Raw genomic sequence first — 286,809 nt, 5'->3', positions numbered from 1 at the left:
TCCAGGAACATGGCAATATCCTACGATGTTCTACCATCCATGCACTCTCTCTGCTGTCCTCTCTGTCTGCACACTTAACTCCTGTGACTCTCTTTGTGAGGAGCTCATCCTCTGGTCTGTTCACACTTCTTCTCTGCAGAATCTCAGTAGTGTCAGGTCAGGAAGCTATGGGCTGGATCATGACCAAGGTACTGGGGACTCTGTCCTTCTCATCCCATGGTATCCCATCCTCTCATGTCTTCCTTGCAGATCCTGGTGCTTTCCCACAAGATGCTGCTGGATATGGCCCCGTGGCAGGCCAAGAGCCTCTGTCTGCCAGACAGGAGACACCGTCACTGAGTCCAGCAAGCTCACGTGCATCATCACAAGCAGATGTTGGATGGAGGTCTGGGAAACACAGTGTGGACACGTGTGATTTAGGTCCTCCATTTCAGTGCCTAGACCTAGAATTCCTCTGCACGTTGGGGCTTGGAAAATGGCCACGTGCAGAGGGGCTGGCAGTTCAGGTCAGTGGTTATTCCTCAAATGTGAGACCTCTGGGTATCCAACTGTTATCGAGCGCCTTCTCTTCCCTTGCCTTCCCCCACGCTTCAGCAAGGACGCTGCACACTCGTTTCTCTCAGTGCAGTGGTGGAAAGAGAGAAGAAGGGGAGTAGCACAGGCTTGCCTCTCAATATGATTGGGACTTCCTGGACGGTCATTAGTGGAGGTGCTCAGGGTCCCTGGAAACTCCTCTGTGCTGTCATCTGACATGGCACACACTGACACAGGTCCCTCTGACGCTTGAGAGAACTCCCTGAAGGCAATTTTTACATTACGACTGGAGATGAGACATTCAGAGGGGGTGAGGCAGTGTGCCCCTGGTCCCACTGAGCATGAGTTGGGAGCCAGAGGTTGATAACTTTGACTGACTAAGGGAAACACCAGATATCTCTACTGTTGCCCTGGGCTGTTTGGGAGTCAGTGCGATTATCTGAAATAAACCCTCTTTAGTTGCATTTCTATCACAGTGACGTGACACTTCCAAGTTATACTGCATGACCATGTGAAGCCAAGGCTCGTGTGCAAAGGGACTACCCATGTCATAGCCACAGTCTAGAGCAGAGGGAAAGAAAGGCCTGCATGAGGCTTGCTTGCTTGTGCTCATCTAGAGCTCTCTGCTGTCATGCAGTCTGGGACAGAAGCCTAGGGATTGGCACTACCCAAAGTGTTGTACCTTCCATTGTCAGTTAAGGTAATCAAAGAGGTCCTCTACAGACATGCTCACAGGGGACTTCATCTAGAGGACTCCTCTGTGAAGACTCTCCCTCCAGGTCACCTCTCCTGCACTGCTTGAGAGTCTGATTAAAGACCATGAATTGCTCCAGTGGCCACCACAGCTCCCAACATTGAAAACTCTCAGACTCAGGACTAGAGGCTTCAGCTTCTCACTTTGCCTGGGCTCAAGGCTGACGCCTTGTAGTGTGTTCTCTCTGCCAGCTCAGTTTCTCCCCACATTATACCTGACACTGTTTTCACTCAGCCATCAGCTCATAACTACGATGTCTCTACTGTGTCCTCGAGTAATGCTTTCCAGACATAGAGGAAGATTTCTCAGCAGACTCTTTGCCTTCAGGTTAATCCTCTTATTTCCACTGCCCAGTCCTTTTACAGGTATGAAGCCCCTTCCTCCAAGAAAGGATAGCGACTGGTCAGCCTCTATGCCATTTCCTTCTGTTACCGTGTGCTTCTTTGAGTAGGTCCAATCCTGTGCTACAGACATTACCCTAATTTTCACAGGTGGTATGGCTCTAAGAGCCTATAATCTTGCAAGTATGTTATATTATTTACATATATACTCATTCACTTCCATATTCACTTTCTCCTTTATCCTCTCTGTCTGTCTGTCTGTCTGATACTTCTGCTTTCTGTCTTTGCATCTGTTTCTGCCTATCTCCTCTTCTCTCTCTCTCTCTCTCTCTCTCTCTCTCTCTCTCTCTCTCCCTCTCTCTCCCACCCTCCCTCCCCCTCTGTCTCTCTCTCATTGTTTGCGGGGGTGCAGCATGATATTTTCTGCGTAGCCTATAGAGATCAGAGAATACTCTATTATTGATGGAAATCTCAAACTTGGTGAAATACCAGGTATCAGATTCAATTGCCTATTTTTGGAAAAGATTTTGCAGGTGAAGAAGCTGAAGGATCTGAGGTAGTGCCAGTACATGCAGGAGTATTGGACTGGTCTGGGGAGTGGGAGCATCTGCCTTGGCACACACAAACAATTTGTTCTCTTTTGGATGCCAGTCAGGACAATCTTATCTCTCCTGCAGACTTGCCTTGATTGTTGACTTGGGGATCCTCAACCTCTCAGCTTAGTTCTCTAGCGTTAAGTCTCATGGAATCTTAGCATCCTAATTCATTCACCCCTGATATTTCTCCCTAGCTTTATTTTGCCAGAACTTTCTGTGGTTATGACAGTACATCTGTAACACTTTAGGATGGTCAAGCCCAAATCAGGGTACCCTTACATAAGATGCTCTTATTTACCTGTGAGCAGCCCAAGCCAGGAACCCTAATCTAGACTCAGTGCTGAGAGTGAACTTAAAGCTAAGACCATGACCTTCCCCAGTATGGTTTCTGAGCCTGAGATCTGCCGGCTCCACTGTGAAACCTTCTTGATTCATTCAGGGTTGGGACTTTTCTATTCTTTCATTGTCAGTGTAAAGAAATACATCTGTAGAAGGTGGAAGTCGAGAAAGTAAGGGGCAGGGGTTTCTTGCACGATCTTGACCCATGCTGGGTCTTCTCCCTTCCACCTCCACCTTCCACACAAAATATACCCCAACTCTCCAAAGGTCATGCCCATTCCGGTGTCCTTCACTCAGGAGATTGGAGCAAGTGTCCAAGGAGTGATGGTCAAGCTCTGATTTCTCTCAGAGAGTCTGAGCTAGACCACTGATGTGCTGGGAAACACTTCCCTACTCTATGGGACCTTCATCTGCTGTAATGTCCAACAACCTGTTCAAGGAGCAATGTACCTCTGCCATGATGAATACAAGGTAGACAGAGAGTCCAGAAAAGAAAATGAGTCTGCCGTCTACCACCTTAACACTGTGCAATTCTACCTTCTAGGGAGCAGGGACAAATCTGCACGGTCCTACCTCCCAGAAGATGAGGCGAGGCGTTGCGGTTAGCATGACTCGTGACATGAAGCACTCAGAGGTTCACCACGAATCTGAAAGTCAAGACACCGACCTCCATTAATATTGTCTTCCTTAGCCTTCCCTTAGAGACAAAACTGAAAGTCACCGTGGACCTTATCTTTAACATGCTGGTAAGACGATCACCTTAGATAGGCGAGCTTTTGATGCTAAGTCATGGGACTCCTAGCAGCTCTGAGAGGAGAGGGCACAAAGGGAGCTCAGTCCTGCAGCTGACACCACGCATGGCTGATGTCCTGGGGTTCTGTTCTCAGGGGGCAGCACGGGGAAACTTCTACATCATGTGAAAGGAAACTCTCCCAAGCAGCCTCAGGTCTGCACCTAGAGCAGAGGCTTTGATGGCACCACATCCTAAAGCTAGTGAGGTTGGAAACATGGCTGCGTATGACTAGTCCTACCACTCTTGCTGCAGCTGTTGTCAGGGACGTCCCCATACCTCTTCATCCAATGCCTCCTGGTCTGACTTAGATACTCTTGCTGGAATCACAACCCAATGCATCTAAATTGTCCATATATGGAAGGACAGGCTATTTGTTATGTTCTGGTAAATGTACTCATGTCTGTCCATCACTGAGATAAATGATACACTGTGACCTTGTGAGAAAGGGGACACCAGGCTGAGGCAGGTCTCTCCTGAGGTTGACTGCCCTGACCACACAGAAACCCATCAAAACTCACAGGAAAGGGCCACATTTGAAGCCCTGGTTGACAGGCCCCAGACTCTCCTTCCTCCTGGCTTTCTTTGTAAAACACTCTTCCCCTCAGACAGACCCATTTCAGTCATTCTCACAGACATCACCTTGGCACACAGTCTGGATAGCATCTCCCTTTGTGTGACATGGAGAGATGTTGGCCATGTCCTGTTTCCTAACAGTGATAGAGTAAGCGCGCTTTACTGCACATTTAACCTGTCTCAGCAGGCTTTTGTGTAACATGGGCAGTTGTTGGCCTTGTCCAGTGTCCTAACAGCTCTACAGTGAGCCCACTTCACCACACAGCCCGGCCTGTCACAGCAGGCTTTGCTCTGAGCCATGCAGGACTCTTCCTCCTTGTGTGAGCTCTCCCTATAAAGTAGACCTAGGGAATGTTATCTGAGGATGTCCCTCCACCTTGTAAGTCTTCCCAGCTCCCCCACCATGTCCTCAGCATTTAGAGGTGAGCAAAGGCATCAATTCCACCCATTGCACACAGCAGCTAACTCACACCCCATTCTTTCCTGACCTGGTCCAGATCTCCCCTCCAAACTACTCAGAGGATGGTATCCATCTCTCAATTGTCTGAGGTGCATTAGGAGGGAAAGCAGAGGTGAAAGATCCTTTCTTGAGCATCCTCAGTTTTAGCTATTCCGACACACAGAGGGAGACCATGACTGCAAGCTGGCCTTTGTGAACACCATATCATCTAGGGACATGAAGCTCTGACATTGGTACTTCTCTACAGTGGCAGTGGCCCGTGCTCTCATAACAGTGCTTTCTCTTTATAAATCTTAGAGGACAGAAGGTCCGTTCTCCCACAGATATGAGCTGGGTTTAGTACTACACATGCTGGAAGATGAGGATATTCAAATGGAGATGTAGCCTGTTCCTTCTGGCCCAACAGGGAGCCATAGATCACCTATTCTTTTCCCTGTCTGGAAATCTCAGGCTCTTCTGAGTTTAATATAAGGAGACACTGGACTATAGGCTAGGGTCTCTGATGCAAAAATGTGTCCATTTCATGCACATTTTGCCCACTTGCCAACCATGTTCTCTGGCTTTTCAAGAGGACATAGTGTACATTAAGCTTTGTCACTGTCTCTGGAGAACTCAATCTGGCACTTCCTGTGGAGGATGCCACCTGAAAAGCCATGTGATTTTATTATTTTCTTTTTTCTTTTGATTTTATTATTTTCAATGCATGAACTTACTGTTCTCTTTGGTATATATGAACATTCATGAATATCAACTTAGAACTCTATAGACAAGATGTATTTGAAAAATGTCAGTGCTGTTATCCTGACCTATGCCCTCAAGTCCCCACTCCACCTCCTGACAGGTTATCTCATCACCAAGATTTGCTGTCTTTCTAATATTTGCTCAGTTGCATCTGGCTCATGGTTCCTGGGGATGTCTCCTTCTGGTTTCTAGCAATGACCCTGCTGCTTCGAGCTGGCAGACTGTCTCATTTTTCTCAGGTGTTTGTTGACTGGTCCATCCATCTCCCTTCTCTTGTTTGATGTGCAGCTTCCATTGTAAAACACATTGCAAGAAAGAGTTGAAAAGACCACTTGTAAAATTTATTAATGGGCTGAATTCTCAGGAAACCCGTAGCCACGAGAAGGAGGTGCTTCAAGAGACACTAGTAAGCTGTGAAACCCTATCAAATTCCCAGTGATGTGTTCAAATGAGTGATGCTCGAGTGTGTTTAAATTTGGGAGAACTCATTTGGTACTGAGGAGCCTAGATAGTTCTTTTCAAAAGGCTAAGCTTGGGCCTACCGATGCAGAGTTTAGAGAATTCCACTTCAGCTTTCAGGCCTACCCAGGGATGAAAATAAATCTACTAATATCTTTAGGCACAAACATATAAGCCCAGGAGCCACCACTACAGGGCATGAATGGTCCTTTGCTGGTAGCTAACCTGTCATCCTTTAGGCTTGAGCTTCCCTTTTGTCATGTTTGCACTGCCTCTTGGCCTACACCATACTCTCTTCTTTGCCATCCCCAAGTCTGGGACATTACAAAGGCTGGATGATGTTGCAATGAGGGGTCTACTGGCTTACCCCCTAATTAGAAGCTGCTTGAGTTGTGGGGTTTTCCTGGGTTCAAGGTACCTGAGCAGAGTGGGGCAGCACAGGTACACACAGTCTGGAATCAGTGGTCACGCTTTAGCCATTCTCTGCTCTACTGTGGAAGACAGCACAGGAGAGGAACTTGACACTTAGCTGACTTGCTCCTCATTATACTCACAGCTTTTCAACGTAGACCTCACCTGCTCTGGTCAAAGTTGCAGTCCAGTGTGTTATGAGTTCCAATAACTCAATGGATACTGTTTTGTAGAACGTTCTGCACATCCATGTTGAGCCAGCCTTTCATATCACCATGTCTTGTGATCCCTTCAGAGTTCATCTCAACATTGATCATCGTGAATAGACCTTCTAACCAACACTGAGAATTCATTTGCCAGAAAATGGAACATCCTTGTGGAAATGACATCTCTGGACCCTCATAAGCCCATCCTGGTGGAGGGTAGAGCTCTGTCAGTCATGGGAGCAGTGCGTCTCTGCTGGTCAAGATGAGTGGATTCGTGGAAACTTTTATCAAAATGTGTTAATGATCTCAAGCATTTGACTGTTAAGTAAGTGTTCAGAATGGTGTGTGGACACCCCATTTGCACAAAGGAGGCAAGAAGTCTGCTGAAGTCTTGGGGGTTCTGGACCCGGCTTGTGTGTTTAGCAAGGCTCAGGTGTGGGAGGACACCTCTGGACAGGGGCATATCTGCAGTGTCCCACCATTTCCTCATGATGCTCCCATGAGACTGGGAAATGGAGAGGACACTGTCACACTAAAATGGAGTCTCTGGGGTATGAATGTAGGGCTGTGCACAGTGGAGTGGGTGCTCATCAGAAGTAACATTTGCACATTTTTTCCAGCTATGGAGGAAGAACCATTGGCCATCATCCTCACCCGTGGATGTGTCTATATGTCCGTCCCAGCCCTTGAGCTGTCAAGTCTCCAGGGGAAAACTTCGTAGGGGAAGCTGCAGGATCTACGTGTGGGTCTCTTTGCTTGCCTTCAGTACACGGATAACACAGGTGATGCTTCCTCTAACTGGGCATATGATCAATAAAGGTGTAGTTGTGTCTCTGTCCTCAGAGTTCTGCTGGGATCCTCACATTCTCTGTGCTCACCAACTCCATTCTTGAAGTCATGGTCTGACCACAAATTATTAGACTTTTGAGGTGTTTATGAGGACAACCCTGACTGGATGTTTCCTTTTTTAGCCACACTTAGGGAGGAAAACAAAGGCCTTGAGACGCCACGCTGTTCACCAGCTCTAGCAATGCAGGAGCAGAGCCTGCAACCAACATCAAAACTTTTGAGTCTGAGGACCCTGTCACCTTCCCCAGGACAACTACGATGCCACTGGACAGGCAAGTATGGCACAAGTTAACTCTTTCCAAAAAGAGCCTGACTGTCCTAGTGCAGAGAGCCCCCAAGTCCCCTCTCTCAGCCTCCTTCTGTTCTTGTATGTCTCCTTGGCTAGCACTTCAGTGAGCTTCTGATTCTGCTGACAGGAGAGCTCCACCGAAAAGCTCAGACTTCAGGTTAGAGGGACAAGTATAGCAAGGACGGTTTCTTATGCATTGGTAGGGGTGCTAGGAAGTCTGGGAGGTGCAGACTGGTGGGAAAAGAGCTGGAAACATATTCTGCAAGAAACCATTCTTCTCTCAACTTACACAAGATCCTTCATTTTTTTTCTCCATATTCAGCCTCTTGTCAAACATTTTGGCCTTGCTGATGTCCACCACTTAGCAGTAGATTGCAGCCAAGTAGCCTGGGCTCTATAAGGAGGGACCACATCCTTAGGAAGTACTTGGAAAGCATCCATGCACAGGAGGAAAGTTCAAATCCAAAGTCTCATCAGAGATTCCAGGATACAGAGAGCCTGACAGCCTCAGGTCAGAGGTTACCTTGAATCCTAGAAGAGGAAGAAGGCCCCACTCCACAGAAGAAGCTTGGTGATGATGCTGTTGCAACCAGGACTAGGAATGTGACACTTGTGTCTGTGGATACCGGGTTCAGGAGTCTTGTGCCCAGGTATCCACAGTCCTCAGGTACCTCATTTGGTGGAATTTTGCAAGTTCTGACATTGTCAGTGTTATGTGCTAGTCGTGTCCCACTTGACACATAAGCTAAGAAAGATAACCTCTGAGTGGATATAGGATAAGATTTAAACTTAGGACTACATGCAGCCAGAAAGATGAAATCTTTCAGCCAGGGGTTGAGACATGTCTACTGGCTGAGGAGCTCACTTCTCAACGGCTCTCCTGATAGCATACACTGGGAGAGTAGGGTGGGGAAGAAAAGAGGTATCCTGGGGTTTCCCCTGGCTCCTTTAGTTGTATTCCGGGCTTTCTGCAGCAGCACATGACATGCAAGTAATATGTTGCTAATACTTTACCCAGTCTTCCAGCTGGCAAACCCTTAAAGCAATCCTTTGGTGTGTGTGCACTGTTTTAATAATATATACAGCCCTGGCTTTATGTAACTCTATGCTTCCTCAAGATTCCTAGGTCCCATGAAGATTTTAGCTTGTTAAAACAGATGTCTGGAATGTGGGGCTTGTAAAATTGGCTGTTGCCTCAAAAGTGCAACCTGATGAGGGTTTGACATAGACGCCCCATCATGAGTTTCACTGTCCTCAGGAGGACACGTAACCATCAAACAAGGATGCTCCCCATTTTGCAGAAGAAGAGATAAAAAGACTTCTGAAGCTTCTGCAACTTTCAAAAAGTGATCCTGAAGCAAGGAGAAGGTGCTGACTTAGGATGAGACCTCGAGCTCATATGTTCAACACAAAAAATCCATCCATCCATCCATCCATCCATCCATCCATCCATCCATCCATCCATCCATCCACTCACCCTCTCTCAAACATTCCTCCCTTTCCTCAAAAAATGTGCCTAGAATGTCTCCAGGATCTCCTGCCCGTGAACCTGGTCTCTAAAGTCACTAATTTTGGGCTGCACTATGCGGAGCTCTTCTACACTTTGCTGCTCACAAGTCCTTTCTTTCCTCTGCCTGGGATCCCCGTCCTGCAGCTGTACATTGTTTCTCCTTATCAAATCCAACATCCAGATGATCCTGCTTGAGTGATCCATAGACTTCTTAAACCCCCTGGGCTCTGCTGCTCTCTAGAAACACCCTGGAGGAAATCCTAAGTGAGGCTTCACCTGTCACTGGGCACCTGGGAGGCTGGAAAAGCTGGCAGGCCTCAGCAAAGCAGCCCAGGCTTGTCCTGCAGATGACCCTCTCTAGACATGAGGAGCTTCCATGTGTCCAGCAAGGGCAGAATGGTAGGGCCTCCTTGTGTACACACAGAAAGATACCCAGGTCAAGGATTCCACTGTGCTTAGGGCGTGAGCACAAGAGTGGTGAGATTGGTCCCCGGGGATCCTTTTCACTTGGGTCCAGCTTGAGCCGCCATAGAAGACTTCATAGAGAAACTTCAGGAAGAAGGGCTGGGTTACAGAATGAAGATGAGGGGAGGAATCCTGCACTGAAATGCTGTCTCCCAGCACTGGGGAGATAGATCAGTGGGAGAAATGACATGGAGTAGCTTTATTTTTAGGATGAGGTAGGCACTTTGATCTCTATGTTTTAGGCTGGACACAGATACTCATATCAAAAGTTTTCAATGATTTGAGCTTGACAATGTATTTCAGGTTATAAGGGAAATGGAACAAACATTTTAATAAGTGAATAACACATTAAGGTGTGGAGGTCTCTAAGTGGCTTGATGGAGGTCACACAACAAATGAGGTCTCTGGGTCTCTTCATTCTGCAGCCTGCTGCCGCCTTTGATGACCTGAATCAATTATTCCTCCCACTGCATCTCCCCAATGCTTTTACATAGCTCACACTGCACGCTGTCTCTAGACAAATATCTATTATCATGATATCAATTGCATTTAGGAAAATTCTCATACTTGATCACAAAATTCAATCAATGTTTTAATTGGGCATGATACCTGGATGATATTCCTATGATATAACCCTGGGAACATTGCCATTTCAGAAAGCAGGTAACAGATGAGTAGATTCCCAGTGACAATCCTTCAAGGTTTACAGAGGCTGTCATTCTCTGGGTCCTTTTAGAACTTGGATTTCTAGCTGCATTTCAGTGCATGCTAAAGTCCTGCGCTAGTGACAAAATCTTAACGTGTCTCCCTGTGAAGGTCTGTCTGTCTCAAAACATCCCCCAGGTGTGAGGGCACTTCAATCTGGGGAGGATTCAAGGATCGAACCCCTTTGAGCTGCAAGCGGTACAAGCACCATTGAAAGACAAGCCTGCACTCTCTCCTCTGCCTCCTCTTGCCTCCTCTCAGTTTGCAGCCCAGGGTGTTGCCTAAATGCCAAGGGCATATGGCTCCTGAGTTTCCCGAAGGTCATATAAGGGACAGCCACTGCTGAACATGAAGGAGCTGTTCATGTTCAGGGAACAACAGAAGAAAATGAAAAACATGGAGACCCTTTTGCCCCATGACATGTCTTACAGGGGAACGTTGTTCTGAGCACAGAGGCCTGAGGAGCTGTGGATAGGATCAATGCTTCTTCCTTTATGGGGTATAGAGAAGTATATGACCAGGGTCCAAGTCTTTGTGAAGGGTCCTTCAGAAAAATCAGTTTATGTCAGCTCTTTCAATATTAAGTATGTCCCCATTGTTTTCTCAAATTCTCTTCTGGACAGATGATGTGTGTACAATTCTGGGCCAGGCAATAAAGCTTGAAACAGGACATCTGTGTCTGAGATGGGAGTCCAAGGCCAAGGAAAGCTTAAATGGCGTGGGTCAGAGGCAGGCGGGCCTCACCTCAGAAAAGGCAGAGAGCTGAACCTGAGCCAGGTGCTACAGTGAGACTCTTGTCTCCGGGAACGTGGTGTCTTCAGGATGTTCTGGCTCTGTCCTTGTGGCTTCTCTATGTGAGTCCAAACACTGGAGGGCACGGCCTCTGAAGGCTGGTGCACACAGCAGTCTGCATATGGTTTGCACCTTCTTAGGCCATATACGAAGGCCGGGTCAAGCACAGAAAATAAACACAAGCTTACCCTAGACATGGGTGTGACTTTTCTCGATGGAACTGCAGAGAGAAAAAGGTGTGAGAAGCCCCATTTCCATCCAAGAAGGCCTAGGGCACAGGAGAAATCCTAACCTTCCGCATAGCAGCAAAAGCAGGCCCAAAGGTGGCTTTGACTTCCACTCGGTCTCGTATCCAGGCAGGCAACTTGGCCAGGATGGAGGGCCGGGCATACCGGTGATCCAGGAGCACAATGCTGGCAAAGTCCTTCTGGTGCCTGATGGCCCTGCCTGGGTAGATGTGTAAGTCAGGACCCTTGAGCGCAACTCACCTACCAACACTGCATGTGCACTGGGGTCTCCTCCTTCCCTGAGCACTCAAATGGACAATAGTGTATGCAGTAAGAACCCTCCTGCCTCAAACCAGCTGCCCCCAGCAGCTGCCCCACACTTACCTATGGATTGGTTTATAGCCTTCATACACAGATTCTCTATCAATACCGTCCCTGGCGGGGGCTGACCATGTGTCCTAGGCTGAGAAGAAAACAGAAGAGGGAAGCTCAGAATCTTACCTTTGCTTGCAGTGTAGTGCAGGCTTTGGAGCAAACTCAGGTTTCACGAGTCTGAGTCAACAGCTTGTGGTATAGTTCACGCCACAGAGAAGATCAATGGGTTAGAGGTGTACTCCAAACCTCTAGGGAAGACAGCAGTCATTTGTGCAGTGGGAGGTCAGGCTGCAATGCCTTGTCATCCAGTCCCAGGGTGTGGGTGGCACTGCTTCCTCCCTTTCCCCCTCTCAAACACTTCAGGTACTCACAATGGTCTGATCCAAGTAGGCCATCTTCTCTTGTAGCTCTGGAGACTTAATGTTGGGGTACGGCATCCCCACCATCACCACACACCTGTATAGCATAAGTCATCAAGTCAGCATGTAGCTACCATGGACACTGCATCAACTGATAGGTGGAACGAGTTTTGTGTGATTTCATGGGCCTTTATGGTGTGTGCTGTACACATGCGTGTGGAGGCCAGAGGATGATAGATGTCAGGCACTGTTTTCTGACACTCTTCACACTATTCTCTAGGACATGGTTTTCCAGTAAATCTGAAGCTCACAGGATGCTAGGACTCATGGGCAGAACTACCCAGGGCCTGTCGCCTCTGACACACAGTGCTTACTGGTAAACACAGCCAGTGTGTGTGTGGAGATCTGTGTCCTCTTGCCTTCTGGGCATGCATCGTCACTCACTAAGCCATGTCCCACGCTCCTACCACTTGTACGGCCCTCTCGTCCCCATGGAGGTACCACTGGAAGGCTGTTTTAGCTCCCATCAAGCCAGGCAGGCCAGGACCAGGATCCGAAGCAAGCCATGGCTTCCTTCTTCTCTGGTCTAAACAGCCAGATGGACAGTGATTTCAAATAATCCACCCACAGCCTGCAGCCCCCAAGCAGGTCATGTGGGTACTGACCCCATGGCATGCCTTAGCAATTAGGGCCCAGTGCTCCCAGCCCCGGCAGACAAGGGGACACACCTACCGGCCCAGGTCGTCCGAGAAGTTGATCCCTTCACTCATCTTCCCTCCAACCACAGAGAGGAGAAGGGCCCCTGTCAGATGGCCTTCTGAGTGACTGCAGCTCTGTCAGGACAGAATCACAGCAGGGTTCCTGAGCCAAGCCTGGGAGCCACACAACTGTTCCCAGCTGCCAGGCACAGGTGGTCTCTGGACGCAGCCTCACTTCCGTCTCTCACCGCAATGCACGTGGAATACGCCGTCAGTACCTGCTCCACCTGGCTCGCTCTCTTGGGCTCTTGAAAGATCTGAGGGTAGAAGATGAGGCCTCCCAGCAAAAGGCTTCAAAAGACTGATTCTTGAGCCCAGTCTGGGTTTTGAAGCATGTGGATGGATCATGTAGTCAGGCTACAGCAAAGCCCTGTGGCCTGCGTGCCAGGCCTCGACTTGGTAGATGCCAAGTTAACAAGGTTGAGGGCCTCTCGGAAGAGCTACAAGTAGCAATGTCCTCGTAGACAGGCTAAGGGGCACTCACCTTTTTCCTGACAGACAAACGTGCCAGCAGGCCAGTCTTGTCCCAGTGAGCATGTACCTGGCGCAGGTACTCGTAGGAAGGAAGGAAGCACACCATCCCTCCAGGGACCACGTTGCACAAGTTACAGAGAATGCGGCCCGTCTCCTCCATCTGCAAAAAGCAGACAAAGAGCCGGCCTAGAGCGGGGCCCACAGCCCCAGCCACACAGGATGGAAACTGAGCAGCTCCCCTTTGGTATCATGCAATGTGTTCGCTACTTTTAAGAGAAGTCCTCAACTGGGGCTTGGGGTGACTTGGTGCATTTATGCAATATCCCATCACTGGTACCCCAGAGATGACAAACCAGACTCTTGGTAAATCTCCCTATGTCCCTGTTTCATGAAGAATACCAACCAGAACAAATCGGCACTGAGAGGCCACAGGAGTTGTGACCTAGAAATTCACCCTTCCCAGGATAGAGACAAGGAACAAGAACCCCAAACTGGCCAGCCTTCTCCTGCCCTGCATCCTCACGGGATGACAGGAGTTCTTTAGAAAGTATTAAGAAACGTATGGTGAGGAAGGCAGACCATCCATCTCCATGCCAACACTGGTAGTGCCCGATGCCTGGTCACAGGCCAGCAAGGACAGGGGGGAGGCTGGCACTAACCATCTGAGGCAGCTCTCTTCTCTGGTAGGTGAATTCCAGCTGTTGGTTAGAGGGCCCACTGCATATGATAAGGGGCAAGATGTTGTCTGGAGGGATCACGTGACCTGGTGATAACAAAGGAAGGCTGAAAACTAGTGTCTAGGTAGGGCAGTTTTTCAAATCATTTTTCCATCTAGGAGCTAAACTTTGAAATGCACTTAGCTCCTCTCTGCACTGACAGAGCAGTGTGAACAATGTGGTGAGCAGAGCGCAGAGCCTGAATCTGAGGAAGTGTGGTGGTAAGCAAGCCCACTAAGGTGCCAGCCAGTGGAGTCCTCTGCCTTTGCCCATTCTGCCCTCCACACAGTTGCTTACCACAGGAGAACTCAACCACTCTCGAAGCTTCTACCCCAGAACACGCCAGCAGCTGCTCCCGAAAGTCAGACACCTGCAGCAATGACATCAGGCCTTGTGACCTCAGAGCCTGGGGTTGTGTGCTCTTGCAGTGAATGCAAGAGAAGGCTGGGCTAGGAGGCAAGTCCAGACACAGGAAAGGAGGAGCAGCCAATGATCCAAGGCAAAAGAAAACAACTGCTATCCAGTGTCCCCAGAAAACTTAAGAGAGAGCAGCAAGGGAAGCACCAGGATATACATTCACATCAATAATAGGGACACATGTTCGAAAAACGAAACTAATCAAACATTGCAGTCAGGGAACACAGTAACAAAACGAACAGTTCTCAACACAGGAAAAAGAAACGGCCAATAAAGTGTGAAGAAATGCTCACCCTTACTCGCCACCAGAGAAATGGAAGTCAAAACTATGCTAAGATTCCTGCCTTATCCCAAAAGAATGACTGTCAAGGCTCGGGGACCTTCAGGAAGAGGGGAAGATGGATTATGAGAGCCACGGGTGGAAGGAAATGTCTCAGGTCACACCAAGGCAAGTGACTGTGACAGATGGGATCCCGAGCAAACGCAAGGCAGGCAGAACCCCAGCATGGAGGTAGGGTTGTGGGGACAAAATCCCAGCACTAACCGAGGAACTACTGGCCTGACAACTGCTGCAAGAGGGAAGGCCTGTTTTCTTTAATGATGTGAACCCCTAGTAGGTTGATGACACAGAGGCAGACAGAACACACTACCAAGACTGACTGGGCAACACAGCACGGCCTTGATGGGCAGCAGAGCTCATGGGGAGGCGAATATGTTCAAACACAGCAGATAAAATTCTCAAGCAACACAAATATTTTTTAAATGGCAAGAAAAGAGAACAAAGAAATCTGGCAAGGATGTGGACAACAGGCCTGCGACACGGCTGGTGGGAATGTAAGGTGGCCTAGCCACCGTGGGAGTCAGTGCACAGCTTCCTGCAAACAAAACACACTGAAAGTGGATCTTTCGTATGCACAGCTGAATAAACAATGAAATAAGAGGAGGAGGACATGCCGGGTCCTACAGTGTGGGGATTTCTACGATAGCTACAGGGAGAAAACAGGCAGAGTCTGGAGGAGTTCAGGCTGAAGATGACCAGCTGACTAAGAGACCAGGAGAGCAGAGCCTGGAGGGACAGCAAGAGAGGAGCAGGGGACGAGATGGTGCACTGTACAGGATTCAAGCTGGGAAAGGAAAAGGAAGCCTAGCTGCTGGAAGAAGGGTTTTAGGGGAGGTAGCAGGGTGGAATGCTGGGAGGAGCCACAGGTTCTAAAGGATCCTGGAAGAGCTGCTATCACTTTGATGGGTTAAAAGGCGCCTCACTTAACCATTTGTCCCAGGATTCTGAGACCTAACAGCAGCTCTACTACTCCAGAATATGGAGCCAAAGGACTCCAAAAACCCACAGAGGGATTCCACACCGTGCTCACTGCTGCACTAAACACCAAACAAGATACCCATCAACAGAGGCTTGGACACAGAAAATGTGGTCTACAAGACAGGTTTTGTTTTACTGGGCAGTGATGGCACATGCCTTTAATCCCAGCACTTGGGAGGCAGAGGCAGATGGGTTTCTTGAGTACAAGGCCAGCCTGGTCTACAGAGCAAGTTTCAGGACAGCCAGGGCTACACCGAGAAGCCTGTCTCGGGAGGCTGAGGCAGGGAGGCAACTCAGGAAGATCACATTACGTGAACTAACTAGCTGCAGCCCTAGATGCTTTACATGACCCCATCACACATAGATGATACAGTGTGGAAGTGCCATTGTCGGCGGGAACAGTGGGAGGGAAAGCAGGGAAATAGGAAGGAGAGTGAAATCCTAGGAGGATATCCTCAACGTATACACATATACAAAATCTTTAATAAAAACTTGAGGCCTGCACAGATGACCCCATGGTTAAGAACCTTCATTGCTTTGGCAGAGGACCTGGGTTTGGCTCCTAGCACCCATGTGCTGACTCAAGAGTCTGAAACACCAGGCAAGACAGCTCATTAAGACTACACAGTAAGAGCTGGACATGGTGGTGGACACCTTTATCTCAGCACTTGAGAGGCAGAGGCAGATGATTCTCCTGTGAGTTTGAGGGCAGCCTGATCAACACAGGGAATTCTAGGACAGCAAGGACAGACAGACAGACAGACAGACAGACAGACACACACACACACACACACACACACACACACACACACACACACACACACACATTACATAGTAGAGAGACTTCCATCTCAAAAACCAGCAAACAGAACAATAATGGCCACGCACAGTGTTAACACCAAATGAATACACACGAAGCCAAACCAAAAACTAAACCAGCTTCTACATGGGCTTAGAATGTGCCTTGACTGTAGAGTATGTGCCTGGCACGTACCTGGTTTTGAGGGCCATTAGCTGTAACACAGGGAACGCAACAGAAAAGTCCTTTTTTTTTTTTTCAGAGCTGAGGACCGACCCAGGGCCTTGTGCTTGCTAGGCAAGCGCTCTACCACTGAGCTAAATCCCCAACCCTAGCAAAGTCTTAAGAAAGTTCCAGCCTCCATTCTAGCAGGCAACCAAGGCTGGAATCCAACTGTAATAGTCCAACAGTCTACACTATAGAGGGCTCTCAGGGTGGAACAAGGAACAACCCTGGGTCACAGAACTGAGAAACTGGAGACAATGGGAAGAGTGTAGTACCCACTACACAAAGCAGGACTGGGGTGAGCGGCACCTCATGTCACATTTAAATGCAGCACCGAGGAGTATGCTAGAATAAACATTTGCTGACAAGAGTAAATAGTAACATCGTGTACAGAGAGAAACAGCAAACTATACCAATAATGTAGAAGTGTGGTTTAAATATCCACGGAAGTTACAGACACCAGCACGACCCTTTGGTTTCCCCAATTCTGTAGTTAAAGCTTGTCTTTGATGTCTATGAAATAAAACTAACTTTTCAAAACCATACAGGCAATGACTTTCCAGGAGATGCTGGCACAAGGAGGGACTGAGAGAACAGCAACTCCATGAGAGTCTGGACTACAGAAGGGCTTTTTCTCAGAGAGAGAAGCCAACTCCAGGGGCTGCAGACATACAAGAGACACAGGGCTGCCACCCCACCAGCCTAAAAGGCAAGGGCAGTGAAATGGTAGTGGTCCCTAGTAGGCGTTGCTAAGCCTGCATGTGCTGGCCCATTTGTGCTTAGGGGCCCAAGGACAGAGAGGAGAGGCTGATGTGTCCTTCCCGGGTACCTTACCGGCTGCATGGTGCCACCAGCAATGACCAGGGCTCGGCATTCCTTCACCACCTGGGCAAAGTGCACAGCTGGGTTCAAGAGTAAGAACTTAAGGCTGCTCTGACCAACACTGCCTGAAAGACAAACGGCAAAGGGACAGAGCTGACTACGCAGAGGAAACCCAGATGATCTATGGAGGGCAGTGAGCTCCTTTCTCCCTTTAAAAAGAAAGCATTTCTCCTGCCCTTGGTACCACAGACTCTGGGAACTCAGGGGCAAAGATAGTCTGGCCAGTGTCCCATAACCCTCGGACAACAGATAAGGTCCAGCCCCATCTAACCACAACCGCAAGTCTCTAGGTTCTGTAGGGACCTTGTCTGAGATAATTCAGCACCTCTGACACCCAGTCCCCAGGTCTACTGGTGGCTCCAGCCTAGGAGGCATGTGGTTCCTTCACACACAGAACCAGGCAGCGTGACAGAGTACTTCCAAGCTAGGCCCCTTGGTTACAAGCAGTGGATTACCTTGGCGGTTCACGATCACCCTGCCATCCTGGTTGGCTGTGGTGAGAGCTTCTAAAAAGGCCTCAATGTGCATCAGTGGGGAGGCAGGCCGCAGGGCTACAGCCTGGCCCTCCTCCAGGGAGTCTGCAGAAGAGGGCAGGATGGGAAAGAAGGCCTTCCTTATATGGAGTCCATGTCTCTCACAGGGCCTGTGTCTGGCTCTCATGGCTCACCATCCTAGCTCACCCTCAGGAGGCCCTGACTGCAGGCTCTTCAGGAACTGCTGGAAGCCACCCAGACCTCGGTTCTCCTCAGAGTCTGAGAGGGATGGAAGAACAACTCCAAAGCATTCTGTGAAGCCAAAGAGCTGTGTTGGGAACAAGAGGACAGACAAAAATGAGGAGGAACTCTGAGTAAGACTCCCCAACCAGCTGGCACCCATTTCCTCCCAGGCCAGGAGTCACCCCACCCTATGGACAGTGGAATCAGAAGCTAGAATCCTCAGGCAACAGAGTAAGCAGGCGGGGACACTCAGGCTCCTGGCCAAACAATGAGAAAGGTACCTTCCTGCTGAGCATGCTCTTCTCCAGGTACCGCTGAACCTGCAGAAGGAACATGGGCCATTGTGAGAAGGAAGCAAACTGTGGGCTAAACTCTAGAGACGGCCACTGAAGGGACAGGGCTCATTACCCCCTCAGAGGAACCCAAAGCCATGTAAAAAGGGAAAGGCAGTGGACCATGAGAGGCAGCCTGGTCCTTGGTTGAGCTAAAGGCTCTGAAGCCCCGGAGACCCTGAAGGGACAACAGGAGCTTTGCCTGCTCCCAGGAGCCAGACCCCTGCAATTAGCTGAAGCCCCCCATAGATATGTGGCCTCCACATGTAGCCCCAATGCCTCAGGCCAAGGAAAAGAGTTGTGCATGACCTGTGGTCACTTAGGCTCAAGACACAGATCTCTATGCTAATGAGGTACCTTTAGGCATAGAGGTAATAAGCTCCCTTCCCAGATATTCCTGGCCCCCGCAGAAGGTATTTACTCTCAGGGTGACCCTGAGAATTGGGGTATGGTTTTACACATCCACTTTCCACCATGGCATTAATGATTCAGACTGTCTGAAGGCCTTTACCTGTAGAGCTGCTAGCTAATCTCCTGTAGAAGGCCTCTCTGAGCTCCCAGACACAACCTCTATCAAGTTAAGGGCCTCCACCAAGCCTGCCGACCACGGCCAAGCTAAGGGCCTCCACCAAGCCTGCCAACTGTCAAGCTAAGGACTCTCCCTGTGGGCCCAGCCAGAGCTCTCCGCCATCCTGTTCTCTCCCTCTGCTTCTGGCTATATGCAGCCCATGGACCCCCACCTCCATTCTCAGCTCTTCCTCATCTCCTAGCAGGGCCTGGATGTCTAAGAGCCTGAGAACCGGAAGGCCCTGGCCTCATTGAAGACCAGCAGACTGGAACCAGCTCCAGCTGTCCTGTGCCTTAGACTGTGTTTTTCCACTCTGGAGTGGTCTCTTGGTGCTTCCCTACATCCCAGCACATGCCCAGAGCTACTTGGAAAAACTCAGTCAAACTCTCTGTGTTTGCCTCCCCAAGCAGCCATGCCCTGTGGCGGAGTGGATCCCGGACCCACAACCCCAAGCAATCTTACTGGTCTACTTTCTGAGTCGAGCAGTAGGCAGGTACTCACTACTCTAGTGGCCCTAAGAACGCAGGGTTCCACAGGAGACCTCACAAGCATAGCCTCACCATTGACGTTCCCACTCTCACCTTAAGGGAGTTCAAGACAAGATATGAAGGACAGGAAGGTTGGATCACAACCATCTGTAATTCCAGTTCAGCAGATCTCCCTTCTCATGACCTCCATGGGTACCAGGCATGCATACATGTGGTGCTCAGACATACATGCAGGGAAAACCCCCAAATACATTACAAAGAGCAAGGCACTAACTGCCAAGTGCCAGATGCAGATGGGGCCTTGAAGAAGAGGTGAGTTAAAATCAACGCCAAGGGTGGTGAAGACGGCTCATAAGCTCGCCACACAAGCAGACACCTGAGCTGGAATGCTCAGAGAACACACAAAAGCCAGAGTCAGTTAGCACTGAGTGTCTAACCACAATGCTCATACTGAGAAATGGGATGCAGAGAGGAGAAACAGCCCAGAAGCCTGTGAACCAGCGTGCCTGGCACAAACAGCGAAAACAACCAAGAGACCCTATCTCCAACAGGATAGAGAAAGCAGGGACTAACATGGGAAAACTGTCCTCTTGCCTGACATGCACCGTGGCGATTCAAAACACAAATGTGTGCTGGCATACACATTAAAAAGACAAATCTTGGGCTGTAGACATGGCTCCGAGGTTAAGAGGTCTGCTCTTCCAGAGGTCCTGAGTTCAAATCCCAGCAACCACATGGTGGCTCACAACCATCTATAATGAGATCTGGTGCCCTTTTCTGACCTGCAGGAATACATGCAGGCAGAAAGCTCTATGATGTATACATAATAAATAAATGTTTTTTTTAAAAAGACAAATCTTTAAAAAAAAACAAAGACAAACAAACAAACAAAAAACCTCAAAACCGTTCTAGGCCGGCCTGGTCTCTATAGTCTGAATTCCAGGATGGCCAGGGCTAGATAGTAATACCCTATCTTAAACATCAAAACACAAAATAGAAAACTAAAATGAAAACAGAAGTCTGGTCCTTTACTTCAGAGCAGAAAGGAGATGAGCCTGGCCCAGGGGAGGTGGGGATGCAGCCTCCCTGCATGCTCAGTAGGGAGAGGTTGGTACCTCTCCCCAGCTGACAGCGCATCATGAGGTCTGTGGGAAGTAGACAGATTGCAACCCAGGCTGGCATCGGGTGAAGTATGCCTTAGTCAGCCATTATAAAGGGAAAGGCAGAGGTGTGAGGCAAGCTGGAGAAAGAAGGCTGCCTCAAGGCTCACAGCTGTGGTAACCAAGAGCCATGGGGAATGTCAACTATTCAGAGCTGAACAAAAGAGGAGAAAGGTACCAAAGACGACCAACAGGATGACGATAGTGACAATGACCAGAATTAGTTTAAGGAACACTGATTTGAAAACTGGAAGGCAAGCATGGAGAGCAAGATCCAGGCTGGGTCTAGCTGGTGGGGTCCATCCAGCCACCCTTGGTTCACCCACACATAGCCTGGGCCAGTCGCCCTCCAGACCAGCTAATCTGAGCCTGTTTTCCTGTACTTTTGTTTTATGTTTCAGGGTTTCTCTGTGTGGCCCTGGCTGTAGACCAGGCTGACCTGAAACACAGAGATCCACCTGCCTCCAACTCCTGAGTGCTGGAATTAAGGCGGGCACCACCACAGCCCAGCAGTTTTCCTGTTCTTAAGTGGCCACAGTTTGTGCTGGCAGAGTGCACAGAAAAAAGAGACACTAGGTTGTGGTTTAGTGTCCTAGCCACTGAACTGTGGGAGCACCAGTTTTCAAAGGCTAACAGAAGCAAAGATCTGTGATTGCCATCCTGCCCAAGGATCCACTGGGAAGACTGCCTGGGCAGTCCTAGCCACACCCACCTGCTCCCCTCAGTATGTACACAGTGGACTGTAGTCATAGCCACGCCCACCTCCCCACCTCACTCAGTATGTACACAGTGGACTGTAGACCTAGCCAGGCCCACCTGCTCCCCTCACACAGTAAGTACACAATGGACTGTAGACCTAGCCACGCCCACCTTCCCACCTCACTCAGTATGGACACAGTGGACTGTAGACCTAGCCAGGCCCACCTGCTCCCCTCACACAGTAAGTACACAGTGGACTGTGGTCCTAGCCACACGCAACTGCTCCCCTCACACAGTAAGTACACAGTGGACTATAGTCCTAGCCATGCCCACCTTCCCACCTCATACAGTAAATACACAGGGGACTGTCATCCTAGCCACGCCCACCTGCTCATCATACTCAGTCACCCTGGAGAAAGTCTGGCAGAACAGAGGTGGGTAGGGATGGAGAGGCTGTGTTTACTCCAAGGGATGCCAAGACCAACCTCTCTTACCAACCCTAGGTCACATAACCCCAGAGTGGTGTACAGGCCCTGGCACAACCACTTGGCTGCTGCTGTCCTAATTTAGATCCGTTGATGTTTGCTTACTCAAGGACAACGATTTACATATTATTTCTTCTGTGTCTACTTGACTAGTTGACAGGGGCAGAACAAGACAGGCAAGTGAAGAAAAACTGACCTCCTCCCCTACCTCTCCTTTCAGAGCCTTAAGGAAACCCAAAGGTGCCTGAACCACAAGAGAGCTTTACCTTGAAGAGGTTGATGTTGTCCACCTGGCTCTGAAAGAGAAAGTCGTTGATGCTCTGCAGCTCAGACCCTGTGGGCAGACAAAAGATGCTCCTTTGTACCTTGGTGAGGCCTCAGCTCAGGCCTGGAATAAAGACCTGCGTGGCTCAGACCACCTCCCACCCTTGACAGACACCTCCTCACCTGTCTGAGGCAGGCTCTGTGTACTAGGGTTTTGCTTAACGTTACCTACGAGGGGAAATGACAATGGGTCACGGTGGCAGCTCTCTGCCCACTTCTGAGCTATAACTCCGTCCTAGCGTCATAGCTACAGGGAACATTCATTTTCAAGTGACATCCGTGTGGGGCATTTGTAGCAAACAACACACTAAAAACCAGGTGGGTACAGGAGCTGTGGGTCTGACTCACACACTTCAAATGGACCCCAAGGCCAGGCAAGAGACAGGAGCAGAGTAGTCTCCCACTGTCCCTGAGCAGGACGAGGGAGACACCAGGGTGTGCAGAAGACGTTGAGCTGTGGCACGGGCACAGAAGGAAGTGGAAAGTACTAACACGGGACGACATCTTGGTACAAAAGCCTCCACTGACTTTCTAGAAACATAGCTGTACAGAAGCCTTTCAAACCACTGACATACAGTGTAAGAGTCCCCGCCCAGAAGAGACAAAGAAACCTGCAGGTGAGAGTCAACAGCCTGCATCCAGTCTCCAGAGCGACAGGCAGACCCCACCTTCAGCCTTAGCTTTCCCTCTGTGAACGAAGTTTGAATCTCCTGGACTTCCCTTCTGCCAGTGTGTCATGGCCAGGACACCATGTGGCTGTAACTACACCATGAAACATCAGGTCTGTTTCACATGGCATGATGATCATAACCGTACCCTTGGGTTTCTTAAAGTGAAAAGGCTGAGGTCAAACATCTCAGCTAAGACAGACAGACACAAGGACACCATAAGGAATGACCAAGACAGCTCTTAAAGGCATAAAACACCCAAGAGTCCTCAGTGGCATTCAAGGACCAAGACCAACACAATTGGCAGATTAGGGGTGATGGCAGGAGGGGGAGGGGAAGAGGTGCACCTACCTCCCAAAACAGCCACAAACTTGTCCAGCAAGTACAGGATCTGCTTGATGTACATCAGGTTCTTGGCCTTTAAACGCTTCCTGAGGAAGGAGCATCATAGCAGGGTGTGGCATCCTCCAGGAACTCCCTGCACCAGATGCACCGGCCTTTCTCTCCGCCTAGGGCCCGACACACTGGGCTGCGGGGGACAAACCCTCCAGCAGATAAAGGCTGGCTAGGATCAGGGTTCTCAGCACGTGCTGCTCTCCCCCAGAAAGCCTAGGATGAGGAGGGCACACACCAGGACAGACCAATTCAACCCATTCCAAGACGCTGGCACTACAAGTCACCTCCACTAGTGCTCCAGGAGGCTAATGTGGAAGCCACTGGGGCTGAGCATGGGGGAGCTTTTGCCTTGGGAAGTCTCTTACCTGTATCTTTCCATGTACTGGAGCAACTGGGAATGGGCCTGGCAGAGCTAAGGAGAAAAAAGAACAGCACGAAGGAATTCCAGGATGTGGTTAAGAGAACCTTTGTAGCGATCTAGAAAATGCCAGCCCAGGACACATAGGAGCCATCAGGGTGATGGGCATCTGGGTAGCAACAGACAAAAGCAAACATGCACAGGTAGGCTGTGGGGCTGACAAGAGCTGAGAGAGTAAGGGAAGAGTCCAAAGTCAAAGGTCCTCAAGCTCAGATGAGAACAGAGCTGGAAGATGGCTTACAGTCCAGGACTGAGTTCAAGGTGGGTGACATCACATAGGTTTGTCAGAAGCCAGTGGTCACATCCTGGTTCACCTCAGTTTGTGCAGTTTGGGTATAAGACACACAGCTTTGCCCTCAGAGAATCCCCAAGTTCCCAAAATAAAGCAGGGAACCCCTACCTCAAGAGAAAAGCATGAGGCACACAGATCCCTTTCGCTGTTTGCCACATACCCTGGAAGGTAATCAGGAGCCTGCAGAGGCCCTGAGCAATGTGGTACCACAAGGATAAAAGGCACTGCTGTGGGCCTGCTGGCCTGGATGCCCCCATCCTTCCAACAGACAACTCGTGAGCAGCACTGGGTGGAGGAGCTGAGGACAAAGCAGCCGCCCTTTGCAAGCTGGCGTCCAAGAACCTCACTCTTACCGAGGAGCAGGAAAGGACAGGGTTTCAGTTCAGTTCACCCTTCCCAAGCCCCACATCCAGAACACCCCCTGATCCAGGCATTTAAAGGGATGACCAATGTCACTCTGCCCTAAAAAGGAGGGGCTGACCAACCTGGGAACCATTGACCTCTGTGCTGTGGATATTGGTGATGGTGTCGATCAGGTTGTGAGCCTCGTCAATAATGACCACCTGCCCTTGCAGCCTGATTCCCGCAGCCTGCCGGGTGGCTGCGTGCAGCAGCATTGGGTAGGGCAGCACCACCAGCTGTAGGGAAAGGTGATGGTTGGAGAGCGAAGCAACCTGTCTTCCCAGAGCAGAAGGCTTATCCTGCAGTAAACTACCCAGGCCACTGCACTGTTGAATTTCTTACTCAGACACTGCAGGAGGCATTCAAGCCCCAATGCCATAGATCAGGACTCTGCCTGTTCCAACAGCCCTCCTTTCAGGTTTCTGAGAGGTCAACTATGAGGAACTCAAATTGGAGCTGATCACTGGGAAAGGGGAGGGCTGGAGTCCCTGGAGGTGAGCTGCGTCCTTAGACTCCAAAGTTCTTCACCATACTGAGAATCAATCACCAAGCAGCAGAAAACAACCCTAGCCTCTGGCGCTCGGTCTGCTACCTCAGCCCTGTGACTCTGGCACACTCTCATGTAAATGACCCTTGGTTTTTTATCAGCTCACAGAATCTGAGAAACCATGTCAGTGAGGGGTCAGTATCAATTCAGATTTGTAGGTATAGACTGCCATGAAGATTTTTCCAACAAGCAAGTGAGGGAGAGCACTCAGTTGGTAAAGTGTTTTCCTTGAAATCAAGGGCAAAAATCTGGGACACAATCCCATGGGGGAAAGGCCAGGAGTGGTGGCACCACTGGAGATGGCAGCAGCAGGGATCCACAGACAGGCTCATTGTGTGCACGCACACACACAAAGATACGGACAACGTAAAAACCAGGTGCCAATGTGGGTACCGTCCTTTAGGACAGTGAGGGAAGAGAATATCTGTCTGGGCCCCAGTGCTCCCATGTACAAACAGAGCTATTTCAGTGGGCTGTTTATAAAGGGAAATGAGGTGAGAACAGCTTCCGCATGTCGAGAACACACCAATCTCAGGTCTTCTATATGGACAGCACCACCTCACTCGGACAGACATCTGGAGACAAGGCCGAGTCCCTCAGTCTGTCTGTGGGCACCCACATACAGCAGGGACATCCATGTGAGCACCGCCCTGAGCAGTAGGATTACCAGGACCTGCTCTCGGGAAATCCACTAAGTCTCCTGGATGACACAGAGCTCCCTAGGAGGGAGCAGGAGAGCACACAGTGACGCACAGTGACAGCAGTGCTGTCACAGAGAAGCAGACTTCCTCTCTGTACAAAGCTAAGGCGGTCTAACCATGACAGGACTGCCAGCAGCCGTCAGAGGGTACACCAGCAGCCCGCCTGAAAAAGCATTTGGTTATTTTCCAGTTCTGGGCTCAGCTCCTACCCAACACCCTTCAGTGTGGTTCTTTAGGATGAACAACCCTCTTCTCAGATTCCTACGTGCTGAACTCTCCATGATGCTAACTGGCCTCTCGCCCAGGCCATGTGGGATCCCTGGCCTCCTCAATCTCTATGCTCTGGAGAAGATGGCCTTGTGCCATAGCGGTGAGATGTGACGCACTTGTCATGCTAACCCAGGTAGGGACATCGTCCTCTACAGAAGAGAGATGAGGAAAGCCTTGTGTCAGCACACGGACTACTTCCCATTCCCCAGCTCGCTCACCTGGGCTGCAGGGATGGCAAAGCGGCTTCCATAATAGGGGCAGGCCTGGGCCTCCTTCCCGAGGGCCACGAGCTGCTCCATGTCCTTCACCTCCAGCAGAATCTCATCCCGGAGAAGCTCCATCTGCTCATGGTTGTAGAAGGGGCAGGAGGCCTGCATCTTCTGTCTCCTTCTCTTTGGCTTGTCTTCCCCAATTCTCATCTTCTCTGTGGTGGTGCAGATGGAGGGGAGCAAGGACAGGAAGGGGCTCAGCTACGTCTGGGGTCAGGAGTAGGAACGATGATACGGAACCACACACGTTCACGGGGTAGGAAATTCCTGCTTACTGTGGCCTCGTCGGGATACTATGGGAATTGTCCTCTATGCTCTCCAAAAAGAGATGGCACAAACGCGTCTATGCCACGTCCCTGATGCTGACCCAGGAAGCACCAACACCTGTGCCCAAGGAGGGGCCTGAGGCAGAAACCAGGGCCCGCTTAGCCATTCCTTCTGGTTAACACAGTCCTCACGCCATGGCCCTGTTGTAGACCCCACCACACTTCTGCCACTCACACGCTGTCCGGCACGTCTCACAACACAAGTCCTGTACTTACCGTGTTTGCGTCTTTGCATGTCCACACAGCGGTCATTCATGAGGTGCACAGAACCCAGGCTTTTCACATCTTCATTCACACAAAGGCTCTACAAGGCAGGAGAAGAGGGAAAGCAGTGGCTGTCGTTCACATTGGGAAACCTCTGTTACCAAGCTTACCCTCAGTCAACTCTAAAGATTGCCTCATCTTGACCCTTGCTTACAGAATGGACCATTAACACAGAATCGGACCACTAAACTGCTCTTCTGCCCTCCTGAAGTTTTTGTTTGTGCCTAAGCTACACCACACAAAGCTCTCCACCAACTCTAAGACTGAACCTGTTTTCTGCGTGCATGAGAACCCACTGTGTTCTGTATCAGTCGGGGGTGATTAGGTTTTATGTGTGTGGGCATTCTGTCTGCTTGTCTAACTGTGCACCATGTGCATGCCTGGGACGTGCACGGGGAGCCAGAAGGAAGCGTACGATGCCCCGGAGCTAGGGTGACAGACGGCTGCGAGCTGCCATGGAGATGCTAGACACTCAACCTGGGTCCCTGGGAAGAGCACAGCAGCAGTGTTCTTTGCCCCTGGGCCATGGCTCCAGCCCAAGCTCATACTGTTTGAAGGAAGCTTCCTCACAGTCCGCTTCTGTACCAGTATTTTAGGGTTTTGTTCCTTAGTTGGTTTTGGGGTCTTAGTGTGCATTGCGGTCGTTTGTTCTGAGAGAGTGTAGAGCAGTCGAGTCTCAAATTCAAAAACCTTCCTCTTCCACCGTATCCCATGTGCAGGGATGAAAGGTGTGCACCACCACACCAACCTACATGAAAGGGTCTCATGTGCTCACATTCTCTTTCTTCCCAACCAAAGGGTGAGTTTGCAGTGGGATTTTTGTTTTGTTTTGTTTTGTTTTTTAAGAAAACCTCTGCCCTTTATTGAAAAAAAAAATTACTGTCCTTTGTTGTGATCTCTGGGCCTAGATGAGAGAAATGGAAGCCACAGTAGTACTGCATTTCTCTCTCTCTCTCTCTCTCTCTCTCTCTCTCTCTCTCTCTCTCTCTCTGCCTGTCTGTCTCTCTGTCTCTCTCTGTTTGTCTTTGAGATTGAAACTGCATTTTTTTTCTCCTACCCTTTATTCCCTCCAAACGCTCCTTGCTATCTTTCCAATTCACAGCCTCTCTTTCATTGATATATGTATCCATTCGTGTTTATGTGCATCCATATTATCTTCCTAACTCTAGCCTGCTCATTGTATATAACGTTACTTGTAGTAGGTTAGCAGGACTGACCATCTGGTCTTGGATAGGCAATGGTGGACTGGTTCCTGGGGTAGAGGATTTCTCCCACTCAAGGCATTTCTGAGCTCAGCTGAACATCTTGGATACTGAACACTGACAGATGTCTTTAAAGATAAAGAACAGAAATGGCGCTGGCTGAAGGACAAAGGAAGGACTCACTGCCTAGTCTGTGTCTCCTGCACCTTATAAAGAATAATTGGCCAACCAAGAAGCGCTGCCCCCAGGCCCACCTTGCCCTCACCAACCTCTGTCTATGCCTAGGCCAAGAGAAAAGACACAGGAGGAGGCATCTGTCTGGACAAGAACACCTCCTTTTGCTTACCTGCCTAGACCCAAGGGAAACTAGCCGCGTCTCCTTGCCAAAAGGGCTCTTCTGCACCTCACGCACAAACTGGGCCAGCTGTGAGTGTGTCCGACTGCAGTAATAAATCTGACCAGAGGAAAGGAAAGGGATTCAAAGAGGGGAGTCTAATTGGCCGCATTGGCCTGAGATCCTGCAGGAGGAAGCAGGGCAGTCACAAATGCACACTCCTGAGATGACAAAGACTCTGCTCAGGTCAGGTTACACCTAACTGGGGCCCAGCAGTACCTAGGACCCAAGTCTCCCACAGTTTAAACTCAGACTCAAGTCCTAGGCTAGGAGACCTAGGAGACCCTGGGAAAGTGGGTTTCCCCACAGTGCTGATTCCTGATATGGCAACGACCTCACCTCTCTGGAGAGCATGGGAGGAAGGTTATTCTGTACCCAGGCCCTGGAAGGAGAGGTGGAGCCTGAGGTGCACAGTAAGACAGGAGAGCAGAGCACAAGGACATCCACACTGCACAGAAAAGATCCATCTCAGATAACTCAAGGACTTTGAACATGGAGAGGTGTCAAGGCACACACAGCTCACTGCACTCCATGTATGTGGAACACAAGCAAGAAGACAACACTCCATGAGAGTCCAAGAATAAGGACTCGACACATGCTTGCTCCTCCTTGCCCTCCCCACCTCCCCCTGGAGAGGGGAACCTGTGTGTCCTAGGCCCAGTGTGGCTGATCCTCCAAGGCCTCCCTTAGAGGCCATCAGAGACGCGGGCAGCTTACCTTGGTTATATGTTCTTCCTCCAAGTCATCCTCACCCTCATCCGCCCTAGGAGACACACCAAGATGGAGGTCAGTCTCCACACGGCACACTTGGGATAATTAAATACCTAAAAGTACTGAAATGTGCTCTGGGCTCTCACTGACAAGCAGGAGGGCAGGCCTGTCCTCAGAAGTCAACAGGGCTGAGGGGCAAGCTCTGAATACAACACAGACATGACCCAGGAAACTGCCAAGCCTGCTCCTCAGGAGCTCTCTAGCTGCCTTCACTGCTGCTCAACTCTGTGAAACCTAGAAAACACAGAGAAGGAAAAGACCTGGAGTTCTTTTCTCCTTAAAGACCTCTTTATGTATTTTGTCTACATGGGTACTTTGTCTGGACGTACATCTATCTTCTCACCAGAATAGGGCATCAGGCACTTCAGAGCTGCCATGTGGTTGCTGGGAATTGAACTCAGAACCTTTGGAAAAGTATTCAGCACTGCTAACCACTGAGCCATCTCCCCAGCCCTAGACTTGCAGTTATCTCTCTTTGTTTAATTTTTATTTTCTGTATGTGAGCACACTGTAGACTGAGTATTCTGTAGGTGTCTTCAGACACACCAGAAGGCTTCAGATTCCATTACAGATGGTTCACAGCCACAATGTGGTACTGGGATTTGAACTCAGGTCCTCTGGAAGAGCAGTCGGAGCTCTTACGACTGAGCCATCTCTCCAGCCCGACTTGCAGTTCGTAAAGCCACTTCACATACTCAAAGCCAAGATGTAATCTCTGACCCTACAGCCTCATACGCCATTCTGCTATAAAATGAGAGTCCTGCATGGTCGTGGAAGGGACTGCATGACAAAATTACAAGCCCTGGAACTGAGCCAGCATGGTATGAGGCTCCACAAGTGTTGACAGTGGTGAGGCATGAGGTTTGTTTGTATAATATATATATAACTTCATGCTCCTCCATTGGGAAATATTCTCCCAGCCAAGGTTTTGGTGGAAAAGGGGATATTCTCTCCGCTGAGGCTGATGACTCCATTATACTTAGAATCAGCAGTGGTCCAGAAGGTGAGGGAATGTCTAATGTCTCAGTAAAATGGTAAACACTGAAAGCTTTAAGGCTGTGGGGAAGAACTCTGAAAACATGAGTACAAAAATATGTAATTTTTCAACTATGCAAATTATGAGAATGGAAAATTAATTGCATAATGAGTTTCATGGACCTAAAGGAACAGAGGCAACTTTTCAGATGTTAAGGAAGCAATGAAGGAAGGATCTCAGAACAAGAACTACCCAGCCAGCTTACTGCCAGTGCTTACAAAGGCAGGCAATTCATTTGCCAAGTTTAAAAAATTGTACTTGCAGTCCTTCTCTAAGGATCCAAAGGGTAAGGTCATAAAAGGCTGATTCAAGAAATAATCAGAGGGGAACCTGGAGTGGATGAGTGATTTTATATGTAAATAAAAGACTGGGCTTTGGTCTGACAGAGCTGAGCTATCTGACTGAGCTATGTGGTGATCTTCAGAGAGCTGTCTCCAACAGAACATAAGGCTGCCAGTTTCTACCCCACAATTTGACTTGGGTTGTTCTTTCTGCCACTCTCGAACACCCCTTCCCCAGGACCGCCATCTAAGCCACTGCTGTCCCTTGGCAGGCTCTTTCTCTGTTACCTCTTGCCCCTATGTGGTCGGTCTCCTCCTTAGGCTATCCTGGAAGAGACACTGCTGCTCCTCATTAGTCCTCCTGGGATGTGGTCGGGAGAGCTGCTGATTTGTTAAGGTGACACCCAACTACTATGCCTCAGGCTACGTGTACAAGCCCAGTACCAGGCTGCTCTTACTTCTGCACTACCTCAGGGGCCTATCAGAGCCTGGTTAATAACGAAACTTCCAACACTCCATGACAGGCTTCAAAGTGGCAGTTGACGAGGCTAGGCCTAGATCTGTTTCCAAGAACTGGGCAAGTCCAAGCAAGCCAGTTACTGGAAAAATCCCAGGCCTTGGGCAGCCAATCAGAAACTGCCAACACCACCAGAAGCTGACCCACCACCTGCCAGAGCCAAGTAAGGGCAATGGGTCAGCAGCAGTTTTCAGGCTCCCCCAGCAGCAGTTTCCAGTCCTTCCCTCTACCCCCAATAGTGGTTCTAGGATGTCTCTAGACAAATGGCGGTGAGGGTTCACTTTGGCGGTCTCCATCTTGGTAATGGAAGATGCCAAAATGCTGGACTGCTGCTGAATAAAACACTCTGCTTTTATATACTATTTGAGTCCAGGATACCACTCTTCCGTGAATCACAGACCCTTACACTATATGGAGGATCCCTTCCCCTTCTCTGACATTGTCTGGAGAGTTCAAAAACTCCATGTGCAGAATGTCTTGTAACCTTGGTCAAGAGTACAGGTATGCCTTCCTTTTTACTGTTAACAGCCCACTCAGCAAGCACCTGAGATTGCTGAATTGCTTCCCCATGCTAATGAGGCATTCTGGTACCCTAAGCCTTCAGCCAATGATCTTTGCCCATCCTCCATGCTTCTACCACCTAACGCCCAACCCCCAAAGTATAGAAGGCTTGAATCACCCACAGGTAAAGTTGACCTGCGTCTCTCCAGCTCTCCCGAGGTGTCTTCTTCCCCCTATGTACTCAAGGGGTTTCCGACCCATCCTTACCTGGCATCTCTACTCCCACTGCCCTCGTGGGCCATTGCTCTTGGGGGGCCAATATTTGCTGAAGATCCCCGAGGCCAGGGAGAGATGCAAATACCCACAAACCTTAATGCTTGAAGGACATTCTAGTACTGGATATGGAACATAGCACTCTCAGGCTGAATTAATCCCTCCCCCAGCATCCTGCTGTACTTTGACATCCATCCAGTCTTTACTCAGCCCTCAGAGACCTGTACCTGCTCCAACCTTAGGTCTTCTGTCTCTTCCTCTCTTTGCTCTGATACTTGGGCCTTCCCTCAAGCACACACTCTCTCCACTTCCAGCCCAGTGAGTTTATGGGACCCTAATCACAGCCCTCATGCCTCAGCAGACCTCACCTCGGTGTGAGTTTACACACTACTACTATCCTACTCCATTTTCCTCTAAGCAAACACACTGGTTTCAAACTGGAACTGTACACTTATTTCCCGCCCCTCTCCCAGCCTAGAAATGTACGCTGGTCATAGACAGGGCTATACCCAGCTGACCTCAACTGGCTAAACAGGGTGCCCACAGATATATCCTGAACAGGACTCCAGCTGGGAAGAAGTCTATTCTCCTCCCCTAAAGGCCATGAAAGTCCTGTGTCTCACTCACCCTGACACTGACATCTATGGTCACTGTGCACATGAAACTCCAGATTGCAGCACCTGGGCCACCAGACATTCCCTACTAGAAGTAAAGTGGGAATGAGAAAAGAGTGCCTCAAGAGGAGCTGTGTGGTACAGCCATGAATAAGTCCCTCCTATTGGAGTGTCCTGGGTCATTCACAAGTGAAGCTCATAAAATAAGAGCTTTCTGCTCATCTGGACCAGAAACGCTAAACGATGTCAACTGTGAGTCTGGAACTCTCTGACGGTTATGCTTATGCTACTGGTGGAGAACTCAGAATCCAGAACCAGGTGGACTACATCCAGGCCCAGCTCTCCTCCATTCATGAGCCCACAGCAATGGCCAAGATATAGCACCTGACCGAGCCATGGCCTCCAGGATTCCACCACTGAACGACAGTGGGGAAAACTAACTCAAAACATACACAGGACTGTCACAGAGAAAAGGGTCAACCGTGGTTGTCACCAGCACTTATGACCGCTGAAATACAAGCCCAAGGTGAACAAACAAGCAGTCGGCTATCAGGCGGTCTCCTGGGTGCTGCGGCTGACGCTGCAGACTGACACCCGAGGTCTCACCTGCTGCCTCTTCTCTCCTCATCACTCTCATATTCTGCCAGAACCAGATGCTCCTCCCCACACTCCAGCTGCCCCAGCTGCTCTGGTGCTGTGTCTGCAGCAAGCATCTCCCTGCTGAGGCGCAGGAGAGTCTCGGTCTCCTCTTCCTCCTGTCTCTGGGTGGGAACAAAGACACAAAGAGAAGTCTCGCACTGGAGCTCCAGCTCACTCTGTGACAGACCTGGGCCCAGCACTGCTGCCACCAAAAACAGAGCACCACATTCTCCTCAGAGGATGAACCCCACTGCCTGACTCAGATCCTCCACCACTTGAAAGCCCCAACCACTGTTTGAGGAGATGGTGGCCAATGGGAGCAAGAGTGGGGTCTGCCAATCGGGTGTCTCACGTCGGGCCCAGGCAGTGTGCAGCTGCCCACACCCCACAGCCCTCCACGTGCTCACCGAGCGCTTGGCAGCAAACCTGCGTCTTCCATCCTGGCAGACCTCCTGCAGCCGCTCCTCTCGCTTCCTCCTCCTCAGCTGCTCCTCCTAGAGGACAGGGACAGCAGAAAGAGACTCCTGCAGAAGTGCCACCCCAGGCCTTTCTCAGTAACAAATCTACTGAGGGAGCCCCTCACAGGGTGCTACCACCTCCATTCTCTCTGCCAATCTGGCCCCACTGCTCAGGTCAGTGGGGCCACATCCTCTCTTCCTCCAAGGCATACAGTAACCGCCATTCTTCAACTCTGTCCTTTCCCGGGCGAGTGAAAAATGGAAAAGGCTTGCATCATAAGGAGACAGCAATGACCTCAAGGTCAGCCAAGGACTGAGAGGCAACACCAAACGAAAAAAAATCCTAAGTCTTGTAATAAATTGAAAATAATCATTGAAGCCTGTTTCCTGATCACTCCCCTTCTCAGTCCCTCGGATCTCACCCTCAGCCTCTCCACCAGGTCCCTTTCTTCTTTCTTCTGCACAAATTCAGTGACCCAGTCAGGATCTCCAGCAGGTCTCAGGGTGTCAGAGGGTTCTTGGCAGGATGAGGAAGACAGGACTGAGTTCCTCCCACTACTTGTGGGGCCAGATGCAGGAGCGAGGAGACCAGCCTCTGCTTGCAATTTCTTCTGTTCAAAGTCCCGGAGCCAGGAGAGGGCCCCACAAATCAGACTTAAGGACTTTCCCTGCAGGAGGAAAACGACCTCACACCAGGCCAGAAGCAAAGCTTCCCAGATGATGCCCCATGTAATAAGGCCATCAAAGAAACCCTGGTTCTGAACACGATGATGTTCCAAGACCGTCTAGAATGGAAACGAATCAGTGGTCACCAGAGACAGGGAAGGGAGGAGTAAGCTTGGTTCCGAGAAGGGGAATTAGCTGCTCTTAGGCTGCATAGCTCCATGTCCCAAAAGAATTTAAGTGTTTTTTTCAACTTACAAAAATATCTAAATAATGACGGGAAAAATACAGTAACCTAAAGCATGGAATCCAAAATTCTTGCCAAGGCCACATGTGACTCCAAGCTTTAGGGCAACGAAAACCCAAACACGCATAGTCAGTCACACGAGTTCCTACTGTGGGCGATGTCTACTGTCCAAAACACTCTTCCTGCTTGAGGTAACACTGTTCCATAGTACCGTTCACGCTGACAGGCAACCCTATCCTGTGCTCCTAACCCCAGTGTCTGACTGACCATGAGGCCCTTAGGTGCGTCCTCATTCTTACAAGGACTGGCAGCGTTATAAAAAAGGGTCATTCAGATGCAGTCATACAGAAAACAAAAGCACCATAAAGAAACGCAGGAAGATGGCATCTACCAGAACAGGAGTGGGCCGGACAGCCTACTCACATAGCCTTCAGGAAGAGCCAAAACTATGAAAATCTTGACTCCAGACCTGAACCTCCAGAACTGTTAGTGCTGGATTTCTGCTGTGGATACAATCTGCAGTTCTCTATACCATGAAGACCAGAAGATGGACTACAGAGGAAACTGTGGAGTCCCCCAGGCTGCTGCCCCTAGGATCCATCTGGGTTCATGTGACTCTTTAGAGCTAACCCTCTCTCTACTTAACCTTCTGAGTTTGTTGCATTTAGGGGTGGCTGAAAGTCTCCAGAGCAGGGTTCTGAACTCACCTGTCCTGGAAGGTACCCTAAGAAAAACAACTTCTCACCTGCAATCCTGGACGAGACAGTGGCTCATCTCAGGAGCTCTGGGACTCTGACCTTCCTCCCAAAGCTTATTCCCATATATGTAAAAGCAAATATTTTTGTATATATGCAAAAATGGGACAGTGCACTGCCTGGTTCTATGCCAACTTGACACAAGCTGAGTTATCACAGAGAAAGGAGTCTCCCTTGAGGAAATGCCTCCATGAGACCCAGCTGTAAGGCACTTTCTCAATTAGTGATCAAGGGGGGAGGACCCCTTGTGGGTGGTGCCATCCCTGGGCTGGTGGTCTTTGGTTCTATGAGCAAGCCAGGGGAAGCAAGCCATGGCCTCTGCATCAGCTCCTGCCTCCTGTCCTGTGTGAGTCCCAGCCCCGACGTCCTTGGGTGAGTTGACATAGTACTCACTGTGCACAGTACCTCCTTGGGTGTGTTGACATAGTACTCACTGTGCACAGTACCTCCTTGGGTGTGTTGACGTAGTACTCCCTGTACACAGTACCTCCTTGGGTGAGTTCACATAGTACTCACTATGCACAGTACCCCCGTGGGTGAGTTCACATAGTACTCACTGTGCATAGTAACTCCTTGGGTGAGTTCAGATAGTACTCACTGTACACAGTACGTCCTTGGGTGAGTTCACGTAGTACTCCCTGTACACAGTACCTCCTTGGGTGAGTTGACATAGTACTCACTGTGCACAGTACCTCCTTGGGTGAGTTGACATAGTACTCCCTGTACACAGTACCTCCTTGGGGAAGTTCTTACAGTACTCACTGTGCACAGTAATACACCAAAGTTGGAGAAAGAAGCTGGGAACCTGAACCCACAGCCCTGTTCAGTTCCAACAATCCACCTCAGATACATCCCTCACTCAGTCTGGGTGAGGAAGGAAGACAGCCTCGGGGTTGGCTCCCAACAGCACTCAAGAGCCTGGGTCCTACACTCTGAAACAGTGCTGAACCTGGGGAAAAGCCAAAGCTTTCTCGATGTTCCTCAACATCAAAGCAACAGTGAGCCACAGAAATCACAAAGTCATTGGTGGTGTGGGTTACATTGCAATTTTAAAGTCTCGGTGCTTTAGCCTGTTCTCACCATGGGGCTGCATTTAGTGGTTGAACAGAGGAAGAGACCACTATGCAGAAAGAGAACCTGATGACTACTGTTCCTAGCTTCCTCTTGAGGAAGGCAATGTCTACACAGGTGAACTGTCACGGTGAGAAAGGCCACCTTCAACTTGTCGCACATCCCTCATCCCTCACACTCACCGTGCCAGTTGGACTCTCAAATATCCCAATCTTGCCAGCCTCCAAAACCTTGTAGAGTTCTGCCATGAAGTCTTTCTGGATAGGATAGGGGGGGAAGGGAAACGGAAAATGGATGCCACCCATCTCCTGGCTTTCTTCAGCCATTGCCCTAGAGGGAGGTAGGGAAGGAGGGAAGGAGGGAGGGAAGGAGGAAGGGAGGGAAGCAGGGAGGGAGAGAGGGAGAGAAGGAGAGAGGGAGAGAGAAAGAGAGATATTACTTTTCTCATGAGCCATGAAGAGGATTGAATCTGCTGAGTCCAAAGCACTTTTCTCACTAGTCACACAATTTCCCTTTGGGTTGTACATTTTCTGGCAAGCAGTCACCATGCTCTGTCCATCGCACACAAGTGATTATAGCAGAACCACACAACCCATAAAGTGATGCTGGTCAGATACTGGTTTTGTAGGCTCCAGCCCAGAAAGACCTTAGGATGAACCTCCTGTTCTGCTACTGGATGCCCTTCCAATAATTCCTCCTCAAAAGCAGAGGCCTTCCTTGCCAAGGTCAGAGCCCTTTGGATCAAGCTGCCTTGGATGTGGGAGTCCTCCAGCAATCTTCCCGAAGGCCTCTGTAATGGGCATCGCCTGCCCAAGCTGCTTCACCTGATCCTACGATGAAGGCCTATAAACCTATGGGAAATGGCACAGAATGACCAACAAGACCTGTTCAGAAGGCACTGATTCACATCCATACCTCCTCCATCAGACAGCTCACATCTGCTTTTCTTCATCCTAACCTCTATTTCCACACTAGCACCGCCATCTACTGGTTATTCTTTCTGACCTTGGGACACAAGGGCTTTCAGGGGCTCAATGGTAGAAAGTTTACCAGGAATTTGGAGCCTCCTTGGGATATGATCCCTGGCACCCTAACGGCACTAAAAGACAGCTGCTTGGTTCCAGACAGCAGACTGTAAGAATGCTTTTCACAGCCACTAATCTCTGACTGGACTGGCTTCCCAATACTAAGGCTGTGCACAGCATTCCCCTTCCCCTGTCAGGACAAGGGCTCTCAGCTCCATGAGTGTTTCATTCCTGTTTCCTCTTCTGAAACTCTTTTCCTCTACCACCTCTTTGCCATCTGGAGGAAACTCTCGTCCACACCTCTTTTCCTGGGAAGTAACTGGACAGGCCCATCTGTTCTAAGTCCAAATAGTAATAACCCTAAGACCCACTTTATCCTTAATAAAATTACTGACCAAAACAAAACAACAAAAGGCCACACAACAAACTAAGAAAACGCAGTAATGAAAACAGCCATGCAATTGGAAAACCATTAAAACACAAAGAGAAGGTAAAGAAAAGTAACCAACAGGACGTGAAGAGATGGCTGAGTAGTTAAGGGAACGTGCTGCCCTTCCAGAGGACCCAGGTTCAATTCCTAGCACCCACTTCTCAGCTCACAACTGTCTCTAACTCCAGTTCTAAAGGATCCAGACATACAGGGAGGCAAAATACCCATACACATAAAATAGTAAAAATAAAAGTAATTTTTAAAAGGTAAGCACAGATTGTGAGCATCTAACGCGTGTTAAGCACTCTACAGAGCCCCCAGCACCACCCCTTAATTTCACTTAACCTATCACTGATATCAGGACTCGACATGCTTCTGGACGCTAAAGGTACAGAACTTAAAGGACTGCTGACTGGGGGCAATGCTCACTGCTGGAGCCCTTGCCCAGCAGCAGCATGGAGCTTAATCTACAATTGAAAGGGGCTGGGTGTTAAGGAGTACCATAGTTACTTAAAGAACAAAAAGCAAGCATTGGACCCACGCTCTAAGAGCAGGCTATGGTCGAACTCACCTGGGTACAACAGAGAAGTAGCAGGACTAAAAAGGAGAGGTCCTAGAGTTATGCACACTAAGGTGAAGAATGTCACTGTCTGGGAAAACCAGGGACCCGGGCTGAGAGCAGAAGGGGAAACATGAGCACTGCAAGCTAGCCTGGATTTCAGGACAGGTTCCTGAATACAGGAACCATGCATTTATTATTTACTCCTACTTTTATGACACTTCCACCGCAAATGTGGAAGACTTCCACACATCTGATCGAACTTTCTGAACCTTAAAAAAAATGCGGGGGCAGGGGGCAGTGCAAAGGAGGAAGTAACAGTATGGGCTCTGTGAGAAACTGCCAAATTGGATCTCAAGTTAATCATAGTCAACCTGTAGGTCTTCACCTGACGTCCACTATACACAATAATGCCAGAAATCGCTTAATACAGCCTCCTTAAATTTTAGAACTCAACCTGCTACCACCACTGGGCTGCCCCTGACACGGGTTCTCTGCCATGCCGCCTCCGCCCCCAGGTACGACCTTAGGGCGCTCTCCGTTCACGCCGCTCCCCGGCAGCCTCTTTTTGCACCTCCGCTCAAGTCTGCCCTTCTCACCTCTCTGTCTTCGGTGTCAGCGCTTCACTCAGGCAGGGCCGAATTCGCTCTCATCCTCAGGGCGGACTCCCTGAGGCCCGCAAGTAAGCCCGGTAGCCGCCATAAAATTTGAAGCTTCACAGAAGGAGCATGCGCAAACAGAAAAGCCCGCCACTTGGCCACGCCCCCGTCACTGCGCCTGCGCACTCCAGCTCATCCGGGGCTTTGAGGTTCAAGTTGTTTTGGTTATGGCTCTGTGCTTGAACCTTGATCTAACTCTTCGTATTAGGATTTTACTATTACCATTTATCGGGGTTTTGTTTTCACAGAGATATCGAGCTTTTTAAAAAAACTTTTATTTACTTAATGTATGAGTGCTCTGCTACATATACATCTGCCTGCCCAAAGAGGGCATCAGATCTCCCTAAAGATGGTTGTGAGCCACAATGTGGTTGCTGGGAATTGAACTCAAGACTTCTGGAAGAGCAGCCAGTGCTCTTAAATCCTCTCACCAGCTCCCAAGTTATCGTTTTCTAAATAAACGTTTCTCAAAGAATGTTAAAAGTAAAAAAGAAAAAACTATTAAATATCAAATGTACACAAACCCTTAAGAGCTAAGAGGGTTGATATTCTTCATGCATATATTTGTTTCCTCCTTGCTGTAGATATTGGATCTGGTTCACAATAACGACAAAGATGTAGGTATTACACAGAGTCCTTTAGAAACTTCTCCTGCTGTGTAATGCAGAATAAAATATTTAACACACTCTGGGGAACAGGCAGTCCATTGAGACTTGGTTTTCTGTCACAGGTTACAAAAGCACGCACAGCACAGGAGGCAGAGCAATTAGTCATTATAAACGTCCCTGTTTACTGCACTAGGAACATTGGACATGACCTATTTTCAGAGGCTGTGCCTGAAAATTCTAACCACACCTTCAAGGTTGGTGCCCTTCGCCCGCTTTTGCCAAGAGGTGTAAGAATGATTAATTCTCTGTCCTTTAGTGTCCATTTCCTAGGGAGACGGGCAGTTGCAGGCTTTAGTCCTCAGTGGGATCTGAAAGCCACTGATTACCCTGATGGTTCTGTTGTCATCTCTCGGGATTCATGAAAGTCTCAGAACAGCCTGCAGTAGAAGAGAGGACAGGGTATGTGCAGGCTCCCACCCCCTTCACCCCAGGTCCTGGCTCTGTGGACTTGGTTACTGTTTCCCTTAAGTTTGATTGTATCAAGTTCCAACCCCAGAATATCCAGGATTCTTTGTTCTTTCTTCCCACAACAGAGTTTCTCTGTGTAAGCTTAGCAGTCCTGGAACTCCCTCAGTAGACCAGGCTGGACTCAACCTCAATGAGATCCTCCTACCTCTGCTTCCCAAGTGCTGGGATTAAAGGTGTGCACCGCCTGGTGAAAGTCCAGGATTTTAAGCAGTCCCAAGCCTCTTAGGTCCTCTTTTAAAAAGCATTGTCTTGTCCCAGCAGATATTCTAAAAATGAACCATCCTCTCCCTGGTGGTTAGTGGGTAGGTTAAGTGCTTTCCATGAGGCAGCCATGTGTTTATTCCAGTCAGGTAGGACTCCTCTTCCTGTTTTCTCACTCTTGCCACCTCTCTGGACTTTCATACTATCAAGAACACAACCCAGTTGGTTGAGGTGCTGATAACCCATGAAAACCTGGCAGCTTGGAACAGCAATGGGCTTGCCCAGTTTGGATTAGCAGGTCCCCCCCCCCCCCAGTGCTACAGCATGGCTGGAAGTCATCTGGAGGGCCCTGCTCTTCTCTGTGGTCTGCTGTAAGATAACCAAAGGGAAGAACTACTGATGACTTGATCGGCTAAGCAAGTGCTCTTTCCTGCTGGGGCTGAGGGCCCCATGGAACAGAGTAGTGGGCAGCCAAGATGTTCTCAGGATTCAGTTCTCTTGCCTGGCCTGGGCCTCAGCGGGAAAACACCCCTTTCAGGTGGCAGGTGCAGAAGTGTAGGGAAGAAGCCAGAGAGGCTGTAAGAGTGGTGGGTAACGGCTTATGCACTCTGAAGGCCTGAGCACCTTACATCCCTGGATCCTGTGTCCCACAAGTATGTGATAACAGCTGACATGAAAGAACGATGGTTTGCTACGTCAGACCCTTTCAAATACCTCTAGCATTTCAGAGAACAGGGGAGGGCTGGAGAGGAACCCAGTGGAACCAACCTCACAAGAATGGGACAGTCTAGTGACACTTGTACCTCTTCCTTTTGACTATCAGGGTGTCGAGCTCATGTACCTGCAGGGACTGGATCTTCCCCTTGGGATCTCATACCAGGAGGAAGACTGAGGCTCCCATGGTGGGCAGAGGGGAGCCTCTCTCCATACAGCTCTGACGTGTCATGATGGGCAGGACCACATTCTGACCTCTCACTGTTCACTTAAACCTGAACCTCATCTTAGGACTCCCAACGACGGACTTAGCAACCGTGGAGGGCCTAACTCAGTCTCCCTGTTCTCTTCCTAGTGGAGTCACATTGGGTACATCTCCCTTTTCTACTGTTCATTAGGGTTTGATTAACTGACCTGTTTCAGGGCTGAGCCCAGCCTGTTAACAACTCTGGTAACAAGCTGTGTCTCCCCCAGGCTGGAAGGCAAGGTCCTGCACTGACCTTACATTGTCCCCTGCCTCACAACAGAATTTGGGCAGAGTCTCCATCTACTTGATCTTCTCTATGACTTCATTCCTGGCCCAGGCGCGTGAACCCTGGCCTTGCGGCTAATGCAGGACACCAGCCATCCTCTGTGAAGTCCAGTCGCACCTTCCAGGTGAGACAGGAAATGTGATGACTCTGCCGCAGCTCAGGGCCCACACTGAGTCCATGGGGCAGGTAGCACGCATGGACCCTGGGTAGACAGAGGCTTAGTGGAGCCCTCATGGAACAGTACAAGGGCCTGCCTGCCCAGGCGCCCCACACCCACCGGCTGCTCCAGCTGCTCTCTCTTGCTGATGGACAGAGGGGCATTGACCAACTTCTCCTCCTCCGTGCCCAGCATGGTGTGCGTTTTCGTTACTGCACCAGCCAGAGAGTCCAGGAAAACATACTTCTTATACCTGTGGAGGGGGCTAGGGTCAGGAGGCTACCTCTGTCCCGGGGCCAGGGAGGCCCCTACCACCCCTCCTACTCATTGGGGAAGCACTTTGAGCATTGGAGATCCACTCTTAGGAACCCAATCAAGTCCTGAGAACTGTGCCAGGCTCAGGTCTCCAAAGCCACCCAAGCAAGGTCTCCCTCCCTCCCTCCCTCCCTCCCTCCTTCCCTCCTTCTCTCCCTCTCCCACTCCCTCCCTCCCTCGTTCCTTCCCTCCCTCCCTCCCTCCCTCTTCCTGCTAGCTATCTCCTGGCCATACAGGTTTTCTGTGGTGTTGAAGAGCAGCAGGGAACTGATGGAGCTAATGTTGCTGGGAAGACCCCCAAGTCCCTCCTCAGCCTCATCCTCAGGCTCCGACTTGGTGCTCACACACACGGGAAAGTATTTCAGCTTCTCCTGGGGCAGGATCAGAGTGGATGGAGGTTCAGCGCTATGCTTGACCCAGCATCATCCTAACCGTAATCCTTATGGAGACCGAAATCCGTGGTCAGCCTCCCCTCCCCACCTCCCAGCAGCCATGGCCTCCAGGTGAGTGACATGCAGGTGGCATTCAGACCTGCAGAGCCCGCTCATCCAGTGGGCGGTGCTTGCTCTGGATCCTGTACCGGGGTCTTCTCTGCAGACCAGGGTCCAGGGCTCCAGTAAAGACGGAGTTATACTCCTGCAGGTGCTCCGGGGCTGGGTACTTGGCACTGGAAAAGACCTGTGGGTACAGGGACAACTCTGGGGCCTGAAATATTCAAGGCAGCCTGGTGATCTTACAGACAGGCAGGAAAAGTGGGGTGGCCGTGGGCAGGGAGAAAGTGAGGTGTGGCTGAACAGTAGGGACATAGGAAGACCAGTGTGCCAGCCACAGGACACAGAAGCCATGGCCTACCTTGATGGCCTTCTTACTGCCCTTGATCTTCTCTATCTTAGCCTGGGCCAAGGAGACCCTCTCCCCAATGGCCTGCAGCTGGCGTCGGCTCAGCTCTACTCGCTGGGAGATCCTACAAAAGGGGAAATGTCGACATTGAGGACAGCTTCAGGTTCTGTGGCCTCTGTGCCCCTGTGCCAGTGGCACGCCTGAGCCTTGCCAAGTCGTGCCACAGGTGCTCAACACAGGATAACCTGCCTCTCGGCTACTCTTAGTGCTGCTCACCTGACTGCCGTCTGCCCACATTATTCAGCCTAAGGAAGTCAGTGACATGAGCTCTCGACAGACAGACAGACAGACAGACGGACAGCCAGCGTGACTCTAGCTTGGTGCCCACATATGTCATCTGAAAAAAACATGATTCCTGCATCCAGGGGTTTACAGCCTCAGGCAGGCAGACAGTTGTAGGAGCCACTGGCAGTTGGCGATGTTTGTATCTACACCCATCCCTGTTGGTCACATAGTGTTAACAGACTTCTGGTCTTTGCATAGAAGACAAGTGTGCAACAAGGTCAGGTAGCCAGGCAGACCTGTGACCTCGCCTATATTTAGTCCCAGACAGCTAAGGAATTGCCCTATGCATTGTGGATCGCTCACAGAATAAATATGAAGGCCTAATGCTGGCTCACAAGACTTACACAGCCCCACCACTAACCTGTCCCACGCTCTCCTAAGTGTGGGACGGCAGTAACAGTACCTGACATACCCTGATACCCCAAACCCAGTGTTGCCTCTGGGGTGAATGGAATGCCGTGTGACACTCACAGGACCAAAGCCTTCCCTTTGTTAAGGCCTTTCCTCACTGGAGCTTCCCTGACTGAAAGCCTGTCCAGGACACTTCCTAGGCCTGGCCTGCTTCTTTCCCACAACTCCTGGTGTATCTTGTGCACACTAAAGGCCAGGCCTTCCTTATTCCTGACCATGCTCTGGTCTTGCACACAACCTGGCACAGACACATCCCCAGGTGCTCACACTGTACCCATGTGGTTCCCACTTGACATGTATGAGCTTCACGGACACTTCCCCACACCTCTGCCCCACAGCAGGTTTTTATCGTTGAGATGCTGACTCTGACCATGTTTAATACAGTGTCAGACTCTCAGTGCTCTCTCATCTCCCCATCCGCTGGGTCTACAGAGTGAGTTCTGGGACAGGCTTTGGGTAGGAGGAGGCTGAAGCGGATTTGAGGGTTAAATGGAGTCTGGCTGAAGACAGTGATCACAAACACAGGCAATCCCATTTACCCCAGTCTGGATGCTCTTGGAAAACACAGGCTCCTGGAGAAAGAGGAGCAAGCCCCAGGAAGGAGTAAAGGCCCTGGCATAAACTCAGAAGATGGGAGACTTGAGACTACAAAAGGACTGTTAGTCAGCTTGAAGAGGACCTGGGTTCCATTCCCAGCCCCTTGTAGCGGCTTACAACCATCCTCAACTCCAGGTAAGAAGGGTTAAAGTTAATAATCTAACACGCTCTTCCGGTCTCCTCAGGTACCAGGGGTGCACACAGCCCAACACATTTAAAAAAAAAAAAACTTAAAAACAAACGGAGAGACCTTACTTGGAGTGGGAGGAAATGTAACACTTAACACTAGGTGTGGACAACCAGGCAGGAGACAAGGCTCACCTCAGGTCACCTATGCTCAAAGACAGGACCTGGGTACTAACACACCCGGCCTGGGAAGGATCTGAGACCAGCATCCATTGTATCTTTAAAGGGCACTCACTGAGGATACACTGTTGCCCAAGGCTGCTCTACACAAGTGCTGAGAGTCATCCTACATCCCCTCTGCTACAGCTTGGCTGCCTCCCTTCTGGGACCCATGGGAAAGGCCTGCAGTGCAGCCACCTGAAGTAGAATAAGGAAAAGGTCTCAGCTGGGCAGGGGTGCTGCACATCGTTAATCCCAGTGCTCGGGAGGGAGAGACAGGCAGACTTCTCTGAGTTCCAAGCCAGCTGGGTCTACAGAGTGAGTTCTGGGACAGCCAAGGACACAGAGAAACCCTGTCTTAAAAAACAAAAAAAAAAACAAAAAAAACCACAAGTTTACAGCACTGGCTGTTCTTCCAGAGGTCCTGAGCTCAATTCCCGGCACCCACATGTTGCTTACAACCATCTGTAACTAGTCCCAAGGAATCCGATGCTCTCTTCTGGTGTAAGCACACATTAATAAATGTAAAAACAAAATTGTTTTTAAATGTAGGGCCTCATTTAAGAGGTGGAACCTAGTAAGAGGAGGCTGAGCCATCAGAGGTCTGCCCTTTAAGGGAATAGGAGAATCCCCGCCTCTTCCTGCTTCTTGACTTGCTGGACCCCAAGACTTCAGGAACCTCCTACGCCTTGCCCTGCCAACAAGATGCACTGGGCAGTATGGCCGGTGACCAGACTGAAACCCTCCAATTCTGAGCCACAGAAACCTGTTCTCCTTAAGTTGATTGTCTTGGGTATTTGTCACAATGAGAGGAAACCGACAAACACAAATCCGACCCCATGTAAGAGTGTGAAGGCCCTGCTCAACCCCAGCTTCTCTGTGGTAGTCACACCTGACTCCTTCCAGGCCCTTCCCACCTTAGGCTCCCACTCACTCTTTCTTTGGGGACGTTATTCCTCCCACCCCATCTGTTTGCCTCTCAGGCTTTACCGTAGGACGTTACCTCTCACACATCCCTTCCTCCATCCCTCTACATTGAACAGGACTCCGGCTCTAAGTCTACAGAACCTAAGCCCCGACCCAGCGATGTGTATAGCAGTCAGGTGACAACCTCAGGGAATGAATCCTCTCTTTTACCTCGTGGGTCCCAAGGATGAAACCCTTATCGTCAGGCTTGGCAGGAAATGCCTTAACCCACTTAATCTTTGGCTTTCTTTTTCTGCCTAAGAAATGGGCAGATGGCCAGACATGATGACACCGCACCTCTAGTGCCACGGCGATCGGAAGCTTAAGGTCACTCTCCAATACACAGCAAGTTCAAGGTCTGACTGCGTCAGTGATACCCTATTTCTGCCCCCACCACCAAAGAGGAGGAATGATAACACTGGCTCCTCCCAGAACGTCTCAAGGGTTAAAATCATTAACACTAGAGACACCGCCGGACCCTGAAGGAAACAGACCGGATAAACAGTTCTCTGCACCCAAATCCCGTGGGAGGGAGAGCTAAACCTTCAGAGAGGCAGACAAGCCTGGGAAACCAGAAGAGACTGATCTCTGTACATACATCTCGGACGCCAGAGGAAAACACCAAAGACCATCTGGAACCCTGGTGCACTGAAGCTCCCGGAAGAGGCGGCACAGGTATTCCTGGTTGCTGCCGCCGCAGAGAGCCCGTGGGCAGCACCGCACGAGCGAACTTGAGCCTCGGGACCACAGGTAAGACCAACTTTTCTGCTGCAAGAAAGCTGCCTGGTGAACTCAAGACACAGGCCCACAGGAACAGCTGAAGACCTGTAGAGAGGAAAAACTACACGCCCGAAAGCAGAACACTCTGTTCCCATAACTGGCTGAAAGAAAACAGGAAAACAGGTCTACAGCACTCCTGACACACAGGCTTATAGGACAGTCTAGCCACTGTCAGAAATAGCAGAACAAAGTAACACTAGAGACAATCTGATGGCGAGAGGCAAGCGCAGGAACCCAAGCAACAGAAACCAAGACTACTTGGCATCATCGGAGCCCAATTCTCCCACCAAAACAAACATGGAATATCCAAACACACCAGAAAAGCAAGATCTAGTTTCAAAATCATATTTGATCATGATGCTGGAGGACTTCAAGAAAGACGTGAAGAACTCCCTTAGAGAACAAGTAGAAGCCTACAGAGAGGAATCGCAAAAATCCCTGAAAGAATTCCAGGAAAACACAATCAAACAGTTGAAGGAATTAAAAATGGAAATAGAAGCAATCAAGAAAGAACACATGGAAACAACCCTGGATATAGAAAACCAAAAGAAGAGACAAGGAGCTGTAGATACAAGCTTCACCAACAGAATACAAGAGATGGAAGAGAGAATATCAGGAGCAGAAGATTCCATAGAAATCATTGACTCAACTGTCAAAGATAATGTAAAGCAGAAAAAGCTACTGGTCCAAAACATACAGGAAATCCAGGACTCAATGAGAAGATCAAACCTAAGGATAATAGGTATAGAAGAGAGTGAAGACTCCCAGCTCAAAGGACCAGTAAATATCTTCAACAAAATCATAGAAGAAAACTTCCCTAATCTAAAAAAAGAGATACCCATAGGCATACAAGAAGCCTACAGAACTCCAAATAGATTGGACCAGAAAAGAAACACCTCCCGTCACATAATAGTCAAAACACCAAACGCACAAAATAAAGAAAGAATATTAAAAGCAGTAAGGGAAAAAGGTCAAGTAACATATAAAGGCAGACCTATCAGAATCACACCAGACTTCTCGCCAGAAACTATGAAGGCCAGAAGATCCTGGACTGATGTCATACAGACCCTAAGAGAACACAAATGCCAGCCCAGGTTACTGTATCCTGCAAAACTCTCAATTAACATAGATGGAGAAACCAAGATATTCCATGACAAAACCAAATTTACACAATATCTTTCTACAAATCCAGCACTACAAAGGATAATAAATGGTAAAGCCCAACATAAGGAGGCAAGCTATACCCTAGAAGAAGCAAGAAACTAATCGTCTTGGCAACAAAACAAAGAGAATGAAAGCACACAAACATAACCTCACATCCAAATATGAATATAATGGGAAGCAATAATCACTATTCCTTAATATCTCTCAACATCAATGGCCTCAACTCCCCAATAAAAAGACATAGATTAACAAACTGGATACGCAACGAGGACCCTGCATTCTGCTGCCTACAGGAAACACACCTCAGAGACAAAGACAGACATTACCTCAGAGTGAAAGGCTGGAAAACAATTCTCCAAGCAAATGGTCAGAAGAAGCAAGCTGGAGTAGCCATTCTAATATCAAATAAAATCAATTTTCAATTAAAAGTCATCAAAAAAGATAAGGAAGGACACTTCATATTCATCAAAGGAAAAATCCACCAAGATGAACTCTCAATCCTAAATATCTATGCCCCAAATACAAGGGCACCTACATACATAAAAGAAACCTTACTAAAGCTCAAAACACACATTGCACCTCACACAATAATAGTGGGAGATTTCAACACCCCACTCTCATCAATGGACAGATCATGGAAACAGAAATTGAACAGAGATGTAGACAGACTAAGAGAAGTCATGAGCCAAATGGACTTAACGGATATTTATAGAACATTCTATCCTAAAGCAAAAGGATATACCTTCTTCTCAGCTCCTCATGGTACTTTCTCCAAAATTGACCATATAATTGGTCAAAAAACGGGCCTCAACAGGTACAGAAAGATAGAAATAATCCCATGCGTGCTATCGGACCACCACGGCCTAAAACTGGTCTTCAATAACAATCAAGGAAGAATGCCCACATATACTTGGAAATTGAACAATGCTCTACTCAATGATAACCTGGTCAAGGAAGAAATAAAGAAAGAAATTAAAAACTTTTTAGAATTTAATGAAAATGAAGGTACAACATACCCAAACTTATGGGACACAATGAAAGCTGTGCTAAGAGGAAAACTCATAGCGCTGAGTGCCTGCAGAAAGAAACAGGAAAGAGCATATGTCAGCAGCTTGACAGCACACCTAAAAGCTCTAGAACAAAAAGAAGCACATACACCCAGGAGGAGTAGAAGGCAGGAAATAATCAAACTCAGAGCTGAAATCAACCAAGTAGAAACAAAAAGGACCATAGAAAGAATCAACAGAGCCAAAAGTTGGTTCTTTGAGAAAATCAACAAGATAGATAAACCCTTAGCCAGACTAACGAGAGGACACAGAGAGTGCGTCCAAATTAACAAAATCAGAAATGAAAAGGGAGACATAACAACAGATTCAGAGGAAATTCAAAAAATCATCAGATCTTACTATAAAAACCTATATTCAACAAAACTTGAAAATCTTCAGGAAATGGATAATTTCCTAGACAGATACCAGGTACCGAAGTTAAATCAGGAACAGATAAACCAGTTAAACAACCCCATAACTCCTAAGGAAATAGAAGCAGTCATTAAAGGTCTCCCAACCAAAAAGAGCCCAGGTCCAGACGGGTTTAGTGCAGAATTCTACCAAACCTTCATAGAAGACCTCATACCAATATTATCCAAACTATTCCACAAAATTGAAACAGATGGATCACTACCGAATACCTTCTACGATGCCACAATTACTCTTATACCTAAACCACACAAAGACACAACAAAGAAAGAGAACTTCAGACCAATTTCCCTTATGAATATCGATGCAAAAATACTCAACAAAATTCTGGCAAACCGAATCCAAAAGCACATCAAAACAATCATCCACCATGACCAAGTAGGCTTCATCCCAGGCATGCAGGGATGGTTTAATATACGGAAAACCATCAACGTGATCCATTATATAAACAAACTGAAAGAACAAAACCACATGATCATTTCATTAGACGCTGAGAAAGCATTTGACAAAATTCAACACCCCTTCATGATAAAAGTCCTGGAAAGAATAGGAATTCAAGGCCCATACCTGAACATAGTAAAAGCCATATACAGCAAACCAGTTGCTAACATTAAACTAAATGGAGAGAAACTCGAAGCAATCCCACTAAAATCAGGGACTAGACAAGGCTGCCCACTCTCTCCCTACTTATTCAATATAGTTCTTGAAGTTCTAGCCAGAGCAATCAGACAACAAAAGGAGGTCAAGGGGATACAGATCGGAAAAGAAGAAGTCAAAATATCACTGTTTGCAGATGATATGATAGTGTATTTAAGTGATCCCAAAAGTTCCACCAGAGAACTACTAAAGCTGATAAACAACTTCAGCAAAGTGGCTGGGTATAAAATTAACTCAAATAAATCAGTAGCCTTCCTCTACACAAAAGAGAAACAAGCCGAGAAAGAAATTAGGGAAACGACACCCTTCATAATAGACCCAAATAATATAAAGTACCTCGGTGTGACTTTAACCAAGCAAGTAAAAGATCTGTACAATAAGAACTACAAGACACTGAAGAAGGAAATTGAAGAAGACCTCAGAAGATGGAAAGATCTCCCATGCTCATGGATTGGCAGGATTAATATAGTAAAAATGGCCATTTTACCAAAAGCGATCTACAGATTCAATGCAATCCCCATCAAAATACCAATCCAATTCTTCAAAGAGTTAGACAGAACAATTTGCAAATTCATCTGGAATAACAAAAAACCCAGGATAGCTAAAGCTATCCTCAACAATAAAAGGACTTCAGGGGGAATCACTATCCCTGAACTCAAGCAGTATTACAGAGCAATAGTGATAAAAACTGCATGGTATTGGTACAGAGACAGACAGATAGACCAATGGAATAGAATTGAAGACCCAGAAATGAACCCACACACCTATGGTCACTTGATTTTTGACAAAGGAGCCAAAACCATCCAATGGAAGAAAGATAGCATTTTCAGCAAATGGTGCTGGTTCAACTGGAGGTCAACATGTAGAAGAATGCAGATTGATCCATGCTTATCACCCTGTACAAAGCTTAAGTCCAAGTGGATCAAGGACCTCCACATCAAACCAGATACACTCAAACTAATAGAAGAAAAACTAGGGAAGCATCTGGAACACATGGGCACTGGAAAAAATTTCCTAAACAAAACACCAATGGCTTACGCTCTAAGATCAAGAATCGACAAATGGGATCTCATAAAACTACAAAGCTTCTGTAAGGCAAAGGACACGGTGGTTAGGACAAAACGGCAACCAACAGATTGGGAAAAGATCTTTACCAATCCTACAACAGATAGAGGCCTTATATCCAAAATATACAAAGAACTCAAGAAGTTAGACCGCAGGGAGACAAATAACCCTATTAAAAAATGGGGTTCAGAGCTAAACAAAGAATTCACAGCTGAGGAATGCCGAATGGCTGAGAAACACCTAAAGAAATGTTCAACATCTTTAGTCATAAGGGAAATGCAAATCAAAACAACCCTGAGATTTCACCTCACACCAGTGAGAATGGCTAAGATCAAAAACTCAGGGGACAACAGATGCTGGCGAGGATGTGGAGAAAGAGGAACACTCCTCCATTGTTGGTGGGATTGCAAACTGGTACAACCATTCTGGAAATCAGTCTGGAGAATCCTCAGAAAATTGGACATTGAACTGCCTGAGGATCTAGCTATACCTCTCTTGGGCATATACCCAAAAGATGCCCCAACATATAAAAAAGACACGTGCTCCACTATGTTCATTGCAGCCTTATTTATAATAGCCAGAAGCTGGAAAGAACCCAGATGCCCTTCAACAGAGGAATGGATACAGAAAATGTGGTACATCTACACAATGGAATATTACTCAGCTATCAAAAACAACGACTTTATGAAATTCGTAGGCAAATGGTTGGAACTGGAAAACATCATCCTGAGTGAGCTAACCCAATCACAGAAAGACATACATGGTATGCACTCATTGATAAGTGGCTATTAGCCCAAATGCTTGAATTACCCTAGATGCCTAGAGCAAATGAAACTCAAGACGGATGATCAAAATGTGAATGCTTCACTCCTTCTTTAAAAGGGGAACAAGAATACCCTTGGCAGGGAAGAGAGAGGCAAAGATTAAAACAGAGACTGAAGGAACACCCATTCAGAGTCTGCCCCACATGTGGCCCATACATATATAGCCACCCAATTAGACAAGATGGATGAAGCAAAGAAGTGCAGACCGACAGGAGCCGGATGTAGATCGCTCCTAAGAGACACAGCCAGAATACAGCAAATACAGAGGCGAATGCCAGCAGCAAACCACTGAACTGAGAATAGGACCCCCGTTGAAGGAATCAGAGAAAGAACTGGAAGAGCTTGAAGGGGCTCGAGACTCCATATGTACAACAATGCCAAGCAACCAGAGCTTCCAGGGACTAAGCCACTACCTAAATTCTATACATGGACTGACCCTGGACTCTGACCTCATAGGTAGCAATGCATATCCTAGTAAGAGCACCAGTGGAAGGGGAAGCCCTGGGTCCTGCTAAGACTGAACCCCCAGTGAACTAGACTGGTGGGGGGAGGGCGGCAATGGGGGGAGGGTTGGGAGGGGAACACCCATAAGGAAGGGGAGGGGGGAGGGGGATGTTTGCCCGGATACCGGGAAAGGGAATAACACTTGAAATGTATATAAGAAATACTCAAGTTAATTTGAAAAAAAAATATATATATATAGAAAAAAAAGCATTAACACTGCTAGGTCAGTGGTGGGTAATGCTATATAAAGATGTTTGTAGAGGTAGGTTAACTACTCACTAAACTAGTTAAATTCACCTTGGCACATCGTCACGTTTTAACCTACAAAGGACCACAGGCACAAAGGTATATGATGCGTAACATCGCAATAGAGCAGACATCCTCCCCTCCCCTAAAGATGCAGTAGCTATGGCAACATTGCCACAATGCAGGGTATTAGTCCTGGGTTTGAGGAGATGCTGAAAAAATAACTCTGTTTGGCCAGTAGCATAGCACAGCACTTACAGTTACGCACCATGTACTAAGGCAATGGTAAAATGAGATTTGCTGGCTTGTCTTCACTGTGGTGTAACCGCTATGGTTCTCTTACAGCATATTGCCTCTGCTTACAGACGTCAGCTGCTACCTCGTCGTGCAGCAGCGGTTCCACGCCTTGAGAACGTCGGGAGACACTGCCGTGGAGGACTAGAGCATCTGCATCTGTGGAGCACACTGTCTCGGCCCACAGGGACAAAGCCATCTAGTGATCCACTCCTCAGCACACAGAAGGCACAGCGGCTCTTAGGCCTGTCCACCCAGCCAGCGATATGCTCTAGCTGAACAGCGACACTCTCGGATCTACAGCTAGACCTGAGCACAGGGCCTGTGCCCCCGGCCCTGAGTCAGTGAAGGACGAGATCTGGTGGTGGATCTTCCACCACAGGCCCAAGGGAATCCTAAAGGGCTACACTACAGTGAGGAGGTGGTGAGCTCTCAGGCACTTATAGCCCTGAGAACTGGTTGGGTCACTAAAGAGCTTGTTTGCAGAAGGTACACAGGGCTGCGGAGAATGGCCCTCAGAAAAGGGGTGCTCCTGCACTGGGTCCCACCTGCTGAAGATGTCTCCGGAGATGTTCTGTAAGTACTGCAGGGCGTCTGCCACTTGCTGGATTGCCTCCTCTCGACGCAGGTCTGGCTGGATGAGGGGCACCGCATAAACCTGGCCTGCCAAGGAGTGCTGGGTCTTCACCGCCGTCATGGTGCCTGCGGGAAGGAACCAAGACATCAAGAACACAGCCTCACATCCAACCCCTCCATCTACCAGCCACACACAAGGTGGCCGTGTCAACGCCTGGGATCCCGGGAGGCAGAAGCAAGGACTGTCCATTGTTTAAGGCCATCTTCTGATACAGACAGCTCAAGACCAGCCCGGGCTATGTGAGACACTGCCTACGTGGTAAATGGAGAGAACCCGCTCCCAAAATTGTCCTCTGACCTTCATATGTTTGACAACACATGTGGACCTGCACAACATACACATGTTGTACACACACACACACACACACACACACACACACACAAATTAAATAGTTTTATAGAAAGTCTCGATACTATTTTAGGCAAGACATATCCTAGAATGAACTCCAGCATAAGAAGTCAAAATTAACAGTGACGTTGTTTTATCATTCATCCACCACGTAGCTGTCTTTATTCAACTTAGTAAAATATGCTATCTCACCACTACTAACACTAATTAGTATTTGTAACTATTATTTTCACTAGCTAATAATTACATACCTTAGAGTAAGTCTGCCAGCCTGCCTCATCTCAACTAGGACCTTCCTTCTCTCAGTGTCAGTGAATTTAATCAGTGCCCCCAATTTTAATTTAGGAAGTTTGAGCAAACAACATTTTCAACTGTAAAATACTTACCTTTACTGAAGACTGGCTATGAATCAACGATCTAATTCACAAGTGTTACCTGTCAGTACGTTCTGTCATTTTCATACACAAAAATGCAAACCATTTTAAGAGCTCACTCTTTTTTTTTTTTGTCCTAATTGACAGACATCTTCTCTTGCTTGATACCCTGCCCTATGCTGACTCAGCGGGTCCTGATGTGATTGATGCCCTGTGCTGACTCAGCGGGTCCTGATGGGATGCCCTGTGCTGACTCAGCAGGTCCTGATGGGATGCCCTGTGCTGACTCAGCGGGTCCTGATGTGATTGATGCCCTGTGCTGACTCAGCGGGTCCTGATGGGATGCCCTGTGCTGACTCAGCGGGTCCTGATGAGATTGATGCCCTGTGCTGACTCAGCGGGTCCTGATGGGATTGATGCCCTGTGCTGACTCAGCAGGTCCTGATGGGATGCTCTGTGCTGACTCAGCGGGTCCTGATGCGATTGATGCCCTATGCTGACTCAGCGGGTCCTGATGGGATGCCCTGTGCTGACTCAGCGGGTCCTGATGTGATTGATGCCCTGTGCTGACTCAGCGGGTCCTGATGGGATTGATGCCCTGTGCTGACTCAGCGGGTCCTGATGGGATTGATGCCCTGTGCTGACTCAGCGGGTCCTGATGTGATTGATGCCCTGTGCTGACTCAGCGGGTCCTGATGAGAAGAGCCCCAGCTTCACTCAGCATCATTGCAACTGCTCATGTTCACATTTGTCCACGACGGGTGCAGAGTACCTGGAAGAGAATGGAGGACAAGAGACACGAAGAAGGACGCCAAGACAAGAGTCTGATCAAGGTGACAATTTTATTTTTTTCCCAAGGCTGAATTTATACCATAACATGACTAACAGAGGGAGTGGGGGAGTGCGAAACATTTATGCGGGCCAAGGACACAGTATTCGTGTGGTCAGGGAGTCGACTGATGTTGACAGGATGTCAGAAAGGTCACAGGTTTGTCATATCTATTAGTCAGCAGGACGTCTTTATCATATTATTTGTCTTGACCACCAGATTTGTATTAGTCTTCTGCAGCTGGCTGGGGATTTTCCATGAACCCAGTAATACTTAATGCTAACCATAATAATAACATCAACAATGGAGGGCTTCAAGGGCATCGCTCCCAACACACATTAAACTCTGGAACTAGGCATCGCTATTGCAAAGAGGTTGATGGCTCTCTTGAAGAACACTACAAGCATTAACCATCTCCACTGGGACAACCGTCACTTCTTCCAAAGTGAAGTTCAAGATAGGTCTGTTGACTACTGACATTCTTTCATGGGCTGGGGGTTTTCTGCCACTTCCTCTGCACCGTCAGCTTGCTATATACGATAATTCTGCCCTAATTGCACATTACCTAGTAGTCTCGGTGTCCACACTGGAAAAGTCAAGTCACACACACACCTGTCAAATATGTATGTATGTATGTATGTATGTATGTATGTATGTATGTATGTTGACAGAGATAGTGCTTGTTTTAGCATAAGTGACATGTTTCTAGTGATCGGCGCTTAACCAATATCACCAACACCCGCAAGTGCGTGTCTCCAGTGAAATCCGTAATCTCCAAAGTTCCTGGCAAAATCCACCCGCCACCCTGGAAGTCTTCCTCCCTCACTCTGCTCCTCAGAATCTTCAGGAAGCCTCGGGGCCTCTTCCTTGCAGCCGGAGCTGCGGGGTGTGGGAGGGGTGGCGGCCCGGATCCCTTCATGGCCTTCCTGGACCGTCCCCCCAGGCGCCCTCACTTGACTACAGTCGGTGGGCAGCAGGGTGGAGCGGTCCCGCGCTCGCAGCCCGCCCCTTGCCCGCCCCGCACGCGCACGTCCTCACGTGTACGTCCCCGCCCGCGGTGACCTGCATCCCCGGGTTCTAGCGTCTCCCAGATTTCAGCTTCCCTCTCTATCTGGGACGTCTCTCTGGGACGCTGGTGGGCGGGGCTCAGACCAGGAAGCTGCCCTATGCTCTGTGCCTGCCTTTCCTGTCTGTGAAGTTCTGGTCGCTTCTGTTCCCAGCTCCAAGAAGCCCTCGCCCTACATCTGACCTACTATAGAACATCAAGTGGAGCCCCACCACCACCACCAAACGCCCCCTCTGTTCCAGTCTTACACACTTAAATGGCTTAAGAAATCTTTTAGAAGATCCTGTGTTTACCTCTGAAGGTAAAGTCCCTTAGTTTCCAACTTTAAAAAATCAACGTAGAACCGGACAGATTCGGTATGATTTGACCTGGAATACTCAAGTTCTGCATAGAAACAGACTGTAGAATATTGCTTCCTGGGACTGGGAAAGCAGTGTGGTAAATGGACCGTGTGTATTGAGAGTGTTAGAGGCAGATGAGGCTCCCTTTCCCCCCATCCCTTATTCTAGCTTTCAGACAGCCCTTCTAACCCACAGCCAGACAAAGCCTTAGGGGCAAAGAAGCCACCAACAGCCCACAGCTGATGAGCTCTTCGTGAGGCAGCAGCAGCCACAAAAGAAATGCTGACAGAAATCCACCCCACCCCCAGCTGAAAAATAGCAGAGAAGCAGCAGCAGCAGCAGGCTTGCAAAGATTGCCATAGCAACCAGGAAAGGTTTCTTAAAGTTGTCTGTGCACAGGGCCTGGAGAGAGAGCTCAGAGGGAAGAGAGCGCTAAGTGCCCTTGCAGAGGACCCAAGTAAGGCTGCAGCACCCACTTTGATTTCCTCACAGGCACCTGTAACTCCAGCTTCAGCAGGATCCAGGGCTCCCTTCTGCCTTCTTTGGACACCCACACTTAATGCGCGCGCGCGCACGCGCGCGCGCGCGCACACACACACACACACACACACGCACACACGCACACACACACACATCCAGGACTCTACCCATTGCTAGGTTAAGCTGGGCCTCTGTCAGGTGTTGTGGCCGTCTGATGTTGAAGGCATTGTGCTGTGGGGAAGTTGTGAGCTATGTGCTTGCAGGGAGGGCACCCCCTTTGGAAGTTGGGGAGTCTTCTGGAAGACTCCTGAATGCTGCAGCAAGTGACATGCAGGGGCACTCCTCTGGTAACATCAGGGCCAGGTCTCATGATGCCTGCAGGTAGTGAGGTACTAGGGCAGAGGAGGGTGTCCCTTTCTTGTCCATACCACCGAGTGGGCAACAAGTGTCAGGGCCAGCCCTCTTACACTTGCTCTTACTGAGGGCAACACACCGTCCTTATGCTGGACTGAGATATAGGCAGTGGGGCTCCTGCTATTGCATGATGACTATGGCTAATGCCACGTGGTTATGTTAGGTAGTACCTGACATGGCCCGTGGGGAGTTTGCTGGAGAGCATGCAAATAATTTCTACTTTTAGCTAAAAATTCTGCAGACCTTGTCTCAAATTGGTTGTCCTTCTTTTGGAGTCACATGGCCCATTGTTGGTTCTAACGTTTTGTTGACTAGGATATCACACCTGTACTCACCAGATTTTCTGTATTGAGTGGCTTTTTTGTGTAAGTCACCTCTCACCTCCCTGAACACAGCTTAATGAAGTCTTGCATCTTCTTGTTGAGGACCTTAATAATTTCGGATTGGTCATATCACCCAGGGAAAACAAAACATGTACGGATTTTCTCAGCCCCACTGGATAAAACTGACCTTCTTCCTTCCTGTCCATGAGCTCTGGTTTACAATTATAATTGCTTGGTTGCTGTCTTCTTTTAAGTCAGACAGTGCAGCCCCGAAGTGTATCTCCACCCTATTCCAGACCCTCTTCTGACCTGACTGTGACCCCAACAGTGGCCAGAGTGAAGAGGCCCTGTACAATTTTGCTCAGCTCATTTTAGAACTGAAGGCAGCTACTGGGAAATGTTGCTTTTGTGAGATGTGGTCTTTCTTTTGAGTTTGGCACATCTGGTAATGATTACACAATGTCTACCTCCTTCGAGTAACAATGAAAGACTGGTGCCTGGCAGAGGCAAGAGAGTGTGAGTGTGCAGGAAGGCAAGAGACAGCACAGCCTCAAGCCTAAAGAGGGAGCTCAACTAAAGCCTGAGAGAGACTGGCAAGCAGAGAGAGGCTAGCATGTGATCTCTGGAGGAGAAAGTGCTAGTGAGTGTGCTCAACTTCAAGCTGCAAGCAAGGTAAGGAGAGGGAGGGAGGGGTGGGACAGAGACAGAGACAGAGACAGAGACAAAGCAAGCACATCCTCCAGCTGAGACTGCCTTTCAGTTTGTACCCAAAAACACTGCCTGTGTGTTCCTTAAGGGCCTTCCAGCTATCACTGCTTCTAGTTGAGCCCACCAATCCTGTGTGGAGGCTGGACCCCAGCAACAGACCACAGAATTGTTCTAAGTCTGGCTGATTGATTCAGTGGGTTCATGGGAGCTCCTTGCTGAAGGACACATGGCACAGGGGCGGCATGGGGTTCACCTTAGAAAATCTGCATTTCTGAAGCTACACCTGCCTTGCTTATCTGAAATTTCCTTCACATGTAATGATGCGTCAGTGTTCCTGATTTCTCATCCCCACTCACGTGTTTGCACTCATCCTGTCGGTTCCCTTCTGAGCCATAGTGAACAGGGCAACCATAAGCCTGGATGTCTGAGGATCCCTGCCTTACATTGATGGATCAGGCAGCAGTCCCCTTTTCCTTGTTCTGAGAAACTTTCATGCTGGCAGCTAGGGTGGCTGCCCCAGTCTCACTTCCCAACATAAGTGTGTGAGCACCAATGGTTCTCTCCGTCCTGCCCGTCATTTTCCGTGTTACCAGTCATGGTGGAGGGGGGACCTGTCACCTCAAACAACTTTAATTCCATTCCCGGGATGGTAAGGATACTGAACACTTGTTGAAGTGTCTACCTTTGTGGGTCTTCTTTTGAGGACCTTCTGTTTAGTTTTCTCCCCCATGCATGGATTACATGACATGGCTTTTTGTGTAACTTTATGTGGGGCAGTGGATCCTGCCACCAGACAAAAGACCCGGCAAAATGGAAGTAGGCTTTAAAGACCCCGGCAATTCTCATAATTGAGAACAGTAGGCATTAGTTCCAATTCAGGCCAAGGCCTACAGGTTTCAGAACAAGTAAACATGACATTCCAGTAGTTGGATGATGTACCTTAGGGACAACCTGAGGCCATCCCACATGCAAATGAAGCATCCTAACCTCTCTGATTGAGCCAACCAGAAGCAACTACCCCTGGATCCTAGACAACCCCATAATGTTCATAAGTTCCTTGTTTACAAGGAAGAAAGTGCAGAGTTATTTCACCAAGAATCATCCGAGAGCATCCGTCTTATTGAGCTGTAATACACTTGAGAATGGTTTTCCCTGAGGAAGCCTTCCTTGCTGGATCTTGGCCCCGCCCAGCAGTCTGGGTTTGAGGCTTCCCTGCAGCTGCTTGGCTTGACACTGAGGATGCCATTGGCTGTAATTGCACTCCACATCCTGCCACTCCCTTAGTGGCTCTGGCTCTGGTTCTTTGGATAAAGTATAGTGTATGAAATACTCACTGGGCAAGCAGGGATGAGTCAGTCTCCAAACTCCTGAGGCCATGTCTGCTTTGATTTACTTTTCTTTGTGGTGGAGTCCAAGTGTGCACACTTGAGTAGTTCTTAGGTGAATCTTAAGTGCCTCTCAGTGTGTGAACACTAGGGTAGAATTTTAGGGTGACATTGATGTCCTTTCTCAACCCTCTGCTGCTCTTCAACACCACAGAGGAAATGACTGACCAGGAAATAGCCAGCAAGAAGAGCTGAGGGACAGGCCTGGCTTAGATGACCCTAGAGTATTAACCTTGAGAAGAATACTGGTCTGACAGGTTATTTGACTTCTAAGAGCAGGAAATGTGATGTTAAAATATTTCCCTGAGAGAGTATTCAAATCAACAAAATCAGAACTGAAAAGGGAGACATAACAACAGAAACAGGAAATTCAAAAACTCATTAGATCCTACTACAAAAGCCTGTACTCAACAAGACTGGAAAATCTGGATGATGTGGACAGTTTTCTAGGCAGATACCAGGTACCAAAGTTAGATCAGGATTGGACAAACCATCTAAACAGTCCCACAACTCCTAAAGAAATAGAAGCACTCATTAGAGTCTCCCAACCAAAAAAGCCCAGGACTGGATGGGTTTAGTGCAGAATTATGTCAGACCTTCGTGGAAGACCTAATACCAGTACTCTCCAAACTGTTCCACAAAATAGAGACTGAAAGAACACTACCCAATTCCTTCTATGACGTCACAGTTCACCTATAGCTAAACCACACAGAGACCCAAAAACGAAAGAGAGCTTCAGACCAACTTCCCTTATGAATGTTGATGAAAAATTACTCAATGAAGTTCTTGTGACTCCAAGAACATATCAAAGCAATCATCCACCATGATCAAGTAGGCTTCATCCCAGGGATGCAGAGATTGTACAATACATGGAAATCTATAAACATAATCTACTATATGAACAAACTCACAGAAAAAACCCACGTGATTATCTCACTAGGTGCTGAGAAAGCATTTGACAAAATTCAACACCCCTTCATGTTAAAAGTCTTGAAAACACCAGGAATCCGAGGTCCCTACCTAAACATAGTAAAACAATATACAGCAAACCAGTTGCCAACATGGAACTAAATGGAGAGGTACTTGAAGCAATGACACTAAAGTCAGGGACTAGACAAGGCTCCCACTCTCTCCACACCTATTCAGTGTAGAACTTGAAGTGCTCGCCAGAGCAATCAGACAACATGGAGGTCAGAGGGATACAAATTGGAAAGGACGAAGTTAAAATATCACTATTTGCAGATGATATGATAATATACTTCAGTGACCCCAAAAATTCCAACGGAGAACTCCTAAACCTCATAAACAACTTCAGCAAAGTGGCTGGATATAAAGTTAACTCAAACAAATCAGTAGCCTTCCTCTACTCAAGGGATAAACAGGCTGAGAATGAAATTAGGGACATGACACACTTCACAATAGTCACAAATAATATAAAATGCCTCAGTGTGACTCTAACCAAGCAAGTGAAAGATCTGTATGACAAGTCTCTGAAGAAAGAAATCAAAGAACATCTCAGAAGATGGAAAGATCTCCCATGATCATGGATTGGCAGGATTAATAGAGGAAAAATAGCCATCTTGCCAAGAGCAATTTACAGATTCAATGCAATTCCCATCAAAATTCCAACTCAATTCTTGATAGAGTTAGAAAGATCCATTTGCAAATTCATTTGGAATAACAAAACCCCCCAAAATAGCAAAAGCTATCCTTTACAACAAAAGAACTTCTGGGGGAATCACCATCCCTGACCTCCAGCTCTATACAGAGCAATAGTGATAAAACTGTATGGTATTGGTACAGAGACAGGCAGGTAGATCAATGGAATAGAATTCAAGATCCAGAAATGAACCTACACACCTCTGGTCACTTGATCTTTGACAAAGGAGCTAATACCATCAAATGGAAAAAAGATAGAATTTTCAACAAATGGTGCTGGATCAACTGGAGGTCAGCATGTAGAGGAATGCAAATTGATCGATTCTTTTCAACCTGAACAAATCTCAAGTCCAAGTGGATCAAGAACCCCACATATAAAACAAAATACACTGAAAGTAATGGAAGAAAAAGTCAGGAAGAGCCTCGAAACATGGACACAGGGGACAATTTTCTGAACAGAAAATGAATGGCTTATGCTCTAAGATCAAGAATAGACAAATAGGACTTCATGAAATTGCAAAGCTCCTGAAAGGCAAAAGAAACAGTCATTAGGAAAAAACAGCAACCAACAGATTGAGAAAAGATCTTTACTAATCCTACATCTGATAGAGGGCTAATATCCAACATATACAAAGAACTCAAGAAGTTAGACACCAGAGAAACAAATAACACTATTAAAAATGGGGTAGAGATCTAAACAAAGAATTCTGAAAAATATTGAATGGCAGAGAAGCATATAAAGAAATGTTCAACATCCTTAGTTATCAGGGAAATGCAAATCAAAACAACCCTGACATTCTAATTCACACTATGGCTAAGATAAAAAACTGAGGTGACAACAGATGCTGGCCAGGATATAGAGAAAGAGGAACCCTCCTCCATTGTTGGTGGGATTGCAAGCTGACTCAACCACTCTGGAAATCAGTATGGAGGTTCCTCAGAAAATTGGACCTATTACAACCTGAGGACCCGACTATACCACTTTTGGGCATATACCCAAAAGATACTCCCACATATAACAAGGACACATGCTCCACTATGTTCATAGCACCCTTATTTATAATAGCCAGAAGCTGGAAAGAACCAAAATGCCCTTCAGCAGAGGAATGGATACAGAAAAGTTGGTACATCTACACAATGGAGTGCTACTCAGTTATCAAAACAATGACTTCATGAAATTCATAGGCAAGTGGATGGAAATAGAAAATACCATCCTGAGTGAGGTAACCGAAACACAGAGAAACACACATGATATGCACTCACTGATAAGTGGATATTAGCCACAAACCTCGGATTACCCAAGATACAATCCACAGACCACATGAAGCTCAAGAAGAATGATGACCAAAGTGCAGATGCTTCAGTCCTTAGAAGGGTGAACAAAAATATTCACAGGAGGAACTATGAAGACAAAGTTTGGAGCAGAGACTGAAGTAAAGGCCATCCCGAGACTGCCTCACCTGGGGATCCACCCATATACATAGTCACCAAACCCAGACACTGTTGCAGATGCCAAGAAGTGCATGCTGACAGGAGCCTGATATAGCTGCCTCCTGAGAGGCTCTGCCAGAGCTTGACAAATACAGAGGTGAGGATGATTGCAGCCAACCATTGAACTGAGAACAGGGTCCCCAATGGAAGAGTTAGGGAAGGATTGAAGGAGCTGAAGTGGTTTGCAACCCCATAAGGACAACAGTACCAACCAACCAGAGTTCCCAGGGACTAAACCACCATCCAAAGAGTATGGGGTTACCCATGGCCCCAGCTGTATATGTAGCAGAGGATAAACTTGTCGGGCATCAATGGTAGGAGAAGCCCTTAGTCCTGGGGAGGCTGGACTCCCAGTGTAGGGGTATGTCAGGCTGGGGAGGCAGGAAGGCATGGTGGGGCGGGGGAACACCCTCATAGATGCAGGAGGAAGGGGTGGGATAGGGGGTTTATGGATGGGAAACCGGGCAAGGGGATAACATTTGAAATGTAAATAAAAAATATCCAATAAAGAAGTATTTCTCTGGGGTTGGGGATTTGGCTCAGTGGTAGAGCGCTTGCCTAGGAAGCGCAAGGTCCTGGGTTCGGTCCCCAGCCCCGAAAAAAAAAAAAGAAAGAAAAAAAATAAAGAAGTATTTCTCTGATTCACTCTGGGGATAGCCAGAAGACTGGCCCTAGGGACCTGATGTTCTCTGGTCTCTATTCCAGCTCATAGGTAGGAGGAGAATAGATTCCTGTAAGCCCTGTCTGCAATGTGAACAAGGCCATGTGATGCTGGCAGCCAAGAGCAGAGCTTCATACTGCTTGTGACTTGCAAGAGAAGCAGCTGGACCTAAAGGTACCGATGGAGGGCTCAGGCAGGGCCTTCCATGGCTCTGCTTCTGTCAGAGCAAGGGAGCCCATCTATCCAGCTGCATGTGGCCTCCATGCTATCTGACACATGACTTCAGCATCTGCCATACACTTCTATTGGCTTCTCAGCCCTCTTTTACACTCCAACAATCCTGTACCTTCCAAAGAATCCCCGATGCCAGACATGTGCTGGTTTCTGTATTGGCAAGCCCTTGGTCCTGGCAAGGCGGGACCCCAGCCTAGGGGTATGTCATACTGGGGAAGCAGGAAGGTGTATGTGGGTGGGGGAACACCCTCAAAGACACAGGGGAAGGGGGTGGGATGGGGATTTATGGACAGGAACCTGGGTGATGGGATATAACTATCCTGTTTTTGTTCTATCCTAGAGCAAGATGTCAGGTACAGTGACTTCATAGGGTGATCATGAATTCCTGTGTCCCAGGTGGCATTGCTGACCTGAAGACTTCATACAGAGGCAGATGTGCTCTTCCGGATGGGGGAGCTGATACCTGGGCTACATTGAGTCATGAATCTCACCCTCACACAATCCCTCCCACTTTCCTTTTGCTTTCCTCCTAAAAGCAGAGGATGTAGTGATTTCAGTATCCACTGGAACCACTCACTACACCACCGTAGGGCCACTGCATTGCTCTGCTGCCCTGCACTGCTATTCTGTAAAGGGTGAGCTCACTTTGAGATTGCCAGAGAGCATGGCAATCACAGCACTAAGGGTCACAGATGCATGACATGGCTCTGTGAGCCTTGCACAGGTCATTTTCTTTAACGTCGCCTCCCAATGTCTAAAGTTGGAATCTCTGAATGATTCTCTGTAGGTTTAGTGTTGCTCAGGCATAGGCCTGTAAATAAAACATGGATGAAACCCATGTCAGGCACCTTGTCCCGGGACTCACTCCAGAGTGGTATCTGTACAGATTTGAGCTGTGGGATTCTGAATTGCATAGAGGTGAATCTTGGAAATATCAGGCTCAGAGCCTTGTTCTCAGTCAAACAAGTGTGAAAAGGGTCAATAACCACAAAGGACAGAACGGGAGTTTTAATGTCACCTGTGGGTCCACCTATTTCCTGCCCCTTGAAATCTTTCTTTAAAAAATCTTTCTTAGCCCATGTGTCAAGTGGGATAAGATCAGGACATGACACTCCCAATGTCAGGACTCTCTCATAGATGAGGTACCTGAGGAGGACTGTGGATACCTGGGCACAAGACTCCTAAACCTGGTATCACAGAAACACAAGTTTCACATTCCTAGTCCTGGTTGCAACAGCATCACCACCAAGGTTCTTCTGTGGAGTGGGGCCTTCTTCCTCTTCTAGGATTCAAGGTAACCTCTGACCTGAGGCTGTCAGGCTCTCTGTATCTTGCAATGTCTGATGAGACTTTGGTCCTTGAACTTTCCTCCTGTGCATGGATGCTTTCCATGTACTTCCTAAGGATTTGGTCCCTCCTTATAGAGCCCAAGCTATTGGCTGCAATCCAGTGCTAAGCTGGGGACATCAGCAAGGCCAAAATGTTTGTGACAAGAGGCTTAATATGGAGAACAAAATGAAGGAACTTGTGTAAGTTGAGAGAAGAATGGTTTCTTGCAGTAGATGTGGTCCCAGCTGTCTCCCACCAGTCTTTGTACCTCCCAGACATCCTAGCGCCCCACCAATGCATAAGAAACCCTCCTTACTATACTTGTCCCTCTAACCTGAAAGTCTGAGCTTTTCCATGGTGCTCTCCTCTCAGCAGAATCAGAAGCTCACTGAAGTGCTAGCCAAGGAGACATACTAGAACTGAAGGAGGCTGAGAGGGGAGACTTTTGAGCTTTCTGCACTAGGACAGTCAGGGTTTTTTGGAAAGAGTTAACTTGTGCCATTCTGCCTGTCCAGTGGCATCGTAGCTGTCCTGGGGAAGGTGACTGCCTGAACTGGTGAACAGCATGGCGTCTCCAGGCCTTTGTTCTCCTATGTACCATGTGGCAGTCCTAAACCCAGTTCACATCTGTGGGAGAGGCGGATCATCTGTCCCCTAAGATATAAAAGAACACAGCACTCTGCTATGAGATCACGGGCCACTGCTACTTGAGAGGAATCCCAACCTCATTGCTTCAAGTCCCTAGAGGATATGGTGTTCAAAAAGGGCATCTCGCAGTCATGGTCTCCGTCGTTGAGTCTGAACAGCTAAAACTCTCTGAGGATGCGCAAGAGAGGAACTTTCACCTCTGCTTTCCCTCCTAATGCCGTTCTTCCTCTGCACCTCAGACAATTGAGAGATGGATAACGTCCTCTGAGTAGTTTGGAGGGGAGATCTGGACCAGGTCAGGAAAGAATGAGGTGTGAGTTAGCTGCTGTGTGCAATGGGTGGAATTGATGCCTTTGCTCACCTCTAAATGCTGAGGACATGGTGGGGGAGCTGGGAAGACTTACAAGGTGGAGGGACATCCTCAGATAACATTCCCTAGGTCTACTTTATAGGGAGAGCTCACACAAGGAGGAAGAGGCCCGCATGGCTCAGAGCAAAGCCTGCTGTGACAGGCCAGGCTGTGTCGTGAAGTGGGCTCACTGTAGAGCTGTTAGGACACTGCCCATGTTACACAGGAGAAAAGCCTGCTGTGGCAGATGTAAATGTGCAGTAAAGCGTGCTTACTCTATCACTGTTAGGAAACAGGACATGGCCAACATCTCTCCATGTCACACAAAGGGAGATGATATCCAGACTGTGTGCCAAGGTGATGTCTGTGAGAATGACTGAAATGGGTCTGTCTGAGGGGAAGAGTGTTTTACAAAGAAAGCCAAGAGGAAGGAGAGTTCCTGGGTCTGGGGCCTGTCAACCAGGGCTTCAAATGTGGCCCTTTCCTCTGAGTTTTGATGGGTTTCTGTCAGGGCAGTCAACCTCAGGAGAGACCTGCCTCAGCCTGGTGTCCCCTTTCTCACAAGGTCACAGTGTATCATTTATCTCAGTGATGGACAGCATGAGTACATTTACCAGAACATAATAAATAGCCCGTCCTTCCATATATGGACAATTTAGATGCATTGGGTTGTGATTCCAGCAAGAGTATCTAAGTCAGACCAGGAGGCATTGGATGAAGAGGTATGGGGACATCCCTGACAACAGCTGCAGCAAGAGTGGTAGGACTAGTCATACACAGCCATGTTTCCAACCTCACTAGCTTTAGGATGTGGTGCCATCAAAGCCTCTGCTCTAGGTGCAGACCTGAGGCTGCTTGGGAGAGTTTCCTTTCACATGATGTAGAAGTTTCCCCGTGCTGCCCCCTGAGAACAGAACCCCAGGACATCAGCCATGCGTGGTGTCAGCTGCAGGACTGAGCTCCCCTTGTGCCCTCTCCTCTCAGAGCTGCTAGGAGTCCCATGACTTAGCATCAAAAGCTCGCCTATCTAAGGTGATCGTCTTACCAGCATGTTAAAGATAAGGTCCACGGTGACTTTCAGTTTTGTCTCTAAGGGGAGGCTAAGGAAGACAATATTAATGGAGGTCGGTGTCTTGACTTTCAGATTCGTGGTGAACCTCTGAGTGCTTCATGTCAGGAGTCATGCTAACTGCAACGCCTCGACTCATCTTCTGGGAGGTAGGACCGTGCAGATTTGTCCCTGCTCCCTAGAAGATAGAATTGCACAGTGTTAAGGTGGTAGACGGCAGACTCATTTTCTTTTCTGGACTCTCTGTCTACCTTGTATTCATCATGGCAGAGGTACATTGCTCCTTGAACAGGTTGTTGGACATACAGCAGATGAAGGTCCCATAGAGTAGGGAAGTGTTTCCCAGCACATCAGTGGTCTAGCTCATGGCCTGGGAACAACATCCCAAGGAAACGCAGTGACATCGGTCACAAGGCTACCCTCTGACACATAAGAGGAGACCCTCCTCCAGGCTCTTCAGATGTGGAAGACCGAGTGTCAGAAAGATGGTCAGAAAGTTCTTGTTTCTCAGTCACTGAAGCCTTCGAGGTTCACACACAAGGTTTGCAGCTTTCTTGGGCTCAGAGAGACAGATGTGCTGTGTGCCTGCCCCAACACTTCCCACAGGAAAGCAAGTCACACAGGCTGACTGAACTGCATGGTGGTGACCTTTCACTTTGTGTTCCCTCAACCTCTGTGTGTGGTCCTTCTGCAATGTAGACTCACCACACACTCACTGTAGACAGAAGCCTTTCATGTCCACAGCTTGAGCACTCCTGGGATTTGTCGTGGGTCAGATCCTGGAGTCCATTCATGCCCCCACAATTGAAGCCCATCTCCTATATCCCCAGAGCCTCCTGCTGTCAGCCATATACTATGTCCTACGTCTCCCAGGGGGTAATCACAGGACAATGGGAAGTTCACAGGCTGCTGGAGCTTCAGCATAGACCTGAGGGAGCCTGGTTAGTGTGAGAGGCCATCAAGGTGCTTCTTACGTATGCACGGGGGTGGGATGTTGGATGGGTGTCCCTTAGCCTGTCCTGTGGCCACACAGGAACTGCCCAAGGCAGCACAGGCATTGAATGGATTGCAGAGCAGAGCTGTGGTGGGATGCTTCCCATCTCTGCTCCTTACTTGCTCTTGAGCAGGCCTCTGTTGGGTTCACCTGTGATGACGAGAAGAAGGGAGAGTTGAGAAGGCCAGGGGTCAGTGTCCTGATGGAATCACTGTGAGGCATTGCTGCCTTGAGCCTGGTGGCCGTGAAAATCCTCTGCCAGCTAGTCTGCCCTGAGTAGGAGTAGGTCGGAAAGACCAGCAAGGAATGGTATGCCAAGGGTCTGCATGCCACTGTGGAGATTCTAGTGACACTGAAACCATCTCCACTGGATAGGGTACCCACGATACTCAGTAAGTGGGCATCCAGCTCAGTTTCCCCATGTAGGCATCCAAGCAACCATGTGAGGCTTCACAGGGCTCAGCACACTCTGCCTGTCCAGTGCAAATGTAGGGGGACACTCAGGTGGCCCCTTTGTGTTTGACCATGGTCACTCTGCCAGGCTCTAGGTCCCCAGGCAGAGTCTCTATCAGAATATATTCCCCATTGACAACAGCTGCACACGTCCCCTTTCACCTTGGCAGTACCCACAGCTCTTGCTGATTACTGCTAGTGTAGCTGCATCAGATTGCACCTAGGCATGGTCCAGCCGGATTTCCTCTTGAGGTGGTGAGCCCAGGATCAGGGTTTAATCCAGCTGGAGTAGAAATGCATCTGACCATCCCAGGAGACCCTAGAAATGTACACCTTTCTGATTTTTCCAACAAGAAGACACTAATAAAGACAGAGAACACACAACACAAAGCAGAGATTGCGCCTCCGATGCCTGCTAACCCTTCATTGGGTTTGGCCTCCTGCCTCTTTCAGGGGTGCCACTTTCTTGGAGAATCTTTGCTGGGTTCTTTTCTTCCAAGCCCTGGGCAAACAACTGAGTCTTGACAGGCACTCCCTGATGCTGTTCCTCAGTCTCTCAAAGCACCCCATCTGCTGAGGGGGAGATGATGTTTCAATGTCATAGTCTTGGTCAGGAAGCACAGGCAATTCATCCTCCAATAGGCTTCTGCAGATACATGGGTCACTCCCATGTCCAGAATGGAGGTAACAGCTAAAAGTGCTGCTCTTCTTGTTGGTACAATCTACAGAAATGGGAGGCATAGAGACACTTCTGGCCACCTTGTATCTTGACAGTGCCAAGGCAACAGGCCCATGCTCTCCTGAGGGCCAGATGTGGAGTGGGCAAAAGTTGGGCTCAATGCCCCTTCTTACTAGGGGAAGACCAGAGACAGAGGAATATGACTCGTGTGGGGATGGGGTAGGGCACAGGTCCAGGAGATTGGATGATGTGATTGATGAATACTCAACCCTCTTGTCTTCAAAATTAAATATGCCCCCATTGGTTCATCAAACTTTTGGTTTTTCAATGACTCCCTAATCTCACTGGCATTAAACCCCATGCTACAGAGTGTTGTGGTTTGCCTTGGAGTTCTCTCTGAATTTGTAAAATAAAGGCAAGAGCTTTGGGCAGAGGGAGGAGTCGGGAGCGAGAGGGGAGGAGTCAGGAGAGGGGAGGAGTCAGGAGAGGGGAGGAGTCAGGAAGGGTAGGAGTCAGGGGACGAGAAAGGAAAGAAGTGAGGAGAGAGTTGTCGTGGGAGAAGGAAAAGCTGGAGACCTGGCAAATAAAAGGTGCAAGGGATGAGGGATTTGGGAGCTAGGAATAGGACAGTGTAGGGTGGATCTGCCCAATCTAGACGCTAGATTGTTTTCATATTAATTGAGTTGCATTTTCTTTCTACTGGCCGATTCGGGTTGGAGAGGAAACTGCAACAAACTGCAACAAAATGGCGCCTAACGTATCCATTAGAACTCAACTAACCTGAGATAAAAGTTTACTTCCCTCTCACCCCCAGAATAGGGCTCTGATAGAGATCTAGGCAGGAGTACTGGTGGATTGGGAGATGACTGTGTCTGAGCGGTCTACGGAGAACTGCAGAGAGACTCCCTGCCCCAAACCCCAGACAGAGAGCTACAGCCGAGGGCATCATCTAGAATCAAGGAAAGGGATAGGAGAACCTAGAGCACAGTGAGGGAGTTTTCTGGCCAGAACATTGAACAGGATTCCTGAGATCACCACACGACCAAGCAAAGCCGGAGACAACCCAAAGAGGCCCCTCCCTGGGAACAAAGAATCGAGAGGACTGCACGTGTTCTGAGGCAGAGGGAGAAAAAGGTACAAAGGGCTTCGGATCAGGTACTACTTTGATGTAAGAGAGATATATAACCTTTTGATACTTAAAGATGAGAAACACAATGAATATCTTTTGGGCTGAAAGGAAAATTATACAGATTTAAGGTTTAAAAATATGAAGTTAAAAGAGTATGTTTCAACTCAGGACTAAACACTGTGAAAAGCAAGTCCAGACAGCCCCGCCCTGCCGCTAGAACTAACAGACCATAAAAGGAAAGGAATGCAGAACAGACCAGGAGTACCGGACCTGACTCACAGGCCACCTGGCAGGAAGAGATAAGCCCCCAGCCCCCGACATCCAGGACGCCCCAAACCTGCCAATGTGTGTAGCTATACCTTATTACCTCATCATGTGAAATAGCCAATCATATGTGAACATGTCTATGTGCCTCGTTTGAATCCACCAATCCCCGTAACTATGCATCTGCTTCTGTACGCCCGCTTCTGCTTCCCCAATCCCTATAAAAGCCCCATGCTGGAGCTGCTGGGTGCGCAAGTCCTCCGAAGAGACTGTGTGCCCGCAGGTACCTTTGTTTTCCAATAAACCCTCTTGCTGATTGCATCCGAGTGGACTCGGCTCGGTCATTGGGCGCTTGGGACTCCTCCTGAGGGAAAGGTCCTCTCCGGGGGTCTTTCATTATGGGGGCTCGCCCCGGGATTTGGAGACCCTCCGCCCAGAGATCACCGACCACCCACTGGGAGGTAAGCCGGCCGGCGTTTGTCTTGTCTGTTATGTCTTGTCCTGTGAACGATCGATCAATAGGCTCAGATCTGGGGACTATCTGGGCGGGCCAGAGAAGGAGCTGACGAGCTCGGACTTCTCCCCCGCAGCCCTGGAAGACGTTCCAAGGGTGGTTGGAGGAGAGGGAGATCCGGATCCGTGGCACCTCCGTCTGTTTTCGGAGGGATCCGTACCCTTGATGACTCCATCTGAATTTTATTGGAGTAGAGGATCCAAGACCCTCGCTGACTCCGTCTGAATTTTTGGTTTCAGTTTGCTACCGAAGCCGCGCGGCGCGTCTGCTTGTTACTTGTTTGACTGTTGGAATTGTTTGTCTTCTTTGTGACCTGACTGTGGTTTTCTGGACGTGTTGTGTCTGTTAGTGTCTTTTTGACTTTTGTTTCGTGTTTGAATTTGGACTGACGACTGTGTTTAAAATCTTGGACCGATGACTGTGTTTGAAATCATGAAACTGTTTGCTTTGTTCGTCGAAGAGTTTTTCTTGGTCCCCTTAACGCTTAGTGAGTAAGAAACTTAATTTTGTAGACCCCGCTCTAGTGGCGGTGTGTTGGTTGATAGCCAAAGTTAATTTTTAAAACATAGTGTTTTGGAGGTTGGGGATTTAGCTCAGTGGTAGAGCTCTTGCCTAGCAAGCGCAAGGCCCTGGGTTTGGTCCCCAGCTCTGAAAAAAAGGAAAGAAAAACAAAACAAAAACATAGTGTTTTATCTGTGCTTGTGCTCGCAGCCAGCTGTGATGAACTGGGAAAGATTTAAATTTTCCTTGGGAGTAAGGAATCTTAAAGGCAGAGTTTCAGCCGGTATGGCACTTAGTGTGTAGCTGCCTAAAAGATCAGAAATGCTGTCAACAGGCTATAAAAAAGGGACAGGCGGTGTTAGAAATGCTAAGGGAAGAACTATCTAAAAAGGCTGAGAGCGAGGTGGGAGAGGACTATAAGGAAAACAAGAAAGGAATTTCTGACATTTGCTCACCGAAGGAGAGCGCTCATTAAGAGAAGTTCTTTAAGGAAGCCTGCCTTATCTGCTGTCCTTATACCAAGGGAGGAGTCAGTCTCCAACATTAAATTACTTTTCTCGCTGATCATCATTAACATGGAGAGTGCCTTTGGTCCTATCCCCACAGCAGCCAGTTCCTGCCCCTATGGTTAAAATGCCCCAGGTTGGGGGACAAAAAGAGCCCCTAAAATAGTTTCAAAGTATCTACAACTGTGAAGAACTTTGTTTTGCCAGTCAGGATTAATGTTTTCTTTTCCATGGGCCTATAGCCCACTGAGACAGTTTGGTAAAGGGCTGTTACTAAAGTCCTGAAAGCCCCAGGTGAACTGGTTACAATTCTTTTGTCAGCTGCTTAGTATCTAGCACCCAGGTTCTAACCATCTCTCCATCCTTTTGTTATTAGTTGTTACTAGAAGCCTAGTGTCATTTGGAGGCTGGTTCTCTTGAGAGGCAAAGCCACCAAGCTGACACTGAAGGGAGGTAGGTACTCCTTAAGGGAAAATCTAAGCCCAGAGAGACAGCCAGTAACAGCTAGGCTGCCTCTCTGTTCGCCTTTCTGTTTCATAGACAAAGCTTGTGCTTATAAATATAAGTGGCCTTTTTGTCCAAAAAAACGCCTCCTGGTTTAGCTGTGTGACTAAATGCTATTTGTCCTCTTCAGTGGACCTCTCTCCTCTAGATTCCCTTCTTGTTTTCTCACCATCCCACGTGAGATGCTTGTTAGTAACTGTTACAGATCTTCTTTACCACTGAGGAAAGACAGAATCCTGCTAGAGGCCAGAAAGAATGTTCCAGACATGGATGGAAGGCTCCTGACTGTTGACTTCAATGTGCCTGAAGGTAGGGAGTGCTCCAGGTCTGCCCCCAGGCTCCAAGGGTGGGTCTCCTAGGGGCTGGAAAATGCCCCACCAATCTGGCTAAGATAAGGAAAGGGTATGAAGAGAAAGTTACAGAAATTTGAAGGGTTAAGCTAAGTTGCTGAGAGTTAGTATAAGTTACAGAGAAAGTAAGGTTAAAGAAAGAGAAAGAGAAAAGAAGGTAAAAAGAGCAGAAAGCTAGGGAAGAAAAGAGACAAAAAGAAGAGGAAGCTAGAGAGCTAAAGAGAGATAAAAGACAAGAGAGGAACATATACTGGCCACAGTAGTTAGGGAACCTAGGAAGACAGTACCTGGCAACAGAAGAGAATTCCTGGCTAAAGATCAGTGTGCCTAATGCAAAGAAAAAAAAAAGACACTGGGTCAGGGACTGCCCCAGAAAGAACAAGAGGGGACACTGGAGAGCCTCTCGGTCCTGGAGTGCTGGCTATGTGCAGAGATAGAGGGAAGCCTGCCCAGTTGTTTTATGGATACAGGGACCCAATGCTCTGTGCTCCTATGCTCCAGTGGGCCAAAGACCTTGGGTACAGGGGCCTACTGACAACAAACAATACTTATGGACTGCCCGAAGAACAGTGGACCTTGGCGTGGGCCGGGTAACCCATTAGTTCATAGTCATCCCTGACTGCCCCCATCCCTTGCTCATGAGAAAATTGCTCCCCAAAATGGCTTGCGTGGGCTGAAATGGTTGGGTGAGGCCATGTGTATGCATATCTACAGACTGTGTATGCGGAGCTTAAGACCTGTCTCAGTGCACCAGTACCTGATGCTGGGAGATGAATGGCTTAGCGCTGTTCTACTTGGAACATATCAGTCCTGCCAGCCGGGCACTAACAATTATCACCCAATCCAGGACTTAAACTGTGATAGACTGGCTGATGTTTGCCTTTGAATAGAGTGTCCCAAAAGATGGGACCACTGGTCAGCTGCCATGGACTAGATTCTCCACCTGTTGGGGGCAATCTGGTCACCTTGCTGCCCAATCCGACCTGGAGCCACCACAGCACGAGTGTCAAGCACTGGCAGAAGCCCATGGGTGGAGGAAAGACCTCTGCGACTGGCTGATTGACCCCTGCTGAAAGCCGAGGCTACCTTGTCCACAGATGGGAACAGTTCTCTTCATGAAGGTCAGAGATAAGTGGGTGCTGCCATGGTGGACAACACAATGTCATCTAGGATGGCTGAACCTCAACCCCCCAGTACATCAGTGCCGCAGATGCCTTTGCCATCTCTTGGATGCCCTGGTGAAGCCAACAACTGTGAGTACTATTCATTGCTCAGGATATCAGGAGGGAAGAGATTCAGTGGCATTGGGCAGTAACAAAGCAGATAAAGTGGCTCGGGAAATGGCTATGCAGGAGCCTATCCTGGTTGCAGGCCTGCAAGAGACAGCCACTGAGAACTAGGATCGGACTAAGGGATGGCCTCACTTAGAAAAGGCCCAAATTGCTTAAAAGATAAAGAACAATGGCACACTTGAGGGGAAAGCTATACTCCCCCAGAGAACAAAGAAAAGACTCACTTTGCCAAATACAGAAATGGACTCATTTAGGAGATAAAAAGTTTGTCCAAGTAGTTAAGTGTATGTAATAGACTTTAAGATTTTAGCCAGAGAGGCAGTAGAAAGTATAAGGTATGTCAATAAGTGAATGCTTAGCAAGCAAACAGGGCAAAGAGACCTAGAGAGTTTGGTGAAAAGTCCAAGTGAACTTCACTGAGATAAAACCAGAAAAATATAATCACAAGTATCTCCTAGTGCTTGTAGATACGTTTTCAGGAATAGATAGAAGCTTTCCTCACCAAACGAGAGACGGCCTCTGCAATCATCAAGAAGATACTGGAAGAAATCTTCCCCCAATTTGGAATGCCCAAGGTAATCTGGTCAGACAACAGCCCTACTTTCGTTGCCAAGGTAAGCCAGGGTGTGGCTAAGTATTTAGAGGTCGATTGGAAATTACATTGTATTTACAGACCTCAAAGTTCAGGACAGGTAGAGTAAATAAATAGAACTCTAAAAGAGACCCTGACCAAATTAACCATGGAGACTGGCGCAGACTGGGTGACACTCCTTCCTTCTTGCTCTCTTCAGAGCAAGAAATACCCCTTCCAGATTCAGCCTTACCCCCTTTGAGATCTTAAATGGGGCCTCAGCCCCCCTGACTGTATTAGATGATGTTACTGAACCAACATGTCATAGTGCCATAGTAATAATGATTTGTGTGCCAGGCTAAAAGACCTACAGGTGATACAGAAAGAAATCTGCTCAGAGCTGGCAGCAGCCTATGCCCTGGGGACCCCTGAGACATCTCACCAGTTCCAGGTCGGAGACTCGGCTACATACGATGGCACCGAACCCAGATACTCACTGGAAAGGACCGTACCTGGTTCTGCTGACCACCCTGACAGCCATCAACTCTCAACCCTCACCAGCCGTGTACTAGCTGTTGGGGCTGAGAGCTGGGACCTAGAGGGAAACTCAGATCTTCAAAAAGCTCCCTAGACTTAATTTCATGTTTGCCCCGGGTTTTATCAAGATAGGTGTGGGGATAGGCTTGATTTCTATTACAAATGATGTAACATTGCATATGTTAGTACTCCTAACACTTCTTGGGACTGTGCCTCAGGGATCACAATCTGTATAAGTTTAGAAGTTCTAAAAGCTAGTCATGACCTTGGTGTGTAGGTTTAGATAGTGTCCAGATTGGAATCCTGATGCTAAAGACTTAGTAAGACACAAAAAAAAAAGGAGTTGAGAATTACTTAGGGCTAAGGCTATCTAGGTGCTGCAAGGGCAGCACAAGGACATCTGCTGTTGCAATGCAAGGCTTATAGAGAATTCAGAACTGCCATTCAGGAGTAATTAAAGACTCCATGAATAAACTTAGAGAAAGGTTAGACAAAAGGCAGACAGAGAAGCGCATCAGGGATGGTTTGAGAGCTGGTTTAGTAGATCTCCTTGGATGACTACTCTGGTATTTTCCCTTATGGGATCCTTCTTAGTTTTGTTTCTGCTTCTGATTATAGGTCCATGTGTGTTAGAGAAACTAGTTAATAGGTTTGACTCCTACAAAAAGATAGAGACGCTCAACAAGGTTGGTTTGAGTCTTGGTTCACTCGGTCTCCCTGGATGACTACCCTACTCTCTGATATATGGCTGGGCCATTACTAATAATTTTCTTGATTTTAGTTTTTGGACCCTGCGTGACAAACAGGTTAATTGCTTTTGTTACAAATCGAGTGAGTGCTGTGCGGTTGATGGTTCTGACACAACAGTACCAGTCAGTTAGGACAACTGGTGAGACCAAATACGAGACTTGATATCAAAATTCTAAGATTAGAATTACTTAGTAGAAGAAGAGGGGAATGAAAGGAAAATTATACAGATTTAAGGTTTAAAAATATGAAGTTAAAAGAGTATGTTTCAACTCAGGACTAAACACTGTGAAAAGCAAGTCCAGACAGCCCCGCCCTGCCGCTAGAACTAACAGACCATAAAAGGAAAGGAATGCAGAACAGACCAGGAGTACCGGACCTGACTCACAGGCCACCTGGCAGGAAGAGATAAGCCCCCAGCCCCCGACATCCAGGACGCCCCAAACCTGCCAATGTGTGTAGCTATACCTTATTACCTCATCATGTGAAATAGCCAATCATATGTGAACATGTCTTTGTGCCTCGTTTGAATCCACCAATCCCCGTAACTATGCATCTGCTTCTGTACGCCCGCTTCTGCTTCCCCAATCCCTATAAAAGCCCCATGCTGGAGCTGCTGGGTGCACAAGTCCTCCAAAGAGACTGTGTGCCCGCAGGTACCTGTGATTTCCAATAAACCCTCTTGCTGATTGCATCCGAGTGGACTCGGCTCGGTCATTGGGCGCTTGGGACTCCTCCTGAGGGAAAGGTCCTCTCCGGGGGTCTTTCAGGGCCTTATGGAATGATATTTTGAATGGTCTGACGGTTGTGAATTTTGAGGAAATAGACACTTTATCATTTACCGGTATTGCAATATTCATTCTTCTGATTTACTATATCTTCTCAAAAGACAGGGCCCTAAATAGCAAATTTCTAGCCTTAGAAAAGAAATTACAATTAATGCTAGAACAGAAATTTCTGAAATTCATAGATGACTCTGAACAACGGAGAGATAAGCTTAAGTCTTGGCAACAGGAGCTAGAAGAGACACTAGAAAAAAGAATTCGACAACTCATAGATCAAATTGAACAGCAGGGAGATAGAGATAGAATCTAGAAGCAAAGTCTAGAGGATAACTTACTAAAACTAGCAAATCAAAATAAGGCAGAGGCTGCAATATCAGAATTACAACATAAAGAGAAACTAAGATTATGGAAGCAGGGCTTAGAGCAGAAGATCCAGGTAATTATGGAACAACATGAACAACAGAAAGAGAAAATTAAGTCTTGGCAATGTAGCCTAGAAGGAACACTAGAATTGAAGACACAGGAAATTATAGATCAGAATGAGAGACAGAAAGATGAAAATGAAGGTGGTAGACAGGAACTAGAAAGGATGTTAGAACAGAACATACAACAGCTCACAGCTCATACTGAACAGCAGAGAGAAAGTAATGAGGTTTGGAAGCAAGACTTGGAGAATAACTTTTTAAAATTAGTCAATCAAAAGATAATGGATAGCAGATTATTAGAAGTACAATATAAAGAAAAATTCAAAGTGTGGAAGCAAAGCCTTGAACAGAGAATTCAGGAACTCAAGGAACTGGGGGAAAGACAGAAGGAGAGATATGAAGCATGGGTACAGACTTTAAGAGAGGAATTTAAAATTACAACTAAAGAAAAAACTCAGGTAGAGACAGAAGATAAAATTAGGGAAAGCCAACCTAAGGTTATTAGGAAACAAACTTTAGTCTATCCAGTTAGTGTACAACAAAGGCCTCCAGACGATGATCATCCACAGGGTTATGAAGAATTTGAATGGCAACCCATGGATGTGTTAGAATTGAGGAAATTTAAGGAAAGCGTAACTAATTTTGGAATGCATTCACCATTTGTAAAACAAATCGTGATTTCTTGGGCTATTAAAAATAGAGTAATCCCCCAAGACTGGAAAGATATGGTAAGAGCAATTCTAGAGCCTGCTGAAAATTTACAATGGACTTCGTGGTGGAGAGAAGAAGTGAGGGAGATAGCACGACAAAATAGAGCTAGGGGCAGAGAGATTTCCACAGATCAACTGCTTGGTGAAGGCCGCTTTGCTGAAGTAGAGGGGCAGGCTGTATATGATGAAGAAACTATGGTATGGTGTCGATTGTCAGCCTTAAAGGCCTGGGACAAAGTCGCAGAATCAGGGAAAAGACTTGAAACATTCACTCAAGTCATACAAGGTCCTAAAGAAACCTTCCCTGACTTTTTACAAAGGCTTACCTCAGCTGTGGAAAGGAGTGTATCAGATTCAGCGGCAAGAAAGGCGATAATTGAGTCTTTAGCCTTTGAAAATGCAAATACCGAATGCAGGGAAGTAATCAGACCACTGAAGGTGAGGTCCTCACCAATAGATGAGTGGATTAGATATACAGCTGATGTTGGATCTTGTTCTCCTGATAAGAATGTGATAGGAGAAGCTGCCACTGGGCAGCTAGAGATGACCCAAAATTTCAAATGTTCACTGGGGGTTCAGTCTTAGCAGGACCCAGGGCTTCCCCTTCCACTGGTGCTCTTACTAGGATATTCATTGCTACCTATGAGGTCAGAGTCCAGGGTCAGTCCATGTATAGTCTTTAGGTAGTGGCTTAGTCCCTGGAAGCTCTGGTTGCTTGGCATTGTTGTACATATGGGGTCTCGAGCCCCTTCAAGCTCTTCCAGTTCTTTCTCTGATTCCTTCAACGGGGGTCCTATTCTCAGTTCAGTGGTTTGCTGCTGGCATTCGCCTCTGTATTTGCTGTATTCTGGCTGTGTCTCTTAGGAGCGATCTACATCCGGCTCCTGTCGGTCTGCACTTCTTTGCTTCATCCATCTTGTCTAATTGGGTGGCTATATATGTATGGGCCACATGTGGGGCAGACTCTGAATGGGTGTTCCTTCAGTCTCTGTTTTAATCTTTGCCTCTCTCTTCCCTGCCAAGGGTATTCTTGTTCCCCTTTTAAAGAAGGAGTGAAGCATTCACATTTTGATCATCCGTCTTGAGTTTCATTTGTTCTAGGCATCTAGGGTAATTCAAGCATTTGGGCTAATAGCCACTTATCAATGACTGCATACCATGTTTGTTTTTCTGTGATTGGGTTACCTCACTCAGGATGATATTTTCCAGTTCCAACCATTAGCCTACGAATTTCATAAAGTCGTTGTTTTTGATAGCTGAGTAATATTCCATTGTGTAGATGTACCACATTTTCTGTATCCATTCCTCTGTTGAAGGGCATCTGGGTTCTTTCCAGCTTCTGGCTATTATAAATAAGGCTGCGATGAACATAGTGGAGCACGTGTCTTTTTTATATGTTGGGGCATCTTTTGGGTATATGCCCAAGAGAGGTATAGCTGGATCCTCAGGCAGTTCAATGTCCAATTTTCTGAGGAACCTCCAGATTGATTTCCAGAAAGGTTGTACCAGTCTGCAATCCCACCAACAATGGAGGAGTGTTCCTCTTTCTCCGCATCCTCGCCAGCATTTGCTGTCACCTGAGTTTTTGATCTTAGTCATTCTCACTGGTGTGAGGTGAAATCTCAGGGTTGTTTTGATTTGCATTTCCCTTATGACTAAAGATGTTGAACATTTCTTTAGGTGTTTCTCAGCCATTCGGCATTCCTCAGCTGTGAATTCTTTGTTTAGCTCTGAACCCCATTTTTAATAGGGTTCTTTGTCTCCCTGCGGTCTAACTTCTTGAGTTCTTTGTATATTTTGGATATAAGGCCTCTATCTGTTGTAGGATTGGTAAAGATCTTTTCCCAATCTGTTGGTTGCCATTTTGTCCTAACCACAGTGTCCTTTGCCTTACAGAAGCTTTGCAGTTTTATGAGATCCCATTTGTCGATTCTTGATCTTAGAGCATAAGCCATTGGTGTTTTGTTCCGGAAATTTTTTCCAGTGCCCATGTGTTCAAGATGTTTCCCTAGTTTTTCTTCTATTAGTTTGAGTGTATCTGGTTTGATGTGGAGGTCCTTGATCCACTTGGACTTAAGCTTTGTACAGGGTGATAAGCATGGATCGATCTGCATTCTTCTAAATGTTGACCTCCAGTTGAACCAGCACCATTTGCTGAAAATGCTATCTTTCTTCCATTGGATGGTTTTGGCTCCTTTGTCAAAAATCAAGTGACCATAGGTGTGTGGGTTCATTTCTGGGTCTTCAATTCTATTCCATTGGTCTATCTGTCTGTCTCTGTACCAATACCATGCAGTTTTTATCACTATTGCTCTGTAATACTGCTTGAGTTCAGGGATAGTGATTCCCCCTGAAGTCCTTTTATTGTTGAGGATAGTTTTAGCTATCCTGGGTTTTTTGTTATTCCAGATGAATTTGCAAATTGTTCTGTCTAACTCTTTGAAGAATTGGATTGGTGTTTTGATGGGGATTGCATTGAATCTGTAGATCGCTTTTGGTAAAATGGCCATTTTTACTATATTAATCCTGCCAATCCATGAGCATGGGAGATCTTTCCATCTTCTGAGGTCTTCTTCAATTTCGTTCTTCAGAGTCTTGAAGTTCTTATTGTACAGATCTTTTACTTGCTTGGTTAAAGTCACACCGAGGTACTTTATATTATTTGGTTCTATTATGAAGGGTGTCGTTTCCCTAATTTCTTTCTCGGCTTGTTTCTCTTTTGTGTAGAGGAAGGCTACTGATTTATTTGAGTTAATTTTATACACAGCCACTTTGCTGAAGTTGTATATCAGCTTTAGTAGTTCTCTGGCTTTTGGGATCACTTAAATATACTAGCATATCATCTGCAAATAGTGATATTTTGACTTCTTCTTTTCCGATCTGTATCCCCTTGACCTCCTTTTGTTCTCTGATTGCTCTGGCTAGGACTTCAAGAACTATATTGAATAAGTAGGGAGAGAGTGGGCAGCCTTGTCTAGTCCCTGATTTTAGTGGGATTGCTTCAAGTTTCTCTCCATTTAGTTTAATGTTAGCAACTGGTTTGCTGTATATGGCTTTTACTATGTTTAGGTATGGGCCTTGAATTCCTATTCTTTCCAGGACTTTTATCATGAAGGGGTGTTGAATTTTGTCAAATGCTTTCTCAGCATCTAATGAAATGATCATGTGGTTCTGTTCTTTCAGTTTGTTTATATAATGGATCACGTTGATGGTTTTCCGTATATTAAACCATCCCTGCATGCCTGGGATGAAGTCTACTTGATCATGGTGGATGATTGTTTTGATGTGCTCTTGGATTCGGTTTGCCAGAATTTTATTGAGTATTTTTGCGTCGATATTCATAAGGGAAATTGGTCTGAAGTTCTCTTTCTTTGTTGTGTCTTTGTGTGGTTTAGGTATAAGAGTAATTGTGGCTTCTGTTCTCATTCTAGGTTCCGGATCAGAACCTTTCAAGACTCTTTATTCTGATTTAAAGTTTCCTCTCACCTTTGTTCTGTGGCCTCTGACCTAGTGTTCCACCTCCCATCCCTCTCTTAGTTACGCCTGCTTTATTCTGAACTGAAAAGTTGTTCTAGAAAACTCCAATCACTCCTGCACATAGTCACTTCTTGCTCACAGTCAAAACAGTAGTATATGTAGTCCTTCTGCCTTTCTGCCTTTCTGCAGGCTGCTGAGGCCAGCGCATGTCTATGGCCGCTGGCTTCCATCTCTGCTTGGTCCAGCAGGCTGCCCTTGACAGTTAGGGGCTGGAGCTGCTCTTTGCCCTGTATCTGCTGGCCTCTCTGGGAAGGTAGATCAGGCTCTCAGAATTCCAGTGCACTATTTTTGTCTAGGGGCCATTGCAGGCTCCTCCCATAGGCGCATGCTGGGTTCTGACAGGCCCAGGCTACTCAGTTGCTCTGCTGCACCAGGGAAGTTCATTAAAGCTGCTGCCTGAGAGAGTCCTTTGATCAGCACTGCACCCTCCAGCTGTATGGGCTCAGGAGTCACCAATTAGAGGAGCAGCACCCAGGAGGTGCACTGAGGTGCCAGTAGCAGAGCCCTTTCCTCTCAGTAAGTTTTCAGCAAGTTTTTAAAAGTATTGTTGTTATGATGACAATTATTATTATTATTATTATTATTATTATTATTATTATTATTATTATTATTATTATAGCTTGTGACTTCTGCATTGGCTGTCTGTGGTTTACTGCTGCTTGTCTGGGAAGTTGTGTTGCAACCAAGATTTCTCAGGCTTTAAGCCTGGATTCTAACCTCAAATTCAATGTGCCATTAGTAACCACTGCCTTTTCTAGCCACTATCTCTGTTATCAAAATTACAATGCTGAGACTTATTTATGAGTAAATGCCCAGGCCATAAGCCCTGGCTCATTCTCCGGCTAGCTTGTACCTTTCATAACTTGTTTCTTCTAGTTAATGTCTGCCAAGTTTCGGGTTACCTGTCCTCAGTTTCATGAGTCCAACATCTTCAGATTTCAGGGCCAAGCTTCTGCTCTTGTCTCAGTCCCAGGATCCTCCCTCCCTCCCCCTACCCCATCCCTCCTTCCTCACTCCACTCTCTTTTGCTGGTGGATCTCCCTTCTATTTCCTGCCTCAGCCAATCGGATGACTATTTATTGGCAGGAGATGCTTCTACAGAGACATAGGAGAGTCTCTCTACAAGGGAGTTTTGTCAACACCACATTCACAGGCTTCCGATTTTGGGACCTGGAGGAAGAAAGGCAGAGTCAAGACACCAGGAGCTCTTGGCCCTCTCTAACTTGAATTTTTTTTTTGGTTCTGGCCAACAATGTTGCTTCCAGTGTATATTAAAAAGCATCATTACATGTGCAATGCAAGAAAGGAGGCGGCAGCAACTGGAGTCTCTTAGGCATGAGGATACTCGTCTTAGAAGCACCGTCTTTGCACCCCGCCTCCAGGCTCCTGTCATGCCTCTTTGCCTCTCAGGGTCTTGCCAAACAACTAAGTTGACTCCTTATAGATAAGAGAATGGATTTTTAGCTCTCCCTTGTGATCTTGGGTGCTGGCTTGCTCTAAGATGCTTTTCCAGGAAATATCAGGACACCTCCTGGAGAACTGCCTCAGTGTCTTGTCTGCTTCTGGGAAAAATGTGTTTTCTTTCCCAGTTCTTACTTCCCTGAGACACTGCTCTGACTGTGGGACAGGATCTCATGCTCAACCAGATGTCACGCTCAGGTTTGTCTTTGCGTCATTGACTAGCTCATAAGGACTTGGGAGACTAAGGGACCCAATAAAAGATCCACTCTGTCCTGATCCAAATCCCTGGTCCTGCTCATAGTCTCCTTCAGAGACAGGACCTGCTCCCCCTCAGGCAATGGACTAGGGTGTTGCATTTTTCCTCCCCTGCAAATGCATTGTTCATTCTCTTAGTGTAATTGTAGACTCCGACGATAGCTTAAGCCTCGTCTTAGAAGCTTAGAGCCTCCACATGATCCTATCTAGGCCTAGAGTGTTTTCAGCCTCTAAGAATTTCTTGGAAGTAGCTCACCCCTTCTTGGTTCTTCCTCTTTATAAACTCACCCAGTAAAACTGCTCCCTTGTCATTTCTCTCTCTGCACTGCTCTCTTTTAAGTAGCTCTTTTTCCTCTCTCTTCTTGTGCGAGTGAGGCGTATATGCTTGTGTTAAATTTCTCTTAGATTCATCACTCCATCTGCCACTCAATTAGATGGAACTGTTAAACCTGATGCTACTTTCTGTACTTTACCTTCTCTGTTGTGATTAAAGGTGTGAACTAAGCTTGAGCCATACCACAACTAGGAACACATTATTCAAGAAAAATGCGCAGTCTCTGGTTTCAAGGTTTAAGAGTTTAATCAAATGTCCCGCAGCAATCCATGTGCATGGGACTGCCTTTGGCTCTTTGTTGTCCCAGTTTCAATTCTAAGGCTGTGATCAACACCAGGGCCAAAGACTTGGTTAGGGAGGAAATGGTCGGTTTAATTGGCATCCCAGTGAAACCCTTCACTGAGGAAGGTCAGGGTAAGGAGTCAAGCAGGAGCAGAGGCAAGAAAAATGGAAGAAAGTTACCCACTGACTTGTTCTCCCTGGCTTCCTCAGCTTGCCTTCTTGTATGACAGAGAACCACTGCCTAGGAGTGGTGCTGCCCACAGTGGTCTTTATGGAACTCCTCAGGGACCAAGAAAATAGCCCATGGATGTGACCACAGGAAGAAAAGTGGAGGTAATTTCTTAGTTGAATTTTTTTCTCCTCGTGTCTCTGTGTCAAGTTGACCAAAACCATCCAGTTCTCTTGCCTTCTCTCAGTGTAAGTCTACTTCCTTCCAAGGTGTAAAGATATAACCAAGGTCACCCCAACTTTGCTAAGAACCCAAGGCTTAAGACCACAGAATTTCCAATGCTATTCTGTCCCTCCTCCAACTCCTTGAATTGAATCTAAGGTAAATCGACTCAGGGTCCTGACTTAAGCCTCATTTGAGGAGGGGACCTGTGAATGTACATCTTTAGGTGGACAACCCCACCACCTGCTGTGCTGTGTGTGAGGGTCTCTGCACCGGTGCAGAGGTGTCTTATCCCCTAATTATGGATAAAGGTGGCTGACTAGAGACTAGGATTACACACAACCTGTTAGTGGTTTCATTCTGCACTCAAATGTCTACAAGTCAGACATTAAGTGTGGATCATGATCATAACAGAAACAAAGACAGAATGTTAGGCTGACAGCAAACCTCAAATAAAAAAGATCACCTCATCAATTGCATCCACAACCATGCAGTGCTGAGAATGAACCCTTCAGTCGTGGGACTCCTTGAGTGCTCATTAATCTCACCGGTGCCCTGTCATTCAGCCCTTTGAGAGGATGCAGAGCTCAGCAGATGTGGAAGGCTGAACCAGTGCTCCAGCTGAGTCAATGCCTGTAATGACACTGGGCCTCTGAAAGTGTCCTGGAGAAACATCAGGAAAAGGACTGGTAGACAGAGGTTGGGTTCTCTGAGGCGACAAGTTTGGATGTGTGTGTGTGTGTGTGTGTGTGTGTGTGTGTGTGTATGAACGTGTGTGTGTGCCAGTGTGAGTGTGAATGCACATATGTGCGTGATTTCTATGTAGGCCCATTCCATGGAGTCCAGACATCCTGACTTTGGTGAACGTGGCTAAGGCACAAGAAGACAGAGCATCCCAGAGCTCCCTAACTTCCTGCAAAAAAGACAACCAGAGACTGGTTGGCTCCAACCTGGACAAGGTCTCAGAAGCAGTTTTCCCTACCTAACGCGTGCTCAGGGAATGCACTCACTAGAGGATAGCAGCCAGGACGGAGCTTTCACTCTGGGCTTGATGTCCCAGGTGCCACAGTCTGAGATAGACAGACACATTCCCTGAGGGTCAGATTCCAGAGCAAGGCGAAAGCAAGCAGAAAGGCAGAAGACAGGGACAGAGGGCAGCTGGCTCCTGTGTTCTCCAACGTAGGGACTGTTCCCCTGTGGGCACTGGGCCTGAAGTATCCTCGGAGCCCAGGACTGGGACAATGCCCTCAGCTCTCCCAGTTGAAATAGGAACATCTGGGCACATGTGGCAGGCGGTCCTTTGACACTGCTTTTCCCGATTGTCTTGCCATATGTGGCCAAGGGGCTCCTTCCAGAGAGAGGGAAGTTCTGGCAGATCACTATCAGGAGCATGAACCCCAAGCATCAATCACAAGAAGTCAGGTCAGCAAAGGTCGTGCTCCCTTGTTGAAAGTGTGCAAGTCTGCTCTTACAGGGTAGCCAGGTGAGCCTTCCCACTGGTTACCTTCAGGGAGGCGTTGACTCTTCCTGGCTTGTGTTTCCATCCTGTGGTCTGACCCAGTCACCATGTTACCTGTTGTGGCTTGCCATCTGCATGTCTTGCTTGGTTTCAGTCTCTGGAAAGCTGCAGACCTTGTATCCCAGATGTCTCTGTAGCCGAAGTTTTTGTGGAACAGTATCTGAGGTTGTAACCACTGAATACTGCGAGTGGTTAGGGCGTGGATATCAACCAAGGAGCATGGTAGAGGCAGGGTCATTCCTGAGGCAAATCTGACTCTTGCTCCTGGCATAGCAGCTGGCCTGAACAGCACATGTACTGTTGTTTCTCTGGCAAAACAATTGGGTGGGCTGAGGAAACACTCTAGGCCAGGTTGTTCTTGGTCCTAGATTGTCTACAATTGTCTCTCCTGGTCCTAGATTCTCAGTCCTAACACTCAGGAAGAAAGCCCCTTTGCGTCAAGTAGAAATTCAATGAGTTGTAAAAAAAACCCACCGCAACAACAATAATCAGATCTATGGTTGATCGAAGTTCGCACAGGCTCAACTCAGGCAGCAAGGTCTGCAGTGTGGGACACATGTCGGTCTCGTACCCTCTCCTCTGGCTTCACTTTGAGGTCACTCTGCTCTGTGCTGCAGTCAGTTCTTTCATTTCTCAAAAGTGATCATTTGGACACTTCAGTGCCACTTTCTAGAACAGTGAGTGTCCTTTTTTGGGAAGTCTTTCCTGCTAAAGACCTACGTAGTATTTAGTCAGAGCCTAACTGGTTCTTCTTGGGGGGAACGTCCTGACAAATCACTGCATGGTAAAGTGCAGTTCATCAATAGCTACTCTTGAAGCAGAGTGGGGCCATCTGAAGAAAGGGCTCACGGTTGAGAGCTTGGACTGTTTTTGGAGATGATCTCCTTGGCTCCCAGCACTCACGCCCAGGGACTAACAATCATGAGTCACTCCAGCTCCTAGGTGATCCAGAGCCCTCTGCTGGTCATCATAAGTGCCTGCATGTACATGCATAGCTTACAGAGACATAGAGAGAGAGAGACAGAGAGAGACAGAGACAGAGAGACAGAGGGACAGAGACAGAGACAGAGAGAGACAGACAGAGACAGACAAAGACAGAGACACAGAGAGATAGCGACAGAGAGGCAGAGAGGAAGAGAGGCAGAGAGGCAGAGAAACTAAAAATAATGTTTTGAAAAAGGAAATAAACATTTAATTGGACATTGTACAAAGAAAGACAGCAGTTTAAATTTTATGTCACTCTGAGTGCCATGGTGAGAACTCAGGCCATCCCATGACAATCGGAGGACAAAAAAAAGAAAGTAGGGGCTACTATTCATATCCACTAAAGTAACCTTGGTCCATGCTGTAGGGACATATTTAATCAATGTGCAGAAGATAACCCACAAGTTAATCTGGCATTTGAGTTTATCCTCAGTAAGATCATATGGGTGTGGTGTCAAGACCGCGCAGTGGTTATGTGCACTGGCTGCTCATGCAGAGGCCCCAGGTTGGAGTCCCAGCACCCACAGTGTGCCTAACAAACTCTTGAAACTCCAATACTAACGGATCAATGCAAACAGGACAACAATGTATTCTCCTACCTATGAGCTGGACTAGGGACTCGAGAACATCAGACTCTGGGTCCGGTCTTCTGACCATTCCCAGAGTGTGTCAGGAAAGGAATTTTTTCCTATGATTGGATATTTTTATTTACATTTTAAATATTATTCCGTTTCCCAGTTTCCCCTCCAGAAACCCGATATCTCATGCCCCCGCCCCCTGCAGCTCTGAGGGTGCTCCCTCACCCATCCACCCGCTCCCTCCCACCCCTTGCCCTGGCATCCCCTACTCTGCGGCATCGATCTCCTGCCATTGATGCCCTACAAGGCCATTCAGAAAGTGTTTTGACTTTCAGATTTCAGATTTCTTGCTCTTAGAAACCAAATCAAACCTTTCACTTCAGCAGTCTTATCAAGGATGGTACTCTGTGGTCATCTAAGCCAGGCCCCTCCCTCAGCTCCTCTTGCTCGCTATTTCCTAGTGGACACTTCCTCTGTGGTATGAAGGAGCAGTAGGGGCTGAGAAAGGATCTCAGTGTCACCCTAAGACTCTGCCCTGTGCTCACACACGGAGAGGAATTAAGATTCACCTAAGAGTTGTCCAAGAGCACACACTTGGGCCCCACCACAAAGAAACATAGATCAAAGCTGACGTGGGCCCAAGGTATTGAACCCTGACTCACCAGTGCTTGCCCAGTGAGCATTTTACACCCTTCACTATGTCCCTAGGACCGGAGCCAGAGCCACCAGGGGAGTGGAAGGATGTGGTGTGCAATTACAGCCAACGGCATCCTCAGTGTCAAGCCAAGTAGCTGCAGGGAAGCCTCCCCAGAACGCTGGGCCTGGCCAAGATCCAGCAAGGAAGGCTTCCTCAGGGAAAACTGTTCCCAAGAGTATTACAGATCATAAGACAGATGCACTCAGATGATTCTTGGTGAAATAGCTCATGCACTTTTTCCCTTGTGGACAGAGGCCTCCTCCACATTCCAGGAATGGACTGGGATCCAGGGGTAGATGCTTCTGTTTGGCTCAGTCTTGAGAGGTTGGGATGCTTTATATGCATGGGGGAGGGCCTCAGGTGTTGTCCCAAGTGACATGATCCTTCTAGTGGAATGTTTTCGTCACTTGTTCTGAAACCAGTAGCCCTTGACCTGAATTGGAACTAATGCCTAGTGTTCGCAATTATGAGAATTCCGAGTTTTTTGTTTTTTTGAACTAACTTCATTGCCCGGTCTTCTGTCTAGTGGCAACCCCCACTGCCCCACACAACAAAAACCAAAGCATCTAATCAATACTTGGGGTAGTGAACTGAAGAGAAGGCCCTCAAAAGAAGACCCACAAAGGTAGACACTTCAACAAGTGCTCAGCATCCTCACCATCCCGGGAAGGGAATTAAAGGTGTTTGAGGTGACAGGTCCCCCCTCTCCACCATGACTGGTAACGAGGAAACCAAGGCCAACAAATGACAGGCAGGACAGGAAGAATCATGGATGCTCACACACTGATATTGGGAAGTGAGACCGGGGAAATGACCCTGGATGCCAGCATGAAAGTTCCTCAGAACAAGGAAAAGGGGACTGCTGTCTGATCCATCAATGTAAGGCAGGGATCCTCAGACATCCAGGCTCATGGTTGCCCTGTTCACTATAGCTCAGAAGGGAACCAGACAGGATGAGCACAAACATGTGGGAAGGGATGAGAAATCAGCAACACTGTCACATCATTACATGTGAAGGAAATTGAGATAAGCAGGATGTGTGTCGACATGGAGATCAAGATGCTAAGTGAAATAAGCCAGTCTCAGGAACAGAAATGTGTGTGTGTGTGTGTGTGTGTGTGTGTGTGTGTGTGTGTGTGTGAATGCCTGAGAGTGTCTTGCTCAACTGTTTGTGTGCCCTTGTGTTTCAGTCTTAAAACAGGAAACGTAAGAGTGGACAAGTTCTGAGAGGGGAAGGTAAGAGATATTGTGGGCGAGAAGAGGAGGCACCGAATGTATTGTGTATGACACAACATCGGAGTGAGGAAATAGTTGGGCTTGGAAGGAAACCCATTATGAGGTTCAGGAAAGTGAACAGGCCACTGGGAAGAGGATGGAACTATGGTGTAATCCATGCATAGGTACACACAAACTTGCATGCACACACGCAAACACAAGGAGCACATTTCGTTCAATTGGTTTTCAAGAAGAAACCTAAAATACAACATAATTAAAAAAAAAGAAACCAGGGCTAAACGAGAGCAAGGATATAATGAGGGTAGGTATGTTAGCCTAAAGACCATACAACATCCCAAGATTCCTCAAAAATAAAAGGCTTACTGAGTAGCAAGCAATGTAAAGTAAAATATGCAAACACGGCAAAGCCTGAGGCAGAGACAACAGAACTGACTGAAATCTCCAAGGCCAGCCAGGCTAATATATGACCCAACAATATCAATGGGGACTGTAGAGCAGCAGGGTGGAAGGAGAGAGCTCACCATCAACACTTCCCTCTAACCCTGACCCTTACTGTGCGTGCCCAGTACACCAATGCACATACACACATGAAGAAATGCACCTGTGCACACACATGTACACAGAACCACAGCCACACAAGCAAAGGTAATTAAAGAGTAAAAGCTATAATCAAATTCATACTGATCAGACATGCTAGTGCTCATGAAGGGGTGGTGTGTTAGACAGGGAAAGGTGACCGGTGTGGGGGATGAGAGTTCCTTCAGGCACAGCTACAAGTTTTGAAAATCTCCTGGAATCATGTTTGCAATGCGTGAGATAATCATACCAATGGCTGTTGAATTCTTAGCATATGTTAAAAAGTTCCCAAGTTGTACTCTACAAATCCCTGCGTTGTATGGGACGCAAGGTTTAATAAAATAGTTAATCCTCCTCCGCTCTGTGTGGAGCAGTCCTTAGGTTGGACGCCCTCGCCTCCGGCTTTTAGCAGAGGTATCTGGAGCCCCCTCCGACAGCCTCTATCCCCAGAGGCAGGAAGACAGTACAAGCTAGGAAGAACCTTGGAACCCTCCAGGACCCAGGAAGCAGAAGGGCAGCACACCAGCAAAGCTGCAGAACAGAACATGGGAAGCGCAAAGTTGGCCAAGAAGAGAGCTGGTCAGGGAGAGGAAAAGTTTCTCCAACCCTGACCCGAAGGAACATCATGGGCTGTAGAATTTCTCTCGGGCAGAAGGAGGGACATGAGCCCATCACACAGTGGAAAGGAACTGTGCTGGATCAGGTGGCTGTAAAGACCTCTCTCCACCTGCTGAAATGCGATGGCATTGACTGTGTCTGTGGACTGGAAGTTAACAAAGACAAGAGAGTACTGTGCCTTAAAATTCCGTCTGACAGGGTAGCATCATCCCAAGTCACTGACACCAGCCTTCTTGATGCCATCATTGGCAAAGCAGTGGAACATGTATTTGAGGGTGAGCATGGCGATGAGGGTGATTGCAGGGGCATGGTCCTGGGCCAAACTCCTATCTTGGATGCCAGCTTTTATATAACATATGAGAAAGATCCTGTGCTGTACATGTACCAGCTTCTAGAAGACTATATAGAGGACGACCTCTGTATTTTGGCAGGGTGCAGAAAGCCGCCTCTTTTAGACATCAACCTTGAGCTTATGGATGCCCTGATAGGCAAACATGTGGGATACACCAAAGACGATGCCTCCAAGAGAATTGGCATGGTCATACACCAGGCTGAAGCCGAGCCCAGTGTGTACTTAGTTAAGTTTGAAGACATTGTCTGTGACTTGGCAAAACACTTCTAAGCATTTCACAAAGCGTCAAACAGCTGTATAAATAAAGATAAAGTTGTAATTTCTTTGGAAATAAAGTTGAAATTGTATTTGCTAAGAAATACATTCATTAATTATAGAAATAAGAAAGTAGAGCATTTCATTACATGTGGGAAATCGAACAGTAATCAAAACTAGGACCCGGGTCCTGTGGGTATAATTGGGTGTCTCAACTCTGCAGCCTGCTCCATAGATTGCATCTGGACCGCTAAGCCCGGTGTGGGGAGTTCTGACTAGCAGGAGAGCTGCCAGTTCATCTGTTTCCTTTCTCTGGCTTCCTGGAATCCTACAAAGTCAATGGCTTGCCCTTAAGAACACAGCAGCTTGGGCGGTGCGGCTGGTACAGGCCTTAGCTTAGGTCCAGCAGTCAGGAAGCAGAGGCAGGTGAAACTCTTGAGAGTTTCAGGGCAGCCTGGTCTACAGAGGGAGTTCCAAGACAGCCAGGACTACACAGAGAATCCCTGTCTCAAAACAAAACAACCAGTCATCCCTCTGAGGAGTTAGGGAGAGGGTATAGGTTCCTGAGGATATCTGCAGCAGGTCACCTGACCTCACACTGCTCTCCTGAGCTGCTGAGGAAATGAAGGAAAGACACATTGAAAGTGAAGCTGGGAACTCTAAGTGTGCCTGTGGCTACCAGGAATCTCAGGCTGTTTAATTGGTATAGCACGGGAGGAGGGGTTAGCTAGCCTGGGTAGGAGGTGTCTGTCCATGATCAGTGTCAGGCTGTAAACATCAGGGGGAGAAACCACACTGGCTAGAACTTGCACGCACTGATCAGTCATTCAGCCACACTCATGACTGGACTCCAGAGCAAAGCTGTGCTCTTCACCCGGGCACGTAAGAGGAACGTCCTTGCCAATTTAGGATGAGACACCCGGTCTCTGAGTCCTAGTTAAGCCAAGTGCATGTCAAAATAGACTGCAACAGGACCTCACCCATTCAACTTTCTCCTGGTCCCTGCAGGTTAGGGACCATTTCACTGACAGGAGTGAGGAGCAGTCAGGGCCTCTCTCTGCCTAGGGCTCTCTGTAGCAGGCAGGTCAGAGTCATAGCTTCTCTCAGGCTGTGCCACACACATCCACTCCACCTAGTGAGCACTGAGTTCCAGTGCAATCCACCAGGCCCTCACGTCTGCCTCAAATAGGTCCTGAGAGCTACAAGGGACAGCCAGCTGCTTCTGAATCTTAGACATTCTACCTGAGTTCCCACCTCTGGTGACATGTCACCTGGTCCTAGTCCTGCTCTTTCCATTTGTATGGTGACCATTGACCCTGTGCTGGTCCATTTGTCAACAACACAAGCAGGAGACATCTGAAAGGAGGGAAGTGTGATTGAGAGAATGCCTGCATCACATAGCCTACAGGAATGATGTGGTGTCTTCCTCAGTGACAGGTATGGGAGGATCATAGCCCTCTGGAGGATCCGCCACTACTGGGCAGCATGTCCTAAGAAGGACAGTCAGGTTAGCAAGACAGTCAGCAGCCCTCCTCTGAAGGCTCTCTTTCACTTCCTGCCTCCAGGTTCCTGCCCTGATGGAGTTCCTGCCTTGACTTCTCATCAAAGACGACCAAGGATCAGGACACATGAGCCTCATAAAGCTTGTGTGCCCTGTGTTGCTTTTGGTCATAGTGTCTGCCACATCGATGCAAAGTAGCCTACGACACACTTGTATTTTGTACACTGGTCCTCACCAGGCAGTGGATGTTCCAGGACAGAGAATGAAGAAGGAAGGGAGGCTGATAGGCCCGCCCCCTTGCAGAAAGGGGATTGGTGGATAGCACTCTGGGGGATGGGCAAACCCTAACTGCCACAAACTGTTGTTTAACTTACATTAACTAGCCCAGAGCCCGAGATGAGGTATTCAGATACTCTGCCTTTATCTCTACATGACATTTCTCACTTTGGGGCGGGGTGGACTCAAGACCTCTGTGTAACCCTGGTATCCTCGAACTCCCTCAATAAGACAAGGCTAGCAGTGAACTCAGAGATCCACCTGCCTCTGAGTCCCGGGTGCTGGGATTAAATGTGTGCACCTCCCCCCACAAGGCTTCCTCATGGCATTTCTAACAGTTCAACCTCCAAATGTGGCAAACACAGTGACCACCCCCAGGAGCCAGGCACAGAGAAGGCAGGAGATGGGAAGCAGGCCCGAAGCCTAAGGGAAAAAAGTTTCAGGCAGGCAGGAGGAATCGTCTCAGACACTCTACACAGCAGGGTGATGGTCGGCCTGAAGCGATCTCCTAACATGTTCAGAGCAACTGCCGGCTTCCTTTGCCCCTGGGATCTTAGTAGATGGTGTGGAGACCCCTAACCCCCGGGATTTGAGGGAAGTGGGAGGGAATGAGCCAAGTTTGGATTCTTCCCAGAGTTAAGTCCTAATGTCTCCATAGTCTGTGCCCAGGCCCCAGCCTGTTGGCCTCCACAGTTGGGCAGTATTAAGGGGCAGTATTGAGGCTCCAGTTGACCTGGCCGGTGTTGCAGGTTCTGCACTGGATAAAAGTCACCGAGAATGCCTTGGGAAAGAATAACAAGGTGACCTGAGGAAGCAGACATAGCAGTTTTCTTTCCAACAGCTGGACTAGAAATGAATCCAAAGCAGGTACATAGGAGTCCTTTGGTTGCCCCAAAAGAAACAAAAAACACAGCTCCCTTGAATACAAAACTGCAAACCAGACACACACATATCGATGCTCCATGTGAACATGAAGTGGAGGTCGCCCCCTCACCATATGGGCATAGTGGCTGTGGTGATATTAGACTTGAGGGCCTTTTTCTTCCTAGTGATCATGCTATGGACCTATGTAGGGGTTTGAATGAAGTTGGTCTCCATAGGGTCCTGGGAGTCAATACATGTTCCTAGCTGGTACAACTGTTTGGGAAGGGTTGGGCAGTGGGGCCTTGAGAAGAGCTGTGTTCCTGGTGCTGGGTTTGAAGGTTTCAAAAGCCCAGGCCATTCCCAATGACTCATTCCCTCTCTGCCTCCCACATGCAGACCAAGTGAGCTCTCAGCTGTTCCTCTCACAATGGCGTTGTTGTACCACAGTAGACTCTCGGTCTATGAGTCTGAATTACAATTCACTTTTCTAAGTCTGCTGTCTTGGTCATGGTGTCTTACTACAGCAAAAGGAAGGAAGACGCAGACCTTAGTAGCTATTGCTTTAGAGGATCAAACGCGCTGACATTTCCTCATTGAGAAGTCAAAGCCATTAGATATTTAATGGTCTTTGCTGTTGAGTAGTAACATTTGGGACTGCTATAAAGGTTATTTAAGGGAGAGCCATTCCATGGTCCCCCCCATTTAGGGTACTTAGGACCCTCAACAAGGACAAGTATGGCCTGATGCCCATTCATACGCAGCTTCAGAAATGCAGCTTTTCTAAGATGAAGACCGCGCTGGGTCAGGCATTTGGAGATCATTTGTCCAAGGGTGGCCCCTCCTTCTAACTGACTCCACATGCATACCTGACTATAAAGCTCCCGTGAACCCACTGGTTGAGTATGCTTGACTTGGGTAGAATAATTCTGCGGTCTGTTGCTTAAACCACATCTGGATGACACAGATACTTGCTCGTGTCTTCAAAGGAATGCGGCTTAGTGCACAGGTAACTCTTTTGTGTGGGAAGACACAGGTTTATTGATAAGAACTTTTGATCCGCAACTTGGAAATTGTCCTCTAGACCTTCCCCCCCAGATCCTGATTACACTGAGTGAGGACTGGGAGGATGAAGGTGGGGAGGACAAGGTGAGGATGCTCAGTAAGGACAGCTCCATATTAACAGTGGGTCAGGCAAGCTTTCTCCAGAGTGCTGTTGGCCTCACGTGTGAAGCTGAGGCAGTTTAGTAGACAAAGGAACAGATAAGCACAGTCTGATTTGAAAATCATGGAGCGCTTCTGTCAGAGGGACCTTCTGAAGTGCACTAACATGGAGGCTTTCTTCATAGTGGGTGGGAGAGCCGTGAGCCTGACACAGGAAGCCCCAGAGCTAACGGTTTGGGAGGAGGGAGGATGGGGAGGACAAGGACGGATGAGAGAGAGAATGTGGAGCCGGGGGGAGAGAGATGGGGTGGTGTGTTAGGTTCATTCCTTAGTTTCAACCCACTTTAAATGTTCACTTCTGGGGCTGGAGAGATGGCTCAGCGGTTAAGAGCACGGGCTGCTCTTCCAGAGGTCCTGAGTTCAATTCCCAGCAACCACATGGTGGTTCACAACCATCTGTAGTGGGATCCGATGCCCTCTTCTGGTGCGTCTGAAGAAAGCGACAGTGTACTCATATAAATAAATAAGTCTTTTTAAAAAATGTTCACTTCTCTCTTAGTGTATAAATTATAGCTGAGTTTTAGGTTTTAACAAGAACACTGGTGGTGATGTATAAAACTAGTGATACAGCATTATAGAAGTGACTCCATTTCCCACATTTCTTATAAAAGCAGCCTCTTTGTCCAGGCTCACACAAACTACCTACACCCAACATGGCTCCTAATCCTGCCTTCTCAAGATTGGGGAGTTCTTTCGCATGGACTGCTCTTATGTCAGTGTAGACAACTACAGGTTCAGGAATGCTAAAACCATGCTGACACTGAAGACAGGAGCAGCTTGGGCTCTCTCCACTCCCAAGGAGGGAAGAGCAGCTGCCAGGCCCAAGGTGCAGCCTGGTATCTCACCAGGCCTTAGGTGACCAGAGATCTGTCTTAAAGGGAGAGGCGATATTAATCAGGCTCTCACTTGGATAAGGAAGTGTAAGAGGAATTTTCCTTGGTAGTGGGAGCTGAAACTAAAAGGATGTGGATGCTGTTCAAAGTTTGGGTTAACAAAATGTAACACACTGTCAAGATTGTGGCTCCATGGTCATTCCTGTAGGGTGAGAGCCCACGGTCTGTCCATGGTGAGGTTCCTGTACTGCCCTGAAATCCGGCCTAGCTTGCAGTGCTCATGTACAGGGTTTCCCCGTGTGCCTGCAGCCTGGGTTCCTGGTTTTCCCAGACAGTGACATCCTTCACCTCCATGTGCATAACTCCAGGAACTTTCCTCTTTAGTCCTGCTCATTCTCTGTTGTACCCAGGTGAGCCTGACCATAGCAGAGCTCTACACGCGTGTGTTAAAGCATACTTTTCATCTCTACCTAATGCTACTCCTTAAGACCCAACTCCTGTCTGTTGGAGATTGAGCCCATGGCTGCTGCTCTGAAAGGGCAGCAGCAGTGAGCTGTGTGCATGGCCAGCGGTTATTTAATATCTGCAGCGTCACCGTCCAAAAACTTCATTCTGAGTTACTGTTGGTGACAGATCAAATCAAAGTTAAAACAACCCGCATCCTATTTGCGGTGTGGTCGTACTTTGCCAGAAGCTGACCAGAGAGCACTGGTTCGCTCCAGAAGTCAGCTGAGGTGACAGAACATTGTTGGAGGCAAAACTTGGGTTTTGCAAAAGTAAAAGTTGCTTAGTATTAATATTTACTCCCCTTGATTCTTTGTTATTCTGGGGCCAGAAACCTATGGCTTCAGGCAAAGTAACACCTGTTTCTTAACAGAGGGCCCTGGGTCTGTGGGGTAGGAGTAAGGTAAAGGATTTATTGCTAGTGCTCCCTTCTCTGGCCAGTTAACCAGGAGCCCTTGTCTGCCTAGTTACCTCTTTGTGAACTAGAGAGGAAAGAAAGGAAAATACTTAAATTTTTGTACACAGGCAAATTTGCACATACACATATACATTGATACAAATACATTCTAGCCCAGCAATCAGTCTCAATGCCACAAGTGTTCATGCATGCTTGCATGTATACACATATACCTACATAGGTACACATGAACAGACAGACATATACCTTTGGATGTAGGGAGGGATGGAGGGATGGAAGGATGGAGGGATGGATGGAGGGAGTGTTGGAAGGTTAGAGGGATGGAGGGATGGATGGATGGAGCAAAGCTCCCCAGTGCAACCCCACCATCTTTATTTCTGTTCTGTAGCATTTTCATAGATAAATGTTGCACAGAATGGGAGTGACAGAAGGATGTAGATACTGAGTTGCAAGCAGCTCTGTCCCGTAAGAGCGGTATAAACCCAAAGCACCTCTTCCCCAGGGGCCTGCATTGCCATATTGCACACCAGGGGCTTCACTGCCAACATGAACTAGAATGGTTTTCCTGGATCACAGATTTCTCCCAAGTCTATTTGTCGTCTGTTTGGTTGGGGTATGAAAGTTCACTGTATTTCTTATTATACAGCCTTTACTAAATATTATGAATTAGGAATTGGAACATTTCTATTCTTGATTATGTATCCCCTGGAAACCAACTAAAACCACCTCTTAAAACTTTCTTCCTAAGATCAAATCAGGAATTCAATAAAATCATTATTCATCTGAACAGTATTGATTCATGAAGTCATCTTTAGGTTGATCTGCAGGAAATCTGCTCAATGGGGTGGGTTAAAGCCCAAGGATTATTACACTAATTCCATAATGAGAGGAAAGGCACAGCACTTGCCAAAAGCAATCCCGAGATGAAGTCTCTTTGAGGCCTTGCATCTCACAGCTCAGCCATCTTAGTTCAAGCAGAGAGTGAGGCCTCCTCCAGGAAGGCCACCTGCTAGCCTTAGTGTTTCCTAAATGGCTCCTGACAGGACTTTACAGTTTATTCCTTGCTTCCCATCCATTCCTCTTGCTTTCTTACATGAACTTTCCTCATTTTCAGGTAGGATACCTAGGAATTGGACAGATTGCTTGGGATACGTCTATCTCTGAACAAATACCTCCAAGATCCAACTTGATAACCCTTATCTGGCATTCTAAGTAACTGAAAGTTTCTACCCTGAAGTAGAAGTTTCCTGTCTCCTCCTGCTCGGACTCTTAGTATGGTCTTTGAGAGAGGTCAATTCTGAGAGGTTGTTTCATGACCCCTCACAGAGAATTTGTTTCCAGTTAAGGTTTTTACAGGCAGGCAGGCAGGATGGGATGTTGTGATGAGAGATGCCCAACGTACAGGGAGGAAGGTGGCTGGAGAGAGAGGCCCAACGTACAGGGAGGAAGGCAGTTGGTGACAATGTTCTATGTCAACTACTCTTCTCACAATCATGTGGGGTCTTCCACAGGTAGAGATTAGACACTTGGAGTCTAACTATGCTTGGCTTACCATGGAGGCATCTACTAAGGAGAGGTGAAAATCCCTATGGGAAGAACTGCCCCATATTAAAAGAGTGCTTCCCAATTTTGATAGGTAAATGCCCTCTTTATTCTGACATTCCTAAATGATCCCCCCAAAAGACACATATCCTTCTATATAAATCCTGGCATCTCGTGGTAGAATGTTTTCCCTTAGATTGACATTGGGACCCTCCCAATGGGGACCTCAGTGCAGATACAGATCTCATTTTCCTTGTCTGAATTCAAAGGAATCAAAATGGATTAAGTATCTTTCACTGAAAATTCTGACCAATCATGTCTCGAAAATTGAATAGAAGAACCAACTGTCTATCCAGCAACAAAATATATAATGTTAATTTTGGACCATGACCCCCTAAGCAGGCTGCAGCCTTCCTTACTTCAGCAGGAACAGGCCAGAGAGGCTGCTGGGCAAGAAAAGGTCTAACACTCTTGTGTCCATGGGGCAGAGTGGCTGGACAACTGTCCTCGGTGGACCATCACCTGTGTCCACCATGTGTCAGAACTAATGGCGCAAGTGACTTCCTTACGTGCTCCAGCCCAGTGCACTTTATTTAGCTTTAGTAGGACTGAGAAAGGAGAGACATACAATGGTAATGGCAACTGCAGGCCTCAGCCCCCGTGAACAGTGCCCATTAGGGTAAGAAGGGTAACCTTTTTGGAAAGATACAGAAGGCTCAGCAGAGCGTATGCTTTCCTCCTGCCCTGGTGGTCAGAGCTGGTTCAAACAAGAGTTGAGGGATGAGGTGGGGTAACTACTGCGAAGCAAGGGATACTTCACCACAAACACAGCGGACTTGGTGACAGAGGACTTGAAAGTGTGACGTCATGCTGAGAGCCTATGACCAGGCACGCTTGCAGTGTACGGGTCAGGCCACTAGGAAGTGGAGTAGTCTTCAGATGGGGGGTGAGGATTATAGGAAAGACGGAAGAGAAGACTGAGAGACAGAGGTCGAGGTGGAGAGGGCTGTCCAGTCAGTGCTGCTGCAGCCTTGAGCTTCTCAGAGGCTTTAGAGTATGGTGGGAAGCAAACTCCCAAGCCAGCAGAGACAGTGGCTGACGTACATTCAATACCTGTACCCATCTGGAGGCCTCCCTCCCCCTCACTCCTCCTTCCTCCAAGGCTAATAGAACATTGAGCTCCTCGACGTGAACTTCAAGTGGAAACCCTGTCCTCCTGTGGTCAGTAGAGCAGGCAATCTGCCAGTAGACCCTGACCTGACTGGACTACGCCTGACAGGCAGGCTTTCACAGAAGCAGGCAGACTGGCTCCCCACAAGGCAGAAAAGGCACAAAGCTGCTGCTGGTACAGCCTCCTGAAGCCAGAAAGAAGCTCGACCCGCACCAGGCATGATGGTGAGAATGAGTTGTCCTCTTGGTTTCTGACAATATATTCTCAACCACTAATCCCTGTCCCATCCCTTTACAACTCTATGGCCTTCTGGATCTCACAACGGAGGAGGTACCACTTGGAAAAGATTGTTTTAGCTCCGAGATCCAACCCAGGCTGATACCAGGACACTAAGCAAATCATGGCTTCCTACTTCTCTGTCTACACAGCCAGGTGGAGAGGGATTTCAACTAATCCACCCACAACCTATAGACCCCCAGCAGGCCATGTGGTTTCCTATCCTGTGGCATGCTTTAGAGGTATAGCCCAGTGGCCCCAGCCCCACCAGAGAAGAGAAGACTTACAGGTCTAGGTACTCAGAGAAGTTGAACCCTTCACTCACATTCCGTCCAGAGTAGAGCAAAGTCCCCATCAAATGGTGTCTTACCAGTGTTTCTATTACCGCACAAAATATCACGACCAAGAAGCAAGTTGGGCAGGAAAGGGTTTATTCAGCTTACACTTCCACATGGCTGTTCATCACCAAAGGAAGTCAAGACAGGAATTGACACAGGGCAGGAACCTGGAGGCAGAAGCTGATGCAGAGGCCATGGAGGAGTGGTGCATGGCTGACTTCCTTCCCCTTACTTGCTCAGCTTGCTTTCTTATAGAACCTTACAATACCAGCCCAGGGATGGCACCAGCTGCGATCTGCCCTTCAACATTTTTATTACTAACTGAGAAAACGCCTTGCAGCTGGATCTCATGCAGGCATTTCCTCAAGGGAGGCTCCTCTCTCTGGGATAACTCCAGCTTGTGTCAAGTTGACACACAGAACCAGCCAGTACAACTGATCCCTTGTCAACTTGAGAAACACATCACCATTAAGCCTCATCCCTTTCTTTCTTACTCATCCCCAAGACCTAAATAATTTTAAAAGACCCACAGGCTTTACAGATTAAAATGTCAATCCCTTTAAAATATCCAATATCTAATAAAATTCAAAGCCTCTTAACTGTGGGGTACTTTCTTCAAGAGGGAAAAATATGGGCTGGAGAGATGGCTCAATGGTTTAGAGTATTGACTGTTCTTCCAGAGGTCCTGAGTTCAATTCCCAGCAACCACATGGTGACTCACAATCATCTGTAATGAGATCTGATGCCCTCTTCCGGTGTATCTGATGACAGCTACAGTGTACTTATATATAATAAAGTAAGTAAGTAAGTAAGTAAGTAAATACATACATACATACATACATACATACATACATACATACATACATACATACATACATAAATGAAAGAGGGAAAAATATCAGGGCACGGTCACAATGAAAAGAAAAATCAAACTCTGACTGCCCAATGTCTGGGATCCACTCACGATCTTCTGGGCTCCTCCAAGGGCTTGGGTCAGTTCACCAGCCCTGCCCTTTGTAGCACACACCTTGTCTTGTAGGCTCCAGATGCCTGTAGTCCACTGTTGCTGCTGTTCTTGGTGCTCATCTCATGGCACTGGCATCTCCAAAACACTGCTGTCTTCTGCTGCAACTGCACTGCACTTTCACAAATAGCCTCTCACAGGCTCCTTTCAGGGTGCTAAGCCTCAACTTCTCTTCAATCCTGGGCCTTGAATTGCCACTGAGGCTGCACCTTCACCAACGGCCTCTCCTGCACTCTTGCAGTATCAAGCTTCAGCTGCTACCTTCATGTCTGAAACCTAGTAACCCTGGGTGACTCTTACACATTACCAAGTCTGGCGGACATGAGGAACGACCATGCGTATGGAACACAGCTTCCCTGTGCTCTCAGGAAACACTTCCCTGATTTCACCTCAGTGGCGCTCATCTCTTCTAAATCACTGCAAATTTCTTAGATCCAGCAAGCCAGCATCAGTCATCCCAGTACTGCAAAGGATCCCAGTAATGCAAAGGTTTTGCTTCAGTAGTTTTGATATCTTGTTCATTACAGCTGATTCTACAGACCCAGCTAACCAAAACCACAAAACCGTTTGCACTGTTCTCAACATTATCTTCCAAGCTCCTACAGAACACCCCACAGAGCTCTTAACACCCAATGGCTCTTCTATCCCAAAGTTCCAGAGTCCTTCCACAGTCCTCCCAAAAACATGGTCAGCCTGTCACAGGAATACCCCACACTCAGTACCAATTTGTCTTAGTCAGGGTTCCTATTCCTGTACAAAGCATCATGACCAAGAAGCAAGTTTGGGATGAAGGGGTCTATTCAGCTTACACTTCCACATGGCTGTCCATCAGGAAAGGAAGTCAGGACTGGAACTCACACAGGGCAGGACCTTGGGGATAGGAGCTGATGCAGAGGCCATGAAGAAGTGCTATTTATTGACTCGCTTCCCCTGTTTGTTCAGCTTGCTTTCTTTTAGATCCCAGAAAGTCAGGGAAGGCCCCAGCCACAATGGGCCCTCCAACCCTTGATCACTAATTGAGAAAATGCCTTACACCTGGATCTCATGGAGGCATTTCCTCAAGGGAGACTCCTTTCTCTGTGATAACTCCAGCTTCCATCAGGTTGACACACAGAACCAGACAGTAGAGATGGTCTTATGAGTGACTGCAGCACTCTCACCGAAGAACCACCCGGGGATTCCTGAACCAAATCTGTGCGTCACAGAGCTGTTCCCAGCCGACAGGCACAGGGGATCTGTGGACCCAGCCTCACTTTTCCCTTGAACTTGGAATGTGCCATCAACACCTGCTCTCCCTGACTCGCTGTCTTGGGATTTAGAATATGTGGGGAGACAACTCTAGTTCTCCCAGCGAAAGGCTTCAAAAGACTAGGTCTTGAGCCTCAGGCTTTTTTGCAAAGCCTTGGGATTAAACATCATTTAGGAAGCTATAGGGAATCTCTGGATCCATGGCTTACACCAAGACTTGGTAGATTGAGGAGCTGGGAGAATTCAAAGAATGCCAAGTCTACAAAGAAGGGGGATCCTGGGAAAAGCGACACGTAGCATTGTTCTTATGAACACACACCTTCCCTTGACAAACATAACAGGAGGTCAGTCTTGTACGAGTGAGCATATAGCTAGGGGTGGAAGCATACGACCCCTCCAGGTCCCATGTTATATCAGGTACACAGTATGGGGTCTCTGTCTTCTACCTGCAGCAGTCAACAATCCACTCAGAGGTCCCATGGTTACCTACAAGCTGAAGCCAAACGTCAGTGCCCATCTGGATGAGCTGAGCTACACGTGACATGCCTGGGGAAGAACCTAGAATGTACCTTCCCCTCATGGTGGTTCATGGCTAGGCATCCAGTCTGCATCCACTGCAGCATCACCCAGTCACCTCCTCTTGTTTCCCCATCAAGGCTGAGGGACTGTGATGACCACAACTGCTCTGCTCTCTGGAAGAGGCTCCCCTGGGTTAGTGTCTGGCAGCACGTTAGCTGGGCTGCAGTTAAAAGAATAGGACATGGGTGCCGGTCTACGAGAAGTGCTGGGGTATTTGAGTTTTGTACATCCACTTCTGTTGCCCCAGAGGAAGGCCAATACAGCACGGGACATGGACCCCTCTGTAATCTCACGACATAGGACCAGATGTCCTCCTTGCCCCTTCCTCTCCTGGTGTCTCTTGCTTCCCCTCTAGGATCTCTCTTATCTAATGCTTCTTTTTCTGTTCCACAGTCATGGTAATTTTAAACTATTTGAGAAATCTCTAGTAATAAGGACCTATTCATATAATCAAAGCTTTAAATCTTTGAAGTTTCTTTTCCAAGATCCGAGGTTTGACCACACAACAAAAGCAAAATTCACTAGCAACTCTCATCAATTAAAAAAATAGGCTTGGGAAACAGCCCAGGGCCGCATGATCCTGGTAAGTGTTAGATGTCCAGTCAGGCTAAAGACAGGTCAGGAGAAAGGTGGAGATATTTTTTTGGACTGCACTATTTGGTTTAAAAGAAGACACCAACCAAGCAGTCACACCTGGGAACAAAAAGATCAGTTTTATTCAGTGGGCCGAAAAGACAGGTACAGGTTTTGTTTTCCCTGAGGGAGAAGACCAAAACAAGATTACTGAGGTCCCTGACGAGAGTAGCAAGTCTTTAGTCAGTGTGTGTCTGGGCAGTTAAGGGTTTTCTTACAAAAGAAAGCCACACTTCAATGCAGAAAGCTTGTCAGTATAGCTGGCTTATCCTAGTTACCAGGTCTCAAACTGCTGGAAACATCAATGGGCCACCTGACTACAAACCAAGGACAATCTTTCATACAAGGTCTGGAGTTTTGCATGCTCTCCAGGAAAACTCCTTAGGGGGCATGTGAGGCACTGCACAACATTGCCACTGGCTTTCCCCATCATGACATAGCAGGGACTACACTGACCTAAATCACAGTCACCGCCTGAGGAGGGTATGTGTTGCTCTCGGGAAGAGCAAGTTTGGGGGAGCTGGCACTGCTACTTGGTGCCAATTCAGTAGTGTGGACAAAGAAAGGGACACCCTTCTCTGTCCTTGTGCCTCACCACCTACAGCGAGCTTGAGACTTGACTCTGGTGTGACCAGAGCAGGAGCGCTGCCCCTGACACTCACTCGCTACAGCACTCTGGAGTTCAGGCCCCAGACCTTGCCTGGGAGCACAGTAGAGCTGGGCCTGGATGTATGGGTTGTGTACAAGCCCCAAGGGTCCTCTTGTCTGCTAGGCGAGGGTGAGATCCCTCTTCATTCATTCATCACGTGATACCAGTGGCAGGCAGGAGAGCTGGCCCTGTGGTCATCTGTAACAGAACTGGCCATGTCCCTCACTAGCTGCAAAACTCCAAAGACTGTGACCGACACCCTACCTGAACAGCAGGTTAGAGCTGGCCCTGCTTGCAAGGAATGCTGGTCAACATCTATCTACAAAGGCCACTGAAGCACTCTGCTGCCTGTTAAACAAGTAAATATCCGTCTCTGAACCGCTGAACTGGGAGAGGCTGATCTCATTTTCAAGAGAATGCAAAGGTCCCAGTGGCCCAAAGTAGAGACAGCCACTGTGGCTTATGCCGTGTTGTACTTGCTCCATTTCTTGCTCTGACATTACTGTGATGGAAGATTGAGGGTCCCCCATAGGAGGCTGTGGGCTGTCTGTAGTTCTGTCCATACAGAAGAGAGAGCTGTGGTTGGCGACCTGTGGGATTCCCTCACAGCTGTCTGTTTAGTTGTTGGGTGAGATCAGCTGCACCTAGTGTGGGAGCTTTCAGTCGTCCCTCAGCAGCGGTATGCACCAGAGCAAAGCAACCCTAGCCTTGTGGCCAGCAATTCTGCACAGAACCAACTCGGGAGTCCATGTGCTCTTCCCATCGGCAAGGGTACATTTGGCACTGTCAATCTTGCCTGCCAAAGACAAACACAAGCTGTGCTGGCCATAAAAACTGTAGAGATAACCAAGAAGCACATCAGGAGAACACTGTCAGAAATGACACCTCAGACACTTCACCATGCTGACTCCATCAGGCTCTTGAAGGTTCTAGTAACAACATCAAAGCAAGTCTATCTAGCTACAGAGTGAGCTCCAGGAGGAAACTTGTTTGACCTGATAATGGAGGATGGCCTGCTGCAGGAAGGAGAGGCAAAGGAAATTTTGGGCAGATAGCCACAAAGTACTGCCCCAAATTTGACATTGTTTGAGACGCTAAACTTCAAAACATTATACAAGATGCAGACAGAAAAACCAAGCTGATGCTTTGGCTGCTCCACCAAGCTCAGACCTAGCATCGCCCCTAAATGGCAGTGAGGAACCAAGGGCTTTGGTACCCCAGAGATTGTACTAGAGGGGCCACGTGGTGGGATAAAGGCAGATGTGTGGGGTCTGTGCTTGCTTTTCTATTTTACCACACTGGGTGCCACCAGTTCAGAGGAAGCCACATGAACGGTATCAGGAAAAAGATTGCCAGGGGACCTGTCATATTCTAAGTTGTATCTCTGAGCACATTGAAACCTAATTATCCAGGTCCTCACAGTGTCTTGAGAGATGAGGCCCTGTACTCACGACACTGAGGGACACCCATGGGTCAGGAAAGGTGAAGTAAATATCCCAACTGTGGTCTCTCTATATTACAACAGTGTAGACATGCTCTGAGGAATGCTGTCTAATGCCAATGAGATGGTTGAACCCCTCCAAAAAAAAAAAGACATTGGCGGAATGATGGGTGCATATTTGATTTTAAAAGAACAGGTATGCATGGAGGTTGAGCATGTATCTACCACTTCAGCCAAGCCTGGATTCCATGCACTATGCCCCTCCTTTCACCAGCACTTGCCTGTATCTCTGGATATTAGCCCAAAAGCTCGAATTACCCAGGATATAATCCACAGACCACATGAAGCTCAAGAAGGAGGACGACCAAAGTGCAGATGCTTCAGTCCTTCTTAAAAGGGGGAAAATATTCATAGGAGATACGGAAACAAAGTTTGGAGCAGAGACTAGAGGAATGGATACTCAGAGCCTACCCACCGTGGGATCCAGCTCATATACATACAGCCACCAAACCCACACAGCATTGCTGATACCAAGAAGTGCATGCTGACAGGAGCCTGATAAAAGCTGTCACCTGAGAGGCTTTGCCAGAGTCTGACAAAAAGATGCGGATGCTCAAAGCCAACCACTGAACAGAGAACAGGGTTCCCATTGGAGGAGTTACAAAAAGGTTTGAAGGAGCTGAAGGGGTTTGCAACCCCATAAGAACGACAATACCAACCAAACAGACCTCCCAGGGACTAAACCATTACCCAAATGGACAGAGCCATGGCTCCAGTTGCATATGTAGCCAAGCAGGGCCTTGTTAGGCACCACTGGGCAGCCCTGCCAAGGTTGGACCCCGTCCCCAGTGTAGGGGAATGTCAGGGCAGGGAGGCATGAAGGGGTGGGTGGTTGGGGAGGAGGAACACCCTCATAGAAGCAAGGAGAGGGGGGATGGGATAGGGGAGTTATGGATGGGAAACTGGGAAAGGGGATAACATTTGAAATAAAAATAAAAAAGTTAATGTGTGTTCATGTTTAAATTTTTAAATAAAAAAAAAGCATAAAGAGGCAGGAAGCAGACCCAACGAAAGTGTCAACAAGTATGGGCTGGTGCATCACAACCTTGACAGTGGTCACTACCCCATGCTACACCATCAGCCTCTCCCAGGTTCTAGTAACAGCAAGTCGGGTCCATCTTGTTGCTCAGTGTGCCCCAGGAGGACACTTCTTTAACATGATAATGGAGGGTGTCCACTGTAGGAGGAAGAGGCAAAGAAAACATTCAGGCAGACAGTGTCAGCCATGAAGTACTGCCACAGCCTTGACATTGTCCATGGAGACAGGAAACCCCAGTTTCCTCAGAGAGGCGGAGGGTAATGTGAAGGATGTAATAGATTTGCCCCGGGCCATGGAGTGCAGACCGAGCAGCTTCCTGCAAGAGCAGTGTGAGACCAAGGGCTTTTCTGCCCCAGAAGTTGCCTTATTGGACCATGTGATGGCAAGGAGGCAGACATGTACAGTCTGGACAACAGTCTGGACAGCTACTCCATTCCGACATCAGTGGGTCCTACTCATCAGGAAGCACCAGGAAAGAGATCATGGAAATAGATTGCGGGACCTATGACATTCCAACTCATGTCTCTGAGCAACTTGAAAAACATGAGATCATCCCAGTTCCCCCAGAGACGTGAAGTTCTCCATTGAAGACTTTAAGAGACATCCATGAGACATTAAATGTGGAGGAAGTATTTCAACTCTGACCTATCTGGATTGAGACTATAGACATGCTCTGATGCATGGCTTTAAATTTCAACGAGATCTTGGAATCCCTGCAAAATATTGTGGCAAAATGAAGGGTACATATTTGACTTTAAAAGAATGGGTACAAGAGGGGCATGAACACACACCTAACACTTGAGCCAAGCCTGTGATTCCATATCCTACGCCTCACACAACACCAGCACATTTCTGGTCTTTCACTAAAGAGAAGGGCAGTGAGCCCAAATCTGGCCTTCTGCACATCTGGCCCTCAGGTGTGCACAGACCTTTGCCCGGACACTGTCAGGGCACGAGATGGCAAGAAGTGCCTCCCCGCCTGCCATTGCTTCACAGTGTGCCAAAAAAGAGCTGATTCACTGCCTGCCTGTGCCCTCCATTCAGAAGCTGTGGCTGCCTCATGTGTCTGCAGCAGCACATTGGAAGAGGAAATGTCCATGACTCCTCAGGAAGACTCTGACAAAAAAAAAAAAAAATCTCATCACCCATTCTGAATGTTAGGTGCTTCAAGAGACTGCGCAAGAGAAGCAGGTCTGGCCTTTCCAGACTCTGTTGCTTCCCAGGACTGCATAGACAAAAACCCACCATATCATGTTTTGAGAATGTGACTTCTCTGCAAGAGGCAGGATGCAGAATGTAATGAAAGGGTAAACAGGAATGGGACGGTACATCACAACCTCAATATTGTTCACTCCACCATCCTACACCATCAGCCGCTTCCGGGTTCTAGTAATATCAGAGCAGGTCCATCCAGTTACTGAGTGTGCTCCAGGAGGACACTGCTTTGACCTTGGAATGGAGGATGATCCACAGCAGGAAGAAGAGGCAAAGAAAACACTCAGGGAGACGGTGTCAGCTATAAAGTACTGCCACACCTTGGCATTCTCCATGGAGACTCAAAACCCTAGCTTTTCCTCAGAGACGCAGAGGGTAACGTGAAGGTAATAGACATTGGCCTTGCCATCAAGAACAGACAAAGCACCTTACTGAAATTGAGATGTGGGACCAAGAGCTTTAATGCCCAATAGGGAGTATTACAGCAGCCATGTGATGGATGGCAAGAAAGCAGATGTGTGCGCTCCGAGTGTGGTACTCTATACCATCACCACTGGTTATCATCCTTCAGAGAAGGACCATGAAACAGATAAAGATCGCCACGGGAAACTGTGACATTCCATCTCAGTTCTGTTGGCAACTTGAAAACCTAATTCACCATATCCTCATAGTTCCCACAGACATGAGGCCTTCCATTGAAGACGCTAAGAGGCACCCATGGGTAAAGGAAGGTGAATTGAATACTGGAAATCAACCTATCCAGATTGAAACAATATAACATGCTCTGAAACATGGGATTTTAAGCCAATGAGGTCCTGAAATCCCAGCCGGAAAAATAAAATGAACGGACGGGTACATTTTTTACTTTAACAAAAAGTTATGTAAGAGGTTTGAGCCCAGATCTTCCTCTTCATCTGGCTGTGACTTTCTGTCCTATGCCACCCCATCCATACCAAACCATCCACTAGCACATCCCTCTACCTCTGATCTTTCCATAAAGAGAAGGGGCAGTGAGCCCAACTTTGGCTTCCTCCACATCTGGCCCTCAGGAGAGCATGGGCCTGTTTCCCTGACACTAACCCACACAGGGTGGCAAGAAGGGCTTCCATGCCTGCTACTGCTTTGCATTTTCCCTTGTGTCTACACCAGTGTATTGGACGAGGAGATCCCCCACCACCTGAGGAAACCTCGAACAAGGACATCTCATCACCCGCTGAGAATTTGGGTGCTTCAAGAGACTGAAAGAGAATCCGCGCATGCCTGTCATGACTGTTGCTTCCCGAGCACTCCAGAAACAGACCCACCATATTTCTCAACTTAGAAAGAGCCTCCACTGAAAGAGGCAGGAACCAGACCCAATAAAAGTGTAAACAAGCATGGGATGTCACATCACATTCTCGACATTGGTCACGACAGCATCAGCCTCTTTGAGTCAAAGGGAGTGGAGCCTATCTAGTTACTGAGTGTGCCAAAGAAGTTGACCTGAAAATGGGGGATGACCTGCTACAGGTAGAGGTAGAGAAAATATTCAGGCAGGCAGTGTCAGCCATAAAGCACTGCCACAACCTTGACATTGTCCATCAAGACAGGAAACCCCAGTTTTTCCTCAGAGACGCAGAGGGTCATGTGAAGGTAATAGACTTTGCCATGGCCATCAAGTGTACAACCAACACCTTACTGAAACGAGAGTGTGTGAAAAGGGGGGTTGTTTTTGTGGCCATATGATGGCCGAGAGGCAGATGTGTGAGTTGGGGTGTGCTACTCTATCACCACTGGGTAGTACCCTTTCAGAAGAAGCACCAAGAAAGACATTGAGGAAAAAATTGCCATGGGGACCTGTGACATCCAAGCTCATGTCTCTCCACAACCTGAAAACCTAATTCACCATATTCTCCCAGTTCCTCCAGAGATGAGGGCCCTCCACTGAAGACATTAAGTGACATCCAAGGGTTGTTAACTGTAAAGGAAATATCCCAAGTGTGCCTTATTCTGAATCAAACAATATAGACATGCTCAGAGACAAGGCATTCAATGTCAACAATTTCTTGGAATCCCTGCAAAAAGGTATGATGAACCAATGGGTACACATTTGATTGTGAAAGGAAGCATACACACGAGATTAAGCGCAGATCTTTTACTTCATCCAAGCCTGTGCTTGTGTGCCCTATGCCACCCCATCACCAGCTCATCCATCTATCTCTGTTCTTCCAATAAGAGGAGGGACAGTGAGCCCAACTTTGGCCATCTCCACATCTGGCCCTCAGGAGAGCCTGGGCCTGTTCCCCTGGCACTATCAGGACACAAGATGGCAAGAAGGGCTTCCATGCCTGCCATTGCTTTACATTCTCCCAAGAAGAAGAGCCAATTTCCTGCCTGTGCCCTCCATTCAGGAGCTGTGGCTGTCCCATGTGTCAGCAGCAGCACATCGAAGAGGAAATGCCTGTGCTACCTGAAGAATTCTCTGACAAGGCAATCTCATCATGTCCTCTAAGGATTAGGTGCTTCAAGTCACTGTGTTAGAGAATCACAGCTTCCCTATTAAAGCTGTGTTGCTTCCGGAGGGAGGGCACCAAAGACAAAGCCCCCATCTATCTTACAAGAAAGTAGACCCTCTGAAAGAGGAAGGACCCAGAACCCATTAAAAGGTAAACAATATGGCATGGGGCATCACATCACTGATGTCGTGCACTACACCATTTTAACTTCATTACCTCATCCAGGTTGTAGTAACATCAAAGCAGGTCCATCTACTCACTAAGTGTGCTCCAGGGGGAAACTTCTCTGACCTGACAATGGAGGACGGCCCACCCCAAGATGAAGAGGCAAAGAAAATAGTCAGGCGGATAGAATCGGCAATAACGTAATGCCACAGCCTTGACCTTGTCCATCGAGACAGGAAACCCCAGCTTTTCCTCAGAGTGGCAGAGGGTCATGTGAAGGTGATAGACTTTGGCATGGCCATCAAGTACAATCCTGGGCCTTACTGAAATGGCAGTGTGGGACCCAGAGCTGGCATTAGTGGGCCTTAGGATGGCACGGAGACACGTGGGTGCAGTCCTCACACGGGGTACTGTCCCTTCAGAAGAACAACCAGGGAAGAGATCAAGGACTTAGATTGCCACTAGGACCTGTGACAGTCCAGCTCATGCCTCTGAGCAACCTGAAAACCCACATCACAACATCTCATTTCCTCCAGAAATGAGGCCTCCATGAAAGTCATTGAGAGACAGCCATAGGACAGTAAACGTGGTAGACATATTCCAAATGTGACTTATTCAGATTGCAACATTATACACATGCTGCCATGCATGGCTTTAAATTTCAAAGAGATCTTCTAATCCCTGTAAATAATGTGGCAGAATGATGGGTACTTATTTGCTTTTAAAAGAATGGGTACAAGAGGGGCATAAACACACACCTAACACTTGAGCCGAGCCTGTGATGCCATGTCCTATGCCACCCATATCACCAGCACATCCCTCTGTCTCTGGTCTTCCAAGCAGAGAAGGGCCAGTGAGCTCAAACATGGCTTCCTCCTCATCTGGCCCTCAGGAGTAAATGGGCCATTTCCCTAGCACTGTCAGGACACAAGATGGCAAGAAGTGCCTCCCCGCCTGCCACTGCTTTACTTTTTCCCCAAAGGAAGAGCTGATTTACTGCCTATGCCCTCCCCATGTGTCTGGCGCAGCATAACAGAAGAGGAAATGCCCACGCCACCTGAGGAAGAAGCTAACAAGGAAGTCTCACCACCCCTCAGAATATTGGGTGCCTCAAGAGACTGCATAAGAGAATCAGAGCTTGCCTGTCAAGATTCTGTTGCATCCCGAGGACACCAAAGACAAAAACCCACCATATATCTTCCAACTGTGGCTCCTGTGAAAGAGACAGGAAGCAGAACCAAGGAAAATGTAGACAAGTATGGGAGGGCGCATCACAACCTTGACCTTGGTCACTACACTATCCTACATCATCAGCCTCTTGCAGATTCTAGAAACATAAAAGTGGGTGCATCTAGTTACTGAGTGTGCCCCAGTAGGCAAGTTCTTTGACCATGAATGACGGTCCCTTCAGGAGGGAGATGCAAAGAAAACATTCAGGCAGAAGCGCTTCCATGCCTGCCATTGCTTCACGTTGTCCCAAGAACAGAGGCATTTACTGCCTGTGCCCTCCATTCAGGAGCTGTGGCTGCCCCGTGCGTCTGCAGCTGGATATCAGAAGAGGAAATGCTCATGGCCACCTGAGACTCTTTATAAGGAAATCTCACCACCCCTGGAGAATATTGGGTGCTTCAAGAGACTGTGTAAGAGAATCAGGACTTGCCTGTCAAGACTCTGTGGCTACACAAGGGCTCTAAAGACAAACACCCACCATTTACCTTCAAAATGTGGCGCCTCTCAAAGAGACAGGAAGCAGACCCAATGAAAGTGTCAACAAGTATGGGCTGGTCAGTACCCCATGCTACACCATCAGCCTCTCCCAGGCTCTAGTAACAGCAAGTCGGGTCCATCTTGTTGCTGAGTGTGCCCCAGGAGGACACTTCTCTGACCTGACAGTGGAGGATGGCCTGCAGGAGGAGGGAGAGGCAATGAAAACAATCAGGCAGACAGTGTCAGCCTTGACATTGTCCGTCGAGGCAGGAAACCCAGCTTCCCCTCGGACATGCAGAAGGTAATGTGGATTATGTAACAAACTTTGTCCTGGACATCGAGTGCAAACCCAGCACCTTACTGCAATGCAGAGTGGGAACAGAGCTTGAATGGCCCAGAGGGCATAATGGGGCAGCCATATGCTGGCGAGGAGGCAGAGGAGTGCATCTGGACTTCCTTGTCCATTTCCTCACCACTAGGTATGGCTCCTTCGGAGGAAGCAGCAGACAGACCTAGATAAAGGGTTGCCAAGGGAACCTGGGACAGTCCAGCTCACTTTCCTGGGCAGCTTGAAGACATGATTCACCATGTCCTCATAGTCCCCCAGGCATGAGGCCCTCCAGTGAGGACACTAAGAGATATCCACGGGGCATGGAAGTGAAGCTAATACCACACAGCGGCCTATCCAGATTAAAGCAATAGAACATGCTCTGAAGCATGGGGCTTTAGGCCAACGAGATCTTGGAATCACAGCTAAAATTTTAATGGGGTTGGGGATTAGCTCAGTGGTAGAACACTTGCCTAGCAAGCGCAAGGCCCTGGGTTATGTAACCAACTCCGGGGGGGGGGGGGGGGATTTTAATGAACAGACAGATACCTATTTTAGTTTTAAAAAAAAGGTCACAAGGGGCCCGAGCATAGATTTACCACTTCAGCCGAGCCTGAGATTCCATGCCCTATGCAACCCGTAAGGGCACATCACTCTATGCCTGGCCTTTCCCTAAAAAGAAGGGCCAGTGAGCCCAACTTTGGCATCCTCCACATCTGGCCCTCAGGAGAGCATGGGCCTCTTGCCCTGACACTATCAGCACACAAGATGGCAAGAAGGGCTTCCATGCCTGCCATTGCTTCACATTGTCCCAAGAAGAAGAGCCAATTTAGTGCCTGTGCCCTCCATTCAGGAGCTGTAGCTACCCCATGTGTCTGCAGCAGCATATCAGAAGAGAAACGGCCCTTCCCACCTGAGGAAGACCAAAAAGGAAATCTCATCTCCCCCTCAGAACATTGGGTGCTTCAAGTGATTGCACAAGAGCATCAGGGCTTGCCTGTCAAGACTCTATTGCTTCCCCATGGCTCTGAAGACAAAAACCATTTATCTTCCAAAAGTGGCTAGCTACTCCCATGTCTGCTGTCACCCAAACTGGACTAAACACAGTCAATCACTAATAATGAAATGTAGGACAGACACACTCACAATCTGATAAGGGCATATTCTCAACAAGACATTTTCATCCCCAATGACTTTAAGTTTACCAAATTGATAGAAAATTATCCAATCCAGATGGGGAGACGAAAACACTTTCCAGCCTGTCAGACACTTCAGAGTGTGAGCTCTCCTCACTCTAGGAACAGGACATGGCTGGCCTGACCTCGTGACCTGTCACATTTTCACTCAGTCCTCTATCAGGTGTCTCAGCCACTTACCGCCCCATCGATTCTGTTCTCCATTGGTTTCATTTCTGGGACTCATGACTGCTGTCCTCATCTGCAGAGGATGGTCATGGATTCCCTATGGAACCTGAGTTTGCACAGGACATAGAGGGTCCGGACTCTCCCTATCCCAGAGTCAGCATGAGACGAAGCCCAATGGCACATGTGACCCCTTTCCCTCCCCGCCCTAAAGGACGTGCTGTTCCATTAGCTTCCTGACACACAACTTGCTGACGTCCAGTAGTCGATGGCCTTGGCTATTCTTGATGGCCACTGCATGTCTCAAGGGCAGGCTTTAGTCATTCAGGACAAGGCAATGGCCCATCAGTTCTCCCGTCTCTGCATTTCCCCAGTGTCCTTCCCTCCTGAGCGCTTTGGCTCTTACCAGAGTTGTAATCTACACGGGGGTATCTCATGCAGTAGGAAGTTCTCAGCAAAGGTGGGCTTGCCCTTGTCCATGGTACCTGGGGTTCCCTCACCTTGCATCTAAGGCCTTCCCTCCTCTGCTTCTCCTCTGCAGATGACGCCTCCGTCCTACAGGAGCTGGTGCATGTGGGGTCAGGAAGGACATAGCTCTCTGACGATGAGGGCAGGTGGTCATCACTGCAGAGGATCACATCTCAATACCAACGCTGATCTGGAAACACAGAGTAAAACCCTCCTCCCTGAGCAAGGTATGCAGGAATATGTGAGGCTGTTGTTCACAGGAACAAATGTCCAGGTGGAATATAATGGGATGGTGTGGTGCCCGGCATAGGGACAAAGATCAAGGCTCTAATGGGCCACCTCAGCATCTCCCTGCGGTCGAGAAGAACACCCAGGTGCTGAGCTGATTGTTTGCTGTATCAGTGTGGAGCGTCTGCCAAGAATGGACATCAGCATCTGTAGACAAGAGAGACACCAGATTCCTACACGTTTGTTCTGCATGCCTACCCAGTAAGACAACAGTCAAGCCATTAATGTAGTGTGTACATGATACAGATTCTCCACAGGAACTCCATTCACAAGAGCAAGGCCTCTTTGGTATCTGCCCAAAAGAAGACCTGAGCAGATGCCTTCAATCCCTGTACCCCAAGACCAAATAACAATCATTCACATAGGATCCATGAGCTGGCCCTTGTTTGCCCTCATCCCCCATTCATTCTATCTCCTAATAAGGTGAAGATATTTCCTTCCATTACAGAATTCCTGCTTCTCGGGAAGCTTGAGCACTTAAGTCCCTAAAGATTTCTCTCTTTTTAAAAAGATTTATTTATTCTAATAAGTACTGGAGTGGGCTTCAGACACACCAGAAGAGGGCATCAGATCTCATTACAGATGGTTGTTGAGCCACCATGTAGTGGTTGAGATTTGACCTCAGGACTTCTGGAAGAGCAGTCAGTGTTCTTAACCACTGAGCAGTCTCTCCAGCCCCCCTGCATATTTCTTAACCGGCCCTGAAGTCTGTGCTAATCCAGTGTTCCAGAGTACTCCCCAAGAGAAGACCACAGACATTTGCAACTCTGATCCTGTCCAACTGAGCTTCCAGTGCTCTAAGGCAAAGAATAAACAGGGATTTCCAAGGCCTCTCCACGAAATCGGTCCAGAATCAAGCTCTGGGGAGAAAATGGTAGCACACAGAACAAGGGGAGTATCACATGCTTGCCTCTCAATATGATTGGTATTTCACAGAAGGTCATTAGTGGAGGTGCTCGGGGTCACTGTAAATTCCTGTGCTGTAATCTGACACTTGGCACACACTGACAGAAGTCCCTCTGACCCTTGACAGAATGCCCTGAAGGACATTTTTACATTATGACTGGAGATGAGACCCTCAGAGGGAGAGGCAAAGCTCCACTGAGCATGAGTTGGGACCTGCAGATTGATATCTCTACTGTTGCCCTGGGCTGTTTGAGAGTCAGTGAAATTATCTGAAATAAACCCTTTTCAGTTGCATTTCTATCACAGTGACGTGACACTTCCAAGTTATACTGCATGACCATGTGAAGCTAAGGCTCGTGTGCAAAGGGACTACCCATGTCATAGCCACAGTCTAGAGCAGAGGGAAAGAAAGGCCTGCATGAGGCTTGCTTGCTTGTGCTCATCTAGAGCTCTCTGCTGTCATGCAGTCTGGGACACGAGCCTAGGGATTGGCACTACCCAAAGTGTTGTGCCTTCCATTGTCAGTTAAGGTAATCAAAGAGGTCCTCTACAGACATGCTCACAGGGGACTTCATCTAGAGGACTCCTCTGTGAAGACTCTCCCTCCAGGTCACCTCTCCTGCACTGCTTGAGAGTCTGATTAAAGACCATGAATTGCTCCAGTGGCCACCACAGCTCCCAACATTGAAAACTCTCAGACTCAGGACTAGAGGCTTCAGCTTCTCACTTTGCCTGGGCTCAAGGCTGACACCTTGTAGTGTGTTCTCTCTGCCAGCTCAGTTTCTCCCCACGTTATACCTGACACTGTTTTCACTCAGCCATCAGCTCATAACTGCGATGTCTCTACTGTGTCCTCAAGTAATGCTTTCCAGACATAGATGAAGATTCCTCAGCAGACTTCTCTGCCTTCATTTGATCCTTTTTTCTGTTTCCTCTGCCAGGTCCATTTCCAGGTGTGGAACCCCTCCCTCCAAGAAAGGATAACAAGTGGTCGGCCTCTCTGCCCTTTCCTTCTGTTACCGTGTGCTTCTTTGAGTAGGCCCAACTCAGTGCTACAAGGTATGTATGAGGCTTACAGACATTACCCTAGTTTTCACAGACGGTATGGCTCTGAGAGCCCATAACCTTGCCAAGCACTTGATATTATTGACATATTTAGTCACTTACTTCCTTATCCACTGTCTCTGTCTCTCTGATACTCCTGCTTTGTCTCTGTCTCTGCATCTGTTTCTCTTTCCCTTTGCTCTTTCTCCCTGCCTCTCAGTCTCTGTCTGCCTGTCTCTTTCTCTCTGTCTGTCTGTATCATTGTGTGTGTGGGGGGGGGGGGGGGGGAAGAGGTAGCATGATTATTTTCTGGGTACCGTATAGAGGTCAAAGGATACTCTATTGAGGCATTACTGAAAGTTGGGGAAATACCCTGAGATTGTACTCTATTGTCTATTCTTGGAAGTTTTTGCAGGTGAAGAATCTGAAGGGTCTTTGTCAGTGCCAGTACACACAGAAGTACCTGACTTGTCTGGGAAGTGGGAGCCTTGGCCTTGGCACAGACATGTGCTGTTCTCCTTCCTTGGATGCCAGTCCGGATCATATCTCTCCTGCAGACTTGCCTTGATTGTTGACTTGGGGATCCTCAAGCTCTCAGCTTACTTAGTTCTCTAAGGTTAAGTCTCATTGAATCTTATCATACTACTTCATTTGCCCCAGATCTTTCTGCCTACCTTTATTTTGCCAGAACTTTCTTTGACTGTAACAGTAAGTCTGTAATATTTTAGGACATGGCTTCCCTCATCAGCAGATCCAGAGCCCTCACACCAGATGCTCTTATTTACCTGTGAGTGGGACCAAGCCAACAACCTTAATCCTGACTCAGAGGTGAGAATAAACTTAAAGCTCAGAGCATGACCTGCTCCAGTGTGGTTCCTGAGCCTGAGAGCTCCCGGTGAGATGTGACGCACTTGTCATGCTAACCCAGGTAGGGACATTGTCCTCTACAGAAGAGAGATGAGGAAAGCCTTGTGTCAGCACACGGACTACTTCCCATTCCCCAGCTCGCTCACCTGGGCTGCAGGGATGGCAAAGCGGCTTCCATAATAGGGGCAGGCCTGGGCCTCCTTCCCGAGGGCCACGAGCTGCTCCATGTCCTTCACCTCCAGCAGAATCTCATCCCGGAGAAGCTCCATCTGCTCATGGTTGTAGAAGGGGCAGGAGGCCTGCATCTTCTGTCTCCTTCTCCTTGGCTTGTTTTCCCCAATTCTCATCTTCTCTGTGGTGGTGCAGATGGAGGGGAGCAAGGACAGGAAGGGGCTCAGCTACGTCTGGGGTCAGGAGTAGGAACGATGATACGGAACCACACACGTTCACGGGGTAGGAAATTCCTGCTTACTGTGGCCTCGTCGGGATACTATGGGAATTGTCCTCTATGCTCTCCAAAAAGAGATGGCACAAACGCGTCTATGCCACGTCCCTGATGCTGACCCAGGAAGCACCAACACCTGTGCCCAAGGAGGGGCCTGAGGCAGAAACCAGGGCCCGCTTAGCCATTCCTTCTGGTTAACACAGTCCTCACGCCATGGCCCTGTTGTAGACCCCACCACACTTCTGCCACTCACACGCTGTCCGGCACGTCTCACAACACAAGTCCTGTACTTACCGTGTTTGCGTCTTTGCATGTCCACGCAGCGGTCATTCATGAGGTGCACAGAACCCAGGCTTTTCACATCTTCATTCACACAAAGGCTCTACAAGGCAGGAGAAGAGGGAAAGCAGTGGCTTTCGTTCACATTGGGAAACCTCTGTTACCAAGCTTACCCTCAGTCAACTCTAAAGATTGCCTCATCTTGACCCTTGCTTACAGAATGGACCATTAACACAGAATCGGACCACTAAACTGCTCTTCTGCCCTCCTGAAGTTTTTGTTTGTGCCTAAGCTACACCACACAAAGCTCTCCACCAACTCTAAGACTGAACCTGTTCTCTGCGTGCATGAGAACCCACTGTGTTCTGTATCAGTCGGGGGTGATTAGGTTTTATGTGTGTGGGCATTCTGTCTGCTTGTCTAACTGTGCACCATGTGCATGCCTGGGACGTGCACGGGGAGCCAGAAGGAAGCGTACGATGCCCCGGAGCTAGGGTGACAGACGGCTGCGAGCTGCCATGGAGATGCTAGACACTCAACCTGGGTCCCTGGGAAGAGCACAGCAGCAGTGTTCTTTGCCCCTGGGCCATGGCTCCAGCCCAAGCTCATACTGTTTGAAGGAAGCTTCCTCACAGTCCGCTTCTGTACCAGTATTTTAGGGTTTTGTTCCTTAGTTGGTTTTGGGGTCTTAGTGTGCATTGTGGTCGTTTGTTCTGAGAGAGTGTAGAGCAGTCGAGTCTCAAATTCAAAAACCTTCCTCTTCCTCCGTATCCCATGTGCAGGGATGAAAGGTGTGCACCACCACACCAACCTACATGAAAGGGTATCGTTCATGTGCTCACATTGTCTTTCTTTCCAACCAAAGGGTGAGTTTGCAGTGGGATTTTTGTTTTGTTTTGTTTTGTTTTTTAAGAAAACCTCTGCCCTTTATTGAAAAAAAAAATTACTGTCCTTTGTTGTGATCTCTGGGCCTAGATGAGAGAAATGGAAGCCACAGTAGTACTGCATTTCTCTCTCTCTCTCTCTCTCTCTCTCTCTCTCTCTCTCTCTCTGTCTGTCTGTCTGTCTCTCTGTCTCTCTCTCTCTGTCTTTGAGATTGAAACTGCATTTTTTTTCTCCTACCCTTTATTCCCTCCAAACGCTCCTTGCTATCTTTCCAATTCACAGCCTCTCTTTCATTGATATATGTATCCATACGTGTTTATATGCATCCATATTATCTTCCTAACTCTAGCCTGCTCATTGTATATAACGTTACTTGTAGTAGGTTAGCAGGACTGACCATCTGGTCTTGGATAGGCAATGGTGGACTGGTTCCTGGGGTAGAGGATTTCTCCCACTCAAGGCATTTCTGAGCTCAGCTGAACATCTTGGATACTGAACACTGACAGATGTCTTTAAAGATAAAGAACAGAAATGGCGCTGGCTGAAGGACAAAGGAAGGACTCACTGCCTAGTCTGTGTCTCCTGCACCTTATAAAGAATAATTGGCCAACCAAGAAGCGCTGCCCCCAGGCCCACCTTGCCCTCACCAACCTCTGTCTATGCCTAGGCCAAGAGAAAAGACACAGGAGGAGGCATCTGTCTGGACAAGAACACCTCCTTTTGCTTACCTGCCTAGACCCAAGGGAAACTAGCCGCGTCTCCTTGCCAAAAGGGCTCTTCTGCACCTCACGCACAAACTGGGCCAGCTGTGAGTGTGTCCGACTGCAGTAATAAATCTGACCAGAGGAAAGGAAAGGGATTCAAAGAGGGGAGTCTAATTGGCCGCATTGGCCTGAGATCCTGCAGGAGGAAGCAGGGCAGTCACAAATGCACACTCCTGAGATGACAAAGACTCTGCTCAGGTCAGGTTACACCTAACTGGGGCCCAGCAGTACCTAGGACCCAAGTCTCCCACAGTTTAAACTCAGACTCAAGTCCTAGGCTAGAAGACCTAGGAGACCCTGGGAAAGTGGGTTTCCCCACAGTGCTGATTCCTGATATGGCAACGACCTCACCTCTCTGGAGAGCATGGGAGGAAGGTTATTCTGTACCCAGGCCCTGGAAGGAGAGGTGGAGCCTGAGGTGCACAGTAAGACAGGAGAGCAGAGCACAAGGACATCCACACTGCACAGAAAAGATCCATCTCAGATAACTCAAGGACTTTGAACATGGAGAGGTGTCAAGGCACACACAGCTCACTGCACTCCATGTATGTGGAACACAAGCAAGAAGACAACACTCCATGAGAGTCCAAGAATAAGGACTCGACACATGCTTGCTCCTCCTTGCCCTCCCCACCTCCCCCTGGAGAGGGGAACCTGTGTGTCCTAGGCCCAGTGTGGCTGGATCAGAGACGCGGGCAGCTTACCTTGGTTATATGTTCTTCCTCCAAGTCATCCTCACCCTCATCCACCCTAGGAGACACACCAAGATGGAGGTCAGTCTCCACACAGCACACTTGGGATAATTAAATACCTAAAAGTACTGAAATGTGCTCTGGGCTCTCACTGACAAGCAGGAGGGCAGGCCTGTCCTCAGAAGTCAACAGGGCTGAGGGGCAAGCTCTGAATACAACACAGACATGACCCAGGAAACTGCCAAGCCTGCTCCTCAGGAGCTCTCTAGCTGCCTTCACTGCTGCTCAACTCTGTGAAACCTAGAAAACACAGAGAAGGAAAAGACCTGGAGTTCTTTTCTCCTTAAAGACCTCTTTATGTATTTTGTCTACATGGGTACTTTGTCTGGACGTACATCTATCTGCTCACCAGAATAGGGCATCAGGCACTTCAGAGCTGCCATGTGGTTGCTGGGAATTGAACTCAGAACCTTTGGAAAAGTATTCAGCACTGCTAACCACTGAGCCATCTCCCCAGCCCTAGACTTGCAGTTATCTCTCTTTGTTTAATTTTTATTTTCTGTATGTGAGCACACTGTAGACTGAGTATTCTGTAGGTATCTTCAGACACACCAGAAGGCTTCAGATTCCATTACAGATGGTTCACAGCCACAATGTGGCACTGGGATTTGAACTCAGGTCCTCTGGAAGAGCAGTCGGAGCTCTTACGACTGAGCCATCTCTCCAGCCCGACTTGCAGTTCTTAAAGCCACTTCACATACTCAAAGCCAAGATGTAATCTCTGACCCTACAGCCTCATACGCCATTCTGCTATAAAATGAAAGTTCTGCATGGTCGTGGAAGGGACTGCATGACAAAATTACAAGCCCTGGAACTGAGCCAGCAGGGTATGAGGCTCCACAAGTGTTGACAGTGGTGAGGCATGAGGTTTGTTTGTATAATATATATATAACTTCATGCTCCTCCATTGGGAAATATTCTCCCAGCCAAGGTTTTGGTGGAAAAGGGGATATTCTCTCTGCTGAGGCTGATGACTCCATTATACTTAGAATCAGCAGTGGTCCAGAAGGTGAGGGAATGTCTAATGTCTCAGTAAAATGGTAAACACTGAAAGCTTTAAGGCTGTGGGGAAGAACTCTGAAAACATGAGTACAAAAATATATAATTTTTCAACTATGCAAATTATGAGAATGGAAAATTAATTGCATAATGAGTTTCATGGACCTAAAGGAACAGAGGCAACTTTTCAGATGTTAAGGAAGCAATGAAGGAAGGATCTCAGAACAAGAACTACCCAGCCAGCTTACTGCCAGTGCTTACAAAGGCAAGCAATTCATTTGCCAAGTTTAAAAAAATGTACTTGCAGTCCTTCTCTAAGGATCCAAAGGGTAAGGTCATAAAAGGCTGATTCAAGAAATAATCAGAGGGGAACCTGGAGTGGATGAGTGATTTGATATGTAAATGAAAGACTGGGCTTTGGTCTGACAGAGCTGAGCTATCTGACTGAGCTATGTGGTGATCTTCAGAGAGCTGTCTCCAACAGAACATAAGGCTGCCAGCTTCTACCCCACAATTTGACTTGGGTTGTTCTTTCTGCCACTCTCGAACACCCCTTCCCCAGGACCGCCATCTAAGCCACTGCTGTCCCTTGGCAGACTCTCTCTTACCTCTTGCCCCTATGTGGTCGGCCTCCTCCTTAGGCTATCCTGGAAGAGACACTGCTGCTCCTCATTAGTCCTCCTGGGATGTGGTCGGGAGAGCTGCTGATTTGTTAAGGTGACACCCAACTACTATGCCTCAGGCCACGTGTACAAGCCCAGTACCAGGCTGCTCTTACTTCTGCACTACCTCAGGGGCCTATCAGAGCCTGGTTAATAACGAAACTTCCAAGACTCCATGACAGGCTTCAAAGTGGCAGTTCACCAGACTAGGCCTAGATCTGTTTCCAAGAACTGGGCAAGTCCAAGCAAGCCAGTTACTGGAAAAATCCCAGGCCTTGGGCAGCCAATCAGAAACTGCCAACACCACCAGAAGCTGACCCACCACCTGCCAGAGCCAAGCAAGGGCAATGGGTCAGCAGCAGTTTTCAGGCTCCCCCAGCAGCACTTTCCAGTCCTTCCCTCTACCTCCAATAGTGGTTCTAGGATGTCTCTAGACAAATGGCGGTGAGGGTTCACTTTGGCAGTCTCCATCTTGGTAATGGAAGATGCCAACATGCTGGACTGCTGCTGAATAAAACACTCTGCTTTTATATACTATTTGAGTCCAGGATACCACTCTTCCGTGAATCACAGACCCTTACACTATATGGAGGATCCCTTCCCCTTCTCTGACCTTGTCTGGGGAATTAAAAAACTCCATGTGCAGAATGTCTTGTAACCTTGGTCAAGAGTACAGGTATGCCTTCCTTTTTACTGTTAACAGCCCACTCAGCAAGCACCTGAGATTGCTGAAATACTTCCCCATGCTAATGAGGCATTCTGGTACCCTAAGCCTTCAGCCAATGATCTTTGCCCATCCTCCATGCTTCTACCACCTAACGCCCAACCCCCAAAGTATAGAAGGCTTGAATCACCCACAGGTAAAGTTGACCTGCCTCTCTCCAGCTCTCCCGAGGTGTCTTCTTCCCCCTATGTACTCAAGGGGTTTCCGACCCATCCCTACCTGGCATCTCTGCTCCCACTGCCCTCGTGGGCCATTGCTCTTGGGGGGCCAATATTTGCTGAAGATCCCCGAGGCCAGGGAGAGATGCAAATACCCACAAACCTTAATGTTTTAAGGACATTCTGGTACTGGATATGGAACATAGCACTCTCAGGCTGAATTAATCCCTCCCCCAGCATCCTGCTGTACTTTGACATCCATCCAGTATTTACTCAGCCCTCAGAGACCTGTACCTGCTCCAACCTTAGGTCTTCTGTCTCTTCCTCTCTTTGCTCTGATACTTGGGCCTTCCCTCAAGCACACACTCTCTCCACTTCCAGCCCAGTGAGTTTATGGGACCCTAATCACAGCCCTCATGCCTCAGCAGACCTCACCTCGGTTTGAGTTTACACACTACTACTATCCTACTCCATTTTCCTCTAAGCAAACACACTGGTTTCAAACTGGAACTGTACACTTATTTCCTGCCCCTCTCCCAGCCTAGAAATGTACGCTGGTCATGGACAGGGCTATACCCAGCTGACCTCAACTGGCTAAACAGGGTGCCCACAGATATATCCTGAACAGGACTCCAGCTGGGAAGAAGTCTATTCTCCTCCCCTAAAGGCCATGAAAGTCCTGTGTCTCACTCACCCTGACACTGACATCTATGGTCACTGTGCACATGAAACTCCAGATTGCAGCACCTGGGCCACCAGACATTCCCTACTAGAAGTAAAGTGGGAATGAGAAAAGAGCGCCTCGAGAGGAACTGTGTGGTACAGCCATGAATAAGTCCCTCCTATTGGAGTGTCCTGGGTCATTCACAAGTGAAGCTCATAAAATAAGAGCTTTCTGCTCATCTGGACCAGAAACGCTAAACGATGTCAACTGTGAGTCTGGAACTCTCTGACGGTTATGCTTATGCTACTGGTGGAGAACACAGAATCCAGAACCAGGTGGACTACATCCAGGCCCAGCTCTCCTCCATTCATGAGCCCACAGCAATGGCCAAGACATAGCACCTGACCGAGCCATGGCCTCCAGGATTCCACCACTGAACGACAGTGGGGAAAACTAACTCAACACATACACAGGACTGTCACAGAGAAAAGAGTCAACCGTGGTTGTCACCAGCACTTATGACCGCTGAAATACAAGCCCAAGGTGAACAAACAAGCAGTCGGCTATCAGGCGGTCTCCTGGGTGCTGCGGCTGAGGCTGCAGACTGACACCCGAGGTCTCACCTGCTGCCTCTTCTCTCCTCATCACTCTCATATTCTGCCAGAACCAGATGCTCCTCCCCACACTCCAGCTGCCCCAGCTGCTCTGGTGCTGTGTCTGCAGCAAGCATCTCCCTGCTGAGGCGCAGGAGAGTCTCGGTCTCCTCTTCCTCCTGTCTCTGGGTGGGAACAAAGACACAAAGAGAAGTCTCGCACTGGAGCTCCAGCTCACTCTGTGACAGACCTGGGCCCAGCACTGCTGCCACCAAAAACAGAGCACCACATTCTCCTCAGAGGATGAACCCCACTGCCTGACTCAGATCCTCCACCATTTGAAAGCCCCAACCTCTCAGTGGTAGAGCGCTTACCTAGGAAGCGCAAGGCCCTGGGTTCGGTCCCCAGCTCTGAAAAAAAGAACCAAAAAAAAAAAAAAAAAAGAAAGAAAGAAAGAAAGAAAGCCCCAACCACTGTTTGAGGAGATGGTGGCCAATGGGAGCAAGAGTGGGGTCTGCCAATCGGGTGTCTCACGTCGGGCCCAGGCAGTGAGCAGCTGCCCACACCCCACAGCCCTCCACGTGCTCACCGAGCGCTTGGCAGCAAACCTGCGTCTTCCATCCTGGCAGACCTCCTGCAGCCGCTCCTCTCGCTTCCTCCTCCTCAGCTGCTCCTCCTAGAGGACAGGGACAGCAGAAAGAGACTCCTGCAGAAGTGCCACCCCAGGCCTTTCTCAGTAACAAATCTACTGAGGGAGCCCCTCACAGGGTGCTACCACCTCCATTCTCTCTGCCAATCTGGCCCCACTGCTCAGGTCAGTGGGGCCACATCCTCTCTTCCTCCAAGGCATACAGTAACCGCCATTCTTCAACTCTGTCCTTTCCCGGGCGAGTGAAAAATGGAAAAGGCTTGCATCATAAGGAGACAGCAATGACCTCAAGGTCAGCCAAGGACTGAGAGGCAACACCAAACGAAAAAAAATCCTAAGTCTTGTAATAAATTGAAAATAATCATTGAAGCCTGTTTCCTGATCACTCCCCTTCTCAGTCCCTCGGATCTCACCCTCAGCCTCTCCACCAGGTCCCTTTCTTCTTTCTTCTGCACAAATTCAGTGACCCAGTCAGGATCTCCAGCAGGTCTCAGGGTGTCAGAGGGTTCTTGGCAGGATGAGGAAGACAGGACTGAGTTCCTCCCACTACTTCTGGGGCCAGATGCAGGAGCGAGGAGACCAACCTCTGCTTGCAATTTCTTCTGTTCAAAGTCCCGGAGCCAGGAGAGGGCCCCACAAATCAGACTTAAGGACTTTCCCTGCAGGAGGAAAACGACCTCACACCAGGCCAGAAGCAAAGCTTCCCAGATGATGCCCCATGTAATAAGGCCATCAAAGAAACCCTGGTTCTGAACACGATGATGTTCCAAGACCATCTAGAATGGAAACGAATCAGTGGTCACCAGAGACAGGGAAGGGAGGAGTAAGCTTGGTTCCGAGAAGGGGAATTAGCTGCTCTTAGGCTGCATAGCTCCATGTCCCAAAAGAATTTAAGTGTTTTTTTCAACTTACAAAATATCTAAATAATGACGGGAAAAATACAGTAACATAAAGCATGGAATCCAAAATTCTTGCCAAGGCCACCTCTGACTCCAAGCTTTAGGGCAACAAAACCCAAACACGCATAGTCAGTCACACGAGTTGCTACTGTGGGCGATGTCTACTGTCCAAAACACTCTTCCTGCTTGAGGTAACACTGTTCCATAGTACCGTTCACGCTGACAGGCAGCCCTATCCTGTGCTCCTAACCCCAGTGTCTGACTGACCATGAGGCCCTTAGGTGCGTCCTCATTCTTACAAGGACTGGCAGCGTTATAAAAAAGGGTCATTCAGATGCAGTCATACAGAAAACAAAGGTACCATAAAGAAACGCAGGAAGATGGCAGCTACCAGAACAGGAGTGGGCCGGACAGCCTACTCACATAGCCTTCAGGAAGAGCCAAAACTATGAAAATGTTGACTCCAGACCTGAACCTCCAGAACTGTTAGTGCTGGATTTCTGCTGTGGATACAATCTGCAGTTCTCTATACCATGAAGACCAGAAGACGGACTACAGAGGAAACTGTGGAGTCCCCCAGGCTGCTGCCCCTAGGATCCATCTGGGTTCATGTGACTCTTTAGAGTTAACCCTCTCTCTTCTTTTTTTTTTTTTTTTTTTTTTTTTTTTTTTTTTTTTTTTTCTTTTTTCGGAGCTGGGGACCGAACCCAGGGCCTTGTGCTCGCTAGGCAAGCGCTCTACCACTGAGCTAAATCCCCAACCCCAACCCTCTCTCTTCTTAACCTTCTGAGTTTGTTGCATTTAGGGGTGGCTGAAAGTCTCCAGAGCAGGGTTCTGAACTCACCTGTCCTGGGAGGACCCTAAGAAAAACAACTTCTCACCTGCAATCCTGGACGAGACAGTGGCTCATCTCAGGAGCTCTGGGACTCTGACCTGCCTCCCAAAGCTTATTCCCATATATGTAAAAGCAAATATTTTTGTATATATGCAAAAATGGGACAGTGCACTGCCTGGTTCTATGCCAACTTGACACAAGCTGAGTTATCACAGAGAAAGGAGTCTCCCTTGAGGAAATGCCTCCATGAGACCCAGCTGTAAGGCACTTTCTCAATTAGTGATCAAGGGGGGAGGACCCCTTGTGGGTGGTGCCATCCCTGGGCTGGTGGTCTTTGGTTCTATGAGCAAGCCAGGGGAAGCAAGCCATGGCCTCTGCATCAGCTCCTGCCTCCTGTCCTGTGTGAGTTCCAGCCCCGATGTCCTTGGGTGAGTTGACATAGTACTCACTGTGCACAGTACCTCCTTGGGTGAGTTCACTTAGTACTGACTGTGCACAGTACCTCCTTGGGGGAGTTCACATAGTACTCACTGTGCATAGAAACCATTAAAACACAAAGAGAAGGTAAAGAAAAGTAACCAACAGGACGTGAAGAGATGGCTGAGTAGTTAAGGGAACGTGCTGCCCTTCCAGAGGACCCAGGTTCAATTCCTAGCACCCACTTCTCAGCTCACAACTGTCTCTAACTCCAGTTCTAAAGGATCCAGACATACAGGGAGGCAAAATACCCATACACATAAAATAGTAAAAATAAAAGTAGTTTTTAAAAGGTAAGCACAGACTGTGAGCATCTAAAGTGTGTTAAGCACGCTACAGAGCCCCCAGCACCACCCCTTAATTTCACTTAACCTATCACTGATATCAGGACTCGACATGCTTCTGGACGCTAAAGGTACAGAACTTAAAGGACTGCTGACTGGGGGCAATGCTCACTGCTGGAGCCCTTGCCCAGCAGCACCAGGGAGCTTAATCTACAATTGAAAGGGGCTGGGTGTTAAGGAGTACCATAGTTACTTAAAGAACAAAAAGCAAGCATTGGACCCACGCTCTAAGAGCAGGCTATGGCCAAACTCACCTGGGTACAACAGAGAAGTAGCAGGACTAAAAAGGAGAGGTCCTAGAGTTATGCACACTAAGGTGAAGAATGTCACTGTCTGGGAAAACCAGGGACCCGGGCTGAGAGCAGAAGAGGAAACATGAGCACTGCAAGCTAGCCTGGATTTCAGGACAGGTTCCTGAATACAGGAACCATGCATTTATTATTTACTCCTACTTTTATGACACTTCCACCGCAAATGTGGAAGACTTCCACACATCAGACAGAATTTTCTGAACCTTAAAAAGGGGGGACGGGGGGAGGACAGTGCAACGGAGAAAGTAATAGTATAGGCCCTGTGAGAGACTGCCAAATTGGATCTCGTTAATTATCAGTCAACCTGTAGGTCTTCACCTGATGTCCACTATACACAATAATGCCCGAAAATCGCTTAATACAGCCTCCTTAAATTTTAGAACTCGGGGTTGGGGATTTAGCTCAGTGGTAGAGCGCTTGCCTAGCAACCGCAAGGCCCTGGGTTCAGTCCCTAGCTCCGAAAAAAAAAAAAAAAAAAAGAAAAAATTTTAGAACTCAACCTGCTACCACCACTGGGCTGCCCCTCGCGTTCCTTCTTTGCCATGCTGCCTCTGCCCACAATCTGACCTTAGGGTGCGCTTCGCTCACGCCGGTCCCTGGCAGCCTCAGTTTGGCGCCTCCGCTCGAGTCTGCCCTTCTCACCTCTCTGCCTTCGGTGTCAGTTCTTCACTCACGCAGGACCGTATTCGCTCTCATCCGCAGGGCGGACTCCCTGAGACCAGCAGGCAAGCCCAGCAGCAGCGGTAAGCTTTGAAGCTTCAACGAAGGAGCATGCGCAAACGGAAAAACCGGCCACTTGGACACGCCCCCGCGCCACTGCGCTTGCGCGCTCCACCTCGTCTCGGGACTTGAGGTTCAAATTGCTTTGATTAGGGCTATGTGCTTGAGCCTTGATCTAACTTTTCGTATTAGGATTTTAATAAGATATGTGATTTTTTTTTTCCGGAGCTGAGGATCCAACCCAGGGCCTTGTGCTTGCTAGGCAAGCACTCTACCACTGAGCTAAATCCCCAACCCCTCTTATTAGGATTTTACTATTACCATTTATCGGGTTTTTTTGTTTTCACAGAAATATCGCGCTTTTTAAAACAACTTATTTATTTAAAGTATGAATGCTCTGCTGAATATACGTCTGCCTGCCTTAAGACGGCATCAGATCTCCCTAAAGATGGTTGTGAGCCACAATGTGGTTGCTGGGAATTGAACTCAAGACTTCTGGAAGAGCAGCCAGTACTCTTAAATGCTCTCACCAGCCCCCAAGTTATCATTTTCTAAATACACTTTTCTCAAAGAATGTTAAAAGTAAAAAGAGGAAATATTAAATATCAAATGTACACACACCCTTAAGAACTAAGAGGGTTGATATTCTTCATGTATATATTTGTTTCCTCCCTGCTGTAGATATTGGATCTAGTTCACAATAACGACAAAGATGTAGGTATTACACAGAGTCCTTTAGAAACTTCTCCTGCTGTGTAACGCAGAATAAAATATTTAACACACTCTGGGGAACAGGCAGTCCATTGAGACTTGGTTGTCTGTCACTAGTTACAAAAGCACGCACAGCACAGGAGTCAGAGCAATTAGTCATTATAAACGTCCCTGTTTATTACACTAGGAATATTGGACATGACCTATTTTCAGAGGCTGTGCCAGAAAATTCTAACCACGCCTTCAAGCTTGGTGCCCTTCGTCTGCTTTTGCCAAGAGGTGTAAGAATGATTAATTCTCTGACCCTTAGTGTCCATTTTCTAGGGAGACGGGCAGTTGCTGGATTTAGTCCTCAGTGGGATCTGAAAGCCACTGATTACCCTGATGGTTCTGTTGTCATCTCTCCGGATTCATGAAAGGCTAAAGACAGCTTGCAGTAGAAGAGGAAGACAGGGTATGTGCTGGCTCCCACCTCCTTAACCCCATGTCCAGGCTCTGTGGACTTGGTTACTGTTTCACTTAAGTTTGATTGTATCAAGTTCCACCCCAGAATATCCAGGATTCTTTGTTCTTTCTTCCCACAACAGAGTTTCTCTGTGTAAACTTAGCAATCCTGGAACTCCCTCAGTAGACCAGGCTGGATTCAAACTCAACGAGATCCTCCTACCTCTGCTTCCCAAGTGCTGGGATTAAAGGTGTGCACCGCCTGGTAAAAGTCCAGGATTTTAAGCAGTCCCAAGCCCCTTAGTTCCTCTTTTAAAAAACATTGTCTTGTCCCAGCAGATATTCTAAAAATGAACCATCCTCTCCCTGGTGGTTAGTGGGTAGGTTAAGTGCTTTCCACGAGGCAGCCATGTGTTTATTCCAGTCAGGTAGGACTCCTCTTCCTGTTTTCTCACTCTTGCCACCTCTCTGGACTTTCATAGTATCAAGAACACAACCCAGGCGGGTCAGGTGCTGATGACCCATGAAAACCTGGCAGCTTGGAACAGCAATGGGCTTGCTCAGTTTGGATTAATAAATCCCCTCCAGTGCTACAGCATGGCTGGAAGTCATCTGAAGGGCCCTACTCTTCTCTGTGGTCTGCTGAAAGATAACCAAAGGGAAGAACTACTGATGACTTGACCAGCTAAGCAAGTGCTCTTTCCTGCTGGGACTGAGGGCCTCATGGAACAGAGTAGTGGGCAGCCAAGATATGCTCAGGATTCAGTTCTCTGGCCTGGCCTGGCCTGGGCCTCAGCAGGAAAACACCCTTTTCAGGTGGCAGGTACAGAAGTGTAGGGAAGAAGCCAGAGAGGCTGTAAGAGTGGTGGGTAACGGCTTATGGCACTCTGAAGGCCTGAGCACCTTACACCCCTGGATCCTGTGTCCCACAAGAATGTGGTAACAGCTGACATGAGAGAAAGATGGTTTGCTACGTCAGACCCTTTCAAATACCTCTAGCATTTCAGAGAACAGGGGAGGGCTGGAGAGGAACCCAGTGGGACCAACCTCACAAGAATGGGACAGTCTATTGACACGTGTACCTCTTCCCTTTGACTATCAGGGTGTCGAGCTCATGTACCTGCAGGGACTGGATCTTCCCCTTGGGATCTCATACCAGGAGGAAGACTGAGGCTCCCATGGTGGGCAGAGGGGAGCCTCTCTCTCCATACAGCTCTGACGTGTCATGATGGGCAGGACCACATTCTGACCTCTCACTGTTCACTTAAACCTGAACCTCATCTTAGGACTCCCAACGACGGACTTAGCAACCGTGGAGGGCCTAACTCAGTCTCCCTGTTCTCTTCCTAGTGGAGTCACATTGGGTACATCTCCCTTTTCTACTGTTCATTAGGGTTTGATTAACTGACCTGTTTCAGGGCTGAGCCCAGCCTGTTAACAACTCTGGTAACAAGCTGTGTCTCCCCCAGGCTGGAAGGCAAGGTCCTGCACTGACCGTATATTGTCCCCTGCCTCACAACAGAATTTGGGCAGAGTCTCCATCTACTTGATCTTCTCTATGACTTCATTCCTGGCCCAGGCACGTGAACCCTGGCCTTGCGGCTAATGCAGGACACCAGCCATCCTCTGTGAAGTCCAGTCGCTCCCCTAGCCCCACCCCTGCCATAAGGACAGTACTGGTGAGGAGTCTGGGCACCCAGGTTATCAGCCAGAGCTCAGCCTGCAGCTGGGAGTTGATAGTGAGGTCAAGCACTTGGGATGTTACCTGCCACATTTGCCATGTGAGGGCAGAGGAGGGAACTTACCTGATGGCTACCTCTGTGCTGAGGTAATTGTAACTTGGAGCCTGGTAGGGTGATCAGGTATCAGAGAGGCTGCAGGCATGTGTCTAGCCTCCTATCCTCACACACCTGCCAATCTGGTTTCCACACCAGTGGAGGGAAAGCATCCTTGCCCTTGCCTTCTCTGGGTGTACAAGGTTCAGTCTGCCTTTCCCTCCCAGCAAAGCCTTGGTAAACATCCCTGCATGTGCAGTTTCAGGCACAAAGCAGCTCTTCTGACAGCCTGTGGCACCCCAGAGTGGTGCCCGGATGGCCCATATACCAAAGAGATACCAGGAGCAAATCTGGATCATCCTGAGGAAACAGCAAGTCCTGCCTGCCTCCCCCAGCAGTCCAGTCTGAGATCTGCCTGTCCCACTAGATGTCCTGCTGGACTTCAATGCCAGACACCACCTTAGTAGAGGGCAGGCCCTAGAGCATGACAGGAGGCATCTGTGGAGTTGGGAGCCTCTGCTGTCTGCAGGCAAGGCTACCCTGCCTCTGCCCAAGGCTACCCTGCCTCTGCCCAAGGCTACCCTGCCTTGGCCCTTTCTAGCTGACCCGAGTTGTCCTGAGCTTTGACCCTTTAATCTACACCAAAGAAATCCACATTTCCAGGGCAGTGCCACAGGGACCTCATACCAGTGTCACTTCCTAATCGCAGCCCTACCTTCCTGTGTCTTCACCCTTCACAGGACTCCCTCCCGCTGGCCTCTAAGCCCACTCTGTGGCCTGCAGTAGCTCCTGTCCACAGCACCTCAGCAAACACCCAGGCATTTCCCAGTGGACAGATATCCCTCCCTCCCTCCCCCTGCAATAGCTGACCTCATCCCCATGTGCCTTGATCCCAGGGAGAGAGAGCTCAGTTCGCCCAGACATCCTGTACCATGACTGAGCACACTTGGGAAGGAGGACAGTTCACCTTCTCCGAAGCCACAACCCGCATGGCTGCTCTTTATTTATTAAAAGGCCACTGTTGGCTGGGGTTCAGGCCTACAGTTACTTTCTTTAGTCCAGCATGTTGCTGTTTTCTCTCAGGATCCTTCAAAGGAAGAAGCACTTCGGGGAAGGATCCAGTGAAGCAGTCGCATGAAACAGGGAAGGCAGCAGACGGCTCACAGAGCCCGACTCCATGAAGAGAATTTAGGCACAGGCTTGGGACACCTGCACAAACCCCTGCAGCTCCTTGGTAACAGAGCCTGACAGGCACCGACTGGCCCAGGAGCCCCTGCAGGCTGTTCCTGCTGGTGGGGGAGAAGGGCCAAAGCACTCTTAGGACTCCCAGTCATCCTCGTCCTCGTCTCCTGCTGGCTGCTGTGGGGGCGGCAGAGGTGGAATGGAGTCTGACATTCGACTGAAGGCTCCACCAGGCCCCTCACTGGTGCCAGTGCCAGGTCCTTTTCCAGAGATACCTGGGAGGGAGAGGCGATGAGAGAGAGACAGTGGGGCACTACTTCACCAGCCCCAGGGGGTAGACAATGGGGAAGGTGCCTACCTTTGCGCCTCATGACGAGTTTGTTGAAGAGATCTGACATCAAGTCCCCGCCTTGGCTGGTAGCTCTCACTGTAGTGGGAAAGTGGCAGGGGAGGGCAGTGTAAGATCAGGGACATCACACACTAGGGGCTCGCTGGCCTCTGGCAGCACAGACACACCTGCCTCCCAGCCATGTGCTGGTTGTAAGCTCTTGGAGCTTTGGTATATCCATGGGCCCAGTCTCGGCTCGATGGTTCAGTCCTCAGCCTCACTGCATGGAGGAGGACACAAGCTCAGAGGCCAGGCAGTTGGCATTGGCCCACAAAGCAATCAGAAGATCCGGGATGCAAACCCAGGACTCTGAGTGCTGGGGTGCTAAGACAGTGCACACAGGTTAACTAGGAAGCTACCAGCAAGGACTATTGGCAGACATAAAGCCTTGTCCTTGGGATGGGGAGAGCCTCCGGGTCCCCTGTCTCAGAGGACCTCACGTTCTCGCACACTTCTTTGGACGATGCTTATCAAAGGTTCTACTTCCTCATGGTTTTACCTGGGAGAACTCAAGACAGGAAAGCTTCCCCGCAGGTCCTGTAGCACCACCCAGAGGGACAAGGGTACCTATCAGGACAGCCATGAGGGACTTATGGTGAGTAGACAGGGAGCCTGGCTACTGTGACATCCTTCGTCCCTCACCTTGCTCCTGCTCCTTCTGTTTCTTCTTCTCAAGCTTGCGTTCCTTGACACTGCGCAGCTTGGCCTTGCCAATGCCCCCGGCTTGGCGGATGGACTCAAGCAGAGTGGCCCGGCCGCTGGAGGGGTCAACCACCTCCTTAGGGGCTCCCTGAACAGAGGCTGTAAGGAGAAGGGTGAAGGGAGGCTCAGCATCACAGGACAGGGAAAGGCTGTCCAGCCTCAGGCTGGGCGCTGCCTCAGGAGCCTGACAAACCGAGGGGAAGCCCAGTTTCTGAAGCTGCAGCCTCTGGTCTACTCAAAACGGACCTGGATTTCTGCAGACAATGAGCTGAGGGGCTGTGGGCCCAGGCGTCTGTCTCTCCTCCCTCTCCAACCCTGTTTTAGTGACACTGTCGGGTGACAGACCTGAGAGAGTCTGATGCTCTGAGTGTTCTAACTTAGCACCACAAGACAACCAAGGGTTTTCTACTCCTTGAAATGGCTGGGGAGAGACTGAGAGAGGTAATGTGAAAGCTGGAATTTGGTTATTTCAAGTTTGATATACGCCCCTTGCCAGCTGGCTACACTAGAAATGGCACAGTGCCTCTCCAAGGCTTCCTCTGCCCTGAAAGTCAGACTCCCACAACTTGGTATAGCACAGAGACCACTGTACCAACCCCGTGAGACAAGACACGCACACAGAGAACTCTCTGTAGATCCCAGATCTAGGAATATGTGACCTACTGAGAGCTCTTCAGGGACCAGGGCAAGAGAAAGCCAGAAGTTCTGTAAAGGAGAGCTGACCACATGTACCCCCACTGCACTACCCTACCTGAGTGGGCCTCACCGCTGCCAGAGTCCTCTTCCCTGGCAACCTTGCCAGTCACGGTTACCACATCAGGGGACATCGGTGGTTGGGGCGCACTGACCACCGCTGTGGGAGCTGGGGGAGGTGGCGGTGGAGGAGGAGGAGGAGGCGGTGGTGGTGCCAACAGCGCTCCATCCTCCCGTTCTGTGAGGGAAGTGAGAGCATAGAAGGATTTGAGGAAGGACTCAGCAAGGACCTTCTGGGTCAGTTCCATCCTCTGGCTCACCTGGCTGGAAAGGTTCCGCCACCTCCGTATGGAAGGCAGGCAGCTCTGGAATAGCACCAGGAGCGGACGGGGCAATACCGGGACCCAAATCCGCACTGTACATCAGGTCGTCTGCGACGCCAGGCAAGTCGGGTAGGTAGGATGGCACATCGATCTCAGGAACCTGGCCCAGGCCTGGCACATAGAAGTAGTTTTCTGGAGCCTATGGGGACACGTGAGACAGGAAATGTGATGGTTCTGCCATAGCTCAGGGCCCACGCTGAAACCATGTGACAGGCCGCACGAGTGGACCCACGCAGCTGGGTAGACAGAGGCTTAGTGGAGCCCTCACGGAACAGTACAAGGGCCTGCCTGCCCAGGCGCCCCACACCTACTGGCTGCTCCAGCTGCTCTCTCTTGCTGATGGACAGAGGAGCATCGAACAACTTCTCCTCCTCTGTGCCCAGCATGGTGTGTGTTTTCGTTACTGCACCAGCCAGAGGGTCCAGGAAAACATACTTCTTATACCTGTGGAGGGGGCTAGTATCAGGAGGCTACCTCTGTCCCGGGGCCAGGGAGGCCCCTACCACCCCTCCTACTCATTGGGGAAGCACTTTGAGCATTGGAGATCCACTCTTAGGAACCCAATCAAGTCCTGAGAACTGTGCCAGGCTCAGGTCTCCAAAGCCACCCAAGCAAGGTCTCCCTCCCTCCCTCCCTCCCTCCCTCCCTCCTTCCCTCCTTCTCTCCCTCTCCCCCTCCCTCCCTCCCTCATTCCTTCCCTCCCTCCCTCCCTCCCTCCCTCCCTCTTCCTGCTAGCTATCTCCTGGCCATACAGGTTTTCTGTGGTGTTGAAGAGCAGCAGGGAGCTGATGGAGCTAATGTTGCTGGGAAGACCCCCAAGTCCCTCCTCAGCCTCATCCTCAGGCTCCGACTTGGTGCTCACACACACGGGAAAGTATTTCAGCTTCTCCTGGGGCAGGATCAGAGTGGATGGAAGTTCAGCGCTATGCTTGACCCAGCACCATCCTAACCGTAATCCTTATGGAGACCGAAATCCGTGGTCAGCCTCCCCTCCCCACCTCCCAGCAGCCATGGCCTCCAGGTGAGTGACATGCAGGTGGCATTCAGACCTGCAGAGCCCGCTCATCCAGTGGGCGGTGCTTGCTCTGGATCCTGTACCGGGGTCTTCTCTGCAGACCAGGGTCCAGGGCTCCAGTAAAGACGGAGTTATACTCCTGCAGGTGCTCCGGGGCTGGGTACTTGGCACTGGAAAAGACCTGTGGGTACAGGGACAACTCTGGGGCCTGAAATATTCAAGGCAGCCTGGTGATCTTACAGACAGGCAGGAAAAGTGGGGTGGCCGTGGGCAGGGAGAAAGTGAGGTGTGGCTGAACAGTAGGGACATAGGAAGACCAGTGTGCCAGCCACAGGACACAGAAGCCATGGCCTACCTTGATGGCCTTCTTACTGCCCTTGATCTTCTCTATCTTAGCCTGGGCCAAGGAGACCCTCTCCCCAATGGCCTGCAGCTGGCGTCGGCTCAGCTCTACTCGCTGGGAGATCCTACAAAAGGGGAAATGTCGACATTGAGGACAGCTTCAGGTTCTGTGGCCTCTGTGCCCCTGTGCCAGTGGCACGCCTGAGCCTTGCCAAGTCGTGCCACAGGTGCTCAACACAGGATAACCTGCCTCTCGGCTACTCTTAGTGCTGCTCACCTGACTGCCGTCTGCCCACATTATTCAGCCTAAGGAAGTCAGTGACATGAGCTCTCGACAGACAGACAGACAGACAGACGGACAGCCAGCGTGACTCTAGCTTGGTGCCCACATATGTCATCTGAAAAAAACATGATTCCTGCATCCAGGGGTTTACAGCCTCAGGCAGGCAGACAGTTGTAGGAGCCACTGGCAGTTGGCGATGTTTGTATCTACACCCATCCCTGTTGGTCACATAGTGTTAACAGACTTCTGGTCTTTGCATAGAAGACAAGTGTGCAACAAGGTCAGGTAGCCAGGCAGACCTGTGACCTCGCCTATATTTAGTCCCAGACAGCTAAGGAATTGCCCTATGCATTGTGGATCGCTCACAGAATAAATATGAAGGCCTAATGCTGGCTCACAAGACTTACACAGCCCCACCACTAACCTGTCCCACGCTCTCCTAAGTGTGGGACGGCAGTAACAGTACCTGACATACCCTGATACCCCAAACCCAGTGTTGCCTCTGGGGTGAATGGAATGCCGTGTGACACTCACAGGACCAAAGCCTTCCCTTTGTTAAGGCCTTTCCTCACTGGAGCTTCCCTGACTGAAAGCCTGTCCAGGACACTTCCTAGGCCTGGCCTGCTTCTTTCCCACAACTCCTGGTGTATCTTGTGCACACTAAAGGCCAGGCCTTCCTTATTCCTGACCATGCTCTGGTCTTGCACACAACCTGGCACAGACACATCCCCAGGTGCTCACACTGTACCCATGTGGTTCCCACTTGACATGTATGAGCTTCACAGACACTTCCCCACACCTCTGCCCCACAGCAGGTTTTTATCGTTGAGATGCTGACTCTGACCATGTTTAATACAGTGTCAGACTCTCAGTGCTCTCTCATCTCCCCATCCGCTGGGTCTACAGAGTGAGTTCTGGGACAGGCTTTGGGTAGGAGGAGGCTGAAGCGGATTTGAGGGTTAAATGGAGTCTGGCTGAAGACAGTGATCACAAACACAGGCAATCCCATTTACCCCAGTCTGGATGCTCTTGGAAAACACAGGCTCCTGGAGAAAGAGGAGCAAGCCCCAGGAAGGAGTAAAGGCCCTGGCATAAACTCAGAAGATGGGAGACTTGAGACTACAAAAGGACTGTTAGTCAGCTTGAAGAGGACCTGGGTTCCATTCCCAGCCCCTTGTAGCGGCTTACAACCATCCTCAACTCCAGGTAAGAAGGGTTAAAGTTAATAATCTAACACGCTCTTCCGGTCTCCTCAGGTACCAGGGGTGCACACAGCCCAACACATTTAAAAAAAAAAAAAACTTAAAAACAAACGGAGAGACCTTACTTGGAGTGGGAGGAAATGTAACACTTAACACTAGGTGTGGACAACCAGGCAGGAGACAAGGCTCACCTCAGGTCACCTATGCTCAAAGACAGGACCTGGGTACTAACACACCCGGCCTGGGAAGGATCTGAGACCAGCATCCATTGTATCTTTAAAGGGCACTCACTAAGGATACACTGTTGCCCAAGGCTGCTCTACACAAGTGCTGAGAGTCATCCTACATCCCCTCTGCTACAGCTTGGCTGCCTCCCTTCTGGGACCCATGGGAAAGGCCTGCAGTGCAGCCACCTGAAGTAGAATAAGGAAAAGGTCTCAGCTGGGCAGGGGTGCTGCACATCGTTAATCCCAGTGCTCGGGAGGGAGAGACAGGCAGACTTCTCTGAGTTCCAGGCCAGCTGGGTCTACAGAATGAGTTCTGGGACAGCCAAGGACACAGAGAAACCCTGTCTTAAAAAACAAAAAAACAAAAAAAACCACAAGTTTACAGCACTGGCTGTTCTTCCAGAGGTCCTGAGCTCAATTCCCGGCACCCACATGTTGCTTACAACCATCTGTAACTAGTCCCAAGGAATCCGATGCTCTCTTCTGGTGTAAGCACACATTAATAAATGTAAAAACAAAATTGTTTTTAAATGTAGGGCCTCATTTAAGAGGTGGAACCTAGTAAGAGGAGGCTGAGCCATCAGAGGTCTGCCCTTTAAGGGAATAGGAGAATCCCCGCCTCTTCCTGCTTCTTGACTTGCTGGACCCCAAGACTTCAGGAACCTCCTACGCCTTGCCCTGCCAACAAGATGCACTGGGCAGTATGGCCGGTGACCAGACTGAAACCCTCCAATTCTGAGCCACAGAAACCTGTTCTCCTTAAGTTGATTGTCTTGGGTATTTGTCACAATAAGAGGAAACCGACAAACACAAATCCGACCCCATATAAGAGTGTGAAGGCCCTGCTCAACCCCAGCTTCTCTGTGGTAGTCACACCTGACTCCTTCCAGGCCCTTCCCACCTTAGGCTCCCACTCACTCTTTCTTTGGGGACGTTATTCCTCCCACCCCATCTGTTTGCCTCTCAGGCTTTACTGTAGGACGTTACCTCTCACACATCCCTTCCTCCATCCCTCTACATTGAACAGGACTCCGGCTCTAAGTCTACAGAACCTAAGCCCCGACCCAGCGATGTGGGTAGCAGTCAGGTGACAACCTCAGGGAATGAATCCTCTCTTTTACCTCGTGGGTCCCAAGGATGAAACCCTTATCGTCAGGCTTGGCAGGAAATGCCTTAACCCACTTAATCTTTGGCTTTCTTTTTCTGCCTAAGAAATGGGCAGATGGCCAGACATGATGACACCGCACCTCTAGTGCCACGGCGATCGGAAGCTTAAGGTCACTCTCCAATACACAGCAAGTTCAAGGTCTGACTGCGTCAGTGATACCCTATTTCTGCCCCCACCACCAAAGAGGAGGAATGATAACACTGGCTCCTCCCAGAACGTCTCAAGGGTTAAAAGCATTAACACTGCTAGGTCAGTGGTGGGTAATGCTATATAAAGATGTTTGTAGAGGTAGGTTAACTACTCACTAAACTAGTTAAATTCACCTTGGCACATCGTCACGTTTTAACCTACAAAGGACCACAGGCACAAAGGTATATGATGCGTAATATCGCAATAGAGCAGACATCCTCCCCTCCCCTAAAGATGCAGTAGCTATGGCAACATTGCCACAATGCAGGGTATTAGTCCTGGGTTTGAGGAGATGCTGAAAAAATAACTCTGTTTGGCCAGTAGCATAGCACAGCACTTACAGTTACGCACCATGTACCAAGGCAATGGTAAAATGAGATTTGCTGGCTTGTCTTCACTGTGGTGTACCGCTATGGTTCTCTTACAGCATATTGCCTCTGCTTACAGACGTCAGCTGCTACCTCGTCGTGCAGCAGCGGTTCCACGCCTTGAGAACGTCGGGAGACACTGCCGTGGAGGACTAGAGCATCTGCATCTGTGGAGCACACTGTCTCGGCCCACAGGGACAAAGCCATCTAGTGATCCACTCCTCAGCACACAGAAGGCACAGCGGCTCTTAGGCCTGTCCACCCAGCCAGCGATATGCTCTAGCTGAACAGCGACACTCTCGGATCTACAGCTAGACCTGAGCACAGGGCCTGTGCCCCCGGCCCTGAGTCAGTGAAGGACGAGATCTGGTGGTGGATCTTCCATCACAGGCCCACGGGAATCCTAAAGGGCTACACTACAGTGAGGAGGTGGTGAGCTCTCAGGCACTTATAGCCCTGAGAACTGGTTGGGTCACTAAAGAGCTTGTTTGCAGAAGGTACACAGGGCTGCGGAGAATGGCCCTCAGAAAAGGGGTGCTCCTGCACCGGGTCCCACCTGCTGAAGATGTCTCCGGAGATGTTCTGTAAGTACTGCAGGGCGTCTGCCACTTGCTGGATTGCCTCCTCTCGACGCAGGTCTGGCTGGATGAGGGGCACCGCATAAACCTGGCCTGCCAAGGAGTGCTGGGTCTTCACCGCCGTCATGGTGCCTGCGGGAAGGAACCAAGACATCAAGAACACAGCCCCACATCCAACCCCTCCATCTACCAGCCACACACAAGGTGGCCGTGTCAACGCCTGGGATCCCGGGAGACAGAAGCAAGGACTGTCCGTTGTTTAAGGCCATCTTCTGATACAGACAGCTCAAGACCAGCCCGGGCTACGTGAGACACTGCCTACGTGGTAAATGGAGAGAACCCGCTCCCAAAATTGTCCTCTGACCTTCATATGTTTGACAACACATGTGGACCTGCACAACATACACATGTTGTGTACACACACACACACACACACACACACAAATTAAATAAAGTCTCGATACTATTTTAGGCAAGACATATCCTAGAATGAACTCCAGCATAAGAATCAAAATTAGGAGGGGTTGGGGATTTAGCTCAGTGGTAGAGCGCTTACCTAGGAAGCGCAAGGCCCTGGGTTCCGGTCCCCAGCTCCGGAAAAAAAAGAACCAAAAAAAAAAAAAAAAAGAATCAAAATTAGGGGTTGGGGATTTAGCTCAGTGGTAGAGAGCTTGCCTTGCAAGCGCAAGGCCCTGGCTGGGTTCTGTCCCCAGCTCCGAAAAAAAGAAAAAAAAAAAAAAGAATCAAAGTTAACGGTGACATTGTTTTATCATTCATCCACCACGTGGCTGTCTTTATTCAACTTAGTAAAATATGCTATCTCACCACTACTAACACTAATTAGTATTTGTAACTATTATTTTCACTAGCTAATAACTACATACCTTAGAGTAAGTCTGCCAGCCTGCCTCATCTCAACTAGGACCTTCCTTCTCTCAGTGTCAGTGAATTTATTCAGTGCCCCCAATTTCAATTTAGGAAGTTTGAGCAAACAACATTTTCAACTGTAAAATACTTACCTTTACTCAAGTCTGGCTATGAATCAATTATCTAATTCACAATTGTTACCAGTCAGTACGTTCTGTTGTTTTTCAGACACAAAAATGCAAATCATTTTAAGAGCTCACTTTTTTTTTTTTTTGTTCTAATTGACAGACATCCTATCTTGCTTGATACCCTGCCCTATGCTGACTCAGCGGGTCCTGATGGGAAGAGCCCCAGCTTCACTCAGCATTTTTGTGATTGCTCATGTTCACATTAAACTCTGGAACTAGGCATCGCTATTGCAAAGAGGTTGATGGCTCTCTTGAAGAACACTTCAAGCATTAACCATCTCCACTGGGACAACCGTCACTTCTTCCAAAGTGAAGTTCAAGATAGGTCTGTTGACTACTGACATTCTTTCATGGGCTGGGGGTTTTCTGCCACTTCCTCTGCACTGTCAGCTTGCTATATACGATAATTCTGCCCTAATTGCACATTACCTTGTAGTCTCAGTGTCCACACTGGAAAATCAAGTGAATTTCTGGTGATTCTGCTGCTCTGGGACACCCACGTTCTGCAAGTAAATCCAGTAAACTCAGGGGTTGCCCAAGGTGGGCTTCGATGGAATTATACTTTGGGTTGTCATCGGGGCTCTGTAAGGAGGGGTGGATGCCTGTTTGCAGTCCTGCCCACAAGGGGAGGTTTCCAAACCATCTAAAATGGATTGAAGGCCACCCACCCTACTTGTGAGGGAAAACAATAAATAGTTGAAAACGCAATTTACTATAAGTCGTCTTTCTGTGACTTTTGTTCTGAGACAAAGTAATTCCTCCCTCCAGCAAGTGACTACATTTCTATCTTGGCCTTCAATCGTTCCTGCTCGCTTATTTTTCACTTGTCATGCATGCCATGAATACATAAACATTCCCATTCCCGCATCACGGTGTCTCTTACATACACACACACACAACCTCTGTCAAGTATATATATACAGAGACAGTGCTTGTTTTAGCATAAGTGACACGTTTCTAGTGATCGGCACTTAACCCAGATCACCAACACCCCCATGTGCCCGCCTCCAGTGAAATTCTTCATCTCGGAAGTTCCCGGCACAATCCACCCGCACCCTGGGGGGTGTCGTCCTCCCTCACTCTGCTCCCGGGAATCTTCAGGAAGCCTCAGGGCCTCTTCCCTGTAGCCAGAGCTGCAGAGTGTGGGAGGGGTGGCGGGCTGGATCCCCGCACAGATTTCCAGGACCGTTCCGCCCGGGCGCCCCCACTCGCCTCCAGCCGGTGGGCAGCAGGGTCGCGGCCTCCCCTCGGTCCCGCGCTCGCAGTTCGCCCCTTCCCTGCCCCGAACGCTCGCCGAAGGGTGGTGTCCTCACGTGCGCGTCCCCGCCCCCGATGACCCGCAGCCCGGGGTCCTAGAGTCCGCCCGCTTTCAGCTCGGTTCTCCGTCTTCCGGGTCTCTCGGACGCTGGTGGGCGGGGCTCAGACCAGGAAGCTGCCCAATGCTCTGTGCCTGCCTTCCCTGTCTGTGAGGTTCAGGTCTCTCCTGCTCCCAGCTCCAAGAAGCCCTCGCCCTACATCTGACCTACTATAGAACATCAAGTGGAGCCCCACCACCACCACCAAATCCCCCCTCTGTTCCAGCCTTACACACTTAAATGGCTTAAGAAATCTTTTAGAAGATCCTGTGTTTACCTCTGTGTTTACCTCTGAAGGTAAAGTCCCTTAGTTTCCAACTTTAAAAAAATCAACGTAGAACCGGACAGATTCGGTATGATTTGACCTGGAATACTCAAGTTCTGCATAGAAACAGACTGTAGAATATTGCTTCCTGGGACTGGGAAAGCAGTGTGGTAAATGGACCGTGTGTATTGAGAGTGTTAGAGGCAGATGAGGCTCCCTTTCCCCCCATCCCTTATTCTAGCTTTCAGACAGCCCTCCTAACCCACAGCCAGACAAAGCCTTAGGGGCAAAGAAGCCACCAACAGCCCACAGCTGATGAGCTCTTCGTGAGGCAGCAGCAGCCACAAAAGAAATGCTGACAGAAATCCACCCCACCCCCAGCTGAAAAATAGCAGAGAAGCAGCAGCAGCAGCAGGCTTGCAAAGATTGCCATAGCAACCAGGAAAGGTTTCTTAAAGTTGTCTGTGCACAGGGCCTGGAGAGAGAGCTCAGAGGGAAGAGAGCGCTAAGTGCCCTTGCAGAGGACCCAAGTAAGGCTGCAGCACCCACTTTGATTTCCTCACAGGCACCTGTAACTCCAGCTTCAGCAGGATCCAGGGCTCCCTTCTGCCTTCTTTGGACACCCACACTTAATGCACGCACATGCACACTCGCCTCCCCCCACCCCCTGTGCACAAACCCACGTCTAAGACTCTACCCATTGCTAGGTTAAGCTGGGCCTCTGTCAGGTGTTGTGGCCGTCTGATGTTGAAGGCATTGTGCTGTGGGGAAGTTGTGAGCTATGTGCTTGCAGGGAAGGCACCCCTTGGAAACTGGGGAGTTGGGAAACTTGGAAATTTGGAAGGCAGAGAGCTCTTGCAAGCAGGGGTGGTGACAACGTGGTACACAGCAATCGTGCAGGGTTGTCCTGTCCTCCTGTGGGGTGTGGGGCAGTTCTCGGAACATCATTCCTTACCATCCAAGGCCAGAGAGATTGAGGAAGGATGAGAGCTGGGTGGATGGCCAGGCCCCAGTGCCCTCAGCAGCAGCCGGTGCTGTTGTCCTGCCCAGCGCACCTTCATCCCACTGTGGGAACGGGTTGGTTTAGGACCTCAACAATTAACAAGCTGAAGTTTCTCTAACGGTGGTAACAGTCTCCATTGCTTTTCCTCAGGCTCCATATTCAAAAAGGTTTAAAGTTTGTTTTTTTAAACAGTCATACTATGTATCGGTGTCTGGCCTGGAACTTGATAAGTAGACCAGGCTAGCCTCAAGCTCACAGAACTCCACTGTCCTCTGTTCCCCAAGTACTGGGATTTTAGAAGTGTGTGCCTCCATATCGAGATATACCTAGGTTTTTAAATTAACATGTAGAGTTTATCTTATTGACTTGAGTCTGGTAGCACACACACACACACACAATGAGGCGGTGTGGCACTTTTCTGGGAGATGTATGTTGCTAGCAAGTCATGGAGACAGTTTACATGTGTGTCATAATGGGCATGGCTCTTGTTTCCTTGGGTGCCATTAGAGCAGGTTTGTCGGTGATCCTGGGTTAACCAATGGGAACACATCCCTCCCATGGCTGTCCCTTCTGTCGTCACCAGGAAGCCAACAGAAGCCCTCTTAGCCTCCTCCTGATTGGGAGATGGTGCTCCTGCCAGTAGGCTCTCCAGGACAATCGGGCATCAACTTTTTTTCCAATCCACACCCACTCTTCAGGCGAAGGCACATAAGCGGAGAACAATCACCTGGGCATGTGGGGCAGCTCAAATCAGGCACCTGGATTGCAACAGTTCATTCCATCTGGGGAATGAGCCGTGCCTCACCTTTTAAATGAGTGAGTTTAACAGGTAGCAGAAACATATTAGAGCTCAGATGAGCACCTGGACAAAGGGTACCCCAGACGACTGGGAGCTGAGGAGATAGATGCTGGAATGCGCTGTTCTCCGTCCCCTGTTCAATTGCACAGTGTTTCGCCCCTAATTGTTTAGGCAGCTCCTCTTTACCATTCCCATGAGGTCGGAAGGACAATCCTGCATGCGAAGCCAGCTTCTCGGTGAGTACAAACAGCAGTCAGCTGGCTCCCTATGTCACAGGTGAGGAGATACAGATTCAGATGACAGTTTGGAAAACTGAGCTTGGGAGCACCCTTTAAAGGAGCTGGGGTGGTTTGAATAAAAATGCACCTCCTCACAGACCCCACTCCATAGGGACTGGCCCCACTAGGAGTCCTGACCTTGTTAGAGAAAGTGTGTCTCAGTCTCCTACTGCTGCCTGCAGGTCACGTGTTGAGCTCTCCCCTCCTTTTTCAGTACTACATCTGCCTGTGTGCCACCATGCTTCTTCTCACCATGATAATGGGCTAAACCTCTGAACCTGTGAGACAGCCCCAGTTGAATGTTTTCCTTTATAGGAGTTGACTGGGTCGTGGTGTCTCTTCCCAGCAATAGAACACTTAGACAGACCCCCCCTTTTTTTTATTTAAAGATTTATTTATTATATATAAGTACACTGTAGCTGTCTTCAGATATACCAGAAGAGGGCATCGGATTTCCTTTCAGATGGTTGTGAGCCACCATGTGGTTGCTGGGAATTGAACTCAGGACCTCTGGAAGAGCAGTCGGGTGCTCTTAACCGCTGAGCCATCTCTGCAGCCCCAAACCCCCCTTTTAAGATGAGTTCATTTATCTGCTCCTGGGGCCCAGGGTCAGCTCCACTTGGCCCAGTGTGGCTTCAGTCTGACATCTACCACTGTTCTGTTGAACACGCTCTGCCAATGGCCTCCTGCTTCCCCTCTGCCTCCTCCTTTTTTCTTTGTCCTTGCCATCTCCTCTGGAAGCTGACCTATTTTTTGGTTTCTTTGTCGGCGCCTGCACCGACATGGTACCGAGAATCAGGCGAAAAGCCTGTGGGATGAAAGAAACACACACACACAGGTTATTCGTGTCAAGCCAGAAGAGGAAGAGAGCCTCTGGTTTCTTTATTGACCAAACTATATATCCAAAGAACACCACTTAGCAGGTATCTGTCAAGCACAGTGGGGAACCCTGCCTGAGACTTCGGTAACAAAGGACCGACTATGTGGCCTGAATAAATTAGGGAAATAACCAGGAAGGCCAGCCTAATTCTGACTCTGGTGAGAAGTACCTGGCCAGACTGTTCCCAGTTGGGGACAAAAGGCTTCCACATGCAAGGGCAGGGCTCAGCAGGAGTCAAATCTTGTTGGAGACCCAGAAGGGTCTTGTTCAGGCTGACAACATTCTGTGAATGTAAACTTCTTGTGCCATAAATTACAGGGAGAGGCTTTTGATCCTACAATCTAAGACTAAGGCCACACAGTGACAAAGCAACCCGGCCCAAATCCAATACAGCGCCCACATTTCTTTATCTGCCTTTCACTTTCCTCAAAGACGTTGACCAACGTTTCTGTTCTTAGGGTTCTCCCGAATTCTCGAGCCAAGCTTTTGGCATAACCCTGCCTTCGTGAGAGGGGCCAAGGCTTAATCAATGGTAGCACCTGGCTTCAGTGTACACTTTAAGGGAGTGGCAGGACTGGGTCTACATTCCTGTGTCTCGTAGCCCAGCTCAAGTGTTCCTCCAAGAAGCCCAATCTGTCCCCTGACACCAGCACTGGTAGAAAGAGCGAGGGCATAAGCTTAGAAACTGTCAGACTTCACTTGTCCAAGTGATCTACCCAAACTGGTAGATCCTAGCTAAGTTACTTAATGATTTTGAGTCATTTCCCTCATTTACTGCGACCCATTTGACAGCTCTGTAATGGGGATTAAATGAATTGCCTGCAGAGTGCAACACAGCAGCCCAGCATGGCTTCAGTCCCAGCACTTGGGAGACAGAGGCAGAAGGATCTCTAGTTCCAGGCCAGCCTGGTCTATGGAGTGAGTGCCAGGGCTGCACAGAGAAGCTGTCTTGACTGAGTGTGACAAGCATTCACCTTTCACTTCCTTTTCTTCCCACCTCAGTGTTCCCAAGCCCCTGCTATTGGCATTGTAGTCATCCCCCAGCCTGGCACATGGGCTTGTCACACAGTCCAGGCCACCGTGTTTTCAGTGACTGGTGACAAACTGGGAACTTTCTCTTTCCTGGTCCTGGGGATGTAGGTCCCCCCAAGCAAAGCTCAGAGAGAAAGAAAAGAGTTGCAGACATAAGTACCCTTTGCTACTTCTGCCTTACATAACCAGCCAGATGTGACTGCTTTCCTGTGTCAGACCAGCAAAGCTGCAGATGGCTTGAGTCTGCTCCAACAGTCCAGAGGCTTCAGGGCTGGGAGTCCTATCGGTTAGGTCAGGTAGGCTCCCACTACTAATTGGCCTCAGCCTGCTCAGGAGTCTTTAGTCTCCATCTGCAAGATGTTCTGGTGGAAACTCCCCAATAGGATCTTTAGAGGACCTGGGCTCGGTCTTAAGTGGGGAGTAGCATTGTCCTGAGTGGACCTTGGCCCAACTTGGTACCATTACAGATGCTAGTGAACACATCAAGACCTCTCCACAACCCTACCCAAAAGTTTGCACACAGTAAGTGATCACGGGCCACTGAGACTGCTCAGAGGATAAAGGCACTTGCTGTGCAAACCTGGTAGCCCAAGTTCAATCCCGGGAACCTGCATCGAGGTGGAGGAAGAGCTGGGTGGGGTGGTGCATGCCTTTACTCCCAGCACTCGGGAGGCAGAGGAAGGTGGATCTCTATGAGTTCAAGGCCCTCCAGGTCTACATATGGAGTTCCTAGATAGCCAGTGTCACAAACAGAAAGTCTGTCTCAGAGAGAGAGGGAGAGGGAGAGGGGGAGGGAGAGGGAGAGGGAGAGGGAGAGGGAGAGGGAGAGGGAGAAAGAGAGAACTTGGAAGGAGAGAATAGACTTCACAAAGTTGTCCTCTCACCTGCACACCTGAAGCTTTAGCTGTGGTGACCGCCACACAGCCACACACCTATAAAACTGTCTTTTGACCTTACAGAGCTGTGTCCCATCTGCTTTGGAGATGCAAATTGAGGAGGGTGTGGTCTTACCCTTTGGAGATAGCAGGCAGAAGACCTGGGATTATAGTAGGATGCAAGATTCAAATATCCCCGAAGTTCTGTGCCCTTCTCTTCCACCAGGGGGCGCTCCTTCCCCTTCAAGGGAGAGGCCCGAGCCTGGCCAGTCTTCCTGGCTCCCCGTCGTGGAGCAGACAGCCCTAACATTACAATCCCAGACGTACAGGGTTTCTTCAGTTTACAGTCTTTCGAAACCGTTATGCTGTGAAAGCAATGCAAATTCACCAAAATCTACCCCAGTATAGATGACAAGCCACAAAAGCTGAGAACCGGATCACACTGCACACACACAGCTCAATAGGCTGAAGTGTTTCTCCCCAGTGACTCAGTTGCTCTGAACTTTGTCCAGGCACCTCAGATGGCTTCTGCTCCTAGGCAGCTCGTCTTTGCAGCTTGGCTTAGGGTGGTGCAGCTGTCCGTGAGTCCTTTCTGCTCCTGTAAGTCACCCCATTAAAACTCATTGGTTCACCAAGTTGGATTTGGGTGGTTTTCATACATTGGTCCGTCATGGGCTCCCTATCTGGGGTGAGTAGACTTGTGTTATGTCTCCCCAGGAAGTCTCGTCATACAACAACAATCTGTCCCCCTGCAGAGACAGTAGCCCCCTGTGCCAGGGTGACAACACACCTGAGGCCTTGGAGTCCCAAGGTGGAAGGAGACAGAGCAGCACCAGCTTGAGGGATAAGCAAGAAGAACTAGGCGCGCACACGGGTTACAGTCACATAACAAGAGCTTTGTGGACACCGGGGATGCTATTCCTAAGGCCCGGCGTGGTGAGAAGCAGAGCAGGAAGAAACCTTAACTGAGGTCTGTCATGATACAGGCAAAAGATACAAAAACCTGGATCTCCTCTTTCAGGTTCAAAAGTATAGAAAAGGTCTGAGTGGTGTCTGGGCCTCCCATCCCTGCCATTGGCCAGTTTCCCTTTCCACTGTTAAAGGTGCAAGGGCAGAGCAGCGTTATTGGCCAACAAGGCAGTGTGTGTTTGTGTGTGTGTGTGTGTGTGTGTGTGTGTGTGTGTGTGTGTGTGTGTGTGTGTGCAGAAGCAAACCGGTGGAGTCTTCTCTGCCTAGGTGATTCCAGCAGCCTATCCTACTCTCATCCCCAGCCTTCTGTAACTCTATTCATAGTTCACAGGAACTTCTATGCCCACCTCCTAATAAGCTGGTATGGTGGATTGAGTATGCTTGGCCCAGCGAGTAGCACTATTAGGAGGTGTGGCCTTGTTGAACTAGGGATGGCCTTGTTGAAGGAAGTGTGTCACTGTGGGTGTGGACTTTAAGACCCCTGCTTCTAGCTGCCTGGAAGACAGTCTTCTAGCAGCCTTCAGATGATAATGAACAGCTCTCACCTCCTCCTGCACCATGCCTGTCTGGATGCTGCCTGCTCCTGCCTTGATGTTAAGAGACTGAATCAACCACTGAACCTGTAAGCCAGCCCCAATTAAATGTCATCCTAATAAGAGTTGTCTTGGTCATGGTGTCCGTTCACAGCAGAAAAATCCTAATAAAGACAGAAGTTGGTACCAGAGACTGGGGTATTGCTGTGATAGGCCTGACCATGTTTTTATTTGGAGGAATGTTGATTTTTGGACTTTGGATTTGGAAAGCAATGGAGTGCTTTAAGTGGGGCTCAATGGGCCATTCTAGTAGGAATATGGAAGACTTTGTTGCTGAGAGTGATTTGAACTGTGCAGACCTGGCCCAAGAGGTTTCAGTGGAGAAGAATTTCAGTATGTAGCATAGAGACTCTTTTTTGTGCTATTTTGGTGAAGAATGTGGCTGCTTTTTTGCACCTGTCTGAAGAGTCTACCTGAGGCTGAGGTAAAGAGATTTATATTAATGGCTTTGACAAAGGAAATCTCAAAAGAGCCCAGCAGAGACTTTGTTCTCTGGTTTAGTCTGAGGAAGAGCGTTTTAATAAAAAGGAGCAAGCTGAGAAAGGAAAAAATATAGATTGTATGATTCAAGTAATAAAGGGGCACCAGCAAGTGGAATGGAGCTGAATCCTGTGTTCAAGGAGATGAAGAGACTAAGGGAGTGGTGATCTCAGGGCAGGATTCCATGAAGCCATTGCTTGTGTTTGCAGCTGAACAAGGGATAGCTTGGATTATTAATCAGGAATGAACTACAGTCCCGAAATGTAGGGCACACTTTGACCCAGATCTTGAGACTGGAAGACACAGGATTTTTGATACACATCTTAGGAACAGTAGTCATGAAAATGTGTGGTGGTATACGCCTCTGATCCCAGCATTCAAGAGACAGAGCCATGCAGATCTCTGAGTTCAAGGTCAACCTACAGAACCAGTTTCAGGACAGCCAACCTTAGGCAGGGAGAGAGTTGGAAAACAGAAAGCTTGTAATAGTATAAGGGGGGCCATGTTCCAACCCCAGCAAGCATCAGCAGAACTCAGCAGCTTCAGCCATGTGGCTCTGGCTTTAGAGTGAAATAGAAGGGACCACTGGGACAATTGAATCTGGTTAGCTGGAGCTAAGAAATTAGTGGTGATTAAGAGACCAGCATCACTGAGTGAAATCTTCTGGGAAGTGTATTCCAAGAGCACAAAGAAGCTGTGTTCCAGAGATAGCCAAGGTTGTACCTCATGCTACAGCTGAATTTGGTAATGTGTGAGATGCCAAATCTTTTAAGTTCAGACTCCATTTTAGTTAGCCTGACCTAAGTGTGAACTCAGGTAAACAGGCTGGTACCTAGCTCCAGTTCTCAAGTGGCTCCCACAAAACCCAGGCCTAGTAGTTCCAGTCTCTGGGCTAACCCCCAATGAGACCAATGTTTCCAGGTTACACCCTCCATAAGACCCGTGTCTCCAGGTTATTCCCCCAACAAACCTGCACCCCCAGGCTACAAGCCCACCCCCTGCCTAACAACCACCAATGCAGAGGGGAACAGAAATTAAGTTTATGATAAGACTCCCTGGGGTTGGGGATTTGGCTCAGTGGTAGAGCGCTTGCCTAGGAAGCACAAGGTCCTGGGTTCTGTCCCCAGCCCCCCCGGGGGGGGGGGCGGGACTCCCAGCACCAGCCAATTATGTTAAAGGCCACAGTAGCTTTCCAATTAGATGCTTGCACAGTTACTCTCTGCTTGCTGCTTACTATAAAGTCTTGCCCTGATGGATATTAGGGGCTCCCCCACCATCCTGTGTGACTATAGTGTGTTGGGGGGCTGGGAGGAATCGAGCTAGCTCTTATAGAATAAAGACCCTGCTGTGAGTTGTATCACACAGGCTCCTGTTTCTTGGGGAACACTAACATTTTCCTGGCACAACCTAAGAATCACTCGGGTGGTACTGGTTTTGAAGGTATGAAGGGGTCATGGAGACCAACTCAGGCTTGGCACTGTGAGAGGCCAAGGAAGGTGCAGGCTCAGTTGCAGTTGAAAGCCCAAGACTGAAGGGATCATGCAAAGGAGTTGAGGCTTGGCTCCATGAAGAGAGCCTGTGAGACGCTATAGGTGAAGCCTAGTTGCAGCAGAAGACCCCAGTGTATTAGAGATGCCAGTACCATGGGATGACCACCAAGAACAGCAGCAGGAATGGAGTGGAGTCAACCTGGGCTTAGAGTGCTACAGAGGGAAGAGCTGGAGATGTGACCCAAGCCATTGGAGGAGCTCAGGAGACCATGCGTAGATCCCAGATGCTGGAACAAGAAGCTGTAACATTGAAGTTGCTTTGGAGACCCCAAGATGTCAAAGATGCCAGAGCTGTGGGATACCTGCCGTGGAAAGCTGCTAACAGGGAGCGGAACCAGCCCAGGAGAAAGACGTTTGATGCAGCTAACAAAGATGAAAAAAGAGTTGGAGATCAGACATGGAGATGCAGAGTTTGGAGTTTGCCCAGCTGGTTTCCTGTCTTGCGCTGGGAATTACAGTTCAGTGATCTTTGAACTTTGGATTTTTAACATTTTTTGAGACTGCTATAGACTATGGGGACTTGGGAAGTTGGACTAAATATATTTTTTACTATGAGCCCCATAGACTCATGTTTGAATAAGCTGATGGGGGCCAGGGGGTGGAATGTGGTGGTTTGAATATATTTGGCCCAGGGAGTGGCATTATTAGGAGATATGGCCTTGTTGGAGTAGTTGTGGCCTTGTTGGGGGAAATGAAGCCAGTCTTCTAGTGGCCTTCAGATGAAGATGTAGAACTCTCAGCTCCTCCTGTACCATGCCTGCCTGGATGCTGCCTTGCTCTCTCCTTGGTGATAATGGATTGAACCAACCTCTGAACCTGTAAGCCAGCTTCAATTAAATGTTGTCATTGTAAGAGTTGCCATGGTCATGGTCTGTTCACAGCAGAAAATGCTAACTAAGATATCTAGGAAAAGAGATACCGGAGCTTTTTACAAGTGCAAGAATGTATTGGAAGAGCTCAGCATAGCCTGAGGAAGAGAATAGCAGAAAGAAATTTCCAGCACACTAAACGACTGGAGGGACTGTCCACTCTGTTAGCATTCCCTCTGGGCTCAGCCCAATAGTTACCTAGCAATAGCCATGTATGAGCCTGGCTCACATATAAGGACAAATTCGGTTCTCAGTTTGTGTGTGTGTGTGTGTGTGTGTGTGTGTGTGTGTGTGTGTGTGTGTTGTGTTTCTCTTCTCTCTCTCTCATACACACACACACACACACACACACACATACACACACACACACACACCACACCTTCCCCATGTGTCCTTGGCCAGTTGGCCTCTTCCCCTCTTCCTCTCTTCCTCTCTATCTCTTCTTTCTCTTTCTGTCCTCCTCTATCCCCCTTTCCCTTCTGAAATAAACTTCCTTTATACTAAGCTGGTCACTTGAATGGATTGTTCAGGGGTCTGCCCCAGCGTGGGCCAGCTGGGATATGCCATTCCAATCTATCACTGCATCACCCCAAGGTGGGCAGGAGGCAGGGGCAGGCAAGGGGCAAGGATGGGATGAGGAGTGGAATCCTGAGGTGAGGCTGTCTGAGTCCAGCTCAGATGAAGCAGGGAGTGTAGTCATGGGAGCCTGTGGCTGGGAATCAGGGTTCGTATCAGCCCATTGCAAAGCAGGTGGTTGGGGATTTGGAAGCCTGACTTAGCTAGAATGAAGGCAGAAGGCTGGGCCTCCATGGGACCCTCTCTTAGCATCTTCAATGCTCTCTCATTGCCCCTCATCTGCCCTAGTATGGCAGTGCCTTGCTTCTAAACCTGCCTGCTAGTTCTGTTCAAAACCCAAGCACACCTTCCAATGCCAAACTGAAGATTTGAATGCAGTATATGAAGAGTAGTTTTCCTGACGTTGGAAAAGAAGTTTACTGGAGTCCAGGTTGGACTGCCTTTCATATGCTAAGTATAGTACAAGATGCTGAACTTAAGAAGATGGGAAATTCTTTCCCCATGGAGGTTAGAATCGGGTGGCAAGGGAGGCAGGCATATTTTTGTGGTACCTCCATGACTAATCTAGACTAGGAGGTCTGAGAGACCCCTAATACAATATGATGAAGCCACGTTGAAGAATCCACACAGTACCATCCGTCTAGGAGGTCCTTTGGCTTAATTTGTAAGGTGATCTGATTTTAGTTGTTTAAGAATCGCGTGTATCAGTGTCAGGTGAACTGGGTTTGGTGGTGATGCTTGAACGGTGGTGGCATGAGGGTCATGAGTTCAAGACTAGCTTTACCTATAGCGAGCTTGAGACCAGCTTGGGCTACATGAAACTCTGAAAGGCCAAACTATTACTGCTGCTAATGACAACACGTTTGGGTGTGCACACACAATAATATAAATGGACATTGGGATACGAATTATCTTTTCTTCTTCAGTATCTTTTCAGTCCCTCAGAGAAGTACTGAAACAAATTTAGAAGTGGCAAACTAATACTGGAGATAATGCAGTAAGAACCAAGGTATTTAGTATCATTGATTGGAAACGCTGTCTCTTGAGTCGAATAATTTGTAGAGTATGATTCAATGGATTATGTTAGGTTTCTTTTTTGAAGGATAACCTTTCAGACTCTACATACTGTTGTCAAAATTCCAGGAACTATTCACAACTTTATTATAGCAAAAGGAAAGGGGTAGATACAGGAGAAGACACACACAAAATGACAGTCAAAGGAAGAGTCAAAAATAAGTTAAAAGTCCAACATGGCGGTATGCTCTTGTCTGAAGGTTGAGGAGGATCACGCAGAACCTGTGTGAATATCTAAAGCTGGAAACAGCACGATGCCTACTATAGCTGCTAGGAATTTCCAGAGATCAACCACATATCAAGAACTCAGTGGCTTCCCCACCTCCACCAGTTTCACTATGGAAAATGTCTAGAGCATACACAAGCACAAAGAATATTTGTTCGTCGAGCGCGTAGCATCGACAGTCATCATTTCTACCTCCCACTTCCTGGCATTCCGAAGTCAATTCCAGCTAGCCTATCCTTTTACAGACTCTAAAAGCGAAGTCTTGGAAGACAAGGCACTTGCTGTTCAGGTCCACTAAGTGGCAGCCCTTTAAGTACGATCGGGTGTAAGATAAGTCTCAGCCGACCGGATCGTGCAGGAAGTAACTGCAATACCAGAAGAGGTGTTTGACAGAACAAACACAAGATCCTCCAGGAGGCCCGCTTCGTCCTCAGGGCCGGGACTCAGCTTGCCCAGCCGGCCTTTTAGGGATTGGGCTGTTCCAGCAGGCCACGCGCGCCCTCGCGCGCCCGGGCGCCTGGAGCTGCGCACTCTTCCAGACGCCCAGGCTCGGGCTCGTGAGCGTGCGCCGTGCGTCCCGGGCTCGTGAGCGCGCGCGCCGTGCGTCCTGGGCTCGGGGCCGCGCCCGCCGGGCCTCCAGGCTCGTTCGTTCCCTGTCAGCCTAGAGCGGCCAGGGTCGGAGAACCGCGTACCCCGCCATGTTCTCCTTGGCGCTGCGGGCCAGGGCGTCCGGCCTCACCGCTCAGTGGGTAAGAGGCTCGGGGTGAAGCGGGCACTGTCGCCATAGTCGCCGCTCTTTATGTTTCTCTTAGCTTTGGTACCCGGAGACCCCAGGGTGCTGGATAGGTCAGCTGGCGATGGCGGAGACGCCGCGGCCTTCGTCCTGGGTGCCTCCGGGATGCCCCTCAGCTGCGGCGGCGGCGGGTGGCCGGCCGCCCGCACCGGGCCCGGAAAGTCACCCTAACTTAGTCAAGGTCAGGAAGGCGGTTGTCATTTGTCCCGGTGCGGAACCTAGTGAGGTCCTGGCGGCCTGCTGCTTCCAGGAACCCGGCAGCGAAGAAAGGGGCTTCTTGTCTGTCAGACTTAGCGGCAACGCTGCAACAGAATTAAAGGCATGCTGGAGAAAACGCTGATGTGCTTGGTGAAGGCTTGCCGAGTTCCTTCATCAGGCCTAGATGAAGGTGACCAGCGTTTCATTTACTGAAGTTGTCCATTCACTATAGGAAATGCTCCGCAGAAAATCGTAGGAACTAACCGTGAAAGAATAGTAGCATTGATTAAGAGGCGTAGCTTTATGATCATTTGATTGTCAGGTACGTCTCAGATAGGCAAAGGAATTGAACTGAAGTTGAAACACTGAAGCGAACCTAAAATGCAGACTTCAGGGCCTGCGAGATCGCTCAGTGTGGAAAGGCCTTCAGGTGTGAGTTGTCCTCTGACCTTCACGTGTGTGACTTGTGTCCGGAGAGTGCAGGGGCACACAGTAAATAATGGCTGTCGTAATTAACTACACAGCAATTACAGGATAGAAAAAAGCCTTGTTTGGTTGGTTGGATTTTTATTTTCCCAGCAGTAAAACAAAAATTAAGTTGGTGTTCAACAAAACACAGTATGTATTAGTATAGAATCCATTCAGGGCTTTCTTTAGACTTAGACCTGTGTTTTGAAGGGTAGCATCCCAGGTGACCTTTTGTAGTTATGTGACATGATCTAGAGCAATTAGTCTTTGTTTCTTCAGATGTGAAATGGGAATATTGAGTCTGTCCCTAGTTGTTTGAATGTATTTCTAGGTCCAGGTAACAATGTGGATTGGATTATAGTACTTTTTTTTTTTTCCTTTTGAAATTAGATCTCACCATGCAGCCCTGGCTGGCCTGGAGCCTGCAAAGTGGGCCATGCTGGACTTGAATGTTTGTTGGTCCTCTTGCCTTGCCTCGAGTGCTGAGATTACAGGTGTGAGCTTCCGTGTCCTGCTGGAGTATAGTAACGATGGGTGATGTTTGATGGCCCTTTGCTGTGTGTTTAATAGGCGAATTTATATCTTAGAGGGTGGTGCAGTGTTTTCATCACTACAAATTAGAAACGAGTCTGGTTTTTGTGGGGTTACTTCATGTAAGAACACTCATAAGGTGCATATGAGTATGGCTGGCCACATGTGATATCCTAGCATTCAGGAGTTAGAGGCAGGACCATGAGAGTGCTTGTTATCATTAGCTATATGCTCAGTTTGAGGTCAGCCTGGCCTATATAAATTCCTGTCTGTAAAATATCCCCAACTCAAATCCCAGCCCCCTACAACAAACTAAAAGGAGACCGTGGTAGTGTAGAGTAGTAAAGAGTCAGGGAAAGGCTTTATGTAGAGTAAGGGTCCTGCTTTGAGTAGATGACTGATGCAGGAGTGGGGGTGGAATAGGTCTGGTTGGAGTCAGACACTGGAAGGTCACATAGGTAAGAGAGGCTGTGTGAAACATCTGGTTGAGGAGGAGAAGTAGGGGCATAAAAGTTCCTATAGATGGGGTTGGGGATTTAGCTCAGTGGTAGAGCGCTTGCCTAGCAAGCCAAGGCCCTGGGTTCGGTCCCCAGCTCCGGAAAAAAAAGAAAAAAAAGTTCCTATAGACATCTTTTGTTTCTTTTGTTCCTGAGGCAAAGGGTAACAAGAAGTAACTGAAAAGCAGGATTTTGTTTTGTGGGTGTTGTTGTTTTGAGACAGTTTCTTTATGTAGCCTTGGCTAGCCTGGAAGGAAGACTATCCTAGCCTCAAACTCAGATCCACGTGCACTCCCGGGCCTCTGCTTTCAGTTTTGAAATGTTTTCCCTTGTGATAGTGGATTTGTGCTGTCACCCCAACATGTTCCCCACATGAATAATTTTGAGTTGTATCCCGGACATTGTGAATGCGTAGGTTACATAGACACTGCAGTCTAAGTTACTTCTTTTAAGAATATCCATCCCATTGTCATGAGTGTTGGGTTTTTTTTTTTTTTTTCTTTCTTTTTCTTTTTCTTTTTTCGGAGCTGAGGACCGAACCCAGGGCCTTGCACTTGCTAGGCAAGCGCTCTACCACTGAGCTAAATCCCCAACCCTGCATGATGGTTTTTATATTTATTTTTTTATTTTGGTGTCTTTGTAGAACAGCCCCAGCTGGCTTCGAACTCTCGCAATCCTCTTAGCATTCCTCTTAAGTGTGGCATTACAGCTGTGAGCCGTCATACCTGGCTTACAGGAGAGATGTCTGGTTTGTTTGTTTGAGACAGAGTCTCTCTGTGCAGTCCTAGTTGGCCTGTTACATTAGAGATACTCAAACCTAACTTTGTAAAATCCCAGCAGACCCAAAAGAAATTTTACCTTTTAGGATAGTCAGCTTGGTATATGCCTTTAATCCCAAAAGCAGGAGGATCTCAGTGAGTTTGAGACAGCCTATTCTACACAGCAGGTTTCAGGACATCAAGGGCTATTTAATGACCCTTCTCAAAAAAGAAAAAAAAAGCAACCAAGAAATTTTATCTTAATGTATGTGTATCTTAAAATTCAAATCCCCAAATTTTCTTAACTTATGCTGGGTTACATACACTCCTACTTGGAAGTTTGAAGATTTAATAATAAGTGGCACAGTATAGCTTGCCAACATAGTTTTCCATAGAGAAGCTTCACCCTTTTATTTCATGGTTATAGGTTTGCGCTGACTGACTGTGTGTGTGTGTGTGTGTATTCCTTTTTGAAGCTGCCCAGGGAAAGTGTTGTATATGATGAACAACTAAGTTGAATGAGTGCTGTGATTGTGGGAGCACAGACAGTTCCTTTCTCTAGTCGCTGTACAGGGTTAAGAGGAGGAACTTACATGGCCTTGATATGCGTGAGGAGGCATAAAGGGCTGTAAGTTGAAGTAGCTGCATGTACAAGAAGTGAAGTGCACGGTAGTTTGGAGAGGAAATAAGATGGTGGGAGACATGAGAGGATTTAGATTTTATCAGTAAGACGTGAGCAGCCATGGCAGATACATAGCTCAGACTGAGTCTAGTGCTACCACATTAGAATTTTCCTGAGCATCTCTAGAGGTGTGGAAAAGCATAAGACAGTCATGGAACCATGCCAGCGGTAGTCAGCTGGGGGGGGGAAGGAGAGCTGGGACAGAAGCAGGGCTGGGGAATGCAATAGCAGGAATAACAAAAATTGCTCAGTAGAATGTCTGAGACCTAGTGATTAGTAAGTCAGGAAAAGTATATTGAGATATTTTCTCAAGTCACGCATGGCGTTAGGATATTGTCGATAAAGACTACTGTTAACTGCATGTGATGGTCTATACCTATAATATTGCCACTTGGGAGACTGACATAGGAGCATAGAAAGTTTAGGCTAGCTTGGACTATCCAATGAGACTATTGTCTCAAAACAACAAAAGTAAGCTTGGCGGTGGTGGCTCCTGCCTTTAATCCCACTTGAGAAACAGGCAGATGCCTGTGTGTGCAAGAGACACATCCTACTGGACAGGTTGTAGCAGACTGATTCTCCAACAGAACATTTGGAGAGCTCGCATAAGTGGGGTATTCTGTGTAAAGTGCTGGCTTGGTTTGCTGTGCTCCACTTTGTGTGCATCTTGAATGAAAGGGCTGTTTGTGTCCTGGTGCACTGGATAAGCTCGAAGGTGGCAGGACACTACTAGCATGAATCACTCAGGAACATAAAGTCCCTTATGGGACACCAGTGCTTCTCCCACCTTCCACCTCCTTTAAGTAAAGGGGGATATATTTAATATATATATTATATTATATATATATGTTAATTATATATATATGTTAATTTTAGCAGAGAGGAAGTAGATATTTTTCTTTTTTTTTTTTGGGGGGGTTCTTTTTTTCGGAGCTGGGGACCGAACCCAGGGCCTTGCGCTTCCTAGGCAAGCGCTCTACCACTGAGCTAAATCCCCAACTCCAGATATTTTTCAACTATCTAAAAATATAATTATATCAGAAGTCACAGTCTAATTACAATATAAAAATCACATACTAACAGATGCAAGAAATTCAATAGTCTGCTATTTTGAGAATGACTCTTTATTAGTTGTTATAAACAAAAGACAATTTATCTGTCATGTTTTAAAATTAACTTTCAATCTGTCTTTCAGTTATTATTTTACCTCCTAAGGGGTAAAGGCACCAGTCTTGTCTTGCATATAGTGCACATATATACATGCAGGCAAAACACCTATACACATAAAATGTAAAGAAAGAAGTTGGAGATGAAGAGATGATGGCTCAGCAGTTAAGAACGACTTACTGCTCTGAGGGCTGGCCAGAGTGCATCCCAGCACACATCCGGTGCTCACAGCTCCCTGTAACTCTGGCTCCAAGGGATCTTATCTTCCACTTCTGAACTTCATGGATACCTGGACACACATACACACACCAATCTTTTAAAAAAGACATTAAGAATAAAGTTTCATATTAGGAAGTGGCAAAGTATTAATATAAACTCTTCACTTTGGAAAAAATAAAACCAGAAAGTCCTGAGTTTATACCACTTAGCTTTTTCTCCCCACTCTTTTTTTTTTAAAGATAGATTTGTTTGTTTGTTTATTATACATGTTTGCATGCAGGCCAGAAGAGGGCACCAGATCTCCTTACAGAGGGTTGTGAGCCATCATGTGGTTGCTGAGAATTGAACTCAGGACCTCTGGAAGAGCAGCCGGCACTCTTAACCACTGATCCATCTCTCCAGCCCTCTCCCTACTCTTCTTAATTATTCTGACATCAGTGGTTTACAATTAAAACATTGATTTTTTTTTGATGTATAAATTCATGCGAATATGCAGAATTACTAGTCAGTAAGAGTATGCCTCAAAAATATTTTTTCAGGGGATTGGTTTTCAAGTGGTTGGGTTCTTGCCACCAAAACTGCCATCTTGAGTCCTGTCCCTGGAGACAATTTCTGTGAGTCATTCACAGCAAACAAATAAATAAACGTTTTCGCTGGAGGCATGTTCTAATAGGGAGGTCCTGACCATCAGGAAGCTAATGAGCAGCCTTTTCAAAATTAGCTCTGTATTTATTTTAAAGACTATTTTCATTTCATGTGTTTTATGTGTTTTGCCTACATGTGTGACTGTGCACCACATGTGTGCATGGTGCCCAGAGGCCAGCAGAGGGCACTGATCCCCTGGAACTGGAGTTGTGGACAATTAGAATTCACCAAGTGGGTGCTGAGAACCAAACCCAAGACCTTTGCAAAAGCAGGTCTCCCAACGGCTGGGCATCCCTCCAGCTCTTCCTTATTTATTTTAAACAAAATATATGCATGAAACACCCTGAATAAATAAAAAGGGATCAAATATTGACCAAAGAAAAGGTCAATACATTTCATTTGTGAATGCTTTGTTTTTTTTGTTTTTTCTTTTTTTTTTTCTGGAGCTGGGGACGGAACCCAGGGCCTTGTGCTTCCTAGGCAAGCGCTCTACCACTGAGCTAAATCCCCAACTCCCTGAATGCTTTGTTTTAAATCAGTCTTTTTCAGTTCGTGTACCAGTATTAAATAGGAATTTGGAAAACAGAGAAAAATATATGAGACCTTGCAACTTATAATAAAAGTGATGGTGACAATTATTCAGTTTTTATTAGTGTCTATAGTTGTTAAAGTAGGGATGACAGTCTGTATTTTTTAAAGGTCAGTTTTGTTGTATTTTGTATTTTTCCTGTACGCCGTATGCCTGTGCACCACGTGTACACTGTTGCCCAAGGTCATCAGGGAGGGTCCCTGACACTGGAGGTACAAATGATTGCAAGCCACTGTGTGGGTGCTGGAGATTGAACCCGAGTCCTCTAGAAGACCAGCCAGTGCTCTTAACTGCTGAACCATCTCCAGCCTCAATCATATCCTATAAAAAAGAATTCCTAATCATTTCTGATGTGACGGTGGCATCAATACTTTTTTCCTGTGTCATTTTTTATAAAAATTAACAGCTATTTAATTCTCCAATATGGAAAATTTGCTCATTTAGAACTTCTTTTTTGGGTGGTAAGATGGCTCACAAAGTAAAAACTTGCTGTGGAGACCTCATGACCTGGTTCCTGAGTCTTAGTGGAAGGAGAGGACTCCTGAAAGTTGTCCTCTGACCTCCACTCATGTACTTGCATTCACACACACAAATCTCATCAAATTACACTCTGAAAATACTTTAAAATTAAAGCTTCTCTTTGCTTCTGTTTTTACAATAACTCTGCTAGAAACAGTTTTATTTTGATTTGTTTGTTTTTTGGTTTTGGGGTTTTTGGTTTGTTTTTGTTTTTTTTATCTTTTGAGACAGGGTCTTACTATGTACCCTTGGCTGGCCTGAAACTCACGACATAGAACAAGCTGAACTGAATTCATAGAAATCTGTGTGACATTGCCTCCTCAGTGCTAGGGTTAAAGGTGTGTGCCACCATGCACAGCAAAATATTCTTACGCCTTTTATGCTCATTTCTTTTAAAGATTTATTATTTTTAAATATATGTGTATATGTAGGTTCATGCTGTGAGTGCAGGTGCCTGCCAAGTTAGAGGTCTGGGATTTCCCTGGAGCTGGAGTTACAGTTGTGAAATGCCCCCGGTGGATGCTGGGAACAGAACCTGTAAGAGCAGTTAGAGTGGGAGGTCAGAACAAAATGTAGTCAGGTTCGTTCCAGAGCAGTTGCACCTGGTAAGTCTGCATAGCCTTAGAGGTAGTAAGGTGTGTGGCCGGAGCTGCTCAAGCATTTAGTGAAGAACTGAAAAGGCTGGCAGGGCCAGGAACAAGTCCTCTAACCACTAAGCCATCTCTCCAGCCCCCTTACTTGCATACACATGCACAGAGCACCTCTCCTCCCCTTGAGACAGGGTCTTCATATGTAGGCCTAAATTCATAGCACCCTCTCAAGCTTAGTGCTAGGATTGTAGGAGGGACACTATCAGTCCAAGCTACTACTGCAGTGTTCTTTAAAAGTAAATTTCTAAAAGCATTACTATGTTAAAAGAAATAAATTGGGGTTGGAGAGATGGCTCAGCGGTTAAGAGTACTGGCTGCTCTTCCAGAGGTCCTGAGTTCAATTCCCAGCAACCACATGGTGGCTCACAACCATCTGTAATGGGATCTGATGCCCTCTTCTGGTGTGTCTGAAGACAGCCACAATGTACTCATATAAATAAAATAAGTAAATTAAAAAAAGAAAGAAAAAAATTCATATCAGGCATGGTGGCTCATGCCTTTAATCCCAGCACTCAGTAGGCAGAGGCAGGGGTTTTACAAATTAAGTTCCAGGACAGCCAGAGCTCTGTTGAATAGAGAAATCATGTTTTCAACCATCCCCCACTCAAAACACCTCCCCCAAAAGATATAAATTTCCTTGAGGTTTTCCATAAATCATACTGGTTTGCTTCCCTAAAAGGCTTGTATGAGTGTTTGCCTAATGCATTAGCAAGTCCATTTCTCCCATGCTCTCAACAAAATGGAATGCTATCTTTAAAAAAGATCCCAAACCAAAACTTTTCCTAATTTAAGCTGGCAGTATTATTTTAAATTTCATGCTTTTAAGTTTTTAAATGTTCATGGTCTTTACTAATTTCCCTCATTAACTTTATGCACTTAAGGTCTTTTCTGGGTGTTATCACTAGAACTGTGTAAGACATAGTAGTCTTCAACATAGTGGGGAGATGATGCCAGAGAGGCTGTAAGGGAGAGAGCAGAGGAGTCAGAGTTGAGATCAGAGGGTGGGGACTTTCGAGTTGTGGCTAATCTTCAAGAAATGAGTGTGTAAGGCTCAGGAGGTGAAAAGAGGGATTATTTCCCCTGCCTTAAAATTAGCCATTATTACAAAATAGTTATTTTCTCTCAGTGTTTACTTAAGTAATTCTCTGTTATTCAGAAGTTTCCATATTTTCTTGTGTTCTCAGCTAAAGTGACTGCAGTGTGTGTTTTCTATAGTTTAGTGTCATGTTTCACAGCCTTCAATGTGTTGAATTGTTTTTTAAGTTATATATTTAAAAAAAAGAAGCATAAAGTAATGCTTGTTTATCTACTAGCTGCCTAAGGGTGGGGGTGGGGTGGTCGGGGAGAACACAGTTGAGGCAAAACCCCTCCAGAGGACCCTTTCTCTGGTTGTGGGTGGTACATAAAACTGATAGTTTTGACCACTGTATGTTGTACCTATGTCTGTAACTAGGTTTTTTAGTTAAGGCAAGATGAAGCAGTATGATCTGTGGTAAAGTTAAGTATGTTGTTGGGTCATGTAACTTGCACTTAGTGTTTCTAGTAGCCAGTCCCATGCTTAGTTTAATTCAGCGTCCCAATATTTATGGTTCATAGAATTAAGAAATAGATAGTGGGATTTAGAATAATATTGCAATTGCTTAGAGAAGAGAGAGGTCAGCAGTACAGGAGAGGCCCAGAAGAACAAAATGTAGTCAGGTTCGTTCCAGAGCAGTTGCACCTGGTAAGTCTGCATAGCCTTAGAGGTAGTAAGGTGTGTGGCCGGAGCTGCTCAAGCATTTAGTGAAGAACTGAAAAGGCTGGCAGGGCCAGGAAAGTCCTCTAATCAGTCCAGAATCAGGAAGGCTGAGGCAAAAAAGAAAAAAGTAAAGTCCAGCTGGGGCTACATAGGGAGACTCTATTGAAAACTTTTTAGAAGAGTATAGTGTGACTATTTGTGCATAGCCGTGACTTAGGAGATAGGGGCAGATGGGGCTCTAGAAGGGCAGCCTGGTCTGCAGGACAATCCAGCATAGCAGGCTTACATAGTGAGACCCTGTCTCATGCAGCGAAAGTTCACCACATTAAAAAGCTGACCTCAACTTAGACAAAAGGACAGACAGCCACTTAGTTCTCTGAGGTCCATGCCAGCCTCATGTGAGTAGAGAGTGCTCGTGGCACCTGTGCACGAGCCTGGGTTTGGGTCAGTTTTTCCACAGACCTCACAGGTAAGTTAATAATGTACCTTTATGCATGTTTCCTGATACTTCTGAGGGAGAAGGGCATAGGATGTAGGCCAGCTCTCCTAAGATATTACCCAAGATAACTTGATTCTCTTATTTTAAATTATGACTCTTAAAATTTGTGACTAAGTTTTCTTAAAATTTTAAACTTTAGGGAAGACATGCAAGGAATTTGCATAAGACAGCAGTGCAAAATGGTGCTGGAGGAGCCTTATTTGTGGTAAGTAATTGGAATTCCTGATAATGGAAAGACTTGGAAATTTGAGTGAATCCACGGTAACGTCATAAGTTGTGGGATATGTTACCATAACTCTGTGGCAGAATACTTGCCTAGAGTGTGCAGTATCTGGGTTCAGTCCCTAGCACTGCAAGGAAAAGAATCAACCACTGAGCCATCTTTGCAGCTTCAAGAGAAAAGAATCAAAAGACTTTTGTTTTAATTTTATGTGTGAGTGTAACTGAGAACCTGTGTGCGCACTATGTACATGCAGGAGCCAGAGAAGGTCAGGTCATGTTAGATCCTTACAAACTGGAGTGCAGTCAGCTGAGAGCTGCATGTGGGGGTTGGGAACCAAGCCTGATTGCTTTGCAAGAACAGTAAGTGCCCTTAACCTCTGAGCCATTTTTCCTGCCCCCCAAAACAAACCTTAACATCTCTGTCTTTGGCATATATTGATCACTATGGGTATCTAAATATAGCTTGTTAAATTTGTTTTAATTCAAATAATGCTTGGTTCCAGCTGAACCTATCAAATATAAACTAACACCTAGAAATTTAGGTGACTCTAGGGTTGAGAATTTCGGCTACTGTGAGCAGGTTGCGATGGAGCATGCTTTTATTCCCAGCACTTAGGAGGCAGAGCTCTGAGCGTTTTAGGCCAGCCTGATCTGCATAGAGCGTTCTAGGACAGCCAAGGCTCTGTTACACAGAGAAACACTGTCTCAGAGGACAAAAACATTTAGGTTATTGTTTGATAACATTGCTGTAAGGGCTGATCTGATGGTCAGACTACATGACTGTAGGTTGAGAATCCCTGAAGGACACTTGTTTGAAACTCAAAGCATTTAGAGCAATACGATTAGTACATTACCACATAGTAAATATGCTATCTCACAAAGCAGTTGGTCTCCATTATTTTGGCTTCACAGTTTTAATACTAGGTGGCATTTATAAACTAGCTTTAAATGCTATGTTTGCATTTTAGTAATTAACCTAGCATTTGATGACAATGTAGTAAATGTATATGGTGATTTAGAGTACATACTTCAAATTATTGTCCAAAGCTTCCATTTTCTTCCCTGTTTTGCTTCATACATACCTTTCTAAAAAGCAAAACTCTGAGAACATCAAGACATCTCTTAATATTAAGCTTATTCTGCTCTTTAAAAAGTAATTTTGTACTTATTTATGTTGAGACTATTGCTGGCTGGCCTGGAACTTGCTATATAAACCAGGTTGGCCTTGAACTTACAGAGATCTGCTTTCTGGGGTTAAACGCACCTTCAGTGTTTGGCTTACTCCACTGGGTTTCTGTTTGTTGTTGGTGGTGTTTTTGGAATATAGTTGTGGTTTTAGTTTTTTTGCTTTTGATGTTTGTTTTTATATAGGGTTTTCACATCGTAACCCAGGATGTCTTTGAATTCTTGGCAAACTAACCTTCTAAATGTTAGCTTGAAGCTTTCTCTTTGGAAACTTGTTTGGGGAAAGATGTACTTTTGTGCTTGTCCCAGATAGCTTGGGTGATTGAATTCCTTTGCTTTTGGGTACTGTGCTTGTCAGGAATTCACGTGTTGACTTTTCATCTAAAATTTTTATTCATGTGTATGTTTACTTGTCTATGTGCATGTAGTACTGGTGTCCTTAGAGACCAGAAGGAACCAGTGAGTACCCTGGAACTGGAGGTATTGGGATGCATTTGCCAATGTGGATGCTGGGAACTGAGCTCTGGGTCTCTGCATTAGCAGCAAGCATTTTCCCCCTAAGATAGGGGTTCTTGGTATAATAATTAGAGCCCTGGCTATCCTGGAACTTTCTCTGTAGACCAGACTATCCTCAAACTCAGAGATCCACCTGCCTCTGCCTCCCAAATGCTGGGATTAAAGGCATGTGTCACCATGCCCAGCATCTCTCCAGCTCATATTTAATTTTTTTGTCTTAATTACATACTGCTGCTACTTTGTATTTGATATTTGAACTGGAATATCCCATTCTAGTGAAGCTGAATAATTTTTTTTTTATTTTGAAACCAAAAAGTATGCCTTAATCTTTAAGGGTTCATTTTGAAACTATTTTAAAAGTTTTAGTTCTGCTAACTTAACTTTAACAAACAGTTAACAAGTATTTTTAGTCATTCTTGCTACAGAGGTAGACTGATGGGATTAAATGAGTGGCAACGATATATATAATGATATATATATATATATATACATATATATATATATATAATAATGTACAGTAGTGTTTCAGTTTTAGAAAAAATGTTGATAATTTTGGAATTTTTTTTTTGGTATAGCATAGAGATACTCCTGAGAATAACCCAGATACTCCATTTGATTTCACACCAGAAAACTACGAGGTATGTTTAATAGACAATTAGTTGATTTATCCAGTATTCAGTGCTTCCACTTATCTATGTAAAGCGGTACTCTTCCTTCTGCAGAGGATAGAGGCAATAGTCAGAAACTACCCGGAAGGGCACAGAGCAGCAGCTGTGCTTCCAGTGCTGGACCTGGCCCAAAGGCAGAATGGGTGGCTGCCTATCTCTGCCATGAACAAGGTACTGAATTCAATTTCCCTCAGGGAAGGGGAGGTTGTATGTGATAATTTCATACAGAATTCATCATGACGAATTCTCTCCTAACCATGTGTCTCTACCCTCTCAAACCACCATCCCATAAACATGGACCAGGTAATGTGGTTTGTCCAGCCAAGTTGGCAGTTTGTAAAGGACTTGATTCGGCTGGTTAAAAGATGCACCAAACCCGGTAGAAAAGAATTCCGGAAGCTGGCCATGGCCACAGCAATAGGATTCGCTATCATGGGATTCGATTCACTGGCTTTGTGAAACTGATCCACAACCCCATTAATAACTGTGGGTGGCTGAGTCCCTTCTCATCATGGGACTAGTGAACCATTGAGGGGTGACAAGCTCCTAGATTAAAACGTCGCCTGGATGCTTTTTTTCTGTTTCTTTCCTCCTTCCTATCAAGTTCTATTTCTAAATTAAAATAATTACAAAATAAACATTTTTCCCATAACAAAAAAATCGTCATGATAATCACTGATATCAGAGTTTACTCATATATACATACAATAGATGGATAGAGTGGGTGGGTGGATAGATGGGTGGGTGGATGGATGGATTGGTGAGTGGGTGGGTGGGTGGGTAGATGGGTGGGTGGATGGATGGATTGGTGAGTGGGTGGGTAGGTGGGTGGATGGATGGATAGAACTCCTCCTTAGTATGTTTTTGTAGTACAGCTTCCATTCTTGCAGGACATAGGCATCAATATGAAAGATTTGTTTTCCTCCCCCGACACCTTTTGCGTGGTCATAATGAAAAGATGTCAAATTATGTGTAATTTAGGTGTTTTGCAAAGTAAGTGTTTCAACATTAAAATTACAGGGGAAAAATCCCTTACCAAATGTAATGTCTTAATATCTTTACATCTGACGTTCTAGTCTTTAACACAGATTTGTATCTAGTATGTGGTATGCATGGCATTTGGTTACCTTCAGAACTGCCGAGCGACCCACTTCAGCTTATTTACAAACACTGTTAAGACTCACCCTCTCCTTCCAAGACAGTCTGCCTGGCACACTTAGCCCAGTCTATTCTTGAGCTTCTGCCAGTCCTCCTGCCTTACATGTGAAGGTTGTTTTTCAAATAGTTTCAGCAGTAATCTAGATTTCAGATTTACTTACATCCTGTTACTATGGTAATTACAGGTAATCCATGTGACAGTACAACACATCTTTTACAGAGTGCGTGTTAAAGCGTGTGATGACAACTCTGCTTTCTGCTGTCATGGGTACCCCACTGTAGTATGCTCAGTTTCATCACTTTCTGAACTGTATTTGTGGACTATCACAAAAGAAACAAGACAGAGTGTCTCACCTTTGTTTATCTACAAACCGCAAATGCAATTTTAGGTTGTGTTGATTGTTCTATTCGTATGTATACTACCCTAACACTGACACATGCTACGAAGCTTTATTTAATGACTAAATGCTTTCCTTAGTTAACATGAGTGGTTAATTTTCCCAGAAGCCTTGACCAGAACCTGGAGAACTAAGTAGAAGAGCATTGCCTACTAACTCCAAAGCCTGATTGATCATCAGCACTGAGAAAAAAACAAAAATAGTATGCTATATAGTTCTTGTAAAATGTTTCATTTGAAATTATACCTTAGTTTTTAAAAATTAAGCTTAGTGTGTGATGTACATGTGGAGGTCAGAGGACTTCTATGGTCAGCAAGGTCTTTTAGTTCCTTGAACTATCTTGCCAGACCATAACTTTTTTTTAAAAGGAAAATGTTGGTTTGGTAATAAAAACATTTAGGTCTCTTGTTGAATACTAAGACTGTAGAGAAAAATAAAAACAAGCAAGAATGTAGGAGCATTTAGGACACAGTGTGCTATTTAGACCTGGATACATGACTTCAGTGATGTGAGCACTGTAGTCATCTTTAATGTTTTAATATTTAGGTGGCAGAAGTTTTACAAGTGCCTCCAATGAGAGTCTATGAAGTGGCGACTTTTTACACAATGTACAATCGAAAGCCAGTTGGGAAGTACCACATTCAGGTCTGCACTACTACACCTTGCATGCTTCGAGACTCTGACAGCATCCTGGAGACCCTTCAGAGAAAGCTGGGTATGGAATACTTCATTTCTTTTAGTAATACCAAGAATAGCCAAGGTGCCTTGGGGCACAACCTTAATCGCCCAGCACTTGTGAGGTAGGGACAGGGATCTATAAAGTAAGTTCCAGGACAGCCAGGGCTACACAGAGAAACCCTGTCTTGAGATACCTTTCCCCACCCCCAGCCCAGACAAACAAACAAACAAAGCAAGCTTCCTCTGTACATTTCCTGACTTCCAAACAAAATTATCTTTCTGGATTTGACATTTTCCACCTAAAATGTTCAACTTCAAGTGATCTCATTGGCTTGTTGTACTTATTCAGTACATAAGAAGATACATTTGCTTACTTTTATTTCTTTCTAGTTTGTGTTCATCTCATAATCAGCCTTAAGTGTGAGCCTTTAATCTACTTTAATCATTAAGTATGTTAGCATGTGCCACACAAAGATGACTACATATGGCTAGAGATGACTCGGGTACTGCTTCCCCAGAGGGTCAGGCAGCTCACCACCACCTGTAACTCTAGCCCCAAGTGGACCAGACATTTCTGAGGCACCTGCATTTGTGTGCACAAATACACAATTAAAAATAACTTTTAGAGTGTCCATGTACTACTTTTCTAGAGAAGTCATAGAGTAACAACATAGAATATTTCAGAAGGGAATTTTAAATAGATGTATTTTATAGCATATCTATAAAACAAATGAGTATTTCCTATACAAAATTGCCATTGTTGTTGTTTTGTTTTGTTTTTAAGACAATGTTCTGTGTAGCCCTGGCTGTCCTAGAATTTGCTTTGTAGACCAGGCTGGCTTCAAACTGAGAGATCTGCCAGCCTTTCCCTCTGGAGTACTGGGATTAAAGGTGTGTGCACCACTGCCTGCCTGCATTTATTTCTGACTGAAGTTAAAGTAGCTTTTAATTTTCTTTCTTGTACTGAGGAGCACAGGTTTCATTCGTGCTAGAGCCAAGTACACGTAGCACTGACTGCATTCTCAACCCCAGTGTTTACTGACTTGGAGACAGGGCCTTACTGAGTTGACCAAGCTGCTCTTACCTGCAGTCCTCTGACTCTGGTCTTTGTCATCAGTGTGGCTTTTTAAAAAATATACATCCTTGTAGGTTACAGATACATTTGGGTAACATCAAAGTATATAAGGCTGAAAGATCAAACTGGTCCCAAAACATACCTCTAAGGTATGGATTCTGGTAACTGCTTGTACATGGGTTATAGGTTTTAATATCCTTTATTATTTAGCATATAAATGTAATATATGTACTCTTACGTTATGTGGTGTAACGTTGGACTCTGTATAGCACACACTGTTCTCATTTTTGCTGTTATAGACAGTACTCTAGTAATCTCATATAGACACACTTTTGCATTTTTCAGGCCGTATATTAAGACTAAGAAGTTGCTGAGTCAACTTGTTGTATTTTGCCCATCCCTTCCCTTAAGTGTATGAGTGTTCATTTTCCTTAGCTCCTTAATGATCTTTGACCTTCAGTTTTCAGAATCTGCCAATCTAAGGGTTTGACTGTGTTGTTAGCAGTCCAATTGGATACTCATTTTTTTTTAAGATTTATTTATTCTATATAAGTACACTGTAGCTGTCTTCAGACACACCAGAAGAGGGCATCAGATCATATTACAGATGGTTGTGAGCCACCATGTGGTTGCTGGGATTTGAACTCAGGACCTCTGGAAGAGCAGTCAATGCTCTTGACCGCCGAGCCATCTCTCCAGCCCCCTCATTTTGTTTTTTAATGACTTTTTTGTTTATGTGTGTACAGTATCCTTGGTGGCCAGAAAGGGGTGTTGGATCTCTGACCCACAACTGTGGGCACTGGGAACCAAACCCAGCTCCTTCCTCCACAAGGACACCCAGTGCTCTCTCTAATCACCCAGAAGCCTCCATCCCCTATTTATTCTTTGAAGCTTGAGAACAATTTTATTAGTTTAAAAGAAAAACCCCAAGGCAGGGAAACTGTAAATACCCACTGCTGCCTGTAAGAGTGAGGCAGAGAAAAGGTAGAGCCATGCTGTTTGAGGAGGTCAGCCATGTGGCAGACAAGCAGCTAGGCATGGGCAGCTAGTTCAGTCATAGCACAGAGTGAATGAAAACTGTGAGCACTGGTCTCAGGGCTTTTATCGATTTTAAAGGAACGAGCCTACTTAAGAAATAGCTTGAAGCGAGGCAGGTGGCTTTTGCCTATGACCCCAGACCTCTGGGACCTAAGCCAGGAGGGCTGTCATGAGTTAAGAGGCTCGGCCTGAGCTTCAGTGTGAGTCCCCATCTCCAAAACATGTTTTCAGAAATGAAAATGAGTGTTATGTTGTCATTATGTTGATTTTTTGAGACGGGATCTCTATAGTCCAAGCTAGCCTTGAACTTGAGTCCTATCTGCTTTCCAAGCGCTGAGTGAGATTACATGTGTACGCCATTGTGTTTGGCTCTTTTCATTTTTACAGAAATTTAATGCATGACAATACTTTTATATGCCTCTATAACACATGTTGATGTTGTCGTTTTTATTAAACAATATTGCTTTTAAGCTATAATCTATATCTTATAGTGATCATTTACATTTTCAGGAATAAAAGTTGGAGAGACTACGCCTGACAAGCTTTTCACTCTTATAGAAGTAGAATGTTTAGGGGCCTGTGTAAACGCACCGATGGTTCAAATAAACGACGACTACTACGTGAGTATCCACCTGCATAAGCTGAAGTTCTCAACGTCCTAATGTTCAGATACTGGCTCTTGAGTTACTCATTCAGAAGAAACTAGTAGTAGTGTAAGTATCTAGATGGTTTTAGAAGAAGTATCTTTAAACATTTTGCATTTTTCTACAGGACATAAATTTGAGTTTTAGTTATGACAAATTTAGTCACGTATAGTAGAAACCAAGATGAAATATCAACTCTTTAGAGCATTTACTTAGATAATATTATCTAATTCTTATCATTATTTGCAGAAGAAATTATACATATAAACACCTCAAATATTTTTCTCTCTAGATATAAATTTAGTGTGTATTCTTTCTGTAGATGTTTTAAACCTTTTCTGTATAGTCTATTTATAGTAATATGCCACTGTTTGAATTTTTTAATAGAGATGAAATATATAACATACCTCTGCTGCCTTATCCGTATCTCCCAAGGCTTTTGTCTGTTTTATCTCTTTATTTTTGACCTGTAAGTTTTCTGGAGGTTTTAATATCCAAATGCATGGAGTTTTCTAATTAGCATTTTAAATTACTTGCTGCCCCTATTATATCAATTAAGATATTGTGTTAGTTTTTATTTCTTAGAAAATAGTTTATGGAGATTCTTTGAGATCTTTGCTGAAGGTAGCATTTTCAAGAATGGACTTACTTCTCTCCTGCTCTTAGAGGTACTAAATCATTTATTGTACCCCCAAAGGCTGATATCTTTATATCTTTACCTCACCCATTCTGCAGTGACGCGGGTTCCAGCCTAGAAGTGTTCTCTGCAGGACAGTTTACTTTCTAGTTTGTCTTTGCATTTAATGTATAGATTTTTTTTAGATCTTAACTGGTTTGCTTGGTCTCTTATGAAGTCTTCCTTTGTCTTGATCCGGGGTCTTGTCCCTCGCTCCTCTTGGGAACTGAAAACTTGGTATTTTCCTGCTGAAATATGAGGTTTTCTTTTGGGGAGGGGGCTCTTATGTATACCTCAAATAGGAATTAGTCAGGGCTTTATAAGGGATAAATCTTGATATAGTAGCCTACAGGCCTTGGCATCTAAGAGAGTTTTTCTTTTTCCCACTAGTAGTTAGAGCGTTTGAGTCAGGCACAACTATTGATGACCGATAACCATTCTGAGCTGCAGGGTTTCTTTCAGGTTAGCAGTGCTTTGTTCACTGGTGCTTTCCTAGTTTATGTTTTCCTATTGTCAGGGTTCTGATTGCTGTGAAGAGACACCATAACATGGCAACTCTTATAAAAAGGAAACACAATTTGGGCCCGGCTCATGGTTTCAGAGGTTGAGTTCATTAGCATCATGGCAGGAAGCATGGCACAGCTTGGTGCTGGAGAAGTAGTTGAAAGCTACATCCTCATTTGCAGGTAGTAAGAGACACTAGGCAAGGCCATGCCTACTAATCCTTTCCACTGGTGCCACTCCCAGGACACTGAACGTTCCAATGGGGGCTACTCTTATTCAAACTGAGCAATCTTCAAACAAGTTCAGATTCCTGAAGGGAACTTGGAGATGCTGAGGGAGCTGGTGACTGAGATACTAGTGAGGCTAGAATCCAGATACAGAAATACACGTAGTTTTGCCTTTTCAGCTAAAGCTCTTAATGTATATTGCATTATATATTAGAGCTGTTCAGTTGTAGATATCTTGGTAAGTAATAAATGATTTCACTTTAAGGAATTACAGGTTTTTTTTTTTACAGCAGTTAATTGACGGCTTCAATTTTTCTCTAGGAGGATCTGACACCCAAGGATATTGAAGAGATTATTGATGAACTCAGAGCTGGGAAAGTTCCAAAACCAGGGCCAAGGTATACTTTTACGTGTGTGCGTTCATACTCTACACTGAACCTTTCACAGAAGCTTGATTTTTTTTTAAGATTTACACTTATTCATAGGAGATGACTGGAAATTTGCATATCTAAAGCTGTCATCTGGAGCAAGATTTTTTCTTCTTAAAAAATCCATAAAATATGGCTGAGGAGATGGTTCAGTGTTTGTAAAATCCTCTCCATGTAAGCCTTAAGGGAGTTCAGATTCCCAGAACACACATAAAAGCTGAGTGGGGTGGTGTTGGACGAGGAGACAGGGAATCCCCCTGAACAAGGTGGCTAGCCAGCCTAGCTAAACCAGCAAGTTCCCAGTTCAGTGTGAGGCAGAACCTTGATTCATAGAGAGTGATAGAGGCAGACATTAAACATTGGCTTTGGGCCTCCATGTGCACATACATACATCATACACAAACATATGTGCAAACATGCCTACATACATCTCAACACATATAGAAAAAAATTGTAAGAACACTTTTACTGAAAGAGAATCTCCTACAAATAGAAATCTGTTGCTTAAAAGTTCATGTTACGGGGTTGGGGATTTAGCTCGGTGGTAGAGCGCTTGCCTAGCAAGTGCAAGGCCCTGGGTTCGGTCTCCAGCTCCGGGTGGGGGCGGGGGGAGTTCATGTTACCAGAAGATTGATCTGAAATTAGCCACCTTCTTATTTCCACCTAAAGATCCAATTTTCCTTTTCAATTAATACAGGATAATTTAAAATGTTTTTTTTTATTTTGATCATGTATAATATATATGTGGAGGTCAGAGGACAACTTTGTGGAGTTGCTTCTCTCCGTACACCTGTACAAATTTGAGATTTTGAACTTGGGTTGCTAGCCTTTCCAATAATCGCTTTTCCCCACTGATCCATGCCACTGACTCCAATACAAAATAATCTTTGCTACTTTTCTTGAAATAGCTATCTTGTATTCTTCCTATCTTTTTGTCCTATTTAATATCACAGATCTTTAATTAGTTTTCTTTATGTGCCATAATTTGGTCTCATGGGATTTCTAGTTAGCTTGTGAATTCACAGTGATGGTTCAAAGTAACTATAGTACAGTATGTGTCACATAATGAGATTTAATCAGCAACAGACAGCAGACACAATGATAGTCCCATAGACCTACAGTAAAGCTGAAAGGTGCCTTTTAATATTATCTTGAGATAGGGTTTTACTATAGCCCCGACTGGCTTGGAATTCACTGTATATATAGACCAGGATAGCAACTCAGAGCTCTGCCTGCCTTTGCCTATGGAGTGCTGGGATTAAAGGTGAAAACACTAAACCTGGCCATTTTTTTTTTAAGTAAATTTACATATGTTAACCACTAATGATCATTACTTGCTTTCTTTTCAGGAGTGGCCGCTTCTGTTGTGAGCCAGCCGGAGGCCTTACTTCTTTGACTGAACCACCCAAAGGACCTGGCTTTGGTGTGCAAGCAGGCCTTTAACTTACATTCAACTGTAAAAATGTCACTGGAGAAATAAAATATGAACCTACTACATGAGCTTATACTGTCTGCTTATTCTCACCTGCATATCTTGTTAGTGATCTGGTAACTTCCAGCTGTTAGAAATCATGTGAGAACAAGAGGGCTACCATCTCAGTCCACCTGTAACATAATTAGGTACTAAGTGCTGCCCATCCACACCAGTGATACTGTGAAGTAAAGGTTTGCAAAACGTCAAGTACATTTTCCTTTGTATCTTTAGACACAGCCACATTCTGTTAAAGTTTTTTAAGCTTTATGTTGATATTCCCTAAGTGTTTTAGTATTGAGCATAGTTGTTCTGGGGTTTCTGACCGGTGACAAGGGTAGAGGGTTTTCTCTCAGTTATGTTTGCTATCTCACTTCGTAGCCTGGCTTGTCTGCTTCCCAGGCTGGCCTTCAACGGGGAGTAGTTTTGCCTCTGCCTCCCAAGTTCTGGGATTATAGTAAAAGCATTACTTACAAGAAGAAAAATTAAAAGTAATATTTAGATACTTATTTAGATACAGGATCTCACTTTGTAGACCAGGATGGACTAGAACTCAAATCTAGTCCATGTTTTGGCCATGCCTTTACATGCTGGGATTAAAGGTATTTAAAAGCCACCACACTTATTTAACCTTGGATGTGTTGTTGTTGGTTTTTGTTTTTTTTAAGGCAGAGTTTGGACATTTTTGGCTATATTTTTAATACTGGAAGCACCTAAGGAATAACTGGTAGAGTTGGTTAGTTGTACAATATAGACTTGTATGAATAAAGCTATTACATTCAATTCTAAAAATGCAGACTAGAAATAGTTTTAATTCATAGAATAATCAGATTGCTTCAGGATTTATCAATGCCAGTGGCCTTACAGGTGTCTCACTGGAGTAGTAGGCACTCAGGAGGCAGACTCTGTGAGTTTGAAGTCAGCCTGGTCAAGGTATGGAAGTCCACACCAGACAGGGCTACTTAATGAGACTCTTAAAAAAAAAAAAAGAAAAGCTAGATTTATATTATGTGCATCAGTGTTTTGCCTGTGTGCTTGGTGTGCACAAAAGCCAGAAGAGCACATCAGACACCCAGGAACTGAAGTTACATATGGTTTTGAGTGGTCCTGTGGGTGTTAGGAACAACTGAATCCAGGTACTCCAACAGTGCTTTTAACCCCTAAGCCACCTCTCCACCTCTGCCTATAAAGACAGACTGGTCTGAGTGCTTATGATTTAGGGTTTAAGGTAGGTCTTTAAAGCTATATTTTGCGAGAAATATAGCTCTCTACATACACCACTGTTGGGTACTTGCCTGGCATTCGAAAGGACATAGGTTCTGTCCCCATTACACACATATATAGAGCTCTATAAAGGAACAATATTTCTGCCGCCCCCTCTCCTCCCCCAATCATAAAGAGAAACTTTTTGTTTGTGACACATATCCAAGTTGTTATATTCCGATAGCAGCAAAGTAGTTTCCTACTGTTCATACTGAAAATTTTTTTATACGTGAGGACAAGGAAGAAAATCTATCTTGATTTTTTAAAAATGCAGGTTTATGTCCCTGTCAAGTCTAAAAGTCACGTCAGAATTTTCAGCTTATTGGTAGGACTGTTAGACTCCCCATTAAGGTCCTAACGGATACTGAAGGAGGCCACAGTTAACGATGAGGGAGAAGATGGTTTCCTGTGGAGTATGTAACTTCTTGGGTGGTTAAGGCACAACGGTTGCAGGCTAACCGCTGTAGATAAAAAGCATTCAGAAGGAAGTCTGAGGACAAGCTGCTGCTGCGATGGTAAAAATTTCCCCACCTGCCCTATGAGACTTAGTACCACACGGACAAATTTAGTGAAATTTCTGTTCAAAAAGGTCAAAGGATGGCGTGGCTAGAACCGGGCATAATGCCACGTTCTCTGCAACCAGTGCTCACAGCCGTGCTTTGGGCACTGGGTGCGTTTGGCTTGGACGCCCCTCGGTCCGCGCCTCACACCGGCGCAGACACGCAACCCGGACCCGCCCCACCGCGCAGCGGTGTCCTCCCGCCGGCGCGACCACCGCTAACGAAACCCTCCCGGCCTCCAGCTGGTTTTGCCGTCCCAACTCAAACCCTGCAAAAATATGTGCGTTTCCTCCGCCGAGCGCCGGCACCCACGCCACCTTTTGCACATCTGGGGTGGTGGTACCAGGCTGCGTGTGCGGAGCGCCAGTAGCCCGCGGCTCCAGGGCGGCTCCGACTCCCACGCGGCGGCTCCCACAGCTCCTCGGGCGCGGCCGGCCCCGGAGGCTCAGGACTTCCGGCCCCCTCCACCAGCTCCGCTCCGCTCAGCTCAGCTCCCCACGACCGCCACCCGCCGCCGCAGGCTCCGCTCCTCCGGAGAGCCCAGGGACGGGCGCGTCGGGGGCGGGGCACGGCGGTCACGCCGCCCGTCCCGTGCCTGCAGGAGTCACGTGTCCGTCTGGGTCACGTGCTCGCGCCGCAGCCAATCGCGGAGAACGCTGTCCAAGAGCAAGGAGGCTGTGGTGAGAGACCGACCAAGACCGGAGATGTTTTCAAGCCTGGCCCCGGCGGCATCAGGGGCTGTTGCAGCGGCGACGGAGACACCGGCAGCGGCGGCCACCCGGAGGTCCTCGTTCAGGGGGTGAACCCTTCTGAGCCTGCCGAGCCTCGGGTCCGTGCGGGCCAGGGGGGCGTGGCGACCAGAGGGGAGGAAGGAGGGCGCGGTTTCGAGTCTGTCCCGGGCACCAGGGAGGAGACCCTCAGCCCTCAGTCGGGTTCCCCGTCCCCTCCCGGGAGCCAGGTAGGGGGTTGCGCCTGTGCCAGCCGCGCCCAGCCGTGTGCCACGCGCCGCCCGGCCCGGCCCAGCCCAGCCCGCGGCGCGGCCGTCCGGCCCGTGACAGGCCGTTGGTGGCCGCCCCGCCCGGCATCCTGACCCGTCGCGGTGCAGGTGGGGCCGCCGCTGGGCGACGCTCGGGCGGCGGCTAGCGCGAGCGCCTTGGCCGCCGCTTACCGGAACATGGCGCGGCCGGGAGGGCGCTGCCAGCGCACCGGGACGGACGGCATCGCGGGGGCGCGCCGTGCCGACGCGCGCTCCCGGTGCCAGCCGCGCTGCGTGCGCGGATGTCGGAGACTCGGTGCGGCCCGGGGCGTAGGAGGCGCGATGGTCCCGGGAGAGGTGCGTGAAAGCGAAATTGCTGCGGCTCGCGGAGCCAGTGCTGTCCTAAATGCCAGTGCGACCTTCCCTTGCCGCCTTGAGCGATCAGGTCTAGTTTGTGCCAGTTTCGATTGGAATGATGTTCAGAGACCCTTAGAGTGCATTGGAATCTTAGATGTGATTTTTGAAGAGTAATATGGGGATGACGCATCCTTCAGGATCCACGGCGTTGAATAAAAAGGCTGTACAAAGAGGTTGCCGAAACCCAGCTGACAGCTGTTTTAATAATTACAGTGAGAATAGTTGAGAATGGAAATGAACAGTATTGCACTAGTTGAGTACGTCGGAAACATTTGAAGCAGTGTGGTTATAGAGACTGTAATTTCCGCTAGACACCCCTTGAACTGGGGTGAAGTATGTTGCAAATCCGGCGATCAGTGACGCTTTGGGATTATCGCTAATTCTGTGGTTGAGATGAACCCGCATCCTCAGCCATGTGTTTCTCCTTATTTTAAATGGTCTGGGTCAATTATAAAGGAAGATGAACTATTCGAGTAAGTCATCCGTTCATTAAAAACATATGCCAAAGTAGGCGTCTAAAAATCTTGGCTACTGATCTTTTTCATCTTCTTCAAGCGTTACACAAAGGCTTTCCTGAAGATTAACTCAGAACTGGCAAAATGTGCTCTCTTGGTGCCAAATGGCTTAAAAGCAAAAATTCATTAGAATCGCTGACGTAACGATGAAGAAGTTATAGTACCCTTAAACACATTTCAGTATGACATTTAATATTTTAATACATTTGTTTACATGGTAAATGTGGCGGGCAGAGGACAACTTCCTATAGTTGGGGTTCCAGAGCTCCAACTCAGGCACTTAGGTTTGGTGGTCCTCACCCTTATGCTCTGAGCCATCTTGACCTCCTCCTGTTAATGTCTTGAGAACGCTTTCATTTGGATTAAAAGCAAAAATATGTAAGAGCATGCAACGTTTCGCCCTGAGGTTATAGATGCAGAGAGAACGGCTTCACTACCTAAGAGTTTTTACAATCGATAGAAGTACCAGTCGAATTTCTAACACTACAAGACAACTTGACCCAGGACAAACTTAATTGTTCACCATATGTGTTCTGTTTTAGAGACTGACAAAGTTCTCTGGGAATGAAACCATGGGGTTAAGGGTATTTGTGGAAGGAATATTAGAATTGAAAGTTGGAAGCAGTTCTCAGTTTGTTACAGTTTGTGTACTTTAAAATTGTCAACACTGACTGTGGATGGTTGAGACCGTGGGGATCTCTGGGTATGCACCCTATGAAATGTATTGGAGGAGGAGTTTCGAGAGCAACAGTGAGGGGTTGGGGATTTAGCTCAGTGGTAGAGTGCAAAGAGAGAGAGAGAGAGAGAGAGAGAGAGAGAGAGAGAGAGCGAGCTCACAACAGTGAAAGAACTCAGTTGCTGAAGATGTTCTTCAGTTTCGGTATTGGAAAAAATAATGGCTGGACTTTATCTGGAGCCAGTTGAGTACGTGGGGAAAGCAGATGCTTTTATTCAGATCACAGTGTTGTGGGGGTGTAGCTTGGGTGGGACCCCGAATTTCAGCCCCAGCATTGCATGCAGCAGGCTTGATAGTTAACGTATGCTCTCTGTAAACCCAGCACTCAGGAAGTAGAAGTAGGAGGATCAGTTCAAGGTGGTTAGAGAGATGGCAATCTGAAAGCCTAGGCAAGAAGCGCTAGATTAGATCCCCAGCAACTGTGGAAAGCCAGGAGCCAGAGCACACTCATAACTCTGGCCCTGGGGAAGGAGGGGCAGGGAGAACCTCTGGGGCTTTCTGGTCAGCCAGTCTAGCCAAATTACCAGGCTCCAGGTTCAGTGAGAGACTCTGACTCAAAAAATAACATGGAAAGCAATCAAAGATGTTAATAGTGGTGATACATGTATTACACACATGCGTCTGAGTGCATATGTATACACAAACACACCCACCACACACACAAAAGTGTATGCCACATGGTAAGTTCTAGGCCAACCTGAGATACACTAGACTCTTTCAAAAAAATGACCATCCTAAATCCCTTCTTTCTCCATAGGAGTTATTGGGGAAAGTGATTGATAGTTTCTAAAGTTGGAGAGATGGTAGTCAGGTGTGGGGTATTTGAAAAGGGTTATTTGTTTAACTATGAGATTTCTCTTAGCTTATTAGTACCTCGTTTTTCTTAATTTGTTTTTTTCTTTGAGATGGGGTCTCTCCCAGGGTGGATTCAAATTCACTGTGCAGTTCAGAATGTCCTTGAACTTGAAAGGACCCCTTGTGTACTATACCTTTTTAATTTTTGTTTTATTTTATTTTATTTTGGCAAGCAGGTTACCTAGTTACATTCCCCAGCCCCCAAACCCCCATTTAAAGGTGTTTTTTTTAAAAAAATAATTTATTTTTTATTGTATATTCATTGGTGTCTTTCCTGCATGTATGTCTGTGTGAAGGTGTCAGAAGCCCGGAAACTGCAATTACAGACAGATGTGAGCTGCTATGGGGGTGCTGGGAATAGACCTGAGTTCTCTGGAATACCAACCAGTGCTCTTAACTGCTGAGCCATCTCTTGAGCCCTTTAAAGGTTTGGTTTTTTGTTTTTTTTGTTTTTTTTTTAGATTTATTCATTTATTATATATAAGTACACTGTAGCTGTCTTCAGATACACCAGAAGAGGGCATCAGATCTCTTTACAGATGGTTGTGAGCCACCATGTGGCTGCTGGGAATTGAACTCATGACCTCTGGAAAAGCAATCGGGTGCTCTTAACTGCTGAGCCATCTCTCCAGCCCCTAAGGGTAAATTTTTAATTATGTGTCTATTGGGTATGTACTGGAGTGCTGGATGTCTGCAGAGGACAAAGATATTGATCCCCGGTTCTGGGTTACAGGTGCTTGTGAGCCACCTGATGTGGGTACTGGGAACTAAACCAACACCCAAGCCCTTTTAGTGTTTTCTTTCCAGATTGGGCCTTGCTAAATTGACTAGACACACACACTCTCCATCCTTCCTGTCTCAGCCTCCCAAGCAGCTCATATCACAGACCTGCTGTACCACTTCCAGTTTTCCTTATGGACATTAATTTCAGTCTGCAAAAGGACTGGCTAGTGAGATGAGTCATTTCTGTCGTTGGACTGTGGATTAAAGCACTTCCAGCACACATATGTAAGGATGCTGGAGTAGGTCATTTGGTAGTTTCCTTTGCATTTGCAGGGTTTGCTCCAGCATTGTTGGTAACAACATGTATTTGTTAGCAACTTGTGTCCTGTACAGGACACATGTGGAGTTAGCCTCAGAACTAGATGCAGCTTCACACTTTGCAATCCATGGCCCTCTTTTCAGATGAAAAGGTAAAAGCTTGGCCTTGACACAGTTGTCTGCCTTGCTGATTTGTCTAGAAGCTTCTTACTGTGAGATGCTAATTTGTTCTTTATTTGGAAGTAGTTGTGTGAAGCAGAAGGAAAAAGACCTGGAACTAGAACTGAGGAGGTCTGGATTGAAGTTTTTGTTTTGACAAATCTGTAAAATTCAGAGCCTTGCATTCTTTGCCTACTTCCCATGTGTGAGGCCTGCCGTCCAGTCAGTGCATCACCACCAATGATAATGATTGTCTTGTATAACATAAAGCGAGAACACTATAGAAAGAGCATTGCATACTGGGAGCCTTTATACAGATAAAGTATGATGCTGCTGCTTTCAAAGAAAATGTAGCTCTTGAAGTGTAACAAGATGTTTCAGTCCCTAGGGCTTTGCTGAGCCCTGGCTTTATTATTTTCTACACCTGCTATTTTGGGGATTATAATTCCTTGTAGATACAGTTTTTCCCGGTCCCCACTTAGTTCTAATCTTAGTAAAGCTGCTTATGAACACTCTAAATATTGCTTTAGCCTTCTGATTTCTCCTGGAGAATATAAAGTTGCTTCATACAGCATTTGAAAACATTCTTGTTATATGCTCATGCATGCATAATTTGTTTCCTTAGCAGACAATGGCTTTTCAAAAGCAATAGTGAAAGTATCATAGTAGTGATGTCAATTTGTCTCTGGCTGATTTTCAGACACAGCAGTGGCAGGAAATAAATTTCCTTTATAAGCTTAGTTTTGAATAGTTCATGGTTTTTAGTCATCTAGTGGTTCTAAAATACACAGAAGTGCTGTGGTGGTTTATGCCTGTAATCCCAGCACTTAGGAGGCTGAGATAGAAGGATCACCCCAAATTCTAAGCCAACCTAGCCACAGCTTGGATTAAAGTTCAGGCCTGGGTTAGAGTAAGACCCTGCACAAATGTACAGAATATATCTTAACTTTATATTTGTCTTGTCTTTTCTCCTTTTCTCCTCTTTTGTTTTCTTTTCTTTTGAGAGAGGGTCTTCTTATATAACTCTGGTTGACCTGGAACTCACTATGCAGATCAGGCAGGCCTTGAACTCACAGAGACCCATCTGTCTTACCTCTCTAGTATTCATTGTATTTGTTTTTTAGGTAAAGTTTAATTTTTTCTAGTGTTTTCATTTGATTATGAAAATCAATAAATTGATGTCATGGTGTTGCCTAGATTAGAGCATGTGTAACCTTGAACATAAAAAGTATTGGTAATTGACCAAGTGGTGATGGCTTATGTCTTTAATCCCAGCACTCAAGAGGCAGAGGCAGGTGGATCTTTAAATTCTAGGCTAGCCTGATCTTTAGAGGGAGTTTCTAGGACAACCTGGGCTACACACACACACACACACACACACACACACTCTCACACACACACACACTGTCTCGACCCCTGTTTCTCCCCCTCAAAGCATCAGTAAAACACTTACTGAGGGTTGGGGATTTAGCTCAGTGGTAGAGCGCTTGCCTAGAAGCACAAGGCCCTGGGTTCGGTCCCCAACTCCGGAAAAAAAAAAAAGAAAAAAAAAAAAAACACTTAGTGCTTTATGGGAGTCTTTGTTCAAGGTTTAAATACAACATTTCAGATACTTTTCATTAATCTAAAGACAAATGCTATTTTAAGACATCAGATTAAGCTGAGGCTATGAACAGCTATGGGACATTAGGTATTCACAAGCCAAGTATTAGCAGTTTTCCATGTATATCTGTTGTCTCTCCTTAGTTAAGAATGGCTAACTGGTTTTGAAGAGCTTTAAGGAGGGAGTATTTATCAAATTTTGGACTTAGTGAAAAATGCTTGTGGGCCAGCTGCTCCACCAGCTGGGTGGCCAGAAAGGAAAAGGAAAATAAATATTATATAAGAATACTAGAATAAGCCAGTAGGGTTTTTGTTTTGTTTTTGTGAGATTTATGTGTGGGTTGTTCTCCATCTCCCCCATGACCTGTCACTGCTGGACACAGATCTCAGGGCCCTGATCAGAGACATTCTAGTCGATATCTGTATATACTTTGTCACGTGCTGACTGCATCTGAGCTGCATCTCCAGCCCAAGATGAGGGCTAGCCACTAAGATCTGTAGTATTATGTGGTGGAAGGAGAGAGCCAGCTCTCTCAAAAGCAGTCCTCTGACCTCCATGCACATAGTGTTTTCCATGGGTTAAGAAGAGATCACATAGTGATGAAGGGAAAAGAACACACTGGGTCAGGTAAGCTTTAGGGGAAAATCTAGACCAGTGATGGAGAGCTTGACTTTGTGCAAGTTAGCAAACAACACCCAGGAGAAGGCTTTTCTCCTATGCAGGACATCCAGAAGCCTGCAAATTCAAGAAATTAGCTTCATCCCTAGAAAGGTAGACTGAAACACAGAAATTAAGCACGCAAGGTAAATTATGAAGTAAATTGTAGTGTAGATTTTTAAAATATTAAAATATATAGTATAGTGTTTTTCAAAATTCTTAAAATATAAATATTGTTTTGCGTGGAATGCTAAAGAGATGGCTCAGGGGTGAAGAGCACTTCCAGTTTGTCCACAGGACCTGAGTTCAGTTCCCAACATCCATGTCTAGTCCGTATCCTCTTCCTTCTGCTCTCTCGCTGCTGGTGCGATCGATCTCCCTCCCTCCCTCCCTTCCTCCCTACCTTCCTCCCCCTCCCCTCTCCCCTCACTCTCATGAGCACTTGCATACACACACACACACTTAAAATTTTTTTTCCATAGCCAGGCCCACTAACAGTTGCTCATCATACTGAAAGTGATTAAAGATATGTAGTAGTTTGCCTTTCTAGTAATCACTATGTATTTGGGCTACAATTAGAGTAGTTATCATAAATACTGTCGGTAAATTCTTTGCCTAACTACTTTATTGAAACAAGTGTATGCCGTAGGTGGTTGGTCTCTTTTCTGTATAGAATAGCTATACTGACTCGAGATTGAAAAAGAAAAGATTAAAAAAGAAAAGAGGATGCCTTAAAAGTCAGAGTGGTTTGCTGGCAGGCACACACAGGCAGTTCAGGGCCACCTAGTTAGCTAGTGAGTAAGCACCAGCTTAGCCCTGTCTACATAGTGACATTGTCTCCTGCCCCAAACCAAAAAATAAAAATAAAGAAGTTGAGTAGTTTGCCATTTATAGGTTTGCATCTGTTTGAATTTCACACCTATGTGAGGCAAGAAAGATGTCACCTGACCTCATGGGACCATGGATGGATCTGGGTTAAATTTACTGGTGTAAGCGTAGGTTGCCTTGAAATTTACTTCTGAATGAGAATTATGAACAAACCTAGAAGAACAGTGGCATTTTTAATAGTTGGGGTGATCATCAGTAGGGGTAATTCAATCTTCGGGAATTTTCCCCATCTTCCAGGAGAAGTAATATAAAATTTCCACACATAAAAAATATGCCATTTAGGCATCAGTTGGCTAGGACAAAAGTGCGTGTTACTGTTTCTGTTTGTGTTCATGTTAGGAAGCGTAGACAAAGGGTTGCTTGGTGGCTGATGGCTCACTCACCCTGGCTTTGTTGTGAAGAAACTCTTTATGTCTCTTACTCCTGCCTGCCTCTGTGCCCTACAGACTGCTGCTCAGAATAAACCATGCTTATATAGGGATTCACACACGCAGGCTTATATAGGGATTACATGACTGCATTTACTAGAACTATATCACCACATTCTTACTTCGTAAAGATAAATTATTTTCTACATGGTACCCATGTGGCGGTCAGAGAACAACTCATAAGAGTCGGTCCTTGGGCATCCCAGGTGTCTAACTCAGGCCTTCAGGCTTGGCAGCAGCTGCCCTCACCACTCACCCAGCAGTCACCCACTGGGCCCTCGCTGTACATTTTAAGGCTTTGGTTTGCATTGTTGTAGAAGGTATTTGACTCTAGCTATATGAAATTGGATTTAGGGAGTATTTATATTTGTGAATTAGCCCTTCATATCCTTTAGACATTTTTTTTCCTATTTGTCCTCCTTATTCAAACTTTTAGGAGTTAAAAATGTAAGCAAATACTACTCTAATATGTGTATTAAAGTTTTTACGTTACTGAGTTGACTTGTGCTACTGTTAACAGAAATAGGTGAGCTGTATTTAATAACCCTTTTGTGCAATCTTGCTATTAGATTTCCACACCTGTTATTTTACAAATCATTTTCCTTTAGAAACATGACATTTATTGCCCATTTAAAAGTCCCAGAAGAAACTGCAAACTGTATCATATCATTTCTCTCCTAGTTATTAGGGTGGTGGCTCTGGTTGTAGTGGTTGCTGGAGTGTAGTAGCTTAGATAAATGTACTTACTATGTAGCCCAGGCTGGCCCAAATTTATGACAATATTCATGCCCCAAGGTCCTGAAATTACAGGTGTGAGCCACTGTGCTGAGCTTCTGCCTATAGATTTTTTGGTTTGGTTTGGTTTGGTTTGATTTAGTTTGTTTGTTTGTTTGTTTGTTTGTTTGTTTTTTGAGACAAAGTTTTTCTGTGAAGCTCCAGCTGGAATTCACTCTGTAGATCAGGCACACCGGAACTCAGAGATCAGCCTGCCTCTGCCATCTGAGTGCTGGGATTAAAGGCATGTGCCACCACTGCCGGGACCTACTGCTGCTTCCTTTAGCATTGCTCTTCTAAGTCATTGATAGCATCTCTTCTGTCTTAGTCAGGGGTCCTATTCCTGTACAGATATCACGACCAAGAAGCAAGTTGGGGAGGAAAGGGTTTATTCAGCTTACACTTCCACATGGCTGTTCATCACCAAAGGAAGTCAGGACTGGAACTCAAGCAGGTCAGGAAGCAGGAGCTGATGCAGAGGCCATGGAGGGATGTTACTTACTGGCTTGCTTCCCCTGGCTTGCTCAGCTTGCTTTCTTATAGAACCCAAGACCACCAGCCCAGGGATGGCACCACCCACAATGGGCTGGGTCCTCCCCGCTTGATCACTAGTTGAGAAAACGCCTTACAGCTGGATCTCATGGAGACATTTCCTCAAGGGAGGCTCCTTTCTCTGTGATAACTCCAGCTGTGTCAAGTTGACACACAGAACCAGCCAGTACACCTTCCTAACTTCAAAAAGACCATAGGAAAAGAAAAAAAATGTACCTGATCACTGGCTTGTATTGAGTAACAGTGATTATCATAAATGTTGAGGTTTTTTAACTTTGCTTTTTAATATTTTAAAGCTATATTTGCAATTTCATCAATGTGTATAATGTATCTTGATTGTATCTACCCTGCCTCACTAATTATGTATGGTGCTGGAGATGGAACAGAGAGTCTCATGCATGCTAGGCAAGTGTCCTGCTTCTGAGCCACATTCTCAATTCTGCTTTGTTTTGTGCCTTCATGTCTAAGTGTGTGTGGTGTGGTGCCACGTGTGTGTGTTGCCGTGTATGGTGCCCCATGTGTGTGTGTGTGTGTGTGTGTGTGTGAGAGAGAGAGAGAGAGAGAGAGAGAGTGAGTGTGTGTGTGTGTGTGTGTGTGTGTGTGTGTGTGTGTGTGTAGGCCAAAGGAGGATAAAGCTGAAGCTTCTTTGCTGTCCAGACTGGCTGGCAGGCTACCACCACATCAGCCTTTGACTGCTTATATTCCAGCATATACTACTGTTGGAATCTTTCTGGAATAAGCACTCAGATACCCATGAGAGCGGAAAAGTGGAGATGTCACCAGTGGGCCAAAGTCAGGATAGCTCCAGAAAGGCCTTGGTCTCAGGTCCAGTTTGGACTTCCAGGTTATACTGTAAAATCACAAAGTGGAGCACATAAGCAAGCAAGGCAATTTCACAGAAGCATGTGTGGCAGTCAGCAGACTGCTAAGGGCAATGAACTATTGGGTTAGCTATTCTCCACATCATTCCATCCCAGGCAGCAAGGGAAGCCCTGCCGTAGGCAGTGCTGTAAGTCAGTCACTAAATAAGCCAGTGCATCACCATCTTAACAGTCGGGGTTTTTTAAAACTTATTCTACTTCATCCCCTCCTGTCACCTTCACAACACCTTAAAAGTCTGTCTGAAAGAAACGGGTTGGTACTTAACTCCATGCATATTGTCTATACTGTCCTCCAACTCTCTACCCTTAATCCTTTCTAACAACTTTCTGCCATTTTCTTGTACCATTCTTGACTGATTACATACAAACTATTTAAAGCTCTGTGTGTGTGCGTGTGCATGCGTGCGTGTGTGTCTCCTGAGTACATATGTAAGTAAATACCCTTGGGGCAGGTGAAGTGTGAACTCCCAATAGGAGTTACTGCTCTTTTAGCTAGTCTGGTACAGCTCTTTTTATTTTTTATACCCTGGTCTTTTCCTGTGACCTGAACAGGTACCCAGCTGAACACGCCCCTTTGTGTTGGCGTTCATTCCCACTGCAGTGTAGTAACCTGGCTTGTGTGTGCACACCCAGCAGTCCCCACTGAGGTGAGGCGCCCCTGACTGCCTTTTACTAGCACCAGCGTTTTGAGACATGGATGGCATTTTCTCACATGGACGACATCTCTAATGGTCAGTCTCCACATTATTCCTCTCAGATTTTCTCCATCGAGGCCCATTACAGCCTTATTTCCTTATCCCTTTGTGGGGACTCCCTTCCAGGCCCTTTTTGAGGCAAACATCACACATGATCATTATTTAAGCTAACACTTATAGGTTCCCTCACAATCATTTTTTCGTTTGCCCATCCTCTGGCCACTTGTCCACAGGCTGTGGCATGGGCAGTTCCATCACAGGATGATATGATGAACTTTGAGGGTGATCCGAGGCTGGCCTGTTCCCAAGTAGTATCTTCTGAAGGAAGCAAGGCAGAGCCCTCTGAGGCAGTTACTTATATTGATGGGCGTCCGGGAGTTGGAGTTGCCCTGAGACAAGGTTGCTCTCCAGAGTAATTGACGAGACAGTGCACTGGCTCTGATGTACATCCACAGAACAGGGAGGACGTCAGGAGGCAGAGCAGGAACTCAGCTCTTGTTCCCATTCTGAGGACATTTGAGATGGTCAGTTTTGGAGGCTGGTCTGGGTCTGGGTCTCTCCTGGTTGACTCTTGGCTGGGATCCATAGCAACCCTGGGGTGGGTGTGGTGCATCCTAGGCTTGACCTGCAGCTTTAGGAGCTGAGGGATTGGGGAGGATTAGTCAGTGTTTGGTGTAGTGTCAGCCAAGTCTTTGAAGAACCACTGGAGGTGCGTGTGTCCGTACTCTTTCGAGGTTCTCTGAGCCCTTTGGGAGCGGTGCAGGTGGGCAGCCAAACATGATCTCAAAAGGAGAACAGTTTCATTTACAGGCTGTGCATTGCACCCTAAACAGTGCAAGCTGCAGAATTTCTGACCATGGGAGGTCTGTTTTTGGCAGTGTTTGGCCAGTGCTACTTAAAGATTCTATTCATGGTCATAACCCAGGCTGATGATTGGGGTAGGACTGTGTGTGCAGGTAGAAAAAACCTCTACCCACACTGAAAAGTGCACACATACCAGCAAATACTGGTACCCTCTGCTGGGTTGAGTGTCAGTAAAGTCCACTTCTAGATGTTCAGATGGGTAGGACCCCTGTTTTTATGTCAGCATCAGGGCCTGGGTCCCGGCTTGGGATTGTCTAAGCATACTGTAGACACTTTCCTAGGTTGTTGAGTCAGTGTTGGCAACCTCAGAACCACCAACTATCCTTGCAACAAATTCTTGTGTGGCAGTTTGTCTAGATGGGTTGCTTCATGAGCTGGGCTGGGCTGGGAGCTGTAACCTCAGAGCTATGCTCCTGCCTGAGGTGATTGGCAGACCTGACTTTTAGCAGCTCCTTCACCGGTTTTTCTTTTTTTATTTCCTGGCTTATGTGAGGGGAGATGTGGGAGCACCTGTGTAAGCACCTGTGTAAGCACCTGTGTAACCTTCCAGGATGGGAGTAGGAGAGGAGACTGCAGGATGTGTCTTTACAGGGGGTAGCCTTTTTGGTTTTCCCAACATACTGGGCCTCAGTTTTGTCTGAGTCTAACAGTAAGCACTGCCACAGCCTGGGCTAGGCCTCTTCTTGGAACTAGAAGATTTGATGTTTACTCCTGAGGTAATCAGTCCTCTTTGTAGATGTATTGCTGCTTTGAGTCTCTTGATATGAGGAGCTGTTCCCCCTGTTGAAGCTTCAGCTCCCATCAGTAAAAGGTTCTGGGTCTGCATTGGGAACCATCATGTCCTCACAGTTTGGCTGTGAGGAGAAAAATCTCATCTATAATTTGTCTGCAGTCTGGAGGGGCTTTCCCAACTCTTCAGGTAAGTATATGGTGTGGTGGTGTGGTAGAATATCTCCCATCTTGGGTGAGGGGAGGGCCTGCCATTTCCTCAGTTCTGGGTCAGATACCATTGGAGGGATGGGATTAGGTGCTCTTGTATCTTTGACATTATGTGAGTTGGAGTCCATGGGGAGGCAACATTGTGAACTTCCCTCTGGGGAAACTAAGGGAGTGCTTCCTTGGTGTCTTCACAGTCTTTGCAGGAAGGACTGTACAGGTCTTACATCAGGACTGGGCAGAGCTTATGACCAGAAGAATTCTCTAACCAGGAATGCATCTAACCCAGTGTGGTAGAGAAGACCAATTTCTCCCTCAAGCAGGTCCCTGCCTGGCCTGCCACCTTACAGTGACTTAAGAGATAGTACTTTAGGGTCATATGTATAAATCCATGTTAGTCACCTGTTACAGGAATCAAGTGTTCATTCAGGTCAAAAAGACCTCAGAGGAACCACAGGTTGGGCCCTATCAGATCCCATGTCTCAGAACTATGGGATCATTGCAAGTGTTCACACACTCATTCACCACTCATGCACAGGTTATATGCAGTTCTAAATTCCTGGTGCATCCTGTTTCTCTAGAGACCAGTACCAGCGCTTGTTACCCTTTCAAGGCTTTTCCTCGGAGACTTGTGCCACCTCAGTACCATCGAGACTTTGGGTGCAGTCAGTCTCTCCCGCAGGATGATTAAGTCATGCAGATTCTTGCTTCCTCTCTCCCCAGCAATTTTTCCTTGGTCTGGATGTCGGTCTCGCCTAGCCTAGATTCAGGGCCTGGGACTCTCGGTCCCTTTGGCATGGTGGCAGCACATACTTCTGAGGTCCAGAGATCTTCAGTGAGCTGAGAACAGAGAGCAGCAGTCATTCTCAACCAACTAGGGTGGTGGTGAGGACATCTTGCTGGAAACAGTCTGTGGGCATCTTTCTGGAGTAAGCATTCCAACACCAGTGAGAGTGGAAGAGACGTCACTGGTGGACTGTGGTCTTTCAAGAAGCTCTCATTAGTGTTGGGGTATTTATTCCAGAAAAATGTCTGCACTCCCACGATGCCTAGCTTTTCCCTGGACCTGAGGATCTGAACTGAGTTTCCTGCTCACATGGGAGCTACTTTACCTTCTGAGCCATCTTCTCAGCCCCACTCTTAGACTGGTAAAGCTTGGTTTCCTTGGGAAGTTAACTCAGAGAATGGTGGGATATAACGTTTTCCTATGTGCATGTCATGTGATCTGCTTAGACTCATCCATAAGTATTCTGTTGTCCTTTCTCCTCCTGCTGGTTTCTTTCCCTAAATGTTCTATGACGCCTTGTACCTTTCATACTTTAAACCTAGCTTCCACATATGAAGGAAAACATGCACTATTTATCTCTGAGTTTGGCTTACTTTGTTTGACATAATGATCTCTAGTTTCTTTCATTTTCCTATGATGGACTTAATTTCAGTCTTTATGACAGAATAAAATTATACATATACAGTAATATATAATAAAACAATTATATTTAACATGTTTTCTTTACCAGTTGATTCCATAATACGGCAGTATGTCTGTTGTCTGCTGGCCTAGATTCATTCAGACTTAGATCTAGGAGTGGTCGTAAGTTTTTATTTACCCCTTGCTGGTCTGGAACTCACTGTGTGGGTCAGAGTGACAGGATTCTTCGAACCCCTACCTTTTCTGAAGGTTGGGATAACCGTGTTTACCTGTATAACTGAGGTAACTCTGAGATGTATTTTTAACTGGCCTAAGGATGACCTTGAATTTCTGATCCTCCTGTCCACCTGCTAAATGCTGGGATTATGGGCATGCACAACTGTGCCCAGTTAATCAGTTCTGGGGACTGAACCGAGGGTTTAGGCAAGCATCTACCAACTGTGCTATAGTTGCCAACCTTACTTTTAGAGTTTTTCTGATTCTGATTTCTATAGTACTATCTGTGTTGTACTTAAATATCTACTATCTATATAAAGATTCTGCTCTGCTTTTTAAAAATGACCTTGTATCACAGTCTATTTGACTTTGAGTACCCTCTTCCATTATCTACCATGTTTAAAAGTACACTTGTCATCAAAGCTAAAGTATATATTTATTTTTTTACATCTTTAATTATTATTGTGTGTACCTGATGTATGTATGCATGTGTGTGCGCACACGCACGCACGTACGCACGCACGCATGCACGCATGCACGCACACATGTTGTGTCCTGAAGATAGCTCACTCCGCCTGTCTTTACCCCAGGGCAGGTGCCAGACTTCAAGGCCAAGTTCTTTACCCACTGACCCATCTTGCTGGCCCGAGTGTGTGTTTACTTTTAAAGAATTCTTTTAGAGGGTTGGGGATTTAGCTTAGTGGTAGAGCACTTGCCTAGTAAGCGCAAGGCCCTGGGTTCGGTCCCCAGCTCCGGAAAAAAAAAAAAAAGAATTCTTTTAAAGTGACAATTGACTTTTGAAAATGTATTTATTTTATTTTATGTGCATTGTTATTTTGCCTACATGTGTGTCTGAATGAGGGTGTTGGATCCCCTGGAACTGAAGTTACAGACAGTTGTGAGCCACCATGTGGGTGCTAGAAATTGAACCCAGGTCCTCTGGAAGAGCAGCCAGTACTCTTAACTGCTGAGCCATCTTTCCAGTCCTGTGCCACTGTGTTTTATAAGGAATAAACTGAGCAATATTTGGAATGTCACAAGGATAATTCATAAATAGGGTGATATGTTAGAAAAGATAGGCTGTGATAATGTGCTTTGGTAGGGAATGGGAGAGAAGACAGCTAAACAATCTGTTTAAACAAAACCAGACCAGACCAGACCTGGGAAGATTGTTAAGCACACTTACTCTTCCAGAGGCCCTCCTGGTTCTCACGTGGCTGCTAACCACCGTGTATAATTACAGCTCTACAGACTGATGCCTTCTTCTGGCCTTTCCACAAAAGTGGTGCATACACATACCTGAGGCGAGACAGCCATACCCATCAAAATAAATACTTTTTAGAGCTGGGCATGGTGGGGCACACCTTTAATTCTAGTACTCAGACGGCTGAGGCTGGCAGACCTCTTGTGAATTCAGGTTTAATCTGGTCTACATAGTAAGTTCTAGATCAGCCAGGGCTATACAGTGAGATCTTGCCCCAAATGAATGAATGAATGAACAAACGAATGAATGAATAAATACAAACTAAATTTTTTTTTTTAATTGAAATCTCGGGGATGGAGAGATGACTCAGCGGTGAAGAGCACTGACTGCTCTTCCAGAGGCCCTGAGTTCAATTCCTAGCAACCACATGGTGGCTCACAACTGCCTGTAACTCCCATTCCAAGGGATCCAACATTCTCTCTCAAAACAGACATATGTACAAGCAAAACACTAGTGCATATTAACAAATAAATGGTTTAGAAAAGTGGAAATGTCTGAAGTGACATAGAACAGCCTAATGTAAGGATGAGCACTTCACATTCTGCTGGAGCTCTGTGCACTTCCAGATGTAACCTTACCTCATCTCTATATGCATTTTTCCAACAGTGGCTTGTCTTTTCCTCTGACTTGCTGGGAATCTCTTTTTAAAGTGTAGCTACAGTGTAGCCCCAATCTCTGTAATGAATCTTCACGTTTTTCCTATTGACTCTTTGTACATTGTATATGGCTGTTAAGAATATCTGGCTAGGGAATGCATTAAGATTGCAAATATGACCTAGAGATTTACTTGAAATTTTGTTTTTATTTTTAGTTTGAGCTGTTCTCACTGTGTAGCCATGCCTGGATGGCCTAGGACTTGCTGTGTATATAGGCCGGTCTTAAACTCGAAATCTACCTGCCTGTCTCCAGAGTACTGGGATTTACCTTGAAGTTTAATGGAAGTTTTACTTCCTCACTGTTCTGTATGCAGAGGAGATTTGATAAAGTCAGACCGAGAGCCTCCTAACCAAAGGGTCATTTTAAGGTTACTGTGGTAGCATTGTGTAGGGTCACTGGCAGTAGAGAATGGCTGAGGCATTTGCTTTTCCCTTGTGACTCTGTGTTACTGATACTTTATTTTACTTTCAGCAGCTTAGTATTTTGTAAAAGAAGAAAGGGCGAGAGTCGTCTTTAGGGCTCAGAGGGTGTATCTGACCTCTTCTGGTGTCAAAGCTTCCCCACTGTCCGTGGGAAAGTTCTGGAGTTGGTACTAGATACTTTGAGCCTTGCTGAATTTTCTTTACCTTCCATTGCCCAGAATGGAGGGAGGTACTGGTCCCTCTTGAGCTGCACAGCCTCTGCTGAATCATGGGGTTGCAGCAGTTTGAGAGTCTGTTGGCAACTCATCCTGATCACAGCCTCCCCCTGCCCCCGCCACATCTCCTCTCAGTTCCACCCTCACAAACCCCCTTCCCCTAATACCCCTCCCCTTCTCAGAGTACCAACCTGGGACACCAAGTTGCAGCAGGACTAAGGGATCCTCTCCCACTGAGACCAGACAAGGTAGCCCAGCTAGGAGAAGGGGATCCAAAGGCAGGGAACAGCCCCCCTCCAGTTATTAGGAGACCCACATGAAGACCAAGCTGTACATCTGCCACATATGTGCAGGGGGGTGCCTAGGTGCAGCTCATGCATGCTCTTTGGTTGGTGGTTCAGTCTCTGAGAGTCCCAAGGGTCCAGGTTAGTTGACTCTGTTGGTCTTCTTATAGTGTCCTTGACCTCTCCAGGTCCCTCAGTCCTTCCCCTATTCTTTCACAAGAGTCCCCAAGCTGCACCTAATGTTTGGCTGTAGGTCTTTGCATTTGTTTCCATTAGTTGTTGGACGAACTCTCTAAGAAGAGTTATGCTAGGCTCCTGTCTGCAAGAATTGCACAGTATCCTCAATAGTGTCAGGGATTTGCTCTGTCCCATGGGATGGTCTCACATTGGACCGGTCATTGCTTGACCATTCCCTTAATCTCTGCTCCACCTTTATCCCTGCACATCTTGTAGGCAGTACAAATTTTGGGTCAAAGGTTTTGTGTGTCGGTTGGTTCCCCTCTCCCTCCACTGGAAGTTCTTCTTGGCTACAGGAAATGGCTACTTAAGTTTCCATATCTCCAGCTGCTAGGGGTGTCAGCTAGGGTCACCCCAATAGACTGTTGGGAGCCTCCCTGGTCCCAGGTCTTGTCTCATCCCAGAGATACCCACTTACCAATGTCCATTCTCTCTCCCTGCCGTCCCTGCTCTCCCCACACCTGATTCCCACTCAGTTCCCTCCCTCCATCTACCTCCCATGTCTGTTTTATCTCCTCTGCTAAGATTAAAGCGTCCTCTGAACCGTCCTTGTTCATAGCTACTTTGGGATTGTGGATTGTAACAGTTGTATCCTGTATTCTATGGCTGATACCCATTTATGAGTGAGTACGTACCATGCATGTCTTCTGGATTTGGGCCACCTCACTCATTTTCTAGTTGCCTCTCAGATCTCTCATGCTCATTTGATCAGTAGGATTAACATAACAAAAATAGCCATTTTGCCAAAAGCAATCTCCAGATTCAATTCAACTCCCATCAAAATTCTAATACAATTCTTTATAGGCCTTGAAAGAGCAATTCTCAACTTCATATGGAAAAACAAAACAAAAAACCCAAAATAGCTAAAACAATCCCGTAAAAGTGCCAGAGGTAGCAGCATTCCTGATTTCAAGCTGTACTACAGAGCAGTAGTGATAAAAACCACATGGTATTGGCATAAAAGCAGACAGGTTGATGAATGGAATAGAATCAAAGACCCAGAAATAAACCCACACACCTGTTGACAACTTGAATTTTGACAAAGAAGCCAAGACCATACAATGGAAAAAAGAAAGCATCTTCAACAAATGGTGCTGGTGTAACTGGATGTCTGTATGCAGAAGAATGTAACTAGAACCATATGTATCACCCTGCAGGAAACTCAGGTCCAAGTGGATCAAGAGTCTCAACATAAAACTGGATCCACTAAATCTAACAGAAGAGAAAGTGGGGACTGCCTCGAACACACTGGCACAGGAGCCATCTTCCCGAACAGAACACCAACGGCTCAGGCACTAAGATAAAAAATTAATGACTGGGACCTCAGGAAAGTGAAAAGCTTCTGTGAGGCAAAGGACGCCGTCATCAGGACAAAACAGCAGCCTACAGAATGGAAAGACGTCGTCCCCAACCCTATATCCAATAGAGGACTAATATCCAGACTCTATAAAGAACTCAAGAGATTAGACACAAGCAACCCAAATAACCCAATTAAACAATGGGGTACAGAGCTAAATAGAGAATTCTCAACAGAGGAACCGCTAATGGCTGAGAAGCATTTAAAGAAATGTTCAGTGCCCTTAGTCATCAGAGAAATGCAAATCAAGACAACTCTGATTCTATCTTATACCTGTCAAAATGGCTAAGATCAAAAACTCAACTGACAGCACATGCTGGCAAGGATGTGGAGAAAGGGGAACATTCCTCCACTGCTTGTGGGAGTACAAACTTGTACAACCATTTTTTAAATCAATTTGTCCTTTTCTCAGAAAACTTGGAATAGTTCTACCTCAAAACCCAGCTATACCACTCCTGGGCATATACCCAAAAGATGCTCCATCATCCCACGAAGTGACTTGTTCAGCTATGTTCATAGCGGCTGGAAACCATCTAAATCTCAGCTGAAGAATAGATAAAGGAAATGTGGTTCATCTACACAGTAGAGCACTACGCAGCTGTTAGAAAAAAGGCATCAGGAAACTAACAGCCCTGGCTGTCCTTGAACTGCCACCATGCCTGGCCTCTGACATTTCTAGGAGATGCACTCTCAGGACAAACTTCCTGTTCTTTGGGCCTTACAGTCTTTGCTCTTGTACAGTGACCTCTGAGGGTTGGGTGCAGGGTTTGTGCAGTCTGTCAGTTGAGGTTGAGCATCACATAGTCTCTTGTTCTGCATTTTGATTGGTTGTGTTTTCTGTAGTGGTCCTTGCCTGTTGCAAACAGAAGTTTCTTTGCTGAGGGATGAGAACTTCATTTATGAATGGCTGCATATTTATAATCTAAATATGTAAATATTTAGATTATACTTAGCTATCTTGCTGTTTGGTAAAGTGGTGGCTGTAATTTTTACTCCAAGACCCGTGACTTCAGCAGCTCTGGGCAGTTGGCTAGGTTTTCAGTACCAGGTATAGTTTCCATCTTGTTGAGGAGGCCTTACGTCAATTAGAAAGCTGTTGGTTTCTACCAAGGAATGCATGTCACTACTGTATCCTATAGTTATCGAGCCAAGCTGGTCCTTGTGGTGCAGAGGCATCAGAGTGGGGTAGGAATAATAATATTATTATTATTCCCTTGAATAATTGCACCTTCTAGAACCATGAGAAGTAGTCCTCTGGGACAAGGCTTTGAGATCAGATCCAGCCTAGGTCCCCTGGGTCCTGTGTCCAAAGAGTGATATTTTCAGCAAAAGGAACTTACCTCCAAAGGGCAGATGGAAATTTCTCCAATTAAACTATATATGTATACATAGAAAGATTTTATCTTTAATTATATGTTTTTTGTCAGTGTGGAGACCTGCACATGAGTATAGGTCCGCACATGGGCCAGAGGCATTGGGTCACCCTGAAACTGGAGTTGTACATGGTTTTGAGAGGCTTGGCCTGGATGGATACTGGAAACCAAACTTGGGTTCTCTGGAAGAATGGTGTATGCTCTTAACTTCTCAGCCTCTTCTTTGGCCTCCTGTTTAATTATTTCTACTAATAGCTTAAATATAGTGGATAAATGCTAATTGCTTTTTAAACATTTTAATTCCTTTAAAAATCTTCGTTACTGGGAACTGAAGTGTAGCTGTCCTGAGCCCACTTGTTTTGTTCGCTCCCTGCGCTCTGCTCATTATCCTTTTGTCTTTCCATTGGCTGCCCGTTCCTCTGCGATGGTTTTCTGTGTTGTGCAGGTTTCAGTGCTGTGCGGTCTCGTTTATCAGTTAGTATTATGTGCGATGTTGCCCTAAGGAAGATTTTGTGTGTGCCATACCTTTTTGGGTGTTTTTTTTAAAGACAAAGTCTCACTACACAGTGTCTCGCTGGTCTGGAACTTGCTGTGTAGCCCACGCTGGCCTTTCATAGATCCCTGCCTGTCCCTTCTTCCTGAGTGTTGCCAGGATTCAAGGGTGTACCACTGTGCCTGGCCGGGGCCTTCATCTTGGTGCATTTGCTCTAACAGTCTCAGGTCTTCATGAGGTCTTCAGCTCCTTTTGAACTGGTGCGTGTAGGATGACAGGTGTACGTATATCCACGTTCTGAGGACCATTTGTTGAAGAGGCCCTTTTTGAGGCTGTTTGTTTTTGTCACACAATCCCAGTGTGTCTTTTTGACATCCTTGTTGAAAACCAAGCAGCTGTATGTGCTTGGGTTTGTCTGTCTTCGGTTCCGCAGTGTACACGCCTGGTTTTGTGATATTACTTACTGTTTATACACCCGTGACTGGTGTCTGAGGTCAGCAAATGCGGGATGTCCGGTGCTGTTCCATCACTGCTCTTGCTGCTCAAGACTGACTGATTGGCTACTCAGTGGCCGCCTACCAGTTTCTTTAGGAGTTCTTTAGATTTTGTCAAAAGCTTTTCAGTATCTGCCCATGTGATTTCTGCCCTTGAATCTATGTGATGTATTAACATGACAGGATTTTGTATGTTGAATTTGGATTTCTGGAGTAATGTTCACTTTATCATTGTGAATGCTATTTTTTCTTTTAAGTTGTTGACATTGAAGAGATGGATAGTGGTTTAAAATTCGTTGCTCTTTTAGATGATCTGGGCTCAGTTTCTAGCACTACTATTCTAGGGGGTCTGACACCTTCTTCTGACCTCATCAGGCATCAGGCATGTGCATGGTATACAGGCACACATGCAAGCACAATACTCACGTAAATCTAAACAAAAGGTGTGTGTCTGTGTGTACATAGCGTTCATGTATGTCTGTGTGTGTACACAGTGTTCATGTGTGTGTGTGTGTACACAGTGTTCATGTGTGTGTGTGTGTGTACACAGTGTTCATGTGTGTGTGTGTGCACAGTGTTCATGTGTGTCTCTGTGTACACAGTGTTCATGTGTGTCTGTGTATACACAGTGTTCATGAGCAACAGCACATTTTGAGGAAGACTGACTTTTTTCTTGGTTTTTAGTTTTTCAAGACAGGCTTTCTTTGTGTAAGCCCTAGCTGTCTTTGTCTACCAGGCTGCCTCAAACCCTCTGCCTCCCCAGTGATGGGATTAAAGGCACGGGCCAGCACTTGAGGCTTTGTAGACTAACTCTTGGGCATTGGTTCTCTCCCACCATGATCCAGGGATTGAAGTCAGTTCATCAGAGCTGTGCTCAAGGGTGACGTATGTATATGTACGTACGTATTTATTTTTACTATCTTCACCTGGTTGGGGTAGCAGGATAATATTGACTTTGTAGAAAGAGTTTGGTAGTGTTACTTCATTTTCTGTTCTATGGGAAAGTTGGGAAGCATTGGTGTTCTTTGAAGGTCTGTTGAAATCTTCCACTGAATCCTGAGCTGCAGTTTTTTGTTCCCTTAACAGTGTGTGTGTGTGTGTGTGTGTGTGTGTGTGTGTGTGTGTGTGTGTGCGTGCGTGCGCGCGCGCGCACTCAAGGGCCTGTGGAAATCAGAGGTCCTGGGTCTCCTGAAGCTGGAGGTACAGGAAAGCTTTGAGCTACTCAACATGGGTGCTAGGAACTGAGCATAAGTCCTCCTTTGTAAGAAGTACATGTATGGCATAGCCTGGGGCAAGCCTCGGATCCCAGCAGGCAAGCAAATATCTGTGAATGAGAGGCCAGTCTCATCTACAAGCCAGTTCTGGGGTCTGTTACACACAGAAATCCTGTCTCAAAAAGCAAAACAGTATGTGTGTTTAACCTCTGACTCATCTAACATCTCTGAGAGAACTAAAAGGAAATTACAGGTGGTAGTGGGACATGTTTTTAATCCCAGCACACAGTAGGCAGAGGCAGGTGGGTCTGTTAGTTTGAGGCCAGCCTGGTCTACAGATCCAGTTCCAGGAAAGCCAGGGTTGCACAGAGAAACGTTGGGTCAAAAAACTAACTAACCAAACAAATACACACACACATACGCGTGCGTGCACACACACAAACAACAACAACAACAACAACAACAACAAATGACCCTGCTTCATTCTTACTGCTCGTTACAGGTCTTTTTAAATTGACTCCTTGGCTCAATTTTGGTAGGTCATGTATTTAGAAATTATCCATTTCTTTTAGAAATTACAGTTTAGTGGAATATATATTTTGCAGGTATGATATTTAACTTTCTTGGTTTCTGTTACAATGGCTTCCTCTTTAGTCTTTTTGATGGCTGTATTTTATGTGCATTGCTGTTTTGCCCATGTGGACCTCACTAGGTTATTGGTTGGCTTTTTTCTATTTTGGGGGGGGTGGGGTTGGTTGGTTCATTGTTTTTTGTTGGTGGTGGTTGTTTTGTTTTGTTTTTGTTTTTTGAGACAGGGTTACTCTGTGTAACAGCACTGGCTGTTGAGGAACTCACTCTATAGACTAGGATAGCCTAGAATTTAGAGATCGCCTGCCCCTGCCTCGGGAGTGCTGGGATTAAAGTCATGCACCACCATCACCCAGCACTTTCCGGTCTCTCAATACAGGCCCTGGCAGCTGTAAACCTCCCCCTTGCACCACTTTTGTTGTCCCTGGTTAATTTGGGTTTGCTGTGTTTCCATTTTCATTCAGTTGACATTTAATTTACAAAATTCTCCTTTTGTTTTCAGTCACTGTTCAATATTTAATAATGTTGATCCTCCATTTGTTTGTGTATGATCTATATAGTCTATCTTGCTATAAGGACAGTTTTTTTCTTTTGTGATCAGGTATGATATACAAAATTATTCCACTTTCCTGTATTTAAGATTTTCTTGATTTTTTTTTTTAGAGGAAGTCTTTGGGTAAATTAATTTATTTAGTGACCCATGGTGGAAGTCAGAAGACTAAAGTCAGGTTATCCTGCTCAGATCAGGCCAAAGAGGAAATGCTTTGTAGATGCCTCTTAAGTCCATGTGGTTTCCTTTATAATACGATCCAAACATTTCTTTTGCTTATTTTTTTGCTGGGATGACCTGATAATTATTTCAAGCAATGTGTTGAAGTCACCTACTGTTACTATGTGGGGTCAATCTGATTGTATAACATGAGCTGATTAATACAGTGCTGGCTTATGTCTTGTAGTATTTGTTTTATGGATTGGGTGCACTTGTGTTTGGTTGCATATATGCTTAGAATTGTAATGTCCTTGTCAATGCAGAAAACACAGCTCTTACCTCAAAGGAATGAGGTATAGTTTTATTCTGGAGCCATTTTGATTGACCATGACCCTGGAGCACAGGTTTAGGGTATCCCAAATTCCATGTTCCAACATAGAAGCAGTTCATAGTTTTGTAAGCTAAAGGAAGGCATAAATCCGGGCAAGTTTAAAACACATTAGTAGGTATATCAGAGAGAAGTTTAGAGTAGGATGGGGAAGCTTTGCCATAAACCTTAGGTGTTATGGTGGAAGGTAGCAGTCTGTCAAATTCATAGATCTCAAAAGTTCTTTAAAATCTGTCACACCACAAGATCCTGTTCTGACAGGGGAATGAGTAAGGAATGGCTGTTTAGGGGCTCAGGCTAGCCCAGAGTAAGGTAACTAGCCCCTGGGCCTGGGACCTCTCCACAGTTTCCAGGAACTTTCTCTCCTCTCGTTGATGGGTTGTTCATTAGTCGGTGTGCAGTGACCGTCTTCATCTCTTGTTACTAGCTCTGAAGTCTGTGTTTGTCAGATTAGAATGGTGGCACCTCTGTCTTACAGCGCCATTCACTTGGAATACCTTTCCCATCTTTCACTTAAGACAGCACACTCCTCTTCTAGTGAGTCATGTTTCTTACAAGCAACAAATTAGGAGGGTTTTGTCTTTAACCCTTTAGTCTGTTGTTAGGATCTTATTGCTAGGATAAAACACTGTGAGCAAAAAGCACGTTGAGGAGGAGAGGGTTTATTTGGTTCACACTGCCAGGTCACAATCTATCACTGGAAGAAGTCAGGACAGGAACTCAACGCAAGCAGGAACTTGGAGGCAGGAGCTGATGCAGAGGCCATGGAGGGTGCTGCTTACTGGCTTGCTTCCCTTGGCTTACTCAGCCTGCTTTCTTGTGTAACCCAGAGGTGGCATCATCCACCGTGGGTGGGGCCTGGCCCCATTGATCACTAATTGAGAAAATTCCCTACAGCTGGATCACATGGACGCATTTTCTCAATTGAAGGTCCTTCCTCTCTGATGACTCTAACTTGTGTCAAGTTGACACACAAAGCCAGCCAGTACACCTGTCATTAACTGGAAGATTGAGACCATGAACTAAATATTTTATTTTGTTGCCTATTAGATTTGTTTAATTTAAAATTTTTTATTGTGTATAAGTATATGGGTGTGTACACCCATACCACACAGTGCACATGTGGAAGTCAGAGAATAAGTTTTAGGAGTTGTTTGTCTATATCCTGTGGGTTCTGTGAATCAAAGTCAGGATGCTGCTTGGCTTAGAGGCAAGCATCTTCATCTGCTGGCCTAGGTGGCCAGCTCTGGTTTCTTGTTTAACCTCAAAATTGCATTTCTCAATCTTTGTTTTCATGCCATTTATTGGGTTACTTGTATATATTAAACTATTTGTTATGATTATCTAGTGTGTTTTCATATCTCTTTGTATAGTTTGCTGGTTACTCTAGTGGCTATGATTTATATTAAATCTTTAACTATGTATTAAACATTTAATATTTTTGGAATATTTTGTGATTTTCCTTATGTCTTTGTTACTTTTTTCTAAGTAAAGTTCTTTTAGGATAATATATAAACTTCTCTGACACACATTCCTTTAATATAACATTAATGCCTCGGAATTGTTTTTCAAAAAATATTCATGATACTTCTTTAGGTGACTTGACTTGAGTCCCTTTACAAAAGAGGTAATGTTTGGTCTATATAGGCTCACTCCATTGATGTCTGTTATTAAGCAGCTTGGTTTTGATATGGGTTGGGGATTTTCTGTTTTTCTGTGACTCGTGACTAGCTCTGAGCACTGCTGATAGCCAGCTCCGAGGACAGTCTTGGATTAAATGCTTCTGCTCATGTGATGAACCTAAGCAGTGCAGTGGCCCCGACACTCTGATTCTGTGTGCAGTGCTGAAGCCCCCAAGGAGGTTTCTTCTTTCTTTCAACTCTGTTTCATCTTCTATAAAGGGAAAGGCTTGAACTGAGAACTGTTGTTGTTGTTGTTGTTGTTGTTGCTGCTGCTGCTGTTATTGTTGTTGTTGTTGTTGTTGTTTGGTTCGATGTGGGTAAGTTGCAGAATCTAATACACACAATGCAGAGGCTGTAACTGTTATATATCCCCAGCCACTCTTACTGGCTTAAAAAATACCAGTTCCTCTGTGAGCATGCATATATGGTGTGTCTGTATACACGTGTGTATGTATGTACTGCGGCATGAATGTACACATGTGTACTTGTATACCGAGGCATGCATGATGGCAGCTTTGCACCACATGTGGGTTCAAGGTTTGAGCTCCAGGCCTCCAGGGATTGTCAGGCTTCGCTGCTCTTACCTGTACTGCTGAGCCATCCAACCAGCCCTAGTGACATGTTTTTTGTCTGTCTCTTTAAATACTCCACTTTAATTATCCAGTATGCTTTTAATTTCTGTTTTTATACTACAGTTTGTATGATGGTTACTCTGGTGATGGTAATTTACATTGGGCCAAGAACCAACTATATTTTAATTGGGTCTATACAGATCCATTTCCTATATTTTTGTTAGTTCAATTCATTGAAGGTATTTTTTTTTTTACCCTTTTACCCCTTCTCTAAACCAAATAAAATTTCAAGCACCAATACGACAATTTGGAGAGTTTAGCAGACTACTAATACTACCAAAGTGTTTGGAGTTTTGTAGTTCACACTGGCGCTGAAATGGCAGGTTACTAAGACTTGTGATACTCACTGGAGATTTATTACATGAAAGACTTGAAGGTAAGTTTGTCAGTCACTGGATTTCCCAATCCAATGCGGTGCTCTTCGTGGCCAGGAGCATTAGTCTAGGTCAGCGCTGTATAGTGAAGCTTTTCCAGGAGAATGTAAATGTATACCTATACTGTTTCATGTAATAGCTACTGTAATTTATGTCTAATTTTTATTTACTTAAATAGCTACATGTGGCCATTAGATCATCAGCAAACAAAACAGGTTAGACTCACAGCTTCCTCTTTAGTATGTGAAACTTCCCGAGAACTTTGCTGCATCTCTCAAGTCCAAGTGTGCTATAAGCCTAAGAGTCTGAGAAGGCCCTTGTTAAACACAGCTTGCAGAGGAGGAGAGGTAGAAAACTCTGTAAAGTGACTGTTGTAGCCTAGCCCTAGGACGTGAGCCATAGCTTGCCAAAGTCACAGGATGACTGAGTGCAGGAGAGGAAGGAAACTCCTCAGGCATGACACATATCAGGGGTTGTTTGAGTCTGAGGAGAAGCTGTTTGTAGCTCCCACCTCTGGATCTCTGTTGGAGTGAGGACCCTTCACCACTGCTCTCCTCTGCTGCTGCTCTGGACATATAGAAAGCTGTAGACAGCCGTAATTCTGAGATGGAGGGACTGAAGTCAGTCTTTGTCCATTGACAAGCTGAGTAGACTTGCATGAGAGAACTTTAATAAAAACTCAAATTGGTAAGTGAAAACGTAGGTTGCCTTTTCTGGAAAATTAGAAACTGGGAAATCTAATTGTATTGATTGTGGCACATAGACATTAAATTGTTTTGTATACGTATATAAATAATGCTTGTATATCTGTTCTTACAGATCCAGGATGAGAAGACTGATGAAAGAAGGAGCTAGCTGAACAGCTATAAAATGCCCAAATCTGGGTTCACAAAACCAGTGCAGAGTGAAAATTCTGACAGTGACAGCAGTATGGTGGAGAGGCCATATGGAAGAAAGGTACCACACACGTGCGCACACACTAAAGACTGACCGTATGGAAACACAGTACCACCCGCATACACACAAGACTCCTAACTTAGTATTTTTAGAAATTACTAAGAAAATGTGACATAGACAGCAAATGTGTGTGTGAATGCACTAGGAACGCAGTCCTAGATCTCCTAGAGCTGAAGGTCCAGGCAGTTATGAGCCAGACCCAGGTCTTCTCCAAGAGTAAGTAGTGCCTGCTCTTAACAGCTAATTAGAGGTTTGCTGATAACTGACTGACTACCTTTGCCTTGTCTGGGTAAATTAGGTTTGTTAATTTAAAAAAAAATTATATTCTTTATTTATGGGAATGTATGCCTGTTTGTGTGTGTGTGGAGGTGTCCTCAGAGGGCAGGAAAGGGTTAGATGGCCTGGAACGGGAATTACAGGTGCAGTTACAAGCTGCCATGTGTGAGGTTAGAAATTAAACTTGGGTCCTCTAGAAGAGCTGTAGTGCATCCTTTTAACTGAGCTGTCTGTCTCCCCAGCCCCGGAATGCTTTGTTTTGTTTTGTTTTGTTTTGTTTTGTTTTGTTTTGTTTTGTTTTTCAAGACAGGCTTTCTCTGTGCAGCCCTGTCTGTCCAGAACTTGCTCTGTAGATCATATCCTACAACTCAGAGGTCCACCCACCTCTGCTTCCCAAGGGCGGGAATCAAAGGCAAATGCCACCATGCCCAGCAAGAAGGCTTTTTTTTAAGGCATATTTATTCTATGTATATAAGTATACTGTCACTGTCTTGGGACACACAAGAAGAGGAGCTCAGATCCCATTAGAGAAGATTGCGAGCCACCGTGTGATTGCTTGGAATTGAACTCAGGACCCCTAGAAGAGCAGTCCGTGCTCTTAACTGCTGAGCTGTCTTTCTAGCCCTTGCCCCCTAGAATGTTACTTTCTGATGATATTAAATTTGATTTGAAAAATTTAAGATGTTTATATTTTCTTCATTTCTAATTTTATGTCTTGTGCTTTTTAAATAGCAAATCGATTCTAGTCCTGTAAAATGGTTGGCTAGATCCTCATTTTATTTTTCTGTTGTTCGATTGTTGTATAGGACAGAAAATGCCTACCCCTTGTATTTTCTTGTGAAGATTCTTGTAAAACTCATGGGAAGGGCACCATCTTCTCTTCTGTTGTTGGAACATTTCTCTGTGTGCATGTTTGTCACAGTGCGTGGCGTCAGAGGACAACTTGTGGATCAGTTCTCTTCTCCCGCATACGTTGCAGTGTCACACGTGGGTCCTCAGCCTCAGTGACAGCACAGTCACCTGCTGTGACAGGTCCTGGACTGTCTTGTGTGGTGAAGGTGGATGCAGGCTTTCTCTCTGTCTCATTCCACTTTGTTGTGCTGAGACAGGGTCCCTGTGCTGTGGGTAGCACTGGCTGCCTTGGAGCCCTGTGGACCAGGCTGGCCCTGAACTCCGATGTCCAGTCCACCTGCCTCTGCCTCCCCAGTGCTAGGATAGAGGTGTCTGTCACTGTACTCAGCTTCCTCACCCAGTGTTTAGTGATGTGTGTTTCTAGGAAACTTGTACATTATTCTAGGCTTTAAGGCTTTTGTTGAATAGAAATAGTAGTCTTTTGTACTTCACTAGGAACAATTAAATAATTGATTAGAAGTAATTTAGCAATTGATTAGAAATAAGTCTTTTGTAATTTTATTATTCTCTTGACTTATATTTAAGCTCAGTTCCAATGATTATTGCTTTCTTTTCTCTAACTCTCTGGTTCCTCTCCCTTCCCCTTCCTTTTTCTTTCCCTCCATCTCCCCTCCCCTCCTCCTGCTTCTTTGTGTTTATTCATTGTAATGTGTCTAGTTATATTTAGACAAATGAGTCTGCCGTATTCAAGGTATTATAGTGTTTAAATTTTCTGTTATTGAGTAAAAGTGGGAGAATATGCAATAGCTTGGAAAAATGTTATCATTATGTCAGTTGTGTTAGCTCACACCTGTCCTCTTAGTGCTTGGGAGGCTGCAGTAGGAGGCTGACTGTGAGTCTGGGGCCAACCTGGACTATATAGTAAAGCCTTGCCTTTGAAAAAAAAAGCAGAGGGTTGAGGGATATCTTAGTTGGGGTTTCTATTTCTGTGATGAAACATCCTGACAAAAAACAGCCTGGGGAAGAAAAGGGAGTCTTTCACTCATAGTTCTATAGTTTACCATCAAAACTACACAGGGCAGGAACCCAAGCAGGGCAGGAAGCAGGATCTGATGCAGAGGCCAGAGGCCATGGAGTATGCTGCTTACTGGCTTGCTCCTCATGACTACAAGGAAACGTGCTCAACCTGCTCTCTTACAGGACTCAATACCCCCATCCCAGGGATTTTACCACCCATGATGGGCTGGTTGTACTCACATCAGTCGTGTACCATATGTTCTGTATCCATTCCTCTGTTGAAGGACATCTGAGTTCTTTCGAGCTTCTGGCTATTATAAATAAGGCTGCTATGAACATAGTGGAGCACGTGTCTTTGTTGTATGTTCCATCATCTTTTGGGTATATGCCCAGGAGTGGTATAGTTGTGTCCTCAGGTACTACTATGTCCAATTTTCTGAGGAACCTCCAGACTGATTCCCAGAGTGGTTATAACAGCTTGCAATCCCACCAACAATGGAGGAGTGTTCCTCTTTCTCCACATCCTCTCTAGCATCTACTGTCACCTGGGTTTTTGATCTTAGTCACTCTGACTGGTACAAAGTGGTATCTTGGGATTGTTTTGATTTGCATTTCCCGGATGACTAAGGATGTTGAACATTTCTTTAGGTGCTTCTCAGCCATTCAGTATTCCTCAGTTCACAATTCTTTTTTTTTTTAGCTCTGTACCCCATTTTTAATAGGATTATTTGATTCTCTGGAGTCTAACTTTTGAGTTCTTGTATATATTAGATATTAGCGCTCTCTCAGATGTAGGATCAGTAACGACCTTTTCCCAATCTGTTGGTTGCTATTTTGTCCTATTGACAGTGTCCTTTGCCTTACAGAAGCTTTGCAATTTTATGAGGTTCCATTTGTTCTTGATCTTAGAGCATAAACCACTGGTATTCTGTTTAGCAAAATGTCCCCTGCCTATGTGTTTGAGGCTCTTCCCCACTTTCTCTTCTATTAGTTTCAGTGTACCTGGTTTTATGTAGAGGTCTTTGATTCACTTGGACTTGAGCTTTTTACAAGGAGATAAGGATGGGTCAATTTGCATTCTTCTACATGCTGACCTCCAGTTCAACAAGCACCATTTGTTGAAAATGCTTTTTTTCCATTGGATCATTTTAGCTCCTTTGTCAAAGATCAAGTGACCATAGGTGTGTGGGTTCATTTCTGGGTCTCCAAATCTATTCTTTGATCTACCTGGCTGTCTCTGTACCAATACCATGCAGTTTTTAAACACTATTGCTCTGTAATACTGCTTGAGGTCGGGGATGGTGATTCCCCCAGAAGTTCTTTGATTGTTGAGAATAATTTTCACTATTCTTTTTTTTTTTAATTTTTTAAATTAAAAAAATTTTTTTTTTATTTTTTGCTTTTCCAAATGAGTCTGCAAATTGTTCTTTCTAACTCTATGAAGAATTGAGTTGGGATTTTGATGGGGATGGCATTGAATCTGTAGATTGCTGTTGGCAAGATGGCCATTTTTACAATATTAATTCTGCCAATCCATGAGCATAGGAGATCTTTCCATCTTCTGAGATCTTCCTCAATTTCTTTCTTCAGAGGCTTTTCAAGCAGATCTTTCACTTGCTTAGTTAGAGTCACACCAAGGTATTTTATATTATTTGTGGCTATTGTGAAGAGTGTCATTTCCCTAATTTATTTCTCAGCCTGTTTATCCTTTGAGTAGAAGAAGGCTACTGATTTGTTTGCGTTAATTTTATATCCAGCCACTTTGCTGAAGTTGTTTATCACCTGTAGAAGTTCTCTGGTGGGAATTTCTGGGGTCACTTAAGTATACTATCATCATCTGCTAATAGTGATATTTTGACTTCCTCCTTTCCAGCTTGTATCCCTTTGACCTCTTTTTGTTGTTTAATTGTTCTGACTAGGACTTCGAGTACTATATTGAGTATGTAGGGAGAGAGTGGCAGCCCTGATTTTAGTGGGATTGCTTCAAGTTTCTCTCCATATAGTTTGAAGTTGGCTACTGGTTTACTGTATTGCTTTTACTATGTTTAGGTATGGGCCTTGAATTCCTAATCTTTTCAAGTCTTTTATCATGAAGGGGTGTTGAATTTTGTCAAATGCTTTCTCAACATCTAATGAAATGATCATGTGGTTTTTTTTTTCCCTGAGTTTGTTTATATAGTAGATTACACTGATGGATTGCCACATATTGAATCATCCTTACCTCCCTGGGATGAAGCCTCTTGATCATGGTGAATGATTGTTTTGATGTGTTCTTGGATTCGGTTTGCAAGAATTTCATTGAGTATTTTTGCATCGATATTCATGAGGAAAATAGGCCTGAAGTTTTTTTTCTTTGTAGGGTCTTTGTGTGGTTTAGGTATAAGCATAATTGTGGCTTCAAAGAACAAATTTGGTAGTATTCCTTCTGTTTTTATTTTGTGGAATAGTTTGGAGAGTATTGGTATAAGGTTTTCTTTGAAGATCTGATAGAATTCTGCCCTAAACACTTCTGATCCTGTGCTTTTTTTTCATTGGAAGGCCTTTAATGACTGCTTCTGTTTTCTTATGGTTTGGACTGTTTAGATGCTTTACCTGATCCTGATTTAACTTTGGTGCCTGGTATCTGTCTAGAAAATTGTCCATTTCCTCCAGATTTTCCAGTTTTGTTGAGTATAGGCTTTTGTAGTAGGATCTAAAAAATTTTTTAATTTCTTCAGTTTCTGTTGTCTTGTCTCCCTTTTCATTTCTGATTTTGTTAATTTGGATACTCTCTGTGCCCTCTGGTTAGTCTGGTTAAGAGTTTATCTATCTTGTTGATTTTCTCAAAGAACCAGCAAGGGTTAGAGCAGGCAGGAATCTGCTCCTTTGTTTTTTATTTATATCATGGCAGGAGAGCCCAGCAGGCCAGTGGAACTAGCACTAATTTATCTCAGTGGCTCCATGCTGCCTGCATCTACTTTCTGACCCACTGTTCATGAGCCATTCCAAAACAGCACCCTGTCAGTCTGCCCCTGCCCTCACTCACAGCTCTCTTGACTGGTTTTCACCACACCAGGCATACGCATCCCAATTCTGTGGAGGCCTGGTGCATCTGGCTACCATACTCTGTCCTGAACTCAATTAAGTCACCACATGAAAGAGCACATCATACAATAGCCTCTGATCCAATTGACAAAATAGAATTTGCTTATCTAGACAACCAAAATCCTGTACATGTCCATCCCTTAAGAATAGTCATAACAACCCATAATATGTGCAGAGAAGAATCGTAACATCCGCCACCATGTTCTCTCAGCTCCCTCCCTCTTGCTCCAGCCTCCTCTGCCTTTTTAAAACTTTTCTTTCGCCCATCCTTCCTTCTCTCCAATGACAGGTCTCATTCTTGTACCTGCCTCACCTGCATAATGACATCAACCTACACTATACCTTTTGAGTCTAATTTAAAAATTTTTTTCTTTCAAATATAAGCTGAGCCATAACTATTATTGTTTTGTAATTTGAAAGTATAAAATACACCTAACCCCCAGTCCAACATTTATCAGTTAAACAGAACATTTAGTTATCTATTCCAGCCTAAGAAAGGCTTACAATCCATGTTATGTCCTGGCTAGCTTGTATACTTTCTGATAACTATCCAATTAAATATGTATCCTCAAAGTTAAACAGCCTGGGTAGGCTATGAGACTATAATCAGTCTTCAACCCCGTCAGAAATCTGAGAATGACCAATATATCTGTAAATATAGGAAGCCTAACATGGCTTCTAGAACTGAGACAGATTATAGAGACAATTTTTTACTTGTACAGTCAGCAACACATGAGAGCAAGTCTTTAGCCTTCTGGCCTAGGATATCTGACAGACTTTTGAAACAGAGAATTTCAAAGAGCTGATCACTCTGGCTTGGAAGAAATTATCAGTTAACTTACTCTGTAACATGTCCTGTTCTGAGCATTATTTAGTCTGTGGATGAATTGAGGCAGTTCTTGCCCAGTGGCTGTCTCGCCACCATACATCACCCCACCTGGAGGTGGAGATGTTCAATTTCTTCTTTGAATCCACCAAAGGGGAGCTGCTAGGAGCAGACATGTCTGGACAAAAGATAAATAACATTAAATATCAGGTTTTGTGGATTTCTGATGTTTTTGAAAATTATCTATGTAAGTAATCTGGACTGTTGTCTGTTAATTATCTTAATCAATTATCCTGGAAGCACTCTAACAATAAACTTAGAGCCATGAATTTTCTATCTGGCCCTTAACTCACATGTTTAATCATCTCAGATTAGTTTTTTAATAGCAATTAAGGACTGGTAGCCCTTGTATACTTAAATGTGTTGATGGGCACACTGCCTAAATATGAGAGTAACAATATTAATTTTAAATCAATAAGAAATTTATATCAAAGAAAATCTAAACTTGTGTCAAATAAGTTCTGTACCCCATGTAAAAGATTATAACTTTAGCTTAGTAACAAATATAAGGATTTCTACCAAATGAGATTATGACTGTATAATCAATTCTAGCTAATTCCTCCCTGTTAAATTATGACCATTTCTAAATTCCTCAGAAAAACAACCTTAGAATAACCACCTTTAGCGCCCCAAAATCCAGGGAATTGGGGCAACGTCTCTTCAATGGCTTCTTCAAGATATACATAGGCATTGAGATGTCTGGAAGGGGTGGGGTGGGCGGGGAAGTTGGCCACAGCGACTATTGTTGTAGTCTCTGATGTCCATCTTGGAGGGGTCCTGAGGATCAGGAGTTCAAGAAGGTCTGACAGTGAGACTCACCAAAGCTGTGCATTCTGTATATATAAATCTCAGACAAAACCTTAATGTCATCTAGATATATGTATGGGTTGATATACAGACTGGTTAGGATGAAATTTTATTCTTTTTTTTTTCATTTTATTCTTTTCAGTTTACTTCTTTAGACAGTCTCCCTTCATCAAATCTAGCCCATATGACTCTGGGAGTTGTCCAGACCCTACTCATCTGTTTGTTTGTTTTTTTGTTTTAATTTTCATTTTTTCTCACCCTCCTTTTCATTCATCTGTTTTAAAAACACAAAGACAGAACCTTTCTCCCAAAATACTGTGTTCTTTAGTCTGTAATCAGAAAAGCTTGTATCTTGTATTCTCTCCCAGAGAAATAATATAATAAGACTCAAAATCACACCCATTATGAAAATTAAAACAACTTTTTAAAAGGAAGTAAGCTAAAAAATAGTGTATGAGACTGTTTAGACTTTTCTAATCTGTCATATCAGGAAATTAACCCAAAATTCCTGTGAAGCCCACATTAAGAAAACAACTTCCTGTTGTGGTAAATATCAAAATAACCACAAACCCTCGCTAGCCAGCATTATCAAGCCATATGGCCTTAACAGAGTAGTTCATAAAACAATTTGATCACCTTTTTATTAATACTAATACCAATAAGTAAGCAAATTGTCAAACTAAGTTTTTAGCCCAAAATACATCTGTTAAGCTCTCTATCTGGAACATCAAGCCTATATCACCACTCTCTGCTTGGAGTCAATGACTAATTTTTCCTATCTAAGTTTTGAACCACGGGTGAAAATCTCCACATGATTTGGGTAAACTCTGTACTCTCTCCTCCTAACTATAAAAACAAATTTAATCACATTTCTAGTAATACCTGTCATTAAGAAGCAGGCAACTTGTCAAAGCAGGATTTTAACTCAGATTCCCATGGAGCCCACATTAGAAAGAATATGAGTATGCTGTAAAACTTATTAGAGTATTATATCTCTAATACCATCTATCTGTTAAGCTCTCTACTTGGAACCTCAGACAAATAATAACTCTATAAGCTATGTCTGTATTCACTCTGCCGGGTGATACAGTCTTTTGTTTATTTCTACCTAGTTCCAAACCGTGAGTGAAATTCCCCACGTGATTCGGACAAATTCTGTACTTTTTACAGCAGCGGACCTAGAGTCTGTGAGCAGACTCCCACCTTCTGTTCCCTTTGTTTAAGGCTCCCACGCTTGGGCCATCATGTGACTCAACATGGTGTAGTCCTTTTTCACTTAGAAAATAAAGCTTTCTCAGGCTGAAAAACTTCAATTTTTAGTGGATTCTTGTCCCTCGTTGGGCGCATTGTTGTGGTATTTTAAAAAACAAAACAAAACAAAACAAAACAAAACAAAAAAACAGCAAAGCCGGTTTCCGCACTTACCCTTGCTATCACCAGTCTGGGCTCCAGCAGGCCATTGGAACTAGCACTAATTTATCTTAGCGGCTCCATGCTGTCCCTGTCTACTTTCTGACCTGTTGTCTGCAAGCCATTCCAACACAGCAAGCACCCTGTCAGGTCGCCCTGCTCTCATTCTGAGGATATCGTGTTAGATAGATTGTGGATTGAGAATTTAACAGATAAATCTGATTGTTGGGTTACTGTTTGTTGAATCTTGATTTTACAGGGTAGTTGGGAGTTTGTACTTTAACTACCAGGGCCTGGGAGTGTAGGCAGAGTCTGTGGCAGGGAGCCATGATAGGCCAACTGCTGCTGGACTTCTAGAACCATGATTTTACTGGGTAGCTAGAACTAGAGAGTTTGAGGCTAGCAGAGAGCTGCCAGGAGAGATACTAATCTGAGGTAAATTAGCACTAGTTCCAATGGCCCATTGGAGTCGGAACTAGAGACCACAAGAAACAGTTCCACAGCTTTTTTATTTTTGCCACAACATTCTCCATCTGTGGTAATTGAGAGTTTTGCTGGATATGGTAACCTGGACTGGCATTTGTGTTCTCTTAGGGTCTGTATGACATCTGTCCAGGATCTTCTAGCTTTCATAGTCTCTGTTGAGAAGTCTGGTGAAATTCTGATAGGTCTGCCTTTATATGTTACTTGGTGTTTTTCCCTTACTGCTTTTAATATTTGTTCTTTGTTTTGTGTGTTTGGTGTTTGCCTATTATGTGACAGGAGGAGTTTCTTTTCTGGTCCAATCTATTTGGAGTTCTGTAGGCTTCTTGTATGTTTATGGGCATCTCTTTCTTTAGGTTAGGGAAGTTTTCTATAATTTTGTTGAAGATATTTATTGGCCTTTTAAGTTGGGAATCTTTACTCTCTTCTATACTTATTAGCCTTAGGTTTGATCTTCTCATTGAGTCCTGGATTTCCTGGATATTTTGAGTTAGGATCTTTTTGTGTTTACATTTCCTTTAACAGTTTTGTCATTGTTTTCTATGGTATCTTCTGCCCCTGAGATTCTCTCTTCTATGTCTTGTATTCTGTTGATGATGATTGCATCTATGACTCCTGATCTCTTTCCTAGGTTCTATCTCCAGGGTTGTCTCCCTTTGTGATTTCTTTATTGTTTCTATTTCCATTTTTAAATCCTGGGTGGTTTTGTTCATCTCCTTCAACTGTTTGGTTGTGTTTTCCTATAATTCTTTAAGGGATTTTTTTGTGTTTCCTCTTTAAGGGCTTCTACTTATTTACCTGTGTTGTCCTGTATTTCTTTAAGGGAGTTATTTATGTCCTTCCTAAAGTCCTCTATCATCATGAGATGTGATTTTAAATCCTCACCTTGCTTTTCTGGTGTGTTTTGACATCCATGTTTGCTGTGGTGGGACAACAGGGTTCTGAGATGCCAAGTAGTCTTGGTGTCTGCTGCTTAGGTTCTTGTGCTTGCCTCTAGCCATCTGGTTATCTCTAATATTAGTTGGTCTTGCTGTCTCTGACTAGAGCTTGTCCTTCCTGTGGGCCTATGATCTTAGGAGTGAGAGGGCTCCTGGGAGATCAGCTCTCTCAGGGCAGATTTTGGAACTATGGGAACAGTGCCAGCTCTGGCCACAGATGAGATTGGAAGGGTCCTTTCCTAGGCCTCCCTGCAGCAGCTGTGCACCGTGCGCTCCTGGTGTGTCGCTCCTCGGACAGTCAATAGAGAGAAAGCGAGGTTCTACCTGTGGGCTGTGGGTTTAAAAGGGAGAGTGCTCCTAGCAGACCAGCTGTCTGCGGGCAGGTTTTGTGTCCAAGGTCTGTGGGACAGCCCCAACTCTGGGCACCATAAAGTATTTTTATATTTTAAAATTCCTTAACAGAATTTAAAAAATCTAAATGTAAACAATGTATAGGTGTTTTGTCTTCCAGCATATATATTCATAAATGTACACATGCATTCACCACTGTCTGCAATACCCGTTTAGGTCAGAAGAAGACGATGGGTCATAGAAACAAGATAACACACAGTTCTGAGGGGCTTGCTGTGTGGAGGCTCTGCAAGAGCAGCGACCACTCTTGATTTCTGAACCATTGCTCTATTCCAGATAATAAAGAGAATTTAAAATACCATACTCTTTAGCTAATATTGATATTACTTTATGTTTGATTTTTTTTTTTAAATAGAGTAAAGACAAGATTGCGTCTTACAGCAAAACTTCAAAAATTGACCGAGGTGATATGGGCAAAGAAATAAGAGAGAAATCATCCATGAAGCGTAAACTGCCTTTTACACTCAGCCCATCGAGAAATGAAGAGCGAGATTCAGACACAGGTAGAATCATTTATCTTCTGATAAACTCGTATTTATAACCGCGACTTGCTTTTCTGTCTACTCTTCCTTTTGATATTTGGTTCATAGAGAAATACTATCTCAGTTTTATCATGGTGGCAAAAGTATGTCTGTTTGTTTTCCAAACTATGGTCTGTGATATGAGACTAAAAAAATAAAATTCATACTCTCGATATTTACTACAAATCTCTTAGTGCATTCGGAACTTAGTTTTGGGGTTCATTTCAGTAATGAAGATTGCTTAGTAAAACAAACATTATTAAGATTTCATGTATATTAGAAAAGATGTTGCTTTTTTGTTACCTTTTCACAGAAAAGAAGTTTAGACATTTTTGAGTCATGGGCGATGTAGAAAATATGTAGCATTTGTTTACTTTATGGTTCTTTTATTCTCAAAATTCTAGCATCAGGGGCCACCAGATGTGTGTCAGGGTGCTAGCCACCAAGCCTGTGACCTAGGTTCTATCTCTGGGACCTACGTGGTCAAGGAGAGACATGACTCTCCAAAAGTAGTCCTTTGACTTCCACATATATGCCATGGGTGTAGGGTGGATGTCTGAGTCAGTGCTGTGCTCCTGGGAAGAGACCATGACCATAGCAGCTCTTAGAAAAGAAAGTATTTAATTGGAGCTGGCTTATAGTCCAGAGTTTTAGTTGAAGCATGGAAGCATATTGGCAGACATGGTGCGGGAGAAGCAGCGGAAAATTCCGCATTTAGATCTGCAAGCAGCAGAGAGTTTATAATGGGCCTTTGAAACCCCCAGAACCCACCCCCAGTGACATGCTTCTTCCAACAGGGACACATGTCCTAATTCTTTTAAACAGCGCTACTCCCTGTTTCAATCTATGAGCCTGTGGGACCATTCTCCCTCAAACTACCACAGTGGGCGTGGGTGCTCGTGGTGTGTGTGTGTGTGTGTGTCTGTGTGTCTGTGTGTGTGTGTACCAACATGCACATTTTTACAAGTGTTTGTGGAGGCCAGAGATCATTGTTAGGTGTCTTCTTCAGTTGTTTCCCACCTGATTTTTTCTTTTAAGCTTGAGGGCAGTTGTATTAAGAGTGTCTCCTCCACCTGCCCACTCCAGCTGTGATCTCATCAAATGTTGGGAGGAAGGGAGTGGAGCAGAGGTGGGGAAGAAAGCCATTATGGAGGTCAGACACAGGGTGAACAAGCAGCTATGTAGTGGAGGGCTTCATAAACAGAGTAAGAAGCTTAAGAGTACCAGAAAAAGTACACTTACCCTGACCAGCATTTGAAAGAGACAGGAAAAAAAGAAAAGGTTGTACCTTTCTAAGTGTTACCCCAGCTGACATCAAGATCTGTCTTTGGCATGCCTTTAGGTGAGCCTGCTTTCCTTGTGCTGCTCCTGATTTCCTGTGGGGTAGTCCCTTCCTCAGCTAGATGTTTGTCTCTATTTGACAGAAGTGTTCTTCTTTACTGTGCTTATACTGCTAGTTTTTTCCCCTCTGAAGAGACAACCTTCAAATCATTTAAGAATCTGGTTCAGAGATCAGAGTCCCCAAACTCAATAATTCTTGCTTCTGGTAAGGAGGTGATCAAGAAGAGCAGCCAGTGCTCTTCACTGCCAAGCCTCTTTCCATTCCTGGCCTAGGATTTTCTTATTTAATACAATGAGAAGATCAGATATAGTCATTCCAGAGTTGATGCAACTCAGGTCTGTGAGATGGAACTAGATTGTTTTTAATCTGTCTATCTGTCTTTTCTGCCTCCCTTGGCTCATACATGAACCTTGTTCTTAAGCACTTTTCCTCCTTAGAGTTGCAAGATCTCTGCTTCTCATCAGAGAAGAGGATTAGTGTGATTTCCTTTCCCTAAGACTTGGTTCCTTTACTCATGAAATGACTTAGAAACTTTAACTTGTAGATAGGTGTGGTAGTAAATGCCTGTAATATCCCAGCACATGAGAAGCACAAACAAGTAGGTCTGTGAGTTCCAGGCCATCCTAGGCTATGTAGAGAGAACCTGTCTCAGAGTGTAGGGGGCGCATCCTAGGCTACATGGAGCGAGCCTGTCTCAGAGTGTGTGTGGAGGGCGGCGGGGTTGGACCTTACTAACATTGATTAGTGTACTGCACTTGCATAAAAATTTTGATAATGATTGGGCTATTCCTAATACAACCAGTAACATGAATATTGGACAGATAACTTTTATAGTAATTATCACTATTTATAAAGTATAATCAACTGATAGAAATTTTTACCTTTAATAATTATTAAAAATGCATTTATCTATTTTGAGACAAAGTCTTACTATATAGTTCTGGCCAGCCTGAAATTGTGTCATGTAGACTAAGCTGACCTGGAGCTCAACCGTGACCCATTTTGCCTCTTCCTCCTGATTGTTGAGTGTAAGCCACCATGCCTGGCATTATTGAAAGTTTCTAATAAGTCAACTTTATTCATCCATTATCAGTCATGCAATTACACAACGTTTTTAGTCTTGTGACATCCAAGGGAAATTTGTCGTGCCTTATGTCAAAGTATCGAACAACTGCCTGGAGACTCTTGTAAGAGTCTGTCCCTTGGCATCTACACGAAACCTTCAGTTGTTTAGTTATGAGTAGACTCTGTAGACTCTGCTTTGTTATAGCCTGATCACTTCTTCCTTAGAAGAGGGGGGCACTTCTGATTCTTCATGTTTCTTCTCTGAGATAGTCACGCCTAGCCAAGCAGCCTCCAGAAGCTCACAGATACTCCTAAACCAAACAACATTTGAAAAGGTGCAGGTTTCTTCCTTCTGTCCCTCTCTCACTTCCTTCCTTCCTTTCTTCCTTCCTTCCTTCCTTCCTTCCTTCCTTCCTTCTTCCCTCCCTCCCTCCCTCCCTCCCTCCCTTCCTTCTTTTTTTTTAGACACAGGGTTTCTCTGTGTAGCCCAGGGTGCCCTGGAACTTGCTTTGTAGTCAAACTTTCAGAGATCCACCTGCCTTGGTCTCCCAAGTGCTGGGATTGCTGGGATTAAAGGTATAGATCACCAACTCCCAACTCCTAGCTTTGCATTTTTTTTTTAACCCTACGATGGTCCTTATATTCTATAGAGATAGACTAGTAATGACTGATCATTTCAGTTTGCATATTTAAGTAGCTATAAATACCCCCTTTTAACAATATTTGTCTTCTCTTAGTAAACATACTTTCTTTGCAACTATAGTGTTTTCTCTTGGCATTTAAGGCAGTGTGATTCAAGAAAATTTAAACAGGCACAGTATGGTCCAAGGTTAATGAGGGCTGTTGTAGAGCATGTTAAATTTTGTAAAAGAAGTGCCTGTCAGGCAGCCTTAGAAATTCAGCTTTCCTTAGACTGTGGATGTTATTAAAGGACTTATATAATGTGGCTCAAACATGTGGAAGAATAAAATGTTTTACAGGATAGGTAAACTGTGTGTGTGTGTGTGTGTGTGTGTGTGAGAGAGAGAGAGAGAGAGAGAGAGAGAGAGAGACAAAAGCAGAAGGACAACTGTTTTGGGCAAAGAAAGGATCTAAAGAGGGAGGGGATGTGACAACGGGGTGAGAGGAGAGAGATGAAGCATCAAGTTTTCTTTCATCTACAGAATATAGGTTTTAAGTACACACATATGCCTTTCTGTGACCTAACAGTAGTAGGGGAGAATCCTAGGCTCATGGGGAACAAATGAAGGGAGGGACAGGAAGGCCAGGAGAAGACGGTAGAGTGTGCCTGAGTGAAGCACGCCATTACTTGTGCAGGTACAGAAAATACAGTAAAAACCTATTGCTTTAGGCTAGCTATGGTGGTGCTGTCCTTTAAATTCCAACATCCTGGAGGCAGAGCAGAGGCAGGTAGCGCTCAGTGAATTTGAGGCCACCCCAGTCTACACAGTGAGACCGAGACCGGCAAGCAAAACCAACAGAAACCCCCAACAAGAAGTAAATTACTTTGTGTGTGTCCTAGTTAGGGTTTCTATTGCTGTGGCAAAACACCGTGACCAAAAGCAACTTTGGGAGGAGAGGGTTAATTTGGCTTACACTTCTACATCGTAGCTCATCATTGGAGGTCAGGACAGGAACCTGGAGGCAGGAGCTGATGCAAGGCCATGGAGGGGTGCTGCTTAGTGGCTTGCTCCTCATGGCTTGTTCAGCCTGTTTTCTTATAGAACCCAGGGTCACCAGCCTAGGAATGACACTGCCTGTCAGTCACTAATTAAGAAAATGCCCTAATTGAGATCTTACAGGGGCACTTTCTGTGCCCTCCTTTCTGATAACTCTGGTGTGTATCAGGTTGACACAGAACTAGCTAGCACAGTGTGCTAACCTTTTTTTCTTTTTATGTGAAAGGTAGCAGGGAGAGAGTTATTTCACATTACAGTTAAAAGAGCTGCATTAAGATATTCATAGCAGGTGCTTTTTAAGCATAATTCACCTTTGTGGTCTTGATCACATTTGCTGGGACACTTCTCATGTGCAGTCCTAGCTGGCTTAGAACTCAGATGCATACCAGACTGAGCTCACACTGTGGTGATCCCCAGCTTCTGCTCCCTGTGTACTGGGACCATAAGTATGTGCCACTGCGTCTCATTTGAAATACAGCAATTTTTGAGGTTTTTTTTTTTTTCCCTATAGTCCTAGAGATTAAACTTGGGGCCTTGCACATACAAGACTGGCCTCTACCATGGAGCTATTTTTTAACTTATACCTTGGTGGTTTTTATTTGTTTATTTTTAATTTAATTGTATTATTTTATGTGTTCTGTGTTTTGATTGTATTTTTGTCTGTGTACCACATTCATACAGGGCCTGCAAAGGCCAGGAAGAGTGCGTTGGAGCCTCAGAAACTTGAGTTACAGATGGTTGTGAGCCGCCTGATGTTGGTTACTATGGATTAAGTGATGAGTCTTTCCTGATGTTCACTCATAAAAATTCCAGCCAGGTGTTCCTTTACTCTTAGCACTCAGGAAGCTGAGGCACATGGACCTTTGCATTTAGAGGCCAGCCTAGCCTGTATAGTGAGCTCTAGATCATTGTTCCACAGCTATGTGCTGAGGCCTGGTCTCAAAAGTATTAAATAAACAAATGAATTGAAATGGTATGTGGGGCCAGAGCAGATTGGATTCTTCCAAAAGAAGATTAGATGATCAGTTGAACTATTAGTACTTAATTTTTATTAGTAAACATGCTTGGAAGTCCATTTGAGCTATTGTGTTAATCTTGTCAAACAATACGGACTGCTTTTAATAAGCTGTTCAGTTCAGGTGCATAGTTTATTGGTTGCCATTCTTTTTCTTTTTTTGCATTTCCATCTCTTAAGCTATTTCAAACTTTCTGCTTACCTTTATATGAACTGTCCAATATTTTTCATGGAATTCTTGTACATGTTCGATTTGATGTATTTAGTTTGAAATATGTGTGTTGCTGGACAGTTTTGTCATTCAGACAGCTCATTAGCTTCTTTGCTTTTAGTGTAAAGGTCACTTTGTCAACAGTCCCCTTTTCTTGAATGAACCTTCTCATTACTAAACTTAAGAATTTCACATTTAAAGTTTTCATATTTATTTATTTATTTCATGTGTATAGGTTGTGTTTTGTGATTGTTCTCTAATTTGCTTTTTCCAAACTCCTGATGAGTCATTTTAACTGAAGTCATTAATAGTGATTCTGAAAAGATACCTTATATGTCAATACACTGACCCCCTCTACACACACACACACACACATACACACAAGTTAAAGAACAGATGCTCCAGGTGATCACCAGGGCCCTCTGTTGCTGTCACTAATTGTTAGGCAGAGAATCCAGGCTCTGGACCAGGTTTTAGGCTGGGGATGTTGGGTGATTTGTCTTGAGGAGTGCATGCTGCAGTGATCCATATCACTTGAAGTGAGCACAGTTTACTTGGTCTGGGATCTAGGGTGACTGACTTGCATAGAGGTCCTTTAGTCATGGGAATCATTTTGGCGCTCCTAGAAAATGTTTGATTCAACTTATTTTGGCAAATTCGCCTATTTGGTAAATAAAAGTTGCCCATAGTAGGGCAATTTTTAATAAGAACACTTTCTCTTAATATTGACAGAGTTAAAATAGCATTTAAAGAACTATTAGTAAGCAACATCGTGGTGTTATAGAAACTATATGGCTCCATTTCTATGCTTCAAGGTACTCTACTTAGGAAATTGAAATATTATATATTGGCCAAACCTGTATTTTAAATGTCTTTTGTTTTTCCCACATAGTTCTTTTGAAGTAAAGCCAGTGACACATCACTGCCTCACTAACTGGTGGTCTATCAGAGATGTTGCTATGTTGAACTCTGCATTTCCCTCCGTGTGCTTTTTCCTTTTCTCCTGTCTCTTTTCATTCTGTAGATTCAGACCCAGGACATACAAGTGAAAATTGGGGGGAGAGACTTATATCTTCTTACAGGACATACTCAGGTAATTAGATCATCAGGTCTTCCTGCCTAGCCAGTGGCTTCTGTCATGTTTGTTTGGGTACTGTACTGTAAGGAACTTATTTTCAAACCAGTATGTATGTTTGCTAAATTCAGTGGACTATGTGAATTCACCAGCATTTCCAGCCTGTGTTCTGAGTGGGATGCCCAGCACATCCAGCACGTGCTTGCAGTCTGAGCAGTAGGGCTGTGAGAAACTCCACCTGGGTTTTATGTAGAACAGCATGAACGCCATTCATGTAAAAAGCAATCTGCAAGTTGCCCCTCCCTGTGGCATTGCTCAGTAGACTCCTTCCTGAGAGCGGGTGCCCAAGCTCCTTAGTTTGCCTTGTTATGAATTCTTCAGAAATACACCAATTTTCATGAAAAGTATTTTGTTACTTGTTTAGTCATTTCTTCTTTAATATACATATTTAAAAATATTATCCACCAAATTATTTAGCGTTTATTGATTTTGCTTTCTGGGTAGAATTTAAATTATAAATAGTAGATTAAAATATCAGATCGCCTAGATAAATGCCCCTACTAACTTCTGTGTTAGAACTTCTCTAGTTGGTAATAGCTCCAGTTGTTTGGGACTCATAATTACCTCATTTTACAGTAAAGAATAAAACTAGTTGGTTTTTTGTTTGTTTGTTTGAGATGAGGTCCCCCTGGTGGCTTAGAACTCCTTGTAGACCCAGCGTACCTCAAACTCATAGAGATCTGCCTGCTTCTGCCTCCTGAGTGCTGGGTTTTAAGGTGTGCACCACTGCACTTGGCAAGACTAGTTTTGCTCATTTTGATTGATCCTTTCTCTTAAAATTAGTCTTTCTATCTCTGAACTTACTTAAATAAACATTTTATATAGTCCCTGGGTATTTCTGCCTAGCGTTAGCATATAATACTTAGCTATAGAAATTGAAAATGAATGTGTTTCTAATAGCCATTCTACTTACCTTGTAAATAAATTGTGGGGCTGTGGAGGTAGTGAACAACTAATTCACCCTCAACACTGTCACTGAAGCCAACGGCTCCTGATAAACGCTGTTTTCTGTGGAATTAGTGTGCCTTTCCAAAAGAGACTGCTTAGCACTGGTCTTCAACCCAGACATGTCAGAATAGCCCGTGGTCTGCCTGGCACTGCTAACTAAGGCACAGATGCTCATCTGAGCCTGACGGCACCCGCCCCCAGGACTGCAGCGGAACAGCCAATGCAGTTGAGTCAGTGCGTTCCCTGCCTCCCTTAACTTTGCTGGGAAATATTTTTCCAAGAAACAGGTTTGTCTCTTCTCTGTAATAACACTCTACACTTACTTACATGAAAAATGACAGTGTCGAGTGTTCTATTCAATATGACAGGAAAGGGGGGGTATTAACTTTCTAGAATGTAAGATGGGAACTCTGTTTCTGAAGCTCCAAATGTTAAAGAGTAAAGGAGAGAAAGATGGATTTGATGTAAAAATCCATTTTGGTTTTTATTTTAGTTAGTATTAGGTAGATTTCTCAGATTTTTCCTTAATCTCTGAAGAGACCAAGTGAAACTGTAGATTGTGTTAGACACGGTGCTAAGTGATCATATTTATTAGTGTCCCTGTTCTAAAGTTTTGGCCCATTAGAACAAGGGAGCATGTGTTTTCGTTACTAAGACATAGAGTGCCAGGCTGGTATTTCACAGGATAGACCCCACAGAGTCTTACTGATTACTTTAAATTTTACAAAATAGGCAGATGCTGTGCACACTATGGGCCCCAGCGCTTGGCTGATGGAAGTCAGGGGAGTACAGGTTGGGCAGGGAGCCCAGCCAATCCTGCGTGCCAGTACCTGCTCCAAACAAACAACCACCAAAACTGCACACAATTCGAAATAAACTTCCAAGGAGAGCTGTCTAGTACTTAACAATTTTACAAAATAGTCTAATTGTCTCAAATTTTGCTGTTTACACCACCACTGTTCAGTTAACTTTCTTTCCCTAGTTCATGTAAAATGTAAATTCAGAAAGATGTTTAAGGTAATTTAGAAAAAAAAAGTTTATATTGAATGCTGGTGTATTCAATGTAAAATTTTGTATATTTGGAATACATCCAACTTGTCTTCTTCTGAAGTAGTTACATATGTATTCACTTGCTAGTCTGTCTTTTCTATAGCCCAGGTAGATACACTTTAACAGATTGTTTTTCTTTTTTGTGTGTGGGGAAGAGGTTACAACAGTTTCACTGTGTAGTTCTGGCTGGCCTTGAACTCAGAGAAGTCTACCTGCCTCTACCTCCCAGGTGCTAGGATTAAAGGCCTGCATGTCCAGCATGAACTGTCTTCTGACAGTTTGAGGCCAGCCTCAGCTACAAACCAAGGATCTGTTGTAGAGCCACAGGAGGGGAGTATTGGTTAGGGTATAGTCTTGCTGCCAGATTGTACTTCTTATCTTGGAAACATTTTTTTAACTTTCTATTAATGTTTGTAATACTAAATATTTTGATTCTAGAAAACAAATGCATTCACCATATTTAAAAATTGTTATCAGATGAAAAACCATTAAAAACAACAGTAGCTGTTCTTCCTAAACATTAGAAAGCCAAGATCTGCAGGGCCTTACTAACAGAAAGACTCTGTATTTCAGAAAAACTCCAAAAGCTCTTCAGGACTGAGCAGTGATTGTAGTAATGGGTTAACTCTGGGACATACATGAAATCACTCACTATTAATGATAGTGCAGAAATGATAAAACTGAAGGAAAGACAGTGATGAGGTTGATTCTTTTTTAAGTAAGTCTTGAAACATTTGGTTTTGTTTGGAAAAATCAGACATTCCACAAATGGACAGGTTAGGAGTTCACAGTGATTTGAGTCGTTTGTGAGCAGCACAGTCTAAGGATTGCAGCCTCATTTTCTAGAGCATTCAGACACCAATCCCTTCTAGTTACCTGGAGAGGGCACACTGGACCAGGCATTAACTTCTTGTGTCTTGATTATATTTTAGTTGAGTTCTTAAAACTTGTTAGATTTACAACTATTTAATTTTTGCTAATTTTAAATTTTATTAATAGTTTTTATAGTTCCTTTTTCAGGTACCTCTAAACCTGAATTTTAAATTCCAGAAATCGATATCTAAAGTATAACCAGACCTTTGATTCACTTGTGCCTGGTGTCTGAATTAATTTAGGTGAATTCCTAACAGAAAATGCCATCTCTATCCCCTACCTGTACCATCAGTGCAGACTGAGCTCCCCCAGCGTAAACTCACGGAGTTGCTGGGGGTTTTCCCAGCAGTGAAATCTGACCTTGGTGATGGGTTCTCTCTCTAAGCAGGGTTTTGGGAGTTTTGTATCTTTGCAGGGCATGGTTAACACGGAGCCACACAGAATCTTTAGTTTGCTCAGAGTTAGCTTTGATTGGTATCATTCCATGTTCAGTTGTCCAATCACTGCGAGGAATGGATAGTGGCTTTTCTTCAGTAATTATGCTGTGTGGTGAGACTTTAAATGCTCAACCTCTTGCAAGATAGTGCAAGTCTTGCTAGAGTTAGGGAGATCATTATAAGGCTCATTGGTGTGTAGGATTAGCAGCAATACTAGATAGTGTGTGGAAGAGAAGCTTCAAAGAGATAATACAATTGGCTTCTTGTCCCCGGATTCAATTGATCATAGATAAAAAATACTCAGGGGAAAAAAAAACCTACAGATTTTTTTTCTTGTCATTATTCCCTAAACAATGTAGTATATCAACTATTTCATAAAATTAACTAATATTTTATGTTATAAGTAATTTGGGCATAATTCAGAGCACATGGGAGAGGTCATATAGGTTATATACAAAGCCTGAATCATATTTTTCTGAGAGACTTGAGGTTTTATTACCTATAAGAAGTCCCAGAAACAGTCCTTAGAGATATCAAAAGGTAGCTATATTAATGACTATTTGAATTTTTAAAGACATTACACTTTAATAAAACACATAGTTAAAAGTAAAACATTACTAGTAAATTTTTTTAACAGTAGAATCAAGAATATATTTTTCTAGATCTTTCAGAGAAAATACTGCTTATATAAGGTTAGCCGTTTTGTCCGGCTTCCAGTAGTAAACACACATTGTCCGTGTGCACAGCATCTGTTACAAAGGTTGTCTTGAATACTTATATTTGTTTTAGATTCTTACATATTTATTAATCATTGCAGAGAAAGAAGGTCCAGAAAAGAAGAAAACAAGAAAAGAAGCTGGAACTAAGAAGTCCACCCCAGTGAGCATTCTTTTTGGTTACCCACTCTCTGAACGAAAGCAGATGGCGCTCCTAATGCAGATGACAGCAAGGGACAACAGCCCAGGTGACTGGCATCCAGAGCCCCTGAGTTACTGTGTCCTCTCACTGGCCTAGGGTTAGGGTAATCTTGTCTTTAACGATGCTTTTTTACTAGTTTAAATTGTTATCCTTTATTGAATTTAATCAGCACTATTCATAACATCAATTTTTAATTTTCTCATTGTGTATGTGACATTTTATTATTGTATCCATCATTGGATTACAAGGTCTGTAAGAGCAAAATTCCTCTGTCTGCTGGGTGTTAATTAAGTAGTTGTTAAATAAAACATGTGGTTTGAAATTGAAGTATTTGTAAGTGGGATCCTATGTAAATTTTTTAAAAGTAAAATTAAATAAGTCCTTAACTTTTAAGATAAAAATTTAAAAATTTTAGAAAATTATTTATTTGTTTATGTCAGTGTGTGTGCACACCTGAGTATTTGAATGTACCACATGCATACACGAGCGTGTTGAGATTAGAAGAAGGTGTCGGATTCTCCAGACTGTTGGGAGCTGCCAGTGTGCGTAGGATCTGAAGCCTTTGCAGAGCAGAGCAGCCACTGAGCTCCGTCTAGCACTAGTTTATAAGAGTAAACGATACTGCTTTGATTGTTCTCGCTGCCTCTTTGGCTTTTTAACCTTTCTTTTCTACTTGAGACCTTGTGCTCTTTAACGTAGGTATTGGAACATTTCTTTATCTCTGTGTGTACATGTGCACATGCATGAGTGTATGTGCCCAGATGTCACCTTGTGGGATTGGTTCCCTCCTCCTGCCATGTAAGACCTGGGATTGAACTTAGATTGTTAGGTTTGGTGGTGAGCACCGATAGACTCTGAGCTATCTCATCGTCCCAAAATTGATTGATTGTCACTAAGGTGGTAAAGATGGGGCAAGTGGAAAACATGCTGAAGCATTACGTGGTTCTCTGAAGAGGAGAGCCTTCTCCATCTTCAGTGCCTGTCCCACCATAGGCAACCCGTCACTGTTAGAGTCTGAACCTATTTCAGGGGTTCTGGGCATACACACACACAAGTTGTCTTATTTTCCCTGTGTATGCTAAATCTGCTCCGTCCTCAGGCTTGTGACAGGACCTCACTGAATCCCCATGCTGATCTTGAACTTTATGGCCAAACCAGGTCTTTCACTGCAGTTCTCATGTCTCATCAGTCTGTTGAGTGACTCGTCTTACAGGTCTGCACCGCCAGGCCAGGCTCTGAGATGTGTCTGTTGTCGTTGCTAAAGCATTTGTTTGTTTGTTTGTTTGTTTGTTGAGTATGAATATGATCATACTGTATTAATCCACAAGTGGTTCTTTTTATTTAGTATAATATAATTTGTAGTGAACTTTCTTTATTAGTAGGTATAGGACCAGAGTGAAAATCTTCTGACATTACAAATTGTTAGCGATCATGTACATGTGCTCAGAGATGAGGGCTGATAGTTTTCCCCATTTGGTAGCCCCTTAGTCCATAAGAAAGACAACAAACTCATCGGGTTAGACAGTGCAGATGCCATGGCTGTAAGTCACTTAGCTCAGTTCTTGAGTCCCACTGTGCACCAGGAAGTCTTGTGAGCACTTGACACGGTGCTGAGGAAGGTGGGCCCTTCCTCTTGACAAGGGTATGTTTCAGAAATAACTAGACAGAGAGTGAAAACCGCAACCAATGAAAAGGCAGGCTTGGGGAGCCCATTCGCAATGAATCCATCCGCAGGACACATTGAGGAAGAGTGGACAGAACGACTCCAAGAATCAGAGGCTCAAGGGCTTTGCTGTGAGATGGCTTCCTGGTATCACGGGAAGCTATGCCTTAAGGTCTCACCAATACAACTGCCCAGCTGTGAGCTCAACAAGGACACCAACAAACACGCCCAACCAGATGGACGTCGGCCCACGCGGCCTCAATCCTATACAAAGAACCACAGGCAACTGAGTAAAGCTAGGAGTAGGAGAGGGGGATTCCTTGTTGTCCAGTGAGGGAAAAGTTGTCCAGTGTCAGAGTCAGCTGAGAAAGCACATACAAGATTACATGGGTTCCTTTGGGAAAATGCATATAAACATGCGAGCAGACAACTGCTGAAGTGGCCATGGATCTGCAGGGAGGCTTTAGGGGAAGGGTTAAGGAGAAAAGGGAAGGAGAAATGTTGTAATTAAAGTACAATCCCAAAACAACAAAAATTCAAAGGGAAAAGAAAAGTTGTGAAAGATTTTGTATATTTAAAGAGCTCGTAATGATAATGTAACAATTTCTTAGAACACAGGTTATACCTTCTTAGCCTAATAATCTAAAAATTGCCTGGTGCTGATGGTACACACATTTAACCTAGCACAGGCAAGTGGAGCTCTGTGAGCTCAAGTTCAGCCTGGTCTACATAGTGAGTACCAGGACAAGGACTACACAAAGAAACTCTTCTTGAAAACAAAAAAAAAAAACAAAACAAAAAACTGAGATATATTGGCAGCACCACAGAAATAGAGATCTTTTGTCCATATTTCTAAAAGTAACATAAGCCAATGTAGGAAATGTTTTTATTTTCTGTCAATTCATGAACTTGGCTTTTAAAATGATAGTGGAGTATCAGATATACTTGTTTAATGAATAACTTGATGAATTAAAATGTATTTTTCTAATATAATATTAAATTAAAACCCAGATGGAAATGCACTGAAGGCTGGTGTTCACGGCACTGACATGTGAACGTGTGACGTGTGAAGCATGGGCGCTCTTTTCTGATATTATGCACAAATTCAACTCATTTTCCTGTGAGAACTAAGTCAAAGGTCTGTAAGAAGCAAGGGCAGTTAGCAAGAGACCTGTCAGAGCCGCGCTTTGCTCGGCTTCACATCTTCCTAACACTTGTCTGTATTACTCCAGCTGTGTGCATGTGTCAGCGGTGAGTGCAGGGGCCCTCTGACTCCCACAGGAGTCAGCGCCCTGGAGCTGCAGTTACAGGCCTAGTGAGCCACCCAGTCCTCTACAACTCTGGGTGCTCCCACTGCTGAGCCATCCTCTAGTCCAATTCACAGCTTTTTATTTTTGACTTAGTTTGCACATCAAAAAACAAAGCTCTCCACCCCTTTCAGAACCACTAGGTAAAAAAAATGGTTTCTTAGGCAATTACTTTTGAAAATGTAAAGTACTTAAAATCAGCAGTGTCCCCAGAAGTGAGAACAAAGTCTGTGGACTGTAACTTTCCATCATCCATCTGTAAGACAGCACAGCTAGGGCTTCAAAGTATCACCCTCCTTTCCTACACAAGGAAACTGAAAAGTTTTGGATTTCAAACCCAGTGCCTCCCTGCAGATCCATGGCCACTTCAGCAGTTGTCTGCTCGCATGTTTATATGCATTTTCCCAAAGGAACCCATGTAATCTACATGGTGTTCCTTGTATGTGCTTTCTCAGCTGACTCTGACATTGGACAACTTTCCCTCACTGGACAACAAGGAATCCCCCTCTCCTACTCCTAGCTTTACTCAGTTGCCTGTGGTTCTTTGTATAGGATTGAGGCCGCGTGGGCCGACGTCCATCTGGTTGGGCGTGTTTGTTGGTGTCCTTGTTGAGCTCACAGCTGGGCAGTTGTATTGGTGAGACCTTAAGGCATAGCTTCCCGTGATACCAGGAAGCCATCTCACAGCAAAGCCCTTGAGCCTCTGATTCTTGGAGTCGTTCTGTCCACTCTTCCTCAATGTGTCCTGCGGATGGATTCATTGCGAATGGGCTCCCCAAGCCTGCCTTTTCATTGGTTGCGGTTTTCTGTGGTTGCAGAGAAAACTGCTCTTGATAAGGGTAGTAACTGCACTTGTCTGTGGGCATAAGGACAGATGCTTATAGATTGTTATTAGGATTATGCTAGCCTAGGCAATTAGATTTATAGATTGTTATTAGGATTACGCTAGCCTAGTCAATTAGTGGTTGTAGATTCTCCTCCAGTAACCATGGTTGCATTCGCATTAATTACTTAGCTAACCCAGTACTGGGCATGGTTTCCCTCTTGTTGATTAAGTCCCATTAGCGAGCAGTCGGTTACTGCCAAAGTTTGCGTGCAGCTACTGGACCCATGGGGTGACTGTGCCATGCTGGCAGCTGATGTGGTTCATAGGCGACTTGGAACATGACTGAGCTGTCTTCTTTCTACAGATTCCCCACCAAGTCATCCATCACAAGCAACACCAGCCCAGAAGAAAACTCCCAGTTCTTCATCTCGACAAAAAGATAAAATTAATAAAAGAAATGAACGTGGCGAGACTCCTTTACACATGGCAGCTATTCGAGGAGATGTGAAACAAGTCAAAGAGTTAATTAGCTTAGGGGCAGATGTGAACGTGAAAGACTTTGCCGGTGAGACTCTAATGACGCTCACATTCAGGGACTAAAATGAGACATCAACATCCTAAAAAAATATAACATTTAAAAAGTACACTATTCGGGGTTGGGGATTTAGCTCAGTGGTAGAGCGCTTGCCTTGTTCGGTCCCCAGCTCCGAAAAAAAGAACCAAAAAATAAAAAAGTACATTATTCAAAATGTTTGAAATATATATACATATATATATACATATATATACATCCATGTATGTATGTGTGTACATGTGTATATAATATGGGTACATATATGTGTGTATGTATGAACACACACACCTTTATCTCTGTTACATTTCCATGTCAACAATTACTCAGATTTTTACATATGCAACTTATATATACTACTATGTAATTATATAAATTACTTTCTATTTTAGGTAAATTTGAGCATATAATATTTCAATGTGGTTAATTCTTACATAATTGTTTCAAGAATGTTTATTAATATGAACACCGGGGGTATAAGAGAGTGGTATTTATCTTTAAAAAACTATTCTTAAAGTTATTAGTGTGTTTGGGAGAGCAGAGCCACAACATGCATGTGAAAGTCAAGGACAGTAGGATTTTGTGGTGTCAGCTTTCTCCTTCCACATTAGTGTAGGTTCCGGGCCTTGACCTCAGCTCTCCAGGCTTGCCCCACAAGTACATTACATGATGAGCCTTCTTCCAGCATAATTTATAGGACCGCAAACAGTAAGCCTGTAAGAATGTAGAAGTCCTCCATGCTTGCACAAGTCTCGCTTCTTTGTCTTTGGCTACTTCGCTTTTATAGTGTTGCTGCCTTTCGTGTCCCTTTGTTTTGTCCTGTTTAAGACAGGCTTCTCGGGTTGGGGATTTAGCTCAGTGGTAGAGCACTTGCCTAGGAAGCACAAGGCCCTGGGTTCGGTCCCCAGCTCCGAAAAAAAGAACCCCCCCCCCCAAAAAAAAGACAAGCTTCTCTATGAAGCCATGACTGTTCTTGAATATGCTGCGTAGATCAGGATGGCCTCAAGCTCATGATCCACTTGCCTCTGCCTCCTGAGTGCTGAGACCGAAGTCGTGTGCTGCTAAACAGTACTGTAGTGGACACTCTTTTATTTGTTCATATGAAATGTTCTAGTAGAATTGAAATCACTATATTAAAGGAGATACATAATATGATTTTTAGTAATGGCAGCTTACCTTTAAAAAATTATGCATCCATCACTTTATATCTCCAAGTGTATATGAAAGCCAAGCAAAGTGAAACACCTGAAAACCTCAGCAGTTCTGGAGGCCAAGGCAGGAGAATTGCAAATTTGAAGCTAGTCTTGTCTATATAAGGAGTTCAAAGTCAAACCTCCTCTCAACAACAAAACAAGTACACAAAATAGTCCTTTTCTTCATGTCTTCATTACAGTGGAGGTAGAGGCAGGAGGATCTGCCTAGGAGAGGAGCTTAGGAGGGCAAGAGAGGAAGGCACGGATCCATTCATTCTAAGGGAATGCTACATAGTAACTGCTTATTAATGTCCCGTATACTGCAGAATGTACTTATTAGCTACCTAAAGCATACTTTACGGGTCATCTGAGGATTTTACATTTGCAGATTTTTAAAGTATTAATCTGAAAAATGCACCAGAGTAGAATAAAGGACAATATTGAAACATTGGAAGCCAATTCCCCAGATGGGGACTTGTTCGGTCAGTGCACTGCTGAAAAACCTAACAATGAAAGGAAGCGCCACTGCAGGGGAGGCTGGAACGTCCACCCTTGTCTATGTGCATGAGGGAAGTAAGAATCATGTAAAGATTTAAACTCTTATCCGTGGTGATAGGATTATAGACAGTTCTGTTTGTGTTTTCTAATAATTCATTTATGAACACATGCTTAATTATAAAAACAAAGTTACAAATCTTTTTTCTTTTTTTAAAAGATTTATTTATCTACTTTATGTACACTGCAGCTGTCTTCAGACAAACCAGAAGAGGACATTGGATCCATTACAGATGGTTGGGAGCCACCATGTGGTTCCTGGGAATTGAACTCAGGACCTCTGGAAGAGCAGCCAGTGCTCTTAACCACTGGGCTATCCCTCCAGCCTCAAATCTATTTTCCTTAAAACCAGCATTGGGCTGGAGAGGTGGCTCAGCTGTTATGAACCTTACAATTAGAGATAATAATAATAATAAAATAAATAAAATTAAACCAGCATTAAGTCCAGAAAAGATTATATCAACAAAGTAAAAGACATAAAATATAAAGGTTTTTTAACTGACTCTTGACCAAGCCATTCATCTTTTGTCATTTTTCTATAGTTGAGATTATTATGCATTAAACCATATTAATATCAAGCAGATTGAATATGTTATCCAATAATTTAGTTGCATTGAGATTAGTCTTCCCTCAGATGAGCCTCAGTGTTCTTGTTTATTCTCAGTGGTCTCTTCCGCTTTGCCTTCTCTTTCTGTTTCATGTTCAATGTAGAATTGGTTACATGGAGATAATGAATGTGGAAAGCTTCTCCCTTAAGTTCATATTCTCACTTTAGGTTGGACACCTCTGCATGAAGCTTGCAATGTTGGGTATTATGATGTTGCTAAAATACTCATCGCAGCGGGAGCAGACGTTAACACGCAAGGGCTGGACGACGACACGCCCCTCCATGACTCCGCCAGCAGTGGGCACAGAGATGTGAGTATAGGGCTCGGTTCCCACTTCAGTCCTTGCTTTCTCTGCTCATCTTTATTTTTTCCATTTTTTCCTATTTTTTAACTTCTAATTTGTACCTAATTTGACTTAGCATTTTTTCATAACGTAAGCTATGTACTTCATAAAGCAAGGGATTAACTTTAATCCTAGCATTTACGGGACAGAAACGGACAGAGCTCTTTGAGTTTGAAGTCAGTCTGGCCTAGTGAATTCTAGGCCAGCCAGGAATTCCCTGAAAAGAAATAAAATATGTGATTTAATTGATAATCGGTTAAATAATTTGGCAAGCAGTTTATTATCACACTTTGGTCTGTTAGATCAGTCAATAACTCTGGTTTGAACACACTTACAGGAGAGGCCGTGCTAGGCTGCTTATCTTTGTAGAAGTGTCTGTGACCTTGTGCGATGCCTATGAGGGCCAGAAGAGAGCACTGGAGCCACAGGAAGTCAGGTTTCAGACACTTGCTGGCTGCCCTGTGGGTGTTGGGAACAGAACCCTGGTTCTCTGCAAGAGTATCAAGAGCTTTTAACTGCTCAGTCATTCATTGCCCTAGCCCTTAAATTGTACCTCTGGAGAAGACACTGTACATGAGCATGTTATTGAAAGAGCAGTGCTGAAAGCTCTCAAGCTCCTCTCTTTTGCTATACGTCATATATACCAAAATATTTTTTTAGAAATGAAAAGAGCCACTTTCTTAATATTTTCTGTAAGATATTTTTCCATTTTTCTCATTAAAAACATTGTAATGTTGGTAAGGTGGCTCAGTGGGTAGATACCTGCCACATACTTGGAATTATACCTTGGAACTAGTACATATTTCTGTGACCCTAAGTTAGTTAGTTTCTTTCTTTCTTTCTATCTATCTATCTATCTATCTATCTATCTATCTATCTATCTATCTATTTGTTTGCTTGAATTTATTTGTTTTATTTTGCTTTTTTCCAGACAGGGTTTCTCAGGTGTAAAAGCGTTGGGTAACCTAGAAACTCAACACTACAGGCGATGCTGGCCTCCAGTTTGCAGACCTCAGCCTTCCCAGGGCTGGCGTTAAAGGCATGGGCCACCACAGCCTGGCCCCAAGCTTCTAAATCCTCTGCAGTTGCTCAGTGCTTTGAGAAGCTGTCATTCAAGCTCATTTGCTTTAAGCACTCAGTGATGTTTACAGTCCTTCTAGAAAGGCACTGTTGTACTCTGTTGAGTTTAAAATATGTGTGCATATACATGCAACTTACATACATGTGAGCCTGCATGCGAGGATGAGCACCATGTGTGCGGGACCCTGCGCAGACTGAAGAGGCTGTTCAGTTACAGGTGGTTGTAAGCTACTGTCTAGGTGCTGGGAACTGAACCCAAGTCCTCTGCAAGCACAGGAAGAGCTGCCAATCACTGAGCCATCCCTCCAGCCTGCACAGTTTTTAGAAGTTTGAATGCTGTTTTCTTCTTGGTCTTCCATTTATGCATAAGGAGTAAAATCAAAGCTGCCAAAAGCCCTTAACCCTTGTCTGTTGGTACTGTGTCCTATGAACTAAAGCCAAGAAACAACTTTCCAACTTAGTAGAAGTCATGCTATCTTCAAGAAACATATAAAGTATTTCTAAAGAAGGGGACATTGAAAGAGAGAGAGCAGGTCTGAGTGATAAGGCCTGGTCAGGGTGGAGGACGTTGTCATGGCATCCTCTGTGCCCACACACAATGGTTTGTGCTTTATTTACAGCTGTTATCTTACTTTACCGAGTTATGTTTAGAGATCTTATTTTTTGGCTTGTAATTTTTCCTTATCTCCTTCTTTGTTGCCTGTTATAAGAAGTTTTAAGCTAGTGCAACTAATTGTTAGTATTTATATCTGAGCTTATTTGTAAAATGTCTCTTGTTTATGTTAGAAATTTGTGACAGGTTTTTACAAACTTTTTTACCTACCTTGATTGCTTCCTGATGATCATAGATAGCTTTCAGCGGAATCAAGGATCACTCTTTGTTTCTGTATTTTCAGACAGGGCCTCTCTATGTACCCCTGGCTATCCTGGAACTCTCTATGTGGACCAGGGTGTGAAACCTTTTCTTCAGCTCCTCAACCCCATCTATCCAGTTCCACTCCCACTGTCATTTAAAATTTAAGTAGAACATTTCTTTATAATAGATGAGGTCATCAGATGGGATGAGCTTTAATGAAAATGGAACTGGTGGAGAATAATAATAATGATTTTTAAGTACACACTGTAAATCATGGGTATAGAGTAGATGAAATAACATTCACATGGATATTGTGTTATCAAGAGAATGGCTTGTGAGACATGAGAGATGGCTCAAGCAGTTAAGACCACATACTGCTCTCTGGATGACTGGCTCAGTTCCAAGCACCCGTATGGCAGCTCACAACCATGTGTCACTCCAGCAGGTATCAGGGGATCCGATGCCCTCTGTGGACCTTTGTGAGCACCAGTGAACACGTGGTACACAGCCAAATGAGAACAAAACTCTCACACAGCGAACAAAGGAAATGAGAATGGTTTGAAATAAATGACAGGACGGTATCCTCTCTCTTACTGCTTGATGTTGCAGATAGTGAAATTGTTGCTTCGTCATGGCGGGAATCCATTCCAAGCCAATAAGCATGGAGAACGGCCAGTGGATGTGGCAGAGACAGAGGAGTTGGAGTTGCTGCTAAAAAGAGAGGTGCCTTTGTCTGGTGATGACGAAAGTTATACAGGTTTGTGTCTTCTTACTGTTTTGAGATTGGATTTTGTCAGTTAGGCCAGGCTAGCCTAAAACTTGCAAATTTCCTGCCCCCTCCTACTACGTGCTGGGATCACAGGTGTGACGTATATTCAGTTTGACACAGTATTCTATAGAGCATTCTGCACTGATGTGTACCTTACAATAAGCTAGCTGCTTATTGGTTAATGTGTACTAGTCAGCTGTGAGTGCTGCGTGAGTACAGTCACAGTGCGGTCATCCTGTTTCCATTACAATGCTACTGAGTTGCTAACCTGCTTTTGCTACTGCACTCATCAGCCTTACTGAGACCCTCTGGCCGTGTGCGCTCATTTACATCTCTGCTGTCATCCTGTCTTCTACGTGGGATCACTTAGCTACCAACAATAAATACATTTTATGTCCTTTCTTGGCATTAGTAAATCGTCGTTACAGTTCGTGCTTTTGTAAATTGGGTGATCGAGCTCTAATAATCCATTTCTTTACAAATGTAAGTTTTATTAATATTACTTTTATGGGGTTTTTTGTTTGTTTTGAAACAGAGTCTTATTTTTTATTTCTGACTGTCCTTGAACTCATAGATCTGCCTACCTCTGTCTCCTGAGTGCTAGGAGACATGCTTCACTACAAACATAATTTTTAAAAAAGAGCTATCCAAAACAACTTTTGTGAGCTGGAGACAGGACTTAGGGCCCTGTACTTCTTTTTTTTTGGTTCTTTCGGAGCTGGGGACCGAACCCAGGGCCTTGTGCTTCCTGGGTAAGCGCTCTACCACTGAGCTAAATCCCCAGCCCCGGGCCCTGTACTTCTTAAAAAAAAACACTTCCTACTGAGCTAATAAGCTCTAGCCCCACAAAAGAGTTAGAGAACATCGGCAAACAGGGCTCACAGACATTATGAAAATGTCAGAAAACATTTTCCCTTGTTTTCTGAGCTCAAATTGGAAGAATTCGTTGTATTTCAGGCAAAAGTAATGAAAAAAGAAAACCAAATATGACAAATGGCCATATCTCCATAAAGTTTGAATTCCTGTAATTAAGTAAACATGTGGCTTTTATATATTAAATTCAATACAAGGAATTAAATACCAATGTGCAGCCTGGTAGTGGTGGCACACACCTTAAATCCCAGTATAATAAGAGGCAGAGGCAGGAGGATCTCTGAGTTGAAGGCCAGCCTGGTCTACAAAGTGAGTTTCAGGACTGCCAGGGCTATCTCAAAACAAAAAACCAAAAAACAAAACAAACAAAAGCAAAAAAGAAAAGAAAAAGTATACTTACTTTTAGGCATGTGCAGGAAGTAATAGTTTAAAAATAGTTTTTAAGAAGGAAAATTTTTATTTTTTATTCTTCATGTGGAAAGGCCAACTAAAAGAATGTACTTTGAGTATGGAATTGATCATCTTGGACAAAGTATTACAAATGTACTCATTGGTCAAGAAGTGCTGCCAGACTGTGGCTAGCATGATGACTGCGCCTTGGAATAAAGACCAGCAGTGAGCGTGAACCATAGAGACCTCCCTAAGTGACTTGTAAATGACGTGATCTGTAGAAGAGAAGATGCTCAAAGGGAAGTGCAGTTTAAGCATCCAGCAAACTAAAGCGTTTGCAAGGAGACAAAAGCAATAAGGATAGTAAACTCACGTGTGCGTGAGCGTGCGTGCGTGCGTGCGTGTGTGTGTGTGTGTGTGTGTGTGTGTGTGTGTGTGTGTGTGTGCATGTGTGTGTGTGTCATCAGTTAAGAGCACTGGCTGCTCTTACAGAGGCCCCAGGTTCTGTACCCAATACCACATGGCTATTCCCAACCAATTACAACTCTAGTTTGAGGAAAACCAGCATCCTGTTATGGCTTCCATGGGCACCAAGCACATACATGGTACATTTAAATACATTCAGGTGAAACACTTGTTGGGGATCCAGGAATTGCCTCACAAACCATACATACACCAGTCTCAGACAGGGATATTTATTGAGCATACGCCCCAGGACTGGCCAACCAGGGCCAGTCATGGTCTAGATTTGGGAATTGAACCATGACCCCGAGTTAAGATCCTACAGAGTTTTTAAGCCCAAAATCTACAGAAACATCTCTGCCAAGTTACTTGACCAGTTAGGATTTAGGGATAAAGGACTTCCTTAGGAACATGTCTTTGTTATACCTTCATCCTGCTCCCATTGGTTGTGGTACTCTACTGTGACAGGGGACTTGCCTTGTCTAACATTCATGTCCTAACTTGTCTACCAGGACGGGACCTGTCTAATATGCACGTTTTAACTTGCCAACCAGGATGTCAGTTACCTACATACATGTCTCTTTCTGCCGAGTAAGAGGTCAGCTCCCAGGGAGGGAACTTAAATTTTCTAGACCACTACTCAAAATGGAAGTCTTATTCCACATCATTTCTCACGTTGGTACAGGTTTTCTCTTATGTTGGGGTCTATCCCAGCGACATCTTAGACCATAAAAGTTAATGCACAGGTGCAGGAAGTGCCGCTGGGTGGTTAGTTTGGGTCCAGGCTTATTGTTGGTGACTATACAGAACAGTTCTATTGACTTTCATTGTGTTGGTTTCCAAGGGCATACATAACATAACATAGCATAACATAACAGAAAATGTAATCAATCTTGGCATTAGAAAGTTTCCTAGTAACAGCAGAAACATATGAGATGATAATAGCAGGCTAGCCAGTTAACTGTCACCTAGGTCTTAACATTTACCTAGGCTTTAGCATACTCATACACATAGAATAAAAGTAAATGAATATTTTTAAAGGAGTATGGTATGTGATATGTACTGTAGTTTCAAAATACATTTTTAAAAAACACATCTTGGCAGGGCGGTGTTGGGCAGTTGGGAGGCAGAAGCAGGGAGATCTCTGTGAGTTCAAGGCCAGCCTGGTCTACAAAGCAAGTTCTGGGACAGCTTTGGGATACATAGAGAGCTACTGTCTTGAAAAACCATACCAAACCAAAAAACCACCACACACGCTCACCTCAGATACCTTGGTTCCTCTGAGATCTACCCTCACTTTCCCTGCCCTCACAGCCTTGGTTTGCTTTTCTTAAATGTCCTGGTGGGTCGCATTTTTGCTGCACATGCACTAATACACATCTCCAAGAACTTGGCTGACTATAGGGCCTCACCCACAATGGACACTAACTCTTGTGTTGGATTTTCCTAACAACATAACAATTTCCTTTATGTACTATATGTAACAAAATAGAAGTACATTTGCATTTACTCTTTTAAGGATTTTAAAATAAGGGGATTGGAAAGATGGCTCAGAGGTTGAGAGCTCTGACTGCTCTTCCAGAGGTCCTGAGTTCAATTCCCAGCAGTCACATGGTGGCTCACAGCCATCTGTAATGGGATCTGGCGCCCTCTTCTGGCCTGCAGGCATATATGCAAGCAGAACACTGTACATAATAAATCTTTTCTAAAAAAAGAAATTTAAAATAAGAAAAATGTCTTGTGGTTTGCTTGAATAAATAAACTACAAAGGATACATATTTAAAAGATATACCTAAGGTATTTATTAATTTAAAACATAAATACAATCTGCATGTATTCACTTTCATATAAACTACTGTAAAAAAAAAAAGTACTGTTTTGGGCGGAGTTCTTAGAAAATGGTTTCTCAGTGTGTGAAGTGCCTGTTACTCAGGCTTGAGGACCTGAGTTTGGGTCTCTAGCTCCTACACTCCAGGAGAGCGTTGTGGACCGGACATAATCCCAGTGTTTGGAAGATGGAGAGACGAGATCCCTGAGGTATGGCGCCCAGCTAGACTGGCCAGGTTGTCACACACTCAGTTTGCAGGGTGAGGAGTAACGAGGGAAGATGCTCAATGTCAGCTCCTGGCACATACATGTGTGTACATTACCATATAAGTGCATCCCAGACATGCAAATGTGCACACACATGTGCATACCATATTCATGAAGACACACACATACAAACCAAGTATTTGCCCACTCCTCTCTCATCTCAGCAAGTGGGTAAAGTCCCCGCTGCCACACCTGGCACCCGGGTTTTAAGTTCTGGAGCCCCATGTAGGGGGAAGGTTGGAGAGGTGATCCAGCCATTAAAAGCTCACAGTCAAAACATGGAGAGAAGAGAAACCCCTCTTTGTTCCCTGCAGTACTAGGAATTGAGCCCAGGACCTCATAGACCAGGACAAACAGTCTAACTGAGCTGCACCTCATGGTCACATGAATCTTGACCTTGGGTTGGTCATCACCAGAGTCACCTGTCGTCAGTCACCTACATGTTTTCTGCTTCCCATGAGCAGTATTGGGGACACATGTTGAAAACTTGGATAGGGCACATTACCACACTTTACTACTTGCCTTCATTGTAGAATATTTTCTTGCATTGCAGTGTGTTTTTAAAATTTTCAATTTTGTTTTCTTTTTGGACAGAATTTCATGTAGCAGAAAAAAATGGGCAGGCTTCAGGACTTCACTATGTAGTCAGAACTGGCCTTGAACTTGTGTTTCCACTTTTTCTACCCCACCGCCACCCCATGCACTGTGACCACAGGCCCCAAGGCCTGATATCATCAAGGATACATCGCACCAACTGAGAAGACAGTCTTAGCCCAGAGTCTCAATGCTCATTGTGGAAAATGCTCAAATTATTCATTTTCAAAGAATTGCATAGCAAATGCCCTATACACATCAACTATATCTTCCATCGTTAACTTTTACTTAATTCCTTTATATTGTCATATTATCTATCATCCATCACTTCTGGCCTTGACTGGCCTTCAGAAATTCAATATATAGACCAGGCTGACTTCAAACTCAGATACCATCTGCCCGTACCTCCCAAGCTGGGATTAAAGGCATGTACTACTGTGCCTAGCACACATCATATATTTTCCCAGTTCATAATAATTTACAGACATCCCTAAGTACCAGAGCATGCATTTCATTAACTGGAGTTTAATATCTGCTTATGATTTCTCTTGGTAATTGTATTTGGAAGTGCTTAGTTGTTAAGTCTGCCATTCTTCAAGTTAGAGGAATGCCTAACCTGTATAATCATGAAGAGAAGGGGGAAGCTCATATGAGCCATACAGCAGAGCAGTCACATGAGATCTTGACTGGGTTGTGGCATAGACGCAGTGAAGAGCATCAAAGTGGGGACACGTGACAGCGTGTGCCCCAGATGCAATGCCTGGACAGCATCAGCAACCTAGTCTCCATCACAGCTGGATTACAATGAAGGGTATGGCATGCTTTTTAAGAGAAAGCCAGTTTAGTGCCATGGATTATTAAGGATTGACAATATATGGAGCTGGATAGGTGGCTCAGCAGTGAAGAGTGGGGGCTGCTCCTGCAGAAGACCCAGGTTTAATTTCCAGCACCCACCGCAGCTTACCACTGTCTGTAACTCCAGTCCCATAGACTCAGTGCCCTCTACTGACTTCTGAGGACACTGTACTCTGACTCAGCCAGACTGTGTTTTAAATTCACTTTTATGTGCATCAGTGTTTAACCTGCATGTATGTTTGTGTGAGAATGTCAGATCTTGGAGTTACAAACACTTGTGAACTGCCTTGTGGGTGCTAGGATTTGAACCCGGATCCTCTAGGAAGAGCAGCCAGTACCCCTATCTGCTGAGCCATTTCTCCAGCCCCATTTTTTTTTTTTTGGTTCTTTTTTTTTTTTTTTCGGAGCTGGGGACCGAACCCAGGGCCTTGCGTTTCCTAGGTAAGCGCTCTACCACTGAGCTAAATCCCCAGCCCCCCCATTTTTTAAAAGGAATTAAAGTGTTAAGAGAGGCCAGCAAAAATAGCAGAACTATTTCTGGATTTTAAAGAGGTAATTAAAGGGCAAACCTGTTGTAGGCGAGAACCTCTTCTGAAGGGGAAGTGGATGTGAGGAACGCCATTAGGTCGTTTAACATGTAACCAGTAACTCAGGGTGTTGGTGCATGTCACAGAAGGAGAACGTTCATCTTATATTTTTACTGTGTATGTGTGGGGCAGGGTATGTGTGCGTCACTGCCTGTAGATGCCAGAAGAGGGATCTGATCAGTAGGAGCTGGGGCCACAGGCAGTTGTGAGGTGTCCAACATAGCTGCTGGGAACCACACTGAAGTTCTCCGGAAGACTATGTGCTCTTAATGCCTAAACCATGTCTTCAGCCTGAGTTTTAAAATATTGAGATATATTCTTATGAATTACTCACTAAAGTATATATTAATATAAGGTTCTAGTGTCTGAAATTACTCCAGCCTATACTAAACCATAAGAGTAGAGTGAATGAGGCTGGAGAGATGGCTCAGTGGTTAAGAGCTCCGACTGCTCTTCCCGAGGTCCTGAGTTTAGTAACCAGCAACCACATGGTGGCTCACGACCATCTGTAATGAGATCTGGTGTGTCTGAAGACAGCTACAGTGTACTCATATACATTAAATAAATAAATAAATCTTAAAAAAAAAAGAGTAAATGGGTGGATACCAAAGGAAAACAAAACAAGAAGCAGATATGAGGCAGGGCCATATAACCGCAACAGTACGAAGTCTGGTTAAAGATATGTTTAGCAAGTTCAATGTTTAACATTTTTTGAGTTTGTAATTATTTTCAAAGAAAGTTTAAAATATATACCAATGTATTAAGAGCACCTATTGCTCTAGCAGAGGATCGGAGTTCAGTTCCCAGCACCCATGTCAGGTGGTTCAAAGCACCTGTAACTACAGCTCCAAGAAGGATCTGATGTCTCTGGCCCCCAGAGGCATCTGCACTCACACATACAGACACACTATTGAAATGCCCTTGCTCGATTAAAACCCTAAAGCAATGAGCAAGATAATAGCAGTGATTTGTAGTTCCCACGTGATCGTGAAGTGTTTTCCACTACAAAAACATTAAGACTTTCTAAGAGAACGACCATTCCCTGTCTGAAGCATGTACATGAGTTTGGAAAATCCTTTTCCTTCAGATTTAGGGAAGTTATCAAAGACTAATGGAAGGTCTTTTTTTAAAGACCATAAGAGACAACTTGAAGCAGTTTTCCAATGGTTGACAATGGCGTAAATGTCCTATCTAGTAAGATAATTAACTGCAAGGTTAGAAGTTATGATACAGATTTAAATCCACGGGTGTATAGTGATAATTTCAGGCACTTGTGTAATAATCAGAGAATGCTGGAGAACCAGTTTATTTTTTAATTAATAAAGAAAAAATTCATTAACTTGTCTAATCTGTAGGAATCCTAAAACTGGGAAACTTATTTGTGTTAGAAAATTAATCCAGGTAAAATCCATAGGGGAAATGAGTGTGTTTGTGACCCCGTTAGATAGAGTGAGTAAGGGCTGGAGATTGCTCAGGAGTTAAGCACTGGCTATTCTTCCAGAAGACCCAGGTTCAGTTCCCAGCACCCACCTGGAAGCTCACAACTGTCTGTAACTCCTGGTCCAGGGGATCTGACACCCTCACAAACACATTCATGCAGGCAAAACACCAATGTACATAAAACACTAATAAATTAAAATCAGAGAGCATAAAAGCATCTTGTGTTTCTGAAGCAAGAACACATCCTCACTTCATCTTGGGGACAGACTTGCTCAGGACCCAGAGGCACTGCAAGGGGAATTTGCTGAGCTGCAGTGAGAGTGCACAGTCAGCAAGGCCAAGGTTGTACTGACCTACTCAGATCTTGTTCTTGAGCAGATTTAGTGTATGGGACAGAAAAGGGAGATCCTACATCACCGTCCAGAAAAAAAATGGCTTGAAAGTTATGTCCAGCTTTATAGATAGAAAATAAACAACACTAAAAAGTTAAGCACAATTGTCATGGGTGATTTACTGTCCTGGAAAATTTTACATACAACTCAGTCAAAGTAAATGGCACATGTAAGAGTCAGGTTGTTGATAAAATAATATTTTAGACATTTATTTATTCAGTATGTGCAGTGGGGAACAGGGCAGGCATGCCATGGCGTGAATGTGGAGTCAGAGGACAGCTTGCAGAAGTCAGCTCTCTCCCACCATGTGGGTCCAGGGATTGAACTCAGCTCTTCAAGCTTGGCAGGAAGCACCTTTACTGGTTGAGCCATTTCACCAGCTTGGGGTGCATGTGCATGTGTGTGTGTGTCTCGTATAGTAATTCTTAAGATGAAAGGTGTTATATAGTTCTCTAATCTGTAATTGGAATCACATGACTTTGGGAAGTTTCAGGTGCACTTACAACAGTTCTCTTGCTGTATTTAGGAAGTAGAACTTTCACTCTATGAAAGTTTTCCAGGGCTTTCACCTGTTTCAGAGACTGGTTAATTACAGGAGGAACATGAGGCAAATAAAGAGGAAACAGCATTAATAAGGGATTGGTATCAATCAGTATCTGACAGAAGTGATGTTAATGGAGCTAAATTAAAGGTAAAATTATAAAAGTGGCAACTTTTATCTCTTCTCCCTCTAGTGATAAATGTAAATTTAATATTGTAAGTACATAGGTCCTGCTCAGTAAACAAGACTGACCCTGGGAGAGTCTGTCATGTCCAAGGACTGTGAGTTAGTCTGTGGGAACAGCTGGGAGTGTGAGATCTGCTAGCGGGCAGACCAGCTTCTTCTCAGTGCTGCAGCTGCTCACCAGGCAAAGATTAGCTCACCTTCTCCTTGCTTTCCCGTTGCCATGCGCTAATAAGAAAGGTAACAACTGCCAGGGTTGCTTGGAGATATGAGAGAACAGTCAGGATAAGTGAACACCAAATGCAAGAACTAGAATTCTGAGTTCATCGATGAGAACAGGCACTGGAGGGTTCTGATGCCACACGGAAAGCCTTGGCGATGGCCTGTGCTCCAGCCATGCTAGAAGACAAGGATTACTAGGTCCAAGGTCAGTCTGGCCCACAGAGCCCAGTAGGTCTAGAAATGAAGGGTTTGGAGTAAGACTTAGTTGGTTAAGTAGCATTCGTGAAGCCCTAAGTTGAGTCGCCAATAAAATGCACACAGAGACACTTGAAAGACTGGAATGCTTATAGAGGCTAATGGAACATGATAATTCTATAAGTAAATGCATTTTAAAAGTACTTTGTTATTTTAGAAAATAATGTAAAACAAGTCATATTTGCTATGACATAACAAAAATAGAGAAAGGAAGAATTGTGAGTAAAACAGAGACATAAGGGATTTAGCTCAGTGGTAGAGCACTTGGCACAAGGCCCTGGGTTCGGTCCCCAGCTCTGAAAAAAAGAAAAAAGGAAAAAGAGAGAGAGACAGAGACAGAGACATAAATAATAGACCAGGTGAACTTGACTGGAGAACCACATTTCTAGAGATTTAAATACCTGGGCAAGACATGACTTACCTGCGAGGTTAAAACAAACAAAACCCACAGAGAACTGCAAGTTTTTGGGAAGCTAAGCACCGAGGTATAGCAGCACACACCTTTAGTTCTAGTGCTCGAGGCAGAGGCAGGAGGTAGACTTCCATGGATTCGAGCCAGGACTCACTAGTGAGACAAAAAGGAAGAAAGACTTGGAGAGCATAGTGTACGTATACACAAATGTACACGAGTGGCTGTCTAACAGAAGAGTGGGGTGAAAGGCCAGCGATGAGACTGGCACTGTACATCTGAGATGTCAGTCAGCAGCATCAGTGGGAGGAGCCTTCAGCGTGTACGTGGTGCCTGGGTGTGAGTTACCCCAGCAGCTATTAGAGCTGAAGCTGAGGCAGAGCGGCTCCAGAAGACTATACTTTGTGTCATTTCAGATTTGCTGCGCAAAAGCTTTTTTAGTTTTTAAATTTTATTCATTTTTTATGAGAGGCAGCATGAGTAAGAGTGGAAGTACGTGTATATGTCCACGAAATCATGTGGAGGTTGGAGGAGAACTTGCTAGAGTTGGTTCTCTCCCTCAGCCATGCGGGTCCCAGGGATGACACTCAAGTCATTAGGCTTGGTGACAAGCACCATTAGTAATAGCAGCCGAGCCATCTTACCAGCCCATCTTCAAAAATCTTCTTAAAATACTCAGCCATCTTTATTAGTCAGTCACACTCCTGGGAACACAGTAGTTGTTACAGTATTCTCTTTGGTGACAAAGAATTCAGAAGTATGCGTCACCAGGAGCGTGGTGAGAAACTCAGTGTGTCGATGGTGCGCTTTGAGTTGTCACTGCTTAGAAAGACTATGTGTCGGGTTGGAGAGGTTAAGATGAGTAACCAGAGCTTGTAGCTGATTTTTATTAAGTGACCAGCGTTATTTGGTATTAGGGTTTGATTTGGTGTGGTTTGCGGTGCTGAGTAGCATGTGAGACCCTCACACATGCTAAGAAAGTGCTTTATCCTTGAACTAATTTACATTCCCTGTCATGAGCAATGTTCTTTAAACCAGTATGTGTGCTCACATATGTACATACATGGCTTCCAGGTAAAGCATTATAGGAATGAACCATCATCAGGAAAGGAGCACAGGAGCCTGCTGCGGAGGCCGTGCTGAGGTGTGTGTGCAGAGGTGGCGGGAGGATTTAAAAAGTGTGGATGTGGGGCTTTGGTTGCATGTATATATGCACCATATATGTGGGCACTACATGTGTACTTGGTGCCCAGTGACGTCAGAGTTAGCATCAGATCCCCTTAGGATGGAGTTACAGATGGTGGTGACTCTCCACGCATCCCAGGAATTGAACCCATGACCTCTGGAAGAGCAGCCAGTGCTGTTCATCACTGAGCCATCTCTCCAGCCCCTTATTTATTTTTAATAGTCTGTCATATTATGCTGGAATTTATTCTTTAGTAAGACCACAAATGTTCTTTTACTGCTAGATCCTTGAGAAGTATTTCAGTTCTGGTCTTTTCAAACTGGAATTTGAAAATGCTGACCTTTTTTGTTTAGTTTTCTAATGTCTTGATTTCTGGGACACACTCCCAGCTCCTAGACCGCTTTACTCCGAATCTCATCTTCCTTTCCTTCCCCTGTGCCATGTTGGTGTTCTCAGATTTTCACTCACTGGACCCTCCACTCTACTACACGGAGCCTCCTGCCGTGCTCCTCACACTTCATCACGTGATCTCCTGCTTACAGGTTAAGAACCTGCAAACGCTCCTTTCAATCCCAGACTTCTCTCTTAAACTTCGGGAACTAAGTTTAGCTGCCTCTGGATGGTGCCATTTATATTTTCTCAGTGAACCCTCAGGAATTAAAGTGCACAAGTGAAACTTCCTCCCCCATTTATGCCACTGTGTTCTTTCCTTTCTAACCGACAGCAACACCCATCCATCCTCAGAAGCCACATACTTGGGGGTTGCCCTAAGTACCCCTTCTCCCATGTTTCCCCGTCTCAGCTGCTGTAGCACTGTTTTTGAACACCCTCTGTGTGTCAGGCATTGTTCAAGTGGAGATGATGAGCAAACAGGTAACAATGACTGCCTCTCCTGTGTGCAGTCAGTGTTGACATTTAACTCATTCGCACGTCTGTCTGTTATGGAAAACCTGGAAGTCCTTTACACGTCCATCCTTCCTGGTAATACGGAGTCAGGATTTACGAGTTGAAATTCACTGTCTTTGATGAGAAAATAAGATTAAAAAGTAGAACGTTTTATATGCCATGTTCTATTATTGCTGTGAACTCTTTAATTTTGATTCTTCAAGAAACCATAGCTTTGAAAAGCAGCGTTTTGTTAAAACCCTTCCATAGAACAAAGTACTGCGACAGATTTTTTAGATAAAAGCTATTTTATCTGAACTTAACATGTTTTAATTAGAATAGCACAGATCTTCTAGAACCTTTTTAATTTTCCACTGATACCATTTCCTGTGTTCATCAGCTATGTATTGATTTTTCAGAATATTTATTTTCCACATGGTGAATGTGCCTCAATTATTGCTTGATCAAAGTGCATCAAGGAATGATGCAAAAATGATCAGGAAGTATCGCATAGCGATTCTGGAGCTGCTGAAGACTGATGGAAATATCCAGATTTTATTCTTTAATTTACATGAGGTCCCTGATAAGCTCAACATTATCAATTTTCAACTAGTCAAAATTCAGAATGCATTTTAATGGAGGATTAATTTAACTGCCCATAACTATTTGTATGTGAAAACTTCATAGCATGATTTTCCTTCAGAAATACCATTCATGTAACAGATACATTTTAAGTGTTGCAAAATTAGAAGATAGCTAAGCCTGTGAATGTCACACCCTTAATAAACTCGGAGCAAAAGAAGCCAGTTTTATATATGTAGCATTTCACATGCAGTTTATTCCATAAAACACTGTGCACGAATGCCAGTTCTGCTCAAAGCTATCCTGCAAACCATTTACTGTTATAGCAACCCACGCCCAGGATAAGGAACCTGTGCAAACCATCGGTTAAACCACTGTGGTTTTCACCACGAGGGAGAATGCTCCAGGAAGACGTCTCTGAGAGAAACAGCATACATTTAGTGATGTCACCAGTTGAGCCCACCTTTGGTGAAGGTCCTACTTTATAATGAACGGTGTAATCAGCACAGTGGTCTCCCGTAGTAAATGAACTTCTGCACTGGGAGGAGCAGGGGCAGTTTGGTACCGTATTGGTGTCAGACATTTGTGCTAACACTGCACAATACAGCTTACTTACTTGGATAGAAGTATATGGTGCTTAAATTTGCATAGGTCTTCAGTTGTGTACCCCACTCCTCAATATCTGCCTTTTCTAGTTCAGACTCAAAAGAAATAATCCACCTGCCTCTGCCTCCCACCCTGAGATTAAAGGTGTGCACTACCACACCTTGTCTGTTTCCTGTTCTTACTCATTGTCATTTTAAATGCAAAAATCCTTTCTACCAGTTCGGAATTCTGTCTGATGGTACTTTACATAAATAACACCCTTTTGTTGTGATGAGAATTCAGTCTTATCCGTGCTTGTGAATTACAGTTATGGTAATGGAGACTTGTGCTGTATTACACCACTCCCTTCTGTCCAACACTCACTAATTACCAGACTAGAGGTTTCATTAACAATAAATATTCCAAGTAATATTTATAATATTCCAGGCTTTTCATTTAAGGAGAAAATGTGCTTAGTGGACAGATTTTAAAATGCCAGTCATTGTTAAAAGAACTATTCGCTTTCTCCATGTCTTCCTTGAGTGGTAAGATCAAATCTGGCCTTTAATCACCATACATTTCAGCTGAACGAAACAAATGCTCTGTCCCATAAACTGCTGTTAGGCTCTATTGTGAGATCGTGAGCCCTCACAGGGTGGGGGGTGGAGGTGGGGAGTGGGGGTGGATGTTTTCATGAAGTATACAGTACACAAAATGTCTAGGATTGTGAATCATTTCTCAGTGTTAAAATAGTAATTCTATTATTGTGACAAAAATATTGTCATAATTGATGAGACCATTTTCCTTAGTTTTATATTTTAGTAGCTATATAAAAATAAAGTACTGGTGCATACTTGTGGATTTATAACAATTAAGAGATCCAAATAAGCTAATATTTAAGTCAGAATATATCAGGATTTTTTATGAAATAGGCTCTATGATATTAACATAAATAGAAGCATGATCTTAAAAATTTCAAAGCAAAGTTAGGATAATAACAGCCATAGAAATAAGTTCTTTATGATATTTTCAGAGTGACTATTATATCAGCATATTTGATCATGAGCATTTACACTTCATGCATACATATCTTATAAAGGCATTAGGGGGTTGGAGAGCTGACTCAGCAGTTTAGAGGCTGGCTGGCTGGCTTCCAGAGGCCCTGCCTGGGTTTGATCCCCCATACCTGAATGGAAGCTCAAACCCTTGTGTGGCCCCTATTTCTGGGAACCCAGTCCTGCTTTCTAGCTTCCTTGAGCAACAGACATGTACATGCTACGCAAACATAGGTAGGTGCAGGTAAAACACACAGACACATAAAATACATTTTACAAATCTTAAAAGCATTTTTGTTGATATGCTAGAATTAAAGATTTCTTAACATGTGAAGTTAAAAATATAAATACTATTCTTATTCCTTTCCAAGTAGCATGTTTTAATAGTTTCAGTTTATTTAATATAGAAAGGATTAGGCCATTTATAAAAGATGAAATCCATTTCTTCCCTGAGTCCTTGATTTTATTAAGCAAGACTGTTAGCAGCATTCCTGGGCTCATCTGCTTGAGGACGCTCGGTGGCAGTGAGCACCGTGCTTGCTGTCCACTTGTGGCTTAGCTTTGTAACACTAGTGCATCAGGGAGGATGGAGAAATCTAGGCATGGAAGGCTAAGTAGGCATCATTGCACACAGCTTAATACTGTTCTCTCAGTGGCAACTTAGTAACTAAAATGTCAGAAATCCCGTGACTGTATTCTCCATGTTGTCTCATCTGTTTTAACATGGATGCTATTCTTTACAGACATATTGAATTGCAACTTTTAAATTCTCTTATATAAAGATCAGGTTGCTCTTACCAATGCCTTAAACAATATTTCTTTAGTTCTTTTTTAAATCAGTATTTCAAATCAGTTTACATTTTATCATATATTCTATATAGATTGACAATACATCAGCCTAGGCCAAAGGCCTGAGAATTTGTAATTCTAAGTGTAATAATTGTCAGTGGAAAATAGATAGGAAGTTGTCAGGAGAGAACAAAGAGTGAATGCCTAAATTATCTGGGGTTGCAGATTTGCATTATTTAGGTACTAAATACATTTGTAGCCGGTTATTGATGAGCCAGGGCTGCATAGTGAGACCCTCTTCACAAAAGAAAGCAGAACGGAAACTGTTCTCAGTCTTGTGAAATGGTTCAGCAGGCGAAGACACTTATGGCCCAACCTTGACCTCCCCAGAGGGTGTAAGGAACAAACTAGTTCTCTTCCGTTGTCCTCAGACCCCGGCAGCATGCTGCAGCACGTTTGTGTATGCCCCTCGTAACTTAGAAGGAGTAACACGTCTTAGATCTTGGTTTGCTTACTACACATAAATGGGGCAGTGTTCTAGTCCTAGCTTCTGTGCTCTCTGGATCGCTGCAGCTGAGTATAGCATAGGTCCTTAGGGCAAGTCCATGACATCATTACAGCAGTGCGCGATGACTGAGTGTCTGAAACTCTATAGGCATACCCTCGACAGAACCCTTAAAAGACCATTATAATAATGCATTTAATGAACTCAAGTTCATCAGCTTCATACCATCCAAAGAAAAATGTCCTTCTTTGTCATGGTAAAAGGACCTTCCTGTGATTTATGTATTCATAATAGAATATCTGACCCTGTGTGATTTTTTTTTGTCCATTTTCTTTAGTGATGTCAAAACTTTTATAGTGATATTTGTTCTATTTTCAGAGAATTAACAATACTATTTTTATAGACTTAATTTCTATGTCACACTTTGACAAAAAGGAGTGGGGTGATGAGTAATTGAGGGATAAGTGTAGAATGCCACAGTCCTTGGGGATATTTGATAAGAGCTGTACTTGACTTTCACCATCAAACCAGGAAGCAGTTTATTTCTAATGTAGGTATTACTTGTAAGCATATTTTCCAGCTGTGATCACATCCTTTTCCTTCTTACCAGGAAACACCTAATGGTAATTCTGTCCCCAGAACCTATTAGGGCAGAAGTAAAGTGAAAAGAAAGTCAGTTGCATCTGATAAGCTTCTTTCCAAATAGACATGACATCTTTCCTCCTATATGGTAAATCAAAACACTTAATATTTGTTTGGAGAATTGAGGTTTAGAAATACAAACTTAAGAGACTACAGAAGGACTGGGGTGTGGTTAAACGTGTGGGGTGCTTCCCTTGAATGCACGAGGCCTGGGCTGAATTCTTAACACTGCACACTGTATAAAGCAGTTGTGCTGCATCCTTGTAATCCCAGCATCCAAGAGGTAGAAGGATACCAGCCTGGAATACAGGATGCTGTTGGAGAGAGACAGAGACAGACAGAGAGACAGAGACAGATAGACAGATGGACAGACACTTTTTCTTTTTAGGCTACAGTTCTCAACCTGATGTGAAACATATCAAGATTTGTTTTCTAAAATGAAGCCAATGTTCTTCCAACGTTTAATTCCTTGTCTGGGTAGCATAAGTTATATTTATGGGATTCTTTTGTTTTTGTTTTTGTTTCCTGAGATGGGATTTTTCTGTGTAACAGAGCCTAGAACTCCTGTCCTAGAACTTGCTTTGTAAACCAGGATGGCCTTGAACTAGCGAAGATCCTCCTGCCTCTGCCTCTGCCCCTCCAGTGTTGGGATTGAAGGTGTACAGCACTACTCCCAGCTTACATGATTCTTTAAAATGCTCGTTTTAATTTTATGCAGAACAAAGGAACCAGGTGCTTCAGTTGTGAAGCATTGTTCCCTCAGAGTCTAAAATCCAACCAGACTGCCCAGGGAGCAGTGTCAGCCTGAAGACCAGGTGAGAGATTGTCCCAGCTACTGCTGACAGCACTCTCACTTAGGGGGAACTGTTCCTTCAGCCAGTGTTTTCCCCTTTATCAATATGAAAAGAAATACAGAGACTGGAGGAAAATCAGCTGGGTGAAATAAAGGCCCAAGATGAACAAAACAGAAGAGTTGATCCTGCAGATTTTGAATGACAGAAAGAGTAAGTTCTCAGTATCCTGAGAACGTAGAGACCAGGGACTCCACAACCGTATCCACAAAAGGCTGCTGTCAGTCCTCAGAGGCCAGAATGCTCCTTGAGATAGGTTACTAAGACCAAACATTGCTGAAGATCTAATTTGAAATCTAAAAGAAGGGTAACCTGGGAAACACACAGAAAACAAAGGCACTAAAAATATAAGGAAATAGACACTCACAAATATATCAAGGACTTAATTTTTTCACAATGCAAAAGGACAGATGTTGTGAAGTAAGTCATTTGGTTTCTTGCTTTTCTGTAATAGAAGAATTAGATTAAGGTCCACACTAAGTACTAGAGAGTCGCTGAAAGCTCAACATTACTAAGACATGAGAAAAATGAAGAAAAAACACACTAACATTTTAGTGTCTTTTCCTGCTCAATTCCTAGTAAAATTCTCTTGTGAAGTAAGTTCCCTTCAACACTGAAGTCACATTACATTGATATGCGGAGACATTTTGAATTTGAGACAAAAAAACTTAATTTTTGTAAACTCAACTAAAATCATGAAAATGATTTTACTAAGCAAGACCCTGGGAAAGTTTGAAGGCCCAGGTAACATGCAAGTCTATACTTTGGGCTGTGGTACACATGAAAATGCACTGTGAAAAGGACAATGTGTAGTCTTCCCCTAAGGATTGTATTGTCTGTGTGTTGCATGTCAGACATCAATAGAAAAGCATCTCTAAGGCTCAATACCTTTGTTTTTTAATTAATTTAATTGGAGGAGGGGGGAAGAGATGCTCAGTGGTTAAGCACTGCTCTTCCAGAGAACCCAGATTTGATTCCCAGCACCTAGTAGCAGGTCACAATTTTCTGTAACTCCAGTCCCAGGCAATTGATAACCTCTTCTGGCCTCTAAGGACACCAGGCAGGCCTATGGTAAGCAGACATACCTACAGACAAAGTACCCATATACACAAAACAGTTTGAAATATGCGTTCTCTGTGATTGGTCTTCTGCCTGCATGAACGGTTGTGCATCACATGTATACAGTGCTACAAAAGACAAAAGATGGCATCAGGCCCCCTGGAACTGGAGTTCCATCCATGCGAGCATCCATGTGGTGCTCCCAATCAAACTGAGTCCAGTTAAATGCTAAGCCTGCTCTCTAGCCCCCGCCCCGCCCCCTGTCTTTGAAGGTGAGGTTTTTTACTGAACCTGGAGCTGACTTGTCTGGACTAGTCATCCAACATGCTCCTAGTGCTAAGAGGAAAACTCATAGCTCTGAGTGCCTGCAGAAAGAAACAGGAGAGAGCATATATCAGCAGCTTGACAGCACACCTAAAAGCTCTAGAACAAAAAGAAGCAAATATACCCAGGAGGAGTAGAAGACAGGAAATAAATCAAACTCAGAGCTGAAATCAGCCAAGTAGAAACAAAAAGGACCATAGAAAGAATCAACAAACCAAAAACTGTGTCTTTGAGAAAATCAACAAGATAGATAAACCCTTAGCCAGACTAACCAGAGGGCACAGAGAGTGTGTCCAAATTAACAAAATCAGAAATGAAAAGGGAGGCATAACAACAGAATCTGACGAAATTCAAAAAATCATCAGATCCTACTACAAAAGCCTTTATACAACTAAACTGGAAAATCTGGAGGAAATGGACAATTTTCTAGACAAATATGTGGTACCAAAGTTAAACCAGGATCATCTAAGCAATCCCATAACTCCTAAAGAAATTGAAACAGTTATTAAAATTCTCCCAACCAAAAAGAGCCCAGGACCAGATGGGTTTAGTGCAGAATTCGATCAGACCTTCAAAGAAGACCTCATACCAATATTATCCAAACTATTCCACAAAATTGAAACAGATGGATCACTACCAAATTCCTTCTGTGAAGCCACAATTACACTTATACCTAAACCACACAAAGACTCAACAAAGGAAGAGAACTTCAGACCAATTTCCCTTATGAGTATCGATGCAAAACTGCTCAATAAAATTCTCACAAACTAAATCCAAGAACACATGAAAACGATCATTCACCATGATCAAGTAGGCTTCATCCCAGGCATGCAGGGATGGCTCAATATAAGGAAATCCATGAACATAATTACTGTGTAAATAAACTCAAGGAAAAAAAACCACATGATTATCTTATTAGATGCTGAGAATGCATTTGACAGAATTCAGTACTCCTTCATGATAAAAGTCCTGGAAAGATCAGGAATTCAAGGCCCATACCTGAACATAGTAAAAGCAACATATAGCAAACCAGTAGCTAACATTAAATGGAGAGAAACTGGAAGAATTCCCACTAAAATCAGGGACTAGACAAGGCTGCCCACTCTCTCCCTACTTATTGAAATCCTAACAGAGCAATTAGACAACAAAAGGAGGTCAAAGGGATACAAATTGGAAAGGAAGAAGTCAAAATATCACTATGTGCAGATGATATGATAGTATACTTAAGTGACCCCAGAAGTTCCACCAGAGAACTACTAAACCTGATAAACCCAAAGTTGCTGGGTATAAAATTAACGCAAACAAATCAGTAGCTTTCCTCTACTCAAAGGATAAACAGGCTGAGAAAGAAATTAGGGAAATGACACCCTTTACAATAGTCACAAATAATATAAAATACCTCGGTGTGACTTTAACCAAGCACATGAAAGATCTGTATGACAAGAACTTCAAGTCTCTGAAGAAAGAAATCAAAAACCTCAGAAGATTAAAAGATCTCCCATGCTCATGGATCAACAGGATTAACAGAGTGAAAATGGCCGTCTTACCTAAAGCAATCTACAGATTCAATGCAATCTCCATCAAAATTCCAACACAATTCTTCACAGACACGGAAAGAGCAATTCTCAATTTTATATGGAAAAACAAAAAATCCAGGATAGCCAAGACAATTCTCAACAATAAAATTTTTTCATGTAGTATGCCTTGATCATGGTTTTTTTGTTTTTGTTTTTGTTTTTTTTGTTTTTTTTTTTTTCATCTTGCAACTCCTTCCAGGTCTCCCCCACTTCCCTAACTACACAGCTCTATGTTCTTCCCCCAAATATAGTAAGAAGACAATTCCAAAACAAAACTAAAAGCCCACAAAAAACAACCACCATGGAGTTGATTTGTGTCAGCCGCTATCACTGGGCATGTTACTCTGAAGTAAGGTTAGTAAACCCATTGCCATACATTAGAGAAAACTGGTCTTCCTTCTGCCAGAGGGTATCAGTTGTAAATAGCTTCTTGGTTAGGAGTGGTACCCTGTCTGGCTTGACCCTTTCTCCTTGGTGTCATCCATTTCCTCTGACTCTTGCAGCCGTTCTGCCTCTTCTTGTGCTTCCTAGGCAAGCGCTCTACCACTGAGCTAAATCCCCAACCCCCCGTTCTGCCTCTTCTTGAGCATAGATCCCTGATCCTTGAGGGAATGGGTTTGATAAGATGTCCTGTTTAGGACCTAGTACTCCAGAGTTGCTTGTTCTCCGCATACTGTTCCATTGTGGACCTCTGAATTTCCATCTACTAAGAGAAGAAGCTTCTCTGATAACGATTGAGTAGGGCACTGGTCTGTTAGTATTAGCAGAATCACAGCGTGTGACCTCTCTATGCCTCAGATTCTAAGCCACTTGAGCAGTGTCAGTCAGCCATGGGTGCTTTCTCAAAGGGCTTAGTTATCTTCATTTGTGCTGCTGCTATTGCAACAGCAGGCAAGTGGGTGGTACAGGTCCCAGGGTTTGCATCTGTGATGTTGATGATTGCCCAGTATGCACAAAACCTCTCCATGTTTGCTGACTTCTCTAAGTGCTGACTGTCTGCTGCTGCAGTAGGGCCTTACCATCTGGTTGTGGAGAGCAACTGTTAGCATTGACAAGAGCCTGCGATGTTTGATGGTAGAGGTTCATGGGACCATAACCATGGCCGTTGACAATAGGAGAATGTGGAGATTTTAGGTGATTTACTTAACACAGCAAACATCTGCTCAAATGGAGTGAAGATCCGTTTGAAGAGATTGGTTCACTGGCATCCAGAACCAGGTTCATCTGTATTCCCGAGTAAAGTGAGGTGAATTGAACTTAAGGCTGCCTAAGGAAGGAAAGATTTTGTCAGCTTGGTCTACACATACATTGACACCAAGAGGGAAATGTTCTCGGAGAAATGTAAGTAGAATATTCCTGATAAGTTTGTGACTCAGAACAAAGAACCAGCTGGATTCATAGGAATATTTCCAGGCTCCCATATGAATATTAGTTAATATCAGGCTAAATTATTTACATTGGGATATATAGGGCTTTCCCCCAAACAATATGCATATTTTAAATTTGCATTAGAAAGTATCCTTCAGTTTGTGGATCAGGAATATAAATGACAAACTTCATAGTTCTGTGTGCTATATGCATATATGTGTAATCCATTGATGCATATTTTCCAAGATGGTCATAAGTAGTCCTAATCAAAGTGGGAATAAAATTATTCTGATTATAAATAAAAATAATAGATAACATATTGCTATGATAGGTATAAGACCAGAAGAAATTATGTCCTGACATTAAAAAATAGTAACACATATGAAAAATAAGCTACTTACAGAACCCAGCATGGCCAGTTCCATTTTTGCATCCATTAGTGAACTAGAACACAGCCTGCTAGTTACAAAAAAAATGACATCTGTTGTGCTAGGAACCAGAAAGTATAAAAAAGCTTTAGAAGCTCGTATTCCTGTAACTGGATGGGTCATGAAGAGACGCTGTTTCGGTTTCCCTCGTCTCCCTCTGCTCACTCCCGTGCTGACACACTGCTGTTCCCAAGAAGAGCGGGTACTGGGGTCTTTCCAAATTACTAAATCTATCTGTACTATCAACTAGCTGAAAGCATCCTGATTGTCTATTCAGTAAAGGAATTAATTAAGTATAATAAGTTTATTGCAGTAATAATAACAAAGGACTGGGAAGATGCTCAGTGGTAAAGCGCTTGCTGTACCCAGGGCCAGCGCCAAAGCTGTCCATGGCAGTTTATAGCTGTAATGGCAGTGCTGAGCTGAGGGGTGGGACCTGCAGGACAGTCAAGCCTGAAGGATGAACTCCAGGATCACTGAGACACTGACTCAGAAAGGATTAAGGGGAGTGAGGAAGACATCCCCATGTCTCTCTCTGGTCTCTATACACTCCCACATGTATGAACACACAAACATGAGCACACACAGTAATGAAGAGCTGGGGGTGGGGGATCCAACACAATGGTGGGATGTTTGGCATGTCTGGTCCTGTTTGTCAAGACAGTTTCTGCCGTCTTTAAATGAATGGCAAATGATGTGCTGTAGATGCCGGACATGAGCTGCTCATTTTATATAACCAGTGTTAATTTCCCTCTGAAACTCTTACTCTTCGTGACTTACCTTTGTGCTGCTTCTCCAAGACACAGTTATTAATTCTACTGTTCTCCTAAGCCACCATCTGCGTGCGCCATGGGAGTAGACCCCTCTGCAGCTGCAGCACGGGAACCTTGAGTGCGGTGGGTGTGTGCTGTGAGACTTCGCGGTGTGTGCTGTGAGACTTCGCGGTGGGTGGGTGCTGTGAGACTTCGCGGTGGGTGTGCGCTGTGACACTTCGCGGTGTGCGCTGTGACACTTCGCGGTGGGTGTGCTGTGACACTTCGCGGTGGGTGTGCTGTGACACTTCGTGGTGGGTGTGCCGTGACACTTCGTGGTGGGTGTGCCGTGACACTTCGCGGTGGGTGTGCCGTGACACTTCGCGGTGGGTGTGCCGTGACACTTCGCGGTGGGTGTGCCGTGACACTTCGCGGTGGGTGTGCCGTGACACTTCACGGTGTGCACTGTGAGACTTCGCGGTGGGTGTGCGCTGTGAGACTTCGCGGTGAGTGTGCGCTGTGAGACTTCGCGGTGAGTGTGCGCTGTGAGACTTCACGGTGGGTGTGCGCTGTGAGACTTCGCGGTGTGTGCTGTGAGACTTCACGGTGGGTGTGTGCTGTGAGACTTCACGGTGGGTGTGTGCTGTGAGACTTCACGGTGGGTGTGTGCTGTGACACTTCACGGTGGGTGTGTGCTGTGACACTTCGCGGTGGGTGTGTGCTGTGACACTTCACGGTGTGTGCTGTGAGACTTCGCGGTGGGTGTGCTGTGAGACTTCGCGGTGGGTGTGCTGTGAGACTTCGCGGTGGGTGTGTGCTGTGAGACTTTGCGGTGAGTGGGTGCTGTGACACTTCGCTGCTCGAGGCCAGAGCTGTGCTCTCTCATCTTGGTTCCGCTCGCACTCCGGGCCAATGTCTAGAAAGTTTTACTGGGATTTTAGCGGACAAAAAGTTCTCTGTTTCAGTAGAACTAATTATCCAGTGAGAAACAAACTAGATGGAAGCCATAAAAAAGACTTTGAAAATTGCAAGGGAAGAAAAGTCCTTGAGTTGAAATATATAACCAAGGTGCACTGGAGGTAGAGGCAGAAGAAAGGCGTCACGAGCTCAGGGCCAGTGTGGACTGCACTGAGACCCTATTACTATGAATGTTTATTCATAGTAAATCATGTATTCTCTGACTTCTTTAATCAAGTACCAAAAATATGCTGGCCTTTTGATAGTCTTATCACTATGTTTTCACAGCAATATTGGTAACTGCAAGTAGGACTTTAAAGTATATTTACAAGCCTTTAAAAATACTATATATATATATATATATATATATATATATATATATATATATATATATATATATATGAAACCGTATCACTCAGTAGAGCTCTTTGGCTATTTTCTCCAAAAACAAAGATTGTGACCGTTGAGAGGTCTTAGTACACTGTCTGATACCACACAAGTATGAGTGTTTCTGAAATTTAATGTTTTGCATGAAGAGTATTTTAGAGCCAGACTAAATAGAGCATAATATATTTGAATAGATGCACAGTGCTAATCTTTTTTAATATTAGGTGAAGCATTTAATTACCACTGCAATTGATTAGGTTTTTTCTCTCCCTGGGTCAGATGCCTCAGTAATCCACTTACAGTCTTTTTTTATGTTGGTTTGTTGGTTGGTTCAGGGTCTCTGTGAAGTCCTGGCTGCCCTTGAACTCACTCTGTAAACCTGGCTGACCTTGATCTCAGAGACTTGCCTGCCTCTGCTTCCTGAGTCCTAGCATTAAAGGCATGCACTGTCACCACCAAGTGACATTTTTGTGGTCTTAATTATTCTTTCAATTAAAGGCCTAAGTGTACAACCTAAGTGAGTAGGGAGGTGAGGTTGCTGTAAAAGCTAGAAGACCTGGGTTAAATGATAAACACCCATGTAAGTGCCAAGCAAGGCTATTGTGTCTATAGCCCTTAAAAAATACACTGAGATAGATTCAACCAAGGTTTTTATTGTATTTCCATAACAGCCTAACTACAAGTTTGTTTTGTTTTGCTTAGTTTTGTTTTGTTTCTAAGATAAAGTCTTAGTATGTGGCCTTGGATGACCTGGAATTCACTATGTAGACAAGCCGGCCTCGAACTCACAGAGATCTACCTTTTTCTGCTTCCTGAGTACTAAGATTAAAGGAGGCAGGTAGACCCTGGGAACTCATTAGTCTGCATGTTCAGCAAATTCGTTGTTTTGTTGTGGGGATGAGGTGGTTGCTTATGTTTTTAGATGGAGTCTTGCTAGGTAGCCCAGGCTGCTTCATACTCTGTTTTTGTTTTTTTCTGTCTCACAAAGTGTGGGATTGTAGGCATGAGCTAAAAACTACTCTTGGCTAAAAACTTCTTTTGATTAAAAAAAAAAAAGATACAGTGAAATAAGTTATACCAAGGCTTTGACCATAGTTATACAACAGTTTGGCTGTAATTTGGTTTGGTTTGGTTTTTGAGACAAGGTCTCACTCACTATGTAGCCCTAGCTGTCCCAGAACTCACTGTGCAGTCCAGAGTGACCTAGAACTAACTTAGTTCTTCAATGTCTAAGTGCTAGGATTAAAAAGTGTTTGCTCCCATGCCTAGTGCTTAGCTGTAATATAATAAAATACTTTTGTATTGAATATTGCATAGGAAATGAGAGTATTTCTCCTGTTGTTCTAAGTCTAAACTGTATGTAGTCAAAATCATAAACCTTGACTATGTAATTGGAGTTTGGTTTAATTTTTTTCTTGTTTTCTCTCCAAGTCTCTAGTATAGTTAAAACTTTCCCAGTTTTAAATTGTTGGCCTTTGTGGTAAGCATAAAGTTCTACTAATATATGTCTTGAAACATAAAACAAAATCTTAATTCAGTGGTTCCTGGCCTTGTTTAGTGGGACGGGTCAAAGAACATACCTAAGCTGCTCTCTTGCAGGACAGCGACTGTCTCCTGTGTCCCTGTGTGTGTCTTTGTGCCTCCGCCATATGCTCTCCCTCTGTATTGTGTGCCATGCTGTGTAGTTTGACACACACTGTGCCTTTGCAGGTCAGGAGTCTCGTCAAGGATGTCTGCTACAAAGCTCCTGAAGAAGCGCCACGATGAGATCAGAATTCTTTCTTCTTTCTCTGTCTGACTGATGTGTGAGATGATTTTACCTGAATTGTCTCATGTATGAATGGTGTAAGCTATATTTTTTTTCTTACTGTAGATTCAGAAGAGGCGCAGTCTGTAAATCCTTCCAGCGTTGATGAAAACATCGACTCAGAGACAGAGAAGGACTCTTTCGTCTGTGGAAGCCAAAGCCTCCCAAGCAAAGCCCCACTGCCCTCTGCCCTGGACGAGTACGAGTTCAAGGATGACGATGGAGAGGAGATCAGTAAGATGATCGATGGCAGGCACATTCTCAGGAGAGAGCAACGGAAAGAGAATGAGTCAGAAGCAGAAAGGAGTGGTCTGTTTGCAAAACAGGAAAAACCCTTCTATTCTAAGTCATTTAAAACTAAAAAACAGAAGCCGTCACGGGTTCTGTACTCCAGTACTGAAAGTTCTGATGAAGAAGTTCTTCAGAACAGAAAGATTTCTACTGCATGTTCTGTTGCCGAAACATCACATTCTGATGTGCAAGCCAAAAGAGAGTATGAGTACAAACAGAAAGGCAAAGTTAAGAGAAAATTAAAGAATCAGAATAAAAATAAAGAGAATCAAGAGCTGAAACAAGAAAAGGAGGGGAAAGAAAATAGCAGGATTGCAAACCTGGCAGTTAACACTGCGCTGGATTGTTCAGAGAGAAACAGAGAGGACGGGGCCTTCAGAAGATCGTTTAGCCCCAAAGACGATGCCTCTCTGCACTTACTTCATATGCCCACTGGTAAATCTCCTAAGCATCCTTGTGGATTGAGTGAAAAACAGGCAACACCACTGAAGCAAGACCACATGAAGACGTGCATATCCCCAGGAAGTTCTGAAACGTCACTGCAGCCTGAGCTCTCTCGGTATGAGAATGCAGAACCTGAGTTCTTGCCAGAAAGCTCAAATGTCAAACCTTATAAGCACAAGGAAAAAAACAAACATCAGAAAGATTTTCACCTGGAATTTGGTGAAAAGTCAAATGCCAAAATAAAAGATGAAGACCATAGTGCAGCGTTTGAAAACTCAGACTGCACACTGAAGAAGATGGACAAAGAGGGCAAAACATTAAAGAAGCATAAACTAAAGCATAAAGAGAGGGATAAGGAGAAACACAGAAAGGAAGCCGAAGGTGAAAAGGAAAAATATAAAAGCAGGGATAATGCCAAAGAGCCACAGAGGAGCATTGAGTTTGACAGAGAGTTTTGGAAAGAAAACTTCTTTAAAAGTGATGAAACCGAGGATCTCTTCTTAAATATGGAACATGAGTCCCTAACAGAAAAGAAGTCCAAAGTGGAGAAAACCGTGAAAGATGATAGATTAGCCAAGGACAAGCACGCCTCAAAAGAGAGGAACTGTAAAGAAGAACGGGAAAAGACTAAAAGAGAAAACGAAAAGTCCCTTAAGGAAGAAAGGCTGAAAGATCCGAAAGAAGAAAAAGATGGTGTATCGGCAGAGAAGGAAGCAGAGGGCAGTTCCATGGCTGTCAGTGCAAACCAGGAAACTTCAGGGCCACACTCTTCAGAACGGGAAGTAGACATTGAAAAGCAAGAGCGGCACTCGAAAGAAAGGGAAAAATCTGACAGACGCTTTCAGACTAAGGAAAAAGAGCTTGACAGGACAGAAAGAAAAGTTTCTGAAAAAGAAAAGAAGCTAAAACATGAGCATAAGTCAGAAAGAGAGAAGCTGGATTTTAGTGACTGTACTGACAGAGTGAAAGAGAAGGACAGGCTGTACTCACCTCAGACAGAACGGTGCCATAAGGAAGGTGAGAAGATGAGAAACACTGTCAGAAAAGCTGAAGACAGGGAGCGGGCCAGGGAAAAGACAGACAGAAAGCATGACAGAGAGAAACCTGAGCGAGAGAGGTGTTTAGCAGAAAGCAAAGAAAAGTACTTAGAGAAAAGAAAGCAGTCGGACAACAGTGAGTACTCTAAGTCAGAGAAGGTCAGAAATAAAGATAGAGACAGGGAAGGAGAGAAGAAGGAGAAACTCAGAGATAAAGAAAGTGTAAATGTAGCCAACTTGAGACATTTACAGGAGGAGAGAAAGTCAAGTACAGGAGAGGGCAGTAGTAAAACCCAGCATGAGAAAGCCCTGTCCCTTAAAGAAAGGGTAAGAGATGAGCCTTTGAAAATCCCAGATGGGAAAGAGAAAGATAAAAAGGATATAGATAGATACAAAGAGCGAGACAAGCGTAAGGAGAAAGCCCAGCTAAGCACTTTAATCAGACTAAAATCGGAAACAGAGAAGCTTAAACCTAAATTGTCACCAGCATCAAAAGATGCTCGACCTAAAGAAAAGAGGCTAGTAAATGATGACTTGATGCAGACGAGCTTTGAACGGATGCTCAGCCTTAAAGACCTAGAAATAGAACAGTGGCACAAAAAACATAAGGAAAAAATTAAGCAAAAAGAAAAAGAACGATTACGGAATCGTTCTTGTTTAGAACTTAAAGTAAAAGATAAAGAAAAAACAAAACATACACCCAGTGAATCCAAAAATAAAGAACTTACCAGGTCAAGAAGTTCAGAGTTAACCGATGTTTATAACAAGGAGAAACAATCTAAAGATGTTGGAAGTAATCGCTCGCAATCTGTTGATAACAAAAGTGTATTGAGTTTAGGAAAGCTACCCTACGTTTCAGAGAATAGCTCAAGCCGGTCTCCTAGGTCAGAAGGTGAGAAGCTGGGTCTCAGCTCCAGGTCTGTGTCCATGCTCTCTGTTGCTAGTTCAGAAGACTCCTGCCACACAGTCACAACCCCAAGGCCCCTCGTCGAGTATGACTCTGACTTCATGTTAGAGGGCTCAGAATCTCAGTTGTCATTTTCTCAGTCACCTTTTTTGCCGAATGCCAAATCTCCAGCTCTTTATGAAAGAGAGCTGGAGAGTCTCGCTGAACTGCCAGAACGACTTAAACCACCGTATGCAAACAGACTTCCAGTATGCCATCTCAGGTCATCGTCTGTGGAAGACGTTAAACTGATCACAAATGAGGTAAGACCTGCTGTAGAAATCAGAAGATGTAGCATGCCCTCAGTCATTTGCGAACCCATAAAACATTTCCAAGTATCAGAAGACAGCAGTCAAGGCAACTTAGCTGTGCCAAGAGAGACTTCTCTGTCTCCCAGACCTGAAGTGTCTTTAGTACCTGAAAGAGGCCTTTCGCACGTGTCTGACTTACATCCTCGCTGTACAGACTCCCCAGTGAGGTCTGTAGACAGCAGCTCTGTTTCATCTGACGTACATGTAATCAAGAGTGCTGCTCTTGTGGGTACACTGATTGACACGTCAATGCATTTGGAAACATCCAATCAGGTTGGAGTAATCCAAAGTAAATCATGGGAGACGCCTGTTGACAAACTGGAGTCTTTAAGCACCAATGACTTTATCTGTCCAGATTCTAGTACATCTGATCAAGATTCCTCTGCTCAGAGTTTTTATCATTCAGAAAACAAAATGTTAAGAGAACAAAATGCTGATTGCTTACCTGTACACCAGACTGAACTGCCAGGAAACTCGTGTGCTCAGGACCCAGCATCCTTCACCCTGTCTTCACCCCAGCCCTGCTCTTTTACCAACCAGTCACTCTCAGACGCTGAATCTCTTCCTAAACCTGTGTCTTTGTCTTACGGTGCCAGTCAAGAGCCAGGTGTTTTACAACAGAGAAGTGCAGCTCACATGATCAGTTCTGTTTTAGAGAGTGATAATAACTTTACAAAGGAGGTGGAAAGTTCGTTTGTCTTAGCAGACATTCAGAAGACGAATTCTTTTGTACCAGCTTACTCTGAAAGCACTGTGCAGGAAACACTCCCAAACTTTGAGAAGGCCAATACCTTGCTTGTGTTGCCATCAGAAAAGGATTTCAGTGGGAGTGACGCTGCTTCTCAGCTAAACACACATTATGCCTTTAGCAAACTTACATACAAGTCTTCCAGCAGCCATGAGATTGAGAAGGGCCCAGATGATACTCAAGTCATTTCCCATGAAAAAGAAAACAAACTGCAAAGTTTGGTCTTAACGCCATTGAGTAAGTGTGATTCTGATTTGTATGAAGTGAATGCAGGGATGCCGAAAGGAAACCTGAATGAACAGGATAACCCAAAGCACGGTCCTGACAGCGAAAAGGATTCGCTTTCCACTGAGGATGAGGAATCTCAGCAGAGCACTTTATCAAGTGTGGAAAACCATTCACAGCAGTCAGCCCAACCAGAAATACAGAAATATGACCAGATGGTTAAAGGAGAATTAGAGGAAAATGCTGAGGACGATAAAGCTGAAAACCAAACCCCTCAAAGAATGACTAGAAACAAAGCAAGTGCACTGGTCAGTCAAAGCAAGCAGGTTCTTGCTGGCTGTACACTTTTACCAGAGAAAGATAATGACTCCTCCCCTCGGGGGAGAATCAGACTCACCGAAGAAGACGATCCTCAGATCCACCATCCACGGAAAAGGAAAGTGTCACGGGTCCCTCAGCCTGTGCAAGTGAGTCCCTCTCTACTACAAGCAAAGGAGAAGACGCAGCAGTCCCTAGCAGCTCTCGTAGACTCTCTGAAGCTAGACGAGATCGAGCCGTACAGTTCCGAGAGAGCAAATCCATATTTTGAATATTTGCACATAAGGAAAAAAATTGAAGAAAAACGCAAGTTGCTATGTAGTGTTATTCCTCAAGCTCCTCAGTATTATGATGAATATGTAACGTTTAATGGATCATATCTCCTGGATGGAAACCCCTTAAGCAAGATTTGTATTCCTACAGTAAGTAACTTGGTACTTGATACACATTGCACCATCTCCTGGGGATTTAGCTCAGTAGTAGTGTACTCTTTCAAATGCAGACGGTCTTGCTTCAGTCTCTAGTACTGTGGAAAATTGTAAGCTTGCATTCAACTTCTAATATCATTTTATGTTTTCTAGTAGTTAATACTTTAAAAGAAAAAATGGTAGATTTTATGAATATTAAGTCAGTTTATCCAAAGTACTACTTCAATATATAATCAAAGTACAGCTCTTTGAGATGGTTTACCTCTTTTTCCCAGAGTCTGGAGTCTGCAGTACTGACCATACATGTCAGCTCTGACTGACCACATTTCACAAAGTGGTTTCCTTCTCAGGCATCGTGCACTGTGTTTGCATTTTCTCGCCTGCTTATCCTTGTCTCTCAGAGGGGACTGTTTTGATTTCTCCGAAGACTAATGCCTCTACATGACTTGATCCCATCAACTCATCTCTGGAACCTTCCTCTAGCCAACACTTCCTTCTCTGTAGTAGTTTCTTTCCCATCTTCCTTCATGATTGGTCTATATTTGTAATGTAGTTGGGTTACTTTTGTCTTGGAGAGGGGAGAGAATCTTCATTGATTTCCCAGCTCATCACCTTTACTTACTGTCACCCTCACTGCCATGCTTGTGCCAAGGGATTTGTGTGTGACAGTTTTTCCACATCATCTCCTATTCTTGAGCCATTGTGCCACAGCAGAGACTCTCATTGAGCTGTGTGTCAGTTTCATTAGATTAGCTTCGTTCTGTTTGTCTGATTTGATTTTATGACCACCTTGCTCTTCATTCAGTTCTCCTTTCATGGATGCCTTCTGGTTCCTCTGCCATATTGGCTAGGAACCCATCAACTAAAATAAGCCACTAAATTTGCCTCTTTTTTCTTTTTTTTTTTTTTTTTTTTTTTGATTTGCCTCCTCTCTTTTCCCATTTTCTATATTACCACTGTGGTGCAATGACTTCATTACCGCTTTAGATACTCAGATGCATGAATATTGCATAGTCAAATGTCTGTCATATTAGATAAACCTGAACATTGTGCTAGGAACCAGATTTTAAAGATGAACAAGATTGACATTCTAAATTGCTGCTGTAGTTCCCAGGTTTTCTCAGTCCAACTTTGTGACGGTCTTGGTTCCACCGTACAACACATTTGTCGTCAGGGTATGGTGCTACAGACCATTAGTCCCAACACTGGTCAGACAGAAGAGGCAGGGCTCTCTGAGTAAGGCCAGCCTGGAATAGAGTTCCAGGCCAGCTATAGTTACACAGTGGGACCCTGCCTTTAAACAAAAGAGAACGTTTGCTGTGACTGTGAGGCTAAGCAGCTTGAATGATTCTCCATTTCTTACTGTTGCATGCAGCGTCCTTTCTTCCTGTGCTGTTGTAGGCTTGGTTCTAGGAACCAGCCTAGTGTAGCGAGGACTGATTCCCTTGAAGCAGCACAGAAAGTCCCTTTGTGAACTAGCACTGATCGATTCAAATACTGCATCAGAAGAGGTCGATGGAGAAGTGGGATGTAATGTGGATTTTTGTCTTTAAAGCAAAGGAATATAAATCTATGTAGTAAAACATGTTTCCATTTAGCATTCACAGCTTAGATATCTAAATGTCATTGCTTATGGTAGTTGTGGTGTAGTTTTGCGTGATTGACTCCATTTCCCTCTGATCATGTCTCTCTCCACTTTTTTCTTCACCGTGCCTCATTTCCTAATGGAGTTAGCTCTTCCTACAAATGCTGACATTTCACCCTCACCAGAACCTTCCTCTGGCAGCTCCAGGCTTGAATGGTCTTCCTCTGTGCTTCTTGAAACAACTGCAGACCTATAAGAGGTTTTAGTTTTAAAACAGTAGCACCAAATTCATTTTTCTAAACTTAGAGAAATTCTCAAGATTCAAAAATTAAATGTATTTTTGCAATTAGAGGCCTAAACAGTTATCTCAAATATGCTATTGCCTTATAGAACTTCCACAATGATCTGTTGAGGTCTTGCGATGGTGTAGTAGATGTGTTTTGTTCCTCAAATTTTCTGTTTGCTAGTTAGAAGTATAATGTCTTTGGTTTTGTTTTTTTTTGTTTGTTTGGTTGTTTGGTTGGTTGGTTTTGGTTTTTTGGAACTTTTCTATGTGTTATCCTGTCATGACTGCAGCTCCACCGTAGGAATTGGATGTCCTGCTCTCTGATGGAGTCAACAAACTGCCAACTGTTAGGAGAAAGCTTCCTTTCCCTAATAGGCCAGTAGTCGTCATACACAAGGACATGCAAAGGAAAACCCCCTAAGGAGAAAGGAGAATACCCGGGGTCACAGATGGTTGATTCCAGATATACCTATCTACTTTAATAGCAAACCACTAAGTCCCCTGGAAATGATCAGAAAGCGTGGGCCATTGTAATGCCCAGTTAGGAGTGAACTCATTGTTTTTGAATGATTATACACCAAGTTTCATGGGATATCACTTTCAGTAAAGAAATTTAAAACCACAAGCTCATTGCATAGTTTCATCTACTCTTTTATACAAGAGAGTTCACCAACACTAGGCTTTTTGTGTTTACTCTTACCAAGCCTTAAAAGAGGCTTTGCTTACAGAAGCATGCTGTTCTTGTCTCCAAGGATGCTTCTGTTTTTATACCACCTGTTCTGTTTGTGTGGCTCCTCGATCTCTTCCTGTGACTGATGGTCTAAAATAGCTCTGTATTAATTAACTCTTTAGTTCTAATAATTTGTTCTTTGAAATTTTGTTGTAGCCTAAGAGTCAGAGATCTAAGCACAGTGGGATGTCCTGGGAGGTTTTAGACAGTTAGAGCTGACTGAAGGGTCTCATTCAATTGTGTAATGGCTGTTTTCATCAGAGACACTCACTGTGGCAAATACACAGACAGGATTTTATGTGACTGGAAGTTGCTGTGTTCAGATGCAGCGTTTTCTAGATGCACTGCTCTGGGTAGAGTGTCTTGTTATAGGGAGCATTTGACAAGGCTTGTCACTTCATGGCAGCCAGGAAAAGTAACAGAGATGTCGCGCTTCCCTCAGCTAGGTCTCTCTTTTTCAGTCCCACCACCTTCCAGTAGTTTACTCAAAATTTTTTGAACAAACTTGATTTTTGATTAAACTATTGATTAGATCACATCCTTCAAAACCTAATTGTCCTAATAAGTTTCCTTTGTCAGGCTGATGGACCTGGGAAGACAGAACCTCAGATGAGGAGTCTTCTCCATCATTGGTTTGTGAGCATGTCTGTGGGGCATTTCTTGTTTGATAATTGATGGAGCAGGCCCACCCCACTGAGTTAACATTCCTAGGAGCATGGGCTTGGCCTCTATGGGAAACGTAGCTGAACAGGCCAGCGAGCAAAGCAGCGTGCGAGCAGGTCAGGGAGCAGTGTGTAAGCAGGCCAGGGAGCAGTGTGCCTCCACCTCCATTGGTTTCTGCTTCTAGCTCCTGTCTTTAGCTCCTGCCTCGCTTTCCCCAGTGGTGAGCCATAACCCATAAGCCAAAGAAATTCTCCCCTCCCTGGGTTGCTTTTGCTTGGTGTTTTGTCACAGCAGTAGAGAAGAAAGTTAAAACAATTATTTCTATGCATTTCTAATTGACAATCCCACATATTCTTTTTTTTTTTTCTTTTTTTTGGAGCTGGGGACCAAACCCAGGGCCTTGCGCTTGCTAGGCAAGCGCTCTACCACTGAGCTAAATCCCCAACCCCAATCCCACATATTCTTTATTAATCGTCAGTGTCTAAGGAGGTTGACAAAATTAACCATCCCAAAACTGTATTGTTTAATTCACAGAATGTCAGGTTTTAAGTTACACACTAAAACTTAATTGTAGATAAAAACTTAATAGTTTATGTGTGCTTTCTAATTAGATCACACCGCCACCTTCGCTGTCAGATCCACTTAAAGAGCTCTTTCGGCAACAGGAAGTAGTAAGGATGAAACTGCGTTTGCAACATAGTATTGAAAGGGTAAGGTACCCTCAAATATAAATTATGCAAAAGTAACCATTTTTAAAATACATAAAAATGGATAATGGCTTTTTATGGATGTTGCCTGTCTACTAGATAGGGAACTACTATGATTTTGTTACCTTATGCTAATCCAGTTAAAGGGAGAATTTTATACCCATCTTAGGGCAGTTACTAACTTATTACAGTTCATGCTGAAGTATACTTTTATGTCTGAAATCTATGTGTTGATGTTAAATCTGTGGTATTGGAATAGTTAATTTTGAGTATTCACTTGGTGTACTTTAGGGCTAATGGCAGAGGCTGTGTTATTCATCCTTGTGGGGCTGCCTTAGTATCTTGTTTTCAGTAGTTACTCTTGACATGAAATAAAAAAGACAAAGAGAGGCTAGGGAGATGGTCCAGCACTTAAGAAAATCACTTGCTGTTCTTGCGGAGGTCAAGCATCCGTGCATGCAGTGGCTCTCACAACCATCTAACTCCTGTCCAGAGGATCCAAGGCCCTCTCCACTCTTCACAGGCAGCAGGCAGACATTCACGCTCGCGCACGCATGCGCGTGCGCGCGCGCGCACACACACACACACACACACACTCACTCACTCACTCACACACACTCTCTCAGGCAAAACATTTACAGAAAGTAAACCCAAAAAACATTTTATAAAGGACAAAACCCTATGATCCTAGAGATCATGAGAGTCATTTTATGTGGATTTACAAAATACAACCCTTGAGCTGAATGTGGTGGTACACACCTTTAATCTCAGAACTCCAGAGGCAGAGGCAACCAGACAGAGAGATCTTTATGAGATCAAAGCCAGCCTGGTCTACATAACAAGATCCAGAACCACCAGATCTACATAGAGAGACCCTTTCTCAAAAAAAAAAAAAAAAAAAAAAAAAAAAACAGAACAAAATAAAACAAGCAAACAAACAAAAACCATAGACATACCTCCATAGCCCCTTAAGCTTGTGGTAAAGTTCTGTGGTCAGTAAAAGACACAAGCTATGTTTCACAGACATACACAGTATATATTTCTATGAGTAAAGTTCATTTGATTATAAAGAGAAGCAAGGAGGTGGGGAGCAAAGCACTGGACAGGCTGAGCCCTGCACCCTGCCGTGTACACATCCCTAACAAGGCTGTCCTCATGACATCCTTGCTAGTACAGGTCTCAGACATTGAAGGCAAAAATATAAGGGCAACCAGCAAGTAGTGCCAGCTGATAGCCAGGATCGGGAGGGGCTGCAGCCTTCAGACGTGTGCTCAGTGTGAAAAAGTGACTTCAGGACCCCACCTGTTCCAGAACTGGAAGTTTGGAACACTTGATTCATTGAAGAGGAGTATGTTTATTTCTATAAATAACGTCATCATAAAAATCAAGCTGGGTCTAGAGACATGATTCAACAGCTAAGAGCACTTGGTGCTCTTGCAGAGGACCTGAGTTTGGTTTTCAGCATACACATTGTACTCACAATTGCCTGTAACTGCCATTGGAAGAGATCTAGGGCTCCCTTCTGGCCTCGGCCAGCGTAAGCATGCAGGTAGAGTACACAAACATGCACACAAAAAAGACAGCAGATGTGAGAAGGGAGTGACTGCAGTAGACAGGTAATGGAATAAATACCCTGAGAAGTACATGAGGGAGGGGAGCCATCATACATAGTGGGTCACAACGTAAAAATGTAATTGCTGCTATGAGCAGTTTGGCTGTTCCTTAACAGGTAACAGACTTGTGCCCCAGCAGTTTTACTCCTACTTATTATCTTGTAAACAATAAAAATATATGTCCAGGACAAAAGAAGCTTCAGCATAACTGCTCATAACAGCATTTTCATAGTAACCCCAGAGAATAACAACTTTGGGGAAGGTAGAGCATACCTCATCCCTGTTGTAACGCCTCTGTCTAAGCCCGAGGATTAACATGACTTACGGCAGACAAGCAAAAGCTGTCTGTACACATTGTCATTTTGAGTACGTTTTCCTTAGCATGGAGCTCATGAAGAAATGAAGACCCAAAGAAGTGGCAAAACCCGAATGCTTTTTTTATGTTGGCTCAGACAGAGAAACTAAGAAAGCAAAGGGAAGGTGCAGGTTATGTCAGTCCTCGGTAAGAATGTTCCTTTCCCCTGCTGTCTGTAGAGAGGACATCTTTCACATGGGGTTTTATTTCCTACTCATAGTGCCCTTGCCCTTTTAGAACACCTTCAGCTCAGATAATCGTTATGTCAAATTAGCATGCTTGGAAGTAGCATGGTCTGCCACCCTTCAGATCTAAATGGTCACCAAAGAATGCCACGCACAAATATGTTGTCTGCAGTAGACTAGGCTTTCTCCTCAGCAAGGTAAATCTCCAATGCTCACCTACACACGGGTGAGCCAGGAGAGTCACTCACAACAGACCACCGGATGTATGATTTTATTGACAGGTAATTGAATGTTCAAAACAAAGTCCTGGAGACAAAAGCTAGGTTACTGATAGTCAGGTGATTCAAGAAAGAGGAGTGACTGTACTAATATGGGGTTTACTTCTGGTAAATAAAGAAAATGTTGTGGAAATAGAAAATGGATTTATTTATTATTTTATATGCACGAGGGTTCTGTTGGCATGTATGTCTGTGCACCACATGCATGCCTAGTGTCTGTAGGGGTTAGAAGAGGATCTCCCAGCTGCTGAAACTAGAGTTATAGACAGTTGTGAGCCTCCACGTGGGCGCCAAGAACTGAGCTAAGGTCCTCTCCAAGAGCAACAGCTGCTCTTTACCACTGAGCCATCTCCCCAGAGGCCTTACAGAACTTTAAAGTGTTATGACACTAAAAAAAAAAAAAAAAACAATTTTAAGAAAGAAACTGCCAATTTTGGAGAGGGAAAATTTTTCTAGAACACTAGGAATTCTTAAGCCTCCTGGGAAGAAAATGCCACTGTATGATTAAGATTATTTAGTCTAGTGTAGCTTAAATTACTTTACTAATTCAACAAACAACTTTATGATGTTTAAAAATTATTGTGTTCAACTAGGAAAAACTTATTGTATCGAATGAACAAGAGGTTCTGCGAGTTCATTACAGAGCTGCAAGAACACTGGCCAATCAAACACTGCCATTCAGTGCTTGCACTGTTTTACTGGATGCCGAAGTGTACAATGTGCCCCTGGACTCACAGGTAAAGTGCCAGTTTATAGAGTGCTTTCAAGAACCGAGCTGCACCTATTGCCAGATCTGCTTTCGTAGAAGAAAGTTGAATTCAAGTCAAGGAGCAAATGCAACTCTTGAAAGTATGAAGGGGCTGGGCCTCTATTGTTTCCTATAACGCCAGACAGTCTTCTGGGTGTGCGTGCACAAGCCTCTAATCCCAGAACTGAGAGCTTGCAACTATCTGTTCAGCAGGAATCAAGGGCCGAGAAGGTAATGTGGTGGGTAAAGTGCTTACGCACCCATGACCACACCAGTGTGTACACCCCCCTATACACTGCAGACGGTGTAACTTGTCCTCTGTCTCTAAAGTTGCTATGAAGCGTCCGTCTAGCTCTGACACCTTGGTGAGCCAGTGAGCTTATTGGGTTCTTGAGAGGAGCATAGACAACTTACAGGCACTCTTCCTGCAGAGAACCCCACTTTCTTCCTCTCAGCCTGTCCTGCATTTAAACTGAGCCCCCCTCCATGTGGGAATATTTATAGGCTTAATATTGTGAGCTGTGTGGTTGGTCAGTGGTTGCTCTGCTTCAGGGTAGCAGTACTACGTCTCACCCAGAAGCAGCAGCACCACCACTGTTAACTCCTAGATCAGAGGAGCTTGGCTGTGAGGAAATGGGATCAATTCAGTGCAGAGGCCATTGAAATACCCAAAGTTAGCAGGTTAGTGATGTTACTAATTTATGCCATTATAAAGTACTTTGATCCATTTTTAAAAATATAAATGGAGGGGTTGGGGATTTAGCTCAGTGGTAGAGCGCTTGCCTAGGAAGCGCAAGGCCCTGGGTTCGGGCCCCAGCTCCGGGGGGGGGGGGGGGGGGGAATATATATATATATATATATGGAGATTTCCAGTCAAGCGACAACGAAAGTCTCTAAAGACATATTCTTTGGGCACTCAACAACTTTTTAAATGACAAAAGATATATCAGAACTGGAAATTGAGGTAAGAAACTACTAGATCAGAACATTTTATCATTTCTAGAAAGGTATAAGATGTATAAGGACTTAATTATTCACTCCATTCACTTATTCTTTGAATTCTTGGGTAAGCATAGTTGCTTGCTGACAAGCCTGGGAGCCGGAGTCTCAGCCACAGGACCCACGTCATGGTGGTGGAGAGCCAGTTTCTACAAGCTGGCCTTCACACACGCATGTTGGCTGGTTAGGAACATGGTTAGGCTGAGGAACGCTTAGCCTCTGATGGAGAATTCCAGCAGTCACGGTGATCCATGCCTGTGGTCTCAGCACTCAAGCAGTCTCGGGCAGGAGATTCACAAGTTTGAGACAGTGATGAGACCCTGTCTCAAAAACACCAGCAAAGCAATGTGTACTTTACCACTACACTTATTCACTTACGTGTGCCTCGTTCCTGCCCTACCCTGGGGTCCTGCAGCTTGCACTGGGCACACCGAGCTTGGCAGTAAGTGAACTTGCTTACCCGAGAGTTTAAAGAGTAAGTGACGTCCCAGTAAGGTCAGAACGACCTCAGATCAGAGAGAGCCAGAGCAGGCAGAGCCAGTCTCTCAATAGTTACAGCGCTAAACACCATAAATGCCCTCGGGAAGGGATGTTTTCATATTACGTAGACCTGTCTCTGCTTCTGATTGTACTCACTGGCTAATATAGCCACCCACGTGTGTTAAGCTCTCCAGAAAATAGACTCTAAGTTGTTAATGGAAAGGACATTTTGGTAATTTAAATAATTTTATTATACCTTGACCTAAATTTTCCTAGTGAACCAGACTACCAGACTTTGAGTTAAAACTTAAGCTTGGGGGTTGGGAATTTAGCTCAGTGGTAGAGCGCTTGCTAGGCCCTGGGTTCGGTCCCCAGCTCCGAAAAAAAGAAAAAGGAAAAAAAAAAAAACAAAACTTAAGCTTGATGAAATACCAGGATATGAGACTTACTTCTCGGCAAGGATAGTCACCTGTGACAGTTCACATCTGTAACAACTGAATCCAAAAAGAGCCCGTTTACTGCCAGCTTTAGGGTAGGTCGTAGTAGCAGACTGATGTCCTATCATTGGCCTGTGAAGAACCAGGTATAGGGTAAAGCCCGCCTCCTTGGGCAGGCTGAGCTCCTCCTCTCGCAGGCCTCTTCCTTTTCACAATAAACCTGCAATAGTAAGCAATAAAACTGTCCCTGAGACCAAGGAGAGATGAAGCTTGTTAAATGCCAGTCCTAAGAGTGGGACACTAGGCACCTTGTGTACACAAACACTGTGATAAGAGCCTTGGGGTACTTTTAACTCTTAAAATATGCCATATCGGGCTGGAGAGATGGCTCAGCGGTTAAGAGCACCCGACTGCTCTTCCAGAGGTTATGAGTTCAATTCCCAGCAACCACATGGTGGCTCACAACCATCTGTAAAGAGATCCGATGCCCTCTTCTGGTGTATCTGAAGACAGCTACAGTGTGTACTTATATATAATAAATAAATAAAATCTTTAAAAAAAATATGCCATATCAAAATATACCATAGAAAATTAAGAATGTATAATTAGTCCAAAGTTACACAGAAAGATACAGAGCTGAAATTTAAATATATCTTAATTCCAAAACTGATATTAAGGATTTTTTTACTGGAATTGTGTGTGCACATGGTGCATATCTGAGCACCCAGCATGTATGTGTGGGATCAGAGGACAAGCATGTAGAATGGGTTCTGGCTTCCTCCTTTGTGTGAGTCCTAGGGGTCAAACCATGTCAGCAGGCTTGTGTAGCAAGTGCCTTTGCCTTCTGAGCCATCTACTGGCCTGGTTGAAGAGCACTGTAACGCTAATGCTGTCATTGTCTCCTACACGATCCCCTTTTCTGTATGTGTGCACACTTGAGCAGAGGTACAACAGGCCAGGCGCAGTACTCCCAACACTGCCCGTTCCTTTCTGAGAAAGCAGCAGGCCTCTCCTTCACAACTAAACACTGCGTCTTCAGAGTTCTGTAAGCACCCTCTCTACTCCATACAGAAATGACAGCTTCCTTAAACTTTCTCTTTAGAAATATATTTCTGTCGTTGATAAAAATGGAGCACACACAATAGATGGAATATTAAAGGATGTTTTAAAGTGTTTGACTGCATGTGACTTTTTTTTTTTAGTCTGATGACAGCAAAACTTCTGTGAGAGATCGATTTAATGCAAGACAGTTCATGTCCTGGTTGCAAGATGTGGATGATAAATTTGACAAGCTAAAGGTGGGTACGTTTGCATGGCGTTTGTTGTCTGTTGTTTGTTCTGACACAGGTTCTCTGTGTCCCAGACGAGTTTTGAACTTGATAGGAAGCCAAGGCTATCCTTGAGCTTCAGATCCTCCTGCCTCTTGTTGTGTCCTGGGATTACATGCGCTACACCCCCCCGTCAGTGTTATGTGGTACTGCAGATTGACCTCAAGTGTTTGCCAAGCAAGTACCCCACCACCTGAGCTGCCCACCCTCGCACCAGGCTAAACGAAGGCTTCCTTTGAGAGTGGAGCGGCAGCTGAGCAATGAAGAGCACTTGCGCTCTCACAGGGGGCACCCAGGATCTATTCCCAGCGCTCTATGGATCCATGTGCAGTTCCAGTTCAGCACCCGCTGCTGGCCTCGGCAGGTGCCATGCACACATGCCGTGCACATGCATAGATGCAGACAAAACACCCATTCGTAGCAAGTTATTCAATCAATTAGGTTAATGTTTCTCTGTCCTTAGAAATCAATAGTGTTGGGTGGTGGTGGCTCACACCTTTGATCCAAGCTCTCAGGAGGCAGAGGCAGGAGGATCTCTTGAGTTCAAAGCCAGTGTGGTCTACAGAGCAAGTTTCAGAACACCTAGGACAGCACAGAGCAACCCTGTCGCAAAAAAAAAAAAAAAAAAAAGAAAGAAAGAAAGAAAAAGAAAAGAAAGAAAAGAAAAAAAAAGGAGGGAAGACATCAGAAAAAGAAATATTGGGGGGTTGGGGATTTAGCTCAGTGGTAGAGCGCTTGCCTAGAAAGCGCAAGGTCCTGGGTTCGGTCCTCAGCTCCAAAAAAAAAAAAAGAAAAAGAAAGAAAAAAAAAGAAACATTGGTTAATCATAAGTATTTATTGTGAATCACAACTGGAAAAATAGGAAATAAAAACATAAACCTATTTTAAGAACTAACATAGTGGCCTGGAGAGATGGCTCAGGTGGCAAAGGGTGCATACTAGTTTTGGAGAAGACTTAAATTCGCTTCCCACTTCTATGTCAGCGGACTCATAACCACTTGTAACTCCAGCTTCGGGGAGGTCTGATGCCTCTGGCCTCCAAAGGCACTATTACTCACATGTACATGTCCGCACAAACACACACACATGATTAAAGTGTGTCAAATGGCCACAGAAAGAGGAGTTCTGTGTGTCTTTGTACTCACTGTCTAGTGTACCTGTCTGCTATAGCTCAAACATGAAGAATAGAATGTACAGTGGGGCACCCTTGCAATCCTAGCTCTTTGGGGTACAGAGGCAGGAAGGTTTCTACAAGTTTGAAGCCAGCCTAAACTACATAGCAAAGCCCTGTCTTAAAAAAAATATTGACCTGAATTTTAAAGCATTTCTGTCTAGATTTTCCAGTTCTTTCAATAACTTGGACTCTCATGATTTCAAGGAATATTAGCAAGCCCAGATTAACAGGTGACTATGAAGTGACAGACCCAGGAGTAAGGGCACGTTGGTGTGAGCAGAGGCCTGAAGAAAGCTCTGGGGTGTGAACTGCTCTTAGCCTTGTGTATCTGTCTCAGTCCCTGACAGAGCTGGGGGTAAGGTTATCTTGACCAGCAAGTGTAACAGATTAATCAAGTCTTCTCTTCTTTTGAATAGACCTGTCTGTTAATGAGGCAGCAACATGAGGCTGCAGCTCTAAATGCCGTCCAGAGACTAGAGTGGCAGCTCAAACTCCAGGAACTGGACCCTGCCACCTATAAATCTATCAGTATTTACGAGATCCAGGAGTTCTATGTTCCGCTTGTTGATGTTAATGATGATTTTGAATTGACTCCTATATAGCAGAGGGCACTTGTGATGGCGCCATCTTAATAACCATGTCTAGACGTGAGACTGTGGAGTACTGCCTTTTAAGAAACCCCGGTACTACGCCTCTACCGTTGTTAGTGAAGTTAACTAAAGTTGCTTATGTAGTGAACACTGTCATTTTATAAAAGTAAAGAAAAATATTTTGGATCTTTGGTCCAAATACAGTTTCTAACAGAAAACTATTATTTATATTGATCAAAGGTAACTATTGCATTAGAACAAACTGAGTAAATCTTTAAAAAGGTGAGAAAATCTGTTAACAACGCTGGAAGTTGTTAGCACTCCCAAGTAGCAAAATACAAGGAACAAGTACTCAGATTTCTAGTGGGTTGTATTAAAAATACATGAGTAAACACAAAGATTTCATTCCTACCACATAGGTTCTAATGTAGAAGAAAATCTTGGCACAAAATTTCTTTAGTTTATTTTATCTGTAAATTAATTGTACAGTTTTCTTTTTTGAAAGGTTTAATATTGTCTTCCTTTTTAATAACTTATTTTATACATATTGTACATCTTGTAATTAATGGTCAAATGTATACAAGGAACTGACCCTCAAATGTGTACAAAGAGATAATTGTAAAACTGTTTGTTCTGTTGGACCAAAGTTGTAGTTTGGAGTGTAATAGCAGTGTGTTGTGGTAGTAAGCCTTTCAGTAAGGTGTGCATGCCTTTGAGTTAGCTCGAGTCCATCCCATAACTGTAAAGATGGTGGCTTAGTCGATCGCATGCTTTCTATGATTTGACTCTTTCCATAGCTGATGCCTGAGACAGTGTCCTGAGAGAGCCTGGGACTCCATGTGGGACACCTTACTTAGAGTTAGTCATACAAAGAAGCTTTAGCTCTCTCTTCCTCTCCCTGGAGAAAGCCTGTTTCCCCAAACAACAACAGCAAATGCCTTTGAATGGAAATCCTGAAATTGTAAATGTCTATTTTAATACTCAACTATGAAAGAATTTGTGAATATATGTAAATATGTTTAATAAATTTTATTGGTCATGTTAAACATTGTAAACTTTTTTACATTGCTTAAATTTAATCTTTTAAGCTTAATAGCCTTTGCACTTTTAAAATAAAAATTGAATGCTGAAGTCAAAATGAGATACCTGGTAGTCAGAAGAAGAAAAAAACTTGGGAATATTCCAGTCCCTGAAGTACTCATGAAATTTTGTTAATATATTCTCTTTTTCCTTGTATCAAAATGTAAAATGTATAATTTGCAAAATTTCATAATTGAAATAAGATTTGATATGCTTTTTTAGTAAAATAATAAGCAATATACTTAGAACAATTTCTCCTGTGATCTGATGTAGATTAGATATTCAGGAAAACATCAGGTATAAAACCTACTGCTGAACGTGGGACGCATTCAGAGTCGAAAATTAGGTTAATCTAAAATCATCAGGGGCAGATAGGTAAACATTTGTAAAGCCTGCCGCAATACTGAATTGTGACACAATACTGGATATTTCCAGTTTGATAAGGAGCGGTGAAAGGAATCTATGAATATATGTTAAATGCTTTAAATTCAGCTCACAAGTGGGGATTCTGCTAGTAAGAAAAGAGTGGGTTTAGTGCAAAGGGCATATTAAGCTTAGGGATCTTTGAATTTTTACATCATTTATATTTTTATTCTTACTGTACTGGCATGCGCAATAAAGCAGCACGTGTGAAAACACAGTGCAGGGTTTGGTGAAGGTTGGATGTAGTTTCCCTTAGAAAGTTAGGTGACAGATTGTGGCCTTTCATTTGAATAAATGGGGCCAGAAAGGCAGGGTAGACTCTGAAGCAGTGGGGTTTGAAGTTATGTTTAAGCCCGGGAACATTAGAAGCTAATTTACAAAAGCAATACTTTTTAATACAAAACCAACTTAATGCAAAGTTTGTTTATACTTTCACCTAGAAAGAAAATTTGATGAGCTCGTGTGGCAGATTACAAAATTAAAAAAGATTAAATGTTTGAGCGAGCACGAGAAAAGGAGATCTGTAGAGCGTTTTGTTCTGGTCCCGCCAGGGAACAGGCAAGAAAGTAGTACTGACCGAACAGAATGAGCTGTTGACAAAGGAGAAAGAATTAAAAAGAAAAGGAACCAAAGCAGCTGCACGTCCGTCCGTCTGTCTGCAGGGACCCGCAGGTGCCGCCCTAGTCCAGCTTCCTCGACCATAGCGCTCACCCTCCGGAGGCTCATCCGCTGGAGCCTCCTCCTGCACTCTGGGACTATGCATTTCCTCTGCACGCCATGGCCATCGGGAGAGCTAGGTTACTGCACTTGATAGGAGATGTGAGTTACACCCCGTTGAGGACTCTTGATGTTAGAGACTTTCTGAAGGTCTGAAATAGAGGAGAAAATTCGGAATGGAGTATTTACCTAAAAGGTTTGGATTCTCAAAGAAAAGTGAGGATGCTTAACTTAATCAGTGATTCTTTTTAAACTCTTCAAACATCATGAACAAGATATTAAATCGTACCTAAGGATTTGTATTTCTTTAAGTCTTGTTCTAAATCATATCTGTTTAATAAATTACTAGTTAATATTTGTGCATGTTATTTAATAAAGAGTTATATTTTTATAGAAAACGTAAGAGTGAAATGTGTGCTCAGTGTTTTTTACTTAATGTTCCACTCCTGTATAATTAAGTTGAAAACCAATGTTTACTTGGGCCTCCAGCAAGATTGTAGAAATACTCAATTTGTGGAAACAGTCCCATTCAGATAGTCTGAGTCAGGAGAGGTCTCACGAGTAAATTGTAAGTGGGAGGCATGCTGCACAATTCCCAACGCCCCATGAACCTCATTTGAGTGGCACTTGATTCTAGTGATCTAAGAAATTGAGTGCAGGGTAAGATAATTTCCTTTTCTTTTTCAGAAAGTGAGCTGTGTCTTTGATTCTACCTCTACTGCTCTCACATACAAGCTCCCAAATTTTTCAGAAAGGCTATTGACTAGTTAAGGAAACATTTAACCATTAAAAAAATTTTTTTTTCACCAGGCAGGTGGTTCATCCCTGTAATCACAGCATTTGGGAAACTGAGGCAGGAGGATTGCCATGCTGGACCCTGTCTCAAAATAACAATAATATCAGTAAATTTTTCAAATAGTTAAGGCAAGGAGTAAAAAAAAAGATAATCTTTGGAGATGTGCGTAATGTTTAATGTTTAATTGTTTTATTTCATTTTTTTTTGAAACAGGGTCTCACTATGTAGACTTAACTGGTCCAATACTTGGTATATAGACCAAACTAGCCTCAAACTCAGAAATCCACCTCCCTCTGCCTCCCAAGTCCTAGGACTGAGGGTCTGCACCACCACAGCCAGCTAAAATGTCTTGTAACCCATTAGCCTATTGACGGCTTCCTGGAAGTCTTGTCTCTACTTAAGGTGGGAGCTTAAGAGCCCACAGAAACAGTCACCAGAGAAAAGTGAGATCATAAAAGAAACAGACAGGTAAGGTAAACAGTTCCATTCACGCAAACTGCTCTGACCTAGGAACTTAAAAGTATTACTGCGAAAGTAGGGAAAAGTACAGCTAGAAGATCGGCCAGCTTTCCTGTGAGTAAACGTACGTAGTCTGGACAGTAATACAATTTTTGACCATGAGACAAACTTCCGTCAAATGTGAAGTTTTTGACTAAACAGCAGACAGTTTTTGCTCACATGGGAAATCAGTGTTAACTACATGCAAATCTAAGAAATGGTGGGCACATTTGCTTTTCAAAATACATTTTTAAGAAGTGGTTACTATAACCACATCTTCAACTAGCACTAGACTAAAAGCCTTGATGTAGCTATTTTCCCCTCACTCTTGGAATAATGTTGCATACCTAAGATAGGCTCACAGATGAAAAGCACTTGTAATCCCACACCCAGCTTTACACGTGTCAGTTCTTTATAAGAAAAAAAAGGCTATGATTTAGATCTAATTTTTTAGATAATGCAGACCTAAGTATGCAGATCGATAACTCCTTGTTACAAGTACCCAAATCAATGCAAAAGGTTCTCATCACCCCAGAAAGCCCCTCACGCCTCAGTCTGTGCTGCGCTGTCTCCCCGCAGAGGCAACCAGTAGGCTGCTTGCCTTTAACCTCCATGTGTTAGCTCTACCTAGTCTCAACCGTCGTGAAAATGAACTCATGTAGTATACACCTTGTGTCTACCTTCCTCCTTAAGCAGACTTTGGAATTGATATGTGTTTCGTATATCAGTAACAAGTAGTAGTTTTCAATAAGTAGTGTACTGTACAAATGTGTTCTCTTGTTCCTAGTATTTTGATTGTTTACAGCTTGGGGTATTGTGAATAAACCTATGGACATGGAAACGTTACCTGAATCTGCTTCTCTCCTTTATTTCTCTTAGGTATTCACTGTCACACAGAACCACGTCACAGCTTAGGTTAGCGTTTAAACTCTCTACTAGAAAGTGAGAGTTCCCCAAAGTGACTGTGTGTACCACTATTGCCATGTATGAAAGATACGCTGCTCGGAAGTCTCTCTGGTGTTTGGCATTATTAGATCTGACTTCTGGGATGCCCCTGGGTCACATCCAGCACTGGAGGGTTGGGGATTGGGACTAATAACATTGTCAGTCAGTTATTAGCCAATTTACTGGCTGTGGTAACACCTTGTGGTTAATTTTTATTACTCCAGTGATTCATGAAACTACTGTATATGTCATTTTTGTTGTTTTGAGTTTTGTTTTGTTTTGAGGCTGGGTTTCTTTTACAGCCCTGGCTGTCCTGGAACTCACTCCATAGATCAGGCTGGCCTCAAACTCACAGAGATCCACCTGCCTCTGCCTCCCAAGTGCTGGGACTAAAGGTGTGTGCCAACATACCTGACCTTGTTTTCTTTTTTTAAATCTTCAAGCCCTTTTCTCATTTCTTTGAGTTGTCTCACTGTGTTGGTAGTTTTCCCTGTGCATAAAGGTCCTTTGTCACATACGGACTCTCTGTCTTTATCCAATCACGACCTCCCATCCCCATCTTCTCAGTAACTACTTTCCTTATTCCCCCTCCATGTTGGTGCTTCATTTCCGTGGCCATGCTGATGTTACAGGCTGAGCTGTAGTCCTCAGCCTTCCGTGTCACTTGATGGAAAGGTGTGTCCATCAGCAAGGACGGCCAGAAGCCATGCCACAAACCAAAAGCTGATGACCATGCCCGTTTCAGGCCCAGAGGACAGTTTTCCTCGGTTTGTTGTTTGTTTGGGGGGTTGTTGTCTGCTTGTTTTGGGGGGGGGGTTTCCTAGGTTTGTTGTTTGTTTGGGGGGTTGTTGTCTGTTTTGGGGGGGTACTTGCTCATTTAACTTATAGTTTTGGTGACAGTCACTTTCTGGTCATTTGAAGTTTGAAGACGACCAGTTTGGTGATGTAGATAGGCGTCCACACGTTGACACATTTTCCTAGGTAGCATCAACAATTCACACCTGACACCAATAACGTGCCCTCCTCTGAGCCTTGCAACCTGAGTTCAATCCCTGGGACTCACATGGTGGAGAGCGAGAACAGACACCACACACACACACACACCCCAGTTGTTCTTCAACTTCCACGTGTGTGCCACAACATCCTCATGCCCACACATAAATCCACTAAGTATCAGTGTCAGCACAGGACAACTTCCCCCGAAAAGGAAAGAAGAGGTAATCACGGGTCTGACTCTGGCCTGTCAGTGCCTACTCAGGCTGCCCCAAGGACCGGTCCCACGTGAGAAATGCTCGTCGTCAATTCCATCTGGCCACAATGTAAGAAGGTCGTAAGTCAAGGCATTCACCAGACATCGTGGAGGACACCAGGTAGGTGGATTAACGTTAAGTGGGGCAGCCTCTGTGGGTTCTAGTGATGACATTCTTAGCTTTGGGATTAATGGAAGCTGATGGTCTACTGCGTTATACACCCCAGCAGTCAGAAGGATGCCAGGTCAGATGCTGACATGGCAACAACTGGCTATTAAGGGGTCTTGGGATTACCCAGGAACACTGGAGCTCTTGCTGGGTGGCACTGCACCCCTCTATAGTTACAGGGGTTCTCACTAGTCCTTGGACTCTTCAGCAGAGGAGTGGCCTTTTCTCGTTCACATCAGATCAAAGTAAAGTGATGGATTTCCATCCAAGGACTTTGCGTCACAGCGGTTGCTGCCAGTTCATTTTCTTAAAGGGACAGGCTCCCACAGACACATCCAACCGCCCTGACATCGTAGCATGCCATCTGTGAAGATCTTGAGAGCCATACAGTTAAGGTTTTTAGGGTTCGTTGTTTAATCAGAAACGTTACCGTTTTTACAGTAATTTTTTTATGATTTCTGTGTTGAGCCCAGGCCATATGGGTGCTGTCCTGGAGTGTGCATCTGCCAAAGAGCTGAGATGTGATAACACTTAGCCTGAAAGCTCATCTAAGCGCTTTTCTCCAGAGATTAATTTTATCAAGGTACACAACAGAACTGTCTTACATTTTTTCTCTGTTTTGTTAAGTAAAACATTTAAAGGGTAGAGATTCGAGGGTTGGGGATGTGTGGGTGTGGTGGTGACATGTATGTCAGAAGAGGGCATCAGATCTCCTGGAACTGGAGTTAAGGAATGGCGAATGGCCGTGTGTGCGTGCATGTGTGTGTGTGTGTGTGTGTGTGTGTGTGTGTGTGTGTGTGTGTGCATGCGTGCACCCCTGAGTGCTCTGGAAGAGCAGTTCTTAACATTGTCTAGACTCTGACATTGGCTTTTTGTTTTAAACTGAACACAGTTGAGTGTGTCTGCCTCTGTACTGGACCTGAACATAGTTTAAACCCTACTTTTCCAGGCAGACTGTCTGAGGGCCCCAGCTGGAGACTCTCAGGAGTCCACATTCTGAGATTTGGTAGCCTAGATTTGGCACTTCTGAAAAACAATAGCTCAGAATGGATTTCAAACTTAAGAAGAGTTGCTGTGTTACAAAGAAGCTACTCCTGTGTTGCTGGTGATGGACTTGGGAGAAATGAAAATTAACCATAATTAATCAAAATTAACACACACACACACACACACCACATGGCTTCAAGAGGCCGGAAGCTTGCAATGCTAATACTGTAAACAGTGTACATTCTTTTGTAAAGTACTCAGCAGACAGTCTTGACTATTACAAAACTTCCTACAGAAAGCCTAACCTCACCCCATGGATACCAATGCCACTGGAGTAATAACTTAAAAACCCACAGCCATTCTATTAACTACATCATGACAGTCATTTAGCCTGCCCTACACAAACTGAGTAGTATGGTGAGAACTCTCTTAGGCCCCTTTCCCCTTTGTGCTCCTGAGGTCCTCCCAGGACCAGTATCTACCAGAGCAAGAGGACATACATGCCCAGTGAGCCCTCGTGGGTCCCCTCACGTGCTTGAACAGGTTTCCAGCCCTTTCAGTCCACTGCAGAGCACACGCAGCTCCATCCCTAGGTCTTAGCACTGGTGACCTCCAGCGAGTGCTAAGCCACCAGCCTCTGAGGTCTGAAAGAGACTAGACAGAGGCTGAGTTGGTCAGGGTATCTTGAACACAGTTGGTAGCTAGATCCCCTTTCACAGCAGACTCTTCTGAAACACAGTGGCAGAGGCAGCCTGGCTGGACAGTATGTAACAATAGTATGTAACAGTATGTAACAACACAGAGGGGACCTACTTGTCTTCCGTGCAGTCTGCAGGTTCTGGGAGAAAGGCTCTTCAGTCATGGTTTCCCATGCTGCTGTAACATCAAATTACTATACCTCAGATTAGCAATAACAAGTAACTGCAACTTAGTGACTTCACAGCCATTTGGCACAATGTGACCGTACCTCAGCAGCCTGAGTCTCACAGGCATCAGCTTGAGCTTGCAGAGCCCTGGGAGACTCCATTTCCAAAGACCGTGTACTAAGGTCCTGTGTTACGGGGCTGAGGCCATCTTATCTGGACTGGCCATTTGTCAGCTTGCAGTTACTCTGAACATCTAAAGGTCACCCTCATCTGTGCTGTGATACCCAGATCTTTTTCACGCATTCAATCTGATATCTGCCATTGATAACTGGTATAATGTCTGGATTCAGATTTGAAAGACTTTTGTGGTTAAGTCAGGCACCTTCAGTCAGGCATCTCACAGGAACCTAATGGTAACTGAAGACAACAAAGAGGGAAGGGAAGGCTAGAGACAGGAAAGGACACAGGGGCAGACCTGATAAAACAAATTCTGGCAAAAGAAAAATGTAAAGGTTGTACTTTGATAGGGAAACCCTGTCTCAGAAGAAATAATTAGCTGTATCATACTGAAATAGAATAAGATAGAAAAGACCACTTACTGGATTTACTTAAAGCACTGCTCATACAACTCATTGCCAAACATGAGGCCATTCCTACCTAGAACAGAAAAACCTGGAAAAATAGCTGAAACAACCTAACCACAAACATTTACACCTGTGAGCTATGACTCACACTTACACCTGTAAGTTATGACTCACACCTGTCAGATATGGCTCACACTTACACCTGTCAGCTATGACTCACACTTACACCTGTTAGATATGACTCACACCTGTCAGCTAGGACTCACACTTATACCTGTCAGCTATGACTCACACCTGTCAACTGTGACTAACACATATCTGTCAGCTATGACTCACACTTAACATCTGTCAGCTATGACTCACACTTGTCAGCTATGACTCACACCTGTTAGATATGACTCACACCTGTCAGATATGACTCACACTTAACATCTGTCAGATATGACTCACACTTAACATCTGTCAGATAGGCTCACACTTACACACCTGTCAGCTATGACTCACACTTAATATCTGTCAGATATGACTCACACTTGTCAAATATGACTCCCACTTACACCTGTCAGATATGACTCCCACTTACACCTGTCAGCTATAACTCACACACCTGTCAACTATGACTCACAGCTTTAAAAGCAAAAGGCTGACTGCTGTGTACACTTCTATAAACTCTTAACTAGCTTGGCTAGTCTGCCTTGTGGCTTTAGGCTCTAAAATGAGGATGCAAACCGAACTGACAACAAAACCTTTCGAGAACTTTCCCGGCTTCAGGCCACCAATGACATCTCTCTTCCACTCTTGTGGTCAGAGTGCTTATTCTAGAATATCTCCTGCAACAGAGAAAAAAGCAAACATTAACAAAATTTCTAAATTACAAAAACTTGAAATCTTTCAGGATATAATCTTCATAT

The 286,809-nt window shown here is 45.4% G+C and overlaps 6 protein-coding genes, 3 long non-coding RNA genes and 2 pseudogenes across 28 annotated transcripts in view; 7 read left to right on the top strand and 4 right to left on the bottom strand.

The window, feature by feature from the left end:
- Nucleotides 1-10,732, top strand: part of Smokwl6 (sperm motility kinase W like 6) — a 20,884-nt gene extending 10,152 nt beyond the window's left edge. The window contains exons 5-11 of one of the 4 annotated variants that reach the window (XM_087569052.1): nucleotides 250-506; nucleotides 3,109-3,310; nucleotides 6,297-6,532; nucleotides 6,828-6,989; nucleotides 7,179-7,328; nucleotides 7,668-8,012; nucleotides 10,649-10,730. The gene's annotated coding sequence lies outside the window, so the exon portion shown is untranslated. Of the gene's footprint in view, nucleotides 1-249; nucleotides 507-3,108; nucleotides 3,311-6,296; nucleotides 6,533-6,827; nucleotides 6,990-7,178; nucleotides 7,503-7,667; nucleotides 8,013-10,648 lie in introns of all 4 variants that reach the window. The other 3 variants (XM_087569053.1, XM_087569055.1, XM_087569054.1) reach the window with 3 other exon arrangements.
- On the bottom strand, nucleotides 9,618-38,849 carry Ddx11 (DEAD/H-box helicase 11). Of its 3 annotated transcripts, NM_001427601.1 has the most exon segments (27): nucleotides 9,618-11,037; nucleotides 11,110-11,264; nucleotides 11,429-11,507; nucleotides 11,791-11,875; nucleotides 12,511-12,611; nucleotides 12,725-12,793; nucleotides 13,021-13,170; nucleotides 13,670-13,773; nucleotides 14,024-14,096; nucleotides 17,320-17,432; nucleotides 17,823-17,945; nucleotides 18,048-18,168; nucleotides 18,365-18,403; nucleotides 22,082-22,149; nucleotides 22,263-22,307; nucleotides 23,159-23,238; nucleotides 23,569-23,615; nucleotides 24,399-24,551; nucleotides 26,052-26,257; nucleotides 26,645-26,732; nucleotides 28,241-28,348; nucleotides 29,006-29,051; nucleotides 32,888-33,042; nucleotides 33,328-33,414; nucleotides 33,801-34,046; nucleotides 36,297-36,444; nucleotides 38,728-38,849. In NM_001427601.1, coding segments are annotated over 26 exon segments (2,721 nt in total). In that variant the 5' UTR covers nucleotides 36,441-36,444; nucleotides 38,728-38,849; the 3' UTR covers nucleotides 9,618-11,001.
- Nucleotides 38,850-39,042: 193 nt separating this feature from the next.
- On the bottom strand, nucleotides 39,043-54,487 carry LOC148003886 (WASH complex subunit 1-like). Its single transcript, XM_087569056.1, has 6 exons — nucleotides 52,905-54,487; nucleotides 42,696-42,807; nucleotides 42,375-42,521; nucleotides 42,078-42,214; nucleotides 41,649-41,781; nucleotides 39,043-39,832 (listed from the first exon to the last, which is right to left on the bottom strand). Exons 1-6 carry the CDS (start codon nucleotides 53,180-53,182, stop codon nucleotides 39,812-39,814), a joined length of 828 nt encoding a protein of 275 aa, XP_087425182.1. The 5' UTR covers nucleotides 53,183-54,487; the 3' UTR covers nucleotides 39,043-39,811.
- Nucleotides 54,488-55,692: 1,205 nt separating this feature from the next.
- LOC102554935 (uncharacterized) lies at nucleotides 55,693-72,201 on the top strand. 2 transcript variants are annotated; one of them, XR_015629822.1, is made up of 3 exons: nucleotides 55,693-55,911; nucleotides 63,117-63,265; nucleotides 66,777-72,201. It is a non-coding gene; the product is annotated as an uncharacterized LOC102554935 (long non-coding RNA). The 2 variants fall into 2 exon arrangements; XR_015629821.1 differs by lacking the exon at nucleotides 66,777-72,201 and adding an exon at nucleotides 63,647-64,145 and having other exon boundaries at nucleotides 63,117-63,246.
- Nucleotides 72,202-81,563: 9,362 nt separating this feature from the next.
- LOC148003884 (uncharacterized) lies at nucleotides 81,564-95,073 on the top strand. Its single transcript, XR_015629823.1, has 3 exons — nucleotides 81,564-81,715; nucleotides 83,742-83,864; nucleotides 92,303-95,073. It is a non-coding gene; the product is annotated as an uncharacterized LOC148003884 (long non-coding RNA).
- On the top strand, nucleotides 89,891-90,829 carry LOC148003885 (spindlin-2-like; annotated as a pseudogene). Its single transcript, XR_015629818.1, has one exon. The product of XR_015629818.1 is annotated as a spindlin-2-like (transcript).
- A 10,992-nt stretch (nucleotides 95,074-106,065) lies between the features above and the next one.
- LOC148003883 (uncharacterized) lies at nucleotides 106,066-117,176 on the top strand. 2 transcript variants are annotated; one of them, XR_015629820.1, is made up of 5 exons: nucleotides 106,066-112,237; nucleotides 114,167-114,320; nucleotides 116,229-116,346; nucleotides 116,738-116,947; nucleotides 117,060-117,176. It is a non-coding gene; the product is annotated as an uncharacterized LOC148003883 (long non-coding RNA). The 2 variants fall into 2 exon arrangements; XR_015629819.1 differs by lacking the exon at nucleotides 106,066-112,237 and having other exon boundaries at nucleotides 113,145-114,320.
- On the bottom strand, nucleotides 114,256-128,409 carry LOC148003882 (ATP-dependent DNA helicase DDX11-like; annotated as a pseudogene). The gene is made up of 9 exons (XR_015629817.1): nucleotides 128,281-128,409; nucleotides 125,186-125,431; nucleotides 124,713-124,799; nucleotides 124,154-124,308; nucleotides 120,276-120,321; nucleotides 119,536-119,643; nucleotides 117,938-118,025; nucleotides 117,345-117,550; nucleotides 114,256-114,528 (listed from the first exon to the last, which is right to left on the bottom strand). The product of XR_015629817.1 is annotated as an ATP-dependent DNA helicase DDX11-like (transcript).
- A 3,847-nt stretch (nucleotides 128,410-132,256) lies between these two features.
- On the bottom strand, nucleotides 132,257-142,365 carry Washc1 (WASH complex subunit 1). Of its 5 annotated transcripts, none has more exons than XM_087567152.1 (13): nucleotides 142,144-142,365; nucleotides 141,493-141,566; nucleotides 140,565-140,599; nucleotides 139,987-140,140; nucleotides 136,007-136,118; nucleotides 135,686-135,832; nucleotides 135,389-135,525; nucleotides 134,948-135,080; nucleotides 134,574-134,775; nucleotides 134,312-134,491; nucleotides 133,501-133,659; nucleotides 132,829-132,897; nucleotides 132,257-132,745 (listed from the first exon to the last, which is right to left on the bottom strand). In XM_087567152.1, the coding sequence occupies exons 4-13, from the start codon at nucleotides 140,133-140,135 to the stop codon at nucleotides 132,606-132,608; spliced, it is 1,428 nt and encodes a 475-aa protein (XP_087423278.1). In that variant the 5' UTR covers nucleotides 140,136-140,140; nucleotides 140,565-140,599; nucleotides 141,493-141,566; nucleotides 142,144-142,365; the 3' UTR covers nucleotides 132,257-132,605. The 5 variants fall into 5 exon arrangements, with proteins under 5 accessions (XP_087423278.1, XP_087423277.1, XP_087423276.1 ...); XM_087567151.1 differs by having other exon boundaries at nucleotides 142,276-142,365; XM_087567150.1 differs by lacking the exon at nucleotides 140,565-140,599.
- A 12,166-nt stretch (nucleotides 142,366-154,531) lies between these two features.
- Ndufv2 (NADH:ubiquinone oxidoreductase core subunit V2) lies at nucleotides 154,532-174,752 on the top strand. Its single transcript, NM_031064.2, has 8 exons — nucleotides 154,532-154,636; nucleotides 163,980-164,045; nucleotides 166,339-166,401; nucleotides 166,486-166,602; nucleotides 168,534-168,702; nucleotides 171,289-171,398; nucleotides 173,151-173,227; nucleotides 174,607-174,752. The coding sequence occupies exons 1-8, from the start codon at nucleotides 154,586-154,588 to the stop codon at nucleotides 174,698-174,700; spliced, it is 747 nt and encodes a 248-aa protein (NP_112326.1). The 5' UTR covers nucleotides 154,532-154,585; the 3' UTR covers nucleotides 174,701-174,752.
- A 2,441-nt stretch (nucleotides 174,753-177,193) lies between these two features.
- Ankrd12 (ankyrin repeat domain 12) lies at nucleotides 177,194-281,944 on the top strand. 7 transcript variants are annotated; one of them, XR_015628700.1, is made up of 13 exons: nucleotides 177,194-177,380; nucleotides 204,376-204,513; nucleotides 215,033-215,180; nucleotides 221,535-221,603; nucleotides 225,771-225,917; nucleotides 230,032-230,232; nucleotides 232,762-232,904; nucleotides 235,483-235,630; nucleotides 260,745-265,420; nucleotides 269,302-269,400; nucleotides 272,422-272,807; nucleotides 275,695-275,790; nucleotides 277,411-280,207. XR_015628700.1 is itself a non-coding variant. In XM_087566577.1 (13 exons), the coding sequence occupies exons 2-13, from the start codon at nucleotides 204,427-204,429 to the stop codon at nucleotides 279,567-279,569; spliced, it is 6,000 nt and encodes a 1,999-aa protein (XP_087422703.1). In that variant the 5' UTR covers nucleotides 177,194-177,380; nucleotides 204,376-204,426; the 3' UTR covers nucleotides 279,570-281,944.
- The last annotated feature ends 4,865 nt before the right edge of the window (nucleotides 281,945-286,809 follow it).

Source organism: Rattus norvegicus, chromosome 9, assembly GCF_021556685.1.
Source record: "Rattus norvegicus strain SHRSP/BbbUtx chromosome 9, alternate assembly SHRSP_T2T, whole genome shotgun sequence".
Taxonomy (NCBI): Eukaryota; Metazoa; Chordata; class Mammalia; order Rodentia; family Muridae; genus Rattus; species Rattus norvegicus.
This window is presented reverse-complemented; position numbering and strand designations above follow the sequence as displayed.

What these genes read in the sequence shown, in the direction of transcription:
- Ddx11 (XM_087566572.1), bottom strand. Translation starts at nt 36,440, where the DNA reads ATGGCTGAAGAAAGCCAGGAGATGGGTGGCATCCATTTTCCGTTTCCC. An exon ending in GTTTGTGGCTGTTTTGGGAG is followed by an intron (nt 22,308 to 23,158) that starts GTAGGTGCACCT and finishes TTCCCCTCGTAG; the next exon opens with GTAACGTTAAGCAAAACCCT. An exon ending in AGTGGTTGAGTTCTCCTGTG is followed by an intron (nt 13,774 to 14,023) that starts GTAAGCAACTGT and finishes TGTTATCACCAG; the next exon opens with GTCACGTGATCCCTCCAGAC.
- LOC148003886 (XM_087569056.1), bottom strand. Translation starts at nt 53,182, where the DNA reads ATGGACAGTCCTTGCTTCTGCCTCCCGGGATCCCAGGCGTTGACACGG. An exon ending in TGGATGAGCGGGCTCTGCAG is followed by an intron (nt 42,215 to 42,374) that starts GTCTGAATGCCA and finishes ATCCTGCCCCAG; the next exon opens with GAGAAGCTGAAATACTTTCC. An exon ending in TTCAACACCACAGAAAACCT is followed by an intron (nt 41,782 to 42,077) that starts GTATGGCCAGGA and finishes CCCCCTCCACAG; the next exon opens with GTATAAGAAGTATGTTTTCC.
- Washc1 (XM_087567152.1), bottom strand. Translation starts at nt 140,135, where the DNA reads ATGACGGCGGTGAAGACCCAGCACTCCTTGGCAGGCCAGGTTTATGCG. An exon ending in GAGAGCAGCTGGAGCAGCCA is followed by an intron (nt 134,776 to 134,947) that starts GTAGGTGTGGGG and finishes GTGTCCCCATAG; the next exon opens with GCTCCAGAAAACTACTTCTA. An exon ending in ACAGAAGGAGCAGGAGCAAG is followed by an intron (nt 132,898 to 133,500) that starts GTGAGGGACGAA and finishes TTCCCACTACAG; the next exon opens with TGAGAGCTACCAGCCAAGGC.
- Ndufv2 (NM_031064.2), top strand. Translation starts at nt 154,586, where the DNA reads ATGTTCTCCTTGGCGCTGCGGGCCAGGGCGTCCGGCCTCACCGCTCAG. An exon ending in CTATCTCTGCCATGAACAAG is followed by an intron (nt 166,603 to 168,533) that starts GTACTGAATTCA and finishes TTTAATATTTAG; the next exon opens with GTGGCAGAAGTTTTACAAGT. An exon ending in GTTCCAAAACCAGGGCCAAG is followed by an intron (nt 173,228 to 174,606) that starts GTATACTTTTAC and finishes CTTTCTTTTCAG; the next exon opens with GAGTGGCCGCTTCTGTTGTG.
- Ankrd12 (XM_087566574.1), top strand. Translation starts at nt 204,427, where the DNA reads ATGCCCAAATCTGGGTTCACAAAACCAGTGCAGAGTGAAAATTCTGAC. An exon ending in AGAGGCCATATGGAAGAAAG is followed by an intron (nt 204,514 to 215,032) that starts GTACCACACACG and finishes TTTTTTAAATAG; the next exon opens with AGTAAAGACAAGATTGCGTC. An exon ending in GCAAGATTTGTATTCCTACA is followed by an intron (nt 265,421 to 269,301) that starts GTAAGTAACTTG and finishes CTTTCTAATTAG; the next exon opens with ATCACACCGCCACCTTCGCT.